The sequence below is a fragment of the Narcine bancroftii genome, chromosome 2, assembly GCF_036971445.1.
Source record: "Narcine bancroftii isolate sNarBan1 chromosome 2, sNarBan1.hap1, whole genome shotgun sequence".
Classification (NCBI taxonomy): domain Eukaryota; kingdom Metazoa; phylum Chordata; class Chondrichthyes; order Torpediniformes; family Narcinidae; genus Narcine; species Narcine bancroftii.
In genome coordinates, this window is record NC_091470.1 from 366,525,323 (window position 1) to 366,813,680 (window position 288,358).

Genomic DNA, 288,358 nt, shown 5'->3' on the forward strand with positions numbered 1-288,358 from the left:
TGATATATTTTCCCTGCCTTCACCCCATGACCTTTACTAATCAAGATCCTGTCATCCTTTGCTCTAAATAGACTTGGCCTCCACAGCCAACTATGGCAATGACATTTAGACACATACGTGAACAGGAAATGTTTCGAGGGGAATGAGCCAAATGCAGGCAAATGGCAGGAAACACAAAAGTCTGCAGATGGTGTGATTGTAGTAAAAGCACAGAAATGCTGGAGGAACTCAGCCGGAGATAAAGATATAGAACTGACGTTTCGGGCCTGAGCACTTTGTCAGGTATGAGCGAAAAGCAGGCAGGCATCTGAATAAAAAGATTGGGGAGAGGAAAGAAAGGGCAAGGTGAGGTGCACAGACCAACAGTAGTAATTGGACATAGATCGGACAGGAGAGGAAAGGTGAGAATTGATCGTGGGAAGGAGGTGGCTCTGAAAATGCAGAGCTTGAGGAAAGGAGACGGGGATAGTCGAAGGGGAGATACTGGATGTGTGTGTGTGTGTGTGTGTGTGTGTGTGTGTGTGTGTGTGTGTGTGTGTGTGTGTGTGTGTGTGTGTGTGTGTGTGTGTGTGTGTGTGTGTGTGTGTGTGTGTGTGTGTGTGTGTGAGTGTGTGTTTGGAGGCGTGGGGGAAGTGCCTAGATGGAGGAAGAGGTATTGTTCCTCCAATTTGTGGGTGGTCTCAGTCTGGCACTGTGTGAGACCATGGACCCATGGACAGACATGTTGGCAAGGGAATGGGATGGGGAATTGAAATGGGTGGTCACTGGGAGATCTACGCTATTCCACCAGAAATAAAGTGCTCAACGACGCGATCTCCCAGTCTTCATCCGATGTAGAGGAGTCCACAATGGGAGCACCAGATGCAGTGGATGGCCCCTGCAGAATCACACACGAAGTGTTTCTTCACTTGGAAGGACTCTTTGGGGACCTCCCAATGGTGGTGAGGGCGAGGTGTGGGTGCAGATGGAGCATCTCCTGCGGTCACAGGGGTAGGTGCCAAGGGGTCAATTGGTGGGGAGGGAGGAGAGGACAAAGGAGTCATGGAGGTTGTGGTCCCTGCAAAAGGCAGAGAGGGGAGGAGAGGGAAACATGTGTCTGGTGGTGAGATAACATAGTAGGTGGTGCAAATGGCAGTGTTGAATGTGGAGGTTAGTGGGTTGGTAGATGAAGGCAAGTGAAATTCTGTCCTTGTTGCCCATGGGGGCAGAGTGGGCTAATGAAGGATATGCGGGTGAGAGGTGAGTTGATGGTGGAGGAAGGAAAGACAAGTTGTTTGAAGAAGAATTACATCTCTGATGATCTGCCATGGAAGTCCTCGTCCTGGGAGCAGATACGATGGAGAAGGAGGAATTGCAAGGAAGGAATAAAATCCTTACAGGGGACAAGGCGGGAAGAGGTGTCGTCGAGGTGGGTGTGAGAGTTGGTGGGTTTGTAGATAATGTCTGACTAGAGTTTCTTCTCCCGAGATGGAGGCAGAGAGATCAAGAAGGGGGAGAATGTGGCTGGAGATGGACCCAATGAATTTGAGCAAAGTGGATAAACTCGACAAGTTCATCATGGGTGCACGAGGCAGCCGATGTAATTGTCAATGTAGTGGTGGTGGGGGAAGCCTTGCCCGTGTAGCCCTGTAGGATGGATTGCTCCACATGGCCAACAAAAAGGTGCAGGCATAGCTGGGGCCCATGCGGGTACCTATGGCTGCCCCTTTGTCTTGAAGAAAGTGGAATGAGTGAAAGGAAAAGTTATTGAGGGTGAGGACAAGTTCTGCCAGGTGGAGGAGGGTGGTGGTGGAGGGGGACTGGTTGGGTCTGTTGTTGAGGGCTTTGAGGCCTTCGGTATGGGGGGGTGTTGGTTAAGGGGCATACTGAATATGTTGGTGTATTAGACAGAATTTGAAACTTGGAGTCATCTTAAAAGCCAAGTATAAAATCCAAACCTTAATACCCTGTGGTTTAATGTCGCTCCTGGCGATTGAGGACAGCATAAAACATTCACTTAACTCCTACGGTCCAACCACTAAATATTTTTTCTACTGAAGCCGGATTAATAGTAATGTTATATTAAAACAATAAAAATGTATTATAAACCTGTCTAACATACCTTAAAATAACAGCATAGCAAACGAAGCTATCAGTTGCCATTTGCAACAGCTGATGGTCAGTAAACAATCAGTCAGTGTCCCAGGGTCCATTCTGTTAACACTGCCTCGTCAGGCTAATTACAATAAATCTCACAGTGACCAGTTACTGGTATCTTTGCCTAAGTGACATCACTAGTGTTTACATTACACCAGCTAGGAATGTTTGATGTATATGATGGTAGGTAAATGACAGTATTTTGCCGTTACTTGAAATGGCTAAATTTTAAATAACCCAGACTGTGTAGCTTAGAACGTGCAAGCTCCTTGCTGGCAGTGTGGGATTCGAACCCCAGTCCTGATCTCTGGCACTGTAAAGGTATTGTGCTAACTGGTACGTCATCCGTGCCTCCCAGAACCCTCAAGTTCAAGTTTATTGTCACAAGCACTGAGACGTTCCATAAATTTGCTTTGTGGGCAATCAGCTAGTCAACTCATACATAGTACCACAGAAAAACAAGCCACAGCTCATAGTGCAGACCTGCAGAGAGAGAGATTGGTTAGAACAGAGCAAAAGCATCATTTTACCAGTGTGGGGTTCATTCATGAGTCTGATAACAGTAGGAGAGAAGCAGTCCTTTAGTCTGGTGGGGCGTGATCTCACACATGTGAATCTTCTTCCTGACAAGGCGAGTGGGCGAAGAGTGTGTGCCAGGGGATGGAAGAGTGGGGAGGGGGGGGAGGGGTGCGTTTGTGTGCTGGTCTGTGCTTTGTTTGCAAAACCCTCTGCAGTTTCTTAGTCTTGAGAGGAGCAGGTCCCATCCCATGCAGTGGTGTCTGGACAGCATACTCTCAAGAAGTTGTTGAGGTGAATTTCCTCAGGCTTCTGACGAACTCTGTCTCGTGGGAGGCCATCTGATTTCCATCCCTGCGGTCCAGGCCTCCAATCCATCTGTGATCCTTGGCAACACCCAATCACTCCCAACTGCCTCCCCATGGGCAAGATCAAGTTTATTATCATCTGAATCCTGACCACACATACACAGTGCATAATAATCACATATATACATAAAGATATTCAGTAAAACCCCTGGCAAAAAGAATTATGGAAAATAAATGGATAAAAATGTTTAAAATTGGTGTGCCACGCCTTCAGCTCGTCAGTCCATACAACACGCCAACTCAAGCAACTGGAAAATTCACTTATCCGGCATCCACCAATCCCCTTAGGTGCCGATATCAGGGATTTTTACTATAATTTAAAATAAATATATATAAATATTTGGGATGATTTACTCGGTTACAGAATATTTTTAGTTTGTCTCACAGCCTGTGAGGAGAAGCTCTTTCCCAGCCTGGCCATCCTGATTTTAATGCTCCTACATCTGCTTCCTGCTGGTCAAAGATACTGAGTGCTGGATGGAAAAGGGTCCTTGATCATCCTCTAAGCCCTATTTAAGCTATGCTCCTGGTGAATGTCAATCGAGGAAAGGGAGACCTCAGCGATCTTCTTGGCCGTTTTGATGATCCTCTGCATTGACTTTTGGTCCACTGCTTTGCAGTCCCAGGCTTCCCACCATCCAAGCTGAAGACTCTTCCTCGAACCTTGAGTAGGTTGATAAAGGTCAGCTCAACATTGAGGGCCAAAGGTGTTATATTCTTTGAATCCTTAGCTATTCTCTGAATGAGCATTTGGACCTCCTGCACCAACCTTCAACCCATGGAGAAGTGGCAGGTTGTCAGGGAGGGAAGAGTATCCTATCACAGAGCCCAAAGTCAAATAGATGGATGCGAAGAATCCAGCCTACTTCCTGTCCCTTTGGTGTTGGAGATAAGCCCAGTGAACTAAGATCTCAGCGGAAGCTCCATCAGCTGCATTGGGGGCAAACCAAAGAAACAGCAATTTGGAGATCGGTAACTGGAGGAGTTCCAAAGTTCTTCACAACCAATGGGGAAAAAAGCATAATTTTTAATGTCAGAAAGTCAGCATCCACTCTGTGCCCAAGAAATTCCCACAACAGAATAATCTATTGATTGAAAAGTAAATACTGGTCAGGATATGTAGGACGAGATACCTGGGTTTGAAACATTCAAGTTCAAGCTTCTTGTCTCTTTATAACCTGGTACAGTGAGAAGGATTCTTCTCAAGCAATCTAGCAAGTTGACTCTAACATGAATACAGTCATATAAAGTCAAAGTGCAAGAGCACAAGGGTACATAGCAGGGGCAGCATGAGAGTGTTGTCATGGGGTTCATGCAGGAGCCTGATGGCTGTGGGGAGGAAACCTGTTAGTGCATGATTTCATACTCTTGAGCTTTCTCCCTGATACAAGGAATCGTGAAATCTTGCGCATCCATTCTGAGATGTCAGATGGTTTAATCTGATTACACAGTGTCTCTGACAGTGTAACGTTCACTCTGTACTCCACCAGAAGGCCAGTTCTAGAATCAGGGGTGGCCAACCTTTTAATTTTTAACTTCAACCTACAGCGCAGTAACACGCTGTTTTGGCCCACGAGTCCGTGCCACCCAATTAACCTACACCCCCGGTATGTACTTGTGGGCCGAAATGGCCTGTTGCCGTGCTGTAGGTCTAAGGTTGGCCTCCCCTGAGATACTTTGTGCTGGTTAATACAGCAATCAAACTGGCCCAGTGTGAAACTCTCTTGTTTCTATGGATACCTATGTTATAAAATCATTACCGCTGTGCTGGGGTTGGATCGCTGAATAGAATTGCTGATCTGTGTGGCCAGTTGCCAAGAGGAAGTTAATGTCTTCAGATCTCACTGTGTGAAACCAGCTGCACAAGAGACTAGACCGGGAGGGCAGTCACAGAGAGAGGTTGAAGGGGAGGAGGGATTCAAGGAGGGAATTCCAGAGCTTGGGATTAAAGGCAGGACCGCTCATTGTGGAATGATAAAATTCAGTGTTACTGAGAGGCTGGGGTTGGAGACGGACAGGTGATGAGGTGAGTCCATCGAATATAGTACAGCACGGTCTAGGCCCTTCGGTCCATGATGTTGTGCCGACCAATGTAATCCTACTCCACAACAATTTAATCTTGCCCGACCTCATGCCCATAACCCTCCAGTTTTCTGACATCGATGTGTCTGGTCCCTCCACCACCACCCCTGACAATGCATTCCAGGCACCCACCACTCTCTGTGTAAAAACTTACCCCTAAACTTCCCTCCACTCACCTTAACTTGATGTCCTCCAGTCTTTTCTATTTTTGCCCTGGGAAAAAGGTGCTGGCTCTCCACCCAATCTACGCCCCTCATAACCTTATACAGATAGTCCCTGACTTTCAGTTTCCCAACTTATGATTTTTCAGTTATGATCGTTTGAATCCATATTGTACTTCGAATTTTGACTAGGCTACGATGGTCAGTGTCTCCCAACAGCGCTGAATCGGTCCCCACACTGATCCCTCTGCCCTGTATCAGTCCCCACAGCCCATGTTGGTCCCCACACTGATCCCACTGCCCCACTCTCTCCCCACACCCCCATGTTGGTCCCCACACTGATTCCACTGCCTCACTCTCTCCCCACACCCCCATGTTTGTCCCCACACTGATCCCATTGCCCTTTTTCAACAAGATTTTTTGACTGACGATTGGAATGCCAGAATGTAACCCATACCTGTCGTCCTTCGACGCTCCAAAGAGAAAACCCCTTTGCTCGCTCAACTTTGTCTCATAGATAGCCGTAGTATGTGACATGAAAGAAACAGGCCCTTCAGCCCTTCTAGTTTGTGCTGCTCTATTTTTCTTCCTAGCCCCACTAACCTGCGCCCAGAATATATCCCTCCCCACTCCTCCTGTCCATGAATCTGTCCAAATTTTCCTTTAATATCAAAATCAAGCCTGTATTCACCACTTTGTTCCACACTCCCACCACTCTCTGGGTTCCCCCTAAACGAGTCATTCCCAAAGTGGCTGGTGCCCAAGGGGGTGGTGAGGTAAAAGGGGGTGGTCTGAACCTTCGGCCTTGTTGTTATTCACTCTGTTGCAAAGTTTAATGAAGAAGCCAGTGCAGCAATTTTCTGGCATTGCAGTCTCCGGAAGGGCTGGAAGTTGCCACCGCCAGGCTTGGGGTGCCAGTACTGAGCAAATGACGGCAAGGAGGTTTCGCGAGAGCTGGTCTCGGTGGCCGCCCTGTTGCCCTTGGCTTCAGCCTTTTAATAAGTTGAGAGCGAACTGGAGGAGGAGGAGGAAGAGTGGACGGAGCGAGGGAGGAACCAAGCACAGGGGACTCGGGAGGGAAAGGCCTGGGTTGAAAGGGGTGGGTGGCCTAGGAGCCAAGGGGCCGGCACTCCAACAAAGTTTGGGAACCTCTGCCCTAAGCCTTAGTCCTCTAGTTGTTTTATGGAGGTGGTGGAATCGGACACCGTTGCATTTGCCCAGACACGTGAACGGGCAAAGTGTAGATCCTAACGTGGGCAAGTGAGATCAGTGCAGATGGTACAAGTACAAGGTCGGCATGGCCTGATGGGGTGAAGGGCCTCTTTCCGAGCTGTACAATTCCATGACTCCTGATGGGTGTGGAGTAGGATGCCGTCGATTATAGGAAGGAATAGATTTCTAAATCAAAGGTGGATCCCTCATGTGAAACGCTTTATTGTTGGCCGTACTTCAAGATTCAAGATTCAATTTATTGTCATGTAATAGAGACAGAATCTGTTTTCATCTGCCGTAAGGCAGACAGATTTGCTGTCGGCTGGAATTGCCTCGAGCACCTCTTATAGTCAGACAGAAAAGCAAAAAAGAGATCCCCCCCAGAGTCACCACGTGTCTGTGGATACGCCTCCAACATTTCTGCAGCCCCCACAGAGTCCAAACCATCAGCAGTCTGAGCTCCTCCGTCATGATCAAGAAAACCTCAGCGCCCTCGGCACCCTCTTGCATCCCGGTTCTGATACCCCTTCAGCCAGTCTTGACCCGGTCTCCAGTTGTCCTTAGTCCGGTGTGAATCCCTCGGCCACAGTCGCCAGCAGCCCAGCCGTCTGCGTGGGGTCCTCGCCTTCAGTCACCAACACACCTGTGTGTTCTTCCGCCGCAGAGGCCCTCACTGGTCCACCGCCATGGTTATCGTCCTGTGGGTCATTTCCTCTGCTTCTTCTTCTCAAGCGAAGTGGGGATGGTCTCCTCGTTTTCTGGTGCCCTGCGCCAGTCCTCCTGCTTTCCCAGAGTCTGCAACCCTTTGTGACATGCTGCCGATTAGAGGCACCATCTTGGGCCCAGATCTCATGAACACAGATTTTTTAAATAAAACCACTGCCAGCTCCATTTACAGGTCGTGCCAAGTCTGTACGGAGCTGATGGCAGTTGGACCCCGCGGGATCACTGTGTCTCCACTCTCTGCAGGTCTGCACCAGCGGCAGTGCTGCCATTAAATCCTCTCTGGCCATGCCACCATCTTCAATGGTGTACTGACAATAACCACACCAGCAGTGCGAGTATAAGACAGCTTTAATAAACTAATATGTACACTAAGAGGTCTTGTCTCTCTGCAAGACAAACCTGGAAGGCTGGACTGTAGCTATGGACTGCTTTATATACAAGGTCACTGGGGTGACCTAGTGATGTAATTACATATCACCACATTCACCCCCCTTAAAAATTGTTATCCCCCCCCCGGTCCTCCTTCCCTTGTTTGTAAGTTCATAAGTCCAAAATTTTTCGTGGCTTCCATTGCCTTCTGGACCTCCTCGGTAGTGGTATAGGGGTGGGGAGTGCGGTCTGCCTTTCGGCCTTTCTTGGTGGAGGTGTGGGAATGGGAAGTACTGGTTGGTCATGTGGGCTGGGGATCCTCTTGTATGGGATTAGGTCCTGCCATCAAGTCTAGGCTGGTGATATTTTGTGGGGCGGGTGTACCCAGGGTCCTGATTTCCGGGGTGGGTGATATAGTTCTCTGGGGGACTCGATGGACGACTGTTCTAGTGACTGCTACTGCGCTCCTTGTTGATCCGTAGACATCTGTGTTTCCTTCGCGTTGTTCACACATCTGGCCAGCGCGAGATCCCTGATGGCCACTGAGTCTTCTCTTCCATCTGGGAATGTGATGAAGACGTACTGAGGGTTCGCGTGCCTCAACTCCACTTGATCCACCAGCGGGTCCGCTTTGTGGGGTCTGGAGTGCTTCCTGAGGAGAACAGGTCCAGTGTTCATCCATTTAATCAGTACTGTGCCCGTCGTGGCTTTTCTTGTGAAAGAAAAGATATGTTCATGTGGGGTCAGGTGTGTGAACAGCGGAGGGGGTTCTATGTTCAGGACAGACAGGCTGCAGTGTTGTTTCTTCGTGAGGCGTAGTGGGGGGAGAGGCCTGGTGTACACTATTGTAATGCTTTCTAACTGGCACTGAAAATCTAACCCCATTAGTACCGGGGCACAGAGGTGAGGGAGTTCTAGTAATTTGAACCCTTCGATTTTGTGCCCTGGATTTCTAGAGTAACCCTGCAAAACTGTTTTACCTCAGCCACAAGGCTGCTGGCTGCCAACAGGATCTGGTGCTCACTCGGGCGTGTGGGGAGGGCAAGGCGTTTGACTAACCCCTGGTCAATAAAACTTTCAGTGCTTCCACTATCTATGAAGCAATTTACCCTCACATCATTAATTTTGATGCACACAGAGGCATCAGATAAATTGTGTGGACTCGCTTGATTCATGCGTAGGGAAGCAAGTCTGGCGTATCCTTTGATCCGATAGTACTCGGCGTCATATTCATCTCCTGAAGACTTGTCGTCTGCTTTGTAGCATTTGTCCAAGATGGCCGGCTACACATGGCATTCTTCTTCTTCAGTTTGTCTGTGGAGAAAGAAGAGCTTTCCCACCTCTCATTAGCATGAGAATGGGCCTTGGCTGTGGCCTTTGGGCTTCTGCAGACTTTTCCATAATGCCCACATTAGCAAATGTCAAAACATTTGGAACACTTGGGACCCTCAAGGTGCTGCTGCTATGAATTCCTGTGAGGCAGCATACTTTTCTTTTCGTGGGGCTAGAGAGTCCAGCAGTGTGACGTTTGTCCCAGCCCCAGGGTCCTCTGAGTACTCCTCCAATTCTTTCCTGGTGCTTTCTAAAGCTTCTGCAATAGTCTCTGCCCCACCATTCCTTTCTCCAGCAATCGATGTCTCGTCTCAGTGGACCGTATGCCCGTAACAATTCTGTCCCTAATAAGGTCCTCCGCATACTCCTGAGCTGATACTGATTTAAAGTTGCAGCCTCTCACCAGGTCTTTCAGAGAGAGTATAAAGTCTCTGGCAGACTCCCCTACTTGCTGTGACCTGGTCATGAATCTGTACCAGGAGAGGAGTTCGCTATGCCCCTTACTGTAATGCGTCTGTAAAATGCTCATTGCCTCTTGGTAGGACCTGGCATCCTGTATAAGGGAGTAAGGGTGGTCTCCCAGCTGGGCTAACAGCAGCATTAATAGCTCTTTATCCGATGCCTCAGCACCCTCCACATAATTCAGAAAGCATCTCTGCCAGTGGTCGAAGTGTGTGCGGGCTCCGGGATTTCTGGGGTCGAGCTCCAGCCTGTCTGGTCACAGCACATGGCTAAGCCACAGTCTCTGGTCCCTTAGATGTAGCAAGGGTGGACCCTGGGGTACTGGGAGCTGCTGGTAGAGCCTCTGTGGGGCTTGTGTCTGCTGGAGGAGAAACCTGGGTGCTTGGAGCAGTTGGCTGAGTCTCTGGCTTTGGGACATTTGCAGCGGGATTAGGGGGGGAATCCCAGTGGTAGGGTCAGTTTACCCAGTACCACAAACTGCTGCTGGGGGAGTGACGGTAGCAGTGTCTGCTTTCCCTGGCCCTGGAGTGGTTGGGAATTCTGCACATACATGGCGATCGGGAGGAGACGACTTGTGGAGATCCTTCCACACACATTTGTAGTGGCGCATTTCTGATCGGTCCGGGGTTTAGGGTCGCCGGGGCCTGTACTGGCAAATCCATGGGCAGGTAGGGCTCTTGGCCGTTTCTTACCTGCCCTTTCGTACTTCTATGGTCTTCCCTGCATTCCACCATGATTCCAGTACAGTGGTTCCTCGGCGTCTCTGTCCTCGGATGCTAGTTGTCCCCGGATTCCATTCCTCAGGAAGAGTCTCCAGGTGGTCGGGAATCCGCGTTGGAACAGAAGCAGCTTCCATCCTAGTAGCTATCATATTAGTTTATTAAATTGTACTGACAATAACCACAACAGCAGTGTGAGTATACGAGAGCTTTAATAAACTAATATGTACACTAAGAGGTCTTGTCTCTCTGCAAGACAAACATGGAAGGCTAGGCTGTAGCTCTGGACTGCTTTATATACAAGGTCACCGGGACCTAGTGATGTAATTACATATCACCACAAATGGAGCATCTTGTGCAATTGGATGATAATAAACTTGAACTTGGAAATGATTACTGGGCATGTCAGACTGCGTGCATTTCAGGACAATCTCTTGTGTGAGGAAGTCTAAGGCCAGGGGTCTCAGAATAAGGGAGAGGTGATTGGGAGCAAATCATGATGGAGTTGATGAAGGGCAGGTGTACGTGGCGTGTTCATCACCCTCTGGTGTTGGGTGGTGTAGTTCCCATCCAACGCTGGGATGCATCTGGACAGGATACTTTCTATGGCGGAATCAATCAAGATCATTATGAGACCTTGGGGACAGGCTGAATTTCCTCAGGCTTCCGAGAAAATGGAGAACTTGATGAGCATTCATGGTGAAAATATCCATGTCAATTACTGCTATAATGCAGAAAATACTATCACCTATCTTGGCCAAATCTCTGATGGTTGGACTGGTGAACTCCAGGGAGATATGTTGCTGTGAAATTTCAGTCTCCTTTACTCCAGCTCTGCATTCCCAGAGCCACCCCACTTCTCCGATCAAGCCTCTCCTTTCCTGTCCTGTCCGTGCCCCATTGCGACCTGTTGCCTTTGCTCCTCCCCCCTGCAATTTCCACCCTCCTCCTCCTCCAGCCATTTTATTCGTACACTTGTGGTGATACCACCACCAGCCAACTGCAGGTGGTGATCTCTGTACCTACGGCCCCTCCTGAGCCAGTCACACGGGAGCTACCAAAGCATGAACTGGTGTTCAGACTTTTACCTGAATGAAGCCTATGCCATAGGTGCTTAATGTGGGATGTGGGTGGCAAGAAAAAGATTGAAAACCACTGTTTTAATCGTCCCTCATTGACTCGTTATGTGCACGGTTTCAGAACTCCAAAGGAAATGGGCAATTTTTCTCAAGCCAAATATTTCAGTAACAAATGGGTCTAAAGCAGTGATTCTCAACCTTAAGCAATCCCTTACTAATCACAGAGCACTGATGGCCTAGGGATTACTTAAAGTGGGATGTGAGTGGAAAGAAAAGGTTTAGAACTACTGATCTGGAGTATAACTAATGCAGGTAAAGGGTCTGTTTACCATTGTGAGACTCTAAGCCAACGAACAGCTGTTCCATTTGCTTTAATGTGCTGTGTGAGTGCCCTGTACTAATATTAATTTTCCTTTAGCAAGTGCAGCAATCTCGGTGGTGTTCCTGAAGGAAAAACTCCGCTCTTCATACATCTTGGGTAACATATTTTCTATCATATTCTGTTGTTTTAGATGATTACCAAAAATTAACACTGAAAATTTTTTTTAAATTGAGAGATACGGCGCAGTAAAACGGGCCCTTCCGGCCCACAAGCCCGCACCATCCAAATACACCCATGTGACCAACTAACCTACTAATCCCGTGTGTTTTTGGAGGGTGGGAGGAACCGGAGGAAACCCACGCGGGTCACGGGGAGAATGTGCAAAACTCCTTACAGTCGGCGCTGGATTCTAACCCGGGTCACTGGCGCTGTAACAGTGTTGAGCTAACCACTACAATCACCCTTCTACCCCAAATATCATAGTCTTAGGACATGGGCAATGCCGTTCCCCCATATCTCCCTGTAACCCACATGGTCCTCCCCAGCCCCCAATGATTGGGTTCAAGAGGACAAGAAAGGAGCAAGAGTAGGCCACTTGGCCCATCCAGCCTACTCCAGCATTCAATGTGATCCATGTTGGCCTTAGCGGTTCCTATGTACCTGTTCCTCTTCACCCTCAACTCCTTGGTCTTTCAAACATTTATCTAATGATCTGGCCCCTACCCCCTCCCCCCATTCCTCCAGAGAGTCACCACCCCTCTGAGAAAGAAACTTTCAGGTACCTGACAAAGGGCTCAGATCCGAAATCTTGGGGCTTCCTGTGGACACTGCATGACCTGCTGTGTTTCTCCAGCACGTTTGTGTAATGCAACTTTCTCCATGGCTCCTTTGAAAATGCCCAGTCCTTTATTTTGAGGCTCTGTCTTGTGGTTCGCGACTTTCGAGGTCAGCGACTGCCCCCCTCCCCCACCCCTCCAACCAAGACACTTGATCTGAAATAATTCCCGGTGATGGACGGGAAAACACTTCCCCCAGGCAGAGGTGCCCCTGTCGAGTTCCTGCATGGATGGATTTGCAAGTAGTGCAGGGGTTGGGGTGTTTAAATTGATATGTGGAAATGCAGTCAGTGGGTCTACAGTGGAGTCTTCTAGTGCGCCCTTTACAACAAGCTTTGTCTCTCTATTCCTCGTGGTGGTGGGTTGTGTCTGAACCTGCTGTTATAGGTAGCTCCTCATGAACAATGGGCAGCCCTTTCAGTTCTGCACCATTGATCCAAGCTGCAGTCACACGTTTTAAAGGTAGGAGGGGTGCAGCTCAGCAACTGGGTTGGGTGGGAAAGTGGTGGAGACGGCCGGCTTCCACATACTCTTGGGGGCCTCGAGCTGTGGCTGGTGAGCAGAAGGGGGAAGGTCCATGCTTTGGTGGTGAGAAGAGGGTAGGCTCAGGGGCAGGAAGGGGGAGGGATACCAACTGACGATTGGCAGAAGAGGAGGGGGTGATGGGAGTCAAGGTCAAGGGTTTGCCTCGACTGAGTTTCAAGATCTCAGTAATGTGGGGATAGGACACTGTAGGGATTTGGGGTGAGTAAACATGAGTGTGTATGTCTCCATATGTGCATCTGCCCGTGTGTCTGCTTCTGTGTGTGTAAGCACTTGTGTGTGTGTGTATGTGCATGTATGCAAATGTGTGTTTGTGTGTGTGTGTGGATGGGTGGGTGTGAGCATGTGTGCACATTGTGTGTGGGTGTGAGCATGTGTGTACGTGTGTGTGTGTGTGTGTGTGTGTGTGTGTGTGTGTGTGTGTGTGCCCACGTTTGAGTATGAACAATTCAAGGGGCATGGTTGCAGCCCACATAGAGACCTGGTCCATAATGTCCTGCTATGAGCTTCAGTGAAACACAGGAGAGCTCAGCAAAGGTTCCTTTGAGAGAAGCAGTGCAAGTTCACGCAAAAGCAGCAATGCATGGGGATGAGCCATTGCATGTGAGGCTGCCGCAGATAACAGGGTTGTGAGGGAGAATCACCACCGCATGTGACCTGATGAATTTACAAATGGATTTAATCCAATGTGAAATGATCCCGGCTGAACTGCAGCCTGGGAAAGATGAAGCAATTCCCAGGTCTGTATCTACCATTGGATGCTGATGTACCGTGGACAGGACTTTGTCTCTGAACAGCAGGTTGTGTTTCCTCTGCAGGGGGATCTCTGGCTGTTTTGGGAACATACCTCCTCGTCACCTTCGCTATTTATGGACAGCAGGAGATCACAGCCACCAAAATCCAGAACTACATCGTTAGTTGGGAATTCTTGCTTTACATGGTAAGATACCACATTAAATTAAAGGTGCTGCCACTGGGGCATAGAGAATCTCTCACGGTGATGAACCTTCTGCTCAAACTTCAAAACCAAAGATCTTTGGACACCATTCCCCCAAAACCTGAAGGCTTCCTGATTGGACAAAAGGTCTGACCTCTTATTGAGAGGTCAGGAACATCCCAGATATCAGAGGGGAATTAGCTCTTGGTCCCACTGATGTGGTAGGTCATGAAGTTTCACAGCCCAGAAATAGGCCCTTTGACCCAACTTGCCTCTTCTAGCCTGAGGTAGCCCCATTTGCCTGCATTCTGCCAAGATTCCTCTCAACTTTTCCTACCAACGAAGAAATCTATCACACAGTTCAGGCCCTTCAGCCCACAGTCTTGTGCTGACCTAATAGTGGCTGGAAGGGAGATGCCAGAGAGTCATTGTGGATAATTGTTTGTCAGGATGGAGGCCGGTAACAAGTGGAGTGCCTCAGGGATCTGTATTGGGTCCCTTGCTGTTTGTCATTTATATTAATGATCTGGATGATGAGGTAATAAATTAGATTAATAATAAAATAGGTGGAAATGTGGATAATGAAGAAGGTTTTGAAAGATTACAGAGGGATTTGGACTGTTTAGAAGAGTCGGCTGAAAGATGGCAGATGGAGTTTAATGCTAATGGGTGTGAGGTGCTTCATTTTGGAAGGAATAATCAAAACAGGACGTGTGTAGTAAATGGGAGGGCATTGAGGAATGGAGTGGGCAGAAAGATCTAGGAATAATGGTTTATTGTTCCCTGAAGTAGAATCTCGTATGGATAGGGTGGTGAAGACGGCTTTTGGTATGCTGGTCTTTATAAATCAAAGCATAGAATACAGGAGTTTGGAGGTGATGTTGAGACTGTTCAAGGCATTGGTGAGGCCAAATTCGGAATATTATGTGCAGTTCTGGTCACCAAATTATAGGAAGGATATCAACAAGATAGAGAGCGTGCAGAGAAGATTTACGAAAATGTTACCTGGGTTTCAAAATCTAGATTACAAAGAAAGATTGAGCAGATTAGGTCTTTATTCTTTAGAGCGTAGAATGTTGAAAGGGGATTTGATAGAAGTATTTAAGATTATGAAGGGAATAGATAGAGTTGATGTGGTTCAGCTATTTCCATTGAGAGTAGGAGAGATGAAATAAGAGGTCATGAGTTAAGGGGCAAAAGTTTCAAAGTAATATGAGGGGGCACTTCTTCACTCAGAGAGCAGTGGCTGTGGTGGAAGGGTCCATTTCGTCATTTAAGGAAAAATTGGATTGGTATATGGATGGGAGGGGAATAGAGTGTAATGGGCAAGGTGCAGGTAGGTGAAACTAGAGGAGAGTACTTGGTTTGGTGTGGACTAGAAGGGCCGAGATGGCCTGTTTCCATGCTGTAAGTGTTATGTGGTTATAATAACCTACTTTAACAACTGCCAAGAGTTTCCCTACTGGATAACCCTCCATTTTTCTCAGTTCCATGTCTCTTAAAAGATCCTATTACCAGCCTCCTCCACCATGCATTGCTGGCTGCTCATTCCAGGTTCCCACCACTTCCTGTGTGGAAACTTATTTCTTCCACCCTCCCCCAATACTTACTCCCAAGCTCCTTAAAACTAAGCCCCCTCATGTTGAACATTTAAGCCCTGGGGATAAAGCCTCTGGCCATCCACATAATCATTGCCTCTCATCATCTTGCACACCTCTATCGGTCACCCCTTATCCTCTATCGCTCCAAGGATCAATAACATCTCCTCATAAGATACGTTCTCCAATCCGAGCAACATCCTTGTAAATCTCCTCTGCACCCTCTCTATAACATTCAAATTCTTCCTGCAGGGAGGTGACCAGAACTGAACACAACATTCCAAGTGGGGTCTCACCAATGTCCTCGATAGCTGCAGCATTACTTCATAGCTCTTAAACACAATCCCATGGTTAATGACGGCCAACACACCAATGACTTCTTAACACTGCCAACCTGAACAGCAGCTTTGAGATTCCTATGGTCACTGACCCCGCGATCTCTTAGTTCGACCACACGGCTCAGAGTCCCCCCGTTAACATTGTGTTCTGGTAAATTTGACCTACTGAAATAAACCGCTTCACATTTGTACCTGTGTGCACATCATTAAAACCCTCTCAGTTCCCTGCCCCCTCCCACCCCCTTGGTTTGGCCACTTCCTTCTGGAGAACCCTGAAAATGTGGGAGAAGCAGAAAGTGCTGGGGGGAAGGGGGGGATTTCTAAAGTAAATGTGATTTATATTTGAGAAGGAGAAATGAAGATGGAAAGGAAGAGCATGTGGTTCTAACTGGTGTGGGCCTGGGGAATGGAAGGCACTCACGGTGAGGAGCGGGTTGCAGGAGGCTGTTATATTAACTCAGCAGTTAGCACTGCTGCCTCCTAGCTCCGGTGACACAGGTTCATAGAACGTAACATCACAGAAGAGACCTTTCGGCCCACGATGTTGTGACAACCTAAAAATACCTAAAAAAAAATTCCTCCCTACCTCATAACCCTCTATTTTTCTTCCATTCATGTCCTGTCTGTTAAATGCCCCAATTGTTCCAACCTTCACCACCATCGCTGGCAAGGAATTCCAGGCACCCACTGTGTAAATAACTTACGCTGGATGTCTCCCCTAAACTTTCCTCCCTTAACTCTGTACAGATGTCTTCTAGTGTTTGCTATTCCTGTGCTAGGAAAAAGGCGCTGGCTGCCTCTCCAACCTCCATTAAGTCACCTCTCGTCCTTCTTCGCTCCAAAGAGAAAATCCCCAGCTCTACTTAACCTTGCCTCATAAGACTTATTTTCCGATCTCTGGTGAATCTCCTCTGCACCCTCTCCATAACTTCCACATCCTTCCTGTAATGAGGTGACCAGAACTGAACACAATCTTCCAAGTGTGGCCTCACTAGAGATTTATAGAGCTGCAACATTACCTCACAACCCCAGAACTCAGATTCAGATTTCAGATTTGTTGTCAGAGAACAAACATGATATCACGTACCACCCTGAGATTCCTTTTCCTGGGGGTGAGGCAGAATTCCCACTAATTGGTCATGGAGGGGGGGAAACTACACAGTGTGCACATGTAAATAAACAAAGAACTGTAGATAGATAATGAATGTAAACCAACCAAATGTGCAGTAGAGAGAATTTTAAAAAATCAATAAAGTGCACAAGTAAGAGTCCTTAAATGAGTCCCTGATTGAGTTTGTCATTGAGGTGTCTGATGGTGGAGGGGTAGCAGCTGTTCCTGAACCTGGTGGTATGAGTCTTGTGGCACCAATATCTCTTTCCTGATGGCAACAACGAGAACAGAGCGTGTGCTGGGTGGTGTGGATCCTTGATGATCGGTGCTGCTCTCCGACGGCAGCATTCCCCATAGATGTTCTCGATGGTGGGGAGGGTTTTGCCTGTGATGTACTAGGCTGTGTCCACTACCTTTTGCAAGCTTAACGCTCAGGGATATTGGTGTCCCTATACCAGATCATAATGCAGCCGATCAGCACACTTTCCACCACACCTCTGTAGAAAATTTCCAGGGTTTCTGGTGTCATGCCAAACCTCCGCAAACTCCTGAGGAAGTAGAGGTGCTAACGTGCTTTCTTCACGATGACATTGGTGTGTTGGGTCCAGGAAAGATCCTCCAAGGTAGTGACTCCTAAGGACTTAAATTTACTCGCCCTCTCCACCTGTGATCCCCCATTGATCACTGGATTGTATACCTCTGGCTTTCCCCTCCTGAAGTCAACATTCAGCTCCTTAGTTTTGGTGATGTTGAATGCAAGATTGTTGTTGATGCACCATTTGGCCAAGTTTTCAATCCCCCTCCTGTATGTTGACTCATCACCTTTCTTCACACAACCCACGACCATGGTATTGTCAGCAAATTTGTAGTTGGTGTTATTGTTGTACCGAGCCACACTGTCGTAGGTGTAAAGTGAGTAGAGCAGGGGGCTAAAAACGCAGCCCTGTGGTGCTCCGGTATTGATGGAGACACCTGACTAATGAAGGCCAGCGAACCATAGGCCTGCTTAACTCTCCTATCAACCTGCATGGCAATCTTGAGAGATCGATGGATTTGGATTCCACACTGTTAATCATCTCACCATTAACCATGTCCTTTGCCTTCATGCTTAACAATATTTTACGAGGATGTTGCCAGGACTCAGGGGCCTGAGCTATAGGCAGAGGTTAAAAGTAAATCTGTAGAATTTGTTGAAGTAAAAACACAAAATGCTGGAGAAGGTCAGCAGGTCAAACAGGGTCCTTCATGTAGCAAAGGTGGAAACACACAACTGACTTTTCAGGCCTGAGCCCTTCATCAAAGCACAAAAGTAGGCTGGGGCTTTATTCCTTGGAGTGCTGTAGGGTACTTCCACAGAGGTGTACAAAGTCATGAAAGTATAGATCGTATTGATGCAGAGTCTTATATAGGGGAGTTGGGGAATTAGCAACCAGAGGACACATGTTTAAGGTGAGGTGGGGGGAGGTTTAACAGGAACTTGAGAGGTAACGTTTTTACACAGAGTGTGGTGAGTGTGTGGAGCCGGCTGCCAGAGGAGGTGGTTGAGGCAGGGACTGTTGCAATGTTTAAGAAAAAAATTGCTTGGATACATGGATAAGATGGGTTTAGAGCAGCCATTCTCAACCTTTTTAAGGCTATGACCCCCTTAGGACTTGCTCAAAGTTTATGGTCCCTGTGAAGCAGTCAAATTTTGGTTTCTTCCATACTTCTTTCTTACCAACTACATAAAATATATTGATGTTACATGAGATGAAAAGAAAACAAGGCTTTTACTTAAATATGGGGGGAGGGGGGTTTGGGCCTCGTTGAGATATGGGCCAAACGCGGGCAGGTGGGACTAGTGTGGGTGGGATGTCTATGGTTGGGCTATAGAGAACATCTATGGGGAATGCTGCCGTCGGAGAGCAGCATCGATCATCAAGGATCCACGCCACCAGTATGAACAAGATGGGCCGAGGAGCTTGTTTCTACACTGCATGGCTCTGTCACGACTTGGAGGGGAAGCCATGCATGTGGTGCCCCCATGTTGTCTTTGACCAGGGTGGTGGTAGTGGTTATGGCTTTGGGAAGCAGTGTCAAAGATTAAAATCAGGGCTGCCAGTCTGGGAAATAGCTTCATCCCATAGGCTGTGAGATTAATGAACAGTATCCTATAACCTTGGGTCTCCTTAAACAAAACCAATGAATTATTCCAAAATATGTATATATATATTTAATTTAGATTATATTTTTATGTACTATATATTCAATTGTAATGGTTGATACTAGTAAATGTTGACCTCCCTACTTTTGGCCCTGGCCACCCACCTACTGAAGCTTCCGGTGTCCATCTGCAGACTCACTCCCAGGCCCTGTTTGCAGACACACGTTTAGGCCTAGGCCGCGCACCCACCGGAGCTCCTGACCCCTTGCTCAGGCCCCAGTAGCCCATCCAAGCTCCCAACACCTCGACTGCCCGCCCATCCAAGCTTCCGATGCCCCAACCGCAAACTTACTACACATCCATCCGAGGTCCTGAGGCTCCAACCGTGGACTCTCACCTAGCCCCAGCCGCCCAAATAAGTTCTCGATGGCCCAACCGTAGACTTACCGCCCGCTTCCGGCCACCCACCCACCCATCCATCCAAACTCCCAATACCTCGAACAACACAAATACTTAATGCGATCAAAAGTACTATGTGTGTAATAGGGAACTCTCTAAATTTTACCCTAAAATTTAATGCTCAAAATTCAACTATTACACAAGTACATATGGTATATAGGTATATCCCATTTTACGAAACTAGAGCATTCCTAAGAAATCTTCCGTTAGTCAAAATGGCGTAAAGCAGACCCATTCACTACTACTGGTCTATTTTCATAAAAGCAAAATCCATTCAAATCCTTTCATAAAAAAGCTCTTACAAACTAATACATTTTATCATGAACTAACAAAGGAACTGCAATGGAAAATTGACCAGACAATGGTCAATTAAACTATTAATAATGTAACATTAAATACTTAACTCTAAACTCAACCCCACTATGCATAAATGTAAAATGTATGTATGTGTGTGTGTGGCCAAATCCCTTACAGTTTAGGCATAATTCTGAAAAGTCCATTTTAAATTTCAGCATCAATCAGTTTACTTTGAAGTTGAAGATTTTAAAATTGCAGTTAGAAGTAATTATGAACCATTTAAAACATCATGTCTTCAGTCTCTTTAAAACTCACAACTTACTTTTGTAGACCCATTTTGAAAGCAATGTTTCTTCATACGAGTGATTTCACAAACTTACTCATATTTTGCCTCAGAGTTACGGAATCTGTTTTCCACAATGATTTATTTCTTAATCAAGAGTAACCTTTTTCCATGGACACACAAGGCTGCTCTCTTTCCTTAGAGGCAGTTGGAGTGGCTATTCCTTTTAAAATACCACTTTCAGTGTTCCTCCTTTTATTAAGGAGAGCACAGGCAGCCTTCCTTCTTTTAAAGACATTGGTAGCTGTTTTTTTCAATCCTGTCACTAAAGGGTGGCTTTCTCTTCAACTGACCCCCTTTGTCTCTGATTTCAATAATATATTTCTTGCAAATCTCTCATGTCACATGGCATGACATCATGACACTTTGAAGTTTTTATGAGCCTTTTAATATCTTCAAGCCAAAAAGCATTATTTAATCTTTGTCTTCCCAAGCTTAAAATCAAAATAATTGTCTTTGTTTGATGTTTCTCTCCTCCAAGAGTGCTGCTTCCAAGCTGTCAGTCATTAACCGGCAAAATGGCTTCTTGAGTAAACAGTCCATTGTTCTCTTCTCAAGAACCATCATAAAATCTTTTCATCTCTCTGCTTCACAGCAGACTTCTGTCTCTAAGATTATATCAGCTGCCATCTTCAAAGAATCTCTCTCTCTCTGTAAATGCAAATGATTTTTTTCTCCTGAAAACAATCCCACAAAATAGCCTTATTAAGACATATAAATATGAAATATAGTTTAACATTAATCTAAAGATTAATCATAGTACATTCATCACAAAGCGAATACAGTTTTCTTCGTAAAAGCGTATTTTCATAAAGCGAGTGTTTATAAAATGGGTTAGCCTGTATATCTGATTATTATGTGCTGTTTATTGTGTGTGTGCACCGTGGTGCAGAGAAATGCTGTTTGGTTCAATTGTAAATGTAGAGTTAGGTGGTAACGAACATGAAATAGCCCTGGATGGGTAATGTAGGTGCTGTACACTGTGGCCAGGGGAAACAGATGTTCAGGATGGTGGTCAGTACCAATCATGTGGGATGCTGTTGGAATATATTGCAAGTAAAATTGAAGGAAAACTCTTTTTATCAGTTATAATTTGGGTTCGCACAGTGCAGAGCAAAAGCAAAAGGAGACATCACTGGATTGTGCACAAACTCCAAGGTGATTCCAGCGGTAGCTCCCAAACCCCTCACCTCTGCCTCTAAGGAGGGAAGGAGGGGGCGATTCATGGGAGCACCACCATCCGCAGGTTCCATAACCATTGTGCTGAGCGAATGATCGCCATCCCTTCATCATCATAGAGGTGGGAATCCTGGAACTCCCTGCCCACAGCACTGAGAGGCCCACAGTAGTCACAGTAGCTCACCCCCACCCACCTTCCCAAAGGCAGTTACAGGTGGGCAATAAGCTCTGGCCTTCACGTCTACTCCTCACGAATGAATGAGAAGAAACCCATGCAGGTCACGGGAAGAATGTACAAACTCCTTGTATACAGTGTCAGATTCAAACCCGGGTCACTGGCGCCATAATAGCATTGCGTTAACCATGCTGCCCGTCTTCTGACTGCCCAGCTCTCCACCAGTGGTGACCACGAGGAAAGGTCGCTGATGTCCCTTCCACAGGTGCTGCTTGACTGAGTTTCTCCTGTATAGAACATTGAAAAGTGTAGCAGAAGGCAGGCCCTTTGGCCCACAATGTTGTACTGATCATCTCTCTAACCCTTCCCAACCTCACAGCCCATAACCCCCTCAGAGACTGCCTCATCTTCTTATCATCAAAGTCACCCTCACGTGGAGGGGACAATATTGGGTCCGTAGTTTCACACCTAAAATATATTTCTTCACTCAATGGGATCCAGGGAATTCTCCGTCCTGGAAGAAAGCTGTACATGCACAGCATCGTAACCCCGCAGCTTCTTCATTCTGCTTTGTTCCAGACACTGGAATTTTTATTGTTCTGTGTTTTGCTGTATCTCAATAAGAGAAGAGGTCTGAACCACATTGTAATCCTGCTGCTGATGTCCTCATTGCTAGGTAAGAACTGTGTTGAATATCCAACGCTTTCCTCTATTAATTGAGGGACGGTTAAAACAGTGGTTCTCAACCTTTTTCTTTCCACTCACATTCCACTTTAAGTAATCCCTATGCCATCGGTGCTCTGTGATGAGGAAGGGATTGCTTAAGGTGGGATGTGGGTGGAAAGAAAATGTTTGAAAACCACTGTTTTAATCGTCCCTCATTGACTCATTATGTGCACGGTTTCGTAACTCCAAAGGAAATGGGCGAATGACAATTTTTCTCAAGCCAAATATTTCAGTAACAATTGGGTCTAGAGCAGTGATTCTCAACCTTCCCTTCCCACTCACATCCCACCTTAAGTAATCCCTTACTAATCACAGAGCACCGATGGCATAGGGATTACTTAAAGCGGTATGTGAGTGGAAAGAAAAAGGTTGAGAACCACTGGGTTAGCATAATGCTATTAGCATTGGAAACATGTAAACTAGTTTATCTTTAGACAAATAAGCTTTATGACCCATTTTAAACTGTACTAAAGAATGACGTGCACAAAGTGAAGAAGTATTAACAAGTGTAGTAATTCTTCTCCATGTTTCAGGAGACAATGTTAGTTGAAGTTCTGATTCCCATGTTTGTCAAACCTTATCCATGGGGACTGATCTCAAATTTAATGTAAGAATATAAATAATACCAATTAAATCCTTCTGAAAGGGGTTTAACTGGAACAAAGAGTCAAGTAAATCTGGTTGTTGTAATGTTAGATAATTAGACTACCATATTCAGGAAATGTCTAATCTGTAGGTATCTAAAAAAAATGCAAGCATGGTAAACTATATTTGGAAGAAAGTTCTTCAGGACTATTCGTTGTCATGTGTACTAAGATGCAGAGATAAAGCTTGTTTAGTGAACAGTCCAGCTAGACATCTCAAGTAAGGGGCGACAGTCAGCAACTTTTTCTCAGTGTGGGTGGAGTAAACACCAGAGTTTATGGGTACAAAGTGAAGGGAGGAAGGTTTAGGGGTACGTTTTTCTTTTACACAGAGTGGGTGCCGGCAGTGATGGGGTCTGGAACAATAGGGGCATTTAAGAGACTCTTTGACAGGCCCACAGATGAAAGAAAAGTAGAAGGTTATGAGGTGGGGGGGGCTTCAGTTGTTTTTTGGAAATTATATAGATAGGTCAACGCAACATCTTGTGCTGAAGGGCCTGTACTGTGCTGTAGTGTTCTATGTTTTATGGTACAGAACTAAAATACAGAACAACAGAGAGAGGGTGAGATGTTAATACCGAGTAAACGTTACCATGGTGAGGTTCATCGGTGGCTTCATCTTGTCTATTTCTTAACTGATGATGCCATTGATTGTGTTTGCAGCCTCCCTGACAGTGATCTCAGTGAAGGCAGTGGCTGGTATGGTGACCACATCCATCGAGGGACACCTTCAGCTGCAGTACCCCATTTTCTATTTGATGGTGGTCGTTATGGTGGTGTCCTGCGCTTTCCAAGTACAGTAAGTGTCACGTTGGAGGGGAGACTGACCTGAGCCTTCAAGCTCAACCTGATTCTCGGTGCCTGTGGCCTTGCGAGCATTCCTAAAATGGTTGATATTCCTCAGGGAAGCGGTGCCGAGGTTGGCCACGCTAACACAGCTCCCAGAGCAGGACTTCATGACCATGACCTGACTGTTTATGTGGTTTTTTCAATTTTTTTTTTCAATTAACTTTAGGAATATAGCTCGATAACAGGCCCTTTCAGCCCACGAGCCTGTTACTCCCAATTACACCCAATTGACTTACAAGCATCGTGGTGAGAGGAAGGTTGATCACTGGGGAAAACTCATGCAGGAGGGAAGAACATGTAAGCTCCTTACAGACAACGTGGGATTTAAACCGTGGTTGCAGTAGCTGGCACTTTAATAGCATTGCGCTGACCGCTACGCCAACTGTGCCACCCAATTTTTGCTCTTCACCGTCTGGACAGTCAGAAATAGAAGTGCGGGGTAGGCCATTCTGTTGATCCTGAAAGTGCCACGTCCATTTTCTCTCCCCCTCCTCTATATCAATACTCTCTGATTCCGAGTGACAAAATAATCTCATTGATCCACTACATTCTGCGATGGATCTCCTTCTCCCGTCTGGGGAGGGAGATCTAAAGTGGGTAAAGTCGGCAGAGCCGCGGCAGATGGGATTTCAGTGACACACATTGGGAGGACTAACGAGGGTAAGTGGTGAACAATGAACGGTAAGGAGTGCTGAGGAACAGAGGGACCTCGGTGTCCAAATCCAAGGGTTCTCAAACACGGTGGAACAGGTAGATGGTAGAGAAGACATGCAGGATATCAATCTTCATTATACAAGGCACACAATATAGAGCAGAGAGGTATAATGCAATGTTATGATCATGTTTATTGTCATACATGTGAGTACAATGTACATACACACTGAACGTTGTATTTGTTGCAGCCAAACAAGTACTTAGTGAAAGGAAATAGCTCCAAAAATATGTGCAAAATTACCATATAGAAAGAGATGATAAATATAAAAGATTAAATATTGACAGTTCAAAGTTCAGATTTATTGTCAAGAGTGCATGTACGACTTCACATACAACCCTGAGATACTTTTTCCTCTGGGCGTGGCAGAATTACCACTTATCAGTAATGCAAAAAAAAACTATATTCAACAAAAGTTACAGTTATAAGAAGAATTGAGGCCTTTCGTTTTGTGGTGTTAAACACAAGAGTCTGCAGATGCTGAGATTGTAGTGAAAGCACAGAAATGCTGGAGGAACTCAGCCGGTCTCGCAGGGTCCGTAAAGATATATTACCGTCTCCTTTTCTCTAGCTTGCTGTCTCTCCCTCTCTCTCTCACTCTCTCTCTCTCATTTTTTTTTATGCTGTGTTCCAGCAAATTATTGCCATTTTCCTGGACGCATGCTGTGTAAAAAGGTCAGAATGGGAATGAGGGTGCCATTCCCATTCCGATATTTTACCTCCTAGACCCCGAGTAAATTTCCCAGAACACCTGCAGTCTGATGTTAACTGCAGGCATTCTGTGAACAATGGGCTAATGAAAAGCATGTATCGATGATGCGCGTTGCAAGTCCTGCCTCTTTAATTACTGCACTTCAGCTATCCTGTCTAAACTCGAGTAAGGAAATGGAGATTTTGAGTTTTGGTTGTTCATGTGTGAACGACCAATGCCGAGATATCGGACATTCTCCAGACCGGTAAAAATCATGCAAATTCTATCTAAAAAACATCTCTCACTCTCTCTCTCTCTCTCTCTCTCTCTCTCTCTCTCTCTCTCTCTCTCTCTCTCTCTCACTCTCTCTCTCACTCTCTCTCTCTCTCTCCCCCTCCCCCCTTCCCTCTCTCTCTTTTCACAGAGCCAAAATCGATTCTCACCTCTCCTCATCATATCTGTTAGTTTGGACTCCTCCCCCTCCATTTCTTTCCCTTGGTCTTTAATTAAGATGCCTGCCTGCTTTTTGCTTTTACCTTGAAGTAGGGCTCATGCCCGAAACACCGGTAATATGTCTTTACCTCCTATAGATGCTACGAGACCGACTGAGTTCCTCCAGCATTTCTGTGTGCTTTTCACACTTTTTGTTGTCAGAGTAGTTTATGGTTGGGGGAGTAAGAGGAGGTTGAAGAGCCTGCTGGATGTTGGAAAGAAGCTGATCTCAAACCTCGAGGGTCGGGCCACAGCTGGAGTATCGTGTGCATTTCTGGTCACCTAACCGTGCCAAAGGATGGGATATTCACTTACAAGGAGACACTTGGTCGGCTGGGTTGCTTTTTCCTTGAAGTGGAGGAGGGTGAGGGGAGGAACCTTGATTGGTGTTATCAAAATTCTTGGGGCATGGACAGAGAAGATGTGAAAAGCCCTTTCCCCAAAACAGAAGTATCAAGGCAGAGCATTAAGATTCAGGGAGGAGACGATCAGAGGGGATCTGAGAAAGAACCTTTCCACACAGAGGGTCATGGGAAACTGGAATGTGTTGCTGGAGGTGGTGGAGGAGGAAGAAACTCACAAGGTTCCAGAAATTGGTTGTCACAGTTGGAGTAACAGTTACCGCCATGCCTTTACAGCGCCAGCGATCGGGACTGGGGTTCCAATCCCCCGCTGTCTGTAAGGAGTTTGTATGTCCTCCCCATGTCTGCATGGGTTTTCGCTGGGGGCTCCAGTTTCTTCCCACCATTCGAAATGTATCAGGGGGTGTAGGTTAATTGGGTATAAATTGGGCGGCACGGACTCATGGGAAGAAAGGGCCTGTTACCAAACTGTATGTCTAAATTTAAATTTAAAATAGTTGGACAACCAAAGGATAGAAGCCATTGTCCAGTGGGATTAACAAGAAAGTCTGCAGATGCTGGGCTCGAGTGCAATACACAAACGTGCTGGAGAAACTCAGCAGGTCACACAGCGTCCACAGGAAGCAAGGGGGAACCAGTGATTTGGGCCTGGGCCCTTTGTCAGGGATCAGGAAAAGCAGGTGAATAAAAAGGTAAGGGAGGGGGGGTGGAGAAGGGAGAAGGAGAGGAGGGAGGAAGGGGAAGGAGCACAGGTAAGAGGTGGCTAGAGGTGGGAGGGTAGAAGAGAAAGATGCTGAGAAGTGATGGGGAGAGGGCGAAGGGCTGAAGGGGAGCTGTCTGATAGGAGAAGAAAGGGAAGGGGGGGGAAGCTGGAGGAATGCCTGAAAAAATGGGATCAGTGTCAATGGGTAGTTAATGGTGGCTCTGGCATCACTGGTGGGGTGTGGCCCACATCGGGTGACATCATCAGAGGGGGGGTAACACAAAAACTTTTGTGTTTCAGCAGGAATATATTATTAAAAATATCCCTGTAGTTAGTTAGAACAACAAAATCATTTTTGTAAGCCCAGCTTACATGTATCAATTTATCTACAAGGCTAAAACTCAATGCTCATTTACTTTTTGAATCTTCTAATGGGCTCCAGTCAGAGCTGTCGTTATCACCCGATGACGCTTCGAATCGTGGTTTCTCTGCACCAGCAAGCGCTGTTGTTTTTGTTGCTGCTGGTGTTTTTATAGTCGCTGCAGTTGTCAGATTTTCTGGTGTTTTAGCTTCAGTGTTGTGGGAATTAGTGTTTGTGAACTGATATCAATGACTTTTTTGAGAATGAAGTAGTAATTAAAGAAAAAGATCAAAAAAGCCTTCTGCCATGGTGGCTCCACAAGTTACTGCACTAGGTGGCACCAATCCTATTGATGCTGCTGAATGGTGGGCATGGAGATCTGGACAAAGCGCCTGTTTCTGCGCTGCATTTATCCAAGGAATTGCTGCTCATCTCTCCCCTACCCTTCTTCTGAAACAGTGCCCCCTTAAGTCGGGATGTTCCTGTGCTCAACATCAACCCTCTCGCCCTTTTGCGGGATCTTACGCGTCTGAATGAGATGTCCCCTCTCTCGGAATTGCCTGCGTCAGGTGCCCTCAGGTCATCGCAAGATTTGCCTCCGTCATGACGCTCTGAATGAAGCTTTCCACTAAATGAGCCGGCTTCACTTCTGTGAGCAGAGCCTCGAATCCCCCTGCTCAATGGTGCTTCCTTGCAGGTTCTTGAACCAAGCCATGCGCCTCTACAAGGCAACGGAGGTCGTGCCAATCAACTTTGTTTTCTTCACGACCAGCGCTATTATCGCAGGTAAGGCATATTGAAGTCCCCAGGACCACTGTTACATTGCTTCCTTTACATTGCCTTCTGTTGTCAACCCGGCTGCTGTTCGGGGACCTATATGTAACTGCTATCAGGTATTTTTACCCCACCCTCAAGGATTCTACCCCCTCTGATCCTGTATCCCTTCTCGCTAAGGCAGAGGATCTCAAACTTTTTCTTTCCACTCACGTAATCCCTATGCCATCGGTGCTCTGTGAGTAGTAAGGGATCGCTTAAGATGGGATGTGGGTGGGAAGAGAAGGTTGAGAATCACTGCTCTAGACCCCATTGTTACTGAAATATTTGGCTTGAGAAAAATTGTCATTTGCCCATTTTCTTTGGAGTTATGAAACCATGCACAATGAGGTACAATTAAAAAGTGCTTTTCAACCATTTTCTTCCCACCCAGATCCCACCTTAAGTAATCCCTTACTAATCACAGAGCACCGATGGCATAGGGAATACTTAAAGTGGGATGTGAGTGGAAAGAAAATAGTTGAGAACCACTGGCCTAAGGATTGGATTTCATATTTTACTGACAGACCCATGCCATCCCCACTGCCCACCTGCCTGACATTTGATAGGATGCGTATCCATGGGCCCATCTTCAGCCACATCTCTGTTACGCCCACAGCATTATCCCTGCCAATTTTCAACTGTGCTGTAATCTTGCCTCCCTCATTTCATAAACTGAGTGCATTTAAATACAGCCCTTTCAGTCCCGAGATTACCTCCTTTCTCCCACTTGTCTCTGTGTTGCCTGAGTTTAAATGTTTATCCTTTGCTAAACCTTCTGTCCTATTTATTATTTTGGAAACTTCAATAAGGGTACAGTTAGTGTAGCGGTTAGCGCAACACCGTTACAACAGCGACCTGGGATCGAATCCCGCGCTGTCTGAGAGGCATTTGTACGTTCTCCCCGTTGACTGCATGAGTTTCCTCCGGGTGCTCCAGCTTCCTCCCCCACATCAAAAACAAACCGGGGTTTGTAGGTCAGTCGGGTGTAATTGGGCGGCACGGGATTGTGGGCCAGAAGGGTCTGTAGGTCTAAATTTAACATTTAAATTAGAACCATTTAAAACATCCTTTCCTTTATATCTATCCCCACCTTCCCCAGAAAAGGAAATCTGATATCTCTGGGTATTCACAAGGAACTGCAGATACAGGAATTCATTCAGCAGATTGGTTGAAGCCCCACTAATGCTGCTCCATCCATTGAATTCCTGCAGCAGATTGTGCTTTAAGTCCGAGATATTTACCTGGTCTCATCTCCATGTTGCACCAGGGCTGCTGCTGGTCTCCTAACTACCATCTCTCTTCAATGGGAATTAGAAACAGACATTAAGGTCATAAGACATAGGTCTTATTATTTATCATTATGAATCCTTTATTATTGTCAGATGTTTGGTCATTTTACAAATTACAGTAAACCCCCTGTTATCTTGAATTCAAGCCACTGGCTGCCTCAAGCAGAAATAGGCCATTCACCCCATTGAGTCTGCCCTGCCACTTCATCCTGAGCTGACCCATTTCCCCACTCAGCCCCACCACACGGACTTCTCCGCATAACGGTTGATGCCCTGGCTTATCAATCTCTACCTTAAATACACCCAGCGAACTGGCCTCCACAATCGCCCATGGCAACAAATTCCACAGATTCACCCCCCTGTGGCTGAAAGAATTCCTCCGCATCTCTGTTCTAACCAGGCTTGAGCCCTTGACGAAGATGGTCCATGGAAGGGAGGGAGGTTTGACTGATGTTCTGAGCTGCATTCACCACCTTCCTGGATAAAGTTTGTGGCATAGGCTCACTATTTATGCTAAGTGTGCTTGTGGGCACATGGGTTTGTGGGAAAGTAAGGAGAGAGAGAGAGAGAGACTGGAGAAAGATGGAAGGGCCCCCTTTCTGTGCAATGTAAGGATAAAAGGAAATTCCATGCTGGAATTTAGAAAAATGAGGGGAGATCTTCTAGAAATGTAATAAAATATGAAAGGATGGAGGTAGGTAAGTTGTTTCCATTGGTGGGGGAGACTAGAATTTGGGACATAGCCTCAAGATTCAGGGTAGTAGATTTAGGACAGAGATGAGGTGGAACTGCTTTTCCCAAATGTTGGTGAATCTATGGAATTCCCTGCCCATTGAAGCTACAATTAAGAAAAAGTTGGATAGATTTTTTTTACAAAGTAGGGAAATTAAGGGGAATGGGGAAAAGGCTATACCATAGTCCAGATCTTCTGTGAAATATAGCAGTATACTAAAGAATGTTTTCTGTTTAATTTAAAACTTAAAAAGTATTATTAGATGAAGATGAGCCAATCATCAGGTCAGCCACGATCTCATTGAATGGCAGAGTAGGGTCGACAGGCCGGACAGCCGACTCCTGCTCCTGTTTCTTATGTGAGAGTTAATTTTCTTTGTATTCTGTTCTGTTGCAGGGGTAATATTTTATCAGGAGTTCTATGGTGCTGCTTTACTCAATGTCTTCATGTTCCTTTTGGGGTGAGTGTTGAAACCTTCCGAGTGTCCCATCATAAACCGCGACTTACGCTGTGACATGTTGCACAGTTGACCCCATGTTACGAGGGGGAGGGAGGGCGTTCCCTTCCCAGAAAATCATCTGTATTGCAATTTTCCTTAACTTGAAGCCATAATGCCAGTGGATGTGTCAGGAAATGCGTGCTAAAATTTAAAGAGGGCAAATTATTATTTCGCAACTCGAAAATTTTCAGCTGTGACTTGTAAGTTCCAGAAAGGTGTTACTCGAACTGCTGTAAGGCGGGGGTATACGAGCGTGCATTTTGCCAAGCTATTTTCTCTTCCAATGAGTTCCAAAGAGCGATGGCTTGTGTGAGGGACCTTTTCCAGGGTTTTGCCTTCTTGCTGCTGGAAATGTCTTGTTTTGAAATTCCTAGGTGTATGCTCTCATTCCTCGGTGTTTTCCTGATCGCCAAGAACAGAGAGAAGCAGACAGCTGAGGTCTCCTATATCGACATGGGCATCATTCCAAGTATGAATCCTTTATTATTGTCTAGTCTTTGGTCATTTTACAGAATACAGAAATCCCGTTATCCAGAATTCAAGCCACCAGCAAAAAAATCGCGGCAAATATATAGGTAAAAAATACGGAAGTTTAAAATTGGTGCGCCTTGCCATTAGTTCACCAATCACGCAACATGTAATTTAAAGCAACTGGAAAATTCTCTTATCCAGCATCTATCAATTCCCATGGATGCCAGATACCAGGGTTTTTTTAAACTATATTATCAAAGAAAGGAGGTTAAAAATGATTAATTGCACTAAAGCCATGTTTGACCCAAAAATAAGACAAAATTAGAGTTTGGTGGCCTTTGTTTAACTTGGAGCATTGGGAAAATCCGCAGTGATTCAGGAGTTCAATTGGTCAAGGGCTGTCAAAGGAAGAGTTCTGCCTGCCCTGCAATGGGCAAGATGAGGAATACATCGACTGTGGAAATGTCATTGCCTTTATTCCTCATTTACATTGTGGCTTTGGACATCCACTGCAGAGCTTTGAGGGATTGATGGGCTTGGGTGATAAGGGGGGGACTGGATAGGATCGGCCTTTTTTGCCTGGAGCCTGAACGCAGACCCTGTTTATAAACATTGAACATTTTAGCACAGTACAGGCCCTTTGGCTCACGATGTTGTGCTGGCCTATACATAACTACCAAAAAAAAAACCCAATCCCTCACTAACGTAACCCTCTTATTGTTCTTTCATCCGTGTACCTCTTTCTTCTTTGGCTTGGCTTCGCGGACGAAGATTTATGGAGGGGGTAAAAAGTCCACGTCAGCTGCAGGCTCGTTTGTGGCTGACCAGTCCGATGCGGGACAGGCAGACACGATTGCAGCGGTTGCAAGGGAAAATTGGTTGGTTGGGGTTGGGTGTTGGGTTTTTCCTCCTTTGCCTTTTGTCAGTGAGGTGGGCTCTGCGGTCTTCTTCAAAGGAGGCTGCTGCCCGCCAAACTGTGAGGCGCCAAGATGCACGGTTTGAGGCGTTATCAGCCCACTGGCGGTGGTCAATGTGGCAGGCACCAAGAGATTTCTTTAGGCAGTCCTTGTACCTTTTCTTTGGTGCACCTCTGTCACGGTGGCCAGTGGAGAGCTCGCCATATAATACGATCTTGGGAAGGCGATGGTCCTCCATTCTGGAGACGTGACCCATCCAGCGCAGCTGGATCTTCAGCAGCGTGGACTCGATGCTGTCGACCTCTGCCATCTCGAGTACCTCGACGTTAGGGGTGTGAGCGCTCCAATGGATGTTGAGGATGGAGCGGAGACAACGCTGGTGGAAGCGTTCTAGGAGCCGTAGGTGGTGCCGGTAGAGGACCCATGATTCGGAGCCGAACAGGAGTGTGGGTATGACAACGGCTCTGTATACGCTTATCTTTGTGAGGTTTTTCAGTTGGTTGTTTTTCCAGACTCTTTTGTGTAGTCTTCCAAAGGCGCTATTTGCCTTGGCGAGTCTGTTGTCTATCTCATTGTCGATCCTTGCATCTGATGAAATGGTGCAGCCGAGATAGCCTTTTAAATGCCCCTATTATTCAATCCTCCACCACTATCCCTAGAAATGCCTTCCAGGCACCTACAACTTCTTGTGTAAAAAAAAAACTTACCCATGATGTCTCCCCGGACTTTCTTCCCTTCTTTTTGTACAGATGTCATCTAGTGTTTGCTTCTCCTGCTCTGGAAAAAAGCATTGGTTGTTCACCTTATCTATGTCTCCCAGAATCTTGTAGACCTCTCATCCAAAGAGAAAAGTCCCAGCTCTGCTAACCTTGCCTCGTAAGACATTTTTTTCCAATCCATGCAACATCCTGGTCAATCTCCTCTACACCTTCTCCACAGCTTCCACTTGCTTCATGTAATGGGGGAGCAGAACTGAACATCATACTCCAAGTGCAGTCTCACCAGAGATTTGTAGAGCTGCATCATCACCTCATGACTCCTGAGCTCAATCTCCCGACTAATGAAGGCCAGTGTCCCATCTTCTTTCTTAACTGTCCTATCAACCCGTTGCGCGGCGACTTTCAGAGACGTATAGATTTGGAATCGAATGTCCTTCTGTTCATCCACGCTGTTAAAATATCCTGAACCTAAGAATATAAAAACACAAGGGGCATGGGATAAAGTGAAAGCTTTTTCCCAGAGTAAAAAATTCCAGAACAAGATGGTGTAGAGGGGAGAGATTTAAGAGGCCAGATATATAATTCACAATTATGGTACTGCAAGGAAAAGGTGGTGTTTTAATAGTGCAAACAGCTCTATTTGAATAGTTCAATATTAGGGAGTGTGGGGAGGTTCAAGTGCCTGATAGGCTTTGGGAAATAGACTGTCCCTGAAGTGAGAGGTGCTGGACCTAACCTCTATACAGAACCTTCTTCCCGAAGGTGTCTGTGGCCATGAATTATGAACACTTTCAGTTCATTGCTCTGTCTGGTGAGATGTAATTCCACCACTAGGTCACCAGGGGTCATCCCAGTGATCTTGTCTCTAAAGCCGTCCAGAGCTACAGTCCAGCCTTCTAGGTTCGTCTTGCAGAGAGACAAGACCTCTTAGTCTTATGTGGTTATTGTTAGTACACTCTGAACTGGGTAGATGTTACTAATTCAACCTGATGAGCATTGGTCAGTCTAAACAGAATGTTAGGCAGCTGTTCAGAATAATCCTGCAAGCCTCATCGAGGGGTCAGCAATGGAGAGAGTCAAGAACTTCAAATTCCTGGGTGACAGTGTCTCCGAGGATCTGTCCTGGATCCTCCATCTCGATGTAATCACGAGGAAGGCTCGCCAGCGGCTATACTTTGTGAGGAGTTTGAGGAGATTCGGTACATCACCAAAGAGAGCATTCTGGCTGGTGACATTTGTCTGGTACGGAGGCGCCAACTCTCAGGGCAAGAAAATACTCCAGAGCGTTGTTAATTTGGCCTGCGACATCACGGGCATCAGACTTCGCTCCATTGAGGATGTCTACAAGAGGCGGTGTCTTAAAACAGTAGTCTCTATCCTCAAAGACCCCCCACCACCCAGGCTCTTCACCCTCTTCACTCTATTACCATCTGGAAAAAGGTACAGGAGCTAAAAGACGAGCACCCAGCGGCACAAGGACAGCTTCTTCCCCTCTGCCATTAGATTCCTGAATGAACCACAAACACTGCCTCACTTTGACTTTTTCTTTCTCAGGTATTATTTTGCTTATTTTGTAAGATCGTTAGGTAAGTGTTGGCACTGAGATGCTCCCATAAAACAATGAATTTCGTGACATGTTCAAGACAATAAATTCTGATTTCCTCGGGGCTCTGCTCAACGTTTATGGGCCCCCTTCCCTTGAAGAAGGGCTCTGGTCCAATCTATCTTTACCTCCTATGGACACTGTGAGACCAGCCGAGTTCCTTCAGCTTTTCTGCAGAATTTTGGGGTTCATCCCCTTCCCTGTGAAGCAGTCAAGTTTTGGTTTCTTCTCATCTTCTCTCCTACTGCCTACATGAAAGACATTAAAAATGTTTATGAGGTGAATAGAAAACATAGCTTTTTCTTAAATGAGGGGGACCGTAGGTGTTCATATGGAAAGGGGGTTTGCTGTATGAATTGACTCCAAAGGTTAATTGATAGAGCCAGCAGATTCCAACTGGCAGAGAGGAGTCACAGTTGTGTGAAAATTCTCACTCAGGGCACCAGTAAAAGATTGAGCAGATGCTTTAATTTATTGGATATATGATGAAAACATATATGATAGTATATCATACACATACATACATGTACTGTGTGTGCGTGTGCGTGTGCGTGTGTTTGCGTGTGTGTGTGTGTGTGTGTGTGTGTGTGTGTGTGTGTGTGTGTGCGCGCGCGCGCGCGCGCGCGTATATACAGTATAACTCCGATTATCTGAAATCAGATTCTCCAAAATCCTCATTTATCCGAAGGTTTTCGGAGCCGAAATGACCGGGTACCCCGGGCTCCGGGTGGCAGTGGGGACCTCAAGCTCCAGGAAAGGACCAGGGCCTCCTGCTCCAGGCACGAGCGGGGCCTTGGTGGGGAAGTGTCGGTGATGGCAATGGCCAGCATTTTTTTGGTGAGAATTAAAAACTATTTAAATGCCTAAGGATCCTATTAAAAGTGATTTGCTGTTGCTATAGGCTGTTTTTAAAAAGTGACTGGTTCTCCGAAAAAAACATTTATTCGAAATAGGCCCGGTCCCAACCATTTCGGATAATCGGAGTTGTACTGTGTATATATATGTGTTTGTGAGTGTGCGTGTGTGTCGCTCTCTCCCTCTCTCTCTATATCTATCTATCTATATTTATATATCTATCTACGTTTATCCGAAGTAGGCCTGGTCCCAACTATTTTGGATAATCGGAGTTGTACTGTGTGTATATATGTGCTTGTGAGTGTGTGTGTCTCTCTCTCTTCCTCTCTCTCTTTCACTCACTCTCTCTCTATCTATCTATCTATCTATCTATATTTTTATATCTATCTATGTTTATCCGAAATAGGCCTGGTCCCAACCATTTCAGATAATCGGAGTTGTACTGTGTGTATATATGTGCTTGTGAGTGTGTGTGTCTCTCTCTTCCTCTCTCTCTTTCACTCTCTCTCTCTATCTATCTATCTATCTATCTATCTATCTATCTATATTTTTATATCTATCTACATTTATCTGAAATAGGCCTGGTCCCAACTATTTAGGATATAACCATATAATAACCATATACCCGTTTACGGCGCGGAAACAGGCCATGTCGGCCCTTTGAGTCTGCACCGGTTCACTAGAACAACTCCACCAGCTCAACCTTCCCGCTCTCCGTCCATAACCCTCCAACCCCCTCACCTCCATGTACACATCCAATCTGTATATGTGTGTGTGTGTGTGTGTGTGTGTGTGTGTGTGTCACTCTCTCCCTTTCACTCTCTCTATATATATCTATATCTATTTATCTATAAGGGACACCACAGGCAGTGGCAGATTGAACCAATGTCACACCATTGTGTCTGCTGTACTTGGGTCAAAATCACTTTCACCTGAAGGAATCTGAGGTTGACCAGGCTGGGGTTTTAATCCTTGGAGCACAGGAAGGTGAATAGATCGTATGAACATAGAGAATCTTTTGCCCAGAATAGGGAAACCAGTAACCAGAGGACATGGGTTTAAGATGGAGGGGGAAGATTTAATCGGAACCTGAAGGTATTTTTTTACACACAAGGTGGTGGGTGGATGGAACGGGCTGCTGGACAAATACTATTGCAATTTTAATTTAAAAATTGGACAATACATGGATAGGATGCGTCTAGAGCAATGGTTCTCCACCTTTTTTCCCCCATTCACATACCACCTTAAGTAATACCTTATCAACTTCAGAGCACCCAAGGCATAGCTTCTTCGTGGTTCATAAGGGGTTTCTTAAGGTGGTATGCGAGTGGGGAAAAAAATGTTTGAGAACCACTGGTTTGGAGGGATTTGGACTAAATGTGGGTGGGACATTATGGATGGAGTGGGCAAGATGGGCTGAAGGGCCTGTTTCCACATGGGGTGGCTCTCATGGAATTCAGCTGTGAGTAGTGTGGTGTGTGAGAGTATTTGGAGATGGTTTGGGAGGAATTGTTAGAGCAGTTTGCACACACACATTTTAAAACACAGAATATTTGCAGGACTTTTGCAGAATACATTTTGCAGGAGGCAACAAGGTATCGATAGCAGTTTGTCTGGGAGAGCATGTGATCTTTGCAGGCAAGGGAGAAGAGTTTTGCTCTCAGAGAGGGAGGGTGTGAAACAGGCGACAGAAATAATTTCCAGAAGGACAAAGCTGGCAAATTTTGGAAGGGTGTCTGGTCAAAGGTGAAGACTGGCAGTGTGAAAGGTGACCTGAAAGAAAGAAGATCATCTGGAGAACCCTGAAGGGAGCAAGTTTTGTCAGCAAGACTGATTGAGAAGGAATAAGTTGTGGATGTCCTGGAAAAGGAATCTCTCTGAAAACCTGCAAGAACCCTCCTGAGTGGTAACCGTCTGCCTGTTAAGCACCAAAGACTGGTGAACTTTGTTAATGCTAACTTCTGTGCACAGTACAAGAATTGGACTGTAATTCAAAGAAACTTTTCTAATCTTTAATTTACATTACACACACCTGCGCTTAGTGTTAGAGGGAGGATTGAGTAGTTAGGTAGGTTAGTTAAGTAGGTTAATAAGTTAAAGTTTCTGGTTCAATTATAATTAAAAACTACTTTTGTTGAAGTAACCCTGTGTTGTGGTGCAAATCTATTGCTGCTGGTGTTTGGGGTCCTCTGGACTCCGTAACAGGTGTTTCCACTTCTCCCACACTCCGTCAAGGGCATCCAGGTCTGGCTGAGTGGATGGCCATGCCAGCAACGGTACTGCCCTGAAAGCAGTCCCAATTCATTGATGATGCCGGAAATATCCCACCTCACCCACAGCTTTACCGGCTCCTTGTCAGCTTTTCAATTCTGGCACAGGGACTCTGATGCGGTGAGGTGGCGGGTTATTTTGCCTCCGTAAATGGCTCCCTGTGCATGCAGGTGGCCAGAGAATTGGGCACGGGGGTGGGGGGGGGTGGCTAGTGAACAGATGGATTTGAGTTGCACAAGAACTGCAGGAGCTGAAATGCTGAGTGAACAAAGAGACGGCAGAAGGACTCAGCAGGTCAGACAGCTTCCGTGGGGAGAAATGGTCAGTCAACGTTTATTGAGGCTCAGGTGGCAAAGGGAGATATCATGTATAAAAGGGGGAAAAGGGGGGGGGAAGAAGGGTTGGGGAGGGGGCAAGAGGTGAACTGTAAAACCTCTGTTATTCAGAATTAAAGCAAAACAATCATGAAAAATAAATAAGTAAAAAATACAGATTTTTTTAATTGGCGCGCCTCGCCATTCGTTCGACAATCACACAATATGTAATCTCAAGCAACTGGGAAATTTGCTTATCCGGCATCCCATAGGTGGGCATATAAAGGAGAATTGATGACGGGAATATAGATGTGGGAATGGCACAGCTGGGATGGCTCAGGGCTGCCATTAACTTGATGGGCCAAATAACCTTCATCTATGTACAAATGAAAATATATCAGCTGGAAACCTCTGGAATGATACTGTGCCATCCGACAAGGAAGCAAACAACCTTTCTCGTGGAATAGAAAGACATTTAGAGCAGTTAACTGGGTGCTAATATGCGGTCTGTTTCTGAATTAAAGAAGGCCGCACGGTTAGCACAGCATTTAACATGACGCTATTAGAACTTGGATTCAAATCCAGTGCTGTCTGAAAGGAGTTTGTATATTGTCCCATGACCTGTGTGGGTTCTCCCCAGGTGCTCTGGTTTCCTTCCAAGACGTGCGGGGTTGTAGGCTAATTTGGGTGTAACTGAATGGCACAGGTTTAAATGGCTCATCCCCATAACTACATTGCAGCTGACATGTGCACCACCAACAAGGTGCCTTTTAAAACCCGGTCATTGTTATACAGGCCCTTCAGCCTGTCATGTCCATGCAAACTCCCCCTCCGCTCATCTATACTAATCACATCCATGTTGACCCTTCTGCCCATCTATACTAATCCTAATTACCCCGATTAGGATTGTATCCTTTTTCATGTCTCTTTAACACAGTAAATGGATCTGACTTCACCACCTCTGGGCTTGCACTGTTGGCAGTACCTTTATGGTGCCAGCGGTTGGGACTGGGGTTCAAATCTCTACTGTCTGTAAGGAGTTTGTAAGTTCTCCCAATGACCAGTGTGGGTTCTCCCCGGGTGCTTCTGCCCATCAAGACATATGGGGTTGTAGGTTCATTTCTGTGTAACGGAATGGCACAAAAAATGGCCAAAATCAGCTTCTACCGTGCTGTAAATAACATTTAAAAATCTTTAAAATGAAGTAAGGTTGAGCTAACGAGGGCTTTTCTCTCTCGGCTGATGAAGGATGAGAGGTGATTTTATAAAGGTGCATTAGATTGAAGGACCTAGATGGCATGGACATCCAGAACTGTTTTCCTGGGACAGCGGTAGCAAACACCAGAGGACACCTGTTTAAGGGGAGGGGAGAGGAGGAAAGATAAGTTTTTTTACACAGAGAGCAGAGGGTGCCTGGACTGCATGGCCAGGGCCGGCGGTGGAGGCTGGAACAATAGGGACATTCAAAAGATGCTGAAATAGGCACACGGATGCAAGAAAAATAGAGGGTTATGGCTGTGAGGGAGGGAAGGGTTAGATTCTCGAGTGGCTTTACATAGGTCAGCACCACATCGTGGGCCGAAGGGTTTGTACTGTTCTGGAATGTTCTATGTAAAATCCTGAAACCCCATTCCCAGCAGCACTGTGCGAGCCCCAGGAGGTTTGACCAGTCAAGTTCGTTATCATCTGACGATATAGCCCGACGAAACAGCGTTCTCCTGTTCTCGGTGCAAAACACACAGACACACAATACAATCCAGAGAAACAATACATATGCAGGACAAGTATTTCATCTCTACAAATAAATAAACAGCCATCAGATTCCTGAAGGATCAACTGCCTCACTTTGACTTTTTCTTGCACTATTTTTGTTTATTTTGTAAGGTGGTTTATTTAAACGTTTGCCCTGTGACGCTGCCGCAAAACAACGAATTTCATGACTTATTCATGCTAATAAATTCTGATTCTGAACAGACTTTGTTTTGTAAATTATTTTTATTGTGGATAAAGTTTATTTTTGGAGAAAGACAATGGCAAGGCAGGCTTGGGGACCCAGTGGCCTGTTCCTGCCACTATTCTGTTCTCCTGGGATCTTGCCCACTGCCCCACCAGTGAGAACACTAAATGTTACTGGTGCTAATCAACGGCATCTCATGATCCAGCCTTGTCAGCTCAGACCTGCAGGTGGCAACGGATTAGTTCAGACCCGTAGCCACTTGTGGGGCAATTCCAATTAGCAACATTACCAGTGGCTCTGACAGGTTTGAGATTACTGTATATTTCGGCAAACAAGACGATCTTCAGATAAGACGGGTCCCCAATTCCAGCCTGAATTTCATGGTTTTATCCTATATTGGGTGTATAAGGCAACCCCCCCCCAATATAAAGTAAAAGTCGAGACTGTAACAAAATCTTTCAAAAAGTGCGTTATCTCTTGTGCAATGGATGGTATGGAGCCTGATTTATTGTGGGACACTGGCGAAGAAGCTGAAAGCGACTCAACGGATTCAGTCTGGGGCCTGCATGACGTGGTGTTAAGAGTGAGACTCTGGACGTGTTTGCCAAGTTCTTTGTCTCAGACAATGAGATAGTGATATTGATTTTGAAGGAATTTAGATGTGTTTTCTTAACAATAAAAATTTCTTCCTAATATACTGGTAGCAAACATTTGTTGTAAGGTGGGGTCTGAGTGGGTTATGGAACTAATTGGATGGTATTTTGAGTAGAATTTTAAGATTACATTTTTGTACCTGGCCTATAAGATGATCCCTGCTTTTGGCGTAGTTTTGGGTGCTTCAAGGGGGTCATCTTATACATTGAAATATACTGTAATCCCATTGTACATTCATGGAACTACAGAACAGAGCACAGGAACAGGAGTTAAGCTAAACCTCTGCTACCTGCACCCCTCCGATCCCTGCATGTTCATGCGTCTTTCTCCGGAAGCCTCTTGAATGGTTGTCGTGTATACCTCCACCTCTACTCCTGGCAGCCTGTTCCAGACACCCACCACTCTCTTGGGTTAAAAATAAACATTCCCCTCACATCGCCTTTAAATTCAACCTTCTCAGAAGAATCAGAATTTATTGTTGTGAAATGTGTTGTTTTGTGGCAGCGTCGCGGTGCAAATATTGCTCTTAATTACACTTCACAAGTAAATGAATCAGGCAAGAAAATAGGAGGAAGTGAGGTAGTGTCTGCGGCTTATGGTCCATTCATAAATCTGATGGCAGAGGAAAGAAGCTGTCCTTGTGTGCTGGGCCTAACCCTAACCTTCACCTTAAATCCGTCTGATATTTTTACCCTGGGGGAAAAGATTCTGACTGTCTACCCTATCAATGCCTCTCATAAGAGACCTCTATCATTCCTCCCGATGCTCCAACCCCTCCCCATAGCTCATACCTCTAATCCAGATGGCATCCTTTCTCTTCTGCACCTTTTCCAAAGTCTCCGCCTCCTTCCCATAATGGGATGACCAGAACTGCATACGATTCAAGGGCCAACTGAACGTGACCTCTTCCGTCTTGTACCCCACCCAATGAAGTCAAGCATCCCATACGCCTCTTCACCTCCACGTTCGACATGCATGGCCATTTTCAAGGAGCGATGGGCTAGACCCCCACCCCCCAGATCCTTCTGTACATCAATGCTTTTTAAGAGACCTGCTGTTCACTGGATACATTCAAGTCGAGAGTACTGTCATCTGATTGTACAAGTACAACCTGTCGAAACATCGTTCTCCAGTCCTCGATGTAAAAATACACAGACACAGATCAACACACATACAGACAAACAATACATATGTGGGACAAATATACATATACACATGGATAAATAAATAAATATTGTTTAGTATAGATTAGAGACTCGGAGGGTTAATGTGAGCAGTTCCTTTCGTCATTCAACATTCTCTCTGCCCGTGGGAAGAAGCTGTTCCTCAGCCTGGTGATACTGGCTCTGATCCTCCTGGATCTCTTTCCCGGCGGGAGGAGCTAAAAGATGCTGTGTTCAAAGGGGGAAGGGGTCCTCAATGAATTTGTGCACCCTCTTCAGACAATTATCCCAGTCGATCACATCGATGGGGTGGGGGTGGGATCGGGGGGTGGAGGGGCGGAGACTCCAGTGATCCTCTCTGCCACTCTTTTGGTCCTGCAGATTGATGTCCAATCCATTTCTCTGCAGCAACCGTTCCACACTGTGATGCTCTTGATAGAGCTCCTGTAGAAGGTTGACGTGATGGTGGCCGGTAGCCTTGCCCGCTTCAGTCTTCTCTGGAAGTGCAGTCGTTGTGGCACCTTCCTGACAAGTGAGGAGATGTTGGAGTGTCTACTAGTTAAGTGAATCACCTTACATTTGACATTAAAGATTAAGACGGTTCTTTACCATGTGTTCTCTTTCTTTTACAGAGCAGAAAAAGTCAGGAAAAGTCCAACCACAGGTCAACAATGTCAATTCTTATGGAACTGTACGGGTTGAAGAACAGAACAATGATCCAATGGGTGAAAATGCAAAAAAACTATCAGATTGAATGGATGTAATACTTGAACTAAGTCTTAACTCAACCTTAACACCTCATTATATATTCGATGTTCTTGGCCTGGATTCTGGATGTGGGGGAGGCCCTCTCTTCCCACTCAAGCACTGTTGAGCTGTTGTGGTCCAATCAAACTTCAATGTTTACACCGGAAAAAATATCACTCACAATGTCCAAGGGACATCCTTTATGTCCTCTTAATTTTAAACAACTCATTTTAAAAGCCTCTGGACAAATATAATTTATTCCAAGATTTAAGCAGGAAAACAAGATGATCATTCTTTTCATGATTTATTTGTAGTTAGAGATTGTTAACATGTCTGCGTTGGTTAAGTGGGGGGGGTGTGGTGGGGGGTAGATGAAATTTCCAAGGCTAAAGGGGAAATTACCTTTAGAAGCAAAGAGCACCCTTGAGACCTCAGGACATCCCAAAGTGCCTTACAGCCGGGGACATACATGTTGAAGAGGGTCACCATTGTTATCTAGGAATGTAGCGGCGTACCGCAGAACCGATGTGTGGGGGGTGGGGGTGGGGGGTGGAACCGTCTGTTCTGCGGACATTGTTTATAGGACTAATGCTGGCCAGGGCAGTGGGGATATCTCCCTACCTCCAAACTATTCGTTCGCTGGGGCAAAAGGACGGGACTCTAAACTTTTGTGTGACCCACGGCCCTTCCAGTAGAGGAGTGTCAGTGTAGAGTAAATGCTGGCATCCCTGGTGTTGAACCCTCACAACCTTACTAACTACAGTGACTGTGTTTAGAAACTTCTAATAATCTGCACAGTAGCATATTTAATTTGTGGTTTCTTTCGAGTATTTACTTAATATTTGATACTTTGAAAAGAAAAAGTTGTCAATGTGACTAAAATAATTTCCAGTTTAAAATGTTTAATTAATTTGTCAACAAATGCAGCTCTGCACATGATCCACCTCCTGTTGTTTCTGCAGTCCTCCGTGGCCGGATGATTTTGGTTAACTCGGTCCTGTCCGTCTACCCCTTTCTTGAGTTGCTGGTCAGGCCAGGGTGAAGGGGAGTAGCTTCAGGTTGATCTTTTTTGCTACATTGTACCTGGTATGGTGAGTGGCCAGCTTCCGCGTGCTCAACTTCATTTGCCTTCTAAGGGTGCTTTCACACTTGCATCCCACGAGAGGGATGGGAGGTTTGGCTTTTCAAACTTGATCACTCCCAACTGGGACACTGAAGGCTTTCACACTTGCAAGGAGCCATCCCCAGGGTTAGAGCTGTTTTCCCTTCTACCGGTAACGTCATGATGTATCGAGCGATGGTGGGCCTGCCCTAAATCCTGATCAACATATTATGATCTTATATTTGAACAAAATTAATCATCCCTAATTATAACATAATTAAGCTTTATGTCCTGCACAGTTTGAGCCCTTCAGCCCCTGTTGTTGGGCTGACCAATATAAACCTTTATAAGGAACCGTGGGAATGGGCTTGCAATAAATAGCAATAGCGAACAATTTTTAAACAGGGTGGGAAAGTTGGTAATGCTATCGCGCACAATATTGAAACACCATGGGGGAAAAGCAATGACAGACCTTCCCTCCCAGAATTCCGTGGGGCAGAGAAAGGGCTGTGTGCCCGGCTGTATGCTCGGAGCACTCATGGAGGGTGTTCTCCGGTGCACAGCATTCTGGGAAATCAGGGCCTCCATCGCTTTTTTCCTAAGCCGTATAAATTGAGTGCCATAGCATTACCAACTTTCCCACTCTGTTTAAAAATTGTCCGCTATTGCCATTTATTTCCTCTTCCGCTGCGACTTTCCCACGGCAAAGTTTAAACCTTCATTTTAATCTTTTCTTTCCTCATGTTCCTGCAAAACTTGGGTCATTTCAATCCCACAATGCAATTGCCTGTTTCACACTTGATTGCAACACTGGCATCTGCTAACACCAAGGATTGTACTGGGGTGTTAAGGCCGTCATCTGACACCGGCATTGAGACAATTTTGCTTTCACACTACACTGTAAAGGCTGATTGGCCATTCATTCCTGAGGCCACTTTCAAGTGTGAAAGGGGCTTAGGAGACTAGAGGCACCTGATGCACTTTCATCAATGTCACGCCATCACATATGAAGCCTAAAAGTGATCATGATATTCCAAGTGCGGTCTGACCAATGCCTTATAAAGCCTCAATATCACATCCTTGCTTTTAGATTCTATCCCTCTTGAAATATCACACAATGAAAGAAAAATCTTGCCGCGGTCTGTGGGAAGACTGAGTGTGAGAGACGGAGCGAGCAGTTTAAAATCAGTTAAAAAGCAGTGGGAGCATCGCTATTGATCTCTCTATTGACCAATGAAAAGAAGGGAAGCCCAAGAGGAGTGGGCAGTGTGTAAGTGGTCCAGTGTAGGAGTAGAGATTTGAGGCTTCAGAGAGAAAAGGCTTGAGGACATGCTTCTCACAGGTAAGGTAAGGTCAGGTCAGAACCTTGCAGATAGGTCATGGAGATGGCAGCTGGGGCAGTGGGAGGCTCCGAATGCAGGATGTGGGAGGGCCCGATTGTCCCTAATGACTACACCTGCAAGAGATGCAGCTCCTTGCAGACCGAGTTGTAGTTTTAAGGCTGGCCACTCATCCTGCTCGTCCATTTTGCACTTTTCAGGAAGTTCTCAGTCCACAAGAGAACTGGAGCAGCTGGAGCTGGATGAACTCCGGATCATTCAGGGGGCTGAGGGAGTGATAGGCAGGAGGTGCTGGAAGACTGTCGCCACCTGATGCAAAAGACTAGAGTTACAGAATGACAGGCTTTTATTGACAATAAACTTGAAGTGTATCCCATGCCATAAGTCAGGCTCTGGGGGAGGATTTACAGCGTTGAAGCCTTCATACAGGGTCAAGTGGGTGGAGCCACGGATACAGTCATAGCAAGGGGCGGAGCCAGATAAATGAGTGTCCAACAGTTCACTACATTCACCCGCTGATTTATTTATTTTGTCCAGCGAAATGAAGTGGGGAAGAGGTTCTCACAGATTACACCTGTCCGGTGGCCTGGTATTCCATCGCGACTGTCAGAGAATCAGTAGCTGGGCTGTTGTTGGGATCGCTGTTGAGTTCTGGACCTCCAGTGCTGCGTCGACTTGCTGGGTGCCTGGCAGCTCAACCTGAGTGACTGGGGCAGAAGGCAGGGCTAGGGTGCCACGGTATGTAGTGTATGTCCATTGGGGGGGGGGGGGAGGGGGGGAGGGTGCTGCTTGGTGGTTAAACTCCTCAGGGCCCCTACACCTGCGAGGTCCTGGATGGAGACAATGTCTTCATGCCCATCTGGGTAGGCCACATATGCATATTGGGGGTTCGCATGGAGGAGCTGGACCCTTTTGACCAATGGGTCAGTTTTTATGGCCCCTCACGTGCTTCCATAGCATGCCAATCAGGATGGCAGAGTGGTCCCCGACGCAGACTTCCTGGGGAAGGAGAAAATTCTTTGGTGGTCATTGCTGAAGATCATAAAATTATCCAGGGAGGGGAGGTGGCACGCAGGTCATTTTGGTCCATCATCTGGTCCATCTCCTGTTGGAAGATGGACACTGCATTGTTCACACCAAAGGAGACCTTGAGGAAATAATAGAGGTGGCCGTCTGCCTTGAGACCGGTGTACTGGTGGTCCTCTGGATGGATGGGGAGCTGGTGGTAAGCTGATTTTAGGACTATTGTGGAGAACACATGATATTGGGCTATTTGATTGGCCATATCCGCAATGCGAGGGAGGGGATACGTAAAATGGTTGGTGGTCTGGCTGTAATCAATCACCATTCGGTGTTTTTCTCCACTCTTAACCACCACTCCCTGGTCTCAATGATCCCCTCATTCAAGAGCCCCCGCTCCTCAGCTTTAATAAATGCTCTGTCCCCTCCACTGTATCACCTGCTTTTTGTGGTGACTAGTTTACAGTTGAAGGGGTGAGGTTCGTGAACAGCAGAGGGGGATTGATAGGGAGGGTGGAGAGGCAATGTGTTGGCCTGGCTCATAGGGGTGGGGTGGGGTGGGGAAAAAGTGCGGTCGGAGGGGAGGGTGGCAGTTTATGAACTGTGGGTTGCAGACCATGAGGGGGTGCAGGGGAACGTCGTACAGCAACACAACACTTTTGAGGTGGCATTGGAAGTCCAACCCCAGCAGCCTTGGCGCACACTGGTACACCGGACTGAGGCTTGACAAAGAGCTTAAAGTCTCTGTAGGTCATGCCCCGTATGGTCAGTGTCACAGTGGTGTAGCTGTGGATCTCAGCCGAGAGGGATTTTGAGGCCAGGGAGATTTTACAGTTTACTGGCCTTGCTTTAAAGAAGTAGCGTTGCTATTGAAAAGGCATCTCATCACCTGATCGTTGACCGAGATGTCCATCATCGACCAGGAGAGCTGATGTGGTTTGTTTTGATCAGTACCATGGAGGCCAGTGTTGATTCGTGGTCTGGCCCATACTGACTCATAGTCTGGGAGCTACAGCATGGTTGTCCCCAGAGGTTGGTGGTGTTACAAGCCCAGAGGACCCCAAAACCCAGCAGCGATAGAAATTCACCAAGACAAATGGTTACTTAAACAAAAGTTGCTTTTAATTATCTTTAAACATAAAAACAGGATCAAACTTTAACATTGCTATTAAATTAACCCAACTTAACCCCCTTCTAATTCTAAGCACATGTGTATGTAATGTGTATAAGTTCAGAAAAGTTATTTGATTCACAGTCCAATCTCACTTCTCATTCCTCCAAGTTCACTGATTGCAGGCAATTCTTATACTATGCACAGAATTTAACATTTATGAATTTTCACCAAGCTCTGGTGCTTAAAGGTAATTGTTTCTGCTCAGGAAGGTTCTTGTTGGTTTCAGAGAGAGAGATTTGTTGCTTGATGGACACCCACTAACTGATTCCTTCCTATCAGCCACTTCAGTGTCTTGCTAAAGAAACTTGCCCCATCATGGGTTTTCCAAATGATAAACTCTTCTTCCAGGTCACCACAGAGTTCCTCCTGTTTTTCTTATTTCAGCAGAAACACTCTAGCCATCCATTTCCTCTTGTAAGGACTACAAGGGTTTTGAACAGGCTGAACTCAGAACTCACAACCTGTCTTCAAAATGGGGTTTCAACAAGCTTCCAAAGCCACTGCCAAAGTCAGTTCTATCTCTCTCTCCCTTAGAGAAAACCTGCTTGCTCTCTCTCTCTCTCTCTCTCTCTCTCTCTCTCTCTCTCTCTCTCTCTCTCTCTGCTTGCAAAACCACATGACCCCTCTTAGAACAGCAAACTGCAACCAGACAGATTGCTAGCACCAGAATCAGTTTATGCCTGGGCATCTGTTGCTTTAAAGACAATAGTCCATTTACTCCACAACATCAGTCCAATTAACACCTACTTGTGAAGTCTCCATAGGCATTCTTCAAAGTTTCTGTAAAGTCACTGTGGACATGAAGTATCTACTTATCCGTAGCTCTTGCATTTCAAATGAGATGTCTTTTGTGAAGTGTTACTGTCTTTTTGTGAAGTAACCTACACTAACCCCTCTCCCCCACAATCTATCTCTTTTAATGACATACTTATATATAATATAAAATATAATATAACCTGTCACAGTGGCATCCAAGATGACAGCCCCATGTCGTGGCGTGGTGATCCCCTTGGTCACATCCAAGATGGTGGCTCACATGCTGTGCACCCAGTGGTGCTGGAGCTAGAAGCTGGCTGTGATCGGCATACCTTTGCACAGTGTCCCTTCCTCCTGCACTTCAAGCACATCGTGTCTTTTGCTGGGCAGTATTTATGGGGGTCCTTTGGCTAGCCACAGAAGTAGCACTTCAGGCACTCTTGGGAGAACATGGCTGTGGTGGACTCACTAGGCTGGACGTGGTAGTAGTCTGCTGATTCGCAGTCCCATGTCCCAAGATGGTGGCACCCATGCAGACCACGAGGCTGCCGCGTCATTCGCTGAGTAAGCCTCCATGTTACGGAGGGCGACCTCCAGTGATTTCACTCAGTCAGTCGCCCCCTTTAAGTCCAACTGATGCCTGCGAAACAGGATCATGTCCTCTGTGTATTTGGTGGATGACATTGGCTGAAATTTGCACACTCATGCGAGTCCCTGCAGAGCCCAGAGGAACTCGTCGCTCGATTCTCCAGGTCACTGTCTGCGGGTACCCAGTGTGTGTCTGGTGTATACCTCGTTGACCGTCTCTCTGTACCGATCTTTCAGTATGTCCATTACCTCCTCATACATTGAGATGTCCCTGATCATCTGGAACACTTGATGCCCAACCTGGGAGAAGAGTAGGTGCAGCTTGTTTGCCTCCATGGCCACGATTCCAGTGGAAATTTACATTAAAACTTCAAAGCAGCATAGTCAGGGTTCAAAGCAGTTTGAAGTTTCTGACGATTGTGGGTCAATTCCCAACTTCTCAGGTTTCGAGAGTTGTTCCAACGTTGGGGTAAGAAGTATTGTAAGTAAAATTAATGTCCTATCAATGACTTGAACAACAGAACGACAGGCTTTTATTTACAATAAACATGAAGTGTATCCCATGCTGTGGCCCAGCCTCTGGGGGAGGATTTATGGCGTTGAAGCCTTAAGACAGGGTCAAATGAGTGGAGCCACGGATACAGTCACAGCAAGGGGTGGAGCCAGATAAATGAGTGTCCAACAGTTCAGCATGTAATGATAATGATCATGGTTGCAATGCAACTAGCAATGCCTTACCATTTGATTATATTTGACTGCCAGCAGGAGGCTGACCCACAATATGTTATCTGTAATGGAGATTTGTAGCCTCACTTTAAAGTAAAGAACCTTTTCCTTCATCCATGTGTTGTCTAAGAACTCACACACGAATACAAGATGAAACACACCACATATCCCAAAAAGCAAGAGGGTGACCATTAAGAGAGGGAAAGGGAATAGACAGGCAGCGCAGAACGCTCCTGTGGCTGTCCCCTCAACAACAAGTGTACTGCTTTGGAGACTGCTGGGGGGACGGTCTACTGGGGACAAATCGATGTGGTCAGGTCTCTGACATGGAGACTGGCTCAGAAGGGAAGGGGGGAGAAGAGAAGAGCTATAGTGATTGGCGACTCGTTGGTTAGATGAGTAGATAGGAAGTTCTGTGAACGAGATAGTACATTGCCAGAATCAGAATCAGAATTTATAGTCTTGAACAAGTCATAAAATTCAGTGTTTTGCAGTGTTTTTTCTACACCATCGGTGCTCTGTATTAGTAAGGGATTGCTTAAGGTGAGATATGGGTGGGAAGGGTGGGAAGGGAAGGTTGAGAATCACTGCTCTAGACCCAAATGTTACTGAAATATTTTGCTTGAGACAAATGGTCATTGGCCCATTTCCTTTGGAGTTATGAAACCGTGCACATAACGAGTCAATGAGGGACAATTAAAACAGTGGTTTTCAAACTTTTTCTTCCCATCCACATCCCACCTTAAGCAATCCCTTACTAATCTCAGAGCACCGATGGCAGAGGGATTACTTAAAGTGGGATGTGAGTGGAAAGAAAAAGGTTGAGAACCACTGCTCAAGGTGCTTTCAAATTCAGTGCCCGGGTAGCCCTCCTGAGTTGTGGGTTCAGGATGCACCTTTCAAATCGCAGCCAGACTTACCTGTTAAATCGCTAACTTGGCAACTTAAGGGTGATCTTGTCCCCGTGATGTCATGGTGAGTGACCCATTACACAACCTGTTCCCTCTGTGTCTCAAAGTTCTCCTAAACGCCCCTCCCCTTCATCAGTCACCCCCACCCCCGGCTGTCAGTCCCCCCAACCTGGCTATCAATCGCCCCCCACTAACAGCCGTCAGTTGTTCCCCCAATCAGTTGCCCCCGTCAGTCGCACCACACTCCCGACTGTCAGTCGCCTCCCCCCCCGTCAGTCCCCCCCACTTCCCTGCTCCGAGCTGTCAGTCCTGGCTCCTCCCAGCAATGTGCCACTGCCATGAACAGGGGTGAGGTGGAATGGTTTCTGCCATGATACGCTGCTCGGGAATGCGAACCGGAGCGGCGCTCGTGGGAGTGGCACATTGCACCCCACCCCTGTTCATGGCAGCAACCGCTCCCCTCCCCGTTCATGGCAGCGGCACTTCAGCCAGGGGTTTCCCTGCCACCCAGTTTCAACAAGCTTCTCCTGGCTGACACTGTTCAGTCTCTCTCTCTCACTTGTAAAGCCCCCCATCTTCTCCAGAAAACAATAGGATTAGTCTTCTGCTCCCATATTTTGTTATAGGTAGACAACCCTCTCATTGACCTTTGAGTGAGTTCTTTGCAGAGAGGTCAGAAATGTTCAACACATGCGACCTGACTCCAGTCCATTCATTTCATGACATCATTTCAATTAGCACCTACTTGTGAAATGTGCATAGCATTCTCCATAGTTTCTGTAAAGTCACTGAATATGAATTCTTCAGTATTTCAAATAAGATCTGTTTTAAATCTTACTATAATTTTATCAATTTATCTCCCAAAAACATTCCCAAATATTCCATCACACTCCTAAAAACAACCCCCTTCCCCCAATCAATTCTCACCTTTCCTCTCTCCTGTCCTCTAATCGTGTCCAACAAACATCTTTTATCTGTTGGACTGTACTCTTCCCCTCCCATTCTTCCATTTGCCCCAGGATTTTAACACTAATGCCTGTATTATTTTACTCGTACCTTGAAGAAGGGCTCGGGTTCGAAACATCTTTACTTCCTGTGGGCGCTGTGAGACTGGTTGGGTTCCTCAAGCTTTTCTGTGTTTTTACGACAATCACAGTGTCTGCAGACTTTCGTGTTTCACTACAAGATTTATCGACCTCACTTCTTAAACTGCAGGCATTTAAGTACAAGGCCTACAGTTCTGTATTCATCACTTTTTCAATTTTGCTTCCAAAGTACCATTATTAAAACCTTAATTTTACACTCACCCTATCGACTCCTTATCTTTCCTCCCAATCTCACAGTGCACCGACTTGCGTACCATCCACCCTATTCACTGCCCTCTTGTCCTGGTTCCCAAACGCCCCCCCCCCCCCCCCACCTTATCAAACTAGTTTAAACCCTCCCCAACAGCTCAAGTGAACCTGCCCGCCGGGATACCGGGTCGCCCTCCAATTCAGGTGCAGCCCTTCCTTTCTGCGCAAGCCAGACCTTCTGCAATGATCCAAAGATGCAGAGTTCCTTCTCCGCGCTGGAGTTGTGAGCTTTGGTCTGTGTGTCAGTAAGCCACAGTTAGCTTCTGAAATCCTCATTAATGAGAGAGTATCGTTTGTGGAGAAATTCTCCCCAACATCGCATTACAGGAAGCAGGAGACCTATTCATCGTCAGTAATGGAAGCCAGGATAGAGTCCTAAAAAAGCCAAAATAAATATAAGCCCTATGGAAGTTGAGAACATCTGTGAATGGTATAAGACAAAATCCTACAATCTGTGTAAACATGTTCTTCAATGTGTTCCCAATTATTTCATTACATAACAGATCACTATCTTCTCTGGTTGTCATCGTTTGCCAAGTCAAAAATCTGAATGCAGCCAAGATAAGTTGGATCTTTGTTCATGTTCTGATGGTTTCTTCATCGCCGATGGCATTTAAAGAATCTTTAATTGCTGATTCCACAGTAATAAATAGCAACTTCTCCACTGTGTGCTATTTCCTGACTCCCCGTGAATCTCCCAGCTCCCCAAGTCTCGCCACGTGTTCGGCTCGTGAGGGAATGCACTGCACTTGCTTGGAATGTGCACATTTCCGACCACAGGACAGCCTGGTTAGTGTAGAGGGTGGCCTGCATCATGGAAAGGGCAGCATGGTTAGCGCAACACTGTTACAGCGACTGCAATTGGGACCGGGGTTCGAGTCTGTAAGGAAATTTGCACATTTTCCCCCGTGTCCGCATGGGTTTTCCCCGAGTGGTTTCCCCTCATCCTTCAAAAAACATACGTGCAGAGGTTGTAGGTGAGTTGGGTGTAACCGGGCAGCACGGGCCCATGGGCCGAAATGTGCTGGATGTCTAAATTTAAATTAAAGACTCCAGGTCCTGACATCAAGGCGGCCAATTTGCCCGGCTTCCGAAATATTTACGCATCCACCACAAGTGTGTTCCATCAACTAAATACAGTGCAGTAATTCATGTAGAAAACTCAAAGCAGTTACTTATCAAACTCACAGCCTCTTCTATTAGAAGTAAAATATAAAAGTCTACAGGCACTGTGGTTGAAGTAAAAGCACAATGCTGGAGAAACTCAAACAATGTCCTTTAGATAGCAAAGATACATAACCAACGTTTCAGGCTTGAGCCCTGGAGGAGCAGGGGGAGGAGAGCACAGGCAGGAGGCAATAGGTGGATGAGGGAGGGAGGGCACAGCAGCAAACAGGGGAGAGGGAAGGGGGTGGAGAGCTAGAGGAAATAAAGAGGGATGGGGAAGAGAGGGAGAACAGGGAGTGGGCTAGCAGAAACCAGAGATGTCGATGTTATTGCTATCCGGTTAGAGAGTGCCCAGACAGAATATTAGGTGTTGCTTCTCCAATTTACGGGTGGTCTGGGTTTGACTGTGCATAAGATCAAGGACGGACTTGTCAGGGCGGGAGTGGGGTGCGGAACTGAAGTGGTGGGCCACTGGGAGATCCCTGTCACTGCTGCGGACGGAGCGAAGGTGCTCAGCGAAGTGACCTCCCAGTCTGCGTCCAGTCTCTCCAATGTAGTGAAGGCCACAATGGGAGCAATAGACCTACTTCAAGGCCAGGTCTAAATTATAGCATAACCGTGGCACAGAGTTGTGCAGCACCTTCACAAAAGAGACTGCAGTGGTTCAAAAAGGCAGCTCACCACATTCATACAGCACAGGAATGGGTCCCTTGGCCAAACCTGTCCATGCAGACCAAGGAATCTACCAGAGCTAAGTCCTGTTTGTTTCTGCTTGGCCCACTAAAGCAGTGTTTCTCAACCTTTTTCTTTCCACTCACATCCCACCTGAAGTAATCCCATCGGTGCTCTGTGGTTAGTAAGGGATTGCTTCAGGTGGGATGTGGATGGAAAGAAAATGTTGAAAACCACTGGTGTAGAGGTTTATTGCTATTACGGTGCGAGTGACTAGGGTTCGAATCCTGCGCTTTATGTAAGGAGGTTGTACGTACTCCCCGTGTCTGCGTGGGTTTTCCCCAGGGGATCCAGTTTCCTCCCACCGTTCAAAAACGTACAGGAGTTGTCGGTTAAATGGCGTATTTGGGCCAGAAGAGCCTATTTATCGTGCTGTATGTCTGAATTTTAAAAAAACCCTCTATATCAGGGAATGGCCACATTTTTTTGGTTGTGGGCCACATACAGAAAAATACGAGGAATTATGGGCTAAACGATATTAAGCCTGGCAGTTTGTATCTGCTGTCGGCTCCTTTAACAGGCGGTTTTTTAAGTCTGTCCAGAGTTGCCGGCAGTCGGACTGGGCAGTCGGTCCCCGTAGGGTAGCGCAGAGACTTTGCTGCACCCTTTCCGCGGGTCCCACCAGCAGCTGCGCAGCCGCTTTTTTTCCTAACGGACCACTTAAAAATACCGCAGTTGGCCTAGGGTGGGGGGGCACCCCAGCTCTATAAGGTCACCTCTCAGCCTCCTTCATGCCAGGGTCTCTCCTTATAACTTCAGTCCTGAAGCTAGCCCTTTGAATTTTTCTGTACCATCCACTCCCGGGGTAATAAAACCTTGGTTCTGCTCTATTTGGAGTACTCCAAACAAATCACTGAATGGGAAGAATGTGGAAGTTTACCTGATGTTGCCTGGCTTAGAGGGTATGATCTATGGGGAAAAGACAGAGTGAACTTGGACTGTTTCCTCTGCAGCGTCAGAACAAACCCAGCTTTCTTTATTACAGTCAAAGAAGCATCACAAGGTACCAGTAGTGCGAGAAACACCAGGAGCGTGGAGAGTAAGAATCAGTTGATAACGCCAGAGAGGTGGAGAGTTTATAAAATTAAGAGAGGCATTGGCGGGGCAGACTATCCCAGGGTGAACATGTCAAAAATACCAGAAGTGAGGAATGGGACACTTAAGTGGGATGTTTAGGGCCCTGGGAGTGGTGGAGGGCTTGGAATAGGCTGCCAGCGGATGTGGTGGAAGAAGAGGCTTTTGGTTAAACTCATGAAGATGAAGGGATGTTCTGGAAGAAGAGTTCAGACAATCCAGACATCCTGTTGCACCAGACATTAGGGGCTGAAGGGCCTGTTTCTTGTTGTGTTCCACGTTTACGTGGACTTACACCGAGGGAAAGATTGGGTGGGATTTGTCGTCTCATTATTACCGCCCACTCAGTTCAGATGAGGGGACAAAGCACCAAATTTTCAGTGCTGGGGAAACTCTTGGGGCCACAGCAGTGCTACAAGACTGCTTTGAATATTCAAGGTTCCTTTTATTGTCACTTAATAATACATTACAAATGTAGTGTACATGATATACTTTAAATTTTGGCTGCTGTAAGGCAGACAGAGTCACCACTGGTATTGGCCTGCCACCTCTTAAAGAACGAGAGAAAGAGAAGCAAAAGAGAGTCCCTTCAGAGACACTGAATGTCTGTGGATTTGCCTCCAGCCCTCCCCGCAGCCTTTGCAGCCTCACAGACTCCGGTTCATCTGCAAACTGAGCTTCAGATCCAAACCTCTGACACGATCAGTACCCGAGTCCCTTCGGGAGCCCTTCTTGCCCTTAGAGCCCTCTCGAATCCTGGCTCTAGTTCCCTGAGCCAGTCTCCAGCGGCCCGTGTGTTTTGCTCGATCCTGCTCCATGAACATGGTTTCGTCGGGTTAGACTGGTGCCATCGCATGACCAATAAACCTGAAACACAGCAGGTCATGCAGCATCCACAGGAAGTAAAGGGTAACCAATGTTTCGAGACTGGGCCCATCGTTAGGGATCATGAAAAACAGGCAGGAGCTCGAATAAAATTATGGAGGCAGAGGGAGGAGGAGAGGAGAGGATGGAGGGAGAAGGGGGTGGGGAGGAGAGGAGAGGAGGGAGGATGGGAAAAGTGGAGGAGGGAGAAGGAGCATGGGAAGGAGAGGAGAGGAGGGAGGAAGGGGGATGAGGAGGAGAGGAGAGGAAAGGAGGGAGGAAGGGGGATGGGGAGTGGAGAGGAGGGAGAAAGAGTGATGGGGAGGAGAGGAGGGAGGGGGATGGGGAGGAGAGGAGGGAGGGGGATGGGGAGGAGCACAGGCTACCAGGTGTGAGGTTTTAGACCAGTGGTTCTCAACCTTTTCCTTTCCACTCACATCCCACTTTAAGTATTCTCTATGCTATTAGGTGCTCTGTGATTAGTAAGGGATTGATTAAGGTGGGATGTGGGTGGAAATAAAAAGATTGAAAACCACTGTTTTAATCATCTCTCATTGACTTGTTATGTGCATGATTTCATAACTCCAAAGGAAATGGGCCATTGACAATTTTTCTCAAACAAAATATTTCAGTAACAATTGGGTCTAGAGCAGTGATTCTCAACCTTCCCTTCCCACTCACATCCCACCTTATGCAATCCCTTATTAATCACAGAGCACCGATGGCATAGGGATTACTTAAAGTGGGATGTGAGTGGGAAGAAAAAGTTTGAGAACCACTGGCCTAAAGCTTTTTTTTCCCACTCACATCCCACCTTCAGTAATCCCTTACTAACTACAGAGAATCTGTGTTTTCCTGTGCCATAAAGTGCTCCATGGTTAAGGGGTTACTGAAGGAGGTATGGAAGTGGAAAGAGAAAGGTTGAGAACCACTGTTATAGATGGATACAGGTGGGAGGGGAGAAAAGAAAGAAGCTGAGAAGTTACAGGGGGAGAGGTCAGAGGGCAGCTCTCTGAAATAGAAGAAGGAAGGGAAGTGGGTGGGGAGATGGAGGAAAGGAAAGTGAGTGACCGGGAAAGGGGGTTAACAGAATTGGAGATTTATATCTGGTTAGAGGCAGCTGAGATATTGTTCCTCCAATGTGCGGGTGGCCTTGGCTTGGCAGTTTATGAGGCCATGGACAGACACGTTGGTGTGGTAACGGTGTATGGAATTAAAATGGGTGGTCACTGGGAGGTCCTTGCAGTTGCAGGGGCCAGAGCCAGGTGATCTACCAGCCCTGTGTCCAGTCTGTCCAAAGCAGAGGGGGCTGCATCAGGAGTTCCAGATGCAGTAGACAACCCCTGCAGATCCATAGGTGAAGTGGCAGGAGCTGCTCTCATCCCAACCCACTGTAATGAGCAGCTCTCATTTTCAGTAATGCGGGCCGGGTGCCTGTGTTGGAAGAGGTCCGTCAGTCAAAACACCTCGGTGATCAGAGGACCCTGAGGAGTCTGATGGTGGAGAAGTATGGTGGCACCTGGTGGTTGCGTCAATTAATAGTTCAGCACGGAGTAAGTGGACCTATTCAGTGGATAATTAAGGCAGTTAAAGGAGCAGAGTTGGAATGAGCTCTCTTGCCCAAAAATACAATCAGTAGTCAAAACCCTTTGCTGGTGGCCAAGTGGTATTTCAAAACCTCCCCCGAATTGTTAATTTGATTGACTCACATGCAGAGGTTGAGTGGCTGGGAGTGAAACACTGATTACATTTCCAGGAACTTAACTCAAACATAAGTGGAACCAAACTGGCTGCTTTACATTAAGAACAACAGCTGCCTAAACAAACCTATAACAAGGGATCCATTGGAAAAGACAACTTGTGTCATCTCACTCACCACAAACGTGCTCCGGACTTAATGCGTAAGAGTGTAGGACTTAGATAGTATCTTCAAGAATAAGTTTGCTTTGTGCATTAACCCAAGAACTTAACAAGAGCAGGAGTCGGCCATCTGGCCCGGCAAGCTTGCTCTCCCATTCAGGATCATGGCTCAGGGAAGTACAGTAGTGTACTGGTTAGCACAATGCTGTTACAGTGCCAGTGACCTGGGTTCGAATCCTGCGCAGTCTGTAAGGAGTTTTTAACATTCTCCCTGTGTCTACGTGGGTTTTCTCCCACTGTTCAAAATGTTCCGGAGGTTGTAGGCAAATTGGGCGGCATGGGCCTGTAACCATGCTTTATGCCTAAATTTAAATTCAGCCTCACCTTTGCAAAGAAAAGCAAATGAATTATGATCAGAATCCTGGCCAAAGTGCTTTGCTATCACATAGTGATCATTACGGCCTTTTTCCTGAGGAACATGACCAGACTTGGGAAATGAGTTTGGCCAGGTGACTGGAGTTTTAGTAGGAGAGCATTAGGAAAGAGTGATCACCTTAAGTTTTAAAATAGTTACGGATGAGGACAAGTGTAGATTTTGGGGGCAATTGGGCAAGGGCAAATGACAATATTAATAGGCAAGAGATGGGGGAAAATAGATTGGGATCAGTTGACATGGGGCAAGTCCACATCTGATATGTGGGAGTCCTTTCAGGTTCAGGACAATGATGTTTGTGTGAGGAGGAGACGAATGGTGAGGTTGGGTTACCTTAGACAACGAGGGATGGTACAAGTTGATTGTTGACTTCAGGAAAGGAAAGCCAGAGGTCATTGGGGGAATCAAGAAGAAAGCTCTGCTTCCTCAGGAACTGGTGATGGTTTGGTATGCCATCAGAAACCCTAGCAAATTTCTACAGATATGTGGTGGAAAGTGTGTTGGTGGCCACATCACGGTCTGGTATGAGGGCACGAACACCTCTCAGCATAAAGCCCTGCAAAAACTAATGGGCACAGCCTAGTACATCACAGTCAAAACCCTCCCCACCATCGATAACACTGCCAACATTGCCATTGAAGAGCAGTAGTGATCATCCAGGATCCACATCACCCAGCATCCATTCTTCTCACTGCTGCCATCAGGAAAGAGGTGTAGGTGCCACATGACCCACACCACCAGGTTCAGGAACAGCTGCTGCCCCTCCACCATCAGACTCCTCAACGACAAACTCAATCAGGAACTTGTATAAGGACTCGCACTTTGGCACTTTAGTAATTTCTTTCCTCTCTTGAGATTGCACAGTCAGTTTATTTACATGTCTTTACGTGTTTGTCAGGTACAGTTTTTTTTGGTAAATCTGCCCCACCTGCAGGAAAAAGAATATCAGGGTTGTATGTGATGACAGGTGATGCCCTCTGACAATAAATCTGAAACTTAGTCAAAAAGGAAAAGGAATCTTGTGCCAGGTTTAGGAAGCAGAAATCAGTCACAACTCTGAAGGAACATGAAGAAGGAAAGAACTCAAACTAAATCAAAAGGGCAAAAAAAGGGCCATGAAGTATCCTTAACAAGGAAAATCCCAATGAATTTTATACATTAAAGAAAGTTACTAGGGAAAGGGTAGGACCACTCAAGGACAAGGAGGGAATGTTTACTTGGAGCCTATGGATGAGGCACCACTTTGTATTTGGTATTCACCAAGGAGAAGGACATGGAAGATTGTGAGGATAGAGCCCGCTGATATTCTAGGTTGATATCAAGGAGGTGGTAGTGGTGTTGGGTCACTTAAAGACCATGATGGCAGATGTCACAGGGCCTGATGGGTTCCAGCCCAGGCGATTGAGATTGGAGATTGCTCCAGCCTTCACAGAGATCTTTATCTCCTCACTAGCTGTGGGTGAGGTTCCAGAGGACTGGAGAATCGCCAGTGTTGTTCCTTTAAGTCGGGCAATAGGGACCCAAGCGAATTATGGGCGGGAGAGCCTTACGTCAGTGGTAGGGAAATCATTGAAGATACTTAGGGATAGGATTTACAGACATTTTGGTAAAAGCATGGGCATAGAGGGGTTGTCAACATGGTTGCACAGGCCAGGTCATGTCTGATGAGTGACTGAGACTTTCTGACGAGGTTACTCAGGGTAGGGCAGTGGATGCTGTCTGCATGAGGTTTTAGTGAGGTGTTTGACAAGGCCCCTCATGCTAGGCTGATCCAGAAGATTAAAACGCATGGAATTTACAATTACTGGGTAGATAGGTTTCAAAATTGGCTTTTCATAGAAAACAGAGGGTAGTGGTGGATGGGCGTTCTTCTGATCGTGGTCAGTGACCAGTGGAGTGCTGGTCACAGACCTCCAGTGTCTCGTAAGCTTGCAGATGACACAACAGCCGGTGGAGTTGTGGATCATGAAGAAGGTTGTCAAATGATGCAGTAGGATATAGACCTATTAGAGATACGGGGAGAGGAATGGCAGATGGAATTTAACCCTGACATCTGAGAGGTGTTGCACTTTGGGAAGTCAGGTGAAAGGAGAGGGTATACAGTAAATGGCGCTGAGCACAGAGGTAGAGTTGGGATGCAAATTCATAGCTCCCTGAATGTTGCAACGCCAGTAGATAGTGTTGTCATGAAGGCATATGGTATGCCTGGCTTCATTGGATGGGGATTGAGTATGCAAGTTAGGAAGACAAGGAATGGTGCTTTGACTGGCTGTTTACAGTCAGATGATAATAAATTTGAACAGTTCAAAACCTTAGTTAGGCCCTGGAGAATGAGGGGAGATTTGACAGAGGTATACAGGGTAAATACAAGCAGGCTTTTCTCCAGAGGTTGGGTGAGGCAAGAACTGGAGGCCATGGGTGAAAGGAGAAATGTTTAAGGAGAACACGGGGCGGGGGGGAAGGGGTGGACTTCTTCATGCAGAGAGTGGCGGGAGTGTGGAATGAGCTGACCGCTGAAGTGGTGAATGTGGCCTCAATGTTGGCATTTAAGAAAAATTTGGACAGGCACATGGATGGGAGGGATATGGTCCAGGTCAATGGGGCTGGGGGTGGGGGGAAACAATCATTCAGCACAAAATAAATGGGCCAAAGGGCCAGTTTTCGTGGTAAGAGTGTTCTATGGGTCTCAGTGGAATATTGTGCACAGTTCTGGTGGCCTCATTACAGGGAGGATATGGAGACTCCTGAGAAGATTAGAGAGCATTAGTTGGAAAGAGATTGGGTTGTTTTCGTTGGAGCATCAGAGTCCGAGGAGAGAGCTGATAAAAGTTTATAATGTTCTGAGAGGCATAAAAAGGGTAGACAGCCAGAATTCTTTTCATGGTCAGCACAGACTTCATGTAAGATTCAATCTACTGTCAAGTACACAAGACACAAACAAAAAGTTTCCTTTGTTTGGCTTGCCAGATATTATCTGGCGGCTTTATTTAGAACAAGAGAGAGACAAAAGGAAATTCCCTTCAGAGACACTGAGTGGCCAGAGATCTAGCCACCTCCGGTGCCCCCATCACTAGTGTGGGTGGGCACTATGGATGTTGGTCAGCAGTGAACCTGATCTCGGGATTTCTTACACCTCCTCAAACCCTAGGTACGAATCTCCTAAAGTGTTCAAAAGATCAGCCACCCAAGGACCTCTGATAGACTACCTGAAATGGGTCCTTTGGTGTCAGGAGGTCAAAATCCTGCAACCCTTTAGCCAAAAGATCCAAGGAGGCATCTCGCCACCATGTCAAAGGAGGTTAAGGAAGGCCGATGATGGCTGACTTTGCCAGAGGACACCTATATCCTATTACAAACACAGAAATGCTGGAGGAATCATTGAGTCCTATAGGAGGTAAAGATAAATAATCAGGCCTGAGGCCTTCTTCAAAGTACGAGCAAAAAGCAGACAAGCGCCTGAATGAAAAGGTTGGGGGAGGAGCACAGACGACAGGTGATAAATGGACATGGATAGGACAGGAGATGAAAGGTGATTGGGGAGGGGAGTGACTGTGAATGCAGAGCTGAAGGACACATAGGGATAGAGGGAGGGGAGAGATGGGGATTAACTGAAACTGGAGAAGTCGATGTTAATGCCATCTGGTTGCACCCTCCGACCTCCAATATCAACTTCTCTGGTTTCTGTTTGACCCTTCCCCTACTGGTTTCTGTTTGACCCTTCCCCTACTCCCCCCCCCCTTGCTCTCCATTCCTCCAGTTCTGCATTCACAGAGACCCCTCCCTCCCCTGATCAATTCTCATCTTTCCTCTCCTCCTTTTGCCGGTTGATCTGTGCTGCTCCCCCGGCCCTTTCTTTTATTCTCCCCTACTTTTTAATCCAGGCACCATTCTGCTTTTTGCCCACACCTTGAAGGATTCAGGCCCAAAACATCAGTTATATATATTTACCACCTATGGACGCTTTGTGACCTGCTGAGTTCCTCTCACACTTTTGTACTTTTACTGCTGCCACAGCGCCTGCAGCCCTTTCATGTTTCACCCCTGCTCTATGTTCCACTAGGGACCGCACTACAAAACGACTTCATGGCCACAAAGTGCCGTTCAGCAAGTAAAAAAAAAGCATCCGACTTTTCTAGAGGTAATGTACATCAATACCATGGAATTGAAAAATGTTTTTCCTTAAGGAAACCTTTGAATAATTTTATTAAAAGCCAAACAGCAGAACCTTTTTTAAGTTCAGCAAGTTGCTCAATACCAAATAAGGTCATGAAAAATACTTTAAACTTGTGAGTGAAAGAGTATTGCACTCGCACAAGATTGCGGAAGAGAGCTGTAAACTGAATTTTATAGTTTGCTTGATCATTAAAATCATTTTTGTTTTGCTTTAATGGTTATGTTGGACTTTTGCACCAAGAATCAAATATAATTTGTAGCTACTTTTCAAAGAAATATTTGGTTTTAAACTACTCTGGTGTGCCCTGTGGTTGGAAAGACACAACAGAAATGCAAGTCTTTCCTTCATCTCTGGAAATGTAGTGTTGGAAGCAAATGAGTAAGGCTGTTTTCTGAAGCTTCAGTGCCCTCTAATGGGGGCCACATTTATAAACCAGCTCAAAATACATAGAACGTGTGTGTATACATCGATGTGACAGCAGTGGTTCTCAATCTTTTTCTTTCCACCCACACACCACTTTAAGTAATCCCTACGCCATCGGTGCTCTGTGGTTGCTTAAGGTGGGATGTGGGTAAGAAGGGAAGGTTGAGAATCACTGCTCTCGACCCATTTTGTTACTGAAATATTTTGCTTGAGAAAAATTGTCATTGGCCCATTTCCTTTGGAGATATGAAACCGTGCACATGACGAGTCCATGAGGTACAATTAAAACAGTGGTTTTCAAACTTTTTCTTTCCACCCACATCCCACCTTAAGCAATCCCTTACCAAAATCTTCGCTAGGATTCTACTAAATAGAATAATACCTAGTGTCGCTGAGAATATTCTCCCAGAATCACAGTGCGGCTTTCGCGCAAACAGAGGAACCACTGACATGGTCTTTGCCCTCAGACAGCTCCAAGAAAAGTGCAGAGAACAAAACAAAGGACTCTACATCACCTTTGTTGACCTCACCAAAGCCTTCGACACCGTGAGCAGGAAAGGGCTTTGGCAAATACTAGAGCGCATCGGATGTCCCCCAAAGTTCCTCAACATGATTATCCAACTGCACGAAAACCAACAAGGTCGGGTCAGATACAGCAATGAGCTCTCTGAACCCTTCTCCATTAACAATGGCGTGAAGCAAGGCTGTGTTCTCGCACCAACCCTCTTTTCAATCTTCTTCAGCATGATGCTGAACCAAGCCATGAAAGACCCCAACAATGAAGACGCTGTTTACATCCGGTACCGCACGGATGGCAGTCTCTTCAATCTGAGGCGCCTGCAAGCTCACACCAAGACACAAGAGAAACTTGTCCGTGAACTACTCTTTGCAGATGATGCCGCTTTAGTTGCCCATTCAGAGCCAGCTCTTCAGCGCTTGACGTCCTGCTTTGCGGAAACTGCCAAAATGTTTGGCCTGGAAGTCAGCCTGAAGAAAACTGAGGTCCTCCATCAGCCAGCTCCCCACCATGACTACCAGCCCCCCACATCTCCATCGGGCACACAAAACTCAAAACGGTCAACCAGTTTACCTATCTCGGCTGCACCATTTCATCAGATGCAAGGATCGACAATGAGATAGACAACAGACTCGCCAAGGCAAATAGCGCCTTTGGAAGACTACACAAAAGAGTCTGGAAAAACAACCAACTGAAAAACCTCACAAAGATAAGCGTATACAGAGCCGTTGTCATACCCACACTCCTGTTCGGCTCCGAATCATGGGTCCTCTACCGGCACCACCTACGGCTCCTAGAACGCTTCCACCAGCGTTGTCTCCGCTCCATCCTCAACATCCATTGGAGCGCTCACACCCCTAACGTCGAGGTACTCGAGATGGCAGAGGTCGACAGCATCGAGTCCACGCTGCTGAAGATCCAGCTGCGCTGGATGGGTCACGTCTCCAGAATGGAGGACCATCGCCATCCCAAGATCGTATTATATGGCGAGCTCTCCACTGGCCACTGTGACAGAGGTGCACCAAAGAAAAGGTACAAGGACTGCCTAAAGAAATCTCTTGGTGCCTGCCACATTGACCACCGCCAGTGGGCTGATAACGCCTCAAACCGTGCATCTTGGCGCCTCACAGTTTGGCGGGCAGCAGCCTCCTTTGAAGAAGACCGCAGAGCCCACCTCACTGACAAAAGGCAAAGGAGGAAAAACCCAACACCCAACCCCAACCAACCAATTTTCCCTTGCAACCGCTGCAATCGTGTCTGCCTGTCCCGCATCGGACTGCAGCTGACGTGGACTTTTTACCCCCTCCATAAATCTTCGTCCGCGAAGCCAAGCCAAAGACAAAGAAAAGACTAATCACAGAGCACCGATGGTAAAGGGAATACTTAAAGTGGGATGCGAGTGAAAAGAAAAAGTTTGAGAAGTGCTGTAATAGAGGTGTACAAAATTATGAAGGGTATAGATGTTGTAAATGCAAGCAGGCTTTTTCCACTGAGGTTGGGTGAGACAAGAACTAGAGGATATGGATGAAGGGAGAAAGGTGAAAAGTCTAAAGGAAACATTAGAGAGGGAACTTCATGCAAAGTGGAATGTGGGCCCAATTTTGATATTTAAGATAAATTTGAATGGGAAAGGTGTGGAAGGTGCAGATTATCAGGTCTAGGCATATTAATAGTTTGGCACACACTACATGTAGTATTCCATGGTTCTCACCATGAACAGCACTGTTCAGGTGCTTTGGCTCACAATGTTGTGCTGACCTATACAAAATACTTAGATCTTCAGAACGAGCACAGGAGACTCGTTCAAATTTATCATAATCTGATTGTACAGCATTCTCTGAACCTCTGTGAAAAAACATGCAAGCACACACCCAGAGAGTACAGTACAGACTGTTATGAGCCCAGAGGACCCCAAAACCCAGCAGCAATAGAAATTCACCAGGACAAATGTTTACTTTTATCTTAAAACTATTTTAAACATGAAAACAGGATCAAACTTTAACTTCACTTATCCTAACTTAACCCCCTTCTAATTCTAAGTGCACATGTATGTAATTTATGTGTAAATTCAGAAAAGTTCTTTGATTCACAGTCCAATCTTTCTTCTCATTCCTCCAAGTTCACTGGTTGCAGGCAATTCTTAGACTGGGCACAGAATGTAACATTTATAAAGTTCACCAGGCTTTGGTGCTTGAAAGGTTAATGATTAGCGCTCAGGAAGGTTCTTGGTTTTCAGAGAGAGATTTGTTGCTTGTTGGACACAAACTGATTCCTTCTGATCAGCCACTTCAGTGTCTTACCGAAGACACTTGCCCCCTCAGGGTTCTCCAGATGACAACCTCTTTCTTTCAGGTCACCACAGAGTTCCTTTTTGTTTCAGCATAATTTACATCTCAGAAGTCGAAGTTGTCCACATCAAAAATGCAGACCTGGACAATATCCTGGGCTGATGGGTGGCCACACAAGTGGCAGACGATATTACCCAACAAGAGAAAACCCAGCTATTGATTTGACATTCAAATGACTTTCCCATCACTGAATTCCCCACTATCAACATCATTAATCAGACACTGAAATGGAGCAGCTAAGTTTTCTTGGGAGCACAGGAGGCTAGTTCAAGTTCATCATAATCCGATTGTACAACGCATCAGTACAGGATTCTCTGATCCTCTGTGGAAAAAAAACATGCACACAACCAGTCATAACACACACAGACAACTGATACATATCTAGAACATAGATACAGTAACAATCCCTGGTACCAGCACCAATGGGGATTGGTAGATGGCAAATAAGTGAATTTTCCAGTTGCTTGGGACCGCGTGTTGCGTGATTGGCGAACTAACAGAAGGCACGCCAATTTTAAAGTTCATTTTTTTTAACCTATTTATTTTCTGCCGGTTGCTTGAATTCCAGATGGCAGGGGTTTTACTGCACATATATAAAATAAATAAATAATGTTTTTTGGCATCTTGGAAGGTTGGTATGAGCAGTTCATAATGGGTGGAGAGAGGATGTTACAGACGTTTACAAAATCATGAGGCAATTACAGGGTTTGATATTCTTTTTATCAGGTGGAAATGTCAAATACTAGAGGGTGAAAGTTTAAAGCTGATTTGTAAGGAGCTTTTTTAAAATATGGAGAGTGGTAACGTGCCAAGGAAGTGAAGGAAGCAGAAATGGCAGCGACACACAAGAGGCATTTAGACAAATGAACAGGTAAGGGATGGAGGGATGTAGACCACACAGGGGCAGGTCGCTTTGATTTAAATTGGCATTAACATCTGTGCAGACATTGTGGGCTGAGGGGCCTGTTCTTGTGTGCATTACATAGATCATTGCAGCAATGCAATTACAAAAACAGGCCAGAAGCTAGGAATTCTGCACTGAGTAACTCACTCCTAACTCCCCAGAAGCATATTCACGATCTTCAAGGCTCAAGTCAGGAGTGCGATGGGACACTCCATTCAGCTGGACAAGTGAAGCAAAAACTCAGGAAACCCAATACCATCCAGGACATGCTCATCTACCTCCCCCCCCCCCCCCCCCACCCACCAGATCCAACATATTATCCTCCATCATCTATGTGATCTTACCACCAGACACATCTTCCCCTCTATGCCTGCCCCAGGGACTGCTCCCTCCATGTCTCCCTCATCCACTCTTCCCTCCCCACCAACCTACCCGTGACTGCAGGAGATGCTCTGCTTGCACCCACGCCTCCTCCCTCACCACCATTCGGAGCCCCAAACTTTCAAGTGAAGTGACATTTCACGTGAATCTGCAGGGATCATTTACTGCATCCGGTGTTCCAGTTGTGGACTCCCCTAATTCAGACATACCGAGAGATCACTTCATTGAGCACCTCGGCTCTGTCTGCCGCAATAGTGTGGATCTCTCAGTGGCCACCCATTTCAACTCCGTCGCATTCCCTTGCTGACATATCTGTCCATGATTTTACACACTGCCAGACTGAGACCACCCGTAAAGTGGAGGAACACCTCATATTCTGTCTGGGCACCCTCCAACCAGATGCAATAACATTGACTTCTCCAGTTCCCATATAGCACCCCCCCCCCCACCCTTTGTCTCCTTTCCTGTAGCACCACTGAGCCAACCCCCCCAGTCAATGCTCACCTTTCCTCTCTCGTGTCCCATCTATATTTTCCTGTTGATTTGTACTTCTCCCCCAGCCCTTTTAATTCGGGCACCTGCCTGCTTTTTACTTGTATGTTGAAGGGCTCAGGCCCGAAACATTAGTACGGTACATCTTTACCTCCTATGGACACTGCATGATCCACTGAGTTCCTCCAGTATTTGTGTTTTTACTACAATCACAGCATCTGCAGATGTTTGTGTTTCACACCATCCAGGACACTGGATGGACATCCCATCCATACCTGTTCACCCACACAGTAGCATTGTGTAGAATCCAGAGGGTGCATTGCATCAACTCACCTAGACAGCCCCTTCCAAACCCGTTACGTCCACCAGCTAGGTCAAGGGTGGCATAAAAACATGGGAGATAGTCACACAAAAGACTGCATCAGTTCAAGGCAGCTCTCCACCACTTTCTCAAGGGTAGTTAGAAATGGGCAACTGAAAGCTGCCTCATCTTGCGAAGTCCTTGCCCCTTGCACGAATAGAGGGAACCTGAAAGCATCTGAATTCCCACTTCTGAACCTCGGTGAAGGTCTGAAGCAGCCTTTCCCAGCAGAGGTTATACACTCCCCCACCTCACCCCAGAGGGAACACAGCACATTTAAAGGGGTGGGGATGCAGGGAATAAAATCATTACATAGAACATTACAGCATAGTACAGGCCTTTCAGCCCTTGGTATTGAGCAGACCTATATACTCCTACTAAAACAAAACCTTCCCTATCCCATAACCCTCTATTTTTCTTCCATCCATGTGCCTGCTTAAGGGTCTCTTAAATACTATTATTCCAGCCTCCACCACCACCCTGGCAAGGCATTCCAGGCACCCACAAACCTCTGTGTAAAAAAAAAACTTACCCCTGAAGTCTCCCCTAAACTTTCCTTGTGTTTTTTATGTAATTGGTAGGAGAGAAACTTGACTGCATCACACAGGGGGCCTATAAATGTTGAGCAGAGTCCTAAGGGGGCCATAGGCAAAATAAAGTTGAGAATGGCTGATCTAAAGTGCTCCTATCACCTGTTTAAAAAGAACTATCCTTTTGTTTGTAGGGTTGGATGGGGAGAAAGATGAATAATTTATCACTATCCCCTATTTTTCTGTTAGCAGACACTCTTATCTATGTCTGCACCTAGTTTACAAGATAATGAGAAGCATAGATAGGATGGCCAGGCTGCCAGGAAGTGGGAAAATGGATCAGCACATGATTGAATGGCAGGGCAGCCTCAATGGGCCAAATAGCCTATTTCTGCTCCTACATCTTATGGTTTCTTTTTCCCCTGGACCGAGAGTAGCAAATACCAGTGGACCACTGTATAAAGCAAGGGGAGGAAAGTTTAGGGGAGTTGTCAGGGATGTTTTTTTAAAAATATACAGAGAATAGTAGGTGACTGGAATGCATTGTCGGGGTGGTGGTGGAGGCTGGTACAATTTAAAGACTGTTAGACAGATACATGGATAAAAGGAAAATAGAGAGTTATGGGTGGAGGAAGGTTTATATGGTTCAGCACAACATCATGGGCCAAAGGGCCTGTACTGTGTTGTAATATTCTACGGAACTCTGTACTCATTTGTGAGCAGTGAGATGTTTAGCAAACAACTTCTGATCTGCATGCTATCCAGGCAAGTCAACCCCAGAAAGGAAACTGTCCTTGAATCTGGTGGCACAGAAAGTCATGCATTTTCTACCTAAATGAAGGGGGTGAAAGGTCCTTTAATGTTGTCTGCTTTTAAGAGGCAGTGGGTGGCAAAGGCAGAGTCAATGGAGGAGTAGTTGGCTTGTGTGATGGTTTGTGCTGTTTTTAGACTTTCAAGGCAAACTATAAACACAAAACACGAAGAATAAATTATATTTACATCGTGCGTTGAAAGCAAAAGAAAGATTTGGAAATACTGATGGGATTAAAGAAAACAAACAGAAAAATAATAGAACTGTTGTTTAGGAATCCTCAATAACTTGAGAATGAACTTAACTTGGAAGATTAAAGTTTCAGGGCCAGAGGGGTTGTTTGGCAACAATTATCTTGCTCCCAAATGGAACTAGAACTAGAAAAGAACTGGAAGAGCGACCAGAGCCAGGGGACATAGGCTCAAAATCTGGGGGAGTAGATTTTAAGACAGATGAGGAAGAATTGGTTTTTCCCAGAGAAGCAGTGGAGGGTACCTCATTAAATATATTTAAGATATAGTCAGATAGATTTTTGCATTGTGAGGGAATTAAGGGTTATGGAAAAATGGCAAGTAGACGGAGCTGAGTTCACAGTCAGATCAGCCATGATCTTATTGTATGGAGGAGCAGACCCATTCTATTTCTTACGTTTGTCTGCCACAGACTTAACTTTATAGCTGCTTATTGTTTCAAGGCAGCCAATTCACCTACCGTACTGCACTGGTACAGGCTGGGAGGCAGGGTCTGACAACTTTGTACATTTAAATAGCACAGACAGGCACTGTCCTCCACCCTCCCAACTAGTTTCCACACTGAAAGTCCAGCATGCTGCGACAGAAGAAACTTTTCATTTAACTCTATACAAAGTTTGGTGTAGAGTAATGATCAAGTAACTATGAGCTACGCCACCAAAAGATGAGAGGGTTACCAGGAGTGACTTATACAGAACAAAATACAATCTGCTGGAGAAATTTGGGGCAGCACGGCTAGTTTAGCAGCGCCAGCCATCTGGGTTTCAATCCAATGGTGCCTGTAAGGAGTTTGCACATGCTCCCTGTGTCTACGCAGGTTTTCACTGGGTGCTCTGGCTTCCTCCCACTGTTCAAAACAAGCAGGGTGAGGTTGTAGGTTAATTGGGGTATTTCTTTTGGGGAGGGGGGCATGGGCTCATTATAGCAAGGCCTATTACCATGCTGTATGTTTAAAAATAAAACTCAGCGAGTCAAGCAGCGTCAGTGGGAGAAAATTAGTCGAAGTTTTGAGCCAAAACCCTTCATCAGGGCTGAGGAAAGATGGTGCAGAAACAGGTAGAGCAGGGCGACATGGGATTGGCTAGCCAGGCAGAGGTGAAACATGACAATGAGAGGCTGAGGACTGGAGCATATGCCTAAGGGAGAGAGGCATGAAAAGCAAACTAGTCGGGAGGAGAGTTATTTTTGCTATTTACCAATTCCACAGGATCACTGACAGAAGTCTATTACCTTGACAGCACTTTTGAGACTTGGGGATCACCCAGGGGGACCTCCACAGTGAAACACCACAGCGGGAACACCTGGGGCAAGATTGAACCCCGACCTGGGAGCTGTGAGGCAGAAGCACTAACCATTATGTTGCCCCATACGAGTTGGGTTGAAAGAGAAAATGCTGTAAATGTGCAGGACACACAATTCTTTGTGAAGGAAGAGAAAATAGTGCGGCTCAATGATCCTCCACTATTCTGTAGGAGCTGCTCCTTCTGCGTTACTCTGGTTCTCTCTTCCAAATCCAACACCCACCCCTCTTCTCATGGCACCCTCCCATTCAATAGCAGATGCCACACTTGCTGCGTTACCTCCTCCCTTGCTACCCAGGGCCTCAAACACGTTACAGGTTAAACAAGTTATACTAACAGTTTCCTTTGCTTGTTTGTTCACAATGTGGTCTCAATACGAGGAAACTAAATGGAGATTGGCTCCATTCACCCGGTCTCACGATGCCTCAAGTATAAATCAGCATCTTCTGTTTTATTTCACATTTTTGGCACTCAACTGTAATTTGCTTTTGTCATGTACGTAAACCTTAAATATTAAAAAAATAAGACAGGCATAAAACAAGTGCTGGTCCCAAGCAGCATTATTTTTCATTGGGATGAAGTCTGTTGGACTGATTTCCTGTTCAATTCATTTCACATGGACATAATCTCTTGTAAATCCTCTGGATTCAAACACACTGATTACAATTAAGATGATATGGGTCCAATTTAATGTCAGTTCAATATATTGCAGTCACAATGAACTTCAACTATGTCCAGACCAATGCAAGGCAATCTCATTAGCACTGCATGGTTGGAAACAGCAAATAAGAAACAACTGTTCACAGATCCATCATTAACTGATGTGAGTCACTTTACATCTCAACTTCATGGGATGCAACATTTAATTGAAGACATGAGCTCTGGTCTTTGGAGAGAACATATATACATTAAGCTTCAGAAATGCTTTGAGCTACTGCCTGAAATTTGCACTAGAATGTAGCATCTTTTTAAACTTCAATATTTATTCTAGCTAAGCGATACTGCAGAGAGGCTGGGTTCCGCACGAGAACAAGGCCACGTTTGTCTCCCGGCTGATTGGACAACATATGCAGAAGGCCCAACAGACTGACAAATCCCAAGGCTTCTCCACGGCCTACATTTAATGAAAAATCTCCTTGGCTTACATATCCAATTGTAAGTCTGGAGCAGTGGGAGATCACGTCCTGTGGCTGATCGGGCCACAAGCCCAGAGTCAAGTTCTTTGGACAATTGGCAGATGATTTTGCGTCCTGTCCTCCAGAACTGCTTTTCTGATCTTCTGGCAAAGCTCTTTTCTTCCTCCCCTTCAAGATTTTAATCTGGTGTTTGAAGGGGTCTCTGTGCTTTGGTTCTTGAGGAGCATAATTCTTAGGATCGGAGGCTTGAAGTTGGAGGTCTTCTTCAGAGGGGATACAAATGGTTGCGTTGGCAATGGGACAGCCCTTCTTCAGTGGCAACAGCCTGACCCAGACAAGGAATCGGGGGTAGGAGGAAATGCTGGAATCCACTGCATCTGTAGTCATCTGCACTGACTGGCTACATTGTTTAGTTTGCTGACCTCGGCTTGATGTAGGTCGACACCAAGCAGAGAGTTGCTTCAACAACCTTCTATTCCTGGAACACAACAACAAAATTAACACCCACAATATCCTGCTAATCTCTAGAATCACAAACACATCTGACACTTTTAAGTTATTGCTTTTCATATCAGTCTGCAGATGCTGGGGTCGAGTAATGCACAAACATACTGGAGAAGCTCAACACCTTTGGCCCTTCAAAGGGGTCAGGCCCAAAATGTTGGTTACCCTGTTCTTTCTCTAGAGCAGAAGTTGGCCATTTGGCCCATCAAGTTCATTCCATCATGAGCTGATCTATTCTCCCACAGCCCCACTCCCCTGCCTTCTCCCCATAACCTTTGATACCCTGACTATTCAGATACCCTATCAATCTCTGCCTTAAATACACCCAACGACTTGCCCTATGCAGCCACCCATGGCAGCAATTTCTCGAGGTTCACCACTCTCAGGCCAATGAAATTCCTCCACATCTGTTTTCAATGGATGCCCTTCAAATCCTAGTTGTGCTCTCTTGTCTGGACTCCCTCACCATGGGAACAGCTATACCACATCTTCTCTGTCCAGGCTTTTCAGCATTCTAAATGCTTCTCTCATTCTTCTGAATTCCAAGGTCTACAGTCCAAGAGCTGACAAACATTCCTCATATGCTAATCCCTTTATTCTAGAAAACATTCTTGTGAATCTTCTCTGAACCCTCTCCAATGTCAGCACACCCTTTCTTAAACAAGGAGCCCAAAACTAACTGTACCCCGTACTCTGAGTGAAGTCTCACCAGTGCTTTAAAAAGCCTCAACATCACATCCCTGCTCTTGTATCCTATCTCTCTGGATACGAACGCCAACAATGCTTTCACTTTCTTCACCACTGACTCAACCTGGAGATCAACCTTGAGCGTGTCCTGCACGAGGGTCCCGCACCTCCAAATTTGATTTTTCTCCCCATCCAAATAACAGACCGCCCTTTTATCCTTCGACTACAGTCAATATCCATACACTTTCCAACATTGCATTCTCCTAACCTATCCAAGTATCCCTGCAGCCTGTTTCTTCCTCACTCCCTGCCCAACTCCTAATTTTTGTATCACCTGCAAACTTAGCCACAACGCCACAATCCAAATAATGAAGATATAACGTAGTGGCCCCCTCAGCAACCCCTGCGGAGCACCACTGGTAGCCATCCAGAATAGATTCCCACTCTCGGTTTCCTGCTGATCAGCCAATGTTCTACCCATGCTAATATCTTTCCTCTCATTCCATGGGCTCTCATCTCGTTAAGCAGCCATTGCATCTCCTTTGTCGCGCCGGCTTGTAGGTTCCTCCAAAAAAATTGCAGGAGGATTGCCAGGCAAAGTTTTCCCTAATGGAAAACCATGCTGAATTTAGCCAACCTTCTCATGCATCTCCAGGTTCTCTGTAACCTCATCCTTGACAATCGACTCAAACAACCTCCACACCACTGATGTTAGGCTAACAGGTCTACAATTTCCTTTTCTGCTGCCTCCTTCCATTTTTTGATATTGCAGAGTGACCTTTCTCCCCACCCAGTCCTCCGGAGCCCAGCCCGAATCTATTAATTCTTGGAAAATCATTACCAATGCTTCCTCAATCTTTATAGCTACTTATTCCAGAACCCGAGGGTATATTCATTCTGGCCCAGGAGACTCATCTATCCTTAGTCCATTCCGCTTCTCAAGCACTTTCGCTCTGGTGATCGTGGCTGCACTTACCTCTCTTCACTGACAGACTTGAAAGACTGGCATTGTGCTCTTGTCTCCCACAGTGAAGACTGATGCAGAATCAGTCATTCAGTTCCTCTGCCATAGAACCATTGAACACCACAGCACAGAAACAGGCCCCTTCAGCCCTTCTAGTCTATGTCAAATCTTTTTTTTTTTGCTCGTCCCACTGAACTGCACCCAGTCCATAGACCTCCACACCTCTCCCATTATGTGCCTGTTCAAATTCTTAAAATTGAGCCCGCATTCACCACCTCAGTTGGAAGCTCGGTCCACACTCCCACCACTCTCTGTGTGAAGAATTTCCCCCTCCTGTTCACCCTAAACCTTTCCCCTTTCACTCTTAACCTATGTCCTCTGGTTTGTATCTCACCTACCCTCAGTGGAAAAAGCCTGCCAACATTTACTTTGTTGGCCCTCCTCAATTTTAAATGCCTCTATCAAATCTCCCCTCATTCTTCTATGCTCGAGGGAATAAAGTCCTAACTTGTTTAACTTTCCCTTTGACTCAGTTCCTGAAGTCCGGGCAACATCCTAGTAAATCTTTTCTGCACTCTTTCTATCTTATTGATATTTTTCCTGTCGTTTGGTGTCCAAAACTGCACACAATCCTCCAAATTTGGCCTCACTAATGTCTTATACAAGTTTACCATAACATCCCAACTTTTATACTCAGTACTTTGTGAAGGCCAATGTACCAAAAGCTCTCTTTACAACTCTATCCATCTGTGATCCAACTTTCAGGGAATTATGTATACTCAGATCTCTCTGTTCTACCACACTCCCCAGTGCCCAAACATTTACCGTGTACGTCCTTTCTTAGTTTGTCCTTCCAAAATGCAACACCTCACAGCGTAAATTTCTCCAGCGTCACTTTCTATTAGCCCTATATCTACTTTCACCTCTTATTTTACACTTAATATACTTACAAAAGCTTTTTTAGTATCTTTTATTGACCTGTCGAGTTTCTCCAGCATTTTAGTGTGTTACATTTTTTAAAAAATACCATCAAGTTGGAAAACAAGTTAAAACTGGAGCTCTGAGTTCCCAAAAATATGTGGATTTGTTGGTTAATTGCTGTACATTGCTCCTAATGTAAAGAAAAAAAAACATTGTAATAATCTGGAGGTGGCTGTTGGGAATGAAGGAAGAATAAACATGAAATTCTGTAGAATAAGAGTAAATGGGCATTTGATGGTCAGAATGGACTGGGTAGGCCAAGGAGCTGCATCTCTGTATGTGACTAATCCCCCAATTTATTTCCTCCATAACTTTTGAGCCAAAGACCTTTTCTTGTTCCAGTTGGAATTCTGTCAACAATATCAAGTCCATCTTTTTAGCTGCAAGTCCCTCCTATTCCCCTGACCCCAATCTGATTTGCTCCAATTTCTTTCCTTCTCTGACAGACTAAGTTCATCAATACCTTTTCCTCTCAAACCCATCTCCATCAAACTGTTACTCCTGATCCCCACGCTAGCTGAAATTGTTAAATGTTCTCTGACGGTCCGAACCTCTTCAAAATAATTGTTGCTTCCACAAAGAACATCTCAACTCCTGTTAGAATCGTATTTACTGCACAGGAGGCCCCAACTTTACTAAATCCTCTGATCACTCTTACCTCATTATTAATAAACAGTGTCCCACTGTATTAAATTCCATCCTGTCACAAGCTAGCTCTTTGCTCATAACACCTGGTTCAGTGAAGAGACACTGGAGACTGCAGGTTCCGGAAAAAGCGTCATGCTGGAGAAACTCAGCGGGTCGAGCAGCATCCGTGGAAGAAGAATTAAGGGTCCCAGCCGGAAACATTGACCATTCTTCTCCCACTGATGTTGCCTGTCCTGGCGAGTTCGCTCAGCATAGTTTGTCACACGTTTTGACATCTCTTTCAAGGATGTTCTCCATCAGCTTTGATGAAAGGCTGGTGACCCGAAACAGTGATAATGCTCAGTCCGCCTTGCTGAGAGAAGAAGCATCCGCACTTTGATTTCAGATTCCCACCACAGGCACAATTTTCCTTGGGTTCCTTGCTGCTTCTCAGTCTTTCCCACCTTTCCTGAGAAGCTGGAATCCTTTCCTTCGGGTGTTTCACAGAATCAAACTCACAAGCAGCCCTCTCTTTGGCTTAGTATCTTGCTAATCTCTTCTGCAGGCTTTGATAGGACCTCCTGCAATACTCCATTTATCCTTGACACCCTAAAGATCTGTATTGGGGCTCCTTCACTGCTATTAAATAAATTTGGTTGCTGGTAACTGTATTTTAAGTGATTACTTCTAACGAAAATGTCTGGAAATAGTCAACAGACCAGGGTGCATCTCCGGAAAGGCTTTTCAGATTTAGGGCCCTCAGTAAGATCTTTGACCTGAAACATCAGCTTTTGCTTGGTTTTGCTGAGAGCTTCTGTGGAGGAGCAAAGCATTCCTATTGTCGAAACTGGGGAATGAAGAAAACGTCCCGCTTGTATTCTCTCTTCTTACTCAACTTTGACCAAACTGAAATGGAAGATGCAGGATTTGCAGTTTGTTTTCACTGCAATTAAAATTGTGTTATTTGATCACAAAATTAAGATATCACCCATTAATATAGAAATCTACAGTACTGTACAGGCCCTTTGCCCCAGAGTTGTGCTGACCTAATAACTTATCTAACATCTGGCTCGAATTTCCCTACTGCACAACCTTCCATTTTTCTCACTTCCATGCACCTAATAGTTTCTTAAAAGATCATATTGTACCTGCCTTCCAGCACAGTGCATCCCATGTACCAACCTCTCTGTGTGTGAAAAACATACTTCTTATATCCCTCCAGCACTTACTCCCAAACACTTTAAAAACTATGCCCGCTTCTGTTAACCATTTCACCCCTGTGGTAAAAAAGAGTGCCATCCACATGATCAATGACTCATTATCTTTTACACCTCAATCAGGTCACCCCTCATCCTCCATCATTACAAGTTCATTCAACCAACCCTCATAAGGCATGCCCTTCAATCTAGTCTACATCCTTGTAAATCTCCTCTGCACCCTCTCTTTAGCACCCACATTCTTCCTATAATGAAGCAACCAGAACTGAACACAATATTTCAAGAGGGGTCTAATTAAGATCTTGTATTGCTACGTCATCACATCATGGCCTCCTGAAATCAATCCCACAATTAATGAAGGCCAACACACCATACACCTTCTAAACACCACCATCAACATGTGCAGTAGCTCTGATTGTCCAATGGACACAGACCAAGACCTATCAGTTCATCACACTGCGCAGAGTCCTCCCATCACATTTTATTCTTCCTTCAAATTTCACCGAACGAAATGAACCACCACACAGTTTTCTGGTTTAAACACCAACTGCCACTTCTCAGTTGAGCTCTGCTTCCTATCAATGTCCTCTGCCTCTGGCAACCCTCCAAACCTTCCATAACATCAACCTACATATCATCTGCAAACTGACTAACCCACCCTTTCACTTCCTCATCAAGGTCATTTATATATATATATATATATATATTAAAAAAATCATTAAGAGGAGGGGTCCTAGAACCGATCCCTGCAGAACACGACTGGTCATCGAATTCCATCCAGAATACGAACAATCTACAACCACCCTCTGCCTTCATATTTGAACCCATTCTCCTGCTTCTTCCCAATAACAATAGAGGGCCTCTTTCAAATGGGCATTTTCATGAATAATATCATCCAATGACTTTTGATGGACTTTAGGAAAAGACAAGACATATACAGACCTGAGTATGGAAACATGACCACTTTCTGCCAGAATGTCTTTAGGATTTGGAATCTTTGGCTGAACAACAGAGTCCTCTTCCATTTGCTCCTCAGGATCAGAAAGTTTATCTTCCTCTGGTGATTGCATGCACGTTTCTCTTTCATGTACACCAACTAGATTCTTTGTGGAGATCTGCACTTCAGGTTTCAACTCTGGTTCTTTGCCACTGAGACCATGGGCTTTGCTCTTCCCTTCCCATTCTTCTACAAGTTGCTGCCAAGGACAACGAAATGGAGTCATGGTGCCATAATGGATGTAGTTTGGCCGTTTGGCTGGTGGATATCTGGAAAGAAACAGAGTCTGCTGAGCAAACGGGTTAAACTTTAAATGAATATTATTAAGAGACTAGGTTTATACAAATGTCTCCTAGACAACTACAGTAAACAATGATAAAGCCCATTTTATACCATAATGCCAGTGTACAGGATGACCCTGTATAGAAGTTTTGAGCAATACCCTTTGAATAACATGATTCCTCAAAATCTGGTACTTACCGCTGAACAGTGGATATTGTTGAAAGCAAATTTCAATATTTTAACAACAAATTATCCTGTAAAGGATTTCATTTTATTAGCATTCTTAAAATAAACCACCACTGGTTTCTGTTACAGGGAGTTTAAAACCTGGCAGTCGGACTGGGAGTATGCCACAGGGGAGCACTGAGACTTCGTTGATAGCTAACAGGACGCACATATGATTGATCAAAGTGGGAAGAAGGCAGCGGTGTTGAAACTTCACTCTCAAGGTTTGGATTTTATGCTCCATGGACAAGATGACCCCTGATTTTGAGGTGACATTTTGAAGTTTTGGATCGTCCTATCCGTCAGCATACAGGATATGGTATGTTAGTTCAGCTAGACTTGAATGAGGCACACATCTTCTTTTATTTTGTAATGTTCAGATATTTGTTAAGTTGATACATTAACCTTTAAAATAAGATCTTTATGAAAGGAGAAAATCTGGGTCACCAGGAAGTTTGGAGGACATGACCAAGGCAAATACTTTAGATAGAGTGTGGTGGGTGCCTGGAATGGGATGCCAGGGGTTGTGGCAGAAACAGATACAATGGGATTGTTTAAAAGGTTTCTAGATAGACACAAGTTATGAAGGGAATGGAGGAATAGGTATTAGGTGTGAGCAGCAGAGTGTTAAAGTTTGATTTGGACATCATGTTCATCACAGGCACATGGGCCTGTTCCTGTGCTGGTGGCTTAGAATGCTCGAATATTCCTAAAAGGCAGAAAGAAACAGGTCACTCCTATGTGGAGGGCAAAGCAGCCTGGAGAACTGACAGTTTAGAAGGCATCACATTAAGATCAAGTTTATTGCCACACGCACCAAGGTACATTGAGAACTTGGTTTTGTGCAATCCAGCTCATCAACCCACGAATTGTACTGGGTTTTTATTGCTGTCCAGAGTGCAGTTACAGTTGGTGTCTAACAAATGTACCTCTTGTACTTGTCTATTAGCTCCTTCTCAGTCTCCTCGATGTGCCGAATGCCAGCCGGACAGTCTGGAAAATCATCTGGGAATCGTGGAATTCCCTGGTACTGAGAATGCTTGACCCCTTCTTGCAAACCTCCTACTCGTACACCCCTGTAGATCTGACATAATAGTCACAAAACTTCATTAAAACTTTAAAAGAACATCACAGGCAATACAGTAATATCCCTGTCATCTGGAATTCAAGCAACCAGCAAAAAACAAGGGCAAAATAAATAGGTTAAAAAAAATGGAAGTTTAAAATTGGCACCACCTAGTGGTTAGTTCACCGATCACACAACACACAATCTCAAGGAACTGGAAATTTCAATTATCCGGCAACTACCAATCCCCACAGTTGCAGATACTGGGGATTTTACTGTACTTAGCTTGTTGGAAAGAAAGCAAACTGAGGAAGGAAGTAGGAGAGGTTTTGATCAAACAGCATTAGATAAGTAGAGTGCAGAAGCCAGAGGAACAAAAAGTGAATTGAGTAGTCTTGTCAGACTTACATTAGAAGTGGGTAAGTTTGCAAAGGTGAAAATTAATAGTCACTCAAAAAAAGCAGAGCCCAGATTACATTTTTTTCTAGCAAATAAGAGTTCTTTGAGAAAGTACATTGAAAAAAGAAATGCAGTAAAGATGATGCCTCGTGTATTAATAGCAAATTTATGGTGTGTAATTAAAAGTATCAACAGGCTGGATGTCCAAAAGCAGTGCTGGCTAATTGATATACAAGGACTTGAAGAGCTTCCCAATAAGGGTATTGCCTAAGTTAATTACATTATTAGTTATAACATACATTAATATAAGACTCCAAAAGATGTGGACAACACAGATCATGTCTGAATTATGACCCCATATAGACTAAGAAATAGAGCAGCAGAATTAAGACCTTCGAGCAGGTTCTGTAATTCATCAAATATCTTTTACCTCAATGTGATTTTCCCTGCACTATCCCATTTCCCTTCATCCATCCAGGTAAACCAAAGCTCTGTGCAATACCCAGTTCTGGTCTCACAAAGGCCCTCTGTAACTGCAGGATCAATGTTATTCCTATACTTAAACCTCTTGTAATAAGGTCAACATATTATTTGCCTTTCTAATTGTTTGCATCACCCACATACTTCTCAAAGACTTTGATAAAGAGCCTTTGAATATTAGTATTTTAAATGACATACTCCTGTTTCATACAAATTAATAATCTCACATTTTTCTATATTTGGGTCAGCATGGACAATGTGGGCCAAAAGGTCTGCTGCTGTGCTGCACTGTGCCCTATTGTAACTGCTATGCTCTTGCACATTCAGATAGTCTACATTCCTTTGAAGCCTCTCTATATCCCCCTTCCTTCCCCCAAATTTGATCAGCTTATAAACTGTACCAGACATTAGTGAGTCCACACATGGAGTATTGTGTTTGTTACCCAGCTATAAGAAGACTGGAAAAGATGCAAGAAAGAATAACATTACAGGCACTGGAGTGTTTGAACCTCAGGGTGGCATGGTGAGCATAGCTGTTAGCACAACGCTATTACAGCACCGACAGCCTGGATTCAAATTCAGAGCTGTCTGTAAGGGCTTTGTATGATCTCCCTAGGTCTGCATGGGTTTCCGCCAGGTGCTCCGGTTTCCTCCCACCCTTCAAAACGTTTTGGGCTATTTTGGCAGCATGGACTCATGGGTTGGAAGGGCCTGTTACCATGCAGTATGTCTAAATTTAAAAAAAAATTAGAACCATGAAAGGCTGCAATGTTTCTCTCTGGAGGTAGGAGGCGGACGGGTTTAAAGAGGTTTATGAAATTATGAGGAGTACTGAAAAGATACATAGCTTTTTTTCCTAGGATTGGGTGTCCTGAACTAGAGGGCATAGATTAAAATGTTTGCCTTTTTACCTTAAAGGGAACCTGAGGGGCTCTTTTTACAAACCAAGGATGGTATTAACTGTCAGAATAAGTGACAGAAGCAGGTACAATTAGCATATTTATAAGATATTTAGATGGGTACATGGATTGGAAAGGTTTAGAGGAATATGTGCCAAACCCAGTCAAATGGGACTCGTTTGGGCGACAACTTGGCCAGCGGGGACAGGTTGAACTGAAGAGTCTGTCAACATGCTGTAAAACGCTTAATAGCTAGGGTCCACACACAGATCCTCACTGCATCCCATTAGTCACAGCCCACTAATTAGAGAAAGATCCATATTCCCTTCACTCTTGTGTTTTGTCTGATAACCAGTTCCTAGAATGCTCTGCAGCAACCGCTGCAACCATGTCTGCCTGTCCCGCATCGGACTTGTCAGCCACAAACGAGCCTGCAGCTGACGTGGACTTTTACCCCCTCCATAAATCTTCGTCCGCGAAGCCAAGCCAAAGAAAAAAAAGAAGAATGCTCTAATCTTGTGAGCAACCTTCTATGCAAAATCATGAAGGACATTTTAATGACTAGGGAAGACTTGACATCCAGGGCTCCCTAAAGGTTAGGTGACCTGAAATCAGTAGCCAAAATGACTGATTTTAAACTAGGCAACATTGGAACAAATTTCTGTTGACCAGAGCGAATGCAAAGATCAAACAAGGCATGAAATATTGGTGGAAGAATATTAAATTAGGGTTAGTTTATAGAAACAGTATGGAAACAGGCCTTTCCAGCTCATGAGCCCCTGCTGCCCAAAGACACCTGTGAATGTGGGAAGAAACCGGAGCACCCAGGGAAAATCCACATGGAAACAGGGAGAATGTACAAACAAACTCCTTACGGAGAGTGGCTGATTTGAAACCAGATCGCTGGCAATGTTATATTACTAACTGTGCCACTAAATTGTATATATTAGGTATTCTAGATACAGGTAGAGCTTTTACAGGGTAAACAACCAAAAGAAAGATTTTTGTGCACATGACAATCAATGAAATCAATCTTGATATCACACAAACTTGCTGCCCTCCCCCACCATCATTGGTAGCTTAAGAGAAAATGAATGGATCTCTCTGTGAAAAACAAAATAGAAGAAAGAACAATCCAACAGAAGCTTCGCAGAGGGTCATCATGGTAAAGACAGACCGATCAGCCTTTGACGCTGTGGAATTCTGCAACCAAGAAAGCTTGGAAATATCCACTCCCAAAATTCCGAATTGTAATCAAGAACAATAAGCATGTTTATAAGCCACAGAATGATCTTAAGTTGAATATTACTGCACAACACAATACCAAAGAAATCCAGAATGCCATCCCCCATCCTTTTGGGAATAGGATATCCCAGCCACTTCCCCAGCCGATGTGTTCTTTTCCAGACATCTTCCCAGGCTGCTGCACCAACAGGATGGGAATCTTAGATTCCTGTGGCCCCAAGTTCAGAGGTGATCCAGGCACCAAGAGCTTGCTTTTCATCTGATTTAGTTCCTGGAACACAAGACAAATGGACAGAATGAGAAACTGCAGAGGCAGGAAAAGAAAATGCAAATGAAATGATGCAGCTGGAGTCTTGAATGAACAAAGAGAAGCTGGAGGGACTCAGTGGGTCAGTCAGTGTCCGTGAGGAGAGATAGTTAATGTTTCAGGTCGGGTCCACCAAGTCCCTCCAGCTTCTCTGTTTACACAAATACCAGCATCTTCAACTTGGTGCAAAACACAGAAGTCTGCAGACACTTGGTTGAAGTAAAAACACAATGCTGGAGAAACTCAGCAGGTCAGTGTCGTTATACAACATAAAGATAGAGAACCAATGTTTCGTGCTTGAGCACCTTGGCTCTGTCCCCATCAGTGACAGGGATCTCCCAGTGGCCAACCCTTTAAATTCTGTGCCTCATGCACTGTCAAAGCAAGGCCAGCCATAAATCGGAGAAGGAACATCTAATTTTCCATCTGGGAACTCTCCAACCGGATAGCATTAACATAGACTTCTCCGGTTTCTGCTAGCCCATTCCCCATTCTCCCATTCTTCCTCCAGCTCTCCACCCCAGACCCTCTCCATTCACAGAACCACCCTTCCTCCCTTATCCATATTACCTCCTGCGACTGTGCTCCTTCCAGCACACCCCCCACCCCTCTCCCCACCACCACCATTTTATCCAGGTGCCTGCCTACATTCTGTTCATACCTTGATGAAGTGGTCAAGCCTGAAACATTAGGCATCTTTATCTTTGCTATATAAAGTGCACTGTTTGACCTGTTGAGTTCCTTGTCTTTATCTTCAGCTTGGAAGCAGGACTCTAGTTGAATACTAAAATTAGCTTAAAATCCTAATAAAGAAAATTCCCATTTACTTCAGTGATAATAACCAATAAAATTTTTACAACTTTAGTGGAACTTTGTTTTTGTCAAACCATTTTACATTAGAGTTGGAGCTACATATTTGTTTATCAGCTCCTTGTTACAGTAATCCCTCCATCCTCTTCATATTTATGTGTCTATTTAGAAGCCTCTTAAATGCTATGGTATGCTTCCATCGCTACGCCTGGCGGCCTGTTACAGGAATTGTGTAAAATATTTGTCCTGCACTTCTCCCTTAAACTTTCTCTCCCTCAGCTTAAACACTTGTCCTCCTACATGTGACACTTTGCACTTGGGGAAAAGATTCTCACTGTTCACCCTATCAAAGCATCTCATGATTTTATACACCTTTATCAGGTCTCCCCTCAGCCTCCCATGCTCCAGAGAAAATAACCAATTTGTCAATCTCTCCCCCATAACTCATACCTTCTAAACCAGGCAACATCCTAGTAAATCTCTTCTACACCCTTTCCAAAGACTCCACATCCTCCCTGCAATAGGGTAACCAGAACTGAACACTGTATTGTGGCCTAAATTTATAATGCTGCAACATGCTCTGTCGACTTTTATACTTAATGCTCTGCATACCATATGTCTTCTTTACCACCCTATCTACTTGTGGGGCTACTTTCAATGAGGTAGGGATCGGATCCCTAGATCCGTCAAAATGCTCTGCCATTAACTGTATACACTCCCCTTATATCTGCCCTCCCAAAATGCAACACCTCACACTTGTCTGTATTAAACTCCATCTGCCATTTCTCTGCCCATATTTGCAACTGTTCTATATCTAGTATATTTTTTGATAATCATCCTCACAACCCCACTAATCTTAGTATCATCTGGATATTTACCAACGCATCGACTTATTCATCCACGTTGGATGCATAACACATGCACACACACACACACACACATAAATACACATCTATCATAAACAGGGGTCCCAGCACTAATCCCTGCAGAACACCATTGCCTCCAGCACAAATAATAGCCTTCCCCTTTACCCAGTCTTCTCTGAGCCAGCCAATTTTTAACAGTCAATTATCAACCAGATTATCAACCCAATGTGGATCGCAGGCAGCTACACCCTCTGAAGCAGCCAGTCATGAGGGATCTTGTCAAACACCTTACTAAAGTCCATGTGGCAGGATCCACTGCCCAATCCTCATCAACCTCCTTTGTCTTGACCTCAGAAAACGCAATCAAATTGGAAAGACATGGCCTGCCCCTCACAAAGCCATAATGACTGCCTCTAATATGGCCTCGACTTTCTAAATGGGCACAAATCCAATCCTTAAGGATTCTTTCTAATAATTTCACTACTGACATGAGGGTCATCCTATTTTCCCCTCTTTTACAAAAAGGTACAACATTAGCCACTCTCCAGACCCCTGGGAACTCTGTTACCAGTAATAACCATAATCAATAAGCCAAGCATTAGAACCACTTGACATGCTAGAGTCAAGTTATTTGGGTAACTAGCTACCTAGACTCACCAAAATGGTCATAATCAATCACATTTGATGGGACTGCCACTCACTCATTGTATATTATAATAGTATCTAAAATGCACTAAACTTAACACATTTGATTATTGGTGTATTCTTGTTCTGAGAATGGCTAAATAAAGGCTTGAAACAACTATGGCTCCGGTCTCAGGCTGGCTTTTCAACCACAACGAGGTACACGAGTTTCATTTGTAATGTGGGTATTATAGTTGTCTCCTTGACACCCGAATTATATTGAGATTCACTGCATTTAGCCTGCTGGTGATTAATTGATGACAAACTATATCTTGTTAATGCAGTTTTAAATATTTTTGTGGGAAAGAGGGCCACAGATACTGAAACAAGAATTTTTTTAATAGCTTTTTTTTTCCAGGTTTTTTTAGATGGGGCAGTCAAGTAGGTAAAGGAAGACAGGGTCTGCTGAACAAGTTGTTTTCAGGCACAAATAATTTTGACCTTGGCGGTCATTGAGGGAGTGGTCATCGTCAGAGTGGTAAGGCTTCGGCTCAACAGGCTTCGGCGAGGAATATTAGGAGATGAAGTGAGAAAGGGCCACCCTAATTAAGGAACAAAAAGGATTCAGCATGTAGGCACAGGTAAGGGAAGATTTTTAAATATCCTATATTTTGTTCCTCTAGTCATAGACAGTGGGAATGGCAGTCAAGGCAGGGGAGTGCTCCTCTTGCAGAATGTGGGTCATCAGAGAAGCCAGCAGGATCCCTGACGACTTCATCTGCGAGAAGTGCATCCAGCTGCAGCTCCTGACAAGCCAAGTTAAGGAATAGGAACTGAGTTGGATGAACTCAGAATCATTCAGGAGGCAGAGGGGGTGATAGACAGGAGTTACAGGGACACTAACGCACCTAGGAGACAGGAGGAGGGTTGATGGGAGAGAGGGAAAGGAAACAGGCAGGCAGTGCAGGACACCCCTGTGGCTACATCCCTCTCAACAACAAGTATACCATTTTGGATACTGTTGTGGGGTGGGTTTGGGGAAGCAACCTACCAGGGACAAACCACAGAGATCAAGTCTCTGCCACAGAGTCTGAACCTGTGGTGAAGAAAGGAAGGGAGGAGAAGCAAGAGGCAAGCTGTAGTGATAGGGGATTCCATAGTTAGGGGGACAAATAAGAGGCTTTGTGGAAGAGATCGAGTATCCCAGATGGTACGTTGCTTCCCTGGTGCCAAGGTCTGAGATATCTCAGATCGAGTTCACAGCATTCTCGGGAGGGTGGGTGAGCAGCCAGATGTCATGGTCCATAAAGGGACCAATGATGTGGGTAGGAAGGGTGAGGAGGTCCTGCAAGGTTCTGGGAGTTAGGGGCTAGGTTGAAGGAGAGGACCTCCAGGGTTGTGATCTCAGGATTGCTGCCCATGCCACATGCTAGTGAGGTTGGAAATAGGAGGATAAAGCAGCTTAACATGTGGCTAAAGAGATGGTGCAGGAGGGGAGGGCTTCATGTTTCTGGATCATAGGGCTCCCTTCCAGGGAAGGTGGGATCTGCTCCAACAGGATGGCTTGTATCTGACTGGAAGGGGACTAATATTCTTGTGGGAAGGATTGCTAGTGCTGCTTAGGTGGGTTTAAATTAGATTTGCGGGGGGAGAGGAACTAGAGTGCCAGAGCAGATAGAGGAGTGAAAGAGGGAAATGAGGATGTGAAAATTGCATGCACTGTTAAAAGTCAACAAGTTGAACGTGGTAGAAATGTCCTCCATTTCAATGCAAGGAGTATTGTATGAAAGGCAGACGAGCTTAGAGCGTGGATTGGCATGTGGAATTGTGACCATTAGTGAAATTTGATTGCAGGAGGGGCAGGACTGGCAACTCAACATTTCAGGCCTCCGTTGCTTTAGACGCGATAGAATAGGTTGGGGGATCAAAAGGGGAGAAGTGGCATTGCTCATCAGGGAAAATATCACAGCTGCCCTCAGGCAGGACAGACCAGAGGTCTTGTCAATTGAGGCAAATGGATGGAGCTGAGGAACGGGAAAGGTAAGACCACACTCATGGGGTTAAAATCCAGACTGCCCAATAGTCCACGAGAATCGGAGGAGCAAATCTGTAGAGAGTAAGCAGACTCCTGTAAGGAACCTTAAGGCTGTAATAGAAGGAGATTTTAAACTTTCCACGTATTGACTGGGACTCCAATATTGTAAAAGGGTTGGATGGTTTGAAGTTTGTCAAATGTGTTCAAATATATAGAGGTACCAACTAGAAAGAGTGCAATACTGAATAACCTACCTGTATTAGGGAATGAGACAGGACAGGTGACAGAAGTATGTGTAGGGGAACATTTTGGATCCAGTGATCAGAATGCCATTAGTTTCAAGTTAATTATGGAGAAAGATAGGTCTGTACCTCAGGTTGAGATTCTAAGTTGGAGAAAGGCCAATTTTGAGGAAATGTGAGAATAGATTTTTTTTGGAAGGCAACAATGTGAAAGGTAAGTGGAGGACCTCCAAAGGTAAAAATTTGAGAAAACAGAGCTTGTATATTCCTGTCAGGATCAAAGGCAAGGTTAGAAGGTGACCTTGATTTTTGAGGGATATTGGGGTTCAGCATCGAAAGAAGAGGGGTGTCCAACAGGTATATGCAACATGGAGCATAAAGGAAGAGTATAAAAAGTGAAAGAAAAACCTCAAAAGAATCAGGAAAGCTAAAAGACACAAGGTTGCTTTGGCAGACAATGTGAGATCGGATATACAATTATTTGGATAGCCATGGACTGATTAGAGATAGTCAACGTGGCCAAATTTGGAGTATTGTGTGAAGTTTTGGTCACCTAACTACAGGAAAGGTATCAATAAGATAGAAAGAATGCAGAGAAGATTTACTAGGATGTTGCCCAGACTTCAGGAACTGAGTTACAGGGAAAGGTTAAACAGGCTTCTGGCTGAAGTGGTGAATGTGGGCTCAATTTTAACATTTAAGAAGAATTTGGACAGGTACATGAATGGGGGAAGTATGGGCTATTGACTGGGTGCAGGTCAGTGGCACTAGGCCAGTGTTTTTCAAACTGCCCCCCTGAACTCACATTCCACCATAAGTAATCCCCATGCCACAAGCATTGTGTGATTAGTAAGCGATTTCTCAAGGTGGTATGTGATGAAAAGAAAAAGTTTGAAAACCACTGTTTTCTTTGTACCTAACTGACTCGTTATGTGCATGGTTTCATTACTCCAAAAGAAATGGGCAAATGACAATTTTTCTCAAGCAAAATATTTCAGTAACAATTGGCCCTAGAGCAGTGATTCTCAACCTTCCCTTACCTTCCCTTCCCACTCACATCCCACCTTAAGCAATCCCTTACTAATCAGAGCACTGATGGCATAGGGATTGCTTAAGGTAGAATGTGTTTAGGGGGGGCAGTTTGAAAACTTCTGCACTAGGCAAAAAAAAATGATTCAGCACAGACTAGAAAGGCCGAAGGGGCCTGTTCAATGGTTCAGTATCTGTGGCAGTTATAAAAAGGGCATAATCCACTCACTCTTGATCAATAGGCAGTCTTGTAGGGAACCTAGGTCCAACCGTGATGAAGCTACAGATGTGTACACAGCTATTATTTTGTTCTGGAGATGATAGCGGATGGTTAATACCACTCGAAAATAGGATATCTCTTCTCCTCTTCTTTGAATAGGTGCCATGGATTAATTTACAAAGGCGAGAGGGCAAAAAAAGCAACATACAAGAGATGGCAACTCTACCAGGGCAGTACTCCTTCATTGCTGCACTACGGTTTCAACTTGATTCTGGGCTCATTAACCTGGAAGAGGGATTGAACACATGCTCTGAGCCGACTGACTTGGATGCCTGAAGAGCAGGTTCACCACTGGAACAGAAAGGATGATACGCGGCTAGAGGTTACAGGAGCGCAGTGCCAATGGGATCCGTAGACCATTGAAAGTAATTTTCTTTTGCTTCTCTTTCTTTTCTTGATCAGGGTGCTGTACTAGTGATGTCCCTTTATGTGCCTTTACAAACTAAACAAATTTTGCACGGATGTACAATAAAGAAACCTCCACCTCCTCCTGATTCACAGGCAAGGGTGCAAACATACATAAAGATGGGGTGAAAGTTGCAATAAATCTAATAAAGCAGCAACAATCCTCCAAGAGTGTGTGAAGCTGGAAAATAATTCAAAGAAGAAAAAAAAAATCAAGACTCTAAAGATTACTTTTTCTGCTGCAATTATTCCCTCCTTTCACTGCAGACAAGTTACCTGCTCGGAAATTTTAGTTTCCGTGACAATATTGCGGACATTCTGATCCCAGATTTGACTCTGAGCACATTCTGCGGGAAGTCCTTTCAAAGAGAGCTCCTTTACTTTCTCCAGATCTACAATGCAAGGGAAACAATGCTGTTAGTCACATAAACATATTCAGAATGCACCAATAGTTCTCATTTATATTGCAGGATTATTTTCTAGATGCAAGTAGAAAAGAGTGAAACATGAAAGCCTGCAGACAACTGTGAGTGTAGTAAAAACACACAGATGCTGGAGGAACTCAGCAGATCTCGCAACGGGACATCAAAGCATATGTGATATATCTTTACCTCCTATGGGCGCTGTGAGACGGGGCTGAGTTCTTCCAGCATCTCTGTGTGATTTTACAAGTAGAAAAGCTATGAAAATGGGAAAACAGAAAACTGGGAGAGGACAGAGTGGAAAGCAATTTAAAAAAAGCGGCACAAAACAAAGCAGGGCAGAGAATGCTGTAACTGAAATCAACGCCTGTTCAGTGGCCCATCTGAGAGTTGTCTTTTTTAAGACTAGGTTAAGATTCTAAACCAAAATCTGAAAGCAAGCACTCCAAAGATCCACTATGCCCCACTCAAACTAAACGAAACTGTTCACTGCTGTTCTCAATTTTTACATCAGTTCGCAAACAGAAGTTTGAAGGATTGATAAAATTTCATAAAATCTAGTTTTGAAGATAAAGGCGATGATCATTTCTGTGAATCTGTGAAAATGAATGCAAGAATTTTTCGCTATCTGGAGCAGAATGGTTTGGTTAATATTTGAGGCGCATTTGAAGAACAGGGTGTTGCTTCACTCCCATGTTTAATGAAGTTATATAAGCCAGAAAGAGTGATACTGAACATTGAGAGCAAGATTGTCCAACCTTAGAGTCAGAGTTCAACAGTCCACATCAACCAAGCTGGTCCCATTTGCCTGTGTTCAGTCATAGTTCTCTAAATCCTACCTATCCACATACATGGCTAAGTGCCTTTTGGTAGCTTTTGCAGTTGGAGGCTAGATATGCATCCATCAAAATCAGGTCATCGACAAGGAACATTACCTGTTTTTCTCTCTCCACAGACGTTAACTGACCAGCTCAGCATTTTCAACTTTTTCCGTTTTTGTGTCAAACCCAGTAAATGGCGCACATTTGACCTTACCTTATCATAGGTCCTGTACACATCAATGCAAAATAAAATGGTAAGAAAACATGATAAACTTGCCTAGCAACATGAAAGCAGAAAATATGTCCAAAGCATTTGATTCAATGTCATAACCAGATAAAATATATTGCCAAACAAACCAAAAACAAAAATTAAGCAGGGGAGGAGGGGGTGGGGTGGCGATCAAACGACAGGACAAAGATGATGTTAAAAATAAAGTACAAATCTGGGCTCCCTTGCACCCTCAAAAAAGATAGTGTTATCTTCCATGAATAAAATCAACATTTCAAAAAGCATTCATTTGTGATAAAGTTAAGGTCATTTGTGCATCGTGCACGTGCAAAGATGGGCAAGGAAAAAGTGCAAAACCTCTGTTGTACTGATGAAAATCTGCAGGTTCTGAGGCTGCCAGGTGGACTCTCAGTACATTTTTAAAAAGCATGCTCCAAATACAATAACACCCCTGGTATCCGGAATTCAAGCAACTGACCACCTCAAGTAACCATCAAAAAAAAACCTGTGGAAAATAAACTTTAAAAATTAAGATAAATAATAGGTTAAAAAAAAATGCAAGTTTAAAATTGTAAATGTTCTCTGAAGGAACATCGAACCCTTTGGTGAAGATGGGAGCAAATATTCAGCCAGCGGAGGGCCTTGGTTGTGCTTTGTTCATGGCAGCTGTTTAAATGAAGTTGTGTGAAACAGCAATGGCATCACCCAGGATGAAGAGCTGGTTGATGCCGCTCGCCGTTGGGGTGACTCTCTTAAAGTGTCTCCTTATCCCTGCTTAGTCAGAATCACCATGTTCAGAGGCTTTATCTGTAAACTTGGAGAAGAGGATGTTCATCATCTACAGTGTTATCATTCATCTTTCGGGCTGCTCCATGGAGGGGGAGGAACCTGCAGATGCACCAACGATTTAATGTTTTCAAAGAATGTGACTGAAAATCAAGTAAAATGCAAGTGAAGTTTGTTCAGTGCAAGTATAATGTAGTATTTTTGTCTTTTAAGCTATTTATTCTTAATGTAGGTAGATTAATTAGGCATTGTAAGAACAAGTCTCAGGCACCTGGAAAATACACTTATCTGGCATCTATCAATCTCCATAGGTGCCAGATTTCAGGGGTTTTACTGCATATACATTTTGCTTAGGTGAAATTATCCTGTGCTGCTATGGTAGAGACAAAATATAAAATGATATAGTGATAATGAATACATCAATTTTACAATTAGTTACCGTTCATGTAATAAATGGCTTATCTGGAAAAAGACTAGGGAGTCCAATGTTAAATTTATATATGACAGAGTGCCCTGCTATGTTGATGCACCACAATCAACTTAGAGCAAGCAACATGTCAATCTCTGTAAATTTATGTTGCAAATACTGTTCAGCACCAAGATGGCCTTGCCAGGATTCAAACCTGGAACATCTGCATGAAGAACAGAGGCTCTCACTGAGCACAAGACCAGCAAAATGTGCCTTAATATTTGCTGTTACTGAGATCACATACTGCCACAATAATTTAAGACTAAAGGACAAGGTAAAAGTGTGACATTTATATAGTACCTTGAGATGTTTATCCAAGTAACAATTCTATACCGACAACAAACAAGCAACTTAAAAATCACAGACAGCTAAAGACTAGCCCGACCAGCAGATGTGAAACCGTGCAAAACTGGATACCCACCTTTTGTACACTGCAAGCTCCAAGCAGCCACAAACATTTCATTCGCACTTGAAGAAATACCATGAAGCAGCATTTGTTGCCTGAACCAACAAGCTTTGCTACAGGTCTCTGTGAAAAGACTTGTTCAGTTTCTAATTAAGTTAAAGCTGCAGATACACAAAAGTACTGCAGAAACTCAGCTGCTCATACAGCATCTATAGGAAGTAAAGGGTAACCCGAAACAATGGTTACTTTTTACTTCCTACGGATGCTGCATGACCTGCTGAGATTCTCCAGCTCATTTGTGCATTGCAGCTTCTAACCTCACTCTGTATATGCAGAATTTTCAAAGTTAATCCCTGTTATTCTCTGAACTAGATTAAATAACTGATCTGCATCTAGTAAATTCAGTCCAGTTTCCATTGCTTGACCATCTTGACCATATTCCTACGTCAAAGGACTTCAAAAATTTTTTAAAAACAATTTTTTGCACCTTTTCAGTACAAGATTCCTTTAAACAAGGGAATTAATCATGCGCCCTGCCATTCAGTCACTCTGTCTAGAAACAGGCCATTTGGCCCAAAATATCAACACCAACCAGTGAGCACCCATCTACACTAATCCCATCTCCCAGTTTTTGATCCATACGATTAAACATCTGAAGACCTAGCTTCCACCACTCTCTCTGGCAGTCTATTCCTGGTACCCACAGATCGCTGGGTAAAAAGAATTTCCCTTGTACCCTCTTGGAATCTCTTCGCTAGATGTAGGTCCTTGCTTTGTCTACTTCTGATACAGGGAAAAGTTTCCTGCCATCTACATTATCTACCACTCAACATTTTATATCTATGTATCTTGTTTCCCCTTTTAACCTCCTTCACTCCAGGGACAACAGACCTAGCTTCTGTCTCTCATAAATGAAACACTCCATCCTTGGCAACATGCTGGTAAATCTACCCTGCATCCTCTCAAGTGCTTTTACATCCTCCACTCCACCTTCTGAATCCATTCTAAAGTCTTACATTATCTTTACTGGAACTGCCTCATCTTTTACAGACTGCTCCATAGTTTAAAAAAATTGTAAAAAAATCTCTATTCATTCATCTGGAATGCTGGAAGCATCTGCAACTAAATGTGTCTCGAAGGATCATATAATTTTCCACGTCTTGTGGACAAGGATAACAGTTCATTTGCCAAAAGGATGTGCAGTCAAGTTGAACAGATTTTTGTACTGGTGTTTCCATTCAACACTGACATGTAAATCTTATTGATGATTTTTGGAAGACAAGTAGTGACAGCGCTGTGACAGGCAAATGAATTGGAGATGGGACAGGGTGACAGCACAATTCGTGGCAAGAAGCCTATTCTTTCAACGAATTGAACCAATTAAAAATTGTAGAACAAGCTTCCAGCCAAACTGAAGGGTGGGTTTGTAGGTTTACAGCTGACACAAATGCAGGCAGTTTTGTGGATAATCTGGTAGGTTGCCAGAGATCATAGAGGGACACTGATACGATGCAGAGCCTAACTGAGAAGTGGCAGATGGAGATTAACCCAGAAAAAATGTGAGTTGTTCATTTTGGTAGGTCAAATTTGAAGGCAGAATACAATGTTATGGGAGGACTCTGAGCAGTGTGGATAATTTGAGATCTTGGGGTGGGGGAGGGTCTGTGCCCATAAAACAATCTGATAATGTTGTTAAGGTGGATGGTGTCTTGGCCTTCATTAACCTTGGTGTCAAGTTCAAGAGATGTGAGGTAATGTTGCAGCTATTCAAGTCCTTAGTTAGACACCACTTGGAATATTATGTTCAGTTCTGGTCACCTCCTAAGAGGAAAGATGCAGATGCTATAGAGGATGCAGAGGAGATTTACACGTATTTTGCCTGGATTGGAAAATATCCCTTATGAGGGTAGGTTGAGTAAACTTGGTCTTTTCTCCTTGGAGTAACAGAGGATAAGGGGTGAGCTGATAGAGGTCTACAAGTTAATGAGAGGCATTCATTATGTGAATGGCCATAGGCTTTTCCCCAGGGGTGAAGTGGCTAATATGAAGGGCCATAGTTTTAAGGTGCTTGGGAGTACATACAGGCATGTAAGAGGCACATTTTTCATGCGGAGAGTGGTGGGTGCATGGAATGTGTTGCTGACAACGGTGGTGGAGGCAGGCACAATTTGATATTTTAAGAGACTATTAGATAGCACATGGTACAGAGAAAAATAGAGTGTTATGCAATAGGGAAATTCTAGGCAATTGGTGAATTAGGTTATTATGGCGGCACAACACTGTGCTTTAGATTTCTATGTTCTATGAACCAGAACTATAAAAAAGTTTCCCCCCCCCCCCCCCCCCCAATACAGTGGATGAAAGAGATTCCACAATCAGAGCAAGGAAATGTAGGCCATTTTGCACCTTAAGTCTGCTCTACCTGCTTGGACTGCACACAGCAACCTTGCATTTCCTTGGTTACCAATAATCTACTCTGCCTTAAAAATATTCAAAGACTCTACTTTCATCCCTCTCTAAAGGAGAGTTTTAAAGATTCATGACCCTCTAAAATGAAAAGTATTCTGCCTTGAATGAGGGTCCCATAGTTCTAGCTTCCTAAAAAGGTAACCCCCTCCATATCCAAACCGTCAACCACAATATTGTCTCATCAAGTCTCTCCTCACTCTCTGAATTCCATTGGATACAAATTGAGCCTGTCCAACCTTTCTTCAAAAGATAATCTTTCCATTCGACATCTTAGTCTACTAATCGCTTACTAAAACAAACATACAGAGTAATACTGCATGCCATAATCCAGATGTGTTCCCACCATTACTCTTGCATTAAATTCTGCTTACAATGAACAATAACATTGCTAGTTGTCCCAATTATTTTCAATGCTACCATATTAGCTTTTAGCAAATCAGCAAGTCAATGGGACTAGGAGGGTGGGGATTTGTTCCGGCATGGACTAGTAGGGCCGAACTGGCCTGTTCTGTGCTGTCAGTGGTTATACGGTTATATGGATCGGGACAGGCAGATCCCGCTGAATCAAGGTTCTGTTGCCTCTCATCATTGAGATATTCTTTTTATTTCTCTTGTCAACATGGATAATTTAACATTTTCTGACATTATCCATACTCCATTGTAGCCTCCCATCTTGGCGTAATCAGCAAATTCAAAAACTATAACTGATGGGGAAAACTACCCAATTACATGTATTCTGAACAGGATAAAAGTAATCACGACAGGCAGCCATGACTCTGTGTGACGAACACTTGCCTTTTCAAGCCAAGAACAAGATTTAATTGCAAGGTGAACAGGAAGATTTGGGTTTAAAAATCTGAATTGTTTGTGTGATGAATGTTGAAACCATTGATTTGCATTAAGTAAGCAGTGGATAAGTTATAAAGCCATTATTACGACAGGGTTCATTAATAAGGCCATAAGACATAGGAGCAGAAATAGGCCATTCCTCACACTGAGTCTACCCTGACATTCATTCGTGAGCCATTGCCCAGCCTTCTCCCCATGACATTTGATGCCCTGGTTAGTCAAGAACCTATAAATCTCTGCCTAAAATGTACCCAATGACTTGAGATGTGGCAGCAAATTCCTCAGATTGACTACCCTCTGGTTGAAGAAATTCCTCCCTATCTCTGTTCTAAATGGACACCCTTCAATCCTGAAGCTTTGCCCTCTTGTCCAAGCCTCTCCCACCGTGGGAAACTCTCTTCACTTTGTATCTAATCCATGGGGGAAAAAAAGACATGCAAAATGAGCCTGCTCAACAGTGACTCTATTGACAGGGCCACCTACTCCTTTCTCTTGGGTAGGAGCTTCAGGTAGATTGTTGTTAAAATTTTAACTATTTCTTGCGGAAGTGAGTTCCCCATTTCCTGACGTGACTGAAACCTGTGAAGAAAAAAAAAATCATTCTAAATGTCTCAATCTTTGCTCGGTGATGTTACCATGGGTGCTACCTTTCAACTGTGATGCATCAGGCAATGCTCTGGTTCGGTTTTCAGGTATGTTTAGTCGAGGATCCCTCACGGTAAGTCCAAGTACAGACCCCGCTGAAATTTCTGCTGGTGAAGCAAGACCTTAAAAAAAAACAAGAGGGAGCACAAAATGGTGGAAGCACTGCTTACTGGCTAGTAGTATACGTGACATTTATCTTATTTTATTACAGAAGATAGGGGCAGGAAACCAGCCCAATAAAGGAAAGCTAAGATGCAACAAATCCAAATATCATTATAGATAATGCAACAGAATAATACATTTTCTTTGGGGGAGAACTTTTTCTTTTCTTTTGTGTTTTTACATTAGTGCATTATCTTTTTTTTTAAACTCACGGGCTGTTCTCCATTAATTTTACAAGAATTTGCACAAATGACTTTTTGGTCCTCACAATGAAATTCTTGTATGATGTATAAAAAGGAACAGAAAGAATCAGAGTTTCTTTATAAACTCTGCCTGAACTGGAAAAAATCAGAAGTGACCGTTTTCTCTCTGCTGGTGAAGCTGATCTGCTCAATTACAGGAATTTTGAGTAAATATATTCCGATAATCCTATTTGAATACCTTGCCACACTGCGTGAAACATTAGTTACAAATTATAAATAGGAAAAGGTATCCCCCAATGTGCCAGAAAGAAGTTTGATGGCTTCAGAAGAAGTTTGGAGATTTAAAAAACAAAAATCCTGAAATATTTTGTATTCAATTCATATTGACAGATGCAAGTTCAAGGAGAGTTAAATCTGAAGATGCCCTCAGTGAGATGATACAAAGCCTAGAATTTTAATGCTAAATTAGCAAGAAAATTTAGAGTAACCTTCTATGATTGATGTAACTTTTAAAGAATGGTATAGACTGGACATTAAATGCTTCAAAGATTTATTTGTCGAGGGGAGTCTCGCTTCCTTTGAACAACTTTCAGTTAAATATGGTCCACCAAATACTCATTTTTTTGTTATCTACGGATTAGATTTTTATGATCTAAATTACATACATTTCCTAATAGGACTGATAAGAATTTAATTGATGTAATTTTTAATTTACAACCTTTCTATGATTCAATATCCAACATTTATGATATGTTGTTGGGAATAAGTGAGGCTCCCTCAGATAAAATTTAAAAAGCCTGGGAACAGGACCTACAGCTTTTAATTCTTGAAGAAACTTGGAATGTAATTTTCAAATTGGTTAATACCCCCTCTTTATGTGCCCGTCACTCTCTCCTACAATTTAAAGTAGTCCAAATGGGTCACATCCAAAGTCAAATTATCTCGATTTTATGTGAATCTATCTCCTCGTGATAAATGCAACAATGGAGATGTTTCATTAATTCGTATGTTCTAGACATGTCAGTATCTTGAGAAATATTGGAATGAGGTCTTTCAAACTTTCTCTGCACTTTTTAAAGTTAAACAAAATCCCCTAACTGCTTTATTTGGTATTGTTAGAGAGTGATGTAACTTTAACATCTGATCTGCATGTATTAGCTTTTATTCCTGTTATGGCTGGGCGGGCGGTGTTGCTCAGATGGAGGGACGCTACCCCACATAATCATACTCAATGGCTACATGACATCATGTCATGTTTAAACTCAAGAGAAGATTAGATGCTCCAATTCCGATTTGAATTTAAATTTTCAAACACTGTGGGGACCCTTTTGAGTTACTTTTATAATCTCTGATTTGTTATAGAGTGTTGATTAATGAGGTAATTTATCATTTTGAGAAAAATTCTGCACTTTTTTTTGACCTTAGTAGTGGGTTTAGATTTTACTTTTTAACAATAAAATATCAATACAATCTGTTTGATTAAAATGTGGGGTACCTTGGTTGAAATAAGTGTAATGTATCTTTTTGAATTTTAACATTTATCCTTATCTACTCTGTATTTCTGGATGTGAAATTTCAATGTTAATAAATAAAAATATTAAAAAAGAAGAAATGAGCAAGAAAGTGCTCACTAGACTCAAAGACAATGCCAAATCTAAAATTGTTACTGACTTCTGCAGCAAACACCAAATGACCCACCAGAAAGTAACTGAAGGAAATTCCCTTGACGATTATGAAGGGCCAAGTCCTCTGGTTTCTTGCAATACTGTGACCACCAGAAGGGCAAACCTCTTGCTCCCATCACTTCTCCTGTGACTTCACAATTCTAAGGACAGTTTTCAGACAACATCATTTTAGAAAATGAAGGCAAACAAAAATAAATGCAACTATGCCAGAATAACAAACCTTTCCAGAAATAGCCCCACGACAAAATGTCGTCACAAGTACTAATCGTGATATTTAAAAACACTCAAAAAAAGTATTGCAAGATCCTTCACAAGAACACAACCAAACAACTAACCACTCAAAAAGTAATTAGGGAACTTTAATGGAAAAACAGAGTGATATGAAAATACGGCATGGTTAATGTAGTGGTTAGCACATAACAGCATACCCTAGATTGAATTCAGTATTGTCTGTACGTTCTCCCATGACCTGCGTGGGTTTCCTCCAGACACTCTGGTTTCCTCCCACCCTTCAAAATGTAATGGGGCTGTAGGTTAATTGGGGTATCTGGCCAGCCTGGTCTCATGGGCAGGTAGGGCCTGGTCTCATGGGCAGGTAGGGCCTGGTCTCATGGGCAGGTAGGGCCTGGTCTCATGGGCAGGTAGGGCCTGTTACTATGCTGTATGTTTAAATTAAACTTCAAAAGTTTTGCAGTAGTGATTAAATATGCAGATCATTAATGTAATGGGACCTTGCAGGTTAATTTTAATGTTTTGTAAAGATTAAAGAGCACCTGAAAAAGTAAAAATCTTTGAATTGCATTCAGTGCCACATGTCAATGAGTACAAGAAGAGGAGGGTAACCTAGATGAACACATTGCTAGAGAAATGGGGCAATGTGAAAGGTTTTGAGACCAGATCTGGGGAGGGTGGTATCTGTACAGACCAGTAATATAACACCTCAATATTATCGCTAGCAGTTTTGCTACTCCCATTAGAGAGATTTTAAACTAGTCTGGGAGCAGGATGGGAAACGGAGATGGGAGAAAAATCAAAACTGGGAATGGAAGGCAGTAATTATTGAGACCAGTAAACAAAGGTTAGAAAATTAATAAGTAACAAGTTGGTCTGTGCTTAATTGTATTTATCTAAGTCAATAGACTGAGTTGAAGGTACTGTGACAGACAGAAGTGCCCTTGGTAAAATATGTTCAAGTTGATTTAGATTAAGGAATGAATGGTGTTGGGGCTAAGCACTGGATCTTCTTTAAAAACCCTGGCACCAAACACAAATATACCCAGGTTACAACAGGAAGCAAGGGAAGAGTTTGCTATGACATTGGCAATGATCTTTGTGTCCTCCCTGGCTACAGGAGAGATATCAGAGAATTGGGATCTTTGTGTCCTCCTTGGCTACAGGAGAGATATCAGAGAATTGGGATCTTTGTGTCCTCCGTGGCTACAGGAGAGATATCAGAGAATTGGGATCTTTGTGTCCTCCCTGGCTACAGGAGAGATATCAGAGAATTGGGATCTTTGTGTCCTCCCTGGCTACAGGAGAGATATCAGAGAATTGGGATCTTTGTGTCCTCCCTGGCTACAGGAGAGGTATCAGAGAATTGGGATCTTTGTGTCCTCCCAGGCTACAGGAGAGATATCAGAGAATTGGGATCTTTGTGTCCTCCCTGGCTACAGGAGAGATATCAGAGAATTGGGATCTTTGTGTCCTCCCTGGCTACAGGAGAGATATCAGAGAATTGGGATCTTTGTGTCCTCCCTGGCTACAGGAGCGATATCAGAGAATTGGGATCTTTGTGTCCTCCCTGGCTACAGGAGAGATATCAGAGAATTGGGATCTTTGTGTCCTCCCTGGCTACAGGAGAGATATCAGAGAATTGGGATCTTTGTGTCCTCCCTGGCTACAGGAGAGATATCAGAGAATTGGGATCTTTGTGTCCTCCCTGGCTACAGGAGAGATATCAGAGAATTGGGATCTTTGTGTCCTCCCTGGCTACAGGAGAGATATCAGAGAATTGGGATCTTTGTGTCCTCCCTGGCTACAGGAGAGATATCAGAGAATTGGGGTCTTTGTGTCCTCCTTGGCTACAGGAGAGATATCAGAGAATTGGGATCTTTGTGTCCTCCCTGGCTACAGGAGAGATATCAGAGAATTGGGATCTTTGTGTCCTCCCTGGCTACAGGAGAGATATCAGAGAATTGGGATCTTTGTGTCCTCCCTGGCTACAGGAGAGATATCAGAGAATTGGAATCTTTGTGTCCTCCCTGGCTACAGGAGAGATATCAGAGAATTGGGATCTTTGTGTCCTCCCTGGCTACAGGAGAGATATCAGAGAATTGGAATCTTTGTGTCCTCCCTGGCTACAGGAGAGATATCAGAGAATTGGGATCTTTGTGTCCTCCTTGGCTACAGGAGAGGTATCAGAGAATTGGGATCTTTGTGTCCTCCCTGGCTACAGGAGAGATATCAGAGAATTGGGAAATGGCAAATGTTGAAGAAATGCAATAAGGAAAATCCTGGGAATCATAGAACAGTGAGCCTTGCATCAGTGTTTGTGCAAATTATTGGAGAGGATTCATAGCGACAGGGCTTATGAGCATTTAGAAAAGCATAATCTTCTCAGAGATATTCAGCATGCCTTTGTGAGGGCCAGGTCATGCCATGAGCCCAATTGAGTTTTGTTTTTGAGGTGACGAAAGAAATTAATGAAGATCTCCTCATTTAAGGAGATCTTGATGAATCTTCAATGACATCAAAATGTATCAAGGACTTACTTCCATGACAGTAGCAGGCTGTAAAACTTCAAGCATCGCACTGTGAGACAGAGGACCAATCAGCCGATACCTCAGAATTTCCATCGTCAGATCTCTGAAAATAATCCCACAAATTCTCCATTAAATAGAGCACATCACTGACAAGAAGTCCATTTACTCAAGTAAACCATGGTGCTATAAAGCACCATCATCATCTTCCTCATCATATAACATTATGAAGGGCCTTTTTCTAGTCTATGCTGAACTATTATTTTGCCTAGCCCCACAGACCTGCACCCAGTCCATAGCCCTCCAAGCATCAATTACATTTATATTATTCCATGTGCCTTCTATTGATCTGGGCTTTAACAGATCTATGACTGATCTGGGCTTTAACAGATCTTAGACTCCTCAACAGATTTAGAGACTCATTTAAGGATTTTTACTTTGCACATTATTGATTTTTTTTTTCTGCATTAACACAGTTTGTTTACATTTCATTTCTCTCTTTTGTTCAAACAAATTTTTCTTAAGTACAGTTTAGTTACCGATAAGTAGAAATTCTACTTGGCTCGCAAGAAAAAGAACCTCAGGATTGTATGTGATGTCATGAATGTACCCAAAAGGTACATGAACACTCCCAAAGGTCCTAATCTTAAATGACTTTCCAAACTGCATCATTTTGCACTTGCACTTTGTTCTGCATTGATGTGAAAGTGCTATAATGTAGTTGAAGTGTGAAGGATCCAATTATAGTTTATGCAACAGTACTCAAGTGGAAAAAGCTGTGATCATGGATCAGTGTTATTGTTTTTATGGTAAGAATGAAAAGGCTACACATAGAAGATGAATATTTATAATCCAGGAGTATACTACCCAGCATTAATTTGTTTCTGTATTTCAGAGTGGGTGACAGAATTAAGATTCAATTACCAATTGTCGACAGCTCAATGTTTGGGACTAATGCATAGAACACAATGAAGTTTGAGGAACTAAATGGCAAAATGCAATTTCAAACCATTCCAACTCATTTCTGGAAGAGTTAAAGTATCAGTGAACAGTTGGGCCATAGAGTTTGGGAATTCATGAATGAGAATGAAGAGTGGGGCGCAGGGACACAGCTCTTGTCTAGGAGGTTTGACTGCCCTAATTGTTATGCTAACAGATCCTTTAAAAACCATGTTAAAGGGACTGTTTTTTAAAAAAAAATTTAGAAACCACAGAAGTCCATGTCTAAGACAGAGGTGCCCATGCTTAGCAGTGACCCACGAGGGTTGTTGGTTCTGTAGGCCACCAGGACAAAAGAACACACCCTGCTGAGAAGCAAGCCTGGGAGATGACCCTATAAGGAAGGAGACCACAGCAGCAGACCAACGAGGGCTCAGCAGCTGAAGGACCTACACAGGCTGCAGGAAACTGGTGGCTGAGGAATTTACACCAGACTGCGGGAGACTGACTCCAAGGAACCAGATATATGGTCTGGGATTCAAGAGGGTGCTGAGGGCAAGAAGAGCTACCGAAGGGGCATTGGGTACTGAAAGCTTCCTAACTGGATTGGAGTTTCTGATCTGGGAGCTCGGGTTTGACAATGGATCAAACGGGAGGCTGTGAAGCTGCAGAGACACTGGAGCTGAATCCACAAACACTCGGTGTCTCTGAATGGGTTCTCTTTAGATTCTTTTCCTGTTCTAGTTCGGTGTGCCGGGCTATGCTGGTGGCACCTCTATGTATGCATTTGCAGCAGGAAAAAGAGGACAAATGTTATGTATTGTTATATATTATTATATTGTATGCATTTTTGTGATTTATAGAAGCCAAAAATCAATGTTTTAAAATTTAAGACACTTTCAGCCCAGGAACCCCTGCTGCCCAATGATCCTAATTAACCTACAACCCCTGGTACGTTTCGAACAGTGGGAGGAAATCGGAGGCCACAGGGAAAACTCACACAGACACGGGGAGAACGTGCAAACTCCTTACAGACAGCGCAGGATTTGAACCCGAGTCAATGGCGCTGTAACAGCGTTGCGCTAACCGTGCTGCTTCATCTTAAGTGGTCTTCAAAATAGCTGAAAATACCTGACTCTGAGTAACACCTCTAAAAAATAAATACTGAATTTAAACTCTTAATTGTAGTAAATTAAACAGGAAAGTCTGCAGACGCTATGATTGTCTAATTGTAATAACCCTTCAAAAAGTAGTTAACTAGTCACTTGGGAAATCCAAATGTGGGAACCAGAAAAATAAAATGATATGATCTGTGTGGTTCATTTCGGCTAATGTGAATTATCTCATCCAAGCAGTCATTAACATATAGGCTTCCACACTTACTTACATTATTACAATGCCAGTGGTCAATGACACCCAAGATTCTGGCTTCGATTCAGCTCTGGTACTATTGCCTATGATTTTTTTCTTAGCTATGACCTCCTCTCCAACTTTATCCTCCAGTTTTCTTTTCAAGCCAGTTCCTCTCTGTGTTAAAGTACGACAGTCAATCTGAGCTGCTTCAGGTATAGGATCGTCTGAACATTGACAAGCCAAATGAAGCTCAGTTAGTAAATCCTAAAAAAAAACAATACAATAAGAAATGCAGACAATGGATTGCCAAAAAATTACATTCAGACCCTCAAAAAAATGTTTCACTCTGCTGACCCACGACTGTGCAGCTAAACACAGCTCAAACCACATAATTAACGGCCCGACCATAATTAGTAAGAATGATGAGTCAGCGTACAGAGACGAGGTGCAGTTGCTAATGGGCTGGTGCAGAGCCAACAACCTGTATCTGAACGTTAAGTGTGGTCGACATCAGGAGGGTCCAGGGGACCATGGACGGCTCGACCGTTGATGTTGTCAAGAGTATCAAGTTCCTTGGAGTACACTTGGTGGAGACTCTACCACCAGTTCCATAGCCAAGAAAGCCCAGCAGCACCTCTACTTCTTGCAAAGCCTGAGTAAAGTTCATCCCCCACCCTCCATCCTACATAGGATGTATTGAGAGCATTCTGAACAATTGCATCACTACCTGGTTTGTACCCCACCTCAGACAGCAAGACCCTGCAAAGGATAGTGAAGTCAGCGGAAAAGATCATTGGGGGATCTCTTCCTACCATGAAGGACGTCTACAACACTCAATGCAGGCAAAAGGCAATAAACATTGTGAAGGGTTTCACGTACTCCTCACATAAACTGTTCTCCCTTCTGCCATCTGGTTGGAGGTACCATGGTATCGTCGGCAAATTTGTAGATGGTGTCATAGCAACCTGAAACATTGACTGTTTCTTTGCCCACATATGCAACCTGACCTGATGAGTATTTCCAATGTTTAAAAAAAAATTCCATTGAGGTCAACACAGATCAACTAGAAGAAAGGCTTTCCCAGAGCAGAGAGGCAAAAATAGTCAAAGATATGAGCCAAATGGGACAAAAGCCTGGTCAGCAGGGACAGGTTAGGCCAGTTTCCATGATGTCACACTGCATGACTGAAGATCAGAGCTGACCTTTTACTTACAGTAATATGCCACCTTCCTGCATCAACCCCACACACTGAGATTCTGTTAACATCACCTCGGTCCTTTTGGGCTGGGTAGTGAATCTCTTCATTCTCAATGAGTGAAGAAATTTTTTCTCACATCAGCCCCATACGGTCATTTTGAAGATCACAATGTATAATTCTAGACCCAGGCAAGAACTTCCAACATCAAGCCTGCCTAATACAAAAGTTAAACAAGAGTGTCTGCAGACGGTGGGATTGCAGTGGAATACACAAAACTGCTGTAACCTGAAAGCCTACAGAAATGGGTCATTGGTGCACATCTTGATGAGTCTCCATTCAATCATCTTTATTTAATGCCTCCTTCCATACCTCTTCCTCTCACTATCCTTACATCACATTCTACCTTGTGTGTTTATCCAGATTCCCTAGAAATAGATGGCTGTAATTCACCTCAGATATTAATGGATTAAATCTATACGATAGTACCCATGTCCACGTGAATAATTTCTTCATGAAGTATTACTTGCATTGGTAGAACTTCCACTGTACAAAACATTCCAAAGGGCTTCCCATGGACAAAAAAATAAAAAGATATTGAATGAAATTAAACTGATAATCACACAGAGGGTAAATTTTAGCAAGGAAAAGGAGATGGAAAAGTAGAGGAAGAATTCTCAACCAGTCAAATTGGTCAAACTGCTTCCAACAGATCAGACACAATCAACAGTTTTAAAGTAATCTATTCCTGCTGTTTCCAACATTCTGAAGTTTATATTGTTCAAATTATTGCAATGAATTAAAGTTGTAGGTGGTTACAAATTTAATTTATAATATTTTGTCAAAATCCCCTGATAAAATATCCAAGTAGAAATTAATTACCATTTTAAGTGCTGGATGGGCCCAGATCCAAAGCTGTCTGTTTTCAGCATGGATTTCAGACACAGCTCTAGGCCGCCATAGGAACGTAATAGGACCCAGTGGCTTCTCAGGATATTGCTCGGCCTTATAAAGAACCAATGAGCCTTGACGTTTCCCAGACAGGCAGTCCACAGAGGCAAATGTTGTACCTGCAGCACCACAACAATCAGGTGGATGGATACAAGACCATTTTATGCATCCATAAATGTTCGGTTTTTGTTGAATAACGGCGATTGGAAAAAAAAATCACAAACACAAGAGGCTGAAGATGTTGGAATCTGGAGCAAAAAAAACAATGAGCTGAAGGAACTCAGTGGCTCGAGCTGTGTCATTTGGAAAGAAAGAACTGTTGATGCTTCAGATCAGGACTTTGATGAAATGGGGAGATTACCGGTGCAATTGTGGAAAGGGTGAGATAAGGGCCAGTAGGGGTATTGGGATAAAGGATGATGGACAGATGAAGTTGGGGGAGGTGGTAGAGGAATGCAGTTGGGGACAGAGGGAGGTGATTGATTGGTGCCAAAGGAGGGTGGGGGGGGGGAAAATCAGTTTACTACGCCCCCTCACCCCTCCCTCCACAAACAATTGCTAAATAAACATGAGACATTCAATATTGCAAGTCAAAATTTATAATGTTCAGGTAGATTGGAAAACGGAAAGTCGTTAACGGAGGGAGTGGAATTAGAGATGCAGCAAGGCTCATTCCCAGCATGCTCTCTCAGTGATTGGGGAGGAGAGAGGAGGTGTAAAAACCACAAAAGCAAATTGGTTCCTCATCTTAAGACTGCTTCTGACCAGGGAGGGAAGGAGCAGTAATGTTCCTGCAAATATCAGTGAACAAAGGTGTAGGACATTTAACCAGCTTGAGTGGATAGGCAAGAAGAATCTAGAAATTAGGGACAGGCATCAAAGATACAGTAATTCAAACCCACGTGGCTCCCAAAAGCGCTGTAAACCTCCTGCTCTGGCATATTTGGCACATTCTTTATGATTGATAGGATTTACTGACAATTACACCAAATGCACATCAAAAAGCATCCTGCGCTGTCTCTAACATCAAGAAATAACAACAACATAAAAGGAAAATAATGTTGGAATTTTCAATCTGGATTTGAGAATAACAAGAATACCCGCTTCTCTGCTACTCAAAGGCGCAAGGACCTTCAAGAGATTGTCCTGTGTTCCATTCAGCTCCAAACAGCAATAGAAAGACAAATCCTGAAAGACAAGGGTTAGAAAATATACTTTTAAAATTAGAATAATTCACTGATTAAATTGTTTGGATTAAATGTCTTACTCAGTTGAATCATAGCACGATTGCAAGTTATCTAGAAAATCTAATGGGAAATGCCATGCTTTGTTTAAAAGAAATTCCCTTTGATCTGAGGTAGAGCAGTGTTTTTTTGGACAAAAAACCAGTGGACAATGTCCAACTGCAGACTGCAATAATTATTTTTTGGAGCAGAATTGAACACGGTTCACAAATCCATTAAAACACACCAGATGTGCTGTTAGTAAATTAATTAATCTCATGCAGTCAAACTTTTACATTCTAAAATGAGTGGCCCTCAAGGCCATTGCTGGATTAAACAAATTAGTTTTAAAAAAGCCCAAAATGATTAAGGGATTAGGGTCATTTAAGATGCAGGAAGAAATAAATTATAACCTTGTCCAGACTTTCCAATTAAGTCATTGAACTGTGAACCATGCAATGCTGGCATATATTCAATATTCAACAAGAATTCTCCCACCCATGCATTTCTGAGAGAACCTTCCTTTGACTTAAAGTGTTCAGTCTTGTGCATTATTATAGGTAGAGTAGGCTGATAAATAAGCAGGTGTCTGTTATCCGGAATCAAGCAACTGGCAGCCTCAAGAAAGCGGTAAAAAAATTGCAGAAAATAAACAGGTTAAAAAAAAACGGAAGTTTATAATTGGCACGCCTCGATGTTAGTTTGCCAATCATGCAACCTCAAACAGCCGGAAAATTCACTTATCCAGCTTCTACCAATCACCAGAGGTGCCGGATACCAGGGGTTTGACTGTATCACATTTTAAAGCAACTTTTCTGTGTTTATTTTAATGTAGATATACAGCATGAGAACAAGCTCCTTTGACCCATGAGCCCGCTTTGACCTTTTGGCCCACAAGTCTGTTTTGTACCCAATTGTCCTATAACCCTGGTATGGTTTTTGTTTGAACAGTGGGAGGAAACTGGAGCACCCAAAGGAAACACAGGGAGAACGTATAAACTCCCTACAGTCATTGAACCCCTGACACTGGACCTGTAACAGAGTGGCATTAATCGCTACACTAACTGTGTTGCCCCAGTGGAAGTTAATTTCTAAATTATTAAAAGGACTTTTGAAAAAAAACAAATTGCTGTCATGAGGCAATTCTCCTTCACAAAATAATTGAAAGGTACCTGGAGTAAGCACTGCTGGGTCATAGCACGGTAGCATGCTCTGTAACTTTTACCCGTCGGTTTATTGGCCAAACAGTATCCCCATTTTTTGACCATATGGTATCTTTTTGCATGCCATATGTGAGTTTCCAGCCAAATGTTTTTCCTTTGTCTTCGGTTAAATTCCAACAACAAATTCCCATGTCGTCGACGGGCTTTGCGAGACTTGCTTTTGGACTGCTCTTTTTTCAAATGGGCAATCTTTTCCATCTATAGAAAATCTGTGGTTAGTGAGCAGCTCAATTAGGGCTTCAGGTTGTTCACATCGACTGCATAACAAACATCTGTTTGAATGCAGAACATCTTAGAATGACTTTCTCAGTTATTTCAAACCAATTATAACACAAAATGGGTGTAGAGTCAGAGTGAAACAAAACAAACAGCTCTTGGGCCACCAAGTTCATACAGACCATCAAATAAAAGCACGATGCTGGAGAAACTCAGGTCAAACAGTATATTTTATTTAGCAAAGATAAAGATACATAATCAACGTTTCAGTTTTGAGCCCTTCAAGGTATGAGCAAAATGTAGGGAGGCACCTGAACAAAATATTGGGGGAGGGGCAGGGGGAGGAGCACAGTCCCTCAGGCGAGAGGTAATAAGTAGATAAGGGAGGGAGGGCACACCAGCAAACGAGGCAAGGGAGTGGCTCTGTGAATGGAGACGTAAGGGGGTGGAGAGTAGAGGAAAAGAGACACAGGAGATGGGAAGGAGAATGGGGGATGGTCCAGCATAACCTGGAGAAGTCAATGTTAGGGGCATCATGGTTAGCGCAACGCCTTTACAGCACGACTAAGAGGGACCAGGGTTTGAATCCCGTGCTGCCTTTAAGGAATTTGTATGTTCTCCCCCTGTCTGCGTGGGTTTTCCACAGGGCTCTGGTTTCCTCCAATCATTCAAAATGTACAGGGGTGTAGGTTAATGGGGTGCACATTGGGAGGCATAGACTCATGGGCCGAAATGGCCTGCTACCATGCTGAATGATTAAATTTAAATTTAATGCCATCCGGTTGGAGAGTGCCCAGATGGAAAATTGGGTTTTGCTCCTCCAATTTATGGGCAACCTTGGTTTTGGCAGTACAAGAAGCTATGGACAGACAGGAGTGGGGCACAGAATTGAAATGATCACTGCAAGGTCCCGGTCATTGATGCAGACAGAGTGAAGGTACTCAATGAAGCGATTCCTAGTTGGAGACCAGCCTCTTCAATGTGGAGAAGGCCACAAGTATCCATCTTTACTGGTCCAATTTATTAGTACCTGATCCACTGCCTTGATGTCCTGCCAATTCAAGTTGTCAACTTCTAATGTTTGGAGAGTACGTGTCACTACCATTTTTTTCAAGGAATAAGTTCCAAATTGCAACCACCCTTAATAACCCTTCTACTCCTCATATTAAATCTTTGTCCCCTGGTATTATATACATCTCCATAAGTGAGAACGTTATCACCGAACCCTGTCTACACCACTCTATTTTATATACCTCTATCAGCTTCATCCTCTCTCCCTCTCTTCCACTCCAAGGAAAGCAAACAAGTCTATCCAGCTCTCCTCGTAATTGAAAAGCTCCATCTCTGGCAGCATGCTAGGAAATCTCCTCTGCACCTTCTCCAGGGCAAACACCTGCTTCCTGCAGTGCGGTGACCAGAAATGTGCATTAAGCAACAGACATGGCCTAACCAAAGTTTCATAAATGTGCACTAGGCTCTCCATGGACTTATACCAGGCTAATTCAGGCCACCATCTCTTGTACCTTCTTCAGCATTTTATTTACCTGTGCTGCCACCTTTAGTAATCCAAGGACATACACCAAAGTTCTTCAATACTCCCTCAAGTCCTGTCTTTCACGGTGTACATTCTACATTCGATTGCCCAAAAGTCATAACCTCACACTTAAGGGGATTAAAATTCCATCTGCTATTTCTCCACTAAATTTACCAGCTGCTCAATAACATTCTCTCCACCAATTACATATTTTAAAAATTATAATTTTAAGAATGGTGAACTAACAACTTGTCTATCAAGCACAATATGAGATAATAGTAACAAGGGATCAGCTGCAGAAATAAAACATGAAAATCTGTGGACTCTATGGTTGAAGTAAAAACTCACATCGATGAAGGGGTCAGCCCCAAAACGTTGGATCTGCATCTTTATCTTTGCTATATAAAGCACACTGTTTGAACAGCTGAATTTCTCCAGCACTGCGTTTTTATATCAGCTGCAGAAACCATGAGTTGTTTACCTGCTATACACCAAGAAAATATTTATGAGAAATTATGCAAATCTACTGGAGACACAAGAGACTGCAGATATTATAATCTGGAGCAAAATAAGATCTGCTGGAGGAGCAACATACAAAATTGCTGGAGGAGCTCAGCGGGTCCCACAGCATCACAGAAAGCAATGAGCAGTCGAGGTTGAAGGCTGGAATCCTTCATTAAAAAATGCCAACAAATCAGGCAAATACCTAACCAAGAAGGTTGGGAGTGCCGGGGGGTGGGGGGGGTTGCAGACTGGGAAAATTACTCTCTAACAGGAGAAAGGAAAGGTGTGTGAAACTGCAGGAAGGGAGGTGTGGATGATGTGCAGGAGAAAGCAAAGGGAAGGAGGGATGGGGACAGTACGATAACCTGGAAATTGGAGGTCGATATTGATGCTATATGGTTGGAGAGTGCCAAGATTGAATAGTACTGCTCCTCCAGTTTATATGTGCCCTCATCCTGCAAGCACACAACGCAATGGCCATGTCAGTGTGGCCATGGGGTATGAAATTGAAGTGGTTGACCATTGGGTGGTTCTTGCTATTGCAGCAGGCAGAGCAAAAGGTGCATCATAAAGTGATATCCTCGTCTGCATCCAGTCTCTTTGATAGAGAGGATGCCACATCGGGTGCACCGGATGCAGTGAGTGACCCTTGCAAACTCGCATAGAAAACGTTGCTTCACTTGGAAGGATAGTCTGGGGCACCGAATGGAGGGGTGGGAATATAAAATTTGCTGAACGAGTGGCATCTGAGCCAACGGGTTTACACAATTAGAAACTGAAACGTCCTTAACAGTTGTAGCTATTAGCTATCCATCCAAATCTACCTTCCACCTTAAAGTAAATATAACCCACCATCACTGCACTCACAGCAACTAACTAACTAATTCTCTTCACTTCAAACAGAATATCATTTCTAATACTGAGAACTTGGATCCAATTGCAATAAATTTACCTCTTTATTTGCAATCTCCCGAAGCCTTCGAGGGAGACGTTTAACATTTTTGCTCATAGCTCGTCTACGAAAATGTGGTGGCAGAGACTGCAGAAACTGAGAATTAGATTTGTGCGTTACTGCCTTCAACATGGCATTGATTTCTGCAGCCCGGTATTGAGCAAAGTCTTTTGCTGTAATGTGAAAAACACACGTTAAAGACAAAATGTTTTGTGACATTTTGATGTTTTGCAAGATCGTCCTATTCAACAGTATATACGGTACATTGTACATATATACCAACATTTTTAATTGATGCAGCTGAACAAGTACTTCACCAAAAAAATCAATAAATTACATTAAATTCAAAGGAGATAACATACACAAAAGAAGAAAGATAATAAATATTCACAGTTATTGAGCAAGAAAAAAGTGTCCTTGCAAGAGTGCAGACAGTACTTTTGTGGTGTCGGAGCCATCGGTGATTAGCGTAACAAGGGGAGGTTCAAGAGCCTGCTAGTCTTTGGAAACTGTTCTTGAACCTGGAGGTGTTGGTCTCCAGGTTTATGCACATTCCATCCAAAGGTAGCAGTGAGAAGAGGCTCTGGCCAGGGTGATGGAAGTCCTTCATGATGTTGGCTGCTCAAATCCTCTAGCTGATCACACAAACCAGAACAAACGTCTGTATCAAGATTTGAACAAATTTATTTTGGAGCTTTACACCTCCCTACGCAATAACAGAGACACGTTTGCTTGTGGGATTTCCAGAATCCACTTAGTTACCAGCAGAAACACAATACCTGAAATGATCACACCAACATTGTTTAAAATGCATATCTATCATTTCTTTAAAAATTTACACATATAACCTCATAACAATTTACAGTACGAAAACAGGCCTTATTGGCCCTTCTAGTCTGCACCGATTTACGTGAAAATCCACTAGTTCCACCTACCCACTCCCATGCCTATAACCCTCCAACCCCTCACATCCCTGTACTCATCCAGCCTCCTCTTAAATGAATACAGCACAGTAGCAGACCCTTCCCAGCCCACAAGCCTGTGTCGCCCAAATACCCCAATTAACCTATAACCCCCGTATGTTTAAGAGTGGAGGAAACCGGCACACCCAGAGAAAATCCACGCAGACATGGGGAGAACGTACAAACTCCTTACAGATAGCAGATTTGAACTGGGATCACTGGCACTGTTGTAGCGTTGTGCTAAATGTTCCGTCTGATGTAGATGGGAGAATGTCGGTTACTTTGTCCCATACTTTGTTTCTGTAATTTTGAGAAGGGAATTTTAAGTGGCCCCTACCTGCACTTACTAATCTTTCTAGGAAAGGATGACTGTAATAGAATGGATGGAAGGAGCTAAGAAGCTAATTTTCCTAGGATGCATAAATAGAAAGTTAAAAGAAAAGTACAAATTTGAAGTGAAATTAACTTCACTTTACTCATCAGTTGGTTTTAAATGCAAAAAAACTTCTGATTACAAGTGTGGAAACTAATTATAAAATCCTTCCAAATATGGATGTATTAATTCACAGAAAGTTTAGGAACAAAATTATAGATCCAATTTCTAGGACCAAACATCGAAGCACCTTGTTGGTCCTCTAGTTTAACGCCCAAAGAACTAAGGTTGGAAAAATTATTAAATTATTCTGCAGTGATCTCTTTTGGTTAGTTTTATGGAAAATGTGATTCAAGATTCAATTTATGGTCATGTAGTAAAAAATGTCATATTACACAAAATTGCTTTTGTCTGTTGTAAGGCAGACAGATTCGCCATCGGCAGAAATTGCCTGAAGTGCCTTTCAGTCAGAGAAGGAAAAGCAAAACAGGGTCCCCCAGAGTCCCCAAGGGTGCAGCATTCTTATTAGTTTGAAAAAATAAAGAAAATGATCATCTCTATACTTGCCAGGATGCTACTTACAAGTTAATCACTCCTAAACTGTAAATCTCTCTAAGGGATAGGAGGGAGGGAGGTAGTGGCGGCAGAATAAATTGGGTTCAAACTCAATATAGTCCAGCTGTGCACAAACCAATCGAACATCAGAAACTTTACACCAAACCACTCAGTCTTTATGGAGTACATCAGTGTATAACGATTAAACATTTACATGTGGTGAGGACATATGAACAGAGAGGAATTGTTGCTTTGATCAGAATTTGCATTTATAATTAACTTCAAAGTAATACACCGACAAGGTGCAACTTTCTAAATAAAGCTTGCAACATGTTTTATTCTTCAAAATGGTTTCAAAAAGCATTAGATAAATACATTGAGAAACAGAATTTGAAATTGCATTTGTTCCAGTAATGAATTAAATTCTGTAGCTCCCCATTTCTAATTCCCTCCAACACTCCTCCAATTCAGTCCCCTTCATCAACATGGATCACTCCACTATTGACAGCTGTGCCAAGAGCCCAAAATCTGAATTTTCCCCCTTTAACCTCACCACTTCTCCTTTAAGAACTCTGTAGAACTAGTCTTCTGCACCTTAACATCTCAAGCTGTGATTCATATCAATGCAATCCTTTACATTGGATTTGTACAAACACAAGCTGTCGTTTGGTATCTGCAGCCTTGTGTTTTACGACAAGCTGTTGTTGTCCAGGCAAGAGTACTTACTTACCATTTAAGAATCTGGGAACATTTTCCAAATGTTTACGATCACTTCCTTGGCTTTGGTGGCAATATGCTCCATGTGAACCATTCTGCTGATTTCTACAATCGCTGTCTGAAATCCAAAGTTAAAAAAAAATCACACGATTGCTAGAAAAGACCTTTCTTATTACAAAAATAACTAAAACCCTCCCAAATTTTTTTTAAAACTTTCTGACAGATCTCAAACCCAAAAACCTGCTTTGGTGCAACATCATATTGAGTGAATTTGGGCTTGTGGGCTGGAAGGGCAGTCATTGGGCTGCCTCTCCAAAATAAATCTCTCCATCTCCATAAGCAAACAATTCATTTTAACTGCTCCATGTGACAGAATTATGTTATTATTCATCTTCAGTTATAAAATATCTTAGAAAAGGCTTTGTGGGTGGACAAGGACACACACAGACATCACAGACCCTTACATACAGAAACTATTCTGAAAGTCAAAATGTCCGCTAAACCGTTGTGAAGTTGTTTGTGTAAACAGCCATAAAAAATGGTGATTCTTCGATGAAACAAAGACAATAGTATTTGGTGTGCAAGTTCTTGATTCAATGACCAGCTCAAACAGGGCCCGAGTCCTTTGCTCATAATTCATACTTTGAATTGTTTTTAAGAAACTTCAAAGACAGCAATGTTATGTGATTATGTAAAAAGGAGACATTTTTAATATTACTCTAGTTTTCATCTGAGGTCAGAAATGCAGTAGCCTCTGGTTAGAGAGGTACTATCCTTGGTGTATTCTCTTTATCATGGGAGATGCACAAAATCGGTGGTAAGGAAAAGCCACTTCAGCTGTCTTTTGTAAAAGAGGACAGTTTCACCATGTCCATTTTCACATGGCCACTTCATGTAATCCTTGCCTGGGTTTGTGAAATCATAGTGGAAGAAAACACAAGTTCTGAAACCTCCATGCAAGAGGGGAAAATCATTCCGATGAAGAAATAATTCTCTGAAAACAAACCTACATAGAATTTGTGAGTGTGAGAACTTTTGAACGATAGTGTTAAAGACTTTGAGTTTCAACACAAAAGTTTTCTGAGACTGAACTTTAAAATGATCTCTTCAGAATTATGCCTGAACGGTAATGGTTTTGGATTTGCCATACAAACACACCCACATTTATACATTTCTGCATAGTGGGGTTAAGCTAGAGTTAAGTAAGAAGTGTTATATTATTAATAGTTATTTATAAAAAATTATTGTTTTGAAGATACCATTGTCTTGGTGAATTTCTATTGCTGCTGTCTGGTACATAATACTCCATAATTGATAAGGTAGACAGTCAGAATCTTTTTCTCCAGAGTACAAATTACTTGATATGCATATCAGGTGCAGGGGCAGAAGGGAAACATCGTTTAATGGAGATGTCTGGGGAAAATCTGTATTTACATCTCTTGCCATTTTTTTTAAAACACAGAGATTAGAAGGAATGGGTTGCCAGGAGTAGTGATGGAAGCAGATACTATAATTGCATTTAAGAGGCTTCTAGACACTCATGGATGTACAGGGAATAGAAGGATATGTATCATGCGTAAGCTGCAGTTTTAGTTTAATTGGGCCTGTTCCTGTGCTGTACTGGTCTACGTTCTACTAGTGTTCTAAAGTCGTACAGCATTGAATCAAGTCTTTCAGCCTACAAAGTCCACACCAACTATCAATCCCCTACATACACATATCCCATTTTATTCTCTCCACCTTCCCAAGCCACTCTCCCCAAATTCTGTTCAGCTGAAAACCAGGGTCATTTTACAATGGCCAATTAACCACCCAACCTCTGGGATGTGTGAGGACTCCAGAGTATACAAAGGAAACCCACGCAAATCACAGAAAGAATGCAAAAATCCCACGCAGTGCTCAGACTGAAACCCGGTCACTGGAAGTTATGAGGCTACAGTTCTCGATGCTCCAATGTGCCCCTTTCCCATCATGACCCTTTGTTCTATTCCGCGGTGACATTTATTTTCTTTAGCTGATTAAACAGACACCGCCCAGGAAAATTATTAGCATGTCGTTTGTGCACTCATCTTTGTCAGGAGAGCAGTGCTGGCTGCCGCTGAGCACTTAAGTGATGCGACGTGCGGGGGTAAGCATCCATATACGGGTGATGAATCTCAGATGCAGGAGGAGAGTGAGAGTGTCAGGATCACCCGTGTGACAGTGAGCTGGCTGGGTGGGGTTTGCAGAGCTGAACAATGTAATGTTGTGTCTAGTGAAGAATAAAAGAAAGTTGACTTCACGGTGTGCTGAAAGAAACTAGTGAGTGTATTCTTTCTTTGTTTGTAAACTGTGGTAAATCAGGGCTGAAAGCAGCTCCTGCAGGTAAATGCCAAGGAAAACCAGGTCAACAATTTTAAGTTCTAAAAATTAGATGCCACAATTTGTTCAGCCAGAACAACTAAAAATCAAATTGAAAAATCCAAGCTGACAATTACAGATTAGTCTCGAAGTCAGAGCTAGAGAAATATACAGCAGAGAAATTGTCCCTTTGTGAAACCTCTCCATGCATGTCAAGTTGTCTACCCAAGCTAGTGATGAGTGACAATCTGCCCACCTCCCCCGCCATTTTCCAGTTCATTTTATTTGTGTAGGATTGTCCATTTTAAGAGACCAGATTTAAATACTGTACTCCATTTTGAATGATGCACAAAAAGGGTTCTATTGCAGAAGAAAGCACTCATCTAAAAAGGACATTTATTTGAGGTGCCTGGAACAAGGGTTTTCATGAGTTAAAAAACCTTTTGTCACACCGGGTCTCTTTCTCCCACTTCATGAACTGCTCTTTCCATCCTACAGCCTGCGTGTCACATCAATCTCAAGCCCATGTGTCAGCACTGAATTTTTGAACTTTGAACTTGGAACTGCCCTTCAAGAATTGAGCCTCGAGCTGTAGTGGCTTGGGTATTACACACATATATATATATTTGTACATAGCAAAAATTTAAGTTATATAATTATATATAAATTTAATAAAGTTTAGATAAATTAGGTGTTATATAATTGTTAATTAATAATTAAAAATATTATTTTAAATATAACACCGTCTGGGCTAATCTTTATTGCTGCTGTTGTGTTTGTAACAAAGATCACATATGCACCCAAAACTCTTAATTGCTGCAGCGAAACAGGTAAAGAAAAACAATAATAGCAAATTTAATTGAATTATAAGAGTGAATAAACAAGATAAAATTCACAAAAAAGCAATGTGATCAGCAATTGGACAGTTAATTGAGAGTCCTATTTGCTTGCATTCAGCCCATATCCCTCCAAATCTTTCATATTCATGTACCTGTCTTTTAATATGCTCCTTCCATACACCTATCACCTTATGAGAGGCAGAAAAATGTTGTGCAAAAGATGCCCTCGGGTTTCTTTTAAATCCTTCCCCCTCACCTTACATCTTTGTCCTCTAGTTTGAGATTTCACTACCCTATGAAAGACACTGCAATCTTGTCTATGCCCTTTATTTTATAAATCTCTGACTTCACCTTGTACCTAGAGTTCTCTGAGCATTCCACTACTCCAGACTATATCCAACACAAAATAATGAGAATATGCAAATCAGAACTACCAAGAGCAGTCTCTGTGTAAGCACAAGGGTTGAGGGGAGAGCATCACCTGCCATGTCATGATACTGACAGCAATGTTCTAGGGAAAGTGGAAAATGGCAGGGGCAGAGAGGGGGTGGAAAGATGAACAGAAAAGTACATGGCAGCACTGACCAATACAGATTCAAAATCAAGCAGCTTAATTAAGAATGACATGAAGAAATGATTTAGATGCACCTTTTACAAGGGAAGAAATAGAGAAAGCTTTAGGTACTTTACAAGCTAATAAATCCCCAGGAGAAGATGGGATTCCTCCTAAGTTCTAAAGATAATGTAAAGATCTGTTGATGCCTCTTTTGATGGATGTGTTGGACCCAAACTCCACCAGAACTTTTTTTTAACTGCTATCATTACACTGCCACCAAAGAAAGGTAGAGACATCATACAGACCAATATCACTTCTGAATGCAGCCTATAAAATTCTAGCAAAAGCATTAGCTAATAGATTGGGTGAGTATTTACCAAAATTAATACCTCCAGATCAGGTAGGATTTGTTAAAGGAAGACATTCCTCAAATAGACTTACCACCTACACAATTTACGGCCATTCACACATATGACCGAAAAAATATAAAAATTGCGCTTAACAGTGAAAGTCAGGGCCTATCTATGGAAAATAATGCCTCTCGTGAGAGGGTGGCAGAGGTGGCCAATCTCTCACAAGAGCTGGCCTTGGTGGCTGCCATGTTGTATTTGGTGAATGATAACATGGATTCCGAGCATTTCTTTTTTTTTAGTTTTCACACTATGAACCATAACAACCAAAATATGTACAAACGTTTCTCATTAAATTTACATAGTCTTTTCTCCCCTTTTTTTCCCCTTTCCCTCCCTCCCCTCTACTCACTCCCCTCCAAAATGCATATTCAATATATACAATACAATAAAACCATAAAATATCTTCACACAAAGAAAAATAAACAAGAAAAATGCGTCATCTATTTATTACACACTGAATCTAGTAATTTTGTCTTCATTCGCATTTTGGGGGATGGAGGTCATAGGCAAGCTCTCTCTGATATGTTCCATGTATGGTTCCCAAATTTGTTCAAACATTATGACTTTATATTTTAAATTATATGTTATTTTTTTCCAATGGAATACATTTATTAATTTCCATGTACCTTCGCTGTATACTCGTGCTCACTTCCATTTTCCAAGTTGACATTATACATTTTTTGCTATCGCTAAGGCTATTATAATGAATATTTTTTGCACTTTATCTAATTTGAGGCCTAATTCTCTACTTCTTATGTTACTTAAAAGAAATATCTCTTGTTTTTTTTGGTATGTTATTTTTGTAATTTTATTTAGTATCTGATTTAATTCTTCCCAAAACGTATTTACTTTCGTACATGCCCAAGTTGCATGTAATGTTGTTCCCATTTCCTTCTTACAGCGAAAACATCTATCCGATAATGTTGAATCCCATTTTTAAAAAATTTTTGAGCAGTAATATATACCCTGTGTAACTAATTATATTATATCATGCGTAACCTTGTGTTTATTGTATTCTTCATAGTTCCAGAACATAACTTTTCCCATACTTCATTTTTTATCTTTATGTTTAGATCCTTTTCCCACTTCTGCTTAGGTTTATAGTTTATTTCATTTTCCATATCTTGCAGCTTAATGTACATGTTGGTTATAAATCTTTTAATTATCATTGTGTCTGTAATCACGTATTCAAAGCTACTTCCTTCAGGTAATCTCAAGCTGTTTCCCAAAATTTCCTTTAAGTAAGCTTTCAATTGATGATATGCAAACATTGTACCAAGAGTTATTCTATATTTGTACTTCAACTGTTCAAATGTTAATAAATTATTTCCCAAAAAACAATTTTCTATTCTTTTGATTCCTTTTCTCTCCCATTCTCTGAAGGAAAGGTTGTCTATTGTAAAAGGGATTAGCGGATTTTGCGTCAATAGTAATTTTGGTATTTGATCATTCATTTTTTTCCTTTCTAAGTGGATCTTCTTCCATGTATTAAGTAAATGCTGCAGTACTGGTGAGTTTTTATATTGCACCAGCTTTTCATCCCACTTATAAAGTATATGTTCCGGTACCTTTTCCCCTATTTTATCTAGTTCTATCTTAGTCCAGTCTGGTTTTTTCCCTTGTCTGGTAAAAATCTGATAAGTACCTTAATTGTGTGGCTCGATCATAATTTCTAAAATTTGGTAACTGCAAACCATCTTGATTATACTTCTCTGTTAATTTATCTAACGCTACCCTTGGATTCCTCCCTTTCCACAAGAATTTCCTTATTATTTTCTTTCGTTCCTTAAAGAATTTTTCTGTTAAAGGAATTGGTAACATTTGAAATAAATATTGTATCCTTGGGAACATGTTCATTTTAATGCAGTTTACCCTCCCTATCAACGTTAGCGGTAATTCTTTCCAATGTTCTAAGTCTTCCTGCAATTTCTTTATTAGTGGCTGATAATTTAGTTTGTAAAAGTGGCTTAAATAATCTCACCTGATCCCTAGGTATTGGATTGCTTGTGTTTGCCATTTAAATGGTGATTCTTTTTTAAATTCTGTATAGTCTGTGTTACTCATTGGCATCACTTCACTTTTATTTGCGTTGATCTTGTACCCCGATATTTCTCCATATTCCTTCAATTTCTTATGTAATTCTTTTATTGATATCTCTGGTTCTGCTAGGTATACTATGATGTCATCTGCAAATAAGCTGATTTTATATTCCTTCTCCTTTATTTTTATCCCTTTTATTTTATTTTCTATTCTTATCAGTTCTGCCAAAGGTTCTATTGCTAAGGCGAACAAAGAGGGGGATAATGGACATCCCTGACTAGTTGACCTACTTAATTTAAAGTGACTCGATACATATCCATTTACTGTTACCTTCGTCAACGGTCTATTATACAATGCTTTAATCCAATTTATATATTCTTCTGGTAGATTGAACTTCTGTAATACTTTAAATAATTAATTCCACTCTACTCTGTCAAAGGCTTTTTCTGCGTCCAGAGCAACGCCACTGTTGGTTTCTTATTTTCTTGAAATGCGTGGATTAGATTAATAAGTTTGCAGATATTGTTCGCTGTTCGTCTTTTCTTAATAAATCCAGTTTGATCTTGTTTTACTATTTTCGGTACACAGTCAGCCAATCTGTTTGCTAATAATTTCGCTATTATCTTATAGTCTGAGTTAAGTAGAGATATTGGTCTATATGATGCTGGTGTTAATGGATCCTTCCCCATCTTTGGTATTACTGTAATTATTGCTGTCTTACATGAATCTGGCAAATTTTGTGTTTCTTCTATCTGGTTCATTACTTCCAGGAGAGGAGGAATTAATAACTTTAAAATTTTATAAAATTCTATTGGAAATCCATCTTCTCCTTGTGTTTTTTTTGTTCAGCAATTTTTTTAATATATCCTGCATTTCCTCTATTTCAAATGGTTTTATTAGTTTGTTTTGTTCCTCTTCTTGCAATTTTGGCAGTTCAATTTTAGCTAAAAATTTCTCTATTTTATCCATCTTTCCCCTCATTCTCAGTTTGATACAATTGTTCATAAAATTTTCAATAATCTCTGTTGGATTATATGTAATTTGTTTGTCCTTTTTCCTTGGTGCCAGTATCGTTCTTTTAGCTTGTTCCGTTTTAAGTTGCCAGGCTAATATTTTATGTGTTTTTTTTTCTCCCAGTTCGTAATACTTTTGCTTTGTTTTCATTATGTTCTTCTCCACCATGTATGTTTGTAATGTTTCGTATTTAATTTTTTTGTCTGCCAATTCTCTCCTTTTCGCTATATGATCCCTTTTTACTAATTCCTTTTCTATACTTACTATCTCCCTTTCCAACTGCCCTATTTCCCGATTGTAATTCTTTTTCATCTTAGTCACATAACTTATTATCTGCCCTCTAATGAAGGCTTTCATTGCATCCCATAATATAAATTTGTCTTTCACTGATCCTGTGTTTATTTCAAAATATGTTTTAAGTTGTCATTCAATAAACTCCCTAAATTCCTGTCTTTTAAGTAGGATGGAGTTTAATCTCCATCTACATGTTCTTGGTGGGATATCTTCCAGTTCTATTGCTAATAACAGGTGTGAATGATCTGATAGTAGCTTTATACTCAGTTTTCCTAACTCTCCCTTGAATATGGGGTGACAACAAAAACATATCAATCCTTGAGTAAGTTTTGTGCCTACTCGAATAATATGAAAATTCCTTCTCTCTTGGGTGTTGCCTCCTCCATATATCCATAAGTTTCATTTCCTGCATTGATTTAACCATAAATGTGGCTACTTTATTCTTTTTACTTGTCTTTTGTCCAGTTTTATCCAAGATTGGGTCCAAATTAAGGTTAAAATCCCCTCCTATCAATATATTTCCTTGTGTGTCTGCAATCTTCAAAAAAATATCCTGCATAAACTTTTGATCCTCCTCGTTAGGCGCATATATATTGAGCAAATTCCAAAATTCTGAGTATATCTGACACTTTATCATTGCATACCTCCCTGGCGGATCTATTATTTCCTCCTCTATTTTGTTTGGTACATTTTTGTTAACTAGTATGGCTATACCTCTAGCTTTTGAATTATAGGATGCTGCCGTTACGTATCCTATCCAGTCTCTCTTTAATTTATGTTCCACTTCAGATGGATGCGTTTCCTGAACAAATGCTATATCTATTTTTCCTTCTTCAATAAATTTAGTAGCCTCTTCCTTTTAATTTGGTTATGTATTCCATTAATGTTTATAATCATATAGTTCAACATGGCCATCTTATATCTTGCATACACCTCTTTTCCACCTCTTCACCACCTCCATCCCCTTTTTCATCTCTTAGTTTTCTCTTATTGCACAATATATGACAACACATTTAAACCACAAAGTACCCCCCGCAGTTCCCATATCCACTAATACCTTAACCCCAAAAAGATCCCCCCCTCTCTGAGTTGCCCCATATCTCTTGCCGGGCAACCACAACTCCCCTTTTCATTTGGATTGCGATCTCGTTCACAGCGTCAACTGATTTTGAAGTGGCGGTTATTCCCCCTCTACCCAGCCCTCTCCAGAAAACACTATTTAAAAAAAACACATATAACAGCTCTCTCTTCTTTTTCTCCCCTTACTCCCTTCCTTCCCTTCTCTTTTCCCTATTTAGTTCTTTACAATATACATTGTTTTTACATCTTTATATATACTTTATCGCCATTCTTCATTCTTGTTACATCTCTTCATCTCTTCTCCTGTCCTGCAAATGTTCTGTGAAATCTTGCGCTTTCTCTGGATCCGAAAACAGGCTATTTTGCTCCCCAGGTATAAATATTTTAAGCACGGCTGGATGTCTTAATATGAATTTGTAACCTTTTTTCCATTAAATCGATTTCGCTGTATTAAACTCTTTCCTCCTCTTTAAGAGTTGAAAATTTATGTCTGGGTAAAAAAATATTCTTTGACCCTTGTATTCCAATGGGTTATTATCTTCTCTAACTTTATTCCTTGCCTGTTCCAGTATATTTTCTCTTGTCGTGTATCTCAAAAATTTTAAGGATGGATCTTGGTTTTTGATGTGTCTGCTGTTACGGAGCTAATGCTCTGTGTGCCCTTTCTATTTCCATTTCTTCCTGCATTTCTGTCGTTCCCAGGACCTTCAGGGTCCATCCTTTTATAAATTTCTTCATGTCTGTGCCTTCTTCACCCTCCTTCAAGCCCACTATTTTTGTAGTTTCACCTACTATAATTTTCCAACATATCAATTTTCTGAGATAACAACTCTTGTGTCTCTTTAAATTTTTTTGTCACTTTTTTCCAATTTTTCTCTTAAGTCATTCACTTCCATTTCTACAGCCGTTTCCCGCTCTTCCACATTCTCTACTCTTTTCCCTATTTCTGTCATTACCAGTTCTAACCTTTGCATTTTATCTTCTGTTCTTTTCATTTTCCTTTTAATTGCATTAAATTCTAATGCTAACCATTCTTTTTGTGATCTCATTTGTTCTTCAAAAATAAACTTTATCTATATTCTGTTCATCAGTTTTACCTTTTATTTCTCTTTGTCCATGAGTTTTACCTTCTATTTCTCTGTGAAGATCTTGGTCTTCTTCTTCCTCTTCTGTGTCTGTACCTGTGTTTGTGTCTTCTTCTCTTCTTTGTGTCTGTGTCTCTTCTGTTTTTCTTGATGAGCTGCTTGTATCTCTTTGTTGGGCCTCTTCTTGCTGGGCCTCTTGTTGCTGTTCCTCCCCTCCTGGGCTGCTCGTCTGTTGTGCTTCCAGACGTTGATCTTCTTGTCGGTCATCCCTCCGTCTATCTCCCTCGTCTGTTTCATCTCTCCCTCTTCTGCTGGCTTCCTCGTCCTCCAGCTGAGTGCCATGGTGTCGGGCGCCCCTCAGCTGTTCACTCTGTGACAGCCCGCTCTTCTGCTGAGCCCCCCTCCTCATTCTCCTTTGATTGCGCACGCACAACTCCTCGCGCATGCGCAGTTGCGCACTTTTGTTTGGCTCCGAGAGCCATTTTTGTAGTGTACCGGCTGGTGGGTCACGACTCCGCAGGGCACGCACTGACCTCGAGGGTCGGGTGCTCCTCGCCACCACAACATCCTGTTTTTTCGTGCAGGTAAGGCCTTCTTCTACTCCGGCAACTTTTTTAATTTTTGTTTTGCTTTGCTTTTTTCCTATTTTCCTGGAGAGGGCTGGTTTTCCCGACCACTACTCCATCATGTGACTCCTTCAATTCCGAGCATTTCTGATGTACGTCCATTTCAAAATACGACCCGTCAATCAGAATGGAACACATATGAAAGTTTAGGAATACCTGTGTATACAGCTTGAAATCTCATTTTATTCAAACAGAGTACACTTTATTAAAGCTCTGTAAACAAGCCATCTTATGGATTACCTGACTGAGATTCAATTGATTCTATTCCAGATTTACCAGCCCCTGGATCAGATGACGGAAAGATGACATTGCTGGGTTGGTTTCTCATCTTCTTAGCATATTTCTTTTCCTTGCGATTGATTCCAGACATGGCTTGTTTGAAAAAAAAACACACACACCTTCACAGTATTTAAACACACGAACAGAATGCAATGAAAACTTCAAGAAAATATCAGTAACAGACAATTCATCCGATCTTGGATACACAGGAGATTGCAGTTGGTGAAAAAACAAACAGCTGGAGGAATTCTTGCTGGCTGTGTATGTAGATTGCTTGTTTCCCTCCAAAGATGCTGGCTGACTAAGTTCTTCCAGCAATTTTTTCCCCTTGGTCTCGATTCCACTTTCTTACTGACTAGGTTGGTGAGATGCCATGAACACTAAAAATTAATCTCAGCCTTTAATATTGTTAATAGTATCCATAGATCTATTGAATACTGAATTCCAAAAAGTCACATTTTGGAAATAAATTCCTCCTCAATCTTGAATGTGTAACCTTTTATCCCTAGATCAACACTCCCATTCTAAAAGAAATGTTCCCACTGCATTTGACTTGTTTAGAATCTTAAAATCACTTCTTATTCTTCAATCATAGAACATTACAGCACAGAAAAAGGCCCTCCAGTCTGGGCCAAACTATTATTCAGCGTAGTCCCACTGACCTGCATCCAGTCCAAATTCCTCCATTCCCCTCCCATCCATGTACCTGTCCAAAGTCTTCTTGAATGTTAAAATTGAGCCTGCATTCACTTCAGCTGGAAGCTCATTCCACATTCCCATCACTCTATGTGAAGGCTTCTTCTCACGTTCTCCCTAAACTTTTCCCCTTTTAACCCATGCCCTCTGGTTTGTATCTCACCTACCCTTAGTGGAAAAAGCCTATCTGAATTTACTCTGTTTACACCCCTCAATTTTGCATACCTTCATCAATTTCTATGCTCCAAGGAATAAAGTCCTAACCTGCTTAACCTTTCCCTGTAACTCAGTTCCTGAAGTCCCGGCAACATCCAAGTCAATCTTCTCTGCACTCTTTCAATCAGAAAGTACTGGCCCAATATGCTCAATCATCCTCATAAGAGAACCTTTCAACCCAGGAATCAATCAGATTCTAGAGCTCACAAACAGGTCATTTGGCCCAAACTGTGAAATTGCCATCTTGAGGTAAATGTAATTGTGTTTTGGCCCACAAGTCTGTGCCACCTAAATAACCTACACCCCCAGTACATACACATGGGCAGAATTGGCCTGCTACCATGCTATATGTTTAAATTAAAATTTTAAAAGGTTGGCCACCCTGCAATAAACCTTTCCTATTTCTGTACCTGTCCAAATACTTTTAAATATCATAATTATCATTCACCTCTACTGTTTCCTCTTGCAGCTTGTTCTGTTTACACACCTTCCTGTGTGTAAAAGATGCTTCTCAGATCCCCTTAAAATCCTTCCCATCTCAAATTAAATCTATGCCTCTAATTTTGAACTCCCCTACTTTGGGAAAAAGATTGTGACTAATCTGTCCCTCAGGATTTTATAAACATTTATGTCATTGCTCAACCTCCCGCAGCTTAGAAAGACCCAGATTATTCAGTCTCTCCTTATAATTCCAACCTGCCTTGTAACATCCTTGTGAATCTCTTCCACTCCCCTTCCAGTTTAGTGACTTCCTTCTTAAGATAGGCAACCAGAACTACACACAATATTCCTAGAGCGGTCTCACCAGCCTCTTGTATAGTTGTAACATGATGTCTGAACTCCTCTGTTCAATGCCCAGACTGCTGAAGGCAAGGAAGCAAAATGCTTTCTTCATCACCTTGTCTTGTTCTGTTATTAATTTCAGGAAACTATGTACCTGTACCCCCAAATCTCTCTTCTACAACACTCTCTAGGCCCTGCCACTTACAATACAAGTCCTTCTCAGGTTTGACTTCCTAAAATGTAACACCTTCAAGACTTAAATTCCGTCTGCTATTCCTTGGTCCACTTTTCCAGTTAATCTAGATCATGTTGTAATCTTAGATAATCTTCTACACTATCCACTATACTATACCATATCTTTGGCATTATACGCCAATACGTCAACTACTTTGTCGTTCAAATCATTAATACAGACAATGAATAGTGAATGCAGCACCGATTTCTGCTGCACTGGTCACAAGCAAACTTCATCTGGGGAAAAAAAATCCCTCCACAACCACTCTCAGACTTCTATCACCAAGCCACTTTTGTATCCAATTGGCCTGCTCACCTTTGATTTCATATAATCAAATCTCATAGACAAGCTTCCACAAAGGCTTGCTAAAGTCCACATGGAAAACGTCTACTGCCCTACCCTCAAGAATTCACCGTCATCTCTTCAAAAAGTCCCAGAAAATTGTATTTTAGCGATTAACAGACATTGCCAAGAGGGAGAGGGAAACCACTCACGCTTACCTGGTCTTAACTCTATGCCTCCAGGTTCTTTACCAAAATTAAAATCGAAAATTTTGAACATCCACAAGTCCAGGTGTGCCTGTGGAGAGAGAGAATGTTCACACTTCAGGCTGATGACCTTTCATCAGAATCAATTTGTTAAAATGGACAGGTATGGGCTGCTTCTGTTGATCTTAAAATATTCTTCCAAGTGACCTGCTAAGGCACTCAGTGGTAAGTGCAATTCATTCCATCTCCAGCTTCTAACTGAAAGCTGACAGAATAAACATTTGACTTGCAATTCCCCCAATCTTAAAAGGAAAACAAATCTTACTGCAGATGAATGTGCACCCATACACACATGCACTTTTTTGTTCTCTACACAAAATCAAGCACAAATAGATGTTATACCAGGATACTAAGAAAACATTAGGGATATTAAACAAACTTAATATGGACATGAAAGCAAAACAGTGGTCAGCAAATCTACTGCAACACACAAAAGTGTGGGAGAAACTCAGCAGGCCATGCAGCATTCACAGGAAGTAAAAGGTAAATAAAATTTTGAGCCTGGGTCCTTCATCGGGTATGAGCAAAAACAGGCAGGCTCCTGAATCAAAAGGAGAGCAGTGAGGAAGGGGCAGGAGCAAAGGCCAACAGGCAAGAGGTCACAAGTGGATACAGGTGGGAGGGCAGAAGAGAAAAAAAAGCTGAGAACTGATGGGGAGGGGTTGCCTGCTGATTGGAGAGAGGAGAGGACCTGGAGAAAGGGAGATAAGGTAAGAAAGAAAAGATCAAGGTAATGCCATCTGGTTGGAGAGTGGCAGTATTAACATCAACGTCTCCAAACTCGGAGGTAAATATCGGCAGTCCTCCCTGAACTGCCAACTTCACTAGTAAATTCAACCCAATGAAATTCGTAATACTGCAGATGCTGGAACTCAGGAACTTCTAGAAATACTCAGAAGGTCATGCAAATCTATACAAAGAGAAAAAAAATTAACATTTTGAGGTTGAATTAACATTTTATGTTGACCAGAACAGGCTGAAGGATCTTCAATATGTTCCATTAACTTGGTTTTGTGTTACACAGAACTGCCCAACCTGCTGGGTTTTCAACATTTTCTGTTTTATTTCCATGAACCAACAATAAATGAAGATTCTTTAAAGCTTGGCTCAGTTTATTTTACACCCAACTCAAAACCTATCTACACAGAACTGCTCTATAAAGTACACTGTTTGACCTGCTGAGTTTCTCCAGCATTGTGTTTTTCAGATACATAACCAAAGTTTCAAGCTTGAGTTCTTTATCATGTCAAAAATGACGACATGAGCCCAAATAAAATAATGGAGAGAGGAGCAGGGACACAGTCCCAGAGGCAGGAGGTAACATGTGGATGACAGAGGGAGGGTACACCAGCAAGCAGGGGGAAGAGGGATGGCTCTGTGAATGAAGAGCTGGAGGAAAGAAGACAGGTGAAGGGAGGGAGATCAGGGAGTAGCAGCTAGCAGAAACCAGAGAAGTTGATGCTAATGTCAGGGCACTGGATGGCATTAACTTCGACTTCTCCTGTATCTGCTAGCCAACTCCCCACTCTCCCTCTCTTTTCTTTCCTCCATCTCTTTACCCCTTCCCTCTCCACTCACAGAGCCCTCCCCCTCCTTGCTGTTGTGCCCTCCTGCCTCTGGGACTGTGCTCCTCCCCCTGTCCTCCAACATTTTATTCAGGCTCATGCCTACTCTTTTCCATACCTTAATGAAGGGCTCATATCACTGGTTATGTATCTTTATCTTTGCTATATAGAGTAAAGACTGCTTGACCTGCTGAGTTTCCCTAGCATTGAGTTTTTACTTCAACCACAGTGCGTGCAGACATTAGGCGCTTTTAAACTGCCACACCAGGGTAGCCCGCCTGTGATAGTACAGATTCTATCACCAATGTGTACATGAACATATATACAGATGGTAGTGTAGGATGACTGTGATTGGCTGAGAGTGTAGCCACACCTACTGGCAGGTCTTAAAGGATTGCTCCCAGCCAGACCAGGTCATTCTGGACTGGTCGACCTACTTGTGATATGCTCCAGTCTTTTAGTTAATAAAAGCCTTGGTTTGGATCAACAAGTCTTTGGTTCTTTCGACGCGCGTTACAATTTTATTAAAATAAATTTTGAAGGGATGGAACGTATGCTACGGCTGGAACGCCTCGACATTCGACCCACAGTCAGCTGAAAAGTGGCAAAGCAGCAGGTATGGATGGAATCCCCCCAGAAGTCTGGAAGGCTGGCGGCAAAACTCTGCATGCCAAACTGCATGAGTTTTTCAAGCTTTGTTGGGACCAAGGTAAACTGCCTCAGGATCTTCGTGATGCCACCATCATCACCCTGTACAAAAACAAAGGCGAGAAATCAGACTGCTCAAACTACAGGGGAATCACGTTGCTCTCCATTGCAGGCAAAATCTTCGCTAGGATTCTACTAAATAGAATAATACCTAGTGTTGCCGAGAATATTCTCCCAGAATCACAGTGCGGCTTTCGCGCAAACAGAGGAACTACTGACATGGTCTTTGCCCTCAGACAGCTCCAAGAAAAGTGCAGAGAACAAAACAAAGGACTCTACATCACCTTTGTTGACCTCACCAAAGCCTTCGACACCGTGAGCAGGAAAGGGCTTTGGCAAATACTAGAGCGCATCGGATGTCCCCCAAAGTTCCTCAACATGATTATCCAACTGCACGAAAACCAACAAGGTCGGGTCAGATACAGCAATGAGCTCTCCGAACCCTTCTCCATTAACAATGGCGTGAAGCAAGGCTGTGTTCTCGCACCAACCCTCTTTTCAATCTTCTTCAGCATGATGCTGAACCAAGCCATGAAAGACCCCAACAATGAAGACGCTGTTTACATCCGGTACCGCACGGATGGCAGTCTCTTCAATCTGAGGCGCCTGCAAGCTCACACCAAGACACAAGAGAAACTTGTCCGTGAACTACTCTTTGCAGACGATGCCACTTTAGTTGCACATTCAGAGCCAGCTCTTCAGCGCTTGATGTCCTGCTTTGCGGAAACTGCCAAAATGTTTGGCCTGGAAGTCAGCCTGAAGAAAACTGAGGTCCTCCATCAGCCAGCTCCCCACCATGATTACCAGCCTCCCCACATCTCCATCGGGCACACAAAACTCAAAACGGTCAACCAGTTTACCTATCTCGGCTGCACAATTTCATCAGATGCAAGGATCGACAATGAGATAGACAACAGACTCGCCAAGGCAAATAGTGCCTTTGGAAGACTACACAAAAGAGTCTGGAAAAACAACCAACTGAAAAACCTCACAAAGATAAGCGTATACAGAGCCGTTGTCATACCCACACTCCTGTTCGGCTCCGAATCATGGGTCCTCTACCGGCACCACCTACGGCTCCTAGAACGCTTCCACCAGCGTTGTCTCCGCTCCATCCTCAACATCCATTGGAGCGCTTACATCCCTAATGTCGAAGTACTCGAGATGGCAGAGGTCGACAGCATCGAGTCCACGCTGCTGAAGATCCAGCTGCGCTGGATGGGTCACGTCTCCAGAATGGAGGACCATCGCCTTCCCAAGATCGTGTTATATGGCGAGCTCTCCACTGGCCACCGTGACAGAGGTGCACCAAAGAAAAGGTACAAGGACTGCCTAAAGAAATCTCTTGGTGCCTGCCACATTGACCACCGCCAGTGGGCTGATAACGCCTCAAACCGTGCATCTTGGCGCCTCACAGTTTGGCGGGCAGCAACCTCCTTTGAAGAAGACCGCAGAGCCCACCTCACTGACAAAAGGCAAAGGAGGAAAAACCCAACCCCAACCAACCAATTTTCCCCTGCAACCGCTGCAATCGTGTCTGCCTGTCCCGCATCGGACTTGTCAGCCACAAACGAGCCTGCAGCTGACGTGGACTTTTTACCCCCTCCATAAATCTTCGTCCGCGAAGCCAAGCCAAAGAGTGTAGGATGACTGTGATTGGCTGAGAGTGTAGCCACAACTACTGGCAGGTCTTAAAGGATTGCTCCCAGCCAGACCAGGTCATTCTGGACTGGTCGACCTACTTGTGATATGCTCCAGTCTTTTAGTTAATAAAAGCCTTGGTTTGGATCAACAAGTCTTTGGTTCTTTCGACGCGCGTTACAATTTTATTAAAATAAATTTTGAAGGGATGGAACGTATGCTACGGCTGGAACGCCTCGACATTCGACCCACAGTCAGCTATAGCCTCAAATGACTTTAAGCCCTGGGTGAGGTGCTTCAGAACATACTTACAGCTCTCTGATCCTGCCGTGATAGAGGACAGCCGTCGACTACTAATATTGATGACTATGGTGTCCCCGAGAGTCTACCAGAGTGTCCAGGACGCAACCACTTACGCCGCAGCCATGAAGGTGCTGAAAGGGCTCTACGAGCGACCAGTGAACAGGGTCTATGCTCGGTACAAACTCGCTACAAGGAGGCAACAGCCCGGTGACTCCTGTAAAGCTTATATTCAGGCACTAAGGGCAATGGGCAGGGACTGGGCCTGCACAGACAGAACTGCTGCGGAGACCACAGACGATCTGATTCGGGATGCCTATGTGGCCGGGGTTCGATCGAATGAGGTGAGGCAGTGCCTGCTAGAGCACGGGGGAGAAAACCTAGAGGACGCGATCCGGATCACAGAGACGATGGAGGTTGCGGTCTTAAGTATGGACATGTACTCTTGGGGCTGGACTCCACACTCTGATGCAAGTAGGATGCCTTCCCTCTACCCTACTACTGCCGCTACACTGCCCGATGCAAGCCCAAAGTGTTATTTCTGCGGGAGGAACAAGCACAGCAGGTCCCAGTGCCCGGCGAGAAAAGCCAGGTCCCAGAAGTGCCTTAAAAACGGCCACTTTGCTGCAGTCTGTCGCTCCAAAATGGCTGCCATCAAACACCATGCCTCGTGTGAAGACATATCACCATTCTCCATTTCAAACACTTCTTCCTCAGAGCTCTCGTCCAATGAGAGCGAGGACTCCACCGCGTGGCAGCGCCTGACGTTACGGGGCAGACGCCAAGAGCGCAAGGTACAACCCACCCTCGCCATAATGACGTTCACCCTAACGTCCGACCAGACCCCACCCCTGACCTCAACCTCTGCAGCCGCCACCGACCACGGTCCCGCCGCCGCCGATCGGGGACACACCGCTGCTGCCGACCCAGTACCCGCCGACGCTGCCATCCAGGGACCCACCACCGCTAACCCAACCTCCCCCTATTCCTTCTCCCCCAGGTCATGTGCTTGAACAGAGGGACCAGCACCACCCCACCAGCTCAGGCCAGTCTGTCCACAACGCCGTTGGGGAATTGAGCGAAGCAGTGGCCGCACCTGGCGACACAACTCCAGCAACCCCAATCCCGGCGCCACGGCAGTCACGCCAGATGGTCAGGCCCCCTGACCGGTACAGCCACTAACCTCCATCCACCCTGGGGTCGGTTCCAAAGAAGGGGTGAATGTGATAGTACAGATTCTATCTCCAGTGTGTATATGTACATATGTACGGATGGTAGTGTAGGATGACTGTGATTGGGTGAGAGTGTAGCCATACCTACTGGCAGGTCTTAAAGAATGACCAGGTCATTCTGGACTGGTCAACCTACTTGTGATATGCTCCAGTCTTTTAGTTAATAAAAGCCTTGGTTTGGATCAACAAGTCTTTGGTTATTTCGACATGCATTACATCTCCTGAGACCCAGGTGCGTTTAATGGGTCGAAGATGCTCCCGGCACCTTTCTAACCTGCAGGGGGAAATCACCCCATTAAATCGCCAACTCGGCTACTTAAGGGGGATCCCGCCCCCGCGATGACGCGTCACGCACTCGCCAGATCAAGATTTTTAACCTTACTCTTCCTGGGAAGCACGTTTAAACCACGTTCTAATATCCCCTTTCCTGACCTGCGCTGCTGAGTTCCTCCTCTCCATTTGAACATGGCGCCCACATGCTGCCCAGTGACGCTTGCACGCAAGCGCCGGCATCTCCGGAATAATCGGGTCAGCCATTTTCAAGCTGCTGGTGGACGAGATAAGTTTAACTGATGACCTCGGAGGTAGGGCTGGGAGCCCGCTGACCGGGTCGGATCCTTTCAAGCTGCCCTGTGAGTGGGGTGCAAATCACGCCAATTGCCCGGTTAACCCCATTTTGCAAGGCAGCTTGACAGCCCCTATTCATACACCCCAAGGAGTGGATGTGCTTACTCTTTCCCTTATTCAAGGGAGCATTGAGTGATGCCTACCCCACATTCAGATCATCAGGCTGACGCTGGCCAAGCAGAATTGCCTGTTAAAATATCTGCCCAGTCTCATTCAACAGCTAACCTGACCACAAGCGTGGATAACAAGCAGCAGGTCACTTGAGGCCAGGGTCAGGACCCCCTCCATGCCGCGCATGCGCGTCCGCCGGAACTGCGCATGCGCGTCCGCCGAACGGCCGCAACTGCGCTTGCGCGAGTCCCGCTGCACCCATGCCGATCCAATGGTGTTGTCATGGAGAAGCCACCCTGCGGCAATTCCCTCACTTTTCCCCGCAGACACGCACCACCCGGACACTTTAATACAATCCGAAATCTACACACGTCGAAATAGTGACTCGGTCGCACCGTTCACTCACCGAGCCTCAAGCGGAGCGCAGCCCCCCGACCGAACGCCACCACGAGCGACCAACCTCGCCCGTGGCAGCCTGGGAAGGGGTGACGTCAGCCGGGAACCGCCGGGAACGACAGGTCCCGCCGTGCACTGCGTCCCTCCGCCCAGCGCCTGCGCAGTGCTGGTCTGCCCGGGAGCGGTGACCGGGGTGGACCTTGCCCGGTGAGAATGGCAGCCCTTGTGAGGCGGATCGTGAGCACCAGCAGAGCCCCGGGGGCAATCGGCCCCTACAGGTAAAGCCAAGCGAAGGGCATTTCGTGGCCGGGCCGGGGGGTAATTTAGAGAGCGAGTTGATGTAGGAGGACACCGACGCTGGAGAAACTCAGCAGGTCCTTAAAATGTTGGCAGGCGCCCGAACAAACTCCAACAAGTGTCTGTCTTAGCCCACGGTCGAAGGTTGAAGCAGCAGGTTAATGGGAAAGCCTTCGATGGACAGGTCCTCTTGCACCTATCATCGTCGAAAAGGGTTATTAATGAAAAGCCAAGTGAATTTGCCCCAAGCAGGAGCAGGACGGGTTCACATCTCAGCTTTATTGTCAGAGGACCGTGCATGACATCACATACAGCCCTGAGATCCTTTTTGCCTGCGGGCCAGGCAGATGTCCCACGGACTGGTCGTGCGAAGGCGAAACTGTTCACAAAATTTAAAAATGTAAACAAACGGTGTAATTCAGAGGGGCTCCTCTTAACTGAGACCCTGATGGAGTTGGTCGTGGAGGAGTCTGATGGTGGAGGGGGGGAGCAGCTGTTCCTGAACCTGGTGGGGCGAGTCCTGGGGCCCCTTTTCCCTGTGTCCTTTGCTGCTCTTGCCCTTCAAGCTGGTAGATGGATAAGGAGGTTGTGGCTTGGTGTAATTCACGACCCAAGCAAGGTGTTGAGAATATAGAACACTATAGCACAGCACAGGCCCTTTGGTCTCGATGTTGTGCTGACCCATGTATTCCTTCCCCAAAAAAAATACAAAACCCTTCCTCCCCTGTAACCCTCTATTTTTATTCTATCCATGTCCCTGTCTAAGAGTTTAAATGCCACTAATGTTTCAGCCTCCACCACTGTCCCTGGCAAGGCATTCCAAGCACCCACAACTTTTAAAAAAAAATACCCCTGATGTCGCCCCTAAACATCCCTCCCTTCACTTTGTACCTATGTCCTTCGGTGTTTGCCTCGACTGCCCTGGGAAAAAGGTGGTGGCTATCCATCCTCTCTATACCTCTCGGAATCTTGTTGACCTCTATTAAGTCGTGTGTCATCCTTCTTCACTCCAGAGAGAAAAGTCTCAGCTCTGTTAATCTTATTTTCCAATCCATGGAGCATCCTGGTAAACCTCCTCTGCACCCTCTCTATAGCTTCCACATCCTTCCTGTAATTAAGTGACCAGAACTGAACACAATACTCTAAGTGTGGTCTCACCAGAGACTTGTACAGTTGCAACATGATCTCTCGACTCTTGAACTCAATCCCCCTCTTAATAAAGCCCAACACCCAATAGACTTTCTTAATTATCCTATCAACCTGCTTGGAGACCTTGAGAGATGTGAGATCCCACTGTTCATCCACATGGTTAAGTAACCAACCATTAAACCTGTACTCAGCCTTCTGGTTTGACCTTCCAATATTCATCACCTCACACTTCTCCAGATTGAACTCCATCTGCCATTTTTCTGCCAATTCTGCATCCAGTCTATCCTTTTGTAATCTACGACAACCTTCAGCACCATCCACAACTCCTCCAACCTTTGAATCATCCGAAATCATCCGCCTCTTCATCCAGGTCATTTATAAAAATAACAAAGAGCTGGGGGGTGGGGGGTGGTCCCAGAACAGATCCTTGCAGAACTCCACTAGTCATTGACTTCCAGGCTTTCTACATGCAAGCCAATTCTTTTTATCTCTAAAAACAGCCAAGGTTCCATGGATGTCATGCCTCATGACTTTCTGAATGAGTGTGAATTGCCTTGCTAAAATCCATGTAGACCACATCTACTGCCCTACCCTCATCCATTTATTTTGTTACCTCATCAAGATCATTGATTATATTCAAGATGGTGATTGATGGATGTTTGAACAGCAACAAAGGAGAGTAGTATTTTTTTATTTAATTTTTTTATTTTTCACACTATGAACCATATCGATCAAAGTACACACAAACATTTCCCTCTTGAATATACAGTGTCATTTTCTCCCCTTTTTCCCCCCACCTCCCTTCCCTCCCCCCTTCCCACCCCCTCCAAACCCATTAAACATTCAACATATCCAATACAATAAACCCATAAAACAATGTCATCACACAATGAAAATAAACAAAAAAATCGTGTCATCTACTTTTACACACTGGGTCAGTTCATTTTGTCTTTTCATTCTATCATTTTAGGGGGTGGAGGTCCACGGTAGGCCCTCTCTTTTGTGTTCCATGTACAGTTCCCAAATTTGTTCAAATACTGTGACTTTATTTTTTAAATTATATGTTATTTTTTCCAATGGAATACATTTATTCATTTCCATGTACCATTGCTGTATTCTCAGGCTCTCTTCTGATTTCCAAGTTGACATTATACATTTTTTTGCTACTGCTAAGGCTCTCAGAATAAATCTTTTTTGCACTTCATCCAGTTTGAGGCCTACTTCTTTACTTCTTGTATTACTTAGAAGAATCTGGATTTTTTTGGTATGTTGCTTTTTGTGATTTTATTTAGATCTTCCCAAAATTTTTTCACTTTCTCACATGCCCAAATTGCATGTACTGTTCCCGTTTCCTTCTTACAACAAAAACATCTGTCTGATACTGTTGGGTCTCATTCTTTTAACTTTTGGGGCATGATATATAGCCTGTGTAACCAATTATATTGTATCATGTGTTTTTTCTTTGGCTTGGCTTCGCGGACGAAGATTTATGGAGGGGGTAAATGTCCACGTTAGCTGCAGGCTAGTTTGTGGCTGACAAGTCCGATGTGGGAGAGGCAGACACGGTTGCAGCGGTTGCAGGGGAAAATTGGTTGGTTGGGGTTGGGTGTTGGGTTTATCCTCCTTTGCCTTTTGTCAGTGAGGTGGGCTCTGCGGTCTTCTTCAAAGGAGGTTGCTGCCCGCCAAACTGTGAGGCGCCAAGATGCACGGTTTGAGGCGATATCAGCCCTCTGGCGGTGGTCAATGTGGCAGGTACCAAGAGATTTCTTTAGGCAGTCCTTGTACCTTTTCTTTGGTGCACCTCTGTCACAGTGGCCAGTGGAGAGCTCGCCATATAACACGATCTTGGGAAGGCGATGGTCCTCCATTCTGGAGATGTGACCCACATTGACCACCGCCAGTGGGCTGATAACACCTCAAACCGTGCATCTTGGCGCCTCACAGTTGCGGGCAGCAACCTCCTTTGAAGAAGACCGCAGAGCCCACCTCACTGACAAAAGGCAAAGGAGGAAAAACCCAACACCCAACCCCAACCAACCAATTTTCCCCTGCAGCCGCTGCAACCGTGTCTGCCTGCCCCACATCGGACTTGTCAGCCACAAACGAGCCTGCAGCTGACGTGGACTTTTACCCCCTCCATAAATCTTCGTCCGCGAAGCCAAGCCAAAGAAAAGTATACTATGATGTCATCTGCAAATAAACTGATTTTATATTCCTTCTCTTTTATTTTTATCCCTTTTATTTTATTTTCTATTCCTATCAGTTCTGCCAAGGGTTCTATTGCTAAAGCGAACAGTGAGGGAGATAGTGGACATCCCTGCCTAGTTGACCTGCTTAATTTAAATTGGTTCAAAAATAATCCATTTACTGTCACCTTCGCCATTGGACGCTTATATAATGCTTTAATCCAATTAATATATTTCTCTGGTAGGTTGAACCTCTGTAATACTTTGAATAAATAATTCCATTCTACCCTGTCAAAGGCTTTCTCTGCATCTAAAGCAACAGCCACTGTTGGTATCTTATTTCCTTGTACTGCATGGATTAAGTTAATGAACTTACAGACATTGTCCATTGTTCGCCTTTTCTTAATAAATCCAGTTTGATCTCGTTTTACTATTTTTGGTACATAGTCGGCCAATCTGTTTACTAATAGTTTTGCTATTATCTTCTCATCTGAGTTAAGTAGAGATATTGATCTATACGATGCTGATGTTAGTGGATCTTTCCCCATCTTTGGTATTGCTGTAATTATTGCTGTTTTACATGAATATGGCAAGTTTTGTGTTTCTTCTATTTGGTTCATTACTTCCAGGAGAGGAGGAATTAATAACTCTTTAAATGTTTTATAGAATTCTATTGGGAGTCCCTCCTCTCCAGGCGTTTTATTGTTCGGTAGCTTTTTTAATATATTCTGTATTTCCTCTATTTCAAATGGTTTTATCAATTTGTTTTGCTCCTCTTCTTGCAATTTCGGTAGTTCAATTTTAGCTAAAAACTCATCTATTTTGTCTCCTTTCCCTTCGTTCTCAGTTCAGTATAATTGCTCGAAGAATTCCTTGAAGTTTTCATTGATCTCTGTTGGGTTATATGTAATTTGTTTGTCCTTTTTCCTTGATGCCAATACCGTTCTTTTAGCTTGTTCTGTTTTAAGCTGTCAGGCTTTTATCTCCTAGCTCATAATACTTATGCTTTATTTTCATTATGTTCTTCTCCACGTTATACGTTTGTAATGTTTTGTATTTTATTTTTTTGTCTGCCAATTCTCTTCTTTTTGTTGTATCTTCCCTTGTTGCTAATTCTTTTTCTGTACTTACTATTTCCCTTTCCAGCTGTTCTATTTCCCAATTGTAGTCCTTTTTCATCTTAGTTACATAACTTATTATCTGCCCTCTAATGAAGGCATTCATTGCATCCCATAATATAAATTTGTCTTTCACTGATTCCGTATTTATTTCAAAGTACATTTTAATTTGGCACTCAATAAATTCTCTAAATTCCTGTCTTTTAAGTAGCATGGAGTTTAATCTCCATCTACATGTTCTTGGTGGTATGTCCTCCAGTTCTATTGCTAATAACGGGGTGAGTGATCAGATAACAATCTAGCTTTATATTCCGTTTTCCTAACTCTCCCTTGGATATGGGGTGACAACAGGAACAGGTCAATCCTTGAGTATGTTTTATGTCTACTCGAATAATATGAGTATTCCTTCTCCTATGGGTGTTGTCTCCTCCATAAATCCAAAAGTTGCATTTCCTGCATTGATTTAACCATAAATTTGGCTACTTTGTTCTTTTTGCTAGTCTTTTGTCCAGTTTTATCCATCTTTGGATCCAAGTTAAGGTTAAAGTCCCCTCCTATCAATATATTCCCCTGCGTATCTACAATCTTCAAAAAAAATCTTGAATAAACTTTTGATTTTCTTCATTAGGTGCATATATATTGACCAAATTCCAGAATTCTTAATTTATCTGACACTTTATCACTACATACCTCCCTGCTGGATCTATTATTTCCTCCTCTATTTTGATTGGTACATTTTTATTGAATAATATAGCTACTCCTCTAGCTTTTGAATTATATGATGCTGCCGTTACATGTCCTACCCAGTCTCTCCTTAATTTATTATGTTCCACTTCAGTTAGATGCGTTTCCTATACGAAAGCTATATCTATTTTTTTCTTTTTTCAGTAAATTTAATAGCCTCTTTCTTTTGATTTGGTTATGTATTCCATTAATATTTATAGTCATATAGTTCAACATGGCTATCTCATACTCTGTTTACATTTCATTTCTGCTTCCTCATCACCACCTTTCCCCTTTTCTCCATTTTCATTTCTCAGTTTTCCTTTTTTGAACTCAATGTATGACAACACTTCTAAAACATAAAATACTTCGACCACTCCCACATCTAAACTTCCCTTAACCTCAAGTGTTTTCCTCCCCCCCCCCCCTCTCTGAGTCGCCCCTTGTCCCTTGCCGGGCAACCACAACTCCCCTCTCCATTCGGACTGCGAACCCGTTCGCAAGTGTCAACTGATTTCGCAGTGACTGTTATTCTCTCCCACCAAACCCCCTCCAGAAAAGACTTTTATCTTCACATTAAAGCAAAGCTCCCCTCTTTTCTTTTATTTTTCCCCCTCTTTTTCCCCCCTTCTCCCTTATTTCTCTTTTCTTCCCTCCTTTCGTTCTTACTTATACATTATTTTTACTTCTTTATATGTAGTTTGTCGTCGTTCTTTGTTCTTGTTACATCTCTTCATCTCTCCTTCTGTCCTGCAGGCGTTCTGCAAATTCTCGTGCTTTCTCCGGATCCGAGAACAGTCTGTTTTGCTCCCCCAGGATAACTATTTAAAGCACCGCTGGATATCTTAACATAAATTTATAGCCTTTTTTCCATAGGATCGATTTTACTGTACTTTGTATTCCAATGGTTTTTTATCTTCTCTAATTTTATTCCTTGCCCTCTCCAGTATATTTTCTCTTGTCGTGTATCTCAGAAATTTTACTAAAACGGATCTTGGTTTTTGTTGTGACTATGGTTTCGGGGCTAGTGTTCTGTGTGCCCTTTCTATTTCCATTCCTTCCTGCATTTCTGGCATTTCCAGGACTTTTGGGATCTATTCTTTTATAAATTATTTTATATCTTTGCCTTCTTCATCTTCCTTTAGGCCCACTATCTTTATATTGTTTCGCCTACTATAGTTTTCCATTATATCCATCTTCTGAGCTAACAACTCTTGTGTTTCTTTAACTTTTTTGTCACTTTCTTCCAATTTTCTTTTTAAGTCGTTCACTTCCATTTCTACCGCCATTACATGTTCTTCCACATTTTCTAATCCTTTCCCTACATCTGCTATGACCAGCTCTATTCTACTCACTTTTTCTTCTGTACTTTTCATTTTTCTTTTCATTTCACTAAATTCTAGTGAGAGCCATTCTTTTAATGCTTTCATTTGTTCTTGAAATTTTTTTTATCTATGTACTGTCCATTCATTTTACCTTCTATTCCTCTGTGCAGAGCTTGGTCTTCTTCTTCTTCTGTGTCTGCTCTTGGGTTTGTGTCTTCTACTTCTTTTCCTTGTATCTGTGTCTCTTCTGACTTTCTTGTTGATCTGCTTGTCTCAGTTTGTTGGGTATTTTTGTTCATGGCTTCTTGATGTTAGTCCTCTTCTTCTGGGCTAGTTATCTGTTGGGCCTCCTGCTGCTGTTCTTCTTTCTCATCCCTCCCTTTCCCGTTGCTTTCCTTTTCTTCCAGCTGGGAGCCCTGCTGTCGGGCATCTCTCAGCTGTTCGTGCTGTGTAGGTTCACTCCACAGCTGATCCCCCGTCCCGTCGGTGTTCTCCTTTTCCTTGTTGTGCGCATTGCGCACCTCTGTTTGGCTTAGTGAGCCATTTTTGCAGTCCCGCGGTCGGGAGGTCGCGACCCTGTGGGGTCTCCACTAACCTCGGGGAGTGGGCTCCTCTGTCCACGGCAGGTCCCTACTTCTTCATGCAGGTAAGGCCTTCTCCTTTCTCTTCCAGTGTCTTTCCTTTTTTTCCCATTGTTTTTGGTTTTTCTTTCTTAGGTGCCATTTTCTCCACACCTTTATCTTTTATTTAATGTTTTGTATTTCTTGAGCTTTGCATTTCCTTCACTTCCCGACCGCCTCTAAATCGAGGTATATGTAAAATAAACATGCAAGTCTTGGTGTCAACTTGTGATGAGGCACCTTGGAAAGTTTTGCAATGTTCAAGGTGTTCTATTAATAACAAATTGCTTTTATTAAAAGAGGAAAATACTAAGTTTTTTTTTAAAAACTGCAACAATCACTTTTACTTTCTGTCAGATTTTACTGCTGGTCGAACTTGCACATTTACACCTGCTGTTAATGTTCAAGCAACAAGCGTATTCCAAAGGTCACACTGTTGCTTCACCAGTAATCCGTACCCGGGTACTGTGAGCAGGCGGAATATCAACCATGGCTATGACACGAGTCCTCGTTTATACTCCCAAATCCCCAGTTAGACTCGGAATTTACAGGTATCAAAAGCGTGCACTTCCCAAGAGGGCTGGGGATTATGTCGCAGTGTTTGGTGTATTTACTGTCTCCTTATTAAAGGGAGGGAGCAGATTTTACTCTGGTTAAAGCTTGGTAGTTTTGTCTGCTGTACTGATTTCAAGATGGGTGAGTTTCACTAGCCCATGGAATTGAAGCGCTCATCAGTCAGGGACTGATTGTTAAAAGATTACCTTCAAATTCAGAAGAATCAAAATGGTTTTTCAGAACTCTCTGATTCTGTGATCTTTGAACGGTGCGCAAACATAGTTCCAGAACAACGATTGCATTGAATCAGCAGTTACTTACCAATGTTGAACTTTTCCTCAAGTTTTCAACGGGACTTCCCCGTTTTGATAGTGAGATCTATCTGTAAAGGTTAAAACCTTGTGCTTTTAATTCTTATGTAGTGGTAGCTCCTAAGGGAAGTGAAATAACAAGACTGTAAGTCGCTTGCATTCCAACGATTTAATTTTGAAAAGCTCACCCTGCACCTTAAAAGCACAGGAGAAGATGCGTTGGGCAGCGCCAACTTGACAGCCACGGCCAGAACAGCGCGGAGCCGGTTCACCAGTTCACCTGCATCTTCATGTTCCCCCCAAGAACAAGCTCTAGCATTCCATTACCCCTGAGTGTAGTGGGGCCAAACCTTTGGGAGGTCATCCCCGGCACTTGGGTTGTGCTGGCTGACGTGAGATGTGCGGGGTTCAGCCGGTCAGCTGTGAACAGTTCCTCCCTACCCCCAATGTCCAGCGTGAAGGTTTTGACTGCGCTGCGATTGTTGACGGGCCCTCATAGGGTCATTGGAGGGAGACGGAATGCGGTCCGCAGCGGACAAAAACTATGGTTAATAAGTCCTAAGGAATGGACATGGGCCAGAACCCGTGGTGTGAGGGTTGGGGGGGTGGGGTTGGTGCAAAGGAGGCTAACCTGTCCTGTAGTTTCTGCAATGCTGCTCTCCCCTCAGCACCTGGGTCTTGGGACAGTGGGAAGAATTCACCTGGCAGGATTAATGGGGTGTCGTACACCAATTCCGCAGAGGAAGCCTTCAGGTCCTCTTTAGGTGCAGTTTGGATGCCCAGTAGGACCCAGGGGAGCTCGTCCACCCAGCTGGGGGTAGTTAAACAGGCCGTGAGAGCTGACTTCAGGTGGCAGTGGAAACATTCGGCGAGGCCGTTGGATTGTGGGTGGTAGGTGGTGGTGTGGTGCAGCTTAATGCCCAGGAGCGTTGCTAACTGTGTCCACAGTGCCAATGTAAACTGTGCCCCTCTGTCAGTGGTAATACGAGCTAATATCCCAAACCTCGCAATCCAATGCATGAGCAGTGCCCTGGCACAAGAATCAGTTGAAGTGTCTTTTAATGGGATGGCTTCTGGCCATCTTGTGGAGCGGTCTACCACCGTTAGCAGGTACCGGGCGTCCTGGGAGACAGGTAGCAGGCCCACGATGTTAATGTGTATATGCTCAAACCACCTCTTTGGAGGGTCGAACTGATGGATGGGGGTCTTGACGTGTTGGTGGACCTTGAAGGTCTGACACTGGGTGCAATTGTGGGCCAGTTGGGCAACTTGCTTTCTCAGGTCGTGCCATACAAACCTTTCCGCCACTATGCAGATTGTGGTCTTTGTGGACGGGTGGGCAAGGACATGGACGGCCTGGAAACCCTGTCGCCTCCATTGCTGTGGTGCGACCAGGTGTGGTGAGCCGGTGGAACCATCGCACAGCAGAGTGTCGGAGCTGCCTGGAAGGCTGTGCGCTCATAGAAAATCTGCGCCAAGGAATGATGTGTCCACAGCGGCTAGTGTGAAATTCCAACTTTTCTCTGCCGAGTTCTATTAAAACGTGGCACATGCCAAAGGTCTTGATGGCGGTGTTGTTTGCTACCCGGAGAGTGGGACCTCACGTGCACGTTCGTGTCTCCAGGAACTGCCAGCCACTCGCCTTGTCGGAGACGTGCAGTAGGCTATTGGTGTGGCCAGCTGCCGTAGCCATTAGCGGCGGCTGGCCTTGGCGTTTTCTGAAAATGAGCAGGACTGCCTGCATCTTCGTGCTTGTGCCCCCCAGCGGTTGTGCTCGGTTCAGATTGGGTCCAGTCTGCTGACCAAGGTGGGAACAAGTCAACTGGTTCATGGCGAACTCGTTTTCACATTTCATGCACCACAGAACGTCTGCTAGGCCGTGACATTACATGGGTCTGAGAAATCGTCGTCTGCCAACAGCCACCTCAAACTCGAGTCACAGCTTGTGGCCCTCTGTGAATGCGAGCATTTTGTCGATAAGGGCGGATGGTGCTCTGTCGCCTAAGCCATCTAGGTGCATGAGCCTGGCAGCGTGCTGTCATCTGGACAATATTGAGAGCTGGGTATTTACCTTTCTCCAGCGGGTCGTGTATCAGGTCTCTTGTTCTAGGGAGCTGACGATGTGGTAAAATATTGTCGAGTTGGATGTGGTCTGCCAGAGGTGAAATTGTGCTTCTGCTTGCCTGAACCAAGTACGTGGGCGAAGTGTCCAGAAGGTTGGCAATTTTATAGCGCCACTGTGCTGACTGCTGCAAAGTCCATGGCATAGAGTTGTCTGGGCTCGTTGGGGGAAGTGAAATAACAAGACTACACACTGTAAATCACTTGCACTTCCAACGGTTTTATTTTGAAAAGCCCATGCTGCGCCTTATAAGGCGCCCACACACAGGCGGTGATGTTACGATGCAGCCGAGTGTGCATGTGTGACCCGTTTGAGCATGGGAGAAGATGCGCTCGACGGCACCATCTTGACGTGGCTGCTCTGCTGCCGCGGCCATTACGGTACAGAGCCGGTTCGCCCGCGTCTCAATGTGTGCCGCCACACTTAGTTAATTTTGTGCCTGTCTTGTTTGTTGTGTTACCATGGTGCTATGATGTAATATGTCGTAATATCCACCCAGGCTAACGGCTTACCTCACATTTCTACAAGATGTGAAGGAAGTGTGAGCATGAGAAAGTTTTCTTTGAATTGTGTATCTCTTTAAAAGCATTTTGTATTTCATTAAATACCACCATGTATCTCTTTAAAAGCTTTTTATATCACCATTATACAGTAAAAACTTTGTTATTCATTGTCATGGAAGACTCATTGTGAAGCTATGAACTAATTAAAACTACATCAAGTAACAGCCACAGAGTCTGATTTTTACTACAATCACAGCATCTGCAGACTTTCTTGTTTCACGAGAATGTTGACAGGATTTCAGGGTCTGAGTTACAGGGAAAGGTTGTGCAGACTGGGGCTTTTTTCTCTGGAGCGTAGAAGATTGAGAGGGGACTTGATAGAGGTGTTTAAGATTTTAAAAGGGACAGACAGAGTAAATGTGGATAGGCTTTTTCAATTAAGAGTGGGGGAGATTCAAACTAGAGGACATGGTTTAAGATTGAAGGGAGAAAATTATAAGGGGAACATGAGGGGAAATTTCTTTACGCAAAGGGTGGTAGGGATGTGGAATGAGCTTCCGGCAGACGTGGTCGAGGCGGGATCATTGGTTACATTTAAGGAAAGACTGGATCGTTACATGGAGAGGAGGGGACTAGAGGGATATGGACCGGGTGCTGGTCAGTGGGACTAGGAGGGTGGGGATTTGTTACGGCATGGACTAGTAGGGCCGAACTGGCCTGTTCTGTGCTGTAAGTGGTTATATGGTTAAAAAGACCCTTTAGCTGATGCATTTTAGCCGATCTATACTAATCCCAATTTCCTGCTATAGGTGGATTTTGTTCTTTGTGCCTGTTTAACTCGCTCTTAAACGTCATTATTGCATCTGACTCCACCACTTCCTCTGGCACTGATTCAGATAATTAACCACTCTGTGTTTTTAAAAACCCTCAAATCCCCTTTAAAACTTGATTTCACTTTAAATCTTTGGGAAAAGATTCTGATTACCCTATTTATGCTTCCTGTCATTTTTGTATATGTCTATCAGGTCACCTCTCAGCCTTCTTAGCTCCAGGGAGAATGAAACCAGCGTGTCCAATATTTTCCCTGTAACTAATGTGACAGATTATTTAGAGGTGGTTTGGGAGGAATTATTAGAGCAGGTTGCACACAAACATTTTAAAACACAGAATTTTTGTAGTGTGCTGCCTGGAAGAGCATGTGATCTTTGCAGGCAGAGGAGAAAAGCTTTGCTCTCAGGGAGGGAGGGAGCTGAGAGAGAAGGAGAGACACAGACTTCGGTTCCAGAGGGACAAGCTGGCAAATTTTGGAAGGCTGCCTGGTCAAAGGAGAAGACTAGCTGTCTGAAAGGTGACCTGAAAGAAAGAGGATCATCTGGAGAACCCTGAAGGGGGCAAGTTTAGTCAGCAAGACTGATTGGAAAGGAATCAGGTGTGGATGTCCTGGAACAAAAGGAATCTCTCTCAGAAAACCAATCAGAACTCTCCTGAGTGGTAACGATTAAGCACCAAAGCCTCATGAACTTTGTTAATGCTAACTTCTGTGCACAGTACAAAAACTGCCTGCAACCAGTGAGATTGCACTTTGATCCAAATAACTTTTCTAAGCTTATATACACATTACACTCACCTGCGCTTAGTATTAGAGGGGGGGTTAAGTAGGTTAAGTAAGTTAAAGTTTAATTCTGTTTTCTTGTTCAAATATAATTAAAAACTACTTTGTGTTGTGGAACATATCTAATGCTACTGGTTTTTGGGGTCCTCTGGACTCCGTAACACTAAAGTCCTCCAATACAAGCTTTGCCCTCTCCAGCACAACTACATTTTCCCCATGTCGTAACCAGGTCTTCACATAGTGCTGTGGAACCAATGTTTTGTAAAGTCACAACATAGTGTTCCAAATTTTATATTCAGTTCTCCAACCTGTAAAGGCAAGGACACCTCCTTTGCTATATGCACCAGTGTGACACTTTCATAGCAGTATGGACCTGAATCCGATGGTCCCTCTGTTTATCAACGTTCCCTAATATCCTACCATTTACTGTACATGTCCTACCCCTATTTGACTTGTCTAAACTAAACTACATCAGCCAATGGTAGAACATGAAAGTCTGTAGACACCGTGGTTGAGGTAAAAACACATTGCTGAAGAAACTTGCTAAGTTGACCAGCTGAGTTTCTCCAGCAATGTGTTTTTACTTTTTGCATCTGTCAATGTTTTGTCCAACTTTCCATCCAGTCTGAATTCTACTGACAACCTTCTTTATTCTCCACAACATCATAGAGCACTACAGCACAGAAACAGGCCCCTTCAGCCTTTCTAGTCTGTGCTGAATCATTTTTTTTTTGCCTCGTCCCACTGACCTGCATCCAGTCCATAACCCTCCATACCTCTCCCATCCATGTACCTGTCCAAATTCTTCTTAAATGTTAACATTGAGCCCACCTTTAACACTAAGTTAGAATTTAACATGCAGCTCAGTCACATTTCTGAATGGTGTCAGTCACAAATTTACTTATCGTGCCTCCTACATTCACATCCTTGCATCTCAAGCACAAGGATTGCACCATAGATCCCTGCTGTACATCAACAGTCAGATTTCCAATCAGAGAAGTGTCCTTCCACCAATACCCGTTGCCACATCATCAAGCTAGGTTTGGATCTAGTGAGCCAGCTCACCTTGTATCTTGTGTGCCTTAATGTTCTGCATCAACTTACCATGAGGGCCTTGTCACTTGTCCATATAGACAACGCTTACTGTCCTGCTTTCATCAATCCTCTTGGTTCCACCTCAAAGCTCATCAAATTAGAGAGACCGGATTTCCTTCCACACAAAACTACGTTGGCTATCTCTGATCAGTCCCTGCCTTTCCAAATGTATACAAATCCTATCCCTTGGAATTTGCTTCAATAATTTCCCTACCTTTGATACAAGGCTCACTGACTTGTCCCTGCTGTCCGTATTAAAGGAATGTTGTTGGCTATCAGGGACAGCTGTCTCTTCTCTTCCCATAGCAACTAGGGATAGATTTCATTTGGTCCTAGGGGTTTATCAACCTTGTGCATTCCATATTTAAAACCACCTCCTTGATATCAGTGAGGTATTGATTGTTGTGCCTTCAGTTTTATCCGATGTGAGGGTTTTATTGGAGTCAAAATTTTACTAGCTGACTAAATAGAATCCAGTGTTGGCGATGAAGTGTTTATTGGCTTGTCCTTGCATTTGTCATTAAATATTAAGTTAAAAGTTTAACAAACCTGCACAATTGCCATTATCAAATGTGATTGATAACCAATTAGTAACATAGTCCAACAGTACAAGTTTCAGATAGTATCTACACTTTTTACCTTCACGCTTCAGTTTTTTATTGCGATTTTTCTCTTTCTGCCCCTCCCGAGTTTATGAAAGAGTTGACATCAGTGAAAATCTTCCTTTTATTCCAAGATCTGTTTCAATATTGGGTTAGTTGGTGAGATCACACTTGGAGCATTGTCACCCACCTATAGGAAAGATATCAAAGATGCAGAAAAGATTCTCAAGTATGTTACTGGGACTGGCACGCTTGATTTGTATGGAGAGGCTGGATAGGCTGGGTCTTTTCTTCTTGGAGTGTATGGGTGAGGGGTTGGTGTGGGAGAGACCTTGTAGAGTTTTATAACACTGATGGCAGTGGAATCAGAGTTGCATTGATTTAAGGTGAGTGGGGAAAGATTTCAAGGGGACCAGAGGAGCATCTTCTCACTAGGTGGTGGGTCTATGGAACAAGCTGCCTGATGAAGTGGTAGAGGTGGAGAGCATTCTAACATTTAATGTACATTTAGACAGGTATATAGATACCATCGCCTTCCCAAGATTGTGTTATATGGCGAGCTCTCCACTGGCCACCGTGATCAGAGGTGCACCAAAGAAAAGGTACAAGGACTGCCTAAAGAAATCTCTTGGTGCCTGCCACATTGACCACCGCCAGTGGGCTGATATCGCCTCAAACCGTGCATCTTGGCGCCTCACAGTTTGGCGGGCAGCAACCTCCTTTGAAGAAGACAGCAGAGCCCACCTCACTGACAAAAGGCAAAGGAGGAAAAACCCAACACCCAACCCCAACCAACCAATTTTCCCCTGCAGCCGCTGCAACCGTGTCTGCCTGTCCCGCATCGGACTTGTCAGCCACAAACGAGCCTGCAGCTGACGTGGACTTTTACCCCCTCCATAAATCTTCGTCCGCGAAGCCAAGCCAAAGAAGAAGAAGATAGGAGAGGGATATTAGCTGAACACAGAGTAATGCCTGAGATTGTCTGATCTAGGAAGCTAAGCGGGCTTGGAGGGGAGATCGCTTTGGAACACTAGGTCCTGTAGGTTTCTGTGAGGGGCGCTGGACAAAGTGGCAACACTCTGTCTGCCTTACAGTTGACAAAAGTTAAAGAATTTCATGTATGTTACATTCTAAATGTAGTATCATGTGACAATAATGGAAAATTTAATGCTAGTTTGGTTAGCATGGACAAGTTGGGCCAAAGAGCCTGTTTCTCGGCAGTAGAGCTCTGACTCAGTTCTGAGAATGGAAAACAAACAAACATTCTGGCTTTTGCCCTCTTTCTTCCTAATGCTGAAGAAGAGTTTTGGCCTGAAACGTTGACTTTCTATTGCCTTCCATGGATGCTCAGGACCCACTGAGTTCCTCCATCACTTTGTGTTGCTCCATTTTGAGAATGATCATTTTCGTCTTTTGACCCAGACTTTGCACACAATGGTGAAGGAATTAAATGCCGCTCGCCTTGTGGATGTTGCCCATAGAGTTTTCCAGGCGTCAGAACAGAAATTTCTGCTGATGCATCATTTAACATGGGGCAGCACAGTTAGCACAAGGCCATTATGGTGCCAGCGTCCCAGGTTCAGATCTGCCGCTGTCTTCAAGTAGTTTGTAAGTTCTTTCCGTGACCTCGTGGGATCCCTCTGGGTGCTCCAGTTTCCTCCCACAGTCCAAAGGCATACGAAGCTAGTAGGTTAATTGGACACATGGGTGTATTTGGGCAGCACGGGCTTGTGGGCAAGAAAGGCCTATTACTGTGCTATTTCTCTCAATTAAAATTAATAAATTATGGCACCTGGGGATCTGGTGCTGCTTGTGAGTAGGGCAATAAATAACAAGACTCTTCAGCAACCAGACTGAAGGGTTTCACAAGTATAAAATGTACCAGAGAGGATGCAGAGGAGATTCATCAGTGGATTGCCAGGATTGAAGCATTTTGATTATAAAGGTGAGATGGGATTGGCTGGGTTTATTTTCCATGAAGTGGGGGAGGCTGAGGGTGACCTGAGAGTAGCATATGAAACTATAATTTGAATAGATAAGGCAGATAGTTTAAAAAAATCTTTTTCTCAAGGGGGTGTGTCAAGGAGAGGAGGGTATGGGCTTGAGGTGAAAAGGGTTATCTGTGGAGATCACCTTTCTCCCAGGTGGTGATTGCAGTCTTGAATGAACAGCCTGCGGAGCTAATGGAGGCAGTTCTTTGCCACATCAAGATAGGTTGTTGAATGGTCAGGACATAGAAGGCTACAGGTCTAATGTGGGATTAGTGAGGAGGGGTACAGCAGGCACGAGAGACTGAGGACCTGTTTCCGCACTCTGGCACTCAATCAAGAGTTTTGTTAAAGTCTCCAACACCAACCTATGAAGTAATAAGACTGCACACTTATGAATTTACTTTTTCTTCGGGGCAGTAAGGTTTTGCCAGTAATTATCAAACTTTTTTAAAAATCCCATGTTCCCCATCCTGCAGAGTCCCTGACTTCACCTGCTTGCTTATTATGGGCCTTGAGAGCAGGTCTTCTCTGTGCCACTCTCACTCTGGTTCATGCATCTTGTATGGTGTGGCCTCATTCGGCTAAAACATGTTGCCATCCTTCACAGGAGGTCCAGAGGGCAAAAGTTTGAGTGATCCAAATCTTGGCCAAACCTTCAAGCTTTGAGGAATTCTAAAGCTTTGGCTGGTGTGGTGTGGTGTGATGTTATATTGGCTGGAGATAATGGCTTACTTTGTGTGATTGTATTCTCTAGCCAAGCCGTAGTGGTGGATCGAACCATGTACATTTCGGGGCAATTGGGGATGGATCCTGCAACTGGGCAGCTTGTGAGTGGAGGAACATCACAGGAAGCAAAGCAGGTAAAATCTTAACTTCATTAAACAGAGACTTGAAGAAGTGCATTGATTCTCAGATTGCACAACTCACTTTTCCATACCCTTTCAGCAATTAATTTGGCTTTAAATGAGCTTCTTGATTTTTAACCATGTCTCTCCTCTTGCTTTAATCAGTCGAGATTGTGTCTTTCTCCATGACCCTCAATTCTTCATCTGTTTTTTTTCTCGGAAAATTTCACTTCATTTAGGTACTTTTGCAACTCATGGGCAACAGTAGTTTGCTGATCAAACTTTTAGTGGCGTGATTTTGATCTTTTCCATTTGGTGGAACAAAGATATCTTTTCCTTGGGATATTTTGAAGCCTTGGGAACCTTCTGTAATGAATTTTGAGAAGACCTTGTCTGTAGCTTTGTGTTTCTCTCAGCCCAGCCACTTCTTTTGGTCAGAAGTGGTGCAGTTGTGTCTTTGAGCAGTGATTTGAACAGGATGCGAAAGTGGATTCTCATGTAGATAGGGTGGTGAAAAAGGCTTTTGGTATGCTGGCCTTTATAAATCATAGCTTAGAATATAGGAGCTGGGAGGTGATGTTGAGACTGTTCAAGGCATTGGTGAGGCCAAGTTTGGAATATTGTGTGCAGTTCTGGTCTCCAAATTATAGGAAGGATATCAATAAGGTAGAGAGGGTGCAGAGAAGATTTACTAAAATGATGCCTGAATTGCAGTATCTAGAATACAGAGAAAGATTGAGTAGACTGGGTCTTTATTCATTGGAGCGTAGAAGGTTGAGGTGGGATTTGATAGAGGTATACAAAATTATGAGGGGAATAGATAGAGTAGATGTGAATAGGCTCTTCCCCCTGAGGGTAGGGGAGATTGGAACAAGGGGTCATAAGTTAAGGGTTAGGGGCAAAACTGTAGAAGTAACATAAGAGGAAGCTTCTTCACTCAGAGAGTGGTGGCTGAGTGGAATGACCTTCCGGAAGAGGTGGTTGCAGCAGGGTCAATTCTGTCATTTAAGTGGAGGTTAGATGAGTACATGGATGTGAGGGGGTTGGAGGGTTATGGGCAGGGAGCAGGTAGATGGAACTAATGAAGTTTCACTTAAATCATTGCGGACTAGCAGGGCCGATATGGCCTGTTTCCATACTGTAATTGCTATATGGTTATGTAAACCCCTGGTAATCTATTCTGATAACTAAACAAGCAGGTGAGATGGCATCTTTGGGAAGAGAAACCGAGTTTCCCTATCCACATGCAGTGCCTGGCCTGAGTACTGACAGAATCAGAATTTTTTTTATCTTCGATTTTCATCATCTGCAGTACATAGCTTATAAATCTACGCTTTAGGTTGGTGATATTTTGTTGGAGCTGGCGAACAGTTAGAAATAAAACTCATTTTTAGAGGAGAGTTGGCGTAGTTACAGCACCATTGACCGGGGTTTCTGTAAGGAGTTTGTATGTTCTCCCAGGGTCTAGATGGGTTTCCTCCAGGTGCTCAAGTTTACTCCCACTAATCAAAAACGAACTGGGGGTTGAAGGTTAATGGGGTATAATTAGAGAGCACGGTCTCGTGGGTTGAAAGAGCCAGTTACCGTGCTACATATCTAAGTTTAAATTTAGAACAAAAGCATGCATGCAGTTTAATTACTGATAAGTTGAGGTAAAAGTGGGAAATGTTAGGGATACTCAGCTGGTCAGGCAGCATCTGAAAAGAGAGAAAATGTAACAGGTTGATGACGTTTTGGTGGTTCCTGTTGCTATGAAGGCTGCCTGACCTTCTGAATACCTCTTGACATTTTCTTCTTTTATTGTAGTCATAGTATAACAGAGGAAATAAACAAGCCAATTTCTCCACAAATTACAATGTGGTCCTCACCTCAGTAAGTCAGTCGAATGATCTACAATACAGACTGAAACAGTCTAAATCTCCATGAGACCTGACTGGTGCAAATTGCCCCGATCATTTTTCTCTGAGCAGTAGAAATGTTCTTTGAAAGTATAGGCACTTCCAGGTAAACTTGGACATATAGCACAGTAACAGGCCATTTCAGCCCATGAGTCCGTGCCGCCAAATTTACACCCCGGTACATTTCGAACGGTGGGAGGAAACCAGAGGTCCTGAGGGGGGGGGGGGGGGGGGGTGGGGGAGGTAAACCCACACAGACACAGGGAGAATGTACAAACTCCTTAAAGACAAAGTGGGATTTGAACCATGGTCCTGATCGCTGGTGTTGTAAAGGCATTGCGCTAACCGCTACGCCAACCGAGCTTCCCCTAACATAATAGCTCTGAGATCTGTTATAACCCAGTTTCCCCAAGTCAGAAACGTTGCTGGCTTAGATTGCAAAAGTTGCACTGGTAGGTTAATAGTGATAGGAAAGCACAGATCTTGGTTAGAATTTACACATTCTTAGTTAGAATTAGAATTTACGCATTTACAGCGCCAGCGATCAGGACTGGGTTTCGAATCTGACGGTGTCTGTAAAGAGTTTCCACGTTCTCCCTGTGTCTGTGTGGGTTTCCTCCGGTTGCTTCGGTTTTATCCCACCCTTCAAAAATGTTCCGGGATTGTAGGTCAATTGGGTGTCATTGGTCAGCACAGACTTGAGGGCCAAAAGGGCCTGTTACTGTGCTGTATGTCTAAATTCACTTTTTTTTTAATTAAAAAAAGTTTACAATTTAAAAAAAAACCATGCCTGCTATTTCCTTCCACTGTGATCTAACTTGCCCCTTCAATGAATCTGCTCCAAATGGTAGTGTTCCAGGTTCCAACCACACTGGGTAAAGAAATATTACCCTCATTTCCCTTTAATTTAGACATACAGCACAGTAACAGGCCATTTCGACCCACAAGTCTGTGCCACCCAATTTACACCCTTGATGCGTTTTGAATGGTGGGAGGAAACCAGAGTCCCCCGGGGAAAACCCACACAGACGAGGGGGAGAACATACAAACTCCTTACAGACTGATCGCTGGTGCTGTAAAGGTGTTGCGTTAACCGCTACGCCAACCGTGCTGCCCCAAATGGAACCGAATTCTCCAAATTTGTTCACTTTCCTCGGCCTATTCATGGTGGGAACAACCTTGCAGTTCAGTTGTCATTCCTGCACTCTCCGTGCCTCTCTCCATAAAGTTTTATTATCGTATGTTGTCCAGAATTGTTCACAAAACTCTGTGATCTAACCAGCGTTCTACAGGTTGAACAGCTTTCACTTATTCTAATTACATTTACTTTTTAAATTACCCTTTGCAACCAACACCAAATGTATTTGTTGTAATGGGGAAGAAGGATTGTTAGAGACGGTAGATGGGTTTATGGAGGGGTTAAATTGCATGCATTGTATTAAGAATGTGTGAACTAATGTATGGCTTTTTTTTGGACAGGCTCTCATCAACATGGGAGAGATCCTCAAGGCAGCAAACTGTGACTATGATAATGGTATGAGGCTTAAATGTAGCATACCTCTTTCTTTTTGTAGCCCTATCTAATGATTCAAGTTTCCTTTGTCATGTAATGGTACAGGACATGTAATATTACACAAAATTGCCTTCTGCCTGCCGTAAGGTAGACAGGGTCGCTATTAGTGTCGCGCAGCGTCCCTGACAGAAAGAGGAAAAGAGAAACAAAAGAGTCTCTTCAGAGTCACTCTGTGTCCGTTGTGATGAGGTAATTGGGGGGTGGGTGGGCGTTATACTGACTGCTTCTCGTGTATGGAGTTGCTGTAGAGATCCTCCACCCTACTGGTATAACAGATGGAGATGCTTTCCCACTGGCCAGTATAGTTTTGGCAGAGAGTCTGCTATAAAAGCCCTGTATTAGTATAACACTTGTCTGGCCAATGTCTATGGCATATCATCCGTGGATTCTCCTCCAGCGCTCCCGCAGCCTCTACAGATGTTCAATTCATCGGTGACCTGAGCTCCAGATCTAAACCTCCGATAAAATCAAGAAGTATTCAGTACCTGAGCCCCTTTGCAAAACCTTCCTGCCCTCAGCACACTCTCAAATCCTGGTTCTGATACCTGGTTTCCATGAGTCAATCTCCAGCAGCCTGCAGCAGCCTATCTGGGTCGCTCAGCCGCTGAGTCCCTGGCTGGACTGCCACCTTCCTGTAGGGTTGTCTCCTCTGCTTCCCCTTCTCCCTGGGGTTGTTTCTTCCTTCTTCTGGTGCCCTGTGCCAGTCCGCTTCTCAGAATCAGAATTCATTGTCATGAACAAGTCACAAAATTCAATGTTTTACGGCAGTGTCACAGTGCAAACGTTCATATAAACCACCTTTCAACAATAATCTTTTTGAAAATGCACAAAAAGTAAGTCAGTGTCTTTGGTTCATTGATTATTCAGGAATCTGATGGCAGCAGGAAAGAAGCTGCCCTTCTGCCACTGAGTCCTCATCTTCAGGCTCCTGTATCCTTTTTCTGATGGTAGCAGAATGAAAAGGGCATGGCCTGAATGGTGGGGGTCTTTGAGCATAGAGGCTGCTTTTTTAAGAAATCACCTCAAGTAGATGGAGTGAAGTCTGGTGCCTGTGATGTCGCAGGCCAAGTTAACAACCCTCTGGAGTTTATTCTTGACCTGAGAGTTGGTGCCTCTGTACCAGGCATTGATGCAACCAGCCAGAATGCTCTCCATGGTACACCTGTAGAAGTTTTCGAGCGTCTTCGGTGACGTACTGAATCTCCTCAAACTCTTCACAAAGTATAGCCACTGGCGAGCCTTCTTTATGATTGCCTCGACAGAAGGGCTCCAGGACAGATCATCGGAGATGTTGACACCCAGGAATTTAAAGTTCTTAATCGTTGCCACTACTCAGCCCTCGATGAGGACTGGGTCATGTTCCCTTGACTTCCTTCTGAAGTCCATAATCATTCCCTTGGTTTTGCTAACATGGAGTGCAAGGTGGTTGTTGTTACACCATTTTTGTAGCTTGTACGTTTCCTCATTGCCTTTTGGGATTCTGCCGACAACTGTGGTGTCATCGGCAAATTTGTAGATAGTATTGGAATTGTGCATGGCCACACAGTCTTTGGGGTATAATGAGGAGAGCAGTGGGCTAAGCATGCATCCTTGAGGTGCCCTTGTGTTGATAATCACTGAGGAGGAGACGTTTCTGATTCGTACTGACAGTGGTCTTCTGATGAAAAAGTCAAGGATCCAGTTGCAGAGGAGGGGTGCAGTGGCCCAGAGTTTGTAACTTCTTCACCAGCACTGAGGGAATAATGGTATTGAAGGCTGAGCTGTAGTCGATGAAGAGAAGCTGTATGTATGAGTTGCTGTTTTTGAGGTGATCCAGAGCTGAGTAGAGAGGGTGCAAAGAAGGTTTACAAAAATGTTCCCTGGATTGCAGTATCTTGAATACGGAGAAAGATTGAGTAGACTGGGACTTTATTCATTGGAGCGTAGAAGGTTGAGAGGGGATTTGATAGAAGTATTCAAAATTATGAGGGGAATAGATAGAGTAGATGTGAATAGGCTCTTTCCCATGAGGGTAGGGGAGATTGGAACAAGTTAAGGATTAGGGGCAAAACTTTAGGAGTAACTTAAGAGGACGTTTCTTCACTCAGAGAGTGGAGGCTGAGTGGTTGCGGCAGGGTCAATTCTGTCATTTAAGAGGAGGCTGGATGAGTACATGGATGTGAGGGGGTTGGAGGGTTATGGGCATGGGAGTGGGTAGGTGGAACTAGTGGAGTTTCACGTAGATCGGTGCAGACTAGAAGGGCCGATATGGCCTATTTCCGTACTGTAAATTGTTATATGGTTAATATGTAAAGCGGGTGGAGGGGTTGCAGCTGTTCCTGAACCTGGTGGTGAGAGTGTTGTGGCACCCATGTGTTGATGGTATCGTCAAGAACAGAGCAGGTCCTAGGTGGTGTGAATTGTTGATGATTGGTTCTGCATTCTATCTAGATTTCCTCGATGTTGAGGAGAGTTTTGCCTGTGTTAAATTGGGCTGTGTCCACTACCTTTGGCAGGGCTTTCTGCTCCGAGATATTGGTGCCCCCATACCAGGCCCTGATTCAGCCAGTCGGCACACTTTCCATCACACCTCTTTCATTGTTTCCAATCTCCAAATCGTTTTGCTGAGTACCTCCATTTATTCTGCAAGAGTGACCCATTGGCTGCCACTTCAATTCTCCATTCTGTCCTTTCTAATCTGTCTGTTGCCTCCCTCACTGTTACAACTAGCCAAAATTCAGTTTGAAGAGCAATGCCTCGTCTTCTATCTGAACATGTCGTGACCTTCCTGATTCAACATTGATAACTTGCTTGTCTCCGTCTGTGCCAGAACTGTCTTCGCTTTGGTCCATTTTTCTTTTTCTGTTCATTTGGTCTGGCCTGATGTGAATGTCCTTCAACCTCATCACTGATAGCACATTACACAGACCATTAGCTCAAATGGTCTCACTCAATCAAAGATATTCCCTCACTGTATCTTCCACTGAAAACTAAGTTGATTTTTCTCTCATTTTGCCCTAGTTTTGATGTAAAGTGTCAGAACTGAAATGTTTGTTTCCACAGATGTTGCTGACCTCTGTATTTTCATATTCTATACCTGAACTATTAACTCTCTCCATAGATGCTTGTTCACCTCCTGGTATTTAATGTTAAAGATGAATTAGTGTATGGGATGCTGCATTTACTCCATAACATCACCCACAGTTCTCCATCCACTGAACTTTGTCAGGATAGATAGCAAGAGAGGAAATGCATCTTACTGAATTTTACATTGTTAATGCTTTCTTTTCCTCTAGTTGCAGTTTTGTGTAGATAATGAGATGTTCTTAAATTTATCTCCTAGTTGTAAAAACAACTGTTCTGCTGACAGACATCAATGAATTCAACTGTTTTAATGAAGTTTACAAGCAATGTAAGTAGAGATGTTGGGTTTTATTTTACTCCGAGGGGGTTCCTGGTGAATAACCCCAAATTCACAATCAAGTAATGTGTCTTTACCAAGGAGCTATGCTGTCAAAAATGGCTCAAATGATTATTTCCATTTGTGGTTATTACTGGCAAATCCCAAATGCAATTGCTGGAATTTTGCCTTTTAAATGCAAGGAAGTATATGCATTGTCCTGTAGTGAGCAGACTCGATGGGCCAATTGGCCTACTGTATCTTGTGAGCTGGTTTACCTTGCACAAGATCTATGGGGATTGTAGAGCTTTGGAAATAAAACAAAAGGGGAAGTCACAAGATCTCAAGAAAAATGAACAGACTAGGCCCATCGAGTCTGTTCTGTAAATCTACACTAAGCTACTCGACACTAGTTCCAATTTCCGGCCTTTTCCCCATATCCCTCGATGCCCTCACTAATGAGATACTTGGTCTATTTCTTGTTTAAATACTCCCAGTGATCTGGCTTCCACTGCTGTCTGCGACAGTGAGTTTCACAGATCCACGACCCTCTGACGAAAGAAGTTCTTCCTAATCTCGGTTTTGTATGGATAACCTCTAATTTTCAGACTATGACCCCTTGTCCTCGATTCACCCACCAAGGGAAACCAAGGCATCCACCCTATCTAAACCTTTCAAAATACGAAATGCCTCTATGAGATCTCCTCTCATTCTCCTCTACTCCAACGAATACAATCCAAGAGCTGCCAAATGGTCCTCGTACGTGAGCCCTTGCATTTTGGGAATCACCCTAGTAAATCTCTGCACCCTCTCTAACGACATCACATCCATTCTAAAATAGACGTACACACAGTTACTCCAAATGGGGTCTCACCAGTGCCCCTTAGCCTCATCAACACCTCGTTAATCTTATACATTATTCCTCTTGAAATGAAGGCCAACATAGCATTCGCTTTCTTCACTACCGATCGCACCTGGTCACTAACTTTTAGGTTTCCCTGCACGAGGACACCCAGGTCCCATCTGTTTTTAATTGTTTTTAAAATTCCATCTTTTTAAATCTCTGAATGTAGAAGAGTTTCAAGTCGCTAAATGTCTTCACATCATTGACTTCTGTTAAAGCTGGGAATACACAAACGTGTCGGGGAAACTCAGCAGGTCACGCAGCGTCCATAGGAAGTAAAGGGTAACAACGTTTTGGTCCTCTGCACTCTCCAACCATACGGCACGAACATCAATCTTTCCAATCTCAAGTCTCTCTCCCTCCCCTTCCCTTCGTCTCCTCCCCTCCAGGGTAATGGTGGATGCAGCTGGGAGGGCAGAGGAGAGGGGAGCTGGGAGGTGGTGAGAGGCAGGGAGATTGGTGGGGCAGAGGGAGAGAGGCATGGGGAAGGAGAGACTCTGGGAAGGGGGTTGATGGGATTGGAAAGGTCGATGTTGATGCCGTCTGATTGGAGAGTGTCTCGGCTCTAAACTGTTACCCTTCTTATCGATGCTGTATTGTCCCTGCTGAGTTTCTCTGGCACATTTGAGTGACTCGACCCCAACATTTGCAGACCTTCTTGTTTAACTGGTAAAGCTGGGTGTCGGGATTTAAATCTGCCAAAGCATTGAGTGGTATTTCAGGACACCATCTCGTCAGTGCACCCCTGCAGACCTTGCTGCTGAGCAGACCACACACCTGGCTCTGGGAACTTGGGGCCAATTAAATTGGCACTCTGCATGCAGACCTCTAAATGTGGTCTTGGGAATCAGGGCTAGTCAGTAAGCTGTCTTTGATCTCATTCTACAGGGACAGAATTGAAAATCAACAAAGTTTATTAAATTTGTAGTCAGTTATGTTTAAGTCAGACTTGAGCACTGTGTTCAATTATGATGTCCCTATTTCAAAAGAAGGGTTCAAGGATGATGGCAGGATATTTCTTTGATATCAATAAGATAGAAAGAATGCAGAGAAGATTTACTAGAATGTTGCTGGGACTTCAGGAACTGAGTTACAGGGAAAGGTTAAACAGGTTAGGACTTTATTCCCTGGAGCGTAGAAGAATGAGGGGAGATTTGATAGAGGGATTTAAAATTATGAGGGGGACAGACAGAGTAAATGTAGACAGACATTTTCCACTGAGGGTTAGGGTTAGGTGGGAAAGATGAAAAGGCTTTGGAGATGGTGTAAAAGAGGTTAAAAGGAATAATGCAGTTAGTTCTGTGGATAGACTGGAGAAACCATAGAAACTGAGTGAAATATGTAAAGGCACGATGAACGTAGAAGAAATATAGAAAGGAACTGCATGGGCTGAATGGCCTCATTCCACATTGTAAACCTACTGTGATTTTTAAGATTTTATACCCTTCTGATGAGCATGCAAGGACCGTTTCTCAAAGTCTGATCTAATTGAGGCGCTAAAATTACAGAATAAATTGTTGCAGAAGTTGACAAGATGTTTCCATGTGTGGGGAGAGTGCCAAACTAGACACACGATGGTGTTTAATGAATGCAGTGGGGAGATTTGAGAGGAATTTTTTCTCCAGAGCAGCTATTCTCAACAGGGGTCGTACAGCTTCCCCGGGGCCTACAACACATTTAAGGAGGGCCGCAGACTGAAATCATAAAATATATATTTTTTTAATGTAGTCAGTAGGAGAGAACTTTGGAAGAACCCAACTAAATGACTGCTTCACCAAGAAGGGGGCGCATAAACTTTGAGCTAAGTCCTAACGGGATCATAGCCAAAGAGTGGTTGAGAATGGGTGGTGAAGGAGTAGTGGAGTTGAACGCTGGGGATGATTCAACACACCAGAGGAAGGAAGGACAAAGCAGGGTGGACTGACAGGTGTGTTAGATTAGTGGTTCCCAAACTTTTTTTGGGCTGCCGCCCACTGGGCCTTCAGGCCACATCCCAAGTACACTCCCATACAACAGCACTAGGGTGGGTAATGGCAGCACTGAATGGGATGCGGGGTAGTGGCGGCGCTGAGCAGGGTTGGAGGGGTGGTGATGAGTGGGATGGAGGGATTAGTGACGGCGCTTAGTGGGGTGGGGGGGGTGACGGCGGCGCTGAAAGGGGGTTGGGGGGGATAGTGGCGGCTTCAAGAGGGGGGTAGTGATGCCAGTATAACATGGCTGCCACCGACACCATCTCTCGCGAGAACGCCTTGGCGCCATTTATTTTGCTCACTACGGCAATTCCGAGTCTGGCCAGAAAATTACTGCACTGGCCTCTTCATTTACCTTTGCAGCAGACTGAATAATAACAAGATGGAAGGTTCGGAACCCCACCTTTTATTTCCCCTCTCCCCCACACCCCCCCCCCCCCCCACAGTGGCAGCACCCACTTTGGGAATCACTAAGTTAGATGTAGGAGATCCAATTTTTAAAAAGTGCTCAGATGCTGGGGTCGAATGACACACAAACCTGCTGAAGAAACTCATCGATTACGCAGCAACTTTAGGAAGTAAGGGGTCACCAATGCTTTGGGCCTGGGCCCTTCAACAGGCCCGAATCATTAGTTATCCTTAACTTCCTGTGGCTGCTGTCCAAGTTTCTCCAGCGCATTGAACGGAGACCCAGATATGGCAGGAACTTTGTTTCCTCTCATTTCCATCTGATGATATCGGTGTTTTCTTCTCAGATTTTAGAAGCAACTTCCCAGCAAGAGCAGCCTATCAAGTTGCAGCACTGCCACGGGTGAGTCGTTGAGTGGGGGACAGAGTGATTGTGCAATGATTAATTTTGCCCTTTACCTCCACTCAGCATTTTGTGCAAATTTGAGCTCCTGCGGAAAGAGATAATAAATAAAAATGATGAATATTCACAATTATTGTTGATGCAAGAGAAAAAAAAAGTGGCGGTGTTTCGATAGAGCAGACAGGTCTCTTTGTGGTGGCTTAATGATGAGTGTAAGCACGGGAAGTACGAGACTTCTTGAACCTAGAGGTGCTGGTCTTCAGGCTTCTACACCTCCTTTCCCCCCCCCCCCCCCGCCTCCCAGGAACCCCCACCTTCAGCCCACGACATTGTGCCGACCTCTGTGAATCTACTCCACAGCCATCTAATCCTTCCTTAACTCACAGCCAGAACCCTCTATTTTTCTGACATCCATGTGCCTATCTAAGAGTCTTTTAAATTTCCCTGGATGAATACCTTGATGAAGGGCTCAAGCCTGAAATGTTGGTCAAGTATCCTTTATCTTTGCGATGTAAAATACACTGTTTGACCTGCTGAGATTTTCAAGCATTGTCTTTTTTTGCTTTGAATCTCCTTCACTACCACCCCCAGCAAATGCATTCCAGGAACCTAAAAAAAACAATTTACCTCTGACATCTCCCTTAAACTTTCCTCCATTCACCTTAAATGGATGTTCTCTAGGATTTGCTACTTTTGTCCCAGGAAAAAAGTACTAATTTTCTACCCAATCTATGCCTCTCACAATCTTTTACACCTCTATCAAGTTACCTCTTATCCTTTATTCCTCCAAAGAGAAAACCCCTAGCTCTGGGAACTTTGCTTCATAAGACCTGTTCTCCAATCCAGGCAATATTATAGATTATCAGAATTTATTGTCATGAACGAGTCACGAAATTTGTTGTTTTGTGGCAGTATCACAGTGCAAACCACATAAACCACCTTACAAAAGTAAATAAAAATACTGCACGAAAAGTCTAAGTAAGGCAGCGTCTTTGCTTCCTTGATCATTCAGGAATCTGGGAAAGCTGTCCTGGCACCACTGAGTACTCGTCTTTAGGCTCCTGTACCTTTTTCCCCGATGGTAGCAGAGTAAAGAGGGCGTGGTTTGGGTGGTGGGGGTCCTTGAGGAGAGAGGCTGCTTTCTTCAGACACTGCCTCTCCTTGATGGAGTGAGGTCTGATGCCTGTGACGTTACAGGCTGAGTTAACAACCCTCTGAAAGTTCTTCTTGTCCTGAGCATTTGCACCTCTGTACAGTGATGCACCCAGCCAGAATGCTCTCCACAGTACAGGTCCTTCAGCCCTCGGTGTTGTGCCAACATGTATATTTCCACCAAAATATATAGTACTAAACCCTTCCTACCTTGTAACCTTCTGTTTTTATTTCATTCATGTTCCTTTCTAAGTGTCCTTTAAATGCCCCTAATGTTTTGGCCTCCACCACCACCCCCAGGAATGCATTCCAGGCACCATCTGTTTTTAAAAAAAAACTTTACTCCTAATATCTCCCCTAAACATTCCTCCCTTCACTTTGTAGAGATATCTCCTGGTGTTTACTATTCCTGCCCTGGGGGAAAAGGTGCTGGCTGTCCACCTTGTCTATGCCTTTCAAGATCTTGTAGACCTGTATTAAGTCTCTTCTCATCCTTCTTTGCTCCAAAGAGAAAAATCCCAGTTCTATTAACCTTGCCTCATAAGACGTATTTTCCAATCCAGGCAACAACCTGGTAAATCTCCTCTGCAGCATCTTTATAGCTTCCACATACTTTCTATGAGGTGACCAGAACTGAACACAATGCTGCAAGTGTGGTCTCACCAGAGATTTGTCGAGTTGCAACATGACCTCTTGACTCTTGAAATCAATCTTAATGAAGCCCAACATCCCATCGGCCTCCTTAACTATTCTATCAACCTGCGCAGCGACCTTGAAAGATGCATGAATTTGGACCCCAAGGTCTCCCTGTTCCTCCACAATTGAGTATCTGACGTTTAACTTTTTCTCAGCTGTCTGGTTCCAAAATGCATCACCTCACGCTTATCCAGACTGAACTCCATCTACCACTTTTCTGCCCAACTCTCTACTTCCTGTTTATCCCCTTTTGTAACCTACAACAACCATCCACAACTACTCCAACCTTCATATCATCCACAGAATCAGTGACCCATCCTTTTGCTTCTTCATCCAGGTCATTTATAAAAATCACAAAGAGCAGGGGTCCCAGAACAAATCCCTGTAGAACTCCACTAGTCACTGACTTCCAGGCAGAATACTTTCCTTCCACTACTGCTTTCTGTTTTCTACAGGCAAGCCAATTTTAATCCACATTCCATGGATCCCGTTCCTCATGACTTTCTGAACGAGCCTCTAATGGGGGACCTTGTCAAATGCCTTGCTAAAATCCATAAAGACCACATCTACCGCCCTACCCTCATCAATTTCTTTCTCAAGAGTGTCTCCATCCTTCCTGTAATAGGTGACCAGGATGGAACACAATACCCAAAGTGGTCTTACCATTTAAATGGATCTGAAACATCACTTCAGAGCTCCTGAACCCGATCTCCCAATACATAAAGGCCAGCACACCCTACACCTTCTTAGACATCCAGACAGCTTTTGAGAGACCTTGAGAGAACTACAGTCTTGGATCCTAAAATCCTTTTCCAACATAATGTTAATCCTGGCATTAACCTTGTACTCAGCCCTCAAGTGCAAAGTGAATCACTTCACACTTATCTGATTGAGCTTGATGTACCACTGCCTAACTCTCCATCCTCTATATTCTGAGAACTATCCACAGCACCTCCAACCTTGGGGCATCTGCAGACTTGCTGAACGACCCCTCCATTTCTTCATTCAAGTCATTTATAAATATCACAAAGAGCAGGGATCCCAGCAGAACACCTGACCTCCAGGCAGAATACGTTCCACCTAACACCACCTTCTGCCTTCTGCAGGCAACCCAGTTACATGGAGCCAAGGTTTTATGGAGGAGTGTACCATGGGAATCTCACTGAAATCCATATACACCATATCCACTTCCCTACCTTCATCAATTTATTTTGTCACCTCCTCAAAGATTGGTGATCATGGTTCTTTATGATTTTGGCTGCCTTTTTTGAGGCACCACCTCACATTGATGTCTTCAGTGGATGGAAGGTCAGAGCCTGTGATGGACCTGGCTGAGTTTGCTACCTTCAATAGCCTTCTGCATTTCTAGGTACATGAATTACTAACCTAGGCTACGATACAACCAGTTGGTATACTTTCAACAGTACACCTGTCAAAGTTTGACTGAGTATTTGATGGCAAATCTCCTCAGATTTCTTAGAAAGCAGAAGTTTTTGTATGCCTTCTTTATGGTTGCCTCTATGCTCCTCGAGAGATTCTCTGATGTGTGATCTTCCAAGAACTTGAAGAATCGAATCATCTGCAGCTTTTTTCCACCAATGAGGACAGATGCAAGGTCCCTCTGCCTTATCTTCCCAAAATCAAGTCTTGGTTAAGTTCAGAGCAAGATTGTTGTACTGGTACCACCCAACCAGATTCTCCATCTCCATCCTGTATTCTGACATCATTTTCTGTCATTTGGCCAACAACGGTGATGTCATCATCAAATGTTGGAGGTAAAGCTGGATCTGCAGTCATGTGTATAGGTAACAACAGGGAGCTAAACACGCTGGCTTGGGGTGCCCTGCGTCAATGTGCAGTGAGGAGGAGGTGATGTTGCAGATCTGCACAGATTGGGAGCTGCCGATAAGAAAGTCAAGGACCTACCTGCGGAGGAATGGACAGAATCCCACATTCCTTCATTTGATCAAAAGTTCAGCTAGCATGATGGTGTTCTTGGGGTCCAGATGATCTAATATCGAGCCCAATGATTGTGACAGAAGGCCATATTGAAGTAGGTGCAGGTCCTCCCTGAATCGGGAGTTGATTTGCTCCAGAAGTGATTTCTCAAAGCACTTCATCCTGGTAGATGCCAGGCAGATCACCTTGCTCTTCCTCAATACTGGTACAGTGAATGTCCTTTTGAAGCAGGTGGAGACCTCTTTCTGTAGCAGCAAGAACACGATAGGCTGGTCAGGACACAAAGGATGTAGGTGAGCCGGCTGATTGGATGGAAGGAATCCGAGAAAGGTAGTGGAGGATTGTTTTTTAGATTGGAGGTCTTTAACCAGAGATGTGCCACAGGAAATATGGGTTGGATCCATAGTTGTTAATTTGGATGTGAAGGCAGATAGAATGATTAGAGAGTTTACAGATGACTCAAAAATGGGCAGCCTTCAACAGAATCTAGATCTTCGTTCCAGATTTGAGTATACCAGCTCCAAGGGCGAGTTGTGATCTCCTTTAACTTGGCCAATGACATCTGTATTCTAAATCGAACTCGACTAGATTTTGGGGGACCGTCTCAGGAGGGGGCCAATCATGATGGGGTGATGTTGCGATGTTAAAGTCACTAATTGAATACTGTTGTTGGGAGCTATTCTGACCACAAACACAATCTTTGATCTGAAACATTCCCCGTTTTACTCATTGCAGCCAAGTGTAGGGTGGGTTTGAAGAAGGGTTCAGGTCTGCGATACAGGAGCTGCTGAATTCCTCCAGTATTGATGTGTTTTTTTTACTACACTCACAGCATTTCCAGATTTTCATGTCTTACTGCCTGCCAAATGTTCCTGACACGCTCTGTTTGTTTCGTTCCTGGGCTCTCTGTGCTATGAATTTTACCGAGCCTTTCTGACATCACTCTCTGAGTTTGTTAGAGTCCACTCAACTGATCCTGCTTGCAGTTATGTGACTTGGTTTTTGTCGTCTTTGCAGGGAGGTCGAGTTGAGATCGAAGCTGTGGCAGTGCTGGGACCAATCATGAATGCACCCTTGGATCAGAAATTATAAACCAGGATCAATGCACTGGGAATACAGGACACACGACAAAGAAAGACACTACTCCATTATGTTATTGTTGCCTTGTATTCACTGTATGGATCAGTAGTATAATAAAGGCATTGCAATTTTATTTTCCAGAATTAATGACATTTAATTTATGACCTTATTTTTTTTTTAAGAGGCTAATGAATCTTTCCTGTGATTAAGTTGCACCTGATGCAAGATGAAGCAGCTTGCTGTTAATATCTTCACCCAGCCTGGGTCTTAGCTCTATTAAGACCATAAGACATAGGAGCAGAAACAGGTTATTCAGCCCATTGAGTCTGCCCTGCCATTCAATCATGAGCTGATCTATTTTCCCCCTTGCCTGGCCTTCTCCTCATAACCCTTGATGCCCTGGCTAATGTGTGTTATGTCTGGTTGTGTGTCTGCATGTTTTGCACCGAGGACCAGAGAACACTGTTTTGTCAGGTTGCACTTGTACATTCAGATGATAATAAACTTAACTCTCAATCTCAGCCTTAAACACACCCAATGGCTTGGCCTCCATAACTGCCTGTGGCAACAAATCCCTGAGCTTCACCATCCTCTGTTCTGAATGGGTTGCACGGAATGGACATTAACCCATATCCTGGGGTAAAGCTAAGAATCCCTCTCAGCATTTGAAGAGGTGTTCTGAGTGTTTGAATGTTCTTTGCTTGGCTACTCCCAGAGCAACTGACTGTGTTTAATGCAAGGATATAAATCTCATTCAATTAGTGGTTTATTGACCAGAGACCTTGTGGCTGCTGGAAATGCCACACTTGCACCCACCTCCTCCCACACTACTACTCAGGACCCCAAACAACCCTTCCATGTGAAGCACTGCTTGTGATTCTGTAGGGGTCATTCACTGTATCCGGTGCTCCTCGTGTGGCTTCCTCTGCATCAGAGAGACTGGACGCAGACTGGAAGATCATTTCATTGAGCACCTCCACTCTCTGCTGTAAGAGCAAGGACCTCCCAGTGGCCGAGGATTTTAATTCTACAACCCATTACCACACTGACATGTCTGTCCATGGCAGCATCCACTGCCAAACCAAGGTCAGCTGTAAACTGGAGGAATAATGCCTTATATTCTGTCTGGGCCTTCTCCAACCAGAAGGAAGTAACATCAAGTTCTCAGTTTCCATTAACGCCCTCCCCCGAGTCGCTCTTTCCCTATCCCTCTATCTCCTCACTGCCAGTTCCCTTTCCTTCCTTCCTCTATCACTTTTTTTCTCTTCCAACCTCCCAGCTATGACCTCTTCCCTGTTAGCCCTCTGCCTCTTCCTCTCTCCTCTCCTTTTCTGCCCCCTTCCATTCACCTTTTTCACTCAGGCATCTGTTGTCCTGATTCCTGACGAAAGTCTCAGGCCCAAATTGTTGGTTACCCTCTATTTATTTCCTACGAATGCTGCATGACCTGCTGAGTTTCTCCAGCACGTCTCTTGCATTGCAATTTCGGACCCTATAGTTCTTGGGAATTATGTTCTCAGTATAAGTAAGGTATTTTGAGTTAAATTTTTAGAGCCAGTCTTTGCCACATTTATCAACTAATGCCTCTCACTTGAATATCCTCCATGGGCTGTTTGGATGCTAACATAAAAATTAACAGATGAGCTAGTCAATTAGATGCAAAATTGTGTTGGTTATAGAAGTCAAAGAAGATGATAGTGGAGGATTGTATTACTCAGATTGGAGCCTATGGGCATTGTTATGCTGCAAAGATCGTGGGCCGGGTCGAAATGTTTGTCATCTGTATTAATAAGTTGGATGTCAATGTAATTGGCATGGTGAGTTAGTTTGGAGGCAACAAAAGTTGTGGACAATAAAGGAACTTATCTACGATTACAACAGGATTTAGAAGAACTAGGAAAGAAGGCCGAGGAATGGCAGATAGAATTTAATTCCGACAAGTGCGAGGTGATGCATTTTGGGAAGTTAAACCAGGACAGGTACAATAAATAGTATGGTCCCAGAGAGTATTGTGGAGCAGAAATCTAGAGGTACAAATATATGTAACTATATAATATAACGCGTTCATGCAGTGGTTCTCGACCTTTTTTCTTTCCACTCACATCCCACTTTAAGTATTCCCTATGCCATAAGTGCTCTGCGATGAGTAAGGGATTACTTAAGGTGGGATGTGAGTGGGAAGGGAAGGTTGAGAATCACTGCTGTAGTCCCAATTGGTACTGAAATATTTGGCTTGATAAAAATTGTCATTGGCCCATTTCCTTTGGAGTTCTGAAACCGTGCACATAACGAGTCAGTGAGGTACAATTAAAATAGCGATTTTCATCCTTTTTCTTTCCACCCACATCCCACCTTAAGCAATCCCTTACTAATCACAGAGGACCGATGGCATAGGGATTACTTAAAGTGGGATGTGAGTGGAAAGAAAAAGGTGGAGAACCACTGCATTAGTAAGGCAGCAATTGGAACATTGTGTGCCATTCTGGTCATCTAGCCCAACCATGGCCCCCTTAGGCTCCCTTGGAATTCTGATCAAAGTTCATGGGCCCCCTTCCCTGTGAAGCAGTTGTTAGTTGGTTTCTTCCGTACCTCTACCCATTAAAAAATTTTGTGATTTCAGTTCATGCCCCCCCCCCCCCCCCCCCCACCACCACCACCTCCTCCTGAAATATGCCGTAGTCCCTAAGGTGACTGCATGGCCCTCATTGAGAATGGCTAATCTAGTTGACCATAAGGGATGCTGTTAGTCTGAAAAGGGTTCAGAAAAGATTCATAAGGATATTGTCGGGACTGGTGGGCTTGAATTGAGGAGAGACCGAATAGTCTGTGGCAGTGTTTTCTGGAGCGATGGAGACTGAGGGGTGACCTTGTAGGGGTATAGACAAGATGAATAGTGACAGTCTTTTCCCCAGGGTAGGGAAGTCTAAAACTTGATCGGGGAAAGATTTTAAGGGGATGCAAGAATTACATTTTCCACACAGAGGATGGTGGACGTATGGAATAAACTGTCAGAGGATGGGGGTAGAAGCTAGTACAATTACAATGTTTTAAAGATATTAGGACAAGTACATGAATAGGAATCCAAGACAAATGCAGGCAAATAGAATTAGCTCAGGTAGGTATATGGATTGACAGGGACAAGATGGACTGAAGGGCTTGTATCTCTGATGTCCAATTCTCTGACTGAGTGTATCTGTGGATTTAAACACTTAAATATCTAAAAAGCATCCTGAGAAACCTACCTGGAAAATATTTTTTTCTACCAAACAGTGCTGACAAAAAATATCAGTCCTATTTACATTTCCGGTCCCTTTTGCTTTGGGAATATTGTACACAGTTTTTGGCATTTTTCATGTAATCAACTGACCAGCCTGACTTAAAGAGGTAACTGTGGTGTGGCAGTCTGAATTGTAAAATCATGGATGGAACTTCCAGGGAAAAAAAATTGGCCAAAAAATTAATTTAGGTAAAACCTAGTTAGACATTGTTGTTGCAACAAATAAAAGATGCCAGGTAAACTCAACAAGTTCAAAAAGATAAACTATCAATACCAGGTCTTGAACCCCTTGCTGGGGCTTCTTCAGGCCGAGCACCTGGAAACAGTAACTGTTTCTCTCCCCACAGGTGCTGCCTGACTTGCTGTTTGTGAGCGGGGAAAGATTTTAAGGGGATGTGAGAGATATGTTTTCCACCCTGCCATAATTACAGATGTTCAGAATTAGCAGTTTCTTCTGTTTCATTGATATAAAATTTGACTTTAGTTGTGGGTGAATGGTTTAAGGATCAGAAGGTTTTGATTTTCCACATTACTAGGAAAGAATGAAAAAACAACCTGAACTGAACTAATGAAAAACACACAAATATTGGAGAAACTCAGCAGGTCAAACAGTGCCTTTATGTAGCAACGGTGAAGATACATCACTAACGTTTCGGGCTTGAGCCCTTCATCAAGGTGAACTGAACTAATAATAATTTCCAGTCATAACTCTCCACCAGCGAACATACACAAGGCATGGACAGTAGATTCCTACGGTACAGAAACAGGCCCATCTTTTAAATCTTCTGCTGAAATCTAAAGCAAAAGGTATTGCAGTTTTAAAGGATCTTAGTACAGAACCGAGAAGCAAAAGTAACCAGGAGACAGGACTTTTCAACTTAAACATGGAACAGAGAATAGAACATTACAGCTCAGTGCAGTAATGTCCATGATGTGCTGACCAATGTAAATCTACTCCACAACAATTTAATCCTTCCCTACCTCACACCCATAACCCTCCATTCTTTTGCATTTGTGGCTGTCTCATAGATTTTAAAGTGTCCCTATTGCCTGTATTTGGGGAGAGAAAAAAACACTTCTGGCATCTCTAAACTTTTCCCCCACTCACCTTAAACACATGTCATCTGGTATTGTTGCCCTGGGAAATAGGTACCCTATCTCAGTCCCTCTTGATCACACCTTTGTTGTCACCTCTCATCTTATGTGGCTTCAAAGAGAAAAGTTCTAGCTGTCAACCTTGCTTCATAAGACCTATTCTCCATTCCAAGCAACATTCTGGTACATCTCTTCTCCACCCTCTCTGAAGCATCTACATCCTCTAATGAGGTGATAGAATCGAATGCAAAACTCTCAAATGTAGTCTAACTCAATTTTTATGGAGCTGCAACATTACCTTACGGCTCAAATTCCATCCCCTAACTAATGAAGACCAGCTTACCGTGTGCCTCCTTAGCCACTTCAAGCCTTGGGTGAAAGGAAGCACTTGACTCATGTGAGCATAAAATGGACTGTAGAGTTAGACACCTTTCAAACCCAATGGTCCATGTCAGGAGTAAAGTGAAAAAGTAAAGTTCATGGGAACCTGCCCTAACCATCGGGATTGGGCCAGTAATGGGACCAGAGACCTGGTCCACCTTGTATTATGTGGACACATAATCCCTTTAGCCTTTGTGTTCAGCATAAAGTTACAGGTGCAAGTTCCTTGGGAAGCCATGTTAAATATGATGATATCTTGCTCTATTTCGTGAGGCAGGTTGAACTGCAAGAAGGAAAAGAAGTAGCCACATGTATTTTTTTAAAGCTGTTATATATTTCACATCCTCTGTCATTTACACCAAAGTAGATTAAAATTCAGACCATTTTAAGGAAGTGTATAGCCCTTGTGATACATCATCTCCCTCCTAAAATTGGTAAGTGGAGAACCACGCAGCTGCTGCCACATTCAGTTTGACCTGGGCCCCTCTGTATTGTCACTCCATTGACCCACCCTGGACTGCAAGCTCCAATCCTCACAATACACAAAAGTGCTGGAGAAACTCAGCAGGCACTTGGAGCAGCAGGTGAATGTTCAGGTGCTGCTTGTTTTTTGATTAGACCTTGAAGAGGGGCTCAGGCCTAAAATGTCCCATACCTCCCTCACCACCATTCGGGACCCAAACAATCCTTCCAAGTGAAACAACACTTATGAATCTGCAGCTGCAAGAGGTGCTCTCATTGTAGTCTCCCCTACATCGGATAGCCTGGGCGCAGACTGGGAGATCACTTTGTTGAGCACCTCAACTCTGTCCACTGCAATAGCGAGGATCTCTCAGTGGACTCCATTTCAATCCCCCGCCCCATTCCCTTACTGACATGTCTGTCCGTGGTCTCACGGACTGAGATCACCAGCTAACTGGGGGAACAACACCTCATCTTCCGACTGGGCATCTTCCAACTGAATGGCATCAACATCAACTTCTCTAGTTGCTCTCATCTTCTTCCCCTTGTCTTCTCCAACTCTGTATCTCCCTTTTCCCTCTGTCTCCTTTCACAGAGTCAAAAATAAACTCTCACCTCCTCTTATCATATTCAGTTAACATATTTTGTTGGTCTGGACCCCTCTCCCCCCATTCTTCAGTCTTTATTCTGATGCTTTCCTGTTTTTTCCTTAAACCTTGAAGAAGGGGTCAGTCCCGAAACATCGGTAGTAAATCTTTACCTCCTATGGATGCTGCGAGATTGCCTGAGTTCCTCCAGCATTTTTACTGCAATCACACCATCTGTAGACTTTTGTGTTTCACTCCAACATGTTGATCCCCCTCCTTATCGATGCTGAATGACCTGCTGAGTTTCTCCTTTTGTGTATTGCGCTACGATCCCAGCATCTACAGTCTTTCCTGTTTAGCTCCAAGCTATCGTTCTGGGTACCTTGGCTAAACAAGTCTTGTTTAAAAATTACATTTGATGCATTGGAATAAATTTCATAAATATTTTCAAAACGTGACCAATCATAAAATGTTTCTGAATGGTTTTTATTGATATCATGCAGCAATAAAATAGACATTTTTTTTCTCAAAATACATTATCTAACCACCTCTGCCAAGCAACAGCATCTGGTAATGCAATCAACTTGGCACACATTCCCAAGCTCCAATGGCAATGATTCATTTAACAAAGCGCTGTATAATGTCATTACCACTGCCCCTATGCAATGTTACAAACCGAGGAATGGATTCATAAAGTTATTGTATACTTTGTATGACAGCAGTGCGAGGTTACAAAATAGCGCTGGATTGCAATATGCTTGCTTCCATTACAAGATAATTATGCAACACCAATTGACTCTATTTTTCTTTGGTTTTTGTGTTGCTGGCTTTCTTCAGAATTAGAATTTAAAAACAATTTATTCTCCTCACCTGTGAGGTTCCAGTCCCGTGTTGGAGAGATCAGCGCATGCTGAGATTTTAACTGGTGAATATAGAGTGGGGAAAGAACTAGCTGTAGATATGAAAACTGTTCCTGTCTCTCATCTGTACTATATGATGAACTGGACTGTGAAATTATCTCAATAGCACAGGGGAATATCCAGTGGACTGCTTTAGTTGGCTCTGGCTTGGCATGCCGTGTGTTAAAACACCAGATCAAGAGTTGAGCAAAATCAGATTCCTCTTTCTGTTTGATGGCCTGATGCCTGCCACTTGTTATCGTTCTTCTTGAGAGATTCTGGGGTGTGACGCTGTTGTAGAGGTTCCAGGTGAGAGGAGAGCATTGTCAAGAGTAGCAAAAGTTTAATCTTCCTTATGTTTTGATGCTAGAAGGAAGAAAGTGTCAAAAGTAGGGATTAGTTTGGACATCTGTGCAATGTAGACCACAGCAAAATATCAGATCACAATTCATTTTCCTGGAAGCATACGAGGCTGAGAGCAATCTCCAGTTCAGTTTAAGATATAGCCAGTCAGCACACATCTGTCAAAGTTTGCCAAGGTTTCCGGTGTCACTCTGCCCACTCCAGAGGAAGTGCTTTCTTCACAATGCCATTAGTAAGTTAGGTCGAGGAAAGGTCCTCCAAGATTGTAATACTCAGAAATTTAAATTTTCTCACCTTCTCCGCCTCTGATCCCCCAGTGATCACTAGATCGTACACCTCTGGCTTTCTCTTCCTGAAGTCAACAATCAGCTCCTTGGTTTTGGTGACATTGAGTGTGAGGTTGTTGTTGGTGCACCATTTGGCTAACTTTTCAATGTCCCTCCTCCGTGCTGACACATCTCCCCTTTTTATACAACCCACTACCATGGTATCGTCAGCAAATTTGTAGATAATGGAGTTGTTGTACTGAGCCACACAGTCATAGGTGTAAAGTGAGTAGAGCAGGGGGTTATATGCAGTCCTGTGGTGCTCTGGTGCTGAAGGAGATGGTAGAGGGGATGTTCTTGCCAATCCACATGTCTGTCTGGCCGGACAATCCTATGTGGATCCTCTGACTTGCCTCACTCACCCTTTCCTCCTGTTCCTTCCCTCAATTTTGGTTGACCTGCTGAGTTCCTCCATCACTCTGTTTGATAAACAGCACCCTTGTCTAACAATGGAGATAGTGGCGGACATTTTGAGGAGGAAATATCATGAATAACCAGTTCTGGAACAACCATGTTGACTCTACAACCGTGGAAGTGCACAAACACCTCTCCTTCCTCAGAAGCTTCAGAAAATTCAGCATGTGTCCAGTGCCTTACAGATGTACCATTGAAAGTATCTGTCCAGATGCCTCACAGCTTGGGAGAGAAATTCTCTGCCCAAGACTGCCAAAAAAACTGTAGAGAGGTTTGATCTCATCTCAAGCCATCACACAAACCAACCTCCCCTTCATCGACACGGTTTATACCTCCCACTGCACAAGAAAAGTTGCCAACATATCAAAGGAAACATCCCACCCATCTCACACTCTCCTCTCCCCCCCTCTCTTCGGGCAGAAGGATAATATAAACATCTAGATTCAAGGACAGTTTCTTTTATTGAACATAGAACATTACAGCACAGTACAGGCCCTTCAATCCATGATGTGCTGACCTATACAAATGTCTAAACAAACTAAACCTTCCCTCCCTCACACCCATAACCATGTGCCTGGCTAAGAATCTATTAAATCAACCATTTTCCCTTTGGGGGCCACAGCATATTTAAGGTGGGGGGGGGGTGGTGTGGTGGAACATGGTACCATGGCATGTCCTCTTTGGGCTGGGCAGGCTGGCTTGCCTTCTGTACCTGTAGCCCCTCCCCATAAGATCCCCTAATAAAGGCCGAGAGCCCTAGTCTCCTCCCTTATACCTGCCTTGGACGTGAGCCAGCCGCATGTAGAGGCATGCCTGGGTTTTCTGATTAATAAAGCCTTTGACTGCTTGCTTCGTGTCTGCAGATGGTCATTGATGATCGCGCTACAGGGGGCATTCACTGAAATCCTTAATGTATATTGGGAGGCAGGGAAACTGAAAGGATTAATCATTTTTTCGTACTTTCCTGTTTGACTTTGCTGTATAGTTGCCAAGTAATACACAATTTTTTTTCAAGGTTGGAGGCATTTGGAAACAGCTAAGATAAGGGGTAGCTAAACTTAGAGCCACATATGATAAACTTCAGATGTTTGAGAGCCGCAAGATATGAAAAAATATTACATGCACGGTTTACTCCTACATTCACATTTTTGCGACAAAAATTTTATATATTAAAAAATACATATATATTAATGTATGTTGTTTTTAAAGTGCTAGTTTGCATTAGTTTTAATAGTCAAAAAGTACACATACAGTATAAACACGTATAATAGTCGAATTTTGTGGACCAATTTTTTGGAGTAAAATTTAGGGGGTCCGCATTGACTATTATACTACATGCATACTACTTTTGACCTAAGTACCTCTGTAGTTCGGGCCGTCAGGAACTCGGATGGGCAGGTGGGTGACTGGGACGGGTGGGAAGTCCGAGTTTGAGGAGTCAGGAGCTGGGATGGGTGGGCGACCAGGTCCAAGGCGAGAGTCCGCGCCGACCGTCCTCCCATCCCTGCTCCCAACGCCCCGACCGCGGACTCTCGCCTAGGCCTCAGCTGCCTGCCTGTCCATCCAAGCTCCCGAGGCACCGAATTTGGACTTGCCATCCGGTCACTGCCACTTGTGTCCTATTGCCTTCAATTCCAGGAAACAAGCATGCAGGTTGAAAAGTTTTACTCTATATTTCTCGTGCCCGCAAGTGCCCTCACGTTGCTGAGTTTTCGTGGAGGGTAGTGACGTCTTAAAGGCCCTTTCTTTCCTGCAGCCTTCTGCTAGCTATTATTGAAGAATCCAATCATTATTGGATATTCGATCCGCTTAACAGACTTCCAAAAATATGGGAAAAGGCCAAAATATTTATCATTGCCTTGCCCTTAACAGACTTAGTTGAATGTGGATTCAGCAAGGTAGTGCCCTTCAACTGTCACTATCCACTTGCACAGGAACATCAAGCTCAAGGATCTCACTAAAATTTTAATTTTATGTGAATTATTTTTTAAAGTTCTTTTCGTGAAGTTTTCACATCCTTGAGTTTATTCTTCAGGTTCCCTGATGTCTCATTGCGTATAAGCCATTGTTCTCTAAGAATCTTATTTTAATTTTTTTGTTATATGTATGTTTGTCCTTTATTCTTTCCCACATGTTGAATAGGAATTGATTTCTTATTTGTCTGAAATCACAAACCACAGTTATTACCCTCGGAGTAAAAGTCTTGTTTTTTTTCCAGCCCACATAACAGGACGAGTTGTAAAGTACGGAAGAAACCAACTTAACCTGACTGCTTCACAGGGAAGAGGCTCCACAAACTTTGAGAAGAGTCCTAAGGGTGAGTTGGGGGGGTCATAGCCGAAAAAAGGGTGAGAGTGGCTGGTTTAAATGTCCCTATTGGACCAGCCTCCACCACCACCCTGGCAATGCATTTCAGACACCTACGGCTCTGTGTAAAAAAAACTTACCCCTGACATTCCTTCTGTTATCAGGTTCCAGAATGGAACTTTCTCATTATCATAAGATTAATCAAGATTTAATTTATTATCATAGTAAATAAAACAATGGCCTATTACATGAAACTCCTTTTGCCTGCTGCAAGGCCGACAGATTCGTCACTGGCAGAAATTGCCTAGGTGCCTTTTACATTTCTTACAGAGAAAGGGAAGCAAAAGAGAGTCCCCCCCAGAGTCACCAAGTGTCTGTAGATATGCCACCAGCACTTCCGGTGAATCTTGTACTCTCTTTAACTATACCCTGGACTTTGGTGTTCTTGTCACTCTGTCTTTACACTTGCACTACCTGTTGTACAAAATCTTTTTTGTGTGCTATCCAGGCAAGTCCATGCTACATAGAAATGGACTTGCCTGGATACCACACAAAAAAAAACCTCACAGTACACGTGACAATCAGCCACTTGATTGGATTTAAGTTGACTTCCAACATACTTGTCTCCGTTGTGGCAGAGGACTCCACTTCACTTCCTTCCACTTCATCCTTGGCTTCGACAGGTGTCTCACGTTCCACCCTCCATCCAGACTCACCTGAACGCAGAAAACAATGAAGTCTGAGACAAGTTAACTGGATCTATGCACAGCCTTGAATTCTAAAAGTGGATGTGGGGAGAGGGTGGGGAGAGCCGGAACATGGACACAAAGCCACTAGTGCAATTCTGCCCACTCCACTTGAGGGAGCGACATCAGGGCCTAGGTCTAGGGGATAAGGTTATCAAGTTATACTCACATTCAAGTTTACATACAATAAAAAAAACTTGGCTGAATGGTTTGCCATTGACTCACTCAATGTCACCAAAATCAAGGAACTTTAGGAAAGGAAAACCAAGGTATAGAATCCAGTGATCATTGGGAGATCAGAGACGCAGAGGGAGAGTAAATTTAAATTACTGTGAGTTAACTATTTTGGAGGACCCATCATATTAATGCCATTGTGAAGAAATCTCATCAGCGCCTCTGCTTCCTCAGGAGTTTGCAGAGGTTCAGTATGTCTTCGAAAACTCTGGCAAACGTCTACAGATGTGTAGTGGAAAGTGTGCTGACCGGCTGCATCACAGTCTGGGTAAAAAATCCTGCAAAAGGTAGTAGACACAGCCCAAGACATCACAGGCAAAACTCTCCCCACTATTGAGAACATCTATGGAGAACAGTAGCAATCATCAAGGATCCACACCACCCAGCACACTCTCTGTTCTCGCTGCTGCCATCAGGAAAGAGGTGTCGGTGCCACAAGACTCCCACCACCAGGTTCAGGAACAGCTGCTCCCCCTCCACCATCAGATTCCTCAATGACAAACTCAATCAGGGACTCATTTAAGGACTCTCACTTTGCTCATTATTTATTATTGAATATTTATTTTTCTGCATTTGCACTCGGTTTGTTTACAGTTCTTTCTTTTTTTGAATACAGTTTACAGTTAATCGTAATTAAAAATTCTGCCTGACCCACAGAAATAAGAATCTCAGGGTTGTATGTGATGTCAAGTATGTAATCTGACAATAAATTTGAACTTAGAACTTTAAGCTGGGCAGATGTTTTCTCGGAGATTGTATGATATTTGAGAGCAAATGTCTACAAGGTCAATAGCGAGTGCCTTCACTGACTGAGGAACCCGAGGTGAAGCATTACCTTCAACCTGGACCCTGGAGCCTTGGAGCTCTTCAATGTCATCAGCATCAGAGAGTGTGGTCTGTTCCACTGGAGATGGATCTTCAGGTATCTCTGGATCTTCGGGAGTAACTGCTGCGAGAACTGCTTGAGTAACCGTGGTGGACAACTCTAGCCCATCCTCTGAGGGGCTGAATTCACTGGTGACTGCCTCGTCGGGGTCAGTGTCGGCTTCTCTGGATTCCAGTCGTCGGGACTGCACTGGAATTGTTTCACCTTCGTTGGTTATCGGGCCATTTGCCTCTGGAGTTACTGGTTCTTTCCCATTAGCGAGAATTCCCATTAAAAAAGCAAAATAGTTTTTGGTCAGTAAATATATAAATGTTAATCTCATATTCTTAATGATAACAGAACTACAACTTGAATTTAGAATATAAATATAGAACATTACAGCTCAGTACAAGCCCTTCAGCCCACGATGTTGTTCCAACCTACATAAACCTATTCCAGAACAATCTAAACTTTCCCTACCTCACATCTGTTACCCTTTGTTTTTCATACATCCATGGGCCTATCTCAGAGTCTTTTAAGTATCCCCATTGTATCAGCCTCCCGGCAATGCATTCCAGGCACCCTCTATTCTCCAAGTAAAAAAAAACTTACCTCTGACATCTCCCTTAAACTTTTCTCCACTCAACTTACATGTGAGGTGATGGACTTTGGGAGGATTAACAAGTGAGCACAATGGAATGGATGGTAAGATGCCTCCAAGTACATGGAACAGAGAGATTTTAGTGTACATGTCCAAAGCATATTTGTCACTCACCTTTATCAGCCAGGGCATGAGTGGGAATATTTTAGTACAACTTTATAAGTTATTGGTTGGAGCACAGGTGGCATGGAACATAGAACATTACAGTACAGTACAGCCCCTTCGGCCCTCGATGTTGCGGTGACCTATGTAAACCTACTCCACAAAAATCTAAACCTTCCATACCTCACACCCATAACCCTCTATTTTTCTTGCATCCATGTGCCTATCTAAGAGTCTTTTAAATGTCTCCATTATACCAGCCTCCACTACCACCCCCGGCAACGAATTCCAGGCACCCACCATTCTCTGAGTGAAAAAACATACCTCTGACATATCTCCTGAACTCTCCTCCACTCACCTTAAACCGATGTCCTCTGGTATTTGCTATTGTCACCCAAGGAAAAGGGTTGTTTACCCTATCTAACCCCCTCATAATTATTTATTGCCAATGTCATCCTTCGCTACTCAAAAGAGAAAAACCCTAGCTCTGTCAACCTTGCTTCAAAAAGACATGTTCTCCAATTCAGGCAATGTCCTGGGAAATCTCCTTTGCACTCTCTCTAAAGCACCAACGTCCCTTCCTGTAATTGAGTGACCAGAACTGAATGCAGTATTCTCACGACTGGAGAGCTTGAGTTACGGGGGTAAGTGAGGATTTTCCTTGCTGGAGCATAGAAGGCTGAGGAGGGCCTTCCAGAGGTTCATAGCATCATGAGGAATGTGGATAAGGTAAATCGTTACAGTTTATCCCCCCAGGGAGAGGACATGATGGGGTATGGGGGGGGGGGGGTGGGGATAATTAAAAAGGGGTGTGAATGGCAAGAAGATGGAACAGGATACCAAGATGCTACAACTACAATAGTTTAAAAACATGTGGACAGGTACATGGAAAGGAATGCTGCAGAGGGAAATAGGAAAAACACAGGCAAATGGGCCAACCTCTGATGGGAAATTTGGCCAGCATGAATAAGTTGGGCTGAAGGGCCAGTTTCGGCACTGTAAACCCCAATGGCTTACCTCCTTGCCCATATTTAGTGGTCGCCTCCACTACTTTCTGTGGTAGAGAATTGCATGGGTTCCACACCCTTCAGGTCATGAAATGTCTACTGATTTTGATTCGAAATGACACACTCCATATCCTTGAGATGAGAGCTCTGTTTCTGAGGCCTCCAGCCACAAGGAACATCCTTCTTGTAAGGGGCCTGTCTGGTCTGGGAACATCTTGTCTGTTTGGGGCCAATGTGGTCTGGAACACCCTTCCTGTTGGGAGCTTGTCTGGCTGGAACAACCTTCCTGTAGGAATCCTGTCTGGTCCAGAACACCATTCCTATCAGGGTCTGTCTGGTCCTGGTAGAATGCTATCACATTTCCACAAGATGTCCATTCATTCTTCTATGCTCCAGTAAGGATCATCCTGACCAATCCAATCAGCCCTACATATCAGGTCTCTCAGGAAGCAGACTCATGATCCACTTGAATCCCTTCCACTGGCATGGCCATCCTCAACAAAGAAGACCAAAAGTGCATGCAAAGCTCTCGACAGAGAACCATGGGAGACTGCACATGCTGGAATCTGGAGCAAAGGAAAACCGCGCAGGGACTCAGAGGATTGTGTGGCATCGTTGGGAGAAAAGGAATGGTCAATATTTTGGGCCAGATCCCTTCATCTAGACTGTACTGGCCCAAAACCTTACCCACACCTTTTTTCCGACTGTTGCTGTTCGACCTGCTGAATTCCTCCACAAGATTGGTTTAAACTCTCACCTGTAGAGCTGCAGAAAGCTACACTTACTCCTGTTCCCAAATCCTCTTCCTTTTCCAACTCCTTGCTGCATCTCAACATTTCCTCAGTGACTGTATGCAAGGACACCCAAGTAACGACACACCTTCCTTTTACCCAGACTAACTCCATCAGAGAATGGTGCCAGCGACCTGGAATTGAATCTGGCAAGAACATAGAATACTACAGCATAGTACAGGTGCTTTGGCCCTCGATGTTGTGACGACATATATATTCTTACCAAATAAGTAAAAGTAAACCCTTCCTAGGTCGTAGGTCTCCATTTTTCTTTCATCCATGTGCCTGTCTAAAAGTCTCTTAAATGCCCCTAATGTTCCAGCCTCCACCACCACCCTTGGCAAGGCAGTCCAGTCACACATAACTCTCTGTGTAAAAAACTACCCCTAAACTTTCCTCCCTTCTCTTTGTACAGATGCCCTTTGGTGTTTTCTAGTCCCACCCTGAAAAAAAGGTGCTGGCTGTCAACCTTATCTATGCCTCTCATAATTTTGTAGATCTCTGTTAAGCAACCTCTCATCCTTCTTTGCTCCAAAGAGAAATGTCCTAGCTCTGCTAACCTTACCTTGTAAGACATATTTTCCAATCCAGGCAACATCCTGGTAAATCTTCTCTGCACTTTCTCCATAGTTTCCACATCCTTCCTGTAATGAGGTGACCAGAACTGAACACAATATTTTGAGTGTGGTCGCACCAGAGATTTGGAGAGTTGAAATATGAACTCTCTACTCTTGAACTCAATCCCCCTTTTTATGAAACACAGCATCCCCTCGGGCTTCTTATCTATCCTATCAATCTACACGGTAAACCTTGAGAGATGTATGGATTTGAACTCCAAAGTCCCTCTGTTCTCCTACACTATTAAGTATTCATCCATTAACCCCATACTCAGTCTTCAGGTTTGACCTTCCAAATGTATCACCTCACATTTAACCGGTTTGAACTCCAATTGCCATTTTTCCGCCCAACCCTGCAACTTGTCTATATCCTTTTGTAACCTACGACAATGTTCAGCGCCATCCACAACTCCTCCAACCTTCGTATCATCCACAAACTTACTCACCGTCCTTCCACTTCTTCACGTAGGTCACATAAAAATCAAAAAGAGCGGGGTCCCAGAACAGATCCCTGTGGAATACTTCCCGTCAACTATTAATCTCTGCTTTCTACAGGCAAGCCAGTACTGAATCCACACAGCCAAGAGGTTTGTACATGTCCTGTGTGCGATTTCTCCGGTTGCTTTGGTTTCCTCCCACCTTCCAAAAATGTACGGGGTCGATAGGTTAATTGGGTGGCAACAGGTTTCAATGGCCAGAAACTGCTTCTACCTATTTTAGATTATCTGTCTTGCAATTTTTAGAAACAATTTGGATAACCTTTCAATTATCTAAGTTAAACTGGTCAGGAAAGTGACAAATGAACTCCAGTGAGGGGAAGCAGGCATTAATATATTTGAGTCAGTGTGCAGGTCTTAAATTTAAATTTTTATATTTTTAAATTAAGTGTAAATTTAGACGTACAGCATGGTAATAAGCCATTTCAGCTCAAGAGTCGGGCGCCGCCCAATTTACACCTAATTAATCTACACTCCCTGTACATTTCGAACTGTAGGCGGATACAGGAGTCCCTGGAGGAAACCCACACAGACATGGGGAGAACATACAAACTCCTGACAGATAGTGTAGGATTAGAACTGTGGTCCCGATCACTGGTGCTGTAAAGGTGTTGCGCTAATCGCTACACCAACTGTGCCACCTTTAAAAGGCAAGTAGTTAAAGCATTAACAAGGTCAAGGCTTTGAATTCAAGAGCAAAGAGTTTGTGATGGAACTGCTTTAGATACAAGTTGGGCTGCAGCTGCAGTATTGTACGAGATCCGTTCACAGTGTGACTTTAATAATGATAACGTAAATGAGTTCGTTGTAAATTGTACAAATGCACTGAAATTCTTACTTGCTGCAGCCAAACAGGTACGTTGTTTTTTTAAAAAAAATTCCAAAATAGCACTGGAGAAAGGCACAGGTTGAAACGTTGGAGAACTCACGTTGGAGAACTCAGCTGATCTTGCAGTAGGAAGATTCCGTCGGAATTAAAGATATATTACTCATGTTTCAGCCCTTAGCCCTTCTTCAAAGTTCAAGTGAAAAACAGGCAAGCATCATTCAAGTGCCTGCCTGCTTTTCAATTGTACCTTCACTCCTCCTGCCCATTCTTCCCTTCTCACCAGCCTTTTTAATTTGGGTGCCTGCCTGCCCGTTACATCGGAGAAAGGAGATGTAGACTGGGAGATCGCATCATTGAGCACCTTGGCTCTATCCACCACAATAACGTGGACCTCCCAGTGGCCATCCATTTCAATTCCCGGTCCCATTCCCATGCTGACATGTCTGTCCATTGTCTCATGCACTGCCCGACTGACACCACCTGCAAATTGAACAACTCCTCATATTCAGTCTGGTCACCATCCAACCGGATGGCATTAACATCAATTTCTCTGGTTTCGGTTAGAAACCACCCCCATCTCCTTTCCTCTAGCTCTGCCCTTTTCTCTCTGTGTTCTGTCACAGAGCCACAATCAATTCTCACCTTTCCTCTTATCATATCCAAAGAACACCTTTTGTCTGTTGGTCTGTACTCCTCCCCCGGCATTCTTCCCCCTCCCTCTCCCCAGCCTTTAATTCATAAACCTGCCTTTGTTCAGCAAGGTATAATGGCTCAGGCCTCAAACATCGGTATTATATCTTCACCTCCCATGGATGCTGCGAGACCCGTGGAGTTCCTCCAGCATTGACTGTGTATTTACTACAATCACAGCATCTGCAGACTTTCGGAGTTCAGGAAGATTTATAAGCACACCAGAACAACTGCTGAATTCTATTTGTGATGGGTACTGGTTACATTCGGGGTATGAACGCGGCTCAGACCATCACACAAACACATACCCCTCCCCTTCACTGACTCCATCCATACTTTCCACTGCCTTTGAAGAACTGTCAGTGTATTAAAAGACCCACCCCATGCTGGCCACGATGTCTTCACCTCCCTCCCATCAGGAAGAAGATCCACAGCTGAGATCACGCAGTTTCTTTCCCGTCATTATCAGAAGGAACCATAAATAGTAAAATCACATTGACTCTCTGTCAGTCTGTACTTTGTGCTGTGACTTACTAGTTGTACTCTGTATGGTATGTCTACTGGTCTGCTCGCAAAACAACCGCTTTCACTGTATCTTAGTAATGAACTTGAATAGCAACCAATTAACATGCCCAGGATTTATTGATCCTTTGGTATTTATAGACATACATGGATATAAATAAAGATTTAAATAAAAATTCACAGAGTTCATTCATTAACCATGGTGCTTGTCAGCTACTCATTTGATGATAAAATCATGTAAAGATAAACACAACCTGATGGAGGAACTCAGCAGGTTGAGCACCATCAGTGGAAGAAAAAAAATGGTCAATGTTCCGTAAGATATAGGAGCAGAAATAGGCCATTCAGCCCATTGAGTCTGCCCTGCTATTCAATCATAAGCTGATCTATTTTCCAACTGCCGGCCTTCTCCCCATAACCCTTGATGTCGTAGCTAATCAAGAACTTGTCAATTTCTGTCTCAAGGTGTTTTTATGCCAGGCCGCCGCCTCAAGGCCGGCACCATCCGCGGAGAGAAATGTGAACTTATTTTTTTGTGGTGCAGCCCAAAAAGGCTGCTCCTCTGCCGCTTTTATGAAGAGCGGCACCTCGTAGCATTCTCCGGAGTTCTGGAGGCAGGGCGAGTGGTGCTGTAGCACCACCCATCGCCATGAGGTCTAACAAACACGCCAAGCAATGGCCATCTTTGTTACCCATAATCCCCCATGCAGCTGGAACCACTCTGGGGGGGATTATGGGTAAGGAAGACAGCCAATGATCATTCTTCCAACTCTTCTGCCCAGTGCTACCCCTCCAGCTCTTTGCTCCCCTCTTGCATCCATCGGACTCCCAGCTCTGCCTCTCTGTCTCCACTCCTCAGCATCTCTCCTCCTTCTCCTGGGCCGTGGAGCTCAGCACCCCGGTCCCTTCGTCCTCTGGCCCCCGGCGGGCTCCGGTTCTCCTTGCTGCCCTCCTGCTCCTTGGTCTTGACAGCCTTAGTGAAGGTGCGAAGGGTGGAGGGGCAAAAAGGAGACATTTCCAGGTGGCAGGAGGGAGCCCTAATCCCAGCACCAATCACTGTGCGAGTCCCGGTGGTGGGTCTTGGGTTGCAGGCTGATGGCGTCATCAGCCCGCTCCAAGCCAGCCACTTGCAGTAACAGTACAATTTTGACGTGCGTCATTGATACATGCTACTCATTAGCCCGTTGTTCACGGTATGCCTGCAGTTAATGTAAGATTGCAGGCATTCCAGGAAATTTACTAGGGGTCTGGGAGGTATAATCTCCGAACAGAAATGGCACCCTCATTCCCGTTCCGACGTTCTTACACAGCATCTGTCTGGGAAAATGGCAATAATTTCCTGGAATGCAGCAGCTGTGTAAAAAATAGCTTAGATTACATTAAAATAAATGCAAAGGCTGATGAAGAACAGGGCAGAAGCAATCGTGTGAAGACTCCACTCCAAAGAGTCTTCATAAATGCACCATTATGAAGACTGTGTGCTCATGGCTTTGCAATAGATGAAAAGATGTTTGCTTTTGATTAACATGGAATCAGAAGTCCCAAATTAAACAACACAGTCCTCTGAAAGGGAGGGAGAGCCTGAATAATTCATTATGAAACATAACCTAATTGGAGGCTTTCTTTGTGGAAAGAGATCCTCTTTATTGTGGTTGTAACAAACCAGTAAAGGTCACGCATTAGTCAGCAAACCAATGCTCAAAGATGCATCTTAAGCTACTTAAATTTACAAAATAAGAAACATCCCTGAAATTTAAAAAAATACCAGTTCTTCATATTAATCCTGCAGCCAGGCTTAATGATTTGAATTAAAGTGGACTGGAGATACATTTTTAATATTCTAGAATATTATTGGAAAGAGACAGCCATATGTTCAGTATTCAGTATTTAGAATGTAAGTCGTCAGGTTTATTGTCATCTGAATTTACAAGGACCACCTGATGAAACAGCGTTGTCAGGTCCTCGGTGCAAAGTGTGCAGGCACACAACCAGATATACACAGACAAATAATACATATGCAGAACAAGTATTTCATCTATAAAATAAATAAATATTTCTTTATGAATATGAGAGTCTCAGATAGTTAGAGTGAGCAGTTCCTTTGGTCGTTCAGCTTTCTCGCTGCCTGTGGAAACAAGCTCATCCTCGGCCGGATGGACCTGGCTCTGCACAGTGGTTCCCAATCCTTATCTTTCCACTCATATCTCTTCTTTCTTTGGCTTGGCTTCGCGGACGAAGATTTATGGAGAGGGTAAAAGTCCACGTCAGCTGCAGGCTCGTTTGTGGCTGACAAGTCCGATGCGGGACAGGCACACACGGTTGCAGCGGCTGCAGGGGAAAATTAGTTGGTTGGGGTTGGGTGTTGGGTTTTTCCTCCTTTGCCTTTTGTCAGTGAGGTGGGCTCTGCGGTCTTCTTCAAAGGAGGTTGCTGCCCGCCAATCTGTGAGGCGCCAAGATGCACGGTTTGAGGCGATATCAGCCCACTGGCAGTGGTCAATGTGGCAGGCACCAAGAGATTTCTTTAGGCAGTCCTTGTACCTTTTCTTTGGTGCACCTCTGTCACGGTGGCCAGTGGAGAGCTCGCCATATACCTCCTTAAGTAATCCCTACCTATACCTCAGTGCTCTGTGATTAGGAAGGGATTGCTTAAGGTGAGATATGGGTGGGAAGGGAAGGTTGAGAATCACTGCTCTAGACCCAATTGTTACTGAAATATTTTGCTTGAGAAAAATGGTCATTGGCCCATTTCCTTGGGAGTTCTGAAACCGTGCACATAACGAGTCAATCAGGGACGATTAAAACAGTGGTTTTCAACCTTTTTCTTTCCACCCACCTCCCACCTTAAGCAATTCCTTACTCATCACAGAGCACCGATGGAGAGGGAAGACTTAAAGTGGGAGGTGAGTGGAAAGAAAAAGGTTGAGAACCACTGCTCCAGCAGCTGAAATATACTGTGTGCGGTGGAAGGGGTCCTCAAAGATATTGAACCCCCTCTTCAGACAACAATCTCGGTAGATAATGTCGATTGGGGGTGGGGGGGGTGGGGAGAGAGACTCCATTGATCCTCTCTGTTGCTTCTTATGGTCCTCTGGATTGGTCTCCGATCCATTTCTCTGCAGCCACCCTAACATACGGTGATGCTGGCCAGGGCACTCTCGATAAGACCTCCTATAGGATGTTGACGTAGTGGTGGCTGGTAGCCTTACCCGCTTCAGTCTTCTAAGGAAGTGTAGTCACTGTTGCGCCTTCCTGACCACTGAGGAGATGTTGTGTGTCCACGATAGGTCACTAGTTAAGTGAACTCCACTACAGAGTTATTGATGTGTAGAGGAGAAAGTGGTCATTCATGTACCTCCTTGGTGTTGTCTACTTTGAAACTCAGATTGTCACTCTTGCACCATATCACGAGATTTTCCACTTCTTCTGGGTAGTGTTGCCGATGAGGCCATCTATTGTTGTGTCATCTCCAAATTATTGACACTGTTGGAGATGGATCTGGCGATGCAGTATTGGGATGAACAGGAGTACGCTAAGCCCTGAGGTGCTTAGTGTGACAGTGCTCGATGTTCTGCTGCCGACCCGGACAGACTGTGCTGGCCCTGGCTGTCAGTTTTTTACCCTTGCCTGCTGAAACAGGAACTCTGTGGTCATCCTTCCTTTTGATTCTAACCCAGACCTCTTTTACAAGAGCAGAAAATAAAACCATGTAAGTCTCAATGAGAAGAGGCCAGCCTGCAGATCTGATGGGAGCAGTATTAAAGGTAAAAGTTCCATTCTTTTTTGGCTTGGCTTCGCTGACGAAGATTTATGGAGGGGTAATGTCCACGTCAGCTGCAGGCTCGTTTGTGGCTGACAAGTCCAATGCGGGACAGGCAGACATGGTTGCAGCGGTTGCAAGGGAAAATTGGTGGGTTGGAGTTGGGTGTTGGGTTTTTCCTCCTTTGTCTTTTGTCAGTGAGGTGGGCTCTGCGGTCTTCTTCCAAGGAGGTTGCTGCCCGCCGAACTGTGAGGTGCCAAGATACACAGTTTGAGGTGAGATCAGCCCACTGACGGTGGTCAATGTGGCAGGTACCAAGAGATTTCTTTAGGCAGTCTTTGTACCTCTTCTTTGGTGCACCTCTGTCTCGGTGGCCAGTGGAGAGCTCGCCATATAACACGATCTTGGGAAGGCGATGGTCCTCCATTCTGGAGACATAACCTACCCAGCGCAGTTGGATCTTCAGCAGTGTGGATTCGATGCTGTCGGCCTCTGCCATCTCGAGTACTTCGATGTTGGTGATAAAGTCTCTCCAATGAATGTTGTCTACCAGAAGGCAGATAGTCACTACTTTGTCCAGTGCCCCTCATATATTAGACCTCCATGCTGCTACAGATAGTCACTGCTTTGTCCAGTGCCCCTCATATATTAGACCTCCATGCTGCTACAGATAGTCACTGCTTTGTCCAGTGCCCCTCATATATTAGATCTCCACGCTGCTATTTTGAAGGAGAAATTCTCATGCACTTGCCAACATTTTACCCTCTAACCCTCACAAGCAACAGGCTTTGATAATACAATAAAACGCCTGGTATCTGGCACCTATGGTTGCTTGAGATTGCGAGTTGCGTGATTGGACAGACATGCCGATTTTAAAACTGCTATATTTTTTACCTAGATATTTTCTTCAATTTATTTTGCCATTTTCTTGAGGTTGCTGGTTGCTTGAATTCCAGATAACAGGGGTTTTACTGTATTATGAATTTTCTGATGTTATTCTTGTAGAAAACAATTTTAATAAAGATATTTCATACTTTTTAAAATAAATATTTTAATATGTTGGGTAAACAGTTAAGAAGTACTAGTCATACAGAAACTTTTTACAATAGGAATCAGGCCCTTCAGCCCCTCTTGTTCATGCTGACCAAGTTGCCTGCTCTAGCTAGTCCCATTTCCCTGGGTTAGGTCCATGTCCCTGTAAACCTTTCCTAACCAAGTGTTGCAAATGTACCGAACTCTGCCACTTTTTCTTGGGACTGTGTTCCCCCCCAACTCCACCATTTTATTCAGGTGCCTGCCTACATTTTGCTCATACCTCGATGAAGGGCTCAAGCCCGAAATGTTGGCTAGGTATCTTTGCTGCATAAAGGACATTGTTTGACCTGCTGAGTTTCTCCAGCGTTCTGTTTTTACTGCCACTTCCTCTAGCAGCTTGTTCCATATACTCACTCTCCCCTATGTGACAAGGGTATCAGATATGACACTCCCAGCCAACATGTACATTAATGAGTGCCTTGGTTCGATGCAATAGTGGGTGCATCTGATTAAACATTACACTTAGACAAAGATCCTCCCCCTACCACTGTTTTCCAAGGCCGGGTTCAATACAGCAGGCAGTCACAAGTCCCAGCATATGTTTAGATGGTGATGTTTTTTTACATTTCAATTTTCATTACACCATGATAGAAGCCTATTCTGGCCATTTAAACCTGTGCCACCCAATTACACCCAAATCAACCTACAAACCCCTAGGATGGTGGGAGGAAACTGGAGCACTCAGAGGAAACCCACGCAAGTCACAAGGAGATGTGAGTGGGTGCTGAAGGCTTCATGATTGAGTCGGAGGTTTGGAGTGGACTCTGGGCAGCTGCCGAGGCTGTGGGAGCACTGGAGGTGAATCCACGGATACTCGGTGTCTCTGAAGGGATGCTCTTTTGCTTCTCTTTCTCTAGCTGTAAGGTAGACTAAAGGTAAATTGCGTAATATTACACCTGCTTTATTACGTGACAATAAAAATAATTTTTAATCTTGTGTGTGCAAACCCTTTACAGACAGCAGTGGATTGGGTTGCTGGTGTTTAATAGTGTTGCACTAACTGCTACGCCAACCGCAACACCCTTAAATGATCCCAATATGGAAAAATATAGCAATATATAAAAGATAGATATCAAAGTTACAGTTAGTGCAAGAAAAAAGAAATGGTGTTTCAGTAGTATGGACAGGTCTTCCTGTCCCTGAGAAATACATTAAGCCTGGAGGTACCAGTTTTTCGGTGATTCTTCCAGAGCAGGGATATTGTCTCAGATGATGAGAATGGGACAATATTGTTCAATATGTTATAAATATACAGGCAGTGGTTTACCACAGCAGTTCTTTCCACACTCGCACCATTCTTTGTGTGAAGAAATTTCTCCTTAATGTTCCCCATAAACATTTCCCCTTTCACCCAAAACCCTTGTTCTCTGGTTTGTATCTTACCTATCCTCAGTGGAAATATACCTATACCCACCATAAATTTGAAATCCTCTATCAAACCTCCCCTCATTCTTCAACGCTCAGACCTGTCGCTTTCTTTTCCCACACTGTCCAGAGCCCCGAGAAGGAAGCCCAAGCCATTATCGAGGCAGTATGGCACTGGAGACACTACTTGACCTGCAAGCTATTTACCTTGCCAACCAACCATCGTGCAGTCATGTTGATGTTCAATAACCAGCAGTGAGTTATTCAAATCTACTTTAATTTTTTTTTAGCAAAGGAACATAGTTTAATTTATATAAAGATTGATCATTTACATCAATGGTTACCCCTAAATATTTAATTTTATTAGACCATCTCAATCTTGTAATCTGCTTACAATTAGTGTGGTCACCATCTGAAATTGGTAATATTTTGCTCTTGTCCGAATTAACTTTATACCCAGACATTGCTCCATATTGCTCTAAAGAAATCTTGCATATGTCTCAAAGATTGTTCAGGATGGGTTAAATATATAGCACATCATCTGCAAATAAATTAATCTTATATTCATCTTCAGCAATTTTTATTCCTTTAATATTACCATTTTGTCTAATAGCTTGAGCTAATGGCTCTATGACTGATGAAAATAAGGCTGGTGACAATGGACAACCCTGACGTGTTGATCTCGATAAATTGAATGAAGAAGTTTGTCCATTCATCACCCTAGCTACTGGATTTTTATATAATGCCTTAACCCAGCCAGTAAAAAGTGGCCCGAACTTAAATTTTTTTAGCACTTTAAATAAAAAATGCCATTCCACTCGGTCGAAAGCTTTTTGGGCTGATGTATCGACACATTGATCAAGGTAATCAGTCTAAGAATATTAACCATATAACCATATAACCACTGACAGCACAGAACAGGCCAGTTCGGCCCTACTAGTCCATGCCATAACAAATCCCCACCCTCCTAGTCCCACTGACCAGCACCCAGTCCATACCTCTCCAGTCCTCTCCTATCCATGTAACTATCTAGTCTTTCCTTAAATGTAACCAATGATCCCGCCTCTGTCAGAAGCTCATTCCACATCCCCACCACCCTTTGCGTAAAGAAATTTTCCCTCATGTTCCCCTTATAATTTTCCCCCTTCAATCTTAAACCATGCCCTCTAGTTTGAATCTCCCCACTATTAATCATTTACTCTGTCTGTCCCTTTTAAAATCTTAAACACCTCTATCAAGTCCCCTCTCGATCTTCTACGCTCCAGAGAAAAAAGCCCTAGTCTGCACAACCTTTCTCTGTAACTCAAACCTTGAAATCCTGTCAACATTCTCGTGAAACTTCTATGCACTCTCTCTATTTTGTTTATATCTGTCCTATAATTTGGTGACCAAAACTGTACACAGTACTCAAAATTTGGCCTCACCAATGCCTTGTACAATTTCATCATAACCTCCCTACTCTTGAATTCAATACTCCGATTTATGAAGGCCAACATTCCAAATGCCTTCTCCACCACACCATCTACCTGAGTATCAGCCTTGAGGGTACTATTTACCACAACTCCTAAATCCCTTTGTTGCTCTGCACATCTCAATAGCTGACCATTTAATGCATATGACCTATTTAGATTTGCCTTTCCAAAATGTAACACCTCACACTTAGCTGTATTAAATTCCATCAGCCATTTCTCAGCCCACACCTCCAGCCTTCCTAAATCACCTTTTAATCTACGGTAATCTTCCTCACTGTCCACAACACCACCAATCTTTGTATCATCCGCAAACTTGCTTATCCAATTCTCCACCCCTACTTCCAGATCGTTAATATATATAACAAACAATAGTGGACCCAGGACCTATCCCTGAGGAACTCCACTAGTCACCGGCCTCCAATTGGACAATTTTCTACCACTACTCTCTGACACCTCCCATCCAACCATTGCTGAATCCATTTCACTACCTCCTCATTTATACCTAATGCCTCCACCTTTTTCCTAACCTCCTGTGGGGAACTTTGTCAAAAGCTTTACTAGAGTCTAAATAGACAACATCCACAGCTTTCCCGTCATCAACCTTTTTTGTAACCCCCTCGAAAAACTCAATCAGGTTTGTCAAGCATGATCTACCCCTGACAAAACCACGCTGATTACTCCCTAGCAATCCCTGTACCTCCAAATAATTGTAAATACCATCCCTCAGAACACTTTCCATCAACTTGCCCACCACAGACGTCAGACTCACGGGCCTATAATTCCCAGGTTTACATTTAGACCCTTTCTTAAACATTAAATATTATCCGAAGTATATCTATTCTTAATAGAACCTGCCTGGTCAACATGTACTAATTGTCGTAAACATTTAGCAAGTCTGTTTGCTAATACTTTAGCTACTATTTTATTATCTACATTCAATAATGAAATTGATCGGTATGAAGCTACCTTCAAAGGATCTCTGTCTTTCTTTGGAAATACTATAATTATTGCTCTTGAAAAAGAGTCTGGTAGTGATTTCTCATTTCTTGCTTCTTTAAGCACATCCATAAATACAGGAGACAAAACTTCATAAAACTCCTTATAAAACTCTGCAGTAAAACCATCATCTCCAGGAGATTTCCCATTTGGCATAGTCTGTATAGTCTCCTTAATTTCAAAATCTGCAAATTGGGCCTTCAATTCCTTCACGTCCTCATCCTTTAAAACTGGCAAATCTAAAGCAGATAAAAAAGAATCAACAAAACCATTTTCTTGAACCTCCTCAGAGGCATATGACTCTTGATAGAATGAACGAAATTGATCATTAATTTCCTGAGGTTTATAAGTAACCATCAAATTCTTTTTTTACAGCATTTATTGTCCTTGAAGCCTGCTCGGTCCTCAATTACCAAGCCAGAACCTTATGGGCTCTATCCCCTCATTCATAATAACGTTGTTTAGATCTCTGTATTAATCTTTCATATTGGTACATTTGTAATGTATTATAATGAAGTTTCAATTTAGTTAAAGCTTCTTTTTTTGTCCTCAGTAGAATTCCTTTGAAAATCTTTTTCTAAAACTAATATTTTCTTCTCCAAATTCTGACTCTCCGCCAAATATTGTTTCTTAACTCTCGCAGAGTAACTAATAATTTGACCTCTTAAATATGCTTTCAAGGCTTGTCATAGAACAAACTTGCTCTGTACCAAATTAGTATTTATCTGTAAAAAAGATACAATATGTTCCTTAATATAGCTAACAAATTCAGGTTGCTTTAATAACATCGCATTAAATCTCCACCAATAAGTCGTCTCCATAACTTCAGAACCAATCACATGAAATAAATAACATAGAATGATCGGACAAAATCCTACTCTAAGATTCAACTTGAATAATTTGAGCCTGAAGATATGCCGATACTAAAAATAAGTCAATTCTAGAAAAAGCATCATGTCGAGATGAATAAAAAGAGAAATCTTTTTCCGTCAGATTTAACCTTCTCCAGATTTCAACCAATATTCAATATCTTTTTCAATCAATTCCATGTGTACTCCCAAAGGTATTTTTCCAGGAATTGAATGCCTCTGTGAGAATGTTTTTGTGGAAAGGTACATTAGATAGAGTAGCATTGCAAAAATTGGCCTGGAAGTATGCTTTAGGTGGACTTCAATTGCCTCATTTTCAGAATTATTATGAGGCTGCCCAATTAAAATTTATTAATAGGATGTTTGATGTTATTCAATCTCCTGGGTAGGCTAAAGTTGAATTGGTTTGTATTCCTGAGTTTCAGGTTCATCAATTTATATTTAAGTGGAGTCCCCGTTTGTTGTAGGGTTATAATATGCCTATTTTAAAACATTTGTTGGAGATTTGGACTAAAATAAATTATATTATAGGTTCTAGAGGTAAAATTATGGCTCAAACTCCATTATATCATAATAAAGTTATTCCTTTTTCAATGAATAATCAGTATTTAAGGATTTGGGATTCTAAGGATATTAAAGTGGCGGATGGTTGCTTTGAAGATGGACAGTTTCTTTCCTTTAATAGACTTAGGGAGAAGTTTGGGATACCGTCTAATTCCTTATTTGTATACGATCAGGTGCGAGCTTTAGTGATAGATAATTTTGGAAGACAGATGATGCTACCTAAATTAAAAAAGTTTAATTTTAGATGCATCAACAAAGGGATTTATTTCAGAAATGTATGCTTTGTTACAAGATAAGATGAGTAAACCAGATTTAAGTAAATCTAGAATTAAATGGGAGGAAGATTTATTTTTTGATATATAGTGTGTGACTAAATTGATTAATATAAGATGTAGTTTAGTCAATTATAATTGTTTACACCAGTTCTATTTGACTCCTGAAAAGTTAAAAAGATATGGTTTCAGTAATTCAGATTTGTGTTTTAGATGTGGGATTCCTACTGGAACATTTTTACATGCAGTTTGGTCTTGTGACAAAGTTCCACCATTTTGGAAAAAAATTAAAAACTTTTTGGAAAAAAGAGTAAATTACCATTGGATCCATTAATTTTTTTGTTGGGTTATACTGTATCTTTGACTTCTGATTTAAAGCTAGATAAGTTTCAGATGACATTTGTTTGTCTGGTACTGGCGGTAGCGCGGAAATGTATTGCGATTACATGGAAAGATAATGTGGAATTGAATATAGCTCGTTGGCATGAGTTAAGATCCTGTATTTATATGGAGAAAATAACATACAATTTGCATAACTATTTTTTTTGTTAAGATGTGGTCACCTTATTTGAAATTTATGGGCTTGGAAATATCTTAGTTTTTTTTTTCTTTGGTATTGTAAGTTTGACACATTCCCTGAGGGAACGGACCGGTGGAAAAGGAGAATGCCACAGTCTGGAAGGCTGTCCTCCTAGCCCTGCAGTCTAGACGCCTTCCTGTCTCCTGCTGGCAAGAGATCCTCCCTGAAGAGCTCAACGTGATAAGGTCACTCCAATGTACTGCTATCAATGTCATACCACATGAACAAATGTTTTCATTTCCTTGGAAGTACACGACAGAGACCACACTGGGTCAGATGTACTCCAGAAACATCTGAGGAACCATAGGTCCGGTCCACTGGTCTAAAGGGTCCATCCCCTCCATGCCAACCCCCAATATACCTATGTAGTGTAACCCGATGGGCACGAAGACAAGGTCTTGTTAGGGATCAAGTGCCCTCAGGGGCTCCGGAAACCATTACTGATCACCCGCACCCCTTTTGCCTCTCGCCATCCATGATGCACCAGGTGATGGCATGTCACTCAGCCCCAATGTGTGATATGCCAGACTCAACGCCGTGCACCCATCAAATTGACTGCATACAGGCGCCCCAGGCTGTCCAGGATCCTATTGCTGTGCCGACCCTATAGCTGGTGTTACAACGGACACAGCAGCAAATCAGACACCAGAGAGACTTAGCTTGTGATTGTATCTAATGAACTTCACCCCGCTGGATTCCTTTTAAAAACAAGGGGTGAATGTGTTAAACCACTGTCTGTATATTTATCTGTTGGGGCACATCCATTGGCCGACTGTCCCTGTGGGCCCACCCACAGACTCCTGAATAAAGGTGACTGTTCCACAGCCCCCTCACCAGTTCAGGACAGTCGACCATCATGGATGTGACTCCATTCTATTGTGAATAAAAGCCTATCAGTTTTACATAACTTCAAGTCTTTTGGAATTATTCATGGTGCATCAACTGCCAGCTGAAGTTGTGAATGTGGGCTCATTTTTAACATTTAAGAAAAATTTGGACAGGTACGCGGATGGGAGGGATCTGGAGGGCTATGGACTGGGTACGCCTGAGTGTCATTAGGCAGAATAATAGTTTGGCACAGACTAGAAGGGCTGAAAGGCCTGTTTTATAAGTTGTAATGTTCTATGGTTTCATGGAGATGGCCATTGACTGGCACTTCTGTGGCAGTAATGCAACTTGCCATTTATTAACCCACACCTGAATGTTACGTTGAGGATTAGCGAATAGAATAGAACATCGTCAGCCACCATTGCAGACCCTCTGAACATTGACACTCCCCTGGGGTAGGCATATCTGAGGTAAAGACTGAGGGCTGGGGGTCTAACCTCCGACACCCATCTTCCTTTGTGGAAGGTCCGACTCCAACTGTTCAGCCCCTTGTGTGCCCATTGACTACAGTTTTACCATGGCAAGAAGAGGGGAAATTCCTGAGCTCAGGGCACAGAGAGCTGAAGCCATTGCTATCCAACAATAGCGTAATAAAGAACAGGTCAAATTTATACTTTGAGTTACATTATAAACTGACAAAAATAATTCTTTATTCATACACAGTTTGTGAAATCATCCTTGAAATTAATCCATGATAAAATTGAATTGTACATTGCACAAACAATGGTCTAATGTGGATGAATGTTGTTTACCATCCATGATTTGTTCTCGTTTTTATTCTTCAATTTCTCTCAGGTCTGCATTCTATATCTCATTTCATGTTCACTGATTCCTTCATTTGCCTGTTCCCTCATCCATCCTTATGCAGAGAAGTTATCTGCATTGCACGATCTGACTCCACAATAAAAGAACTCAATGGGTCAAGGAGCATCAGTATAGTCCACATTCCTTTTTTTTTCCAATTTTTAAAATTTTAATGATACATAATGGTAGAAGATCCGGCCTATGAAACCTGTGCCACCCAGCTACACCCAATTAACCTTCCAAAACTGTGCGTTATTTGGAGGATGGGAGGAAAGTGGAGCACCCGGGGAAAATCTATGCAGGTCTCGGGGAAAACATACAAATGCCTTACATACAGTGGTGAATTCAAATCTGAGTTTCTAGTGCTTTGATAACACTGGGGTAACCACTATGGTAATGTTTAGAACACAGAACAATACAGCACCGTATAGGCCCTTCTGCCCACAATGAGATGCTGACCGATAGAAACATACTCAACAAACTAAACCGATCCGACCTCACACCCATAACCCTCTATTTTTGTTGTATCCATGTGCCTGAGTTTTTTTTAAACTGTCCCTATTGTACCAGCCTCCACCTCTATTCTCTCAATGCATTCCAAGAGTCCACCACTCTCTGTGTAAAAAAACCTACCCCTGACATCTCCTCTAAACTTTCCACCACTCACCTTAAACAGATGTCTTCTGATATTTGCTATTGTGTTCCCCCAGGAAAAATGTGCTGGCTGTTCAACCTATCTAAGGCCCCCATAATCTTTATATCTCCATTAGGTAACTTCTTGTCCTTCATCACCCGAGCTCCATCAACCTTGCTTCCTGTGAGAGGCAACATCCTGGTAAATCTCCTCTGCTCCTCTCCAAAGCTTCCTCATCATTGCAAAAACACACAAGACAATTGGCCCATTGTGTGTGCAGGTTGAGACAGGAACTCCGCCCCCCCCACCCCAACTAATCCCATCTTTTTTTTACATTTTATTTAAGAATTTTAAAACCACATCCATGTATATATATTCAATAAAACTAAAGAAAAAAATAAGTACATATGTGGTATGTGTGTGTATATATATATATATATATATATATATATATACACATGTATATATATATATATATATATATATATATACACCCCCCCATCCCTCCCTCCCTCCCTTCCTAACTGCACCCACCAATTTTCCCCTAAAATATGAAAGAAAAGAAAAATGTTAGGAGAAAGTCAAAAAGAAATATAAATCTCAATACAAATAATAATGGAACTGGGGGTTACCAACAAGATGGGCTTTCAGAGAGTCCTTCAAATTTTCAAAGAAACCTATTGCAAATATGGGTTCCATATTTAAAAAAAATGATACTTATTATGTAAATTATGTTTATTTTCTCAAGTGGAATACAAGAACGCAATTCAGCATGCCATTTCTCCATATCCAAGTCCATATTTGATTTCCAAGTAATGGCTATGCACTTCCGAGAAACAATTAAAGCTAATCATAAAAATTTAATTTGATATTGACTAATCCTATATTGTTGAACCATCCATGGCACCATTTACAAGTGCATAATAATGAGTTTGAAGGATCCTGCCTGTTTTCTCTTTTAACCTCTACTGATCCCAAGGAGAAAATAAATACTTGTAGTGGCTACTTCGGTAGAGCTACTAAAGCAATACACACACACACACACACACACACACACACACACACACACACACACACACACACACACACACACACACACACACCAGGTTAGTCAACACAAGACTCTTTTATTTAGACTTTACAGGCCTCTTTTATATACCTCATGTCCTGGGCTCCGCGGGATTAGGTGGGATATCATTATGAGTTTGCTGCCGATCCAAGGGACTGGCAGGTTTAAATTAAGCGCAGTGAATGTCCCGCGCCTTCCGGCAGGAGACTCCGTAAACCAACATGCCATTACTCAGCATGCAGCACCGCATACGTGTGGTCCATTAACTGGGTGAGTACCCAACTGTCTTATGGCTTCGCACACCCGCCGAAGAATCACGCTGGTGACAGTTCGCAATACCGCTACACGGCCGCTACATACTCTAATTTCCTCTTCAATCTTAAATCAGTACTCCCTTGATTTGAACCCTTTCGTACAGGAAATATACCCTTTCTATTTGCTCTGTCTGGGCCCCAACTGATGTGATGCACCCACATCTCCCTTCTGCCTTCTCTGTCCTAAAGGTTCAAGTTCAAGATTATTATATCTGACTATACTTACACAACTGGATGAAAATGAGTTTCTCCACACTTTGGTGAACATGCATACACAATACACAGCACATAATAATCACATATATACATGAAGATATAATTTAAAATAATTTATAAATATTTCAAAATTATTTATTCATGACAGGATACTGTTAATCAACCTCACAGCCTGTGAAAAGAAGCTATTCCTCAGGATTTCATTCTCCTGCACCTTTTTTGAAGGTAATGGGTCAAAGATACAGTGTGCTAGATGGAAAAAGTCTCAATAATTCTTTAAGCTCTATTGAAGCAACAGTCTCAGAAAATGCCTTCTTTAGAGGAAAGGGTGACTGCTGTGATCTCTCAGCTGTTTTAATGATCCTCTGTATTGACTTCCATCTATTGCTTTGCACCTAATGTCCCACACAATGATGTGGCCAGACGTGCTCCTGTAAAAGGTATTCAAGATGGGAGCTGGTAGCCTTGCCCTCTTCAACCTCCTTAAGAAGTGTAAACAATCCCAATTTAACTATTCTCCTCTCAACATTAAAACATTCCAATGTTGGCAGTGTAACTCTCCTCAGCAACCTCTCCCACCTCACAGCTTGATGTCCAAAAATCTATTAATTGCCGTCAGTTAACATCAGAAGTTCAAGTTTGTTGTCATCTGACTGTACATATACAACCAGGTGAAACAGCGTTTCTCCAGACTATGGTGCACACACACGGACACACACACAAAATATAATATAAAATAAATAAATATGTATTTGTATTTTGTAATCATCTACTCATTTCATTTATAAGAGACCACCCATGAGAGAAAATTTTAAGAATCATTCTGAAACATTGGAAAATAAGACATGACTTTCAATAACAGTCCAAACCTGCATCAACTTTGCATATTAAAAGAGGCCGCAAGCACCAATGTTTTATCACTGTGCCCGTTGGACTTTGCCTGAGGGGAGCACTCACCTGTTTGGCTGGGCCCATTCCTCTCCTCCTGCTTGGAGCTTGGTCTGTTAGCATCCTGCAGTTCGGTCTGTGCGCTGCTTGAACAACCCATTGAATCTGCTCCAAAACCAGTCTGTCACAGCAGGACGATCTCCCAGCAAGAGATAGAGAATCAATCCAAAGAATTCTAGTTGGCAAAGACAAAAGGACAAATCAACCAAGCCTCAGAAGGGTGGTGGCCTGGAGCCCTGCTTTGGTGTACATGGGGATTGCCAACTGCCTGCAGACAGTTCATCAAACAGCCAAATTGTTTTCTTAACACCCAAACAACTTCATCCCCCATTCATCAAGGCTCTGCTGCAGCAGACACAATGATGTGCGCTATGTTGTGAGCAGTTGCCATATGAGCAGGATATAATCTGCCTGTCTAAAGATGGATTGATTTACATTGTCCTGTCAGCAGTGAAGTACAGGCTGGGACTGGCAGGACGGTGCCTTGCTACTCTTCTATCCAAAACGTTCCTCATTAACACTTTAATGTTAACCTTCATCCACTGGTCTGATGGACAGAAATAACCTCCCCATAGCCGGTGAGTCCATTAATATCAAGTTCAAGTTTATTATTATCTGATTGTACAAGTACAACTCAACGAAACAGCGTTCTCCGGTCCTCGGTGCAGAACAGAACAACATGCTTACAGACAAAAATACATATGCAGGATAGACATACATATACACATATTTAAAAATAAATGAATAAACATTGTTTAGTAAAGATTAGAGCCTCGGAGGGTGAGCGTGAAGAGTTCTTTTGGCCGTTCAACATTCTTTCTGCCCGTGGGAAGAAGCTGTTCCTCAGCCTGGTGGTGCTGGCTCTGATCCTCCTGTATCTCCTCCCCGTCGGGAGGAGCTAAAAGATGCTGTGTGTGGGGTAGAAGGGATCCTCAATGATTAGCAGCCACAAGACAGCACATCCTGATGCCTTCTGTTTTATTGCAGGGGACTTCAATCAGGCCAACCTGAAGAAGTTTCTAACGAACTATCACCAACATATCACATGCGAGACCAGAGGAGCTAACACACTTGACCACTGCTACACCACCATGAAGAACACCTACCGTGACTGCACTTCAGCAAGTCTGATCACCTGGCTGTACTTCTACTCCCGGTGTACAAGCAGAGACTGAGGACCACAGCACCAGTAGTGAAGATGGTAATAGCATGGTTGAGGGCGGAGGAACATCTACAGGACTGCTTTGAATCTATGGACTGGAACATATTCAAGAACTCATCCTTAGACTTGAATGAATATACAACATATGTCACTGGCTTCATCAAAACCTGTGTGAACAAGTGTGTGCCCAGGTGCACATACCAGGTGTTCCCCAACCAGAAGCCTTGGATGAATCAGAGAATTCGCAACCTGCTGAGGGTGAGATCAAGGGTGTTTAAGGCTGGGAATCCAGATCTCTACAAGAAGTCCAGGTACGACCTGCAGAAAGCTATCTCTGAAGCAAAGTGGCAATTCTGGAGGAAGCTAGAGCTAGAGACAGAAACATGACAGCAATGGCAGGGAGTGCAGCCCATTACAGCCTACAAAGCTAGGACAAACACTATAGATGACTGTGATGCTTCATTATCCAATGAGCTGAACACATTCTATGCCCACTTTGAGAAGGAGAACCCCACAGTCCCTGCAAAGTCTGAGGACCCTGTGAGACCTGTCTCTGAGGCCGACGTCAGAACATCATTCAAGACATTGAACCCTTGCAAGGCTTCTGGACCTGACAGCATTGATGCACCATCAATAACTCCAAAAGGATGTTTTGTAAAACTGATAGGCTTTTATTCACAATAGAATGGAGTCACATCCATGATGGTCGACTGTCCTGAACTGGGGAGGAGGCTGTGGAACAGTCACCTTTATTCAGGAGTCTGTGGAGGGGCCACAGGTACAATCAGCCAATGGGCCTGCGCAGACAGATAAACTGGTATACATACAGTGGTTTACCACATTCACCCCTTGTTTTTTAAAAAAGAGTCTGGTGGAGTGAAGTGCCTCAGATGTTAACATAAATTAAGCATTTCAGGCAGTCTGATCTGCCGCTGTGATTGTTGTAGTGCTGGCTGCAGCTGAGTCGCTGTAATGGGGTCCTGGACAATCTGGGGTGCCTGAATGCAGTAGTCGGCGTTGGTTTGATGGATGCGTGGCAATGAGTCTGGGGTAACCTGCCATGGCTCTGGTGCATCATGGGTGAAGATAGGAGAGGTGGGGTGCAGGGTGGTTAGTTGTGGTCTCCAGAACCCCTGAGGGCACCAGGTCCCTAACCAATTCTGTGTCCTCATGCCCATCAGGATAAGCTATATAGGCATATTTGGGGTTGGCGTGGAAGAGGTGGACCCTTTCAACTAGTGGGTTGAACTTAAGGCTCCTCACGTGCTCCCGCAGTAAGACCTGCCCTGGGGATGTCAGCCAGGGCAGCAGCATGGTCCCTGTTGCAGACTTCCTGGGGAAGAAAAACATTCTTTCATGTGGAGTGGCATTGGTGGCAGTATAAAAAAGAGTGATCTGATTGAGGGTGCCTCCAGGAGGACATCTTGCCAGCGGGAAACTGGAAGGCCTTGAGATGGCAGGGCTAGGAGGATGGCCTACCAAACGGTGGCGTTCTCCCTTTCTACCTGCCCGTTCCCTCGGGGATTGTAGCTGGTGATTCTGCTCGTGGCAGTAACTCTGGCCAGCATGAACTGGTGCAGCTGGTCACTCATCAAGGAGTGTCCCCGGTCGCTATGGATAGAGCAGGGGAAACCAAACAGAGGGAAGAGGCTGTGGCATCTGTCATGTCTGGGCAGGAGATGGTGAAAAGAATACATGAATATTCGTTGATGATGTTGAGGAGTACACATTGTGGTTAGAGGAGGGGAGGGGTCCTTTGAAATTGATTCTCAGGAGTTCAAAAGGGCAGGTGGCCTTTATCAGTTGTGCTCTGTCCGGTCGATAGAAGTGTGTTTTGCACTCCGCACAGACTTGGCAGTTCCTGGTTATAGCCTTGATCTCCTCATTAGAGTAAGGGAGATTGCAGGCTTTGATAAAGTGGAAGAACCTGGTGACTCCAGGGTGGCAGAGATCATTGTGGAGGGCTTGCAATCAGTCACTTCTGCGCTAGCACATGTTCGGCGGAATAAAACTTCTGGGGGCTTGTGGTGGTACACCACTGGCCTACTGCAGGGGGCAACCTCTGTACCTGCAGAAGAGCATGGGGACAAGACAACACCTGGCCGGCTGTCAATCAGCCGACCTGAATGGACCAAGCCCCACCCGGTCGGGTGTCAATCACCCTCCAGGACATAAGCCTGAGCCGGCCCTTCAAAGTCATTCTCAGAGCTCACAGCAGCACACACTCCCAGCTGGCTCTGTGGAGTTTTACATCAAATAAAGCCTGTTGTACAGTCTTTTGGTTTTGTGTGTTTGCTTCTGACCGACAGCGCACCACAGGGCTCATTGAGTTTCCTAGGCTGGTTCAAGATATCATAGTTGCACGTGGAAAGTTCAATTCTCTACCTCAATATCTTTTCATTTTTTATTTTATCTCGCTGATAGTTATTGAAAAGCCACCGCCCATTGGTCAGTCAGCAAGGTAAATCGTTTGCCGGCTAGATAGCTTGGGCCTCCTTTTCAACAGAGGAGTGTCGAATTTCAGGGCCCTGGAGGGTACAGGAAAAGAAACCGACGGGTCTGCCTGCTTGGTTAAGTGTGGCCGCCAAGGCAAAGTTGGATGCATTGTTTTCCACCTGAAATGGGATGGATTCATCCACGGTGTGCATTGTAGCCTTGGCAGTGTTTGCTTTGATGTGGCTGATAGCTGCATGGCCCTCTGGTGCCAGGGCAGAGGAGACAGATTTAATGAGGGGCCAAGCCTTGACCGCATAGTTGGGGACCCACTGAACATGGTAGGAAAAGAAACCCAGGCACCTTTAAAGTGTGGGGAAGGGGATGCGATTGGGATCGGGGCCAATTAATCCGTTCTCCACAACCCAGCTAAGGATGGCAAGGCGGGTTGTGCGAAATACGCATTTAGCTTTATTATGTGTGAGGCTAAGGAGTTTGGTGGTCTGGAGAAATTTTTGGAGGTTGGCATTATGTTCCTGTAGGTTATGGCCACAAATAGTGACAATGCCCAGATATGGGAATGTGACCTGCAGCTCATACTGGTCTACTATTCGGTCCATCTCCCGCTGGAAGACCAATACCCCGTTGGTGGCACTGAAGGGAACCCTCAGGAAATGGTAGAGGCGGCCATCCACCTCAAACCCAGTGTATTAGCAGTCCTCCAGGCGAATGGTCAATGGTGGAGAAAACCCAATATTGTGTGATTTGGTTTACCATATTGGATATGCAGCGAAGCTGTATGTATTTGTTAATGGTCTATTTTTCTCACCATCACCACTTGGGCTCTCCATCATTGAGTAATTGCTGCACCTCGACCTTATAAAGGCACTGTACTGACTACTTTTGGTAGCAACAGGTTTTAGTCAGGGGTGAGGTTAGTAAACAGCGGTGGAGGGGTGATCTTGAGGGTTGAGAGTCCGCTGGACGTGCGGTTTGAGTAATCTTCGGGTTGCTGACTGGAAATGGTGGGGGTAAGGGCCAGGGGTTCTTGCTGGTGGAGCAAATGGGCAATTTAAGAACTCCTGGTAACAGAGTTTGGGGGGGTGGGGGATGGAGGGAGGGAGGTTGGGGTGGGATGGGGCCCATCGTATTCCATTGTCATGCTTTTAAGGTGATATTAGAAGTCCAGCGTATAGCTGTCACATCACCAAGAGTTTTAAGTCTTTGTACTCTGTGCCCTGCACAGTCAGGATTACCACGCAGTAGCCGTGGACATCAGTCATATGAGACTTCGAGGCCAAGGAGACTTTATGACTCACTGGCCTAACTGTGAGGGAATACCACTGCACCATGTCTGAGTGGATGAAGCTCTCAGTGCTCCCACTATAAAACAGGCAGTTCATCACGTGGCCGTTAACCCTGATGTCCATCATCGATCTGGTGAGTTGGTGAGGACTACCTTGATCCAGCATGATGGAGGCTGGTGTCAGATCACTGTCTGTAGCTGAGGTGAAGAGTTTGTGTGTTCAGTCGCAAGATAGTGGCATCCAAGATGGTGGCCCCCACAGGTCGCACTCGGCGCTGTTGGGTTGGGGTGACTTAGACTTACACATCTTTCACATAATGCCCTTCCTATCCACAGTTGAAGCAGACCATGTCTTTTGCCAGGCAATGTTTCCTCAGATGCTTGCCCAGGCCACAGAGGTGGCACTTCAGGTGCTCAGAGTACAGCAGCTGTGGTCGGGTCGCTGGTGGGACGCGGCATTAGCGGAGTTAGGTGCTCGAGGAGTACAGTGGCCCGTGGTTGGATTGCTGGTGGTGTGTGGTGGTGGCGGCACATCCCAAGATGGTGGCGCCTGGGGCAACCTCAAGGCGGCTGCATTGTCAACCTAGTAAGCTTCCATATTCTGGAGGGCCACCTCCAGCGTGCCCGCAAGTTTGACCACCCTCTGCAAATTGAGCTCACCTTCCTCCACCAGTCTCTGGCAGATGTAGTTGGACCTGATGCCTGCATCGTATGCGTCTCTAATCAGGTCCTCCGTGTTCTCCACAGCCGTGATGGTCTTGCAGTCGCAGGTCCATCTGAGAGTTCGTAGGGGCCGGAGGTATTCAGTGCTTGATTCCCCAGGTCATTGTTTTCGAGGGGCTACTTGCCTCGCATAGATTTTGTTTACCTTCTTCAGGTACTGGCCTGTCTGAATGTCCATCGCCTCAGGGTACAACATGGCATCCCTGATCATTGAGTACACCAGGAGTTGTCGATCTCTAATTGAACAATGGCAGATGATGCCTGCAGGAATGATTTGAAGCAACGCAGCCAGAGTTCAAAGTTGGTGGAGGCTTCAGGTGATTGAAGGTCTATTTCCAGCTTCAGGCTCTGCTCCATTGTCAACATTTATTGTGAATAAAATTGCTGCACCATCAATAACCCCAAAAGACTGAAGTTATGTAAAACTGAAGGGCTTTTATTCACAAAAGAATGGAGTCACATCCATATGGTCACCTCTCCTGAGGCTGTGAAACAGTCATCTTTATTCAGGAGTCGGCGGAAGGGATCACAGGTTCAATCAGCCAATAGGCCTGCACAGACAAATAAATATACAAACAGTAGTTTTCCACAGGCATACCTGGCAGGGTTCTGAAAATCTGCGCCAACCAACTAGCTGGAGTGTTCACAGTCATTTTCAATCTCTAAATGCTGCGGGCAGAGGTTCCCACCTGTTTCAAAAGGGCATCAATCGCCCCGGTGCCCAAAAAGAGCTGTGTGAGCTGCACTAACATCTGCTGTGATGAAATGCTTCGAGAGGCTGGTCATGGCCAAAATTAACACGTAGTTAAACAAAGGTCTGACCCGCTGCAATTCGCCCATCATTGCAATTTCACCACAGCAGGTGCAATATGACTGCCTCTCCGCTCAGCTCTGGATCTCCACGAAAACAACTCATACGTATGGCTGCTCTTCATAGACCACAGCTCAGCCTTCAACACCATTATTCCCTCACTGTTGGTTAAGAAGCTCCAAACTCTGGGCCTCTGTACCCCATTCTGCAACTGGATCCTCATCAGAAGACCACAACCAGAACAAATTGGAAACAACATCTCCTCGTCACTGACTATCAACACAGGCACACTCCAAGGATGTATACTTAGCCCACTGCTCTTCTCACTACACACCCATGACTGTGTGGCCAGGCACAATTCCAATGCTATCTAAAAATTTGCTGATGACACCACAGCTGTCAGCAGAATCTCAAACGGCAATGAGGAAGCGTCCAGGAGGGAGATTTCACACCAACAACCTTGCACTCAATGTTAGCAAAACCAAGGAGATGATTGTGGAGTTCAGGAGGAAATCAGGAGAACACAATCCAGTCCTCATCGAGAGCTCAATCGTGAAGAGGGTCGAGAACTTCAAATTCTTGGGTGTCAACATCTCCGAGGATCTGTCCTGGAGCCTCCATGTCGATGCCATCACAAAGAAAGCTCCCCCGTGGCTATAGCTTGTGAGGTGTTTCAGGAAATTTGGTATGTTCAACCCCACTTGGAATATATTGTTTAGTTCCTGTCACCTCACTACAGGAGGAACATGGTTACAATTAACAAAGTGCAGAGGAGATTTTCAAGAATGTTGCCTGGACTGGAGAGCATGCCTAATGAGGATAGGTTGAGTGAACTTGATCTAAGGGTGATGGAGAGCAACAAAAGATAGAGGTGGACAAGATGATGAGAGACACTGATCAAGTGGATTGCTAGAGGCTTTTTCCCAGCGCTGAAATGGCTAACACATGGGGGCACAGTTTTAAGGTGCCTGGGAGTAAGTATAGGGTGATGTAAGAATCAAGTTCTTCATACAGAGGGTGGTAGTTGCATGAAATGCACTGCCAGCAACAGTGGTGGAGGCAGGTACAATAGGATCTTTTAAGAGAGTATTAGATAGTGACATGGAACTGAGAAAAATGGAGGGTTATGCAGTGGGGAATTCTACGCAGTTGTTCAAGTAGGTTATTAGGTTGGCACAACACTGTGGGCCAAAGGGCCTGTACTGAGCTGTAGATTTCTATGTTCTATGATTTTTTTTCTTGTTATCCCAGCAAAAAAGTAGTTGGATATTATCCAAAGAAACTGGAATGTCTACAGAGATTTTCCTACAACAAACATTTTGCTCAATAGCTACTGTCATATGCATTCTGTTGCCTTTTTTTGCCCCCAATCGAACTGACAATAAATGGTTTGCTGTAATAACTTTGGAGTATTTTCGCAGCCTATTAACAAAGGTTGTCACATCTAATCTCACAGCCTAAAAGACATGAATATAGCAAACACCCTGTTTTTCAGGTCCAGTTGTTAGAGAAAATCAGTTGAGTTCTGATATAACACATTACAACTGAAATGCTATGACATTAGAGGTACATAACCATTAAAAGTGAATTAACATGGATGGATAATTAAGGACAAAGCTCGGATATCTGGTCTCTGACATATAGGAATGTTAAACAATTCCACAAACTTGCTGTTACATATTAGCTTTCAACATCTTTAGATGTCCTAAACACCTCATATGAAGGCCCAAAACATTGGTTACCCTTTATTTCCTGCTGAGTTTCATGGAACAGTACAGGCCCTTCAGACCTCGATGTTGTGCTGACCTATATATTCCTACCAAAAAAAACTTAACTCTTCCTTACCTCATAACCCTCTATTTTTCTTTCATCCATGTGCCTGTCTCTCTTAAATTCCTCTATTGTTCCAGCCTCCACCACCACCCTGGCAAGGCATTCCAGGTACCCACAATTTTCTGTGTAAAAAAACTTCACCTCTGACATCTCCCTTAAACTTACCTCTCCTCACTTTGTACAGATGTCCTCTGGTGTTTGCTACTCCCGTCCTGGAAAAAGATGTTGGTTGTCTATCTTATCTATGCCTCTCAAAATCTTGTAGACCTCTATCAAGTCTCCTCTCATCCTTCTACACTCCAAAGTGAAAAGTCCCAGCTCTGCGACCCTTGCCTCATAAGACTTGTTTCCCAATCCATGCAACATCCTGGTAAATTTCCTCTGCACCCTCTCCATAACTTCCACATCCTTCCTATAATGAGGTGCAGATGTCCCTCCACCTTATCTTTGTTCTCTCTGACTTGTTCGTGGGTCGTCCATGAATAATGACGATAAGAGTTTATTGACATATACAATGTACAGGTGCAGTACCTACGGCAGTCGAAGAGATGATGCACCAACTACAAAAGTATAAATAAATTACAACAAAATGCCAAGATGGAAAAAGTGATAACAAAGAATAGTTACATAAATAAATATTCACTGTTGCAGTTAGTGGAAGTAAAAAACATGATATGTCAGTAGTGCAGACAGATTTTTTTTGGGTAGTCACAGTGTATAAGCCTGATAGCAGTTGGAAAAAAATACTGTTCTTGAACCTAGACTTTTGCCTTAAGCTCACCACATGTAGACAAGGTGGCGTGTGAATAATTCTGATGGAGAGTCCACATAGTGTACCACAGGCTTTCATTAGCTTAAACTTTTACACACCAGTCTCAGTATCCTTGTTGGTCCGAGACTGACTATCCCCAATGGGGCCAGCTTGGGTCTTTATATGGGCCAGTGATTGACAGCCGGCAGGTGGGGCCAGCCTCCCAGGTTGCCTACCTGCAGGTACAGTGCTTGCCCCCTGCAGTTGGCTGGTAGGAGTGCAGGCAGTGTAATGGTTATATCACCACACATGGAGAGAATTCTGGCTGGTTGCATCACTGTCAGGTACACGGAGGTGCCAATGCTCAGGACAAGAAAAAACTCCAGAGGGTTGTTAACTTAGCCTGCGACATCACGGGCACCAGACTTCACTCCATCAAAGACATCTACATGAGGCAGTGACTTTAAAATGTAGTTTTTAATCCTCAAAGACCCCCACAACCCAGGCCATTCCCTCTTCACTCTGTTATCCTCAAGGAAAAAGGTAGAGAGCCTGATGTTGAGCTCTCACGGCACAAGGACAGCTTCTTCCCCTCCGCCATCAGATTCCTGAATGAACAATGAACCCCAGACACCGCCTTACTTTGGCTTTTCTTGCACTACTTTGTATTATTATGAGCCCAAAGGACCCCAAAACCCAGCAGCAATAGACATTCGCCAAGACAAGTAGTTATTTAAACAAAAGTTGTTTTTAATCAACTTTAAACATGAAAACAGAATCAAACTTTAACATATCTCTATACTTAACTAACCCAAATTAACTCCCTTCTAATTCTAAGCGTACGTATATGTAGTGTGTGTATAAATTTAAGGAAAGTTCTTTGGTTCACAGTTCAATCACACTTCTCCTTCTTCCAAGTTCTCTGGATGCAGGCAATTCTTATTCTATGCACAGAATTAAAGTTCACCAGGCTTTGGTGCTCGAAAGGTAAATGTTTACCACTCAGGAAGGTTCCTGTAAGGTTTGCAGAAAGATTTGCTGTTCCAGGATTTTCACAACCGAGGTACCACCATTAGTCACCTCAAGGTCTCGCTGATGAAACTTGCCCATCAGGGTTCTCCAGATGGTAACCTCTTTCTTTCAGGTCACCACAGAGTTCCTTTCTGTTCCACTTATTCCAAGAGAAACATCAGACAGATAGCACTTCCAGCCATCCACTGCTCTGGAACTTTCTGTTTCCAACCAGCTTCCTGGCTTGCACTGTTCAACTGCTTTCAGTGTCAGACACACACTGGCTGAGAGAGCTCATTGAACTTGTCTTATCTCTCTCACTCACTCCAACTGAGACCGCCAGAAAGCCGATGTGGCTCACTTGCAAAAAACCCTGCCCTCTTCAGCAAATCACGGGAGTTCTCCTCTCTTGGTCAAGCTGTGGCCTTAGGTAAACAAAACCCAGGCGTGTAACCCGTCTGTGAGCACTTTGCAGAGAGGTCAGAAGCCTTGGATTTATCCAAACCATCCAGCCTGTCTCCAATTCCAAACATTTCATGACGTCATTTCAATGAGCACCTACTTGTGAAATGTGGATAAAAGTCTCCAAAGTTTCTGCAATGTTCCTGAATATGAATTCTTCAGTCTTTCAAATAAGATCTGTTTTAAAATGGTGTGTATGCATGTCACCTACTGTCTTTTTCTTTCTTCTTCTTCTTTGGCTTGGCTTCGCGGACGAAGATTTATGGAGGGGTAATGTCCACGTCTGCTGCAGGCTCGTTGGTGACTGACAAGTCCGATGCGGGACAGGCAGACACGATTGCAGCGGTTGCAGGGGAAAATTGGTTGGTTGGGGTTGGGTGTTGGGTTTTTCCTCCTTTGTCTTTTGTCAGTGAGGTGGGCTCTGCGGTCTTCTTCAAAGGAGGTTGCTGCCCGCCGAACTGTGAGGCGCCAAGATGCACGCCAATTAGCCTTCTTTGGCTTGGCTTCGCGGACGAAGATTTATGGAGGGGGTAAATGTCCACGTCTGCTGCAGGCTCATTGGTGGCTGACAAGTCCGATGCGGGACAGGCAGACACGGTTGCAGGGGAAAATTGGTGGGTTGGGGTTGGGTTTTTCCTCCTTTGCCTTTTGTCAGTGAGGTGGGCTCTGCGGTCTTCTTCAAAGGAGGTTGCTGCCCGCCGAACTGTGAGGCGCCAAGATGCACGCCAATTAGCCTTCTTTGGCTTGGCTTCGCGGACGAAGATTTATGGAGGGGGTAAATGTCCACGTCTGCTGCAGGCTCATTGGTGGCTGACAAGTCCGATGCGGGACAGGAAGACACGGTTGCAGCGGTTGCAGGGGAAAATTGGTGGGTTGGGTTTTCCCTCCTTTGTCTTTCCTCCCAATATTTATCCATTACAGTATATATGAATGTTTGCACTGTAGCACTGCCTCAAAACAACGAATTTTGCGACTTGTCCATGACAATAATTGTTTAAAACTCTATTTAAAACTTTTGAAAACAACGTAAAATCAATAGCAACAAAAAATACTGTAAATTCTGATTCTTCTGAAGCTGAAGATACACGCCCTCAATTCTTTATCCTGCAATTACAAGTGATGGTGCAATGATAACATTGCAGCAAGAGGCTATAGAATTAGAGGAGAGGGGTATTTTTGAGCCCACTGCTGCTATCCATGGAGAAGGTTGACTATTTTGGGCTTGCAACACCATCTGAAGAGCACTGGTTGACAGCCTATGCAGACTAATTAAAACATAATAAGTTTTCTTCAGTCTTTTATCACGAGTTGCTTCAATATCAAATATTAAACAGGCAGATCTTAAAACCTAAGAAGCAAAATATTGAATAAAGTTCAGGCTCAAACCTGGGCCTGGCCTGGGGTTGCCATGGAGCCCCACGGCGCGCTCTCGCTCCGCACGTCACGTACGCGGTGACGTCAGCCAGCTCTCGCGAGGGCCGCCGGCTGAAAGGCGGGGGATTGTGGGTCGCCCCTTCCTTTTCCCTCTGCGGCCATCTTCGTCGGGTCGCCGTCGGCCTCCGCTCCGGGCTCTCCGCACTGCCCCCCCCCCCAACGCACACACACCATCCCCCCCCCCCCCTCACGCCGGCCGAGTTCCCCGGGCAAACGCACAGCGGACAAGATGGTGGCGGCGAAGAAGACGGTGAGTCGGCCCGGGGCGAGGCCCGGGAGCGTCTCGGGGCCTGGTTCACGTGGAGAAGCCTGGGGTGGGGGAGGGGAGGGGGGCGGGGGAGGGGAGGGGGGCCACGCTGCTCCTCCGCCCCGTGATCGGGTCCTGAGGGCCCTGGGCTCGAGAGAGAGGAGAGAGAGGCTCCTGGAGGGATTGATAATATAAACCAGTGAGGCAGTGCCTGTGGATCATTGTTCATTCAGGAATCTTGTGCTGCTCAGGGGCTCCTAGACCTTTTCCCCAATGGCACCAGTGAAGAGGGCATGGCCTGGGTGGTGGAGGCTAGGCACTGCCTTTTGCAGACACCATCTCACGTAGATGCCCTGAACGGAGTAAAGTCCGGGGCGCAAGCTGAGCTCACAACCCTCTGGAGTATGTTCTTGTCCTGACTGATGGCACCGACGGACCAGAATGTGATGACCACCCGCCGGCCCGAATGCTCTGCACGGGACCCCCGTCGCGGTTTTCAGGAGGATCAAATCTCCGACTCCTCAACAAATAGAGCTGCCGAGGAGCCGCCTTTGCGATTGCATCGACGTGGAGGCTCCAAGGCAGGATCCTCGGAGATGTTGACATCCAAGCCAAATTGGAAGGGGGAGGGGAAAAGAGACCAGGGCTGTTCGCCAAAGCACTCAGTGGGAGAGATCAGTCCACGATGTAGGGCAAAACTTAGTGTTGTACTCTTATAAAACACTGGCCACGACTCCCTATTGCTGCACTGAAGGAGCAAAGATGTTTGGGGTGGCGCAAAGGGGGCTTCATAGGGTGGCCCCAAGAATTTAGGAGCAGGAAGGCTATGCTGCAACTGTAAGTGGTGCTGGACAAAGTGGCAACTCTGTCTTCCTTACAGCTTAGACAAAAGTCAAAGAATTTCATGTATGCTACATTCGAAATGTAGTTCTATGACAATTATGGAACCTTTTACAAAGTACTGGTGAAGCCACATCTGGACAGTTCTGGTCTCCTTACTTGATTGAGGAAAGATATATTGGCTTTGGAGGCAGTGAAGAGGAGGTTCACCAGGTTGATTCCAGAGGTGACGGGGTTGGCTTATGAGGAGAGATCGAGTTGCCTCTATTGGTACACGCTGGAATTTAGAAGAATGACGGGATCTTATGGCGGAAATTATGAAAGGCATAGATAAGATAGAGACAAGTAAGTTGTTTTCATTGGTAGGGGAGACTAGAATTAAATGACATAGCCTCAAAATTCAGGATCATAGATTTAGGAAGGACATGAGGAGGAACTGCTTTTCCCAGATGGGTCGTGAATCTGAAATTGAGGGATATGAGGAAAAGGCAAGTAGCTGGAGATGAGCCTATCATTAGATCAGTCATGATCACATTGAATGGCGGAGAGAGTTGGATGGCCTGCTCCTGCTCCTATTTCTTTTCTTTGTGTAGAGAGGCATTTTCCTAAGAGCACAGCATGTCACTTGTAGAGTTGACAGATATTTGGAGTTTACATGTGTTAGATTGGGGTAAGCTTTCTGTTGTAATGTGTGGTCTGTGATCTTCAGATTGGATTTAGCTGGGGATCTTAGTGGGAAGTGCAAATGATCCATATATCTTTTCCCCAGATAGTCCTTAAAGAAATTAAACAGTAAAGTCTGCAGATGGTGTGGTTGTCCTGTGATCTCTGAGGCCACACAACCTGCTGTCCGTTCCAGAAAGCCTGAGTTCCCAGTTCCGAACCTCCGATGTTATCAGGATGCCTGAGTAACTTTGGCACCCTTGCAAATCCTGGTTCTGACACCTGGCTTCGACAAACTGATCTCCAGCAGCCTCTGTGAGTCATTTGGCCCCTTGCTGGTCTGCTACTATGGCCCCTTCCCTGTAAGTTTATCTCCCAGACTTCTCAGCGAAGGGGGTGATATGTTCTGGTGCCTACACTAGACTGCTTGACCCTCTGGATCCCACTACACTCTTGGTCCACTTCCATCTTGGGCACTGTCCTGTGGTTTTGCAAATGTTATTTTAAAAAAATTGCCATCTGCACTGCCTTTTTTGAGAGAAAGGTTCAGTTGGACCAAGTGCAAAGCAAGAGTTAAGAGTGGCTACTGATTTTAATAATAAGCAGGAGCAGTGGAGTTCGTCGTTCAAGCTGTTTAAGATTTCAGATTCCATCTTGACCTCAGTACCATTTTACTATTATCTATATTTCTCAGCTTCCTTGCAGTTCAAATGCCTATCTGCACCTTGAATATGATCAAGGCTGCCTCTGCGGCTCTCTTGGGTAGATAATTCCAGGGATTCATGACTCTTGAAGAAAATAAATTCCTCCTTGTTAATCTATTAAATTACTATGTTTGTCCAGTCTTTGAACTCCTCATCTGCTTGCCCAAAGTGTCCATTGAATACCTGATCTAAGTGCATTCATCTAATTAGATTTGGTGTCTGCATTTGGAGAGCCATTGTCTATCAAAGCATTTAAGCATTTTGGATATCTTGAGTTGGTTGTGCATCCTGTTTTTAAATTGCACTTTTTAAATTAATGATTTTTTTTTTAATGCAGAAAAAGTCCTTGGAATCCATCAATTCCAGGCTCCAGCTGGTGATGAAGAGTGGTAAATATGTGCTGGGGTACAAACAGACTCTAAAAATGATCCGTCAGGGCAAAGCCAAGCTGGTCATTCTTGCTAACAACTGTCCAGCACTGAGGTGAGTTGCGACATTTTGAGATAGTTATCACAATGTAGCTGATAATTCTCCATTACTTTTTAGTTTCTTATTTCTGACCAAATGTGTAGAAATTTAGAAATAAAAACAGAATTCTACGCAAATCAGCATTTGGAGAGTCAAAGTCTACTTGGAGCTTTTAAAATATAGAAATAAAGCAAGTCTACAGGCCCCCAAATAGCCCTCGGAACACTGAGGAGCAGATAGCAGGCAGATTTTGGAATGGTGTGGGAAATACGGGGTTGTAATTATAGGTGACTTCATCTTCCTAATATTGACTGGTAGTCATGACCCCAAGAGCAATGGATGGGGCTGAGTTTGTCAGGAAGGATTCCTGACACAGTAGGTGGACCAGCCAACTAAAAGAGAGACCACACTAGATCTAGTTCTGGGTAATAAACCTGGTCAGGTGGTGGACCTCTCAGTGAGGAAGCATTTTGGTGAGAGGGACCACAACTCCTTTAGCTTCAACATAGCTATGGAAAAGGATAAAAGCAGTGCTTAATGGGGAAAGGCTAATTATGAAGGGTCGAGGCAGGATCTAGTGAGTAAATTGGCAACAGATGTTCATGGATCAAAGCACAGAAGTAATGTGGAGGAAGTTTAAGGACCACTTGTGCTGGGTTCAGGATAGGTTTGTCCCACTAAGATAAGGAAAAGATGGTATGAAAAGAGAACTGTGGCTGAGAAACAGGTCAATCAACTAGTCAAGAGAAAGAAGGAAGCAAATGTTACATAAAAAGCAGGAAGGACTCATGAGAAATATGATTGCCAGGAAGGAGGTTAAGAAAGGACTTGGGAGAGCTTGAAGAGGCCATCAGAAGGTTTTGGCATGTAGGATTAAGGAGAAGCCCCAAGGCGTTCTATGAATATCTGAAGAATAGAAGGATGATGAAAATAAGGCCGATAAAGGAGGCAAGATGTGCCAGGAGGTTGGGGAGGTCCTAAATTAATACTTTGCTTCAGTACTCACAAGAGAAAAGGTCCTTGATCAGGGTGAGGTCAGAATAGAACAGGCTTTAGTGGAGATTAAGGAAGAGGAAGTATTGGATCTTAAAAATAACAAGATTGATAAGTCCCTGGGGACTTATCCCTAGGTTGCTGTGGGAAGTGAGAGAAGAGATAGCTGGGACAGTAGCTGTGATCTTTGAATCCTCTTTGACCACAGGGGAGGTGCCAGAGGATTGGAGAATGGCAAATGTAGTCGCCCATGTTTAAAAAAGGTAATAGGGAGACCACAACGGGAGCACTGAATGTAGAAGATGATCCCTGCAAATTCACGTGAATTACTTCACCTGGAAAGACTGTTAGGTGCCCTGAATGGTGGTGAGTTAGGAGGTATAGCATATCTTGCAGTCATAAGGGTAGGTACCAAGGGGATGAATGAACAAGGTAGTCACAGAGGGCGTGATCCCTATAGAAAGCGGAGAGAGGCGGGGAAGATATGTCTAGTGATGAGATCACTTGTAGGTGGCGGAAATTGCGGAGGATAAATTGTTGAATGTGGTAGGTGAGGGCATAGGGACTATCCTTGGTCATCCCTTGTCTTCATCTGCCACCCCACCACCTGAATCATCAAGGACGGAATTCCCCTTTTCCTTGTCTCCCACCCCTCCAGGCGAAGAAGGATGGGGATGTCTGTTAGGATCTCCATTAGCTGAGCCAAACTGTCCTTCAGCATCCATCAGGTGTGTGGTCTAGTCCTGCTGCTTCGTGTGGGTTCACCCTGGAAAGGCATCTTGCCTCAGCTGGGGCTACACAGAGTGCCTGCTCTCCAGAGAGAGTCAGGGCTTTCCTTGGTGTCATTGTTCATCAAACCGTGCATAGAAGCTCAGGAAGAGAGGCATCATTTTTGTTGTCGTGCAAGGTGTACTGGCACATGTGCCTTTTGTTGCCAGTGTCTCACAGGTTTCTGCATACCCCTTGCTTTGCCTTCCCAATTGTAAAAGTTCAGTGTACTTTGACGGTATGTTGTGTGTTTCAGGAAATCAGAAATTGAATATTATGCCATGTTGGCCAAGACTGGTGTACACCATTACAGCGGCAACAATATTGAGCTGGGTACCGCTTGTGGTAAATACTACAGAGTGTGCACCCTCTCCATCATTGATCCAGGTAATTTATTTAATGTCTTCCTGACAATTCCTGATCCTGTGGGGTTGTGGAATTGCTGTTACAGGCTCGGGGAGGCTCTTAGTTATTTGTGTTCATGTGAATATTCTGGCTGACTTGATTTTAATCTATTTTCAAGTCAGGGTGGTCATTTGCTAGGTTAATGCTCTGCTTATTGCCCACAGGACTAGTTTACCAAATTTGGTTGTAATATTCACCACCAACAGCATGTGTTTATGGCATTTTGCAGTGAAATTCTGCATCCAAATGTTGAACATTGCAACTGGAACATGCCCTTCGGTTCATGATGGCTATGATCGACATGATGTTATGAAACCTGTCTGCATATGATCATATTCTCTCCACCCCCCCCCCCATTCCCACCTGCATATTCATATGTCCATCTAGAAGCCTTTTAAACACTATTTGTCCTCTCCTATCTCTGGCAGTCAGCTCCAGGTCCTATCACTAAAGCAAAAACTTCCCCTGCACATCTTTAAAACTTGTCTCTTGCTCCTTGTCCCCCTCGTCCTCTACTTTTAGCCCCGAGTAAACTGATGCTGGCTGCCTTGCTTCATAAACTATCTGCTCTCCCCTCAGCATCAGATGCTCCAGGGAAAACGACCTAAATTTGTCCAACTTCCTTCCCCTTGCTGCTTCATGGCCTCAAACCCAGCAACATCCCAGTAAAATTCTTCTGTAGCCTTTGCAAAGTCTCTGCATCCTTCCTGTAATGGGGTGACCCCAATTGCACAGAATCTCTCGGACAAACAGTCTTGGTTCAGATAGTATGGCACAAATGTAAATTAGTTGACGTCAGGGCTGTGCGTATTTTCTGGATGATTTACACCTCGACTGAAGAATGTTGAAATTAATTTTACTTTTAATGGATCTTGTCTTTCAGGTGATTCTGACATCATCAGAAGTATGCCGGAACAGAACAATGAGAAATAGTTGCTTGTGACTGAAATATTTTACAAATAAAATTATTCTGTAAAAAGACCAACTGTTTCTATTTTTAATAATCTCTACTTTTGCACTAGGGACATTGAGAGGGAAAATGAACATGAAGATGCATCATAGAGCCTAGAAATCTCCAGCACGGTTCAGGCCCTTTGGCCCAGTGTTGTGCTGACCTAATAACCTCGAACAACTACCCAGAATTTCCCTACTGCACAGCCCTCCATTTTTCTCAGTTCCACATTTTTTAATTTTAGAATTAATAAGGATCTTCTGCACTGCAGTGTTCTATGTTCTTGTCATTAGGAGTCAGACTGGGTAAAGGTTTTTTGCAAATAAAATGCCAATATACCCATGTGATAGTCGACCCTCTTTCTTCCCTCCCACCTCACTTATTTTTGGCCCTAGCTTCCTGCCCACTGGAGCTCCCAGTGCCCCGATTGCCTCCACATCCAAGCTCCAAATGGCCGGAATGTGGACTAAACACCCAGTCACAGCCAGCCATCTGCCCATCCATCTACACCTCAAACGACACAGGTACTTACCTCAGTCTAAAGTAGTGTTTGTAATAGTCGACCCCCTAAATTTTACCCTAAAAATTGGTCTGCAAAATTCGACTAACGCATATATTCGGTATTCTGTTTTCAGCAGATGTGAACTGAAAGGAGAGGTGGAAGCATCATTACTGAGTGGTCAAATTGATAGAACTAGTTTTTGGATCAAAATATTGAGGATAAAGTAGAATAAAGATAAAATTCATTCTGTCTTTATTTGCATAAAATTTGAAACATGAACTGATACATTAAGTCATTTCATATGCAAGGTTTTTCAGTGAGAAAATTAGAAACAATATGCCTAAAAGACAGTATTCATGCTTCAATGATCTACAATGGCTTTTCATAAAGTTTAATGTTTGAATGTGTTTTCAATCTATTTTACTCTACAGGCATTACATTAACTGGCATATGAATGTAAAATGCATGCACGTTTATCAGGGATGCACATCAGAAATGGTATTTTCCTTTTGTCAATTAGGATCCATAAAATATGTATGACAGCAGTATTAAATTATTTTAATGGAAAACAACCCTGTGTGTAAAGCTGCAGTTCCCGTTTACAATGGGACAACCACAAAGGTTTACTTTTGTTGTACCTACTTGGCTGTGACAGAATTCTCAATAGTCTTCAGTCTTTTCACCACTTCAGCCAGTGGAGTTTAGTTAAGGAACTGGAGTTTAAAAAGTTTATCTCAAAATTGAATAAATAAAATCTGATCAAATTTTTATTGCAATGTTGTATGTATTCAGGTTGTTTAAATTTAGACATGCAGTTTGGTAACAGGCCCTTCTGGGTCACGAGCCCATGCTGTCTAATTACTCCTGCAAGCCCAGGTAAGTTTTGAATGGTGGGAAGAAACTGGAACACCCAGCGGAAATCCAGGCAGACACGGGGAGAATGTACAAATTCCTTAGAGGCAGTGCCGGATTCAAACCCCATTAGCTGGTGCTGTAACAGTGTGGCGCTAGCTAAGGGACTGCAGATGCTGCAATCTGGAACAAAAATCAATCTGATGGAACTTGGCAGGAAGACTAGATCAGTGGTGGGGAGTAAGAATGAACCTTGTTTTAGGTCAGAAACTTTTAAAATTGAATCCAGAAGGGAGGTGGCCAATCTAAGGATAAGGTAGTAAGGTTTAGATAGGGGCCCTTGAGGGGACTGATGAACAGGGAGGGGTGAAGGATGATAACCTTGACTTGCTGAGTTTAGAATGAACTAACATTGAGGTAAAGACAAATGTTGGCAACAGGTCAAGATACTTTATAATAGAGCGTCAGGTTGTATGGAGCAAAGATAACCAATGTTTTGAGCTTGAGCAAATGGGGTGGGGGGGGCACAGTTCCACAGGCAGGAGGGAATAGGTGGATAAGGGAGGGCACACCAACAAATGGGAAGGGAAGGGGATGGACAGCAGGAGGATAGAAGTATGGGGAAGAGGGAGAATGAAGAGTAGGCTTGCATAAACCGGAGAAGTTGATGTTATTGGCATTTGGCTGGAGAGTGCCCCAATAGAATCGTGGGTGTTGCTCTTTCAATTTGAGGTAGCAGTGAATGAAATAATGGATGGACATGCCAGTGTGGGTGTGAGGCACAGAATTGAAATGGTTGGCCACAGATAATTTTTTTTTTGTTTATTGCTGTGCAGTCATGCAAGTTGGAAGGCAGATCTAAAATGATAACCAGGCTGATACAGGTACACGATCCTTTATCCGGACATCTAAAATCCGAAAAAGCTCCAAAGTCTGATAAGTGGGGAGAAAGGCAGGAGATGCTTGGGGGAGGCGGCTGGGTGACTGGAAGGGGGTGAGGGTGGATATGGCAGCACAATTCGGGTGGGCTTTCCGATATTCGGAACACACTGTCCCCCAAGGGTTCTGGAGAAAGGATCGTGTACCTGTATTGTTATCTGAAGGAAGACGGTGAATGGTCGCAGAAAGTGACACGATCGGCTGCAGACGCTGTGATTGTAGTAAACACACCAAAATGCTGAAGGAACTCAGCTGGTCTTTTCACCATCTATAGGAGACAAAGATATATGGTAGACGTTTGGAGCCTGAACCCTTCAAGGAAAAATCAGAAAGGCAGAAGTAGGAGATATCAGAAAGTCTCTGAATTCAAACAATGGGGGAGGAATCCAGACCAACAAAAGGTGTTAATTGGATGTGATAAGGGACGAGGTAGAATTGATCATGTCTGTGCAAAAGGAGATGGGGAATGGAGAGATGACGGAAAGAAGGGAGTGGGTTTGTTTTAATGAAAGCAGGGAGGATGTAGTTTGAAATGTTTTAGATGCAAAGTGGGAAAGTATTTGGTGTTAAAGGTAATGGAAGAGTGAAGATTGTTAAAACAAATGCACTATGTATTAATGGATAAAGTTGAGAACTAGTCAGTTAACAAAAATGGTACGCTGATGGAATTGCTGGTTGCTGTAACGGCCGTGCAGGGAGCAGAGACAGCGCTCCCCTGTGGGGTCCAAGCACCCGGTCCGACTGCCAGCGGTTCCGTTCAGGGATTGAACAGACTGTTAAAGGAGCTGACGGCAGTTTATTTTTAAAATCCTGCGTCGGCAGAGTCTGGGCTCAGCAGCAGTCACGAGGGGTTCCAGACTCTGGGGAAGCAGAGGACTGCCGCAGGGAGCCCACTCCCGTTAAACCGGAGAAGCAGGGGAGATGACCCACGGGATGGTGACCACAGTGGTGTGCCAGTGACTACTGCGTCAATTCTGTCTGAAAGGATACCAGGTTTCGCAACCGGGATGCAAGAGGGCGCTGAAGGCTTCCTGATCGTGTCTGGAGCTTGGGATGTTGGTGGTTTGGACTGAAGTCTGTGTGGCTGTGGGAGTTCTGGAGGTGAAGCCACTCAGTGACTCTGGAGGGACTTTGCTTTACTTTCTCTATAAGAGACACTGGACAATTCCTGCAGATGGCTCGTCTGCTTTATGGCAGACTAAAGGGAATTTTGTGTAATATTACAATAAAAGAATCTTGAATGAAAGGTAATGGAAGAGCGAGGGATTGTTAAAGCAAATGTAATGTATATTCATATGATAAAGTTGAGGACTGGCCCATTAAAATTATGCAAAGAAAGGTTAAACAATTATTTTTAATGTAACTGACGGAGGTCCATGCCTTTAATTAGACATGATATTTCAGAAAAGGATCGAACAACTGGTACTGGGTGCATCTTAAACTATTGGGGGGTGATTGTGTCCAGTTTCAATTTCGGAGAACTTGAGAATGCTCCAGTCTGACAAGGACTTTGTTAAAATACTGACTTCCACCATTAATTGTTCTGTTGCTTTTTAAATATTTGAAAGCCGATTGGAAATCAATGCACCAATTCTTTAGAACAATAGCACAGAAACAGGCCCTTTAGCCCATCGAGTCCATGCCGTCTATTCACCTTTGTCAAGTGTTCCTTCGAAGCTAGTCATTTCTGATAAAATTCTGTCTACACCCATCTTGGAATAACTGAAGGTCCTATCAAGCCTTACTGGGGTTGGGAGGAGGAGGTATGGTTCAGCATAGAAAAGAATAATTTTTTAAAAATGACTGGCCATATAAACACCAATTAACATATCAATTTTTTTTAAGGAATTGGTCTCCCAAAAATTTGGTTATTAAATCTGTTTTTCAGATAACAAAATCCCTGAACTGAAACCAAACCGACTGGACGCGTCTCCTGAGACCAATCCTTTGCATTCCACCCTTTTACTTGTGCTCTGATCAGTCAAGGAGGTGGATGGTTGGTTGATAGTTCGGTCTTTAGCTATTAAAAGCCTGATGGTTTCACTACCCAGCCTTTTGTGAGTTATTGATGGTATCGTGGCATGATACCCGTTTGTGATTAATGGACGTACAGAGGTCTTGGTTAATGGCTTTGAATTGACGGCCATGGTGAAACAGTGTATTTCTTTCATGTCAGGTTGTATTACTAGCCCCTGCATTTACAGCAGCTATTTTTTTTGTCTTGCAGCAGATCAATAAATATTTTATTGTTCCCATGGGAAGGAAGATGGAACCCACCTCGATGGTGTCTTGGACTTCAGCCATTTTGCAAAAAATTAAAATGCCCCTCACTCGTGGGATGAGAGGCAAGAGGAGACGGTGCTGTCTCCAATGTTATCATCTCACGAGGAATGGAAACGGGACTCTCAGGCCCTTCGTGAAGTCACCAACCAATAGGGACCCATCTGTATTAATTCTGTCCTCCACAGTTTTTGTGTCCAAGCAATTGTCTTGATACTTGAATGCTGTTGGACACTGCTTCCGCCACTCCCCAGCAGTACATTGCAGGAACTCTGGGTGAAAAAGGGCCCCCTCAGATCCCCTCTGCCCCTACATTGCTTAAAAGAAATTGCCCACTTCATGTGCTTTATTTACATCCTAATAAGGGAAAGCAGTCTTCCTTATCTGCCATAGACCAGAACAGCATAGGTGGTCTGCCAAAGATAGTAACCAAAATCGAACTAAAATTCTGCTGCTTGCCATGGTAGTAATCCCTTCATACCCTCCACCTGGAAGGCCCTTCAACACTAATATTGCATGCTTCCACCATTCCCAACCGGCCTGTTGCAGGCGCCCACCCCACTGAAGTGTTTGTCATCACCATTAAACTTCCCCCTCATCTTAAATTCATCTCGTGTGTGTACTTTTGGGAAAAGATTCTGACTGTCCACCATATTAATTCACCTCAGGATTTTATAAACCTCTCGGGTCTTTCCTCAGCCTCTTGCGCTACAGAGAAAGTGATGTTTGTCTAATCCAGTGGTTCTCAACCTATACCATCTTAAGCCATCCTTTAGTAACCACAGAGCACCTAGGGCATCCTATGCTTGGTAAGGAACTACTTAAGGTGGTATGGGAGTTGGGGGGAGGGGGACAGTTGAGAACCACTGCTCTAAAGTAGGTAACGTCCTGGTAAAGTTAAACAGGAATGTTTGTAGATGCTGGGTTTGTAGCAAAATACACAGAAGTGCCGGAGAAACTCAGCAGGTCACGCAACAATTATAGGAAGTTTCAGGCCTGGGCTCTGCGTCGAGGTGTGAGCAAAAAGCAGGTGGGTGGCTAAATAAAAATTTGCGGGGGAGGGTGGTGGTGTGAGAAGAGGAGGAAGAAAGGGGCAAGGGGTGGAACACAAGCTAATAGGAAGAGGTCATAGGATGATAAAAGAGAAGTGGGCAGATTGCAAAGATGATGTCAAAAGTATGTGAAAAGGTAGTTGTGACTTTTTGAATCCTTGCAAATCTGATGATTCCATTAAATCCGCGTTACTCTGCAATTCACTGTAGCCATTTTCCTCAGACCTTATGGCACATTTGAACTGCATATGTTTAAGAGTCGTTGCGTTTTTATGTGGAGCAACAGCCCCCTCAGTCCAACTTGTCCATGGCGATCATGTTGTCTGCCCAAGCTTGTCCCATTTGCCTGCATTTGGCTTTGATCCCTCTGAACCAATGGTTATCTACCTTTTTCATTCCACTCACATCCCACTTTAAGTAATTCCTATGCCATCGGTGCTCTGTGATTAGTAAGGGATTCCTTAAAGTGGTATGCAAATGGAAAGAAAAAGTTTGAAAACCACTGTTTTAATTGTACCTGAATGACTCGCACAATTTCATAACTCCAGCCAATGACAAGTTTTCTCAAGCAAAATATTTCATTAACAATTGGGTCTAAAGTGGTGGTTCTCAACCTTCCCACTCATATCTCACCTTAAGCAATCCCTTGCTAAGCACAGAGCACTGATAGTATAAGGATACTTAGCGTGGTATGTGAGTGGAAAGAAAAAAGTTGAGACCCACTGATCTAAACCTTTCCTATCAATGATCCTGTCTAAATGTGTTTTAACATTACAATTCGACCTGATTGGCACTTCCACCGGCAGCTCGTTCCACATAACCATTCCCTTCGGTGCGTAAAAATATCCCCTTCGTTCCCTTTTAAATACTCCTCTTATCTTAAATTTACACCCAGTAGTCTTCAACTCCCCCACCCTTGGAAAAAAATACCATACCTGTGCCCCTTGTATTTTATGAGCTTCCATATAAAGTTCCACCCCATCTCTACCCAGGCCTCACTCCTGGGAGTAAGGTCCCACACTCTGCTTTTGATTCAATCCTGCCAGTCCTGGAACTTTCTCGTGAACTTTTCTGCGCCCTTTCCAGCTTAATGGTATCATTAACTCAGCTAGAATACGTACCCTAATAATACCTCTTGATCCTGCAGAGTTAACAATAGTTCTTTTATTCATTCTCATGGCTGGCATAGCGGTTAGTGCAACGTCTTTACAGCGCCAGTGCTCGGGACCTGGGTTTGAATCCTGCACTGTCTATAAGGAGTCTGTATGTTCTCCCTGTGTTTTTCCGTGGGCTAAGGGTTTCTCCCACCCTTCAAAAACATACCGGGGTGTAGGTTAATAGGATGTAATTTGGACAGCACGGACTCGTAGGGCCAAATTGACCTGTTTCACTACAATAAACTCAACTCTTTTTATTTAAGGATAAAACATGATGGAAACTGATTCTGGCAATTGAAACATTACTTTTAACAATATAACTCGCAGGAAGGCTTGTGAAACCCGTGCTGCCCAATTAACCCACCAACCCTGTACGTTTTTGGAACGTGAGAGGAAACCAGAGCACCCGGGAGAAAATCCAGGGAGGTCACATGGAGAGCCTTACAGACAGCGATGGATTTGAACCTGGGTCGCTGGTGCTGTAATAGCGGGTGACCACGATCGTGCCACTCACCAGCATCTTGTGATGAAACAGCTCCTGTGCTTGCCATCTCGCTTATATATCAAAACGCAAATGTAGGTGATGGATTCTTTGCTGCAGTGAAATGTGACCTCAAATTTGCACGTTAAAGGATATAATTCCACGCTAATCTTTGTATTTCTTCATTAGCTTGAATCTGGAAAGCCATAACTGCTCGGCACTTGCAATGATCCCCAGCGGATGGCATTCCTGTAAGCAAACAGATTAATCGGCTCATAGAGTCAGTGTAACTTTCCCACGACGACTATAGTGACCCACCCACACTCGTCCCACCTTGCCTGCATTTGGACTAGATCCCTCCAAATCTGTGGTTTTCAAACTTTTTTTTCCACTCACATCCCACCTTAAGCAATTCCTTACTAAGCACAGAGCACCTACGGCATAGGGATTACAATCCCTGTTTGAAAACCACTGCTCTAAACCCATCCTATCCTTGTATCCCGCCCAATTATTTCTTATAAGTTGGAATTGTACCTGTCACAACCACCTCCTCTGGCAATTTGTTCCATATGCCCACCACACTGTAAAAAAAGTCACCCCTCATGTTCCTGTAAAATCTTACTCCCCACCCCCTTTCACCTTAAACAGTGGTTCTCAACCTTTTTGTTTCCACTCACACCCCACTTTACGTATTCCCTATGCTGTAGGAGCTCTGTGATTAGTAAGGAATTGCTTAAGGTGGGATGTAGGTGGGAAGAAAAAGTTTGAAAACCTCTGTTTTAATCGTCCCTCATTGACTCGTTATGTGCACGGTTTCAGAACTCCAAAGGAAATGGGCCAATGACAATTTTTTCAAGCAAAATATTTCAGTAACAATTGCATCTAGAGCAGTGATTCTCAATCTTCCCTTCCAACTCACACACCACCTTGAGCAATCCTTCAGAGCACTTATGGCATAGGGATTATTTAAAGTGGGATGTGAGTGGAAAGAAAAAGGTTGAGAACCTCTGACCTTCTTCCTGGTTCTCCTCTTGTGTCAATGTTACACATGAGGGGGCTTGCAAGTTCTGCAGGGCAGTCATGCATCATTTGGTTCTATGGTAAATATGCAAAATTTCTGGAGAATCTCCTACAGCTTCAGAAACAGGCAAAGAAATTTAACCAATAATTGGGGCCTGAACCCTTCAAGGTATGAGCTAAAGCAAGCAGGAGCCATTAGAACCTGGGGTTCTGTGGTCATGTTTTATGCTTCTGCTGAGATGTGTCCTGGGCTTATTTTTAATTGTTGCCTTTAATTTTTATTACCTTCTTGTGAAAATAATGGTTGAAGAGAAAAAGTGCAGCAGGTTCCCATAAACCCTGGCCCACATCACAGTGGTTGTGGCACGCAGTGATTAACTAAAGAGACTGAGTCACAGATTTACAGGCTTCGGGGGAAGGGTCAAGGTGTTAGCAGCTTTATACAAGGTCAAAGGGGGGGGGGGGGGGGCTCAGGTACAGTCACAGAACGGGTTGGGACCAGGTAATCAGGAATACAGCAGTTCAGCACAGCTTAAATATCATTATGTAAGTTTCTGAAGCATCTAAATAGCATGGTAACTGGGCTAGACTCTTACCTAATCTCCACTCCTGACTCCATTACCTTTAGTTTCTTGCCTCTAATTCTTTAAAAAAAACATTAGCTTTATGTGTGTCAACCCTTTGTCAACGCTTTAATTCCTTTTCTAAGTACTTTTGCCCTGAAGTTTACCACATGACTCCAGAAATACATGTGTGCCTGGAATCCTGTAACTAGATGAACTAATTTAGAGTTCTTTGAGGATGCAACTAATGACAATGAGTTTATTGTCATACACATTGTACAATGTACATATGGTTGAAATTCTTGCTTTCTGCAGCCAATCAGTAGGTGATTCTGTGGATATGATAAAGAAAACTGGATGGTGGCTTGCCTCCCTGGTGCCAGGGTCCGGGATGTAACTTCTCGTGTCCAAGACATCCTAAAGGGGGAGGGTAATGAACCAGAGGTCGTGGTACATGTTGGTACCAACGACATAGGGAGGAAGGAGGAAGTGGTCCTAAAAAATGAATATAGGGAGTTAGGCAGGGAGCAAAAAAGAGGGACCGCAAAGGGGGTCATCTCTGGATTACTTCCTGTGCCACATGATAGTGAGGGCAAGAATAGTATCAGGTGGATGTTGAATGCGTGGTTAAAGGGGTGGAGTAAGGGGCAGGGATTCTAGTTCTTGGATCACTTAGACCTCTTCTGGGGGAGGTGGAACCTGTACAGAAATTTGCCAAGTCAAAATCTAAAAGAAATCGCGGTGCACATTACGGAAGTACCTTTGCAAATCTGTGCTTTCAGTTTTTCAGCAACTTCTCCCATGGACCTGGAGTTCTTTGCGTGATATAAATATTCATCTTGAGGAAAGGAAGTAATTTGTCGTAGCTCTTCTTCGCTGGCCCTTCCAAACCCAACAGCATAAATATTGATACCTGTCGAGGAAGATCAAATAAAAGTGAGTTTGCTTCTCTGTAGTGTTGTGTTGAACCAGTATGAGCAGTTCTGCCTGCAAAGCCAGGGAAAGTTATACATTCAATCAGGAGTAAAGTACACGAAAGTCTGCAGGCACCGTGATTGAAGTAAAAACATGAAGCTGGAGAAACTCAGCAGGTCAAACAGTGAAATTTATGTAGCAAAGATAGATACATCACCAACGTTTTGAGCTCGATCCCTTCAAGATATGAGCAAAATGTCGGCATTTTGCTCATACCTTGATGAGGGGCTCAAGCCCAAAATGTCAAAAATGTATCTTTATCTTTGCTACATAAAGTTAGTTCACTGTTTGACCTGCTGAGTTTCTCCAGCGCCGTGTTTTTACTACATTTAACCATTCATGGATATGTACTTCAAGTATTAATCTTTTCAACAATCATGGATTAATACTTGAAGTTCATATAGCTATATATAAAGTTTGTAGCTGCTTGTAGTTAGACCACACAGAGTATTGTGTTCAGTTCTGGTCATCTCATTACAGGAAGGTTGTGGAAGCTATGGAGAGGGTGCAGAGGAGACTTACCAGGATGTGGCCTGGATTGGAAAATAAGTCTTATGAAGTAAGGTTAGCAGAGCTGGGACTTTTCTCTTTGGAGCGAAGAAGGATGAGAGAAGACTTAATAGAGGTCTACAAGATTATGAAAGGCATAGACATGGTGGACAGCCAGCGCCTGTTTCCCAGGGCAGGAACAGCAAACACCAGAAGCCATATATACAAAGTGAAGGGAAGAAGGTTTAGGGGTGACATCAGAGATAAGTTTTTTACACAGAGAGTTGTGGGTGCCTGGAATGCCTTCCCAGGGATGGTGGTGGAGGCTGAAATATTCAGGGCATTTAAGGATCTCTTAGACAGGATGAAAGAAAAATAGAGAGTTTTGGGGTAGAGTGAATTTAGTATTTTTTTAAAGGAATATTTGGGTCAGCACAACATCAAGAGCTGAAGGGCCAAACTGTACTGTAGTATTCTATGTTCTATGTCATGTGAAGCAAGACTGATAGAAATATAACTTTTCTCTTTGGAGCAATGAAGGATGAGAGGTGACTTAATAGAGGTATATAAGATTATAAGGTGGGAACATCACGTGATGCCATAGGGTTAGGATGTAGGAAACTGACCCTCCTGGTAAACTAATAATAAAGTACTAAATAAGTGATGTTTTAAATTAATTAAACTTTTTGAAGCTCATTTAAACACCGAAACAATTTAAAAATGTCCCTGAAGAAAGAAAAGCCTGCTACAGCCCTACCTGGAGCCCGATATGAAGAGAAGGCCAGAAGAGACCTGAGACCTACTGCAAGCTTGAAGCAGGGAGCTAGCGCTCGAACTGCTCCCTGGGTGAGTGACCCTTTGGAGGGATTGTCTGCCGATGAGTCTCTCCCACAGTGCCGGAGAGATGGCGTCGGGGAAAAAACCCGGAAGTGAACCATGCATGCGCAAAAAGCCTAGGCCTTCAGCGACACCGTCAGAGGAAGAAGAGTCAGGCACGCAGGGGAATAGCAGTGAAGAGAAAGAAGAAGACCACCAACAAAAAGAGATTGAAAGAAGCTAAGACTTTTAAAAATAAAAGCAAACGTAAAGTCGGAGACATAAACCAACATTGATTTACTAATAAGAGAATTTCATGGAACAAAAAGGGAAAATAAATGAAGTCTTAGAGGCAGTTAATAAAATTAAGAGAAAATTAGATGGGAAAATGAGGAAAATGTAGGAAGAAATACAGCATGTTGATGATAGAGAGACAAAAATAGAAGACACGACTACTGTTTTAACTGTGGAAAATCAAAACCTTTAGCAGAAAGTAGATATATTGGAGAATTTTAGTAGAAGAAACAATATTAAAATAGTGGATCTTAAAGGAGTGGAGGAGCAAGACCCAACTGGCTTTTTTCAGAAATAGATTCCTGAATGGTTGGGAGGTGAGCATTTGGACCACCCTATAGAGATGGAAAGAGCTCTTAGGGGAAAACTGCTTCTGAGTCAAAAGCCACGTTCTCTGCTAATTAAGTTTCTTCGATATCAAGAAGATTTTGACTTTGGTGGCAGAAGGGGCAAGAGTAAGAAAAGGCCCACTTGAGTATGAAGGGGGTAAAATTCTGTTTTACCCTATGATATAAGTCCAGATTTACTAAAAAGGAGAATTTAATCCTGTTGAGAAGACTCTTTGGGGAAAAAAGGACATCAATTTGTACTGCATCAACCTACGACCTTGAAGATTTTCTTGCCTTGAGGTGATAACAAGTTCTTCTCGAATTTTGTACAAGCAGAAGCGTTTGTGCAAGATCTCCCAAGAGCCCAGGTGGAATGAACTGTTGCTACGGCGTCCTTAATGGACTAAATTTATTTGATTGTTTCTGTAGGACTGATAATTCAGAATAAGGCCTGTTTTTTTTTGTTGGTTTTTGGAAAATTCTTTATTTATGAATTAAGTGATTAAAGATTAAATGGTAAATGTACTAGTGGGGGTTGGGGAGGAGAGATGCGGTTCTGACTCCTACTCGATCATGTGGGTATTTGTGTCCTTAGTTGCAGCCAGTAAAATAGAGGGTGGTAGTGTTGTATATTATTTAACCAACACTTGTTGAGGGGTGGGGGGGGGGGGTTTCATTCTGTTTATATATAGTTACAAATGTTGGAACATGAATTCTTTAATTGTAAATCTGTTTTCTTTTTTATATCTGGATTGCCGGAGGAAGTGCAGACCAACACATTGGAAATTGAGTAATGGAGTTGAGGGAGGAGGGTTTGCAAGTAGAAGCAGAGGAAGTACTGGTTTATCAAGATGAAAAATACATTGAAATTTGTAAATTTTAATGCTAATGGGTTAAACGTGTCAGTGAAGAGGAAAAGAATATTAACGTATATTAAGAAAATGGGAGCTGACGTAGAAGATGATTTTCTGCCTGAATTTTATAAAGAATTTAAAGATTTATTGATTCTTATTTTTATGGAAATGTTTGACCAAGCATCAATAACTCATACTCTCGCAGAATCATTTTCAACAGCAATAATTACTGTGATACCAAAACAAGATAGAAACCCTTTAAAACCTTATACACCCATTTCATTATTAAATGCAAATTATAAGATTCTTGCCAAAACATTGGCAAATAGAATGACTAAATTATTACTTAAATGAATAAATATGGATCTGATGGGCTTTGTAAAAAAAGAAACAATGTATGACAATGTGGCTATATTAATTAGTATTATATACATTTAGCACAAAAAAATAAAAGATTTGTGTTGCAGTGGTTTTAGATGCAGAAAAAGCATTTGATAGATTGGAGTGGGACTTTTTGTTTAAGGTGTTGGATAAATATGGATTTGGTCAGACTTTTATAAATTGGATTAAGACATTATATAATGATCCCAAAGCTAAAGTAGTGACTATTGGACAAATATCTGCTCCATACCAACTGATGATGAATGTCATTCATCTCCAGCTTTGTTTATATTAGCTATAGAGCCACTAGCTAAGGCAATAAGGGGCAGTTTGGAAATTAAGGGATTTAGTTTGGTCAAGAAGAGTTTATTTGCAGATGATGCTCTAATATATTTGACAGAACCTGAGACCTCCTTGCAAAAAATACATTTTAATTTGAAAGAATTTGGTAAGATTTCTGGTTATAAAATAAATTGGGACAAAAGTTAAATTATACCCCTTATGGAAGGAGATTATAGTCTTTGCCAAAGAAATACTCAATTTAAGTGGCCAAAAGATGGGATTAAATATTTAGGGATTTGTGTAGATAATAATTAAAAAAATTATATAAATTGAATTATTTGTCACTACTCAAAAAGGTTGAAGAATATTTGAAAAAAATGGATGATTCTACTTATAACATCAGTAGGAAGAGTTAACTGTATTAAGATGAATATATCCCCAATAATAAAATCCCCTTTTCAAACCTTATCTTTATTATTTTCTCGAAAGTTTCCAAGAATTAAATAAATATGTAAGGAAATTTCTTTTTACCTGTCAAGAGTATCTATTGAAAGATTAATGTGGAAATGTAAATTGGAAGGTTTACAACTTCCTAACTATGAATTATTATCAAGCGGCCCACATGAGATTTCTCACATTTCTTTTTGAAGGAGCAGAGAAACTGCATGGGTTAAAAGAGAAATGGATAAAATAGGAGAGAGCTCTGCAGAGGAATTCATATACAAATAGGATTCAAAATTAATGATTGGTTCTAAAGAAACACCATTGTTGAAATGACATAATTGGAATGAAAGGAATTATATCATCCAAGCAGCCACTGATTCAAAATCATCTTGTACCTTTTTCAAAGGGTAATCAATTTGTAACTATTTGGTTTTGTAATGGCATTAAAAATATCAAAGATTATTATGAACAAGGCCAATTGATGACAGTTGAACAACTAAAGAATAAATATGGAATACCTAATAACGCTCTTTTTTGTTATTTTCAAATGAGAGGATATTTGAGGGATGTTAGGTCCAGCGATGCTGTTACCTACTTGTAGTGAGGTAAAAATTCTTATTAGGAAGGGAAACACTAATAAATTTACTTCTGCAATGTATCTTTTATTACAAACAGGAACTACTAAACATGGAGTCCATAAATCTAGATAGAATTGGGAGCTGGATTTGAATATTACAATTGATGAGCAAAAGAGATTGTATGTCAAATACTAAAAATGTAAGGTATAGATTTGTTTAATATAATTTTTTACATCAGCTATATTTGACACCACAAAAATTAAATAGAATGAAATCAGATTTATCAGATCAATGTTTTAGGTGTGGTAAAGAGACAGGAACTTTCCTGCATTCAACTTGGTCAATGTCCCGAGGTAAAGCCTTTTTGGGTGGATTTAGGGAAATTTTTAGAACAAGTTACACCAAAAGCCCAGATTTATTTCTATTGGGGAAATATAGAAAGTATAGGACTTAAGTTGAAACTATCAATAACCCAAATGAAATTTGTTAAAATAGCATTAGCAGTGGCAAGGAAATGTATTGCAGTGACCTGGAAGTCAAATTCACATTTGGGTATGGGAAGATGGAATACAGAAATTCAAAGCTGTATCCCTTTGGAGAAAATTACATACAATTTGAGAAACAAATATGGTATTTTTTTTGCAAATTTGGAGCCATATTTGCAAACTCTAGGTGTAAATATGTATTAGTGTTCTTCCAGACTCTTGAGGCCTGTGTCAATCTTCTTCCCTAAATTGATCTATAAACCTTGCTGAAGTCCTATGTGTTGGAAAGTGAATCTCTGATCAATCCATGAAGCTATTTTCTTTTTCTTCTTCTTTACCTTACATTTCTATATATCCTTTTATATATATAAATTTCTTTGGGGGTGAAGGGTTTAGGGAGGGAGGGTATGGGAGGGAAGGGGAAGGGTTATAACCATCATGTAATGATTGAAATTCTCTTAAATTTAAATTCTTGTTTTATATAATTGTTTATTAATTACATGTATGGAAAAATTTTAAATAAAATAATAATAAAAAGATTATGAGGGGCTTAGAAGGCAGAGAGACAACACACTTTCCTATGGGAATAGGAAATGACAGAGGACGTCTGTTTAAGGAGGAGTGGAGGAAAGTTTGGGGAGACATCAGAGGTCAGTTTTTTACTCAGAAAGTGGTGGGTGCCTGGAATCCATTGCCAAGGGTGGTGGTGGAGGCTGGTACAATGGGGATATTTAAAATACTCTTAGATAGGCGCATGAATGCAAGAAAAATAGAGGGTTATGGGCGTGAGATAGGGAAGTATTAGATGACTGTGAACTACTGTAGGTTAACATCGGTTGTAACAGCATCATGGGCTGAGGGCGTGTACTGTGTTGGAATAACATAACATAACATAACAATTTACAGCACGGAAACAGGCCATTAGGCCCTTCTAGTCCACACCGAACCAAACACCCCTCTCTAGTCCCACCTCCCTGCACAATGCCCATAACCCTCCATCTTCTTCTCATCCATAGACCTGTCCAACCTTTTCTTAAATAATACAATTGACTCCACCGCCACTATTTCTCCCGGAAGATCATTCCACACGGCTACCACTCTCTGAGTAAAGAAGTTCCCCCTCATGTTACCTCTAAACCTCTGCCCCTTAATTCTTAACTCATGTCCTCTTGTTTTAATCTTTCCTCCTCTTAACGGAAATAGTCTATCCACATCCACTCTGTCTATCCCTTTCATAATCTTAAATACTTCTATCAAATCCCCTCTCAACCTTCTACGCTCCAAAGAATAAAGACCTAATCTGTCCAATCTCTCCCTATACTCTAGATGCTTAAACCCAGGTAACATTCTGGTAAACCTTCTCTGCACTCTCTCCACTCTGTTTATATCCTTCCTATAATTAGGCGACCAGAACTGTTCCACGTTCTAGAAGGAAGGATTAATTGGGAGGTGTTTCCAAATGCCAGCACTAGTGTGGTGGGCTGAATGGAGTGTAGAGGAATGAGGGGAGATTTGATAGATGTATATTTGAAAGAGATTTGATAGAGGTGGGCCTCAAGGTTGGTGTAGTGGTTAGTGCAACACCGTTACAGCGCCAGTGACCCAGATTCAAATCCACCACTGTCTGTGAGGAGTTTGTACGCTCTCCCAGTATCTGTGTGGGTTTCCTGCCACCCTTCAAAATGTTCAGGAGTTGTAGGTCAATCAGGTGTAATTGGGCGGTATGGGCTCTTGGGCCGGAAGGGCCTGTTACCGTGTTGTACGTCTAAATTTAAATAAAAATGAAAAATTTATACCAAGTGATGATGGGTATAGATAGAGTAAATGCAAGCAGGCTTTTTTCCTCTGAGGTTAGATGAAATAAAACCTCGAGGACACGGGAAAAGGTTACAGGAAACCTTATGTGGAACTTCTTCAGCGTGTGGAATGAGCTGCCAGCTGAAGTGGTGAATGCGACTCAATTTTAACATTTAACAAAAATTTGGACAGATATATGGATGGGAGGGGTATGATGGGATATGGTCTGGGTGGTCGTGGGACTAATCGGAATACTCGACATACTCGTGTAGAGTCAAATTTTGTAAGCCATTTTTTAATGTAGATTTATGGGGTTGACTATTACTTTTGAGGGGCTAAAATTCATAAACGAGAATCCAAAATACCATATTAGTGATAGAAGTCCAAATGATCTCCAAATGAATGAAGAACAAAAACATAATGAATTAATGATACAGAATCTGTGCATCTAAACACGCATCCCTCCCCAGGGGAGGTCAGGACCGCGGTAAGTATCTGCGTCGGCTGAGGCATTGGGAGCTCCGATGGGGGGGATGGCTGGGGTGGTGGTGAGAGTCTGTGTTTGAGGCATCAGGACTTCCAAATGGGCAGGTGGCTAGGGCTGGGGTCTAGGCAAGAGTCCATATTTGAAGTGTTGGGAGCTCTGGCCTGTAGGTGGAGGGGACTCTGATCGACTTTTACACAAGACTTTTTGACCAAAAATGGGGGGGGTGACTTTTACATGCGATTGACTTTTACACAAGTATATCCAGTAATAGTTTGACACAGGCTAGAAGGGCCAAACCATGTGCTCCATGGTTCTATGGTCTAAACATTGGTTACCGTTCACTTCCTATGGATTCTGCAAGGCCTGCCTAGGTTTTTGAGCGGACTTGTGTCTTGTGGTCTTATCTGCAGAATCTTTCCATGACACCTTGTCCTTATTTTAACTTTGACTTGGAGATACAGAATGGTAACAGGCCCTTCCGGCCCACAAGCCCACTCTTTCTAAATAAACCCATGAGACCAATTAACCTACTAGCCCCATACGTCTTTGGAAAGTGGGATGAAAACAAAGACACAGGGAGAATGTACAAACTCCCTAAAGGCAGCGCCGGATTCTTACCCAGGTCATTGCTGCTGTAACACCACTGTGCTAACTGTGCCACAGCGGGCACCATGAGCTTACCGTTGCGCCTTGCCTGTGCTGCCCACTCAGCCATGTTGCCTTGCCCACGGCCAGAGGTGAACACGACTGCCATCTTTGGGATACGGCGTGAAGGGGCTCGAGCTCCCCCCGCCACTTTGAAACTGTGCTTGAAGAGCTGCCTCAGATCCTGCCCTGGTTTGGCCCTTGGGGCTGCGTACTTTATGCGGCTCACCGCCACCTTGATTTCGTCAGCTGTGCTGTAACGACCAAGTGGAAATTCTGTTTGGACCTCAGCGGCGTACTGTACAAGACCCACTCGAGTTGCATTCCTTGCTACTTCCAGTGAGTCCACGATGTTGTTGACAAACTTCTTCACTGACTGAAAATTCCGTGCTCCAAGTCTTCTTGATCCATCAATGAAGAAAACGAGGTCCATTGCTCTGTTGGTACATTCTGCAGAGAGCAGACACATTAATGTACATTAACCGATCAGAAACATTTATTGCATGGATTTGATACCACGTACAGATATATAACCATACAACGATATAACAGTTTACAGCACGGAAACAGGCCATGTTGGCCCTTCAAGACCATGTTGGTTCAGTTGAACAACTCCACTAGCTCCTCCCTCCTGCTCTTCGCTCATAACCCTCCAATCCCCTCACATCCATGTACACATCCAACATTCTCTTAAATGACAGAAGGGACCTCACTGCAACTATCTCCTCTGGAAGATCATTCCATTCTGCCACCACTCTCTAGGTGAAGAAGCATTCTCTAACATTTCTCCTAAAGTTTTGCTCCCTTACCCTTAACTTATGCCCTCTTGTTCCAACCTCCCCTACCCTCAGGGGAAAGAGTCTACTCACGTCTAGTCTATCTATTCCATTCATAATTTTAAACACCTCTTTCAAATCCCCTCTTAGCCGTCTACATTCCAATGAATAAATTCCCAGACTCCTTAATCTTTCTCCATAATCTAGATGCTGTAAGCTAGGCAACATCCTTGTAAATCTTATCTGCACCCTTTGCAATTTAATTTAGAGATGCAACACGATAACAGTCCCTTCTGGCCCATGAGCCCGTGACAACCAAATACACCCATGTGACCATTAACCTACTAACCCCCATATGTCTTTGGAACAGCTGCCTATTGTTAGTGGATTGAAGAAGGTGGTTCAGCTTGCAGTCTGTACTGAATCTGTACGATCAGGACTTTTCAGATAGATATAGATGCGACCGGCTCATTCATGGGAACCAGGGTGAGGAGGTGCCAATAGCAAGCAGGAGTCCCGAAGGGCCTCAGGCACTGACAGCTTCCTGATCATATCGGGGGGGGGGTTGGGAAACAGGGGCCGAGGAGGGGGACCTCGGAGTTACCGTTGGACCGGACAGGAGGCCGTGCAGCTATGGAAGTCAAGGGGGCATGGGAGGTAGTGGCATCGGAGGAGGTGGCAGGGCCCACGGACACTCAGTGTCTCTGAGGTGAATCTCGCTTGCTTCTCTTTCCTATCTTGGTGGGAGCTTTGCGTGTCGTCACAGGGCAGACACAAGTAAGCACTTTATGTGTATCATATACATGACAATAAAGGAATCTGGAATATAAATTCTCGGGGAGCATCAGAAGAGAGAGAAAAAAAGAGATAACATTTCGAAACAGTGACCTTAGATCAGAACCTCCTGTTCATCTCCCTTCTCTTCAGATGCACGCCCTTTTGGAGGCATGCATTGAAGTAGGGGAATGCCTGGCTTAGAACGGGTGGCACAGTTTGTATAGTGGTCAGCGCAATGCTATTACAGCGCCAGCAAACTGGGGTTTGAATCTGGCTCTGTTTGTTCGTTTCCCCCATGTCTGTGTGGGGAATCCCTGGGGGCTCCGCTTTCTTCCCACCCTTCAAAACACATGAGGGTTGCAGGTTAATTGGGTGTAATTGGGCAGCCTGTTACCACGCTGTATGTCTAAATTAAATTAGAACGCCATTTCTTGTTTAGATAATGAGATAGAACCCAGCGCAGTACAAGCCCTTCATGATGTTGTGCTAACCTACTCCACAATAAGCTATCCCTTGCCCACCTCACACTCATAACCCTCTATCTGTGCCTGCCCAAGAATCTTTTATCTCTGATAAACCTTCCTCCACTCACTTTAAGCAGCGGAATTGGACATTTTGGCGGAGGCTAATTTGGCGGTGAACATTTTGGCGAAAAAAAACCAGACCTTCAGAGATTTGACGTGTACAGTTTGGCGGATGGTGTCGTCCAGCAGACGTTGAGTGGGGCGGGTGGGTAGCTGCCCAAAAGATGTACATTTTTCTTTGGCTTGGCTTCGCGGACGAAGATTTATGGAGGGGGTAAAAAGTCCACGTCAGCTGCAGGCTCGTTTGTGGCTGACAAGTCCGATGCGGGACAGGCAGACACGGTTGCAGCGGTTGCAGGGGAAAATTGGTGGGTTGGGGTTGGGTGTTGGGTTTTTCCTGCTTTGCCTTTTGTCAGTGAGGCAGGCTCTGCGGTCTTCTTCAAAGGAGGTTGCTGCCCGCCAAACTGTGAGGCGCCAAGATGCACGGTTTGAGGCGTTATCAGCCCACTGGCGGTGGTCAATGGGGCAGGCACCAAGAGATTTCTTTAGGCAGTCCTTGTACCTTTTCTTTGGTGCACCTCTGTCACGATGGCCAGTGGAGAGCTCGCCATATAACACGATCTTGGGAAGGCGATGGTCCTCCATTCTGGAGACGTGACCCATCCAGCGCATCTGGATCTTCAGCAGCGTGGACTCGATGCTGTCCACCTCTGCCATCTCAAGTACTTCAACAATAGGGATGTAAGCGCTCCAATGGATGTTGAGGATGGAGCGGAGACAACGCTGGTGGAAGCGTTCTAGGAGCCGTAGGTGGTGCCGGTAGAGGACCCATGATTCGGAGCCGAACAGGAGTGTGGGTATGACAACGGCTCTGTATACGCTTATCTTTGTGAGGTTTTTTTAGATAATTAAATTCCCATTCCTTCCCCAAGTTTACAGATAAAGCTCCCGACCGGAGCAACTCTTACTAAGTAGGGATAAGGAGATGCTTTAAGAGAGTCACCCCAATAACGAGGACATCAACCAGCTCTTCATCCTGGGCGACGCCATTGCTGTTTCACACAACTTCATTCAAACAGCTGCTATGAGGAAAGCACGACCAAGGCCCTCCGCTGGCTGAATATTTGTTCCCATCTTCACCAAACATTTATGTGTTAGTTCAGAGAATGTTTACTTTTACGTTTAAATTAGTGTATTTTTACCTATTATTTAATTCCTATTTATTTTAATTTTTAAAATTATTTTCCTCGATTTTTTGCCACTTGCTTAAGGCTATTGGTGGCTTGAACTCCATATTCCAGGGGTTCTACCCCACACCTCTATTAAATCACCTGTCGTTCTTCATTTCTCGAGATAATAAAACGTTTGGTGTAAAGAAATCTGCTCTCCTACAAACAGTGCTGTAGGATCTCACCGGAGTAGTACTCCAGGCACCACAGGGGGCTGCTCCGGGCACCACAGGGTCAGCTCTGGAACCTCAAGGGGCTGCTATGAGCACCACAGGGGGCAGCTCTGGAACCTCAGTGTGGGCATCACAGAGGGCAGCTCTCGCACATCAAGGGGCAGTTCTGGCACCTCAGGGGCAGCTCTGGTACCACAGAGTCAGCTCTGGACTCCTCAGGGGCTGCTCCAGGCACCACAGGTGGCAGTTCTGGTACCACAGGGGGCCACTCCAGGCATCACAGGGGGCAGTTCTGGCACCTCAGGGGGCCACTCCAAGGCCTCCCTGTCGTCGTTTTTGGTGAGCTCCGACACCTAAAAAATTAGCCCTACCCCCCTGGTTGGAGACAAATAGGGGTCTTTACCTGTAAAGTTTTGTTCATCAGCAAGACATGTTAAAGAATCTTAAATCTAAAATTGATTTTAATTTTCTGTAATTAACGAGTAACACTGACCCAAAGACTGTCCAGTGTAAGGCTAAACTGCTCAACAACTTTGAGTAAAACAAGTCTGCAGACACTGTGGTTGAAGTAAAAACACGATGCTGTAGAAACTCAACAGGTCAGTGTCCTTTATGTAGAAAAGATAAAGATACATCACCAATGTTTTTGCCTTGAAATGTTGGTTATATCTCTTTATCTTTGCTACATAAAGGACACTGACCTGCTGAGTTTTTCCAGCATCGTGTGTTTGCCTACAGCAGAGTGCATCGTTGAAGGTGGACCAAGTGGACAAGCTCCGCGGTCACACACCAAATGTCATGACCTGGTTCCCTCACCAGGCTCCCTGATGTGCGGCTGCCACACTATACGGTCAGAAGATGTAAAGGGCAGGTTAGAATAAATTTCCAGCTGGGAATCAGTTCTGTGCTGGTGACCAAATAAGAGATATGAGCCTGCGTTACAATGGAAAGAAGGAATTGATGGGCTAGAATAAATAGATTCAGGTCCTTGTGTGGGACAGGATTGAAGAGGTGAAGGAGACGAGGGAGAGGGGTTAGAAAGGAAATACATACTTTGGCAGGTCCTCCCATCTGCATTAATGATGTATCCTTTCCGACACGTACAGAGGTAACTGTCCACCGTGCTCACGCAGTTGTGTTCACAAATGTGTCTGGCCTCGAGGCAGAAGTCGGTTCCTATAATATGGACAGAGGATGATGTGATATAGAGGTTTCTTGGAGATAAAATCAATACCCATCCTGGCCTAAACCATCCCCAGGCCACATCCCAACCCCACTCCTGACCTTATGATGGAAGGAAAGTCATTGGTCTAACCACGTTGCCCCATAATAATGGAAGGGCAACCATGCCTCTACTCTCTCAGAAGCCTGAAGAAATTTGGCATGTTCTCGTGACCTCTTGCTCATGTTTAGTCAAGCTTACTGTCGTCCGATTGCACAAGTACAACCCAATGAAACAGTGTTCTCCTGTCCTTGGTGCAAGACACCCAGACACACAACCACATACAGCTAAACAATACTTATACGGGACAAGCATCCTTAGATACAAATAAATAAATAATTGCTTTCTTTTTAAAGTATTTTTATTGATACTTTACAATTAAAAATTGAACAATACAATTATGAAGTGTGCTACAAGATCAGTAAAAAAAGTTCCAATCAAAGCAAACTCAAGACATTGAAATAGTACATAACAAAAAAGAAAGAAATTTCAAAACCCCTTCCCCTAAGCAAGGTTGAAGAGAAACATTAATAAATCCAGGTGGTCCGGTCTTAGAGAGGGACAACACAACACCAAAATTCCAGTTTGATACTCAATTTTGACATGATGGTAGCTGTTCAAGTATGAACCCCTTTTGAAATTTAATATTTGAGTTATTAATCTAATTGTTTCCAAGTTTAAACAAGACTAATATCCCTTTGCTATTGTGCATGTGTAGGTGGAGTATTATCTTTCCATTTAATCAAAATTGCACATCAGGGCGTCAATTAAATAAAAGATAAAATGCAGCATTGAATTGAGGTTAGCAACACATCATCTTCTCAGAATGTTCCAAAAAGAGCCATTAAAGGGCTAAGTTCCAATTTTAAATTTAAAATGTTTGAAAAACTTCCTTCCAAAATTTTTCTAAGCTGGGGCAGGCCCAAAAAATATGAATGAAGGAAACAAAACCTGTTTTACATTTATCACATTGCGGACTTATGTCCAAATAAAATTGAGACCCTTCTAATTTAGACATCTGTGCTCTATGAACCACTTTAAAGTGCAGCAGACAAGGCCGTGCACAAAGATGTAGTGTGAATCAGTTTGAAAACAGGATTCCATACCTCAATGGACAGCGAAAGGTTCAAATCCTGCTCCCAGGTGTTCCTGATTTTAATTAACGGGGCTTGTCTTAGATCAGCCAATTTGTCATAAATAAGAATATTTGACAATTCTTGAGTCTTCTTCGCCCTCTTCTTTATATAAAATAACGGACAAGCTGGACGATAAACACAGTTTGAGAAGAGGGGAACAATTTAGAAGGTTTTTTGCATTTCAATCACCTCTTTCAACCTTCTTTGCAAGACTCCTCCTTCAAGGACTGACATAGATTGGGTATTAATGTTTTTACTGACAACAATTTTGCATCTTTTTGAACAATTAATAGTAAAATTTAACTTCTCTAAAGCTCTTTTTTTTTTCAGATATTTACAAATTAGACATTTTGTTCATTCTCAGATTCCTGACTCTCCTGGGAATCCTGAGGAGAATATTCTTGATAGATTTTTTGAACTACAACCTCTTTAAAAAGCCTTAATATCTCTTATTTGTGATAAATAAATATGGTTTAATAAATAATAGCATCTTATATGGTCAGTGCGAGCAGTTCCTTTGGTCGTTCAGCATTCTCTCTGCCCGTGGGAAGAAGCTGTTCCTCAGCCTGGTGGTGCTGGCTCTGATCCTCCTGTTTCCCTTTCCCAGTGGAAGCAGCTGAAAGATGCTGTGTCCAAGGTGGAAGAGGTCATCAATAATTTTGCTAGCCCTCTTCAGAGAACGATTCCACAGATCAAAGTGGGGGGGGGGGGGGAGGGAAAGAGATTCTAGTGATCCTCTCTGCTGCTCTTACGATCCTGTGGATTGACCTTCGATCCATTTCTCTGCAGAAGCTGTACCACACTGTGATGCAGCCAGCTAGGATGCTCTCGATAGAGCTCCTGTAGAAGGTTGACATAATGGTGGCCAGTAGCCTCGCGTGCCTTCCTGACAAGTAAGGAGATGTTGAGTGTCTACAATAGGTCACTAGTTAAGTGAACTCCAAGGAACTTGATGCTCTCCACTCTCTCTACTATGTATAGTGGAGGGTGGTCGTTCCTGGTGCCCCTGAAGTCCATGATCACCTCATTTGTCTTGTCCACGCTGAGACTCAGGTTGTTCCTCTCATACCATTTCACAAAATTTTCCACCTCTTTTCTGTTGTGCAACTTATCGTTGTGGCTGACGAGACCAGTGTCATCTGCAAACTTGATGGTATGGTTGGAGCTGGATCTGGTGATGCAGTCGTGGGTCAGTAGCGTGAACAGGAGTGGGCTGAGCACATAGCCCTGAAGTGGGCCAGTGCTCAGCTACTGACCTGGACAGATTGTGACCTTTCTGTTAGGAAGTCCGGAATCAAGTTACAGTGAAGGGTGTTTCGTCCCAGCAAGATGCACCTCAGGAAGTACTCTGGCCAAACAGTTTGGGACAGTAAGTAGTCTGCCAGAAACCGCAGAGAGTTATGAATGCACAGCCCCCTCCTGTCCATCAACCCTGCCTGTACCTCCCACTGACCTGGGAAAGCTCCAATATACCAAAGGACCAATCCCACCCCAGTCACACTCCCTTCTCCTCTCGTTCGTCAGGTAGAAGAAACAAGAGACTGAAAACATGAACCTCCCGATTTGAGGACTGTTTCTTTCCTGCTGTTAACAGACTTTTAACTGGACCTCTTATGGGTAAAATATGATGCTTTTTGCACTGTTTAACTGTACTTTTTCTGTATACCTTGCACTTTTTCTTGTAACACTATACCCTGCACTTCTGTTGTATTATTGGGCACTGCCTGCTGTACTTAAATATGCATTAACTTGCCTAGAGAGCACGCAAAACAGTTTTTCACATTACCTTGGAGGATACAACAATAAATAATTCAAATCAATTCAATTTAATGATGAATCAGATGAAGAGAGTTGACCAATGTCCTTTTGTTCCAGATGCCCCAGGTCACGAGTCCATTCCCATTCATTGCCTATAACAGGGGTGGCCAAACTGCAACCCGTGAGCCACATGCACCACTTTGACATTCAATGTGCAGCTCGCGGAAAAATGTTGGCTAAGACAAGAATCGTACGAGCCGGTGCTCATAATAGTCGTGTTAGTGGGCCTGGCTTGCCATCGTGTGATTGTGACGTGTGCGGCTGTGTTGTGGGAAGTGAAATTAGTGAGTGTTAGTGTGATCTGGGCCGCACGCCCTCTGGAGCTCCCAACTGCAGTCTCTCACCTCACCCCAGCTGCCCACCCACCGGAGCTCCCGACACCCCGACCGCGGACTCTTGTCTAGGCTGCCCGCACGTCCAAGCTCCCGATGCCCCAACTGGAGCCTCTCGCATAGGCCCCAGCTGCCCACCCACTGGAGCTGCCAATGCCCCGACACGGACACACCAATATAAACAAAATATTTAGTATGTATATGTATACTTTTTGATTATTGAATCTAATATAAATCAGCAGTTTAAAACTACATAAATGAATAAATATTATGACTTACATTTCTTAATATTTAATGTAATTTTTTGTAACAAAATGTGCATGTAAAAATAAAAATGATATTTTTTTCACGTGTAACGGCTCTCGTATGTGGGTCTTACGTTAAGCACATTACGTGGGTCTTACATTAAGCACATTTGGCCACCCTGGGCCGATACAATCCCAAACAGATCAATTAAAATGGGTTTGAGCCGGTTTTAGGGCTCAATGTCTTCCTTCTGGGCCTATGTGTGGACTGACAAATTTCACTAACTCTGGGCTCGTTGGATCTTTCCTGGCCAAGACTGGGAGAGCGAGTGCCCCCACCATTCCATCTCGTGGAGCACTTCGGCCAAAGAATGCACAGCTAATTGCAGGTGCTTTTGAGGAAGTACCTACCCTGAACCACAAGCCACGGTCATTTCACAAACAGTTATTTCAGCCATATCATTAGAACCATAGAACACTGCAACTCAGAAAACAGGCCATTTGGTCCTTCTAGTCTGTGCTGAAACACCGCACTGACCTGCACCCAGTCCATAAACCTCCAGACCTCTCTCATCCATGTATCTATCCAATTTATTCTTAAAGCGTAAGAGTGAGCCTGCAGATGACAGCTCATTCTACACTCCCACCACTCTGAGTGAAGAAGTTCCCCCTAATGCTCCCCCTAAACCTTTCCCCTTTCACCCTAAACCCATGTCCTCCTGTATTTATCTCTCCTAATCTAAGTGAAAAGAGCCAACTCGCATTTACTCTGTCTATACCCCTCGTAATTTTGTAAACCTTTATCAAATCTCCCCTTATTCTCTTTCATTCCAAGAAATGAAGTCCTAACCTGTTTAGTCTTTCCCTCTAACTCAACTCCTGAAGACCTGGCAACATCCTAGTAAATCTTCTCTGTACTCCTTCAATCTTACTGATATCCTTCCAGTAGTTTGGTGACCAGAACAGCACACAGTACTCCAAATTTGGCATCACCAATGCAACCTCACCATAACATACCAACTCCTACACTCAATACTTTGATTTATAAAGGCAAAGATGCCAAAAGCTTTCTTTACAACCCTGTCTACCTGTGATGCCACTTTCAGGGAATTATGTACCCAGATCCCTTTGCTCCTCGGCACTCCTCAGTGCCCTACCATTTACTATATACGTCCTATCTTGGTTTGTCCTTCCAAAATGCAACACCTCACACTTGTCTGAATTAAATTCTACCTGCCATTTTCTGGCCCATTTTTCTAGTTGGTCCAGATCACTCTGCAAGCTTTGAAACCCTTCCTCACTGTCCACAACATTGTTCCCATACACCAAGGGAGTGAAACATGAAAGTCTGCAGTCACTGTGATGGTAGTGAAAATGCAGCAGGTCTCACAGCATCCATGGGATGTAAAGATATAGAACTGATGTTTTAGAACTGAGCCCTTCTTCAAGGTATGAGTAAGAAAGCAGGAAGGTGCCTAAATTAATGACAAGGGAGAGAAAGGGGGAAGAATGGGAGGGGGGAAGGAGTCCAGACCAACAAAAGGTGTTAATTGGTTATGATAAGAGGAAAGATGAGAATTGAGGAAAGGAGACAGTGAACCAAGATGGGGGCAGATGGTTCTAACAGAAACCAGCGGTCATTGTTAATGCCATCCATTTGGAGTGTGCCCAGACAGAAGATGAGATGTTGCTCATCCAATATGCAGGTGGTCTCAGTCTGGCAGTGCATGAGACTGTGGGCAGGTATGTCAGCAAGGGAATGGGATGGAGAATTAAAATGGGTGGCCTCTGGGAGATCCACACTATTGCAGCAAACAGAGCCGAGACAATCAATGAAACATTCTCCCAGACTATGCCTAGTCTCTTGATCTCATACGTTGAACAAGGGCTCAGGCCTGAAATGTCAGTAATCTATATTTACCTCCTGTGGACACTGCGAGACTGGCTGAGTTTTTCCAGCATTTCTGCATTTTGACGCACACCAAGGGAACAGGAGGAGCGTGGTCAGCCCCAGTAACTTCATCTGTTTCTCAAGGTCACCTCAATTCACCATCCATTAAAAGCTCTAACCACAAGGTGAAACAATTCAGGATCCACAGAGGACATGACTGACAGATCGAATCCCAAATACGTGAGCTTAGGTGAAACAGAGCCAACTCTTGGCTTACACCTGGACAGAGACTTACGTCGACACGTCTTCCCGTCCGGATTGAGTGTGAACCCTGAGCGACATCGGCAGACGTACGAGGTCCCTGTGTTGACACAATCATGTTCACACCCGTGCTCCCCAAGGTTGCAGTGGTCAATCTCTGTCAGCAACAACAACAACTTGCATTTAGGCACCACCACATGAGAGAGGCCCGAGGAGTGTGCATCAACAAGACATTGTCCAAAAAGCTTGGTGGAAGAGTTTTTGAAAGAAAGGGGATGGGGAAATACGGTGGGGGGAGGGGGGGGCAGTGTGATACTGTGGCAAAACCAAAATTGGTGAAATCTTGAGCAAACAACAAGCTGTAATTGTTATATGGTTATATGGGTCAGGCAGTGTCTGAGGAAGATCAGGTTGGGGCCCTTTATTGAGATTGACGGAAGAGGAGATTATTAATTAAGGGGAAAGGGGGAGGGGCTGGGGGATGCAAAGTATACTAGACAGAGGTGGGGTGGTAGGTAGAGGGATGGCAACTGGGGGTAATGTGGGTCAGGGAGAGAAGTGAGAAGGGGATTAGGTAAAGAAGAGGCGAAAACAGTGGAACTAGGTAGGTGTGGGGGTTACCTAAAACCAGGAACATCAACGTTCATGGCTGGGTACAAGATGGCTACCTGAGATGGTCCAGCTTGCCTGAGTTGGCCCACATCCCTCTCAACTTTTCCTATCCATGTACCTGTCCAAATGTTCTTTGCATCATTCCCACATCCCACCCTTTCCTCTGGCAGCTCATTCTACACACCCACCAACCTCTGTGTGAAGAAGGTGCCTCTCAGGTCCCCTCTCACTTTCAACCTATGCCCCCTAGTTTTAGATTCCATTATCCTGGGAAAAGGGCAATGACATCTGCATGCCCTTCATGACATTATAAACATTTATAAGGTCCCCGCACCCCCCCCCCCACCTTAAGTCTCCAAGAGTATTGTGTTCAGTTCTGGTCACGTCATTACAGGAACGACGTGGAAGCTATGGAGAGGGGGAAGAGGAGATTTACCAGGATGTTGCCTGGATTGGAGATCAAGTCTGATGAGGCAAGATTAGCAGAGCTGGGACTTTTCTCTTTGGAGCGTAGAAGGATGAGAGGAGACTTGATAGAGGTCAACAAGATTATGAGAGGCATAAATAGGGAGGACAGCCAGCACCTGTTTCCCAGGGCAGGATCAGCAAACACCTGAGGAGTTATATACAAAGTGAAGGGAAGGATGTTTAGGGGAGATGTCATGGGTAGGTTTTTTATGCAGAGATGTGGGCACCTGGAACACCTTGCCAGGAATGGTGGTGGAGATTGGAACATTAGGGGCATTTAAGAGACTCTTGGACAGGCACGTGGATGGAAGAAAAATTGAGGGTTATGAGGTAGAGAGGGTTTCATTTTTTTAAATATAGGAATATATAGGTTGGCACAGCATCGAGGGCCAAAGGGCCTGTATTGTGCTGCAGTGTTCTATGTTCTACAGGGAGAAGTCCTGCCTATTCATTCTCTTTGTAGTCCAGCAACATTTACCTGGATCTATCCTGCATCTTTTCCAGATTAATGACATCCTTCTGGTAGCTGGGTGACCAGAACTGCCCACATTTCACTGTACCAAACTGTCCCTGCCTATTTCACCTGTCTCCACCTAGACTAAAAGGGTGGCATGGTTGGCATAGCGGATAGCACAACACCTTTACAGCACCAGCGATCAGGACCGGGTTTTGAATACCGCGCTGTCTGTAAGGAGTTTGTACCTCCCCATGTCTGTGTGAGGTTTCCCTGGGGGCTCCAGTTTCCTCCCACCATTTGAAACGTACCAGGGGGTGTAGGTGAATTGGGTGTAAATTGGACGGCATGGGCTCATGGCGTGAAATGGCCTGTTACCGTACTGTTTATTTACATTTAAAACATGAAAGTCTGCAGACGCAATGATTGAAGTAAAAACATTAAGTTAGAGAAACTCGGAAGTTAAGACAGTGAACTTTAAACAGCATCCTCCACTATTACCTTCTACTTGTTAGCCTGTGCTCCTTCCCCCTCTCCCCCCTCACCTCCTTTATTCAGGCACCTGCTGATTTTCAGCGCACCTGACGAACGGGTCAGGCCCGAATGGTTGGTCGCCCTTTACTTCCTGTGGACGCTGCGTGACCTGCTGAGTTTCTCTGGCATGTCTGTGTACTGCTCTAGACCCCAGCAGATTTTGTTTTCTTGTCCATTTCCAATTCCTGTACTCTGTTGTTGACGAGGGAGGCAAGGATGCCAAATACCCGTCTCACCATGTGGTGAAACACAAAAGTCTGCAGATGCTGTGATTGTAGTTAAAAACACACCGAAATGGAGGAACCCAGCCGGTCTTTTCAGCATCCATAGAAACCAAAGATATATTGCCGACGTTTCGGGCCTGAACCCTTCTTCGAGGAATAAGCAGAATGAGCCAGAAGCAGGAAATCTCAGAATCAGACAATGCCGACTGGGGGAGGGGTCCAGACCAACTAAAGGGGAAGAAATAGTGGGGGGGGGGGGTGTTAACAAAAGCCAGAGAAGTCAATATTAATGCATCTAGTTGGAGGGTTCCCGGTTGGAAGATGAGGTGCTGTTCCTCCAATTTGCGGGTGTTTTCAGTCTGCCAGTGCATGAGACCATGGACAGACATGTCAGCAAGAGAATGGGATGGGAATTGAAATGGATGGCCACTGGGAGATTCATGCTATTGGGCCTACAGAGCCAAGGTGCTCAGTAATGATCTCTCTGTTTGCACCCAATCTCTCCGATGTAGAGGAGACCACAGCGGGAGCACCGGATACAGTAGACGACTCTGCAGATTCACAAGTGAAATGTTGCTTCACTTGGAAGGACTGTTTGAGGCCCTGAATGTGGGCAAGGGAGGAGATGTGGGTGCTTATCAGCATATGTACCCCATTCATATGGGGGCAGCTAGGTTAGTGTAGCGGTTAGCACAACACTGTTACAATGCCAATTCGGGACTGGGGTTTGAATCCAGCACTGTCTGTAAGGAGTTTGTATGGTCTTCCTGTGTCTGCATGGGCTTCCACTGAGGGCACCAGTTTCCTCTCACTGTTCAAAGCGTACTGGGAGTGTATGTCAATTGGGTGTAAATTGGGTGGCATGTACTCGTGGGGTGAAATGGCCTATATGTCTAAATTTTTTTTTAAAGTCAGCAAAGAGATTTTTGTTAAGCTGTTCGATCTCCTTACTTCTGCAAGTTTTCTGATCGTTGTTTAGGATAAATCCATCTTTACATTTACAAATGAATGATCCTGGAGTGTTAATACAAATCTGCTCACATCCATGGCCAGTTACCCCACAGAGATCTGTATCTGTAGTCAATTTATAAAAAAAAGAGAAATGTTTATTCACACACGATAGTTGACAGAAACAAATAAGTTAATCAGTTCGTAGGAGAGGAGGGTCACGTGACTTTTCACACTGAATGCTACTGTGATTCAGAACGAACACATGGAGAACAGAGGAAGCTGATTCAAAAGGGAATTGGAAGGTTGGTTAAAAAGTCTTAGAGTCAGAGAATTATGGAGTCAAACTGCATGGAAACAAGCCCTTCCTCCCAACTAGCCCATGCTGACCAAAATGTCCCAACTACACGAGCCCCACCTGCCTGCCCATATCCCTCTAAACCAGTGATTCTCAACCTTCCCTTCCCACTTACATCCCACTTTAAGTAATCCCTATGTCATTAGGAAGGGATTGCTTAAGGTAAGATATGGGTGGGAAGGCTAAGAATCACTGCTCTAGACCCAATTGTTACTGAAATATTTTTCTTGAGAAAAATTGTCATTAGCCCATTTCCTTTGGAGTTCTGAAACCGTGCACATAACGAGTCAATGAGGGACGATTAAAACTGTGGTTTTCAACCTTTTTCTTTCCACCCACATCTCACCTTAAGTGATCCCTTACTAATCACAGAACACCTTTGGCATAGGGAATACTTAAAGTAGGATGTGAGTGGGAAGAAAAAGGTTGAGAACCACTGCCTTAAACCTAAGTTCTCTGGTTACCGATTCTCCGACTCTGAGCAAAAGACTCTCTGTGTTCAGCCGATCTGTTCCCTCATGATTTGTCCACCTCTGTGAGACCACCCCTCACCCTCATCCTCCTGCTCTTAACCTCTCCCTGTAGCTCAGGCCCCTGAGTTCTGAGCATAGAACATTACAGCACAGTACAGGCCCTTCAGCCCATGATGTTCTGATAACCTACAGTAAGCCTACTCCACAACCTTCCCTACCTCACACCTATAACCCTCTATTTTTCTTACATCCATGCGCCTGTCTAAGAGCCTTTTGAATGTCTCTATTTTTATCATCCCTCACCACCCCCCCTCCCCCGGCAATGCATTCCAGGCAACCACCACTCTCTGAGTGAACACACCACACTCTCCTGTCCTTTCAGCATTCGAAATAATTCTATGAGGTCCCCTCTCATTCTTCCATATTCCAAGAGCCGTCAAACATTCCTCATATGCTAATCTCTTCATTCCAGGTATCATTCTTGTGAATCTTCTCTGAATTCTCTCCAATGCCAGCACATCCTTTCTTAAAAAAGGAGAACAAAACTGTCCCTCATCCTCTGACCAAGGCCTCACCAGTGCCTAACAAAGCCTCAACATCACATCTCTGCTCTTGCATCCTGCTCCTCTGGATATGAATGTCAACACTGCATCTGCCTTCTTCACCACCGACTCAAAGTGCAGGTCAACCTTTAGCATATCCTGCACGAGGACTCCCAAGTCCCTCTGCACCTCCGAATTTTGAATTTTCTTCTCATCCACATAATAGCCTCCCCTTTTATTCCTTCTACCAAAGTGCACGACCGAACACTTTCAAACATTGTACTTCATTTGCCACGTCTTTGCCTCTTCTCCTGATCTATCCCAGTTTCTCTGATGTCCCCACCACCTGTCCCTCCACCTGTTTTGTATTGTCTGCAAACAGCCACAAAGCCATCTATTCCTCACTCCAAATCCTTAATGTGCAACGTGAAGAGACGTAGCCCCAACATCCACCCCTGCGGAACACCACCAAGCAGAATAGGATCCCTTTATTCCCATCCTCCGTTTCTTGCCTCTCAGCCAATGCTCTGCCCATGCGAGAATCATTCCTGCAATTCCACAGACTCTCCTTTTGTGAAGAATCCTTATGTATGGCACAATGAACATCCAAAAACCCAACATCCACTGCGTCTCCTTTGTCTGCACTGAGTGGGACATCAGTGATCCTGACAGACCCTGCTCTTCCCCAAGGATAGACTGGGAACCAATCTTGCAGATGAGGGAGTTGGCCTATGAGGAGAAATTGAACCATCTGGGAGTTCATTCACTGGAATTTAGAAGAATGATGGAGGATCTTATAAAACTGTAAGATTATGAAAGACAGAGATAAGGTAGAGGTAGCATGGTTGTTTCCATTGGTGGGGGGGACCAGAACTTGGGGACATAGCCTCAAGATTCAGGGTAGTAATTTAGGATGGAGATGAGGAGGATGTGCTTTTCCCAGAGGGTGGTGAATCTATGGAATTCTCTGCCCAAGGAAACATTGGAGGCGACCTCAGTAAATATAGTTATGACACAGTTGAATAGATTTTTACATAGTAGGGGAATTAATGGGATATGTGGAAAAGGCAGGTTGGTGGAGATGAGCCTATCATCAGATCAGCATTGAATGGTGGAGCAGGGTAGATGGGCAACCGGCCTGAGCTCAAGACCAGGGGAAGTGGCCTGCCAACCCGTGCTGGTGGTCATCGTGTCCCTGAGGCGTATCGAGGGGCAGTCTGGACCTACCGCAGATCTTGGTCTGGAACTCAGAGAGAAGGGTTTGAATCATGCTGAAGTTCTGGACAAGGAAGGTGTGTTTGTCATGCGGCTCACTGGCGATGAGCCGGAGGGTGCCCATGTCCACCCTCCCAACGCCTACGGCGAAGATGAGGATGCCAGAGTCCCTGGCATGAGCTGCCGGCTTCGCCACTCTGTCCTGCGGCCTTCCGTCCGTCACCACAATGGCCAGCCGCGGAATGTTCTGGTTGAGGGGCCGCGCCCCCTCCTGCACTGAGAAAGCCACGTTGGCGGTGTACTCGAGGGCCATTCCTGTCATGGTGCCAGTTGCTAGGTGTTCCATGTCCCTGACCGCTTGTGTCATGTCTGCCAAGTTCCTGTGGGTGCTAAGGGAGAAGACTTTCTTGACAGTGCTGCCATAGAGAATGAGGCCAACCCTCGTCTTGTAGAAGCCTACATCCAGGAACCTGAGGATGTTGATAACGAAGTCCTTCACCTTCTCGAAATCCAGGGGGATGATACTTCGAGAACTGTCAATGATGAAAACGAGGTCCAAGGCTTTGCCCACGCATTCCCTCTCTGCAAAGGAACACAGGGAATCATCACCTATGGAAGGACCGATCCATGATAGCCTTAGAAGATGCATTACAGGGAAGTCCCGGATGCTACTTAACAATGTGGAAGAGGGACCTTGGAGTCCAAATCCATACATCTCTCAAAGTTGCCAAGCAGGTTGATAGGATAGTTAAGAAGGTCTACGGGAGGAAAAAATATCAAATCCCTAATAATACTCGTTTTTGTTACTATCAACTTAAATCAATGTTGCATGACTGTTTAGGGAGATATTTGTATTTACCTAAGGAATCGACATTTGAAGTATTGATCCGGGATGGAGGGAAGAAGGGGTTTATTTCGGAAATGTATAAATTGTTGCAACAAAAAATGCCTAAGATTGAGCTGCATAAATCGAGACTTAAATGGGAGTAGAATTTGGGAGTTCAATTTGAAATGGATTGTTGGAGGAAGATTGATAGAGATATTTTGACAAAGTTGTTTAATGTTAGGTATAGATTGGTGACTTATAATTTTATACATCAATTATATTTAACCAAATTTAAACTTTTCCAAAACCTTAAATAAAAAATCCCATTCGACCCTATCAAAAGCTTTTTCCGCATCAAGTGCAATCATCATTGGATGGTTAGGTTGCTGCCAGTATGCATTGATCAAACTAATTAATCAAAGAATGTTTTCTGAAGCATGTCTATTTTTAATAAAACCTGTTTGATCTACATGTATCAATTTAGGTAAATATTTCGCAAGCCGATTTGCTAACATTTTAGCTATTATTTTATAGTCCACATTCAATAAAGAGATAGGTCTATCTGAAGACACCTTTAATGAATCTCTCTCTTTCTTTGGAATTACAGTAATTAAAGCACTAGAACAAGATTCTGGTAACTCGTAATGTTCAGTCACTTGTTGTAATACCTCCCCAAACACCGAAGATAAGTCTTCACAAAAAACTTTATAAAATTCCACTGAAAACCCATCATCACCTGGTGACTTACCATTAGGTATTTCCAACATAGCAGTCTTAATTTCTAAATCTGTACATGGAGCTTCCAAATCTATAATATCCTCTTCTTCTAATGTTAATGTAGATAAAAAAGAATCAATAGATCCATTGTCCCGTCTCCCCTCAGAAGTATATAATTTTTTATAAAATGAATAAAACTGGTCATTGATTTCCTGAGGTTTATAGGTAACTATTGAATTATTTTTAACAGCATTAGTAACCCTTGAGGTCTGTTCCTTCTTTAATTGCCATGCAAGTACTTTGTGCGCCTTCTCACTCCATTCATAATATCATTGCTTAGATCGATTAAGTAAACATTCAAATTGATGTCTGTAACAAATTATACTGCAGTTTCAATTTAGTCAAAGCTATTTTCTGATCTTCTGTCACTCTTTTCTGAAATTCCTTCTCCAGTTCATCAATCTGCTTTTCTAATTTAAGACTTTCAGCCATATACCCTTCCTTAACTTTAGTAGTCTAACTAATTATTTGTCCACTTAAATAAGCTTTTAACGCATCCCATAATACAAAACAACTTTTAACCGAATTAGCATTTTCAATTAAGAAAATATCAATCTGTTCCTTAACAAAAGCAACAAACTCAGGTTTTTTACAACATAGAAACATAGAAACATAGGAAGTAGGAAGAGGAGTAGGCCAAAAATGGCCCATCGAGCCTGCTCCGCCATTCAATACGATCATGGCTGATCTAATTTAGGACCTAACTCCACCTACCTGCCTTCTCCCCATATCCCCTCATTCCTCTATCATGTAAAAACATTGTATTAAACCTCCATCTATAGGATGAACGTACTACTTCCGAATTTCATAAGAAAAAAATAAAGAATGATCTGATATGTCTACTCTTATATTCTGCCTGCAATACCTTTCCTTGTATATGTGCCGATATTTAAAAAAATCTATTCTAGAAAAGGAACCATGTCAGTGTAATGGAAGATTCTAACCTATTTTTTAACCTGTTTTTTCTTAATTTCCAGCTCTTGGTTCTGCAGAGCTGAGAACCTTTTTTTTAAACTTGCAGTTTTGGGTTCTGCAAGGCTGAGAACCTAATTGTTTTTAGAATCAGCAGACATAAGCAAAATTCCACCGAGGGGCCAGAGATGCTGTTATCTGAAGAAAGGACATCTGTGTACCGAGAACATTTAATCTTCCTGCTTGTTTTGGTCACAGACTGTCAGAGGCCTAGCCTTGATGTAGAATAAACCATTGTTATTCAAAATGATAAGCTGAAAATTATGTTATTTGTTAATTAACCTAGCATGCTAGCTTGCTTGCTTATCTTTCTTGCTGTGCTGGGAATAGGTGCTTGGGTAAGCAGTTTTTGGGTAATATAAGCCTTGGTCCCGCTGCTGAAGTTTGAGACTCTCCGAGAGGTGGCAACATCTCTCAGCAAGAAGAAGAAGAACTTCTGGAGTCCAGCCAACGTCCCGGTCAGGGGAGGTGGAGAAGCTGCTACCGGCGCCCTGACAACCTACTACAAATGTGCAGTCGTTGCCTTGCTTCGGCAGTTGGGACCAGTCCAAGCGTTGATAAGTATAGTTGGGAAGGGCCTGCATATTGTAGTGTGAAATCAGCTTTTGAATTTGTAATAAACATTTGTATAAACTGAACTGCTCTCGGTGTGTGTGTCTATTTTCTTTCGGTAGCTCAAACACTGTGACCAATCTAAAATGAACAAAGTGAGAGGTATAAGATAACCCAAGACAGTCAGGAAGAATGAAAAGAGAAATCTTTCTCTGTAGGATTAATCCTTCTCCAAATATCTACCAATTTTAAATCTTTCATTAAAGCCCCAATTTGTATCGCCATCTTTGATTTTCTGATACATTTTGGGGATTTATCCATTAAAGGATCCAAAACACAATTGAAATCCCCCCCCAACTAGAATATTTTCATTAGCTTGACTTAATAACAAAAAAACGTCTGAAATAAAACATTCATCATCTACATTAGGTGCATAGATATTAAGTAAAGTCCAAACTTCATTAAAGATTTACAGTCCACTTTTAAAACCTTCCCAGCATTCCCCTCTGCAGTCTGTAACTCAAAAGATAAATTTTATGAACTAAAATCGCTACACCTTTTGCCTTAGAATTAAATGAAGAAAAAAAGCATGACCAACCCAATCTCTTTTCAATTTCAAATGTTCTTTTTCAGTCAAATGTGTTTCTTGTAAAAAAGCAATATCAATTTTCATTTCTTAACATAAGCTAAAACTCGTCTCCTCCGACCTGCCTTTCCCACATAACTATTAATTGTTCTACTATGAAAAAAAAAATCTTCCTGTTATTTAAATGTGTTTAATGAGGCAGCCTCTGGGCAGAGAATGGCACAGATTCGCTTCACCCTGAAAGATGCCGTTCTTCCTCATCTCGGTCTTAACTCTACTCCCCTGAATCTTCAGGTGATGTCCCCACTTTCTAGTGTCAGCTACAAGTGATAACAACTGTTTGTTTCCAGGGAGAGAGCAGCAAACACCAGAGGATATCTGTACAAAATGAGGGGAGGAAAGTTTAAATTTAAATTTTAGACATCCACTTCAGCCCATGAGCCCGTGCCACCCCATTATCCTGCACCCCCGGTAAATTTTTTGATGGGTGGGAAGAAACTGTAACCCCCCCCCCCCCCCGGGGAAAACCCATGCAGACACGAGAAGAACTCCTTGCAGATAGCGCTGCACTAACTGCTACATCAACCATGCAGCCCCTAGGGAGACGTCAGGGTTAAGTGTCTTTCGCAGAGAGTGGTGGATGCCTGGAATGTATCACTAAGGGTGGTAGTGGAGGCTGGGACAATAGGAGCATTTAAGAGACTCTTAGACAGGTACACGGATGGAAGAAAAATAGAGGGTTATAAGGTTGGAAGTGTTTAGTTTTTGTTTGGTAATGTTCTATATTCTATTTTCTATTTTAACCTCTGATTCTATCTTGGATCGGCAATCAAGTGACTCCACAAGGCAGTAGATCGGAGTCAAAAGGCTTTTATTAGCTTAGACGTTAGCTGGGGCTCAGAGAGCATCTGGCCTGGATCTGAGCAGGAAGTGACCTTTGTTAGGAAACCTCCTGGGAGGGGTCAGAGGGAAGGAAGGGGCGGCCTAGGCAAGTACATAAAGTTAGTACAGTGGTGTAATACTTCAAGCCACTACATTCTTACCTATTCCTTCCATAATTTTATCCATTTTTATAAGATCACTCTTCTAAGCACCAATAAGTACAGTCCCAGGCAACTCAATCTTTCCTGATAAGCTCATCCCCCTCATCTCTGGAATCAACCTGATGAACCTCCTCTGCACTGCCCCCAAAGACAGTCCATCCTTCCTCAAGTAAGGAGACCAGAACTGCTTGCGGTTCTCCAGATGCGGCCTCACCAGTCCCCTGTACAGTCGCAGCAGAACCTCCCTGCTCCTAAATTCAATCCCTTTAGCAATGAAGGACAGCATCTAATTTGCCTTGTTGGTTACCTGTGGAGTTTGCAATTCATCCTTTTGTGATTCATGTACTTCCAAGTCCCTCTGAACAATTCCATACTGCAATCCTTCAACATTTAAGTAATAATCTGATCCTCTGTCTTTTATTCTGGTGTCTCACTTACCAACATTGTACGTCAACTGGCAGACCCTTGCCCACTTACTTAACTGACTTATATCTACCACATCTACACGATTTGATTTTCCATTCAACTTAGCGTCACCGGCAAACTTAGATGTGCAACACTTGATCCCCTCCACCAAGTCATTTGTCAAGTCAAGTTTATTATCACCAGGTATAAAATCCTGTGATCATTGGGAGATCAGAAGTGGAGATGGTGAGCAAATTTATGTTCTTGGGAGTCATTATCTCGGAGGATCCTTCCTGGACCCAACACCCCAATGGCATCGTGAAGAAAGCACATCAGCGCCTCTACTTCCTCGGGAGTTTGCGGAGGTTTGGTATGACACCAGAAACCCTGGCAAATTTCTACAGAGGTGTGGTGGAAAATGTGCTGACCAGCTGCATCACGGTCTGGTCTTCTTTCTTTGGCTTGGCTTCGCGGACGAAGATTTATGGAGGGGGTAAAAAGTCCACGTCAGCTGCAGGCTCGTTTGTGGCTGACAAGTCCGATGCGGGACAGGCAGACACGGTCTGGTATGGGAACACTAAAAGGTAGTGGATGCAGCCCAGGGCATCACAGGCAAAACGGTCCCCACTATTGAGCACATCTACAGGGAACACCGCCATTGGAGACCAGCAGAGATCATCAAGGATCCACACCACCCAGCAGAAGCTCTGTTCTCACTGCTGCCATCAGGAAAGAGGTATCGGTGCCACAAGACTCACACCACCAGGTTCAGGAACAGCTGCTCCCCCTCCAACCTCAGACTCCAACAACAAACTCAATCAGGGCCTCATTTAAGGACTCTAACTTGTGCACTTTATTGATTTTCTTTGCTCTCTCTGAATTGCACAGTCAGTTTGTTTACATTCGTTATCTGTTTACAGTTCTTTATTTGTTTATATGTTCTACACTGTGTACAGTTTTTTTTTGCACTACCAATTAGTGGTAATTCTGCCGCGCCCATGGGAAAAACGAATCGTATGTGATGACATGTATGTACTCTGACAATAAATCTAAAATCTGAAAAAATCTGAAATCTGAAGTGCAGCCTGACGAAGCAGCGTTCTCCGGCTCTCAGTGCAAAACACACAAACACACAACTAGACATAACACACATAGAGACAAACAACACACATGCAGGACAAATATTCATGTGCATAAATAAATAAATAAATATTGGTCGGCTGGCCTTTATAAATCATAGCGTAGAATATAGGAGCTGGGAAGTGAGGTTAAGACTGTTCAGGGCATTGGAGAGGCCAAATTTGGAATATTGTGTCAGCTCTGGTCTCCAAATTATAGGAAGGATATCAATAAGGTAGAGAGAGTGCAGAGATTTACTAAAATGTTGCAGGGGTTGCAGTATCTAGAAAACAAAGAAAGATTAATTAGACTGGGTAGAGCGTAGGAGGGGGGATTTGATAGAGGTATTTAAAATTATGAGGGGGATAGATAGAGTAGATGTGAATAGGCTCTTCCCCTTGAGGGTAGGTGAGCTTGGAATGACGGGTCATAAGTTAAAGGTTAGGGGCAAAAGTTTAGAAGTAACATGAGAAGGGGCTTCTTCACTCAGAGGGTGGTGGCTGAGTGGAATGACCTTCTGGAAGAGGTGGTTGCAGCAGGGTCAATTATGTCCTTTAGGTGCATGGATGTGAGGGGATTGGAGGGTTATGGACAGGGAGCAGTTAGGTGGGACTAGTGGAGATCACTTAAATTGGTGCAGATTAGCAGGGCTGTCATGGCCTGTTTCTGTACTATAATTGTTATTTCTTTTCTTTGGCTTGGCTTCACGGACGAAGATTTATGGAGGGGTAATGTCCACGTCAGCTGCAGGCTCGTTTGTGGCTGACAAGTCCGATGTGGGACAGGCAGGCACGGTTGCAGCGGTTGCAAGGGAAAATTGGTGGGTTGGGGTTGGGGGTTGGGTTTTTCCTCCTTTGTCTTTTGTCAATGAGGTGGGCTCTGCGGTCTTCTTCCAAGGAGGTTGCTGCCCGCCGAACTGTGAGGCGCCAAGATGCACGGTTTGAGGCGAGATCAGCCCACTGACGGTGGTCAATGTGGCAGACACCAAGAGATTTCTTTAGGCTGTCCTTGTACCTCTTCTTTGGTGCACCTCTGTCTCGGAGGCCAGTGGAGAGCTCGCCATATAACACGATCTTGGGAAGGCGATGGTCCTCCATTCTGGAGACGTGACCTACCCAGCGCAGTTGGATCTTCAGCAGCGTGGATTCGATGCTGTCGGCTTCTGCCATCTCGAGTACTTCAATGTTGGTGATGAAGTCGCTCCAATGAATGTTGAGGATGGAGCGGAGACAACGCTGGTGGAAGCGTTCTAGGAGCCGTAGGTGATGCCGGTAGAAGACCCATGATTCGGAGCCGAACAGGAGTGTGGGTATGATAACGGCTCTGTATGCGCTAATCTTTGTGAGGTTTTTCAGTTGGTTGCTTTTCCAGACTCTTTTGTGTAGTCTTCCAAAGGCGCTATTTGCCTTGGCGAGTCTGTTGTCTATCTCGTTGTCGATCCTTGCATCTGATGAAATGGTGCAGGCGAGATAGGTAAACTGGTTGACCATTTTGAGTTCAGTGTGCCCAATGGAGATGTGGGGGGGCTGGTAGTCATGGTGGGGAGCTGGCTGATGGAGGACCTCAGTTTTCTTCAGGCTGACTTCCAGGCCAAACATTTTGGCAGTTTCCACCAAACAGGACGTCAAGCGCTGAAGAGCTGGCTCTGAATGGGCAACTAAAGCGGCATCGTCTGCAAAGAGTAGTTCACGGACAAGTTGCTCTTGTGTCTTGGTGTGAGCTTGCAGGCACCTCAGATTGAAGAGACTGCCATCCGTTCGGTACCGGATGTAAACATAATTGCTATATGGTTATATTAATTGGTCAAGAGCCAATAAAAAGAGAGTAAGGCAAAGAAGCGGCCCAGTGAGTGAGTGGCCTGGTGAAGGAATGGGGCTTCGAGGTTTTAGCTCGAGAGGCTTCGGACGAGCATATCTGGATTAAGGTAAGACTGTATATTTGTAATATGGTTAATATGAGAGTCTCGGATGGTTCGTGTGAGCAGTTCTTCAGGTGGTTCAGCGTTCTCACTGCCTGTGGGAAGAAGCTGTTCCTCAGCTTGGAGGTGCTGGCTCTGATCCTCCTGTATCTCTTCCCTGATGGGAGCAACTGAATGGTTGCAGCCCCAGCATCGACCACTGACTGAGCATCTGAAACTTACTTGATGCTGTACTGGAAAGTAGGCTTAGATTTAAAATGTAATATACATGACAGGCTTCAACTTTTGTCTGCTCTAATGCTGTTGGTGTGTTGGATTGTGGGTCTGAACTCCACAAAATGCTCCATCACTGACATGATCATTTAGTGGGGTGGTGGGGGGGGACCTTCGCTCTGTGGGTCTCTCAGTTCAGGTGATCCCTCGGGAGATCTGGTGCTTGGACCAGCAGACCTAACGATATGAGTAAAACACGGAAGCCTGCAGACACTGTGATTGAAGTTAAAACACAACGCTGGAGGAACTCAGCAGGTCAACCAGTGAACTTTATATTACAAAGATAGAGATATATAAATCAACGTTTCGGCCTTGAGCCCTTCATCAAGGTCTGAGCAAGATGTAGGCAGGTGACTGAACAAAATGGTGGGGAGGAGGGTGTAGAGCTCGTCGAAAGAATCAAAGACTTGTTGATCCAAACCAAGGCTTTTATTAGCAAAAGACAGGAGCTCTTCACAGGTGGCCGACCAGTCTGGAATGATCCGACCTGGCTAGGGACACAACCCTTTAAGGCTCAGACAGTAGGCGTGGCTAAGCTCTCAGCCAATCGCTGTAAGCACAGTCTAGATACTGTAACTATATACACTATATACATTGGTGATAGATCTGTACTATCACAGAGGGGCAGGGGGAGGAGCACAGGCAGGAAGTAATAGATGGATAAGGGAGGGAAGGTAGACAGCAAACGGGGAGGAGGCTGTGAATGGAGACGGAAGGGGATGGAGAGCTGGAGGAAAGAAAGGAGTATGAGAAAGAGAGGGGGAACAGGGAGTGGGCTAGCAGAAACCAGAGTAGTCATTGTTATTGGCATCCAGTTGGAGAGTGTCCAGATGGAAGATTAGGTGTTCCTCCTCCAATTTACGGGTGGCCTTGGTTTGGCAGTGCTTGAGGCCAAGGACAAGCCTGCCAGCGCGGGACTGGGATGCAGAATTGAAATTATTGGCCACTGGGAAGTCCTTGTCATTGATGCAGACAGAGCGAAAGTGGTCAGTGAAGCGATCTCCCAGTCTCTCCTGTGACAGAGTATCTTGAGGTGGTTTGGGAGGAATTGCTAGAGCAGCTTGCACACACACATTTTAAAACAGAATATTTGCAGGACTTTTGCAGAAGGATTTTTGCTGAAAGCAACAAAATAGCAACATTCAGGAGCTTGCCTGGGAGAGCATGTGATTTTTGGAGGTAGGAACAGAACAGTTTTGCTCTCAGAGAGGGAGGGTGTGAAACAGAGAGAGGGGTCACAGAAATCAGTTCCAGAGGGATAAGCTGGCAAATTTTGGAAGGCTGCTTGGTCAAAGGAGAAGACTGGTGGTCTGAAAGGTGACCCGAAAGAAGGAGGGTCATCTGGAGAACCCTGAAGGGGGCAAGTTTCGTCAGCAAGCCTGATTGAGAAAGAACCAGTTGCAGATGTCCTGGAAGAGGAATCTCTCTCTGAAAACCAGCAAGAACCCTCCTGAGTGGTAACCATTTGCCTGTTAATCACCAAAGACTGGTGAACTTCATTAACGCTAACTTCTGTGCACAGTACAAGAATTGCTTACAACCAGTGAGATTGGACTGTGATCCAAAGAACTTTTCTAATCTTAAATATACATTACACACACCTGCGCTTAGTATTAGAGGGGGAATTAAGTGGGTTAGGTAGGTTAAGTAAGTAGGTTAAGTAATAAGTTAAACTTTAATTCTGTTTTCTTGTTCAAATATTATTAAAAACTACTTTTGTTGAAGTAACCTTGTGTTGTGGTGCATATCAATTCCTGCTGGTTTTTGGGGTCCTCTAAACTCCGTAACACTCCGAGGTAGAGGAGACCACAATGGGAGCACCAGATCCAGTAGATAACTCCTGCAGGTACACAACTGAATTGTTGCTTCACTTAAAAGGACTGTTTGGGGCCCCAAATGCTGGTGAGGGAGGAGGTGTGGGTGCAAGTACGACACTTCCTGCGGCCACAGGGGGCGATTAGTGGGAAGGGATGAGTGGACGAGGGAGTCTTGGAGGGAGCGGTTCTTGAGGAAGGTGGAGGAGAAGGGAAGATGTCTGGTGGTGGGATCACGTCTGTAACGGAAATTGCAGAGGGTAATGTGCTGGATGACCTACCGGTACTTTGCTCTCTCTCCCTAACTCGGGATTGCTGGGGACGCCTGGACACTGTAATGCTCTCCACCAGCATGCCCCCCAAGAGAAGAAGGAGAATGATCTTTCCAAGAGTCATCTTCATATCTGAGGAGACAAGATGAGCAATATCATGTGAAGATGGAGCGGCATTCATTTCACAGAGCAATAGAATACAAGATCAGGAACGTTGAGGCTTGATAAGACGATGGGAGGATTGTGAGCAGTTTTGAGCTCATTTAAGAAAGGATCTACTGACATTGGAGATGGTTCAGAGGAGGTTCACTAGGATGATTCCAGGAATGGAAGGGTTAACATACGAGGAACATTTGACAGCTCTTGGCCTGTACTCGTTGGAATTTAGGAGAATGAGCGGGGATCTTATTGACAGATTTTGAATGTTTGAATGGCGTGGACAGAGTCGATGTAGAAAGGTTGTTCCCCATGGTGGGAGAGTCGAGGACAGTGGCCCCCACCTTTTTCTTCCCACTCACATCCCACTTTAAGTAATCCCTATGCTATGGTGCTATGTGATTAGTAAGGGTTTGCTTTAGGTGGGAAGGGAAGGTTGAGAATCACTGCTCTCGACCCAATTGTAACAGAAGTATTTTGCTTGAGAAAAATTGTCATTGGCCCATTTCCTTTGGAGTTCTGAAACCATGCACATAATGAGTCAATGAGGTATGATTAAAACAGTAGTTTTCAAACTTTTTCTTTCTACTCACACACCACCTTAAGCAAACATCGATGGCATAGGGAATACTTAAAGTGGGATGTGAGTGGAAAGAAAAAGCTTGAAAACCACTGGTCCAGGGCAAGAGGGCACAACTTCAGGATTGAAGAGAGGTACAGAGGAATCAGAGAGTCGTGAATCTGTGGAATTTTTGTCACGGGGGTTGTGGAGGCCAAGTCATTGGGCGTATTTAATACAAGGTTGATAGGTTTTGGATTAGCCAGGGCATCAAAGGTTATGGGGAGAAGGCCGGGCAGTGGGGATGAATGGGGAAATGGATCAGCTCATGGTTAAATGGCGGGGCATGAATAGCCTCTCTCAGCTCCTATTTCATAAAGTCTTGTTAAAACTGGAAAGGTTACAGGAGAGATTTACCAGGATGCTGCATGAATTAGGGAGTACAAGTCTTCAGGAGAACTAGAGTTGTTTTCTCTGGAGCACCAGAAGCTGTGATAGAGGTTCATAAAATGATGAGAGACATTCATAATGTGGACAGCCAGAATGTTTACCTCCTCTGTAGTGAGATGTTTCCTCCATTGTATATAGTTATGATTGGCTACTATATAAATGGAGCTGGCCCGCCCACTGATGACTCACACTCTATGGCTCCTCCCCCGTGGTCTTGGGCCATAAAGGTTGAGCCACCTCTCCCTTCCCTCCATTCCTATATCTGGATCTGGGCCTGCAAGGTTCTTCTGTACATTAAAGCCTATCGTTCCTTCAGCCTAGTCTTGGTGTTTACTGATCGTGCACTACACCCCCCCCCCCCAACCAGGTAAATTCACACACTTGAGGACACGCATTTAAAGTGAGAGAGGGAAAGTTTAGAGGCAATAATATGGAGCAAGATCTTTTTTTAAAACAGAGTGGTGGATGTCTGGAACGGGGTGCCGGGGGCAATGGTGGAAGCAGATAGGTTAGTAGAATTTATGTACCTTCTGGATAGACACGTGTATATGCAGAGACGGGAGGGGTATGGATCATGTACAGGCAGAAGAGATTTACTTTAATTTAGCGCGGTGCTTGGTACAGATACGTTGGGGCTGATGGGCATTTTCCTGTGCTGTACTATTCTATGTTCTGTGTCAATGTGAGCTTATTGTAATACTCAGTAAACAGTAGGGCACTGAGGAGTGTGGTAGAACAGATGGCTCTGGGAATACAGAAATATGGCGTCTCAGGTAGACAAGGTTGTAAGAAGAGCTTTTGACACTTGGCCTTCGTAAATCAAAGTGCAGGAGTTGGGATGTTATGGTAAAATTATACAAGACGATAGGAGTATTGTGTGCAGTTCTGGTCACCAAACTACAGGAAAGATAAATACATTTGAAGAGGTAAGGATACACTAAAATTCCCACTTGCATTCATGTCTTGTACAACTGCATCATAGCAAACCCAACTCCTGTACTCAATACTTGGATGTATGAATAGTGAAAGATGAGAAAGAGTTGATCATTCAAGATAATGTCCTCTCCTTGCTGATGCAAGGTTACCAATGAGCAAGCCACTGGAGGAATGCAGGCAGCATTAACCCAAGCACGAGCTCCGTTTCTCTCCAGAGTATTTCTAAAACTTGGTTATATATTTCAGATTTCCAGCAACTGCAGGATTTTGATTTTTGATTTCTAATATTTTACAGGTTGAAGCTCTGCTAACTCTTTGCTAACATTACAGTTCAAAACAGTATTTTCAGTAAATGAAACAGTATCAGTAAATGAGTTCCTTCTGCCCAATGAGTCTATGTTAGCTCTCCAACTAATCCCATTCCCCAGCTTGCTTCCTTAAAAATTATACTGTAAACCCCTTGATATCCAGCACCAATGGGGATTGGTAGATGCTGGAAAAGTGAATTTTACAGTTGTTTGAGGTTGTGTGTTGCGTGGATTGGAGAACTAAAGGCTAGGTGGCCCAATTTTAAACCTGTATTTTTTACCTATTTATTTTCTGTGGGTTTTTTTGTTTCAGGCTGCTGGTTGCTTGAATTCCAGATAACAGGGGTTGTACTGTACTGTTAACTGGCCCCTTCTTATTCTCCCGCCACAGGCCAATGTGGAGTGGCCAACCTGCATGCCTTTGGAGAAGCGTAGTGCTTGAAAAATATAGGAACCAGAGGAAACCCTTGGGGTCACAGGGAGAACATGCAAACTCCACACAGACAGCACCCGAGGTCAGGATCAAATCTGGGTTGGACCTATGACGGCAGTAAAGTGCTGCTTTAACTAACCAAGAAGGGAGCATTGGGTTTCAATCCATTGGGTTTACGAAGTATACTGTTAACACAAAGCAACATGACCATGCAGTTCACAAGTTAAAGGAGTAGAAGCAGGCCATTAGGCCCATCGAGTCTGTTCCGTGACTCTACACTAAGCTGAAATATGCTCACCCCTAGTTCCATTTAATAGCCTTTTCCCCATATCCCTTGACACCCTCACTAATGAGGTTCTTAACCATTTCCTGTTTAAATACTCCCCGTGATCTGGCCTCCATTGCTTTGTGCGCCAGTGGGTTCCACGACCCTCTGACTAAAGAAGTTCTTCCTCCTCTCTGTTTTAATTGGATAACTTTGAATTTTAAGACTGTGACCCCTTGTCCTTGATTCAACCACCAAGGGAAACATCCTATCTACATCCTCTCTGTCAAAACCTTTCAATATTCAAAATGTCTCTATGAGATCCCCTCTCATTCTCCTATACTCCAACACATACAACCCAAGAAGTGTTCCTTATATGCCAGCCTCTGCATTCCAGGAATCATCCTAGTAAATCTCCTATGCACCCTCTCCAACAACATCACATCCTTTCTAAGATAGGGGGCCCAAAACTGCACACAGTTACTCCAAATGAGGTCTCACCAGTGCCCCATAGAGCCTCATCAGCACCTCTCTACTCTTTTTTTTAAACTTTATTTAAAATTTTATGACATGAATAAAATAAAAATTACATTTAAAGAAATAATAAAAAATAAGATAATAAAAATTAGAATACTACATCATTAAACTACACAAATTAACCCACCCAATAATTATAACACAACATTAATCATGTAATCATGTAATTTAAAATTAGTACTCAACATGGATTTGTGGGAGGAAGGTCATGTTTGACCAATCTGATTGAATTTTTTGAAGAGGTGACTAGGAATGTGGATGAGGGTAGCGCAGTGGATGTTGTCTATATGGACTTCAGTAAGGCCTTCGATAAGGTACCACATGGAAGGTTAGTTAGGAAGGTGCAGTCTTTAGGTATAAATTTTGAGATAGTCAAATGGATTGAACATTGGCTGAAAGGGAGAGGCCAGAGAGTGGTAGTGGATAATTGTCTGTCAGGTTGGAGGCCGGTGACCAGTGGTGTGCCTCAAGGATCTGTATTGGGCCCATTGTTGTTCGTTATATACATTAATGATCTAGATGATGGGGTGGTGAATTGGATTAGTAAATATGCAGACGATACTAAGATAGGTGGAATAGTGGATAATGAAGAAGGTTTTCTAGGATTGCAGAGGGATTTGGGCTGCTTAGAAAAGTGGGCTGAAAAATGGCAGATGGAATTTAATGCTGATAAGTGTGAGGTGCTTCATTTTGGTAAGAAGAATCAGAATAGGACATATGTGGTAAATGGGAGAGCATTGAGGAATACAGAAGAGCAGAAAGATTTAGGAGTGACGGTACATCGTTCCCTGTAGGTAGAAACTCACGTGAATAGGGTGGTGAAGAAGGCTTTTAGTATGCTGGCCTTTATCAATCATTGCATGGAATATAGGAGTTGGGAGGTGATGTTGAGATTGTATAAGACGTTGGTGCGGCCTAATTTGGAGTTCTGTGTGCAGTTCTGGTCGCCTAATTATAGGAAGGATATAAACAGAGTGGAGAGAGTGCAGAGAAGGTTTACCAGAATGTTGCCTGGGTTTAAGCATCTGGAGTATGGGGAGAGATTGGACAGATTGGGTCTTTATTCTTTGGAGCGTAGAAGGTTGAGAGGGGATTTGATAGAAGTATTTAAGATTATGAAAGGGATAGACAGAGTGGATGTGGATAGACTATTTCCGTTAAGAGGAGGAAAGATTAAAACAAGAGGACATGAGTTAAGAATTAAGGGGCAGAGGTTTAGAGGTAACATGAGGGGGAACTTCTTTACTCAGAGAGTGGTAGCTGTGTGGAATGATCTTCCGGGAGAAATAGTGGCGGCGGAGTCAATTGTATTATTTAAGAAAAGGTTGGACAGGTATATGGATGAGAGGAAGATGGAGGGTTATGGGCATTGTGCAGGGAGGTGGGATTAGAAAGGGGTGTTTGGTTCGGTGCGGACTAGAAGGGCCTAATGGCCTGTTTCCGTGCTGTAATTGTTATTATATTATTATATTAACTGTATCCAACTCTACTCCCTGAAGCCTCTGTCTGTCAGGGATATTACTAATGTCTTCCACAGTGAAGACTAACGTAAAATATTGATTTAGTTTTTCTGCCATCTCTTTGTAACCCATTATAACTTCCCCAGTATTGTTTTCTTTTGGTCCTATGTCAACATGTGTCTCTCTTTTATTCTTTATATATTTAAAAAGACTCTTAGTATCTCTTTCTATATTGTTTGCCAATCTCCTTTCATCACATCTTTTCTTTCCTTATAACCTTCTTTATTTCCTTCTGTGAGTTTCTAAAGGAATCCCAGTCCCCCGATTCCCCACTAGTTTTAGCTTCCTTGTCTGCCCTCCACTTGGCCTTCACTTCTTTTGTTCCCTACCATCTTCCCTTTGTCTATTTTCCTTTTCCTTGGACTATATCTATCCTGCATGCCTTTTATAATTTGCAAAAATATCTTCCAATCCTGCTCTGTTCCTCCAAGTAGTTTGCTTTTCCAGTTGACCTGAGCCAGTTCTTTCCTCCAACCACCAGTTTCCTTTAGTCCACTGAAAAATTGATACACCCGATAACATTTTTTCCTTTTCAAATTTGAAATTTCATCAGGGGAAACTAAAACGAGAGGACACAGTCTCAAGATTCGGGGGAGTAGATTTAGCACAGAGATGAGGAAAAATAGTTTTTCCCAGAGAGTAGTAAATGTTTGGAATTCTCTAACCAGGGAAGTGGTTGAGGCTGCCTCATTAAACATATTTAAAATTCGGTTAGATAAATTTTCACATGATAGAGGAATTAGGGGATATGGGGAGAAGGCAGGTAGGTGGAGTTAGGCCATAAATTAGATCAGCCATGATCGTATTGAATGGCGGAGCAGGCTCGATGGGCCATTTTTGGCCTACTCCTGTTCCTACTTCCTATCTTCTTATGTTCCTAATTCAACCATGTTATGGTCACTGCTTTCTAGAGGTTCTAAGACATTTAACTCCCAAACGACCTCAGGTTCATTGCACATGACCCAATCCAGAACTGTGGATCCCCTGGTGGACTTTTCAACAAGCTGTTCAAAAAATCCGACTCTTAGGTTTTCTACAAACTCAATCTCCTGCAATCCAGTAATTTCCTGTCCTTCCTAATCCCCTGCCATGTTAAAATCTCCCACAATTATTTTGATATTATCTTTGCGACATGCCCTTTGTATTTCTGTCTGTATCTCCTAGTCCACCTCTCGGCTGGTGTTTGGGGACCTGTATATAATTGCCAATATAATCTTTTTGCCCTTGGCATTTATTAATTCAATCCATACTGATTCTACTGCCTTAGACCCTATGTCCCTCCTTTCTAATGATTTAATGTCATTACTTCATCAGAGCCCCCCTCCACCTCTACCCACCTGTCTATCTTCCCTATAGACTGTGTATCCTCGGATATTGAGCTCCCAATTGCATGCCTCATTGAGCCATGTTTCAGTAATGGCCACAATGTCATACCTCTTTAGCTGAATCTGAGCGACCAGGTCGTCTTCTTTGTTTCTGATGCTACGTGCATTTAAGTATAATGTCTGTAAGCCCATTATCGATGTCGTTTGTGCTGTATTCCTGTTGAACATCTCTTTCTCCCATCTGCTCACCTGCCTTTCCTTTATGTCATTATTGACCACCTCTTTACTATTAATTCCTTCCTCTGTTGTAACTCCCTGTCTCCCGACTGTCCCATTCTCTTTGCTCTCATTTTGATTTCCCTCCCCCTGCAAAACTAGTTTAAACCCTCCCCAACAGCTCAAGCAAAACCCTCCTGTCAGGATATTGGTCCCTTTCCAGTTCAGGTGCAGCCCATCCCTTTTATAGAGGTCTGACCTTCCCCAGAAGTGATCCCAATGATCTAGGATTCTAAAGCCTTGCCCCCTACACCAACCTTTTAGCCACATATTCATGTTCCATAACTTCCTATTTGTACCCTGTCTAGAGTGTGGCACAGACAGCAATCCGGAGATGACCCACCCTCGAGGTCCTGTCTTTTAACTTCCTACCCTAACTCCCTATATTCCCTCTTGAGGACCACATCTCTACCTCTATCGATGTCATTGGTCCCCATGTGGCTGCTCTCTCTCCCCCTTCCAGAATGCTGCTGAGATGATTTGAGACATCCCTGACCCTGGAACCTGAGAGGCAATATACCATCCGGGAGTCTCTATGCATTCCAGCAAACTTCCTATCTGCCCTCCTCACCTATTGCAAATGCTCTTCTCTTCTCAGCCCTTCCCTTCTGAGCCAAGGGGTCAATCTCTGTGCCAGAGACTTGACCGCCTCGACTCGTCCCTGGTAGATTGTCCCCTCCAGCAGTATCCCCTGGAACAGATGTGGGAAAGTTGAAAATTGTTTTAAAGTCTGCTGGTAATAGAAACCCGAAGGAAGGTCCCTTCGTTAGAACGAGGTTCTCCAGCAGAACATTATACTCTTCACGTCCTTTGGTGTAAATACCGCAAACAATCCTGGTCCAATCATGTCAACATTACAATAAGGAAAACGCACTGGCAACTCCACTTTCTCGGAAGCTGGAGGAACTCCGTTAGGTCCCCGGCTTTTACAGAAAGTATCCCATCTGGATGCAGTGAAACACGTAAAGTCTGGAGACACTGTGATTGCAGTAAAAGCACAGCAATGCTGGAGGAAGTCACCCGGTCTTTCAGCGCCCATAGGAGGTAAAGATATAGAACCGATGTTTTGGGCCTGAGGCCATCTTCAAGGTGCAGCTCAGTGCAGGAGGAAAAACCACCTCATCTACCATCTGGATACCCTCCAACTGGGTGGCATTAACATCAATTTCTCTGATATCCGTTAAACTTCCCCCCTCCCTCCCATCTTCGACCCCTGTCTCTTTTCCTCTAGTTCTGGCTCTCTCTCTTTTCCCTCTGCCTCCTTTCACAGAACCAAAATCAATTCTCACCTTTCCTCTTATCATATTCAATTCACACCTTTTGTCTGTTGGTCTGGACTCCTCCCCCCTCCCATTCTTCCCCCTTTCTCTCCCCAGTCTCTTTAATTCAGACGTCTGCCTGCTATTTGCTTCTCCTTGAGGAAGGGCTCAGACTGAAACGTCGTAATATACGTTTGCCTACTATGGACGCTGCGAGACCGGCCGAGCTCCTCCAGCATTTCTGCGACCACAACGTCTGCAGACTCTCGTGTTTCACTCCAGGAACTGCCGAAGACTGCAACACCGCAGAGAATGGAGAATGCACCTCAGACCGCTGTGAAGATTTCCCCCCCTCCCCCATCAGCTCCGTCTTCACCCCTCACTCTCCTGCATCCACCCAGAACCCAATCACACCCTCTTCTCCCCTCTTCTGCTGAACTTAGAAACGCGTCCCACCAGATCCTATCTGACTCTTAAATGGATCTCTCGCTGGCAAAAAAAAAATTTCATTGTTATTTTTCTTTCACTAGTAAAAACAGAAATGTCCTGGAGGAACTCGGCAGGTTTCGCAGCGTCCACAGGAAGTAATGATATATAACCAATGTTTTGGGCCTGAGCCCTTCCGCCCTTCCTCAAGGTAAGAATAAAAAGCAGGTAGGCGCCTAAGTAGAGGCTGGAGACAAGTGAAAAAGAGGACTGGGGGAGGAACACAGGCCAACAGGGCATGGATAGGAGGACAGGAGAGGAAATGTGAGGATTGATCGGGGGAGAGGATCGACTCTGTGAATGCAGAGCTGGAGGCAAAGAGACAGAGGGAAAGGGGAGAATTGGGGGGGGGGGGTAGTGGGTGTTTAACAGAAACTGGAGAGGTGGATGTTAATGCCATCCGGTTGGAAAGTGGCCAGGCGGACGATGAGGTGTCGTACCTTCAGTTTGCAGGTGGTCTCAGTCTGGCAGTGCCTCCCTTTTCTCTTGCCCTGCACTTTTTGAGTGTTGAGACACAATTCCCTACACCGCAGTTTATTTGTTATTATTGCAATTCCTGCCTCGTGGGTTGCTTGCCTGGATAGCACGCAGAACAAAGCTTTTCACTGTATGTTGGCACACATAAAAATAAGCAATTCAATTGCAAATAGACAACATTCAAATTTTGCTTTACAAGCTGCGATACACAGCGTTCATTACCTGGTGCTTGATGAAGCCTCCCAGATCTCAGCTCGCTGATTCTCTCTGGAAACTAGAGCCGTGTCAGGTGCTGCAGTGAGCTGAAGTAGGCACAGAACAGATGCCAAAACCAAATAATTTAAAGAAATATATTAAGTGTAAACACCCAAGTTTTGTTTGTGGAGCCGTCTGTCCCATTGAAGTTGACCTCAAATCATTTCTTTCTCTTAAACTCTGTTAATAAACCATCGGACATTTGCCAGTGCAAATCAGCGCAATGTTATGATTTCCATGAAAACTGGAAATAGTGAAGTCAGGTTCCTTTCAATCAGGAGAGAGAGAGAGGAAGAGAGAGGAAAGAGAGAGGGGGAGAGAGAGAGAGTGAAAGGAAAGAGAGGGATGAGAGCGAGAGAAAAGAGAGAGGGATAAAAAGAGAGTGAAAGTGAGAGGGATAAAAAGAGAGTGAAAGTGAGAGGGATAAAAAGAGAGTGAAAGTGAGAGGGAGAAAAAGAGAGTGAAAGTGAGAGGGAGAAAAAGAGAGAGGGGAGAGAGAGAATGAATGTGAGTGAATGAGAGAAGGGAAAAGAAAAAGAGATGGAAAGGGAGGGAGAATGAGAGATGGAGAGAAGAGGAAAGAGAGAGAGGAGAGAAAGTGTGTGCGTGTGAGAGAGAGAGAGAGAGAGAGAGAGAGAGAGAGAGAGAGAGAGAGAAAATCTGGAAATGAAACCAAACTGATTGGAACTCAAGAAAACAAGGTTAATACGACCAGGGCGAAAGCAGCACAAGATTGGAAAGAAGTCAATTAGATTTGCATAAGATGATATGGGGATCACTTCAAGAAAAATGATTTGTAGGGGTGTGGGAGAGAAGGGAAGAGAGGACGAGAGATTGATTTGTCTGCACGGAGCTGGAATGGCTTCAGTGGGCTGAAGGTTTGTTTTCTATATTTCAATAATAAAATGAGAAAGATGCATTTAAAGGAGAACAAGTGATGATCATTCTTGATATAGCTGACCAGGAGAGATGCTACAGTTACAATCTGCAAACGTTGGCAATCATTGCGTCTCACGCCAGGAACGGATTACCTGATGAGATCAGCTGGACTGGCCACCATTTGACATTTACTGTATAGAAGCATCCTTCTCTAATTAATAATTCAAGAAAATAAAAACTATGACTAATGTAAATATACTGCAGATGTGGGGTGTCTGAAATAAAGTAGAAGGTGCTGGAAAACCTCCTCAGGTCAGGTGACATCTGTGGAGAGAGAAATAGAATTAGCATTTCAGGTCAGTGACCCATGAGACCATAAGACGCAGGAGAAGTATTAGGCCATTCGGCCCAATGAGTCTGCTCCGCTCCGCGAATCATGGCCTGATGATTTCTTTTCCTTCTCTCAACCCCATTCCTGTCTTCTCTCCATAACCCTTGACACCTTTACTAATCAAGAACTTATCAACCTCTGCCTTAAACCTATCCAATGATTTGGCCTCCACAACAGCCTGTGGCAACAAATTCCATGGATTCACCCCACCCCAGATTAAGACACTTCTCCTCATTTCTGTTCCAAAGGGAGATCCTTTTGTTCTGAGGCTGTGCCCTCTGGATCTGCACCTGAAACACCTTCTCTACATCCACTCTATCCAGTCCTTTCAATATTTAGAAAGTTATGATGAGATTTCCAACCCCCCACCCCCATAATTCTATGAGTATAGGCCCAGATCCTCATATGTTAAACCTCATTCTCATCAACCAACTCTGGACCTTCTCCAACATCAGCACCTCCTTCCTTAGATATGGGACCCAAAACTGCTCACTATACTCCAATATGGTCTGACCAATGCCTTGTAAAAGCCTCAGCAATAAAGTTATGCGTTTATATTCTAGTCCTCTCGAAATGAATGCCAAAATTGCATTTGCCTTCCCAATGACCAACTCAGCCTGTAAGTTAACTTTGGCTGAATCCTGCACCACGACTTTTCAAGTCCCTTTGGACCTACACTTTCAGAATTCCATCCCGATTTAGAAAGCAGTCTACACTTTGATTCCTCCCACCAATGTACATGGCCATACATTTCCCAACATTGTATTCTATCCACCTGCCACTCATTTGCCTATTCTCCCAATTTGTCCAGGTCCCTCTGCAGACACCCTGTTTCCTCAGCACTACCCTCCCCTCCACTTACCTTTGTATTATCTGCAAACTTTTCCACCAAGTCATCAATTCCATTTGAAACAAACAGCGAAGCCTATGTTCAGCAGCGGCCCTGAAGGGTTGAAGACTCCAGGGAAGTAGAGAACTGGCGCAGGGCACCAGTAAAGGAGGAAAATGCCCCTCGTTTGAGAAGAAGAAGCAAAGGAGATGAACCATGGGATGGTGACCATGGCAGCAAACCAGCAGGCTGTGAGCAGCCAGAAACTTCTACCAATGGACTCACACCAGGCAACAGACTGCTGGAGATTGGCTCAAGACTGACTGAAGGGGTACTAGGCATAGGAACTGGGATGTGAGAGGGAGATTAGGGTGCTAAATGCTTCCTGATGTGTTGGAGCTCAGGTTGCCAATGGTTTGGACTGGTCTCTGTGTGGCTGCGGAGGCTGCGGGGAGCACTGGAGGTAAATCCATGGACACTCAGTGTCTCAGATTTCAGATTTATTGTCAGAGTTTTCTTTGGCTTGGCTTCGCAGATGAAGATTTATGGAGGGGGTAAAAGTCCACGTCAGCTGCAGGCTCGTTTGTGGCTGACAAGTCCGATGCGGGACAGGCAGACACGGTTGCAGCGGCTGCAGGGGAAAATTGGTTGGTTGGGGTTGGGTGTTGGGTTTTTCCTCCTTTGCCTTTTGTCAGTGAGGTGGGCTCTGCGGTCTTCTTCAAAGGAGGTTGCTGCCCGCCAAACTGTGAGGCGCCAAGATGCACGGTTTGAGGCGATATCAGCCCACTGGCGGTGGTCAATGTGGCAGGCACCAAGAGATTTCTTTAGGCAGTCCTTGTACCTCTTCTTTGGTGCACCTCTGTCACGGTGGCCAGTGGAGAGCTCGCCATATAACACGATCTTGGGAAGGCGATGGTCCTCCATTCTGGAGACATGACCCACCCAGCGCAGCTAGATCTTCAGCAGCGTGGACTCGATGCTGTCGACCTCTGCCATCTCGAGTACTTCGACGTTAGGGATGAAAGCGCTCCAATGGATGTTGAGGATGGAGCGGAGACAACGCTGGTGGAAGCGTTCTAGGAGCCGTAGGTGATGCCGGTAGAGGACCCATGATTCGGAGCCGAACAGGAGTGTGGGTATGACAACGGCTCTGTATACGCTTATCTTTGTGAGGTTTTTCAGTTGGTTGTTTTTCCAGACTCTTTTGTGTAGTCTTCCAAAGGCGCTATTTGCCTTGGCGAGTCTGTTGTCTATCTCGTTGTCGATCCTTGCATCTGATGAAATGGTGCAGCCGAGATAGGTAAATTGGTTGACCGTTTTGAGTTTTGTGTGCCCGATGGAGATGTGGGGGGGGCTGGTAGTCATGGTGGGGAGCTGTCAGAGTACATGCATGACATCACACAACCCTAAGATTCTTTTTCCTGCAGGCGTAGCAGAATTGCCACTTATTGGCAGTGCAAAATAAAATTGTACACAATGTATACATGTAAACAAAGGAAGAACTATAAAGGTAGATAAATCCCCTGGGCCTGACATGATATTCCCTCAGACCTTGACAGAGATGACTGTAGAAATTGCAGGAGCCCTGCCAGAAAGAATATTTTAAATGTCCTCAGCCACGGGTGAGGCACCAGAGGATTGGAGGGGAGCTCATGCTGTTCCGTGGTTGAAAAAAGACTCCTAAAATAACCCAAGAAATTACAGTCTGGTGAGCCTGACGTCAGTAGTAGGTAAATTATTGGAGGGTGATCAGAGATCAGATATAAAGTATTTGGACAGCCAAGGGCTGATTAGAGACAGGTCAGCATGGCTTTGTGCATGGTAGGTCATGTTTAACCAACCTTGTAGAATTTCGAGGAGGTTACCAAGAAGGATGATGAGGGAAAGGCTGTGGATGTTGTCTACATGGACTATAGTAGGACCTTTGACAAGGTTCCACATGAAAGGTTAGTTCAGAAGGTTCAGACACTAGATATCCATGGAGAGGTTGTAAATTGGATTCAAAATTGCCTGATTGGGGAGTAGTAATGGATGATTGCTTCTCAGACTGGAGGCCTGTGATTAGTGGTGTGCCTCCGGGATCAGTGCTGGGACATTGTTGTTTGTTGTCTGTATCAATGATCTGGATGATAATGTGGGAAATTGGATCAGTAGGTTTACTGATGACACTAACATTGGAGATTTGTGGACAGTGAGGAAGGGTTTCAAAGCTTGCAGCGGAATCTGGACTATCTCGATGGGCCAGAAAATGGCAGATGGAATTTAATTCGGACATGTGTGAGGTGTTGCATTTTGGAAGGTCAAACCAAGGTAGAACATAGTAAATGGTAGGGCACTGAGGAGTGCCAAGGAACAAAGGGATCTGGGAATACAGGTACACAATTCCCTGAAAGTGGTGTCACAGGTAGACAGGGTAGTAAAGAATACTTTGGCATCTTGGCCTTCATAAATCAAAGTATTGAGTTGGGATGTTATGGTGAGGTTGTGCAAGATATTGATTGGTGAAGTCAAATTTGGGGCATTGTGTGCAGTTCTGGTAACCAAACTACAGGAAGGGTATCAGTAAAATTGAAAGAGTGCAGAGAATTTACTAGGATGTTGCTGGGTCTTCAGGAGTTGAATTACAGAGAAAGGTTAAACAGGTTAGGACTTTATTCCTTGGAGCATAGAAGAATAAGGAGAAATTTGATAGAGGTTTACAAAATTAGAGATGGTTTCATTCATTTAGGTGCCTTGCTGTTCAGCATTGGCGATCATGTCTCTCCATCCATCATGATCTCTGTCCCTCCGAATTGTAGTTGTTGCCTCCCCTGTTCTCCTTTGGTGAAGGCTCCATCTTTGAGCTGAGACCGTAGTTGATATTGAGTTCATGAGTGTACAAGGGAAAAATACTGAAGTGGTTTCCTGTTGCCTTCTTCAGTTGCAGAGTCCATACTGGACGGGTAACCCTGGCCATTGATCCGCAGATTCATCCGTTCAGCGTTTTTAGTTTTACAACCATAAGTTCCAATTTGTGGAATCTGCTTGTAAAAATTATCCACCATCTGGAATCCATGGCTGATTGGGAGGACAAAACAGGTCCTAGACCTTGCCCAAGGGTGACCTGTAGGCTATCGGATGGAAGGAGCACCTTACATCTCTTTTTGCTGAGCCCTGACACCGACGTGAGGGGTATAGACCTGGTAAATGCAAGTAGCCTCTTTCCACGGATTAGGAGAGATAAACACAAGAGGACATGGCTTTATGGTGAAAGGGGAAAGGTTTAGGGGGAACATTCGGGGGAACTTCTTCACTCAGAGAGTGGCGGGGGTGTGGAACGAGCTGCCATCTGATGAGGTAACTATGGGCTCACTTTTAAGTTTTAAGAATAAATTGGATAGAAACATGGATGATAGTGCAAAATAAACTGATCACAGCGTAAACATGTAAACAAGCAAAGAACTGTAAACAGAAAATGAATGTAAACAAATTGTGTGCAATAGAGAGAGAATTAAAAAGAAAATCAATACAGTATACAAGTAAGAGTCCTTAAATGAATCTCTGATTGGGGTTGTTGTTGACAAGTTTGATGGTGGAGGGGGAGCAGCTGTTCCTGAACCTGGTGATGTGAGTCTTGTGGCACCGACACCTCTTTCCTGATGGCAGCAGCGAGAACAGAACATGTGCTGGGTAGTGAGGGTCTTTGATGATTGCTGCTGTTCTCCGACGGCAGCGATCCCTGTAGATGTACTCAGTAGAGGAGAGGGGTTTGCCTGTAATGTCCTGGACTGTGCCCACTACCTTTTGGAGGGCTTTACACTCAGGGATATTGCTGTCCCCATACCAGACTGTGATGCAGCCGGTCAGCAAACTTTCCACCACACCTCTGTAGAAATTTGCCAAGGTTTCTGGTGTCATACCCGAATAAGTAGAGGAGCTGACATGCTTTCTTCACGATGCCATTGGTGTGTTGGGTCCTGAAAAGATCCTTGAGATAATGACTCCTAAGAACTTGATTGTGAACACCCTCTCCACCCCTAATCCCCCAAATGATCACTGGATCGTACACCTCTGGCTTTCTCTTCCTGAAGTCAACAATCAGCTCCTTAGTTTTGGTGACATTGAATGCAAGATTGTTGTTGGTGCACCATTCAGCCAAGTTTTCAATCTCCCTCCTCATCACCTTTCTTCACACGTTAAATGGTACCCAATCACTGTTTCATTTAAATGATGATATAGGCATTCACCTCGGACTTCAGTTGGACTCTGACAACAGTAAACCTATACTCGACCTACTCACACACTACAAACAGGGACTCTTACATATGCCCCCGGTTCCCTGACCAACAGGATTACGGCTCTACTGCAGGTATTGATTTATCACAATACTACGGCTCAGCTTCATCTACCACAGATGTCAAACTTACAGGCCAATAATTGCTAGGCTTGCTCCTCTAACCCTTTTTAAACAAGGGAACCACATGCGCAACACGCCAATCCTCCGGCACTGCACCCATCTCTAATGACATTTGAAAAATCACTGCCAGAGCCTCCGCTATTTCCTCACTAACTTCTTTCAAGGTCCTGGGGAAAATCCTGTCAGGACCTGGAGACTTATCCACCTTTATATGTTTCAAAAGCTCCAGAACTACCTCTTTCTTAAACACTATAGTCTCCATATTTACCCCCTTTGCTTCCTTTACCCTGCACAGTTCAATATCCTTCTCCTCAGTAAATACTGAGGAAAAGAAATTGTTCAAGACCTCCCCCATCTCTTTTGGCTCCACACATTTGTCCTTTCTGATTCTCTGTTGGACCAATTTTGTCTCTCACTTTCCTTTTGCTATTATACATGAAGTAACCTTCATCATTAAGTGGCACACGACTTCGGAAGGAGAGGACAAAAAGCCCACCCGCCCCGGACAGAATATAAAAAATATTTATCAGTCCATCAAGTTTGATAAGCTTCTTCAAGATCTTCGTTCACTTGAATATCATCAATCTCAATCTCAATCGATTCTTGGTGCTCCAACATCTGAGATCCATCTCGTAACTTACCTTGACTCAATTTAGATTGTTGAAGATGATAACTTGATTGTCATCTTGTTTATTATCAGGCAATGAATTAACAAACATCAAACTTTCATCTTCATCAGTAAAAAAAACCGTGATTACTGTGTCTTACTTGTGCTATGTATGAGATGTCTACTTGACTGCTCACAAAACAACTTCTGTCATTGCATCTTGGTGCATGTGATAATAAACGAACTTGAACAAAGATGACGACAATGTAAGGCTCAACGTGCCCAGCATTTATTGTTCCTTTGGTATTTATGGACACCCTTGGATATAAATAAAGATTTAAATAATAAAGCAATTTGTTTATTAGGGCCGAGTTCCAATAACTCATGTAAAAGTCGATCTCATGTGAAAGTTGACCCCCTAATTTTTGGCCAAAAAAATCTAGAATTTTCCATCTATCTCATGTAAAAGTCCTTCAACTGCCCCCCCCCCCCCCCCCCACCCCCCGTTAGCCGGAACTCCCATGCCTCGGTCGCAAACTCTTATCTTGGACCCGCTGCCCGCCCATCAGAAATTCTCCACACCTCCTCCGACAATGACAATGTAGATACTTACTGTGGACCTGACCTCCCCCAGTAGGACGTGCGTTTTGATGCACAGACTCTATTATTACTTGAATTCATTGTGCTTTTGTTCTTGATTTGTTTAGAGATCATTTGGACTTCTGTTACTGATATGGTATTTTGGATTCTCGTGTGACTTTCAGCCCCTCAAAAGTAGTGTCCATGTAACAGTCGACCCCATAAATTTAGCATTAAAAAATGGTCTTCAAAATTTGCCTGTTACATGGGCGTATACAGTGATGCTCACAGTTTGGACAGATTCGTACTCTTGTGTTCATGCACACGACTAAAGTATCCTGTCTCGGTGTCTCCTTGGCCTCACGGGAATGTGAACACAGCAGGAAACTCATCAACTCCGTCATGTAACGCATCATGAAATCTCGAATGAAATTCTCAGTCAGCCAGGGTCGATTCTGAAATGCCCATTTACATTTTGGAGAGGTTCTCGGGCCTATGGGTGGTTTTGAAATACAGCGTGGATGTAGGCCATTTGGCCCATTGAGCTCATGCCAGACATCACCTCCCATTTCACTCTCCACATGGAACCACCGACGACCTCCCGGATTCCACACTCGGCCAAGCACCAGGAGGGCAATTTACACTAGCCAATTACCATCCAGCCCGCACATCTTTGGGACGTGGGAGGAATCCAGTGCAATTGGTGAGGGAGGGGGGAGTCCATACGGTCACAGGGAAAATTTGCAAACTCCACACAGACAGTGTCCGAGGTCAGGAATGAACTCCAGTTGTAGAACTGAGACAGTAGTTCCAATGACCGGAGTATAGAAGGTCAGTGGATCCCAACCTCAGGATTGTGACTGCATTAGGCTTGCAAAAGTTCAATTTACATTTTTTATTTATTGAGACCTGCAGCCCAGTAACAGGCCCTTCAGGCCCATGAGCCCATGCCACCCAATTACACCTAATTAACCTACATCCCCCATTCACATCTCTTCACAATGCAAGGTGAAGCCTTTGGCCTGTGTACTGTTTGCCAACTCTGATCCCCCCTCCCCCATTATTTTCCCAGATTCTTTTTCCCCATGGATACTCCCCCCATCCTCTTAAGCGATGGGTTATTTGGAGCATCTGATGAATCTAGCTGGTTTACATGGACCTTAGGAGCTGAGTTGTAGGGAAAGGTTAAACAGGTGAGGAGTATTTTCCCTGGAGCCCCGAGAGAATGAAATGCACAAAATTATGAGGGGGCAGGCTTTTTCCACCGAGGTTAGGTGAGACAAGACCTAGAGGACGTAGGTGAAGAGTGAAAGGGTAAATGTTTAAATAGAATATCAGGGGAGCTTTCAAAGCGTACAAGGTTGTAGGTTAATAGCAGTATGTGGGTGGCTTGGGCTTGTGGACCGGGAGGGCCAGTTACTGTGCTGTACGTCTAAATTTAAAATTTACTCAGAGTGGTGGGAGTGTGGAACAAGCTGCCAGCTGAAGTGGTGAATGCGGGCTCAATCTTGAAAGAAAATTTGATTGCTTCATGGATGGGAGGATTATGAAGGCCTAGAGCAATGGTTCTCAACCTTTTTAAGTAATCCCTATGACATCGGTGCTCTGTGATTAGTAAGGGATCGCTTAAGGTGGGACCTGTGTGGGAAGGGAAGGTTGAGAATCACTGCTCTAGCCCCAATTGCTACTGAAATATTTTGCTTGAGAAAAATTGTCATTGATCCATTGCCTTTGGAGTTCTGAAACCGTGCACATAACGAGTCAATGAGGTACGATTAAAACAGTGGTTTTCAAACTTTTTCTTTCAACCCACATCCCACCTTAAGCAATCCCTTACTAATGGATAAGAACCACTGGACTATAGACTAGGTGCAGGTCAATAGGACCACAGATTAGATGGGCCAAAGGGTCTGTTTCTGTTCTATGGTTCTACCAGCCGGTACATTTATTGGGAGGAAATCTGAGAATCTGGAAGAAATCAGTGGGATCATGTTCACACTCCACCCTGACAGGATCCTGGGTCACTGAAGCGGTGTGGTAGCAGCACTACCTGCTTTACTACGCTACTCCCCTATAACACTGGTGCCCACCCAATACATCAGGCACTCTATGCTGCTAATTCTAGGTTACGGGCTTTGAGGTGGGGAAGGGTTAGATTGATGCGGAGTAGGTTTTCAGAGGACAGCCCAACATCGTGGGCTGAAGGGCCTGTAATGTGCTGTCCTATGTTTAATTCTTTAAACTTTAATTTTAATTCAGAGATACAGCATGATAACATGTGACTCATTACCCTTCTAACCCTTGTATGTCTATGGAACGTGAGAGGAAACAGAAGCACCCGGAGGAAACGGATGCGCTCAAGGGGAGAATGTACAAACTCCTTACAGAGAGCACCTGGTTCGGACCCTGGTCACTGATGGTGCAGCAGTGTTGCACTAATCCTTACCCTAACCATGCCGCCCCCATGCTCCACTGTGTAAACACAACGCCGGAGAAACTCAGCCGGTCAAACAGCGTCCTTTATACAGCGAAGATAAAAACACGTAACCAACATTTCGGGCTTGAACCCTTCATCAAGGTTTGGGCAGAAAGGTGGGTGGGCGAGGAGCACCGGCTCACATTTTGTTCGGGCGCCTGCCTACATTTTAGTCAGACCTTGACGAAGGGCTCAAGCCTGAAACGTTGGTGATGTAACCTTTATCTTTGACATTGTTTGACCAGCTGCGTTTCTCCAGCTTTGTGTATTTACTTCAATCACGGGTGTCTGCAGACTTTTGTGTTTGCCTCTCAGCGCACAGCTGTGTGTCCTTTTACCCAACAGCCTGTGAACTGGTACACACCTCCTGGGAGGGCAGATTCAACAGGAGCTGTTGAAAGTGGGGAGTGGCTAGAGAAATAATTGAAGGGGGTCAAGGTTTGAGGAGAGGAGCAGAAGGGATGCATCCTGCGGGAGAGTCCATTCGTTGCCGCGGTGAGCTGATGTATCTCTGCAGCGCACGCTTGCGTTTTACCCCAAAGCTGATAATGTTGAAAAACAATGGCAGGGTGACCAGAGCTGCTGTACTGGTAGTGCTACCACTGGTGCAAACCCACGGAGAGCAGGGAGCGGAGACACAGTGCTCCTTTGCAGGTCCTACCTTCCCATCCAACTACCGATGGCCCTGTGTAGGCCTTAAATGGCCTGTTAAAGGAGCCGATGTTAGTTTATTTAAAAATCATGCCACTGTAGAGTCTGGGCCCAAGTTCAGCAACAGCCTTGAGGGGACTCCAGGGAAGCAAAGGATTGGCGCAGGGCAGCAGAAAAATGGGGAAGCAGAGGACGCAACTCTACAGGATGGTGACCGTGGCAGCGGACCGCTGAGGGGCTCTGAGGCTGAAGAACACACAGACGGCGAGGCGAGGAACCCACGCAGGCTGTGGGCTGCCTGCCACAGCGGTCAGGGGAATCACATCAGGCTGCAGACTGCTGCGGACTGGCTGGAGATTGGCTGAAGGGGGTACCAGGTATCGGAACGTGAACGCGAGAGACATTGACCGTGTCGGACGTTTGGATCTGGAGCTCAGATTTCCGATGCTGAAGTCTCTGAGTGCGGGAGCGCTGGAGGCGAATCCACGGACACACAGTGACCCTGGAGAGGACTTTCTTTTGCTTCTCTTTCTCTAACTGCAAGGTGGGCCGGGCAATTTCTGCTGATGGCCAATCTTTGACTCAATGAAATTTTGTGTAATATGCCTCTGTTTTAACATGACAATAAAGGAATCTTAAAATAATGAACGATGGTTGAACATCAAACACACTCACACAGGCAATGTTATCAAGAATAAAGCACAAAATAACTCTCAAGGAATCAAGGTGGTAAGAATCCCATTCTCTTCCAATTCGTAATTTTGCCTCAACCTAAAATACACTATTAAGTGGAATATTTCAATATTTCCTCTTTCAAACGACTGACAAAAATCCCCAGAAGATAAGTTTACATCAGCTGCATTGTCTCTTTAAACATAATTGGAAGCAATAAAACGTCGAAAAGTAATCCTTGCTTCTGAAAGCATCAATCAGAGAAAATACAGGAGGAAGAAAAAGAAGAAGAAATCTTAATGACGGGGTGCTTCATTCCCAGGATGACCAAAACACTATGTGCAGTGGAATGAAGATACCCCTTACTAGTGCTTAGCTGACAGTGTGCGTACAGGAGCCGCTTCAGGTCTTGCTCAAGTTGCTTCTTTTGTGACTTTAAGTGGAGATACAAGGAGGGGGTCGATCTTTCTTGGGGATTATGACGGCCTGGTCACTGGGTGGCAAAAGGACCTGAAGGTGAAAAGAAATGGTGTTGAAATGTGTTGGAACTTCCAGCTCTCCACTGGCCGACTTGTTGTCAGCTTCAGGATACCTCACACTCTCCAAGTTATTTAGCAGTATGGCACCTTAAGAGCCAATGACATTGTTCTGGGTCTGGGGCCTCAGAGAGTGCATGGGTGAACTAGGTTCTCACTGAGCACCTTCTCTCTGCCCGCATCAGTGACAGGATCTCCGAGAGGCCCAATCACTTTAATTCTGCTCCCCACTCTTGCGCTGACACGTTTGTCCGTGGCCTCAGGCACTGTCAAACCAAGACCACCCATAAATTGGAGGAACGACTCCTAACTTTCCATCTGGGGACTCTCCAACCGGATGGCATGAACTGCTAGCCCATTCTCCCCACGTTCCCCATCCTTCTGCCTTCTTTCCTCCAGCTCTCCATCCCCTTCCCTCTCCATTCACAGGACCATCCCTCCTCCCCCTGTTTGCTGCTGTGCCCTCCCTCCCTTGTCCACCTATGACCTCCTGCCTTTGGGACCGTGCTACTCCCCCCCCCACCATTTTGTCCAGGAGCCTGCCTACATATACCTGATGAAGGGCTAAAGCACGCATCTTGGTCTTTGCCAAATAAAGTATACTGTTTGACTGCTGACCACTGTGTTTGCAGACTTTTATGTTTTTCTCTCGGACATCTTCCATGTAGGAGGATTAAAATGAGCAATAAAAAGTTATCCACTTTGGACTGGAGATGAGGAAGTGTTTCTTCCCTGAGAGAGTCATGAACCTTTGGAATTCTCTCTCCCGGAGATTTCCAGACTCCAGCGGAACCAAATTTGAAAGTGAAGGTGAATCTTGTTGAATGCACGGCTTAGCGTTCCGATCTGACTTTCCCAGAACCCGTCAGTGCTGAATGGCTCTGTTATTTACTTAGAGGAAAAGGAAACTAAAAGTTTCCCAGGAGAGCAGAGAGTTCGTGGTTAACAGCCAGCTCTGTTCCAAGCCGCTCAGACGCCTTCTCTCTGCTCTCTGCCTTGGCTGGGCTAGCGGTCGGGAGCTGATACTGGCAGCGTCACCAATTCACCCCTCACCTCAACCTCCAACCACCCACCCCCCCAAAATGGAATTAAACCCCTCACTGTCACTGTCGTTGACTTGCCCTCTGGTACTGGAGAGCAGACGCTCACAGTTCACAGAACACCACAGCTCAGAAATGGGCTATTTGGCCCATCTAGTCCATGCCAAACTGTTATTCTGTGTAGTCCCATTGACTTGTACCCGGTTCTCCTCCCATCCACATACCTGTCCAAATTTTTCTTAAGTGACAAAATTGAGCCCACATTCACCACTTCAGCCGGCAATTTGTTTCACACCCCCACCACTGTGAAGTTCCCCCTAATATTTCACCTTTCACCCTAACTCTAGTTCTTTTCTCACCCAACCTCAGTGGAAAAAGCCTCCGTGCAGTTACTCTGCCTGTGCCCCTCCATATGTGGCCTCTCATCCTCCAATGCTTCGGGGATTCATTCAGACCGACAGGGAAAGCTGGCCAGATGCAGTTTGAGATGAACGTTACTCATTAACCCATCAGGTGCACTGAACCCCAAAGGGGATAGCAGGCAGGTGCCTTGCCATTGATAGGTCAGCTGGGCAGTAGGCAAGGCTGCAGATTCCAATTCATTGCAGTTCCTCAATTAAAACCAGCTTCAAGACCCCTGGAAATGTAATCACGTGAAGATACCCAGTCAGTTGGCTGCAAAAGAGGTGTTTAGGCTATGGGTTGAGTTGCGGACGGACAGTTGTGAACGTGGCTCAGGCCGTCCTGGAGTGGCACGGCTAACGTAGCAGAGAGTGCCATGACCAGCAATCCAGGTTGGAACCCAGCGCAGCCTGTAAGGAATTTGTACGTTCTCCTGTGTCTGCGTAAGTTTCCATCCCCCACTATTTAAAACCGACAGGGATTGTAGGTTGATTGGGGTATTTGGGTGGCACAGGCTCATGGGCCAGAAGGGCCTGTTACCCTGTTTGTATGTCTAAATTAACAGCCCCCTTCCCCCCCACCAACTCCCCTCCATTGACTCCGCCTACCCTTCCAACTGCCTTGGAAAAGAAGCCAAAGTATTAAGAAACTCCTGAACAAACCTCACCAAAGTAAAATAAAGTTGTCTTCATAGACAATAGACAGTAGGTGCTGAAGTAGGCCAATTGGCCCGTCGAGCCAGCACTGCCATCTTTCAGATCATGGCTGACTGATCTCTCCCTGAGACTTTGAACTTCTGGGCTTTATTTTACTTGCTGTTCTGTGGATGGACCATCTGGTTAGCTCGCTCACAAACTTTCTCCCTGCCCACGTGTGACAATAAACTAGGCTTATCCATGCCCCTGATCAGTGTCTGTTTTTACAGCTCGTCTTTATCCACGTCTTTGTTACAGGTGACAAGAGTTCTTTTCCTCTGGGAACCACTGCTACAACTGCCTGGGATACTAACGAAACCACAGAGTCAGGGGGGTACATGGCATGGGAAAAAAAACCCTTCTGCCTAACTCATCCAGGAGTTCTGCCAGAAGATTGTGTTTGCTCCAGATTCCAGCATCAGCCTCTCTTGTGTGACCTGAGTATTCATACAGACCCGAGGGTGGGCAGGAGGAAGATGGGCTGAATGTCCTCTCTCTGTCCTACATGGAGCATCTAGATTCAGTTCACAACAAGCAGCCACCCTTTTAGGACTGAGATGAGAAGAAATGTTTTCAGGCAGAGGGCGGAGAAGCTTTTAAATGCTCTATCTGTAGAGCCTCGGTCAATGAGTACATTCAAGACTGTTTAATAGATTCTCGGCAGAGTGAACAAAGAGGATAAGGAGGTGTAAAGGTTCACTCATCGACATAATGATGATTTTATGACCTATCTCTTCCCCCAGCTTTTTAATAATATTCCCTTGAACACATACAACTAGCATTGACAACCCAATAAGGCCTCATTTGGTGGACGGGGTACAGTTTTGGGCTCATTATTTACGAAAGGATGTGCTGGCATTGGAGAGGGTCCAGAGAAGATTCACAAGAATGATTCCTGGAATGAAGGGATTAGCGTGTGAGGAATGTTTGACGGCTCTTGGCCTGGACTCCTTGGAGTTTAGAAGAATGAGGGGAGACCTCATAGAAGCATTTTGAACGTTGAAAGGACTGGGCAGAGTAGATGGCAAGTTGTTTCCCAGGGTAGGGGATTCCAGGACAAGAGGGCAAGAGGACAAGAGGGCACAACTTCAGGATTGAAGGGAGCCCATTTAAAACGGAGATCTGGAGAAATATCTTCAGTGGTGACCCTCTAGAATTTGCTACCATGGGGGGATGTGCAGGCCAGGTCGTTGGGATCATTTAAGGCAGAGATTGATGGGGTATCTGAATAGTCAGGGTATCAAAGGTTTGGGGGAGTGGGACTGAGTGAGAGAATGGATCAGCTCGTGGTGGAATGACTCGATGGGATTTCTGCCTGCTCCTGAGGTAGGGTGCCTTTTGCAAGTGTGCCTCCCAACCAGCGGAAGGACAGAGCCATGGGCCTGTTGTCTGTTCAAGAGAGTGTGTCAACCACCAACAGAGTGTTGGTGGATATCTTCACTTCCTGGTTGAGGGAGGGGGGGGGGGAAGGGATTGTGGTTTTCTGAAGCTCCTCCCAAAGGAGATAAACCGATAGAGAAAGGTGCAAATTTTAACGACATTTAAAGGGACGATCTCCATGCTTACCACACTGCTGTTGGCCATGTAGACTAAAGCGTCGGCTGTTTGTCTGCCGTTGATGTACCTGTAGCAGTTCCAGATGCACCCGATCAGATAGGCCTGCAAAACAAAGGGAAAACACTGTGGCATTTCCAATCCCGCTGCATCACACAACCTCGTATGGAAATCTGGTGCTTCGCAATAAGAGTCCACAGCTGACCAAGTCTCCTCCTTCTCCAGAAGAAACACAAAGACTGCAGATGCTGGAACCTTGAGCAAACAAAGAACTGCTGGAGGAACTCGAATGGTCAGTTAACGTTTCGTGTTGGGACCCTTTACCCACTCTAAGGTACAAAATGACCTCTAAAAGAGAGGCACAATGCTGGGGGAGAGAAATGGCAGAAAACAGAATGGAAGGCAGGGGAGTGACCTATTAAAAGGATGTCTACATCTTTAAGATAAAGTGAGATGTAGAAAAATGCCATTTGGACCATCGCACCTTATGCTAGCTCACAGAACAAGGCTAATCACCTCCTAATTTTTCCCGTAACCAATCCTCTCCACAGTCCCAACAAATGCCTCTGGATTCTGTTCACCTACACAATTTACAGTCACCAATTAACCTACCTTTGGAGGGATTGGGGGGTGGGGGTTGGTTGGAAGGCTCACAGGGAGAACTGAGTTGGATCGATTTCAATTTTCTATGGTCACGTGCCACAAGATGCAGAGGGAAACCTTGTATGGCATGCTATCTGGGCAGGTCAACCCACACGAAAGTAAAACCAGGTAGTGCAAAATAAAGCATGCCAACTCCGCGCAGACAGCACCCAAGGAGAGGATTGAACGTGGGTCTCTGCAGCTGTGAGGCAATGGTTTTACTAGCTGCACCATGTCTATTCTCCCAGTGCCCGGAAGTTTCTGGGAGAGTAACAGGTAGAGTACATGAAGCCAAACCTTGTGGCAAACCTACTGTTATACTTTGTGAATTAACATTGTCCATTAATTCATGAACAGAATTTCCCATAATTTTACCCATTTGACTGTTTCCAGCTCTCCCTCGGACCCTTTTGCAAGTGTGCCTCCCAACCAGCGGAAGGACAGAGCCACGAGCCTGTTGTCTGTTCAAGAGAGCGTGTTACCTGCTCATTGATTTTATGAACATTTCCCTCACTCTCCCCATCATCTCAGTCCTTGGAGAATACCTGTGCGTCTGCTCCAGTGTCAGTGATGGAGGGTGGCTATGTTCACAAAGAAGGCATCTAACATCAGATTAGTGAGGCCAGATTTGGAGTAGGGTGTGCAGTTTTGGTCACGGAAGGTATCAATCCAATCGAAAGTGTGTGGAGAAGATTCCAAGGACACTGTCGGGACCTGAGGAACTGAGTTACAGGGAAAGGTCAAACAGGTTAGCACTTTATTCCCTGGAGTGTCAGAGAATAGGGGGAGACTTGGCAGAGCCATACAAAGTTATGAGGGGTTTTGATTGAGTAAATGCAAGCGGACTTTTCCCCACTGAGGGTAGATGAGATACAAGCCAGAGGATGTGGGTTAAGGGTGAAAGGGGAAATGTTTAAAGGGAATATTAGGGGGAGGTTCTTCACACAGAGAGTGGTGGAGTGGGGAACAAGCCAAAGTTGTGAATGTGTGCTTGATTTTGACATTTAAGAAAAATTTGGAGAGGTACATGGATGGGAGGGGCATGGAGAGGTATGGAGTGGGTGCAGGTCGATGAATCTAGGCAGGATAACAGTTCAGAGCAGACTAGATGGGCTAAAGAGCCTACCTTCGTGCTGTCATGTCATATGGTTCTAATGCGGGCGACAGAGTATCAGAGTTCAGGTAATATCCAATCCTCGCCAATAACAATATAATGCCATGAATTGCGCCGATTCACACCCACCTAACATCTGTTTAATGCATTGACTTTTAATTTTCCTTGGCACCTTCTGAAATATATATATGGAGAAATATTTTCATATCCTAACAGTACTTTTGTTTTATGGTGGAAATTAAAGCTGGATCCCATTTGGGGCAGGAAGAGGTTGCATCACAAAGTACACGGAGACCAGCGATTTATGTCTGCTCCATTTTCACAGGAAGGAAGGGGTGGAAGGAGACATCAGCCTCTCAAACATGCACAGCCGTATAGCCAAACTGTGTTTGGCCTCGGTCATATTCCGTGTATCCTCCAAAGAACCCTATAACCACAGAACACAACAGCACAGATGCAAGCCCTTCAGCCCTTCCAGTCTGTGTCAAACTATTTTTCTGCCAGCCCCACACACCTGGATCTGGACCCGGACCATAACCCATTCATGTACCTGACCAGATTTTTGTTAAATGTCAAAACTGAGCCCGCATTTACCAATTCAGCTGGCAGCTCGTTCCACACTCCCTGCCACTCTCTGTGTGAAGTTCCCCTAAATTTTTCCCCTTTCACCCTTAAACCATGTCCTCTAGATTTTTATCTCATCTAACCTCAGTGGCAAAAGCCTGCTTGTATTTATTCTACCTATACCCCTCTTCATTTTGTACACCTCTGTCATGTCTCCCCTCACTCTTCTACACTCCAGGGAATAAAGTCTTAACCTGTTTAACTTTTCCCTGTAACTCAGTTCCCCAAGGCCTGGTAACACTCTCATTAACCTCCTCTGCCCTCTTTCAGTCTCCCACATGGAAGGGGATGGAGCAGTAGTTGGTATTGCTGCGTCGGTCTCCTGGAGGCATCGAGTCGACCTTGATGTCCACAGCCAACTCCACCATACGCAGGTCTGCTGAAATCCAACGTCCATAGCTCTGCCCCTCATTGAACCTCCTGGTCACATCTTCAAACAACTCGGTCAGATTTCCCACTCCCAAAACCATGCTGACCATCCC

At 44.1% G+C, this 288,358-nt stretch overlaps 7 protein-coding genes and 1 long non-coding RNA gene across 22 annotated transcripts in view; 4 read left to right on the forward strand and 4 right to left on the reverse strand.

The window, feature by feature from the left end:
- The window catches only part of LOC138755834 (NIPA-like protein 2), an 86,149-nt gene extending 43,789 nt beyond the window's left edge, over positions 1 to 42,360 (forward strand). For 4 of the 10 annotated variants that reach the window (XM_069922531.1, XM_069922532.1, XM_069922535.1 and 1 more), the window contains 9 exons: positions 11,581 to 11,640; positions 13,682 to 13,803; positions 22,023 to 22,119; positions 23,477 to 23,612; positions 27,681 to 27,769; positions 30,218 to 30,281; positions 30,695 to 30,789; positions 34,719 to 34,867; positions 41,877 to 42,360. In XM_069922531.1, coding sequence (XP_069778632.1) covers positions 11,581 to 11,640; positions 13,682 to 13,803; positions 22,023 to 22,119; positions 23,477 to 23,612; positions 27,681 to 27,769; positions 30,218 to 30,281; positions 30,695 to 30,789; positions 34,719 to 34,867; positions 41,877 to 42,008 — 944 coding nt within the window. In that variant the 3' untranslated portion in view covers positions 42,009 to 42,360. Of the gene's footprint in view, positions 1 to 11,580; positions 11,641 to 13,681; positions 13,804 to 22,022; positions 22,120 to 23,476; positions 23,613 to 27,680; positions 27,770 to 30,217; positions 30,282 to 30,694; positions 30,790 to 34,718; positions 34,868 to 41,652; positions 41,777 to 41,876 lie in introns of those variants that run through there. The other 6 variants (XM_069922537.1, XM_069922538.1, XR_011352583.1 and 3 more) reach the window with 5 other exon arrangements.
- Positions 42,361 to 63,562: 21,202 nt separating this feature from the next.
- pop1 (POP1 homolog, ribonuclease P/MRP subunit) lies at positions 63,563 to 132,211 on the reverse strand. 3 transcript variants are annotated; one of them, XM_069922548.1, is made up of 17 exons: positions 132,130 to 132,211; positions 125,492 to 125,570; positions 123,023 to 123,154; positions 112,509 to 112,613; positions 109,889 to 110,061; positions 106,632 to 106,880; positions 105,337 to 105,424; positions 104,168 to 104,355; positions 102,125 to 102,354; positions 99,811 to 99,904; positions 97,053 to 97,179; positions 94,980 to 95,111; positions 88,170 to 88,285; positions 81,375 to 81,566; positions 78,136 to 78,290; positions 76,645 to 76,968; positions 63,563 to 64,877 (listed from the first exon to the last, which is right to left on the reverse strand). In XM_069922548.1, the coding sequence occupies exons 2-17, from the start codon at positions 125,550 to 125,552 to the stop codon at positions 64,832 to 64,834; spliced, it is 2,412 nt and encodes an 803-aa protein (XP_069778649.1). In that variant the 5' UTR covers positions 125,553 to 125,570; positions 132,130 to 132,211; the 3' UTR covers positions 63,563 to 64,831. The 3 variants fall into 3 exon arrangements, with proteins under 3 accessions (XP_069778649.1, XP_069778648.1, XP_069778647.1); XM_069922547.1 differs by lacking the exon at positions 63,563 to 64,877 and adding an exon at positions 70,012 to 71,200 and having other exon boundaries at positions 94,992 to 95,111; XM_069922546.1 differs by lacking the exon at positions 63,563 to 64,877 and adding an exon at positions 70,012 to 71,200.
- Positions 77,100 to 88,024, forward strand: LOC138755841 (uncharacterized). The gene is made up of 3 exons (XR_011352586.1): positions 77,100 to 77,171; positions 77,297 to 77,525; positions 87,588 to 88,024. It is a non-coding gene; the product is annotated as an uncharacterized lncRNA (long non-coding RNA).
- Positions 132,212 to 132,263: 52 nt separating the features above from the next.
- On the forward strand, positions 132,264 to 164,728 carry rida (reactive intermediate imine deaminase A homolog). 2 transcript variants are annotated; one of them, XM_069922553.1, is made up of 6 exons: positions 132,264 to 132,397; positions 149,083 to 149,188; positions 152,551 to 152,605; positions 155,967 to 156,035; positions 159,653 to 159,708; positions 164,533 to 164,728. In XM_069922553.1, exons 1-6 carry the CDS (start codon positions 132,333 to 132,335, stop codon positions 164,605 to 164,607), a joined length of 426 nt encoding a protein of 141 aa, XP_069778654.1. In that variant the 5' UTR covers positions 132,264 to 132,332; the 3' UTR covers positions 164,608 to 164,728. The 2 variants fall into 2 exon arrangements, with proteins under 2 accessions (XP_069778654.1, XP_069778655.1); XM_069922554.1 differs by lacking the exon at positions 132,264 to 132,397 and adding an exon at positions 139,981 to 140,088.
- On the reverse strand, positions 159,377 to 210,066 carry LOC138755838 (uncharacterized). 3 transcript variants are annotated; one of them, XM_069922549.1, is made up of 5 exons: positions 209,989 to 210,066; positions 198,120 to 198,285; positions 176,522 to 176,818; positions 175,327 to 175,422; positions 159,377 to 159,796 (listed from the first exon to the last, which is right to left on the reverse strand). In XM_069922549.1, the coding sequence occupies exons 2-5, from the start codon at positions 198,208 to 198,210 to the stop codon at positions 159,771 to 159,773; spliced, it is 510 nt and encodes a 169-aa protein (XP_069778650.1). In that variant the 5' UTR covers positions 198,211 to 198,285; positions 209,989 to 210,066; the 3' UTR covers positions 159,377 to 159,770. The 3 variants fall into 3 exon arrangements, with proteins under 3 accessions (XP_069778650.1, XP_069778651.1, XP_069778652.1); XM_069922550.1 differs by lacking the exon at positions 159,377 to 159,796 and adding an exon at positions 170,868 to 171,662; XM_069922551.1 differs by lacking the exons at positions 159,377 to 159,796; positions 175,327 to 175,422 and adding an exon at positions 170,868 to 171,662.
- Positions 210,067 to 210,119: 53 nt separating this feature from the next.
- Positions 210,120 to 216,105, forward strand: rpl30 (ribosomal protein L30). Its single transcript, XM_069922555.1, has 4 exons — positions 210,120 to 210,286; positions 212,828 to 212,973; positions 214,976 to 215,106; positions 216,008 to 216,105. Exons 1-4 carry the CDS (start codon positions 210,266 to 210,268, stop codon positions 216,055 to 216,057), a joined length of 348 nt encoding a protein of 115 aa, XP_069778656.1. The 5' UTR covers positions 210,120 to 210,265; the 3' UTR covers positions 216,058 to 216,105.
- Positions 216,106 to 223,484: 7,379 nt separating this feature from the next.
- Positions 223,485 to 253,103, reverse strand: LOC138753133 (matrilin-2-like; the record flags this gene model as incomplete). Its single annotated transcript, XM_069915708.1, has 12 exons — positions 223,485 to 223,588; positions 225,683 to 225,835; positions 233,815 to 234,228; positions 238,311 to 238,433; positions 240,665 to 240,842; positions 241,778 to 241,912; positions 242,284 to 242,422; positions 243,932 to 243,974; positions 244,197 to 244,319; positions 247,406 to 247,528; positions 250,003 to 250,547; positions 253,084 to 253,103. Coding segments are annotated over 12 exons (2,100 nt in total), but the record flags the coding sequence as incomplete, so codon positions are not given.
- A 28,601-nt stretch (positions 253,104 to 281,704) lies between these two features.
- Positions 281,705 to 288,358, reverse strand: part of laptm4b (lysosomal protein transmembrane 4 beta) — a 57,337-nt gene continuing 50,683 nt past the window's right edge. The window contains exons 6-7 of the mRNA XM_069915709.1: positions 285,509 to 285,601; positions 281,705 to 281,779 (exon numbers count right to left, since the gene is read on the reverse strand). Of these exons, the coding sequence (XP_069771810.1) occupies positions 281,705 to 281,779; positions 285,509 to 285,601 (168 nt within the window). The remainder of the gene's footprint in view (positions 281,780 to 285,508; positions 285,602 to 288,358) is intronic.

Excerpts from the sequence above, each read along its gene's own strand:
- rida (XM_069922553.1), top strand. The coding sequence starts at position 132,333 with ATGGCAGCCCTTGTGAGGCGGATCGTGAGCACCAGCAGAGCCCCGGGG. Across the intron at positions 149,189-152,550 it reads CATCACAGGAAGCAAAGCAG|GCTCTCATCAACATGGGAGA; the intron begins GTAAAATCTTAA and ends TTTTTTGGACAG. Across the intron at positions 159,709-164,532 it reads AAGTTGCAGCACTGCCACGG|GGAGGTCGAGTTGAGATCGA; the intron begins GTGAGTCGTTGA and ends TCGTCTTTGCAG.
- LOC138755838 (XM_069922549.1), bottom strand. The coding sequence starts at position 198,210 with ATGGGTTGTTCAAGCAGCGCACAGACCGAACTGCAGGATGCTAACAGA. Across the intron at positions 176,819-198,119 it reads GAATGGGCCCAGCCAAACAG|AACCAGTAACTCCAGAGGCA; the intron begins GTGAGTGCTCCC and ends CTAATGGGAAAG. Across the intron at positions 175,423-176,521 it reads CTCCAGGGTCCAGGTTGAAG|GTGAGTCTGGATGGAGGGTG; the intron begins GTAATGCTTCAC and ends TTCTGCGTTCAG.
- rpl30 (XM_069922555.1), top strand. The coding sequence starts at position 210,266 with ATGGTGGCGGCGAAGAAGACG. Across the intron at positions 210,287-212,827 it reads TGGTGGCGGCGAAGAAGACG|AAAAAGTCCTTGGAATCCAT; the intron begins GTGAGTCGGCCC and ends TTTTTAATGCAG. Across the intron at positions 215,107-216,007 it reads CCTCTCCATCATTGATCCAG|GTGATTCTGACATCATCAGA; the intron begins GTAATTTATTTA and ends CTTGTCTTTCAG.
- pop1 (XM_069922546.1), bottom strand. The coding sequence starts at position 125,552 with ATGTTCAAAATTTTCGATTTTAATTTTGGTAAAGAACCTGGAGGCATA. Across the intron at positions 106,881-109,888 it reads GGGAGATTGCAAATAAAGAG|ATGGAAAAGATTGCCCATTT; the intron begins GTAAATTTATTG and ends GATTTTCTATAG. Across the intron at positions 81,567-88,169 it reads AAACTAAAATTTCCGAGCAG|GAACTAAATCAGATGAAAAG; the intron begins GTAACTTGTCTG and ends CTTGTGTTCCAG.